The 243,793-nt window shown below is 39.7% G+C and overlaps 17 protein-coding genes and 1 long non-coding RNA gene across 39 annotated transcripts; 7 read left to right on the top strand and 11 right to left on the bottom strand.

The window, feature by feature from the left end:
- Nucleotides 1-375: 375 nt before the first annotated feature.
- On the top strand, nt 376-28,109 carry LOC102791945 (pleckstrin homology domain-containing family G member 4B-like). 3 transcript variants are annotated; one of them, XM_035905650.2, is made up of 25 exons: nt 376-433; nt 10,486-10,683; nt 10,821-13,059; nt 13,152-13,355; nt 14,341-14,461; nt 14,616-14,709; nt 14,958-15,044; nt 15,774-15,890; nt 15,976-16,074; nt 16,185-16,336; nt 16,762-16,900; nt 17,584-17,706; nt 17,784-17,981; nt 18,183-18,898; nt 19,278-19,724; nt 20,685-20,934; nt 21,053-21,142; nt 21,746-22,072; nt 22,159-22,329; nt 22,494-22,671; nt 22,766-22,882; nt 25,218-25,502; nt 25,830-26,068; nt 26,287-26,349; nt 26,670-28,109. In XM_035905650.2, the coding sequence occupies exons 1-24, from the start codon at nt 431-433 to the stop codon at nt 26,323-26,325; spliced, it is 6,633 nt and encodes a 2,210-aa protein (XP_035761543.2). In that variant the 5' UTR covers nt 376-430; the 3' UTR covers nt 26,326-26,349; nt 26,670-28,109. The 3 variants fall into 3 exon arrangements, 2 of the variants coding, with proteins under 2 accessions (XP_035761543.2, XP_035761542.2); XR_004843472.2 differs by lacking the exon at nt 376-433 and adding an exon at nt 1,552-2,024 and having other exon boundaries at nt 25,830-26,024; XM_035905649.2 differs by lacking the exon at nt 376-433 and adding an exon at nt 1,552-2,024.
- Nucleotides 28,110-29,156: 1,047 nt separating this feature from the next.
- Nucleotides 29,157-30,329, top strand: LOC102792234 (uncharacterized). The gene is made up of 3 exons (XR_015717022.1): nt 29,157-29,380; nt 30,041-30,159; nt 30,247-30,329. It is a non-coding gene; the product is annotated as an uncharacterized LOC102792234 (long non-coding RNA).
- Nucleotides 30,330-34,325: 3,996 nt separating this feature from the next.
- Nucleotides 34,326-40,377, bottom strand: rprd1b (regulation of nuclear pre-mRNA domain containing 1B). Its single transcript, XM_006785439.2, has 7 exons — nt 39,690-40,377; nt 38,651-38,780; nt 38,188-38,321; nt 37,580-37,698; nt 37,309-37,435; nt 36,264-36,439; nt 34,326-35,625 (listed from the first exon to the last, which is right to left on the bottom strand). Exons 1-7 carry the CDS (start codon nt 39,838-39,840, stop codon nt 35,476-35,478), a joined length of 987 nt encoding a protein of 328 aa, XP_006785502.1. The 5' UTR covers nt 39,841-40,377; the 3' UTR covers nt 34,326-35,475.
- Nucleotides 40,378-43,711: 3,334 nt separating this feature from the next.
- Nucleotides 43,712-47,493, top strand: tas1r1 (taste receptor, type 1, member 1). The gene is made up of 6 exons (XM_006785760.2): nt 43,712-43,893; nt 44,004-44,331; nt 44,423-45,181; nt 45,264-45,482; nt 45,774-45,894; nt 46,571-47,493. The coding sequence occupies exons 1-6, from the start codon at nt 43,712-43,714 to the stop codon at nt 47,491-47,493; spliced, it is 2,532 nt and encodes an 843-aa protein (XP_006785823.2).
- Nucleotides 47,494-49,886: 2,393 nt separating this feature from the next.
- her12 (hairy-related 12) lies at nt 49,887-50,919 on the bottom strand. The gene is made up of 2 exons (XM_006785440.3): nt 50,801-50,919; nt 49,887-50,716 (listed from the first exon to the last, which is right to left on the bottom strand). The coding sequence occupies exons 1-2, from the start codon at nt 50,867-50,869 to the stop codon at nt 50,309-50,311; spliced, it is 477 nt and encodes a 158-aa protein (XP_006785503.1). The 5' UTR covers nt 50,870-50,919; the 3' UTR covers nt 49,887-50,308.
- Nucleotides 50,920-55,108: 4,189 nt separating this feature from the next.
- LOC102776649 (transcription factor HES-5-like) lies at nt 55,109-56,542 on the bottom strand. Its single transcript, XM_006785441.3, has 2 exons — nt 56,381-56,542; nt 55,109-56,263 (listed from the first exon to the last, which is right to left on the bottom strand). The coding sequence occupies exons 1-2, from the start codon at nt 56,540-56,542 to the stop codon at nt 55,823-55,825; spliced, it is 603 nt and encodes a 200-aa protein (XP_006785504.1). The 3' UTR covers nt 55,109-55,822.
- Nucleotides 56,543-61,045: 4,503 nt separating this feature from the next.
- ubr4 (ubiquitin protein ligase E3 component n-recognin 4) lies at nt 61,046-115,381 on the bottom strand. 12 transcript variants are annotated; one of them, XM_035905503.2, is made up of 106 exons: nt 115,246-115,381; nt 112,732-112,829; nt 112,497-112,600; nt 112,203-112,332; nt 111,796-111,941; nt 111,520-111,619; nt 110,859-111,000; nt 110,612-110,736; nt 110,370-110,494; nt 110,193-110,252; nt 109,865-110,055; nt 109,642-109,741; nt 108,991-109,128; nt 108,570-108,687; nt 107,704-107,745; nt 99,853-100,040; nt 99,581-99,737; nt 99,325-99,410; nt 99,019-99,188; nt 98,460-98,739; nt 98,037-98,169; nt 97,862-97,941; nt 96,534-96,662; nt 95,781-95,963; nt 95,443-95,565; nt 95,118-95,347; nt 94,290-94,408; nt 94,089-94,186; nt 93,547-93,704; nt 93,235-93,441; nt 92,971-93,072; nt 92,791-92,891; nt 92,277-92,664; nt 91,732-91,795; nt 90,987-91,178; nt 90,741-90,811; nt 89,820-90,012; nt 88,921-89,154; nt 88,632-88,802; nt 88,315-88,497; nt 87,807-87,965; nt 87,556-87,708; nt 87,157-87,384; nt 86,567-86,724; nt 86,292-86,466; nt 85,879-86,080; nt 85,389-85,552; nt 84,768-84,984; nt 84,349-84,565; nt 83,736-83,768; nt 83,404-83,467; nt 83,148-83,282; nt 82,843-83,017; nt 82,496-82,627; nt 82,164-82,285; nt 81,841-81,952; nt 81,545-81,675; nt 80,721-80,898; nt 80,187-80,291; nt 79,635-79,790; nt 79,081-79,249; nt 78,652-78,856; nt 78,456-78,569; nt 78,012-78,221; nt 77,777-77,926; nt 77,461-77,688; nt 77,141-77,219; nt 76,794-77,036; nt 76,444-76,612; nt 76,157-76,301; nt 75,787-75,872; nt 75,596-75,683; nt 75,086-75,279; nt 74,665-74,904; nt 74,437-74,575; nt 74,190-74,315; nt 73,935-74,063; nt 73,491-73,840; nt 73,164-73,254; nt 72,924-73,008; nt 72,314-72,441; nt 72,068-72,197; nt 71,795-71,955; nt 71,561-71,670; nt 71,049-71,190; nt 70,794-70,875; nt 70,495-70,668; nt 70,241-70,362; nt 68,757-68,954; nt 68,538-68,618; nt 68,290-68,377; nt 67,986-68,113; nt 67,658-67,765; nt 66,330-66,446; nt 66,013-66,203; nt 65,659-65,832; nt 65,463-65,562; nt 65,132-65,350; nt 64,936-65,049; nt 64,583-64,725; nt 64,339-64,464; nt 64,059-64,253; nt 63,650-63,874; nt 63,235-63,325; nt 62,837-62,999; nt 61,046-62,515 (listed from the first exon to the last, which is right to left on the bottom strand). In XM_035905503.2, the coding sequence occupies exons 1-106, from the start codon at nt 115,368-115,370 to the stop codon at nt 62,451-62,453; spliced, it is 15,615 nt and encodes a 5,204-aa protein (XP_035761396.2). In that variant the 5' UTR covers nt 115,371-115,381; the 3' UTR covers nt 61,046-62,450. The 12 variants fall into 12 exon arrangements, with proteins under 12 accessions (XP_035761396.2, XP_006785505.2, XP_035761398.2 ...); XM_006785442.3 differs by having other exon boundaries at nt 79,635-79,772; XM_035905505.2 differs by having other exon boundaries at nt 81,548-81,675.
- Nucleotides 115,382-116,359: 978 nt separating this feature from the next.
- On the top strand, nt 116,360-127,685 carry emc1 (ER membrane protein complex subunit 1). Its single transcript, XM_006785451.3, has 22 exons — nt 116,360-116,514; nt 116,976-117,103; nt 117,191-117,256; nt 117,364-117,457; nt 117,544-117,672; nt 117,846-117,972; nt 118,129-118,287; nt 118,470-118,637; nt 118,941-119,012; nt 119,276-119,374; nt 119,619-119,715; nt 120,332-120,448; nt 121,034-121,233; nt 121,450-121,599; nt 121,868-122,029; nt 122,257-122,376; nt 122,489-122,626; nt 123,818-123,991; nt 124,181-124,391; nt 124,531-124,615; nt 124,703-124,832; nt 126,676-127,685. Exons 1-22 carry the CDS (start codon nt 116,423-116,425, stop codon nt 126,853-126,855), a joined length of 2,898 nt encoding a protein of 965 aa, XP_006785514.1. The 5' UTR covers nt 116,360-116,422; the 3' UTR covers nt 126,856-127,685.
- A 581-nt stretch (nt 127,686-128,266) lies between these two features.
- Nucleotides 128,267-136,611, bottom strand: errfi1b (ERBB receptor feedback inhibitor 1b). 5 transcript variants are annotated; one of them, XM_035905738.2, is made up of 5 exons: nt 135,623-136,081; nt 132,182-132,302; nt 131,922-132,080; nt 131,386-131,507; nt 128,267-130,585 (listed from the first exon to the last, which is right to left on the bottom strand). In XM_035905738.2, exons 3-5 carry the CDS (start codon nt 131,966-131,968, stop codon nt 129,609-129,611), a joined length of 1,146 nt encoding a protein of 381 aa, XP_035761631.2. In that variant the 5' UTR covers nt 131,969-132,080; nt 132,182-132,302; nt 135,623-136,081; the 3' UTR covers nt 128,267-129,608. The 5 variants fall into 5 exon arrangements, with proteins under 5 accessions (XP_035761631.2, XP_035761630.2, XP_035761632.2 ...); XM_035905737.2 differs by lacking the exon at nt 135,623-136,081 and adding an exon at nt 136,249-136,611 and having other exon boundaries at nt 131,922-132,302; XM_035905739.2 differs by lacking the exons at nt 132,182-132,302; nt 135,623-136,081 and adding an exon at nt 136,249-136,611.
- Nucleotides 136,612-145,080: 8,469 nt separating this feature from the next.
- Nucleotides 145,081-149,727, bottom strand: LOC102779518 (uncharacterized). Its single transcript, XM_087833972.1, has 9 exons — nt 149,561-149,727; nt 147,831-147,998; nt 147,572-147,721; nt 147,269-147,418; nt 146,762-146,833; nt 146,450-146,599; nt 145,951-146,022; nt 145,725-145,806; nt 145,081-145,577 (listed from the first exon to the last, which is right to left on the bottom strand). Exons 1-8 carry the CDS (start codon nt 149,567-149,569, stop codon nt 145,735-145,737), a joined length of 843 nt encoding a protein of 280 aa, XP_087690098.1. The 5' UTR covers nt 149,570-149,727; the 3' UTR covers nt 145,081-145,577; nt 145,725-145,734.
- An 825-nt stretch (nt 149,728-150,552) lies between these two features.
- zgc:154075 (uncharacterized) lies at nt 150,553-156,476 on the bottom strand. Its single transcript, XM_006785455.3, has 14 exons — nt 156,290-156,476; nt 155,898-156,006; nt 155,606-155,690; nt 155,456-155,529; nt 155,303-155,362; nt 154,375-154,482; nt 153,944-154,000; nt 153,435-153,565; nt 153,187-153,241; nt 152,986-153,078; nt 152,759-152,893; nt 152,074-152,175; nt 151,205-151,366; nt 150,553-150,993 (listed from the first exon to the last, which is right to left on the bottom strand). The coding sequence occupies exons 1-14, from the start codon at nt 156,301-156,303 to the stop codon at nt 150,865-150,867; spliced, it is 1,314 nt and encodes a 437-aa protein (XP_006785518.2). The 5' UTR covers nt 156,304-156,476; the 3' UTR covers nt 150,553-150,864.
- A 453-nt stretch (nt 156,477-156,929) lies between these two features.
- On the top strand, nt 156,930-160,704 carry taf10 (TAF10 RNA polymerase II, TATA box binding protein (TBP)-associated factor). Of its 2 annotated transcripts, none has more exons than XM_087834142.1 (5): nt 156,930-157,310; nt 159,053-159,210; nt 159,306-159,370; nt 160,111-160,225; nt 160,371-160,704. In XM_087834142.1, exons 1-5 carry the CDS (start codon nt 157,184-157,186, stop codon nt 160,458-160,460), a joined length of 555 nt encoding a protein of 184 aa, XP_087690268.1. In that variant the 5' UTR covers nt 156,930-157,183; the 3' UTR covers nt 160,461-160,704. The 2 variants fall into 2 exon arrangements, with proteins under 2 accessions (XP_087690268.1, XP_006785519.1); XM_006785456.3 differs by having other exon boundaries at nt 156,930-157,316.
- Nucleotides 160,705-161,570: 866 nt separating this feature from the next.
- ppih (peptidylprolyl isomerase H (cyclophilin H)) lies at nt 161,571-178,083 on the top strand. Its single transcript, XM_006785458.3, has 9 exons — nt 161,571-161,749; nt 171,337-171,401; nt 171,538-171,561; nt 175,817-175,861; nt 176,278-176,320; nt 176,606-176,698; nt 176,868-176,955; nt 177,036-177,076; nt 177,693-178,083. Exons 1-9 carry the CDS (start codon nt 161,684-161,686, stop codon nt 177,759-177,761), a joined length of 534 nt encoding a protein of 177 aa, XP_006785521.1. The 5' UTR covers nt 161,571-161,683; the 3' UTR covers nt 177,762-178,083.
- On the bottom strand, nt 164,105-169,530 carry si:dkeyp-100a1.6 (uncharacterized). The gene is made up of 2 exons (XM_006785457.3): nt 169,392-169,530; nt 164,105-166,599 (listed from the first exon to the last, which is right to left on the bottom strand). Exon 2 carries the CDS (start codon nt 166,559-166,561, stop codon nt 165,449-165,451), a length of 1,113 nt encoding a protein of 370 aa, XP_006785520.3. The 5' UTR covers nt 166,562-166,599; nt 169,392-169,530; the 3' UTR covers nt 164,105-165,448.
- Nucleotides 178,084-179,735: 1,652 nt separating the features above from the next.
- On the top strand, nt 179,736-184,618 carry ybx1 (Y box binding protein 1). Of its 4 annotated transcripts, none has more exons than XM_006785462.3 (8): nt 179,736-180,007; nt 181,827-181,890; nt 182,181-182,214; nt 182,315-182,404; nt 182,522-182,800; nt 183,193-183,278; nt 183,614-183,900; nt 184,273-184,618. In XM_006785462.3, exons 1-7 carry the CDS (start codon nt 179,899-179,901, stop codon nt 183,852-183,854), a joined length of 903 nt encoding a protein of 300 aa, XP_006785525.1. In that variant the 5' UTR covers nt 179,736-179,898; the 3' UTR covers nt 183,855-183,900; nt 184,273-184,618. The 4 variants fall into 4 exon arrangements, with proteins under 4 accessions (XP_006785525.1, XP_006785524.1, XP_006785523.1 ...); XM_006785461.3 differs by having other exon boundaries at nt 183,193-183,290; XM_006785460.3 differs by having other exon boundaries at nt 182,522-182,863.
- Nucleotides 184,619-184,625: 7 nt separating this feature from the next.
- On the bottom strand, nt 184,626-196,431 carry arhgef16 (Rho guanine nucleotide exchange factor 16). The gene is made up of 15 exons (XM_087833324.1): nt 196,304-196,431; nt 195,574-196,194; nt 194,987-195,038; nt 194,096-194,253; nt 193,723-193,779; nt 191,162-191,322; nt 189,152-189,301; nt 188,940-189,069; nt 188,253-188,327; nt 188,045-188,137; nt 187,720-187,871; nt 186,764-186,949; nt 186,347-186,417; nt 185,589-185,690; nt 184,626-185,444 (listed from the first exon to the last, which is right to left on the bottom strand). Exons 1-15 carry the CDS (start codon nt 196,361-196,363, stop codon nt 185,305-185,307), a joined length of 2,208 nt encoding a protein of 735 aa, XP_087689450.1. The 5' UTR covers nt 196,364-196,431; the 3' UTR covers nt 184,626-185,304.
- Nucleotides 196,432-198,927: 2,496 nt separating this feature from the next.
- espn (espin) lies at nt 198,928-235,640 on the bottom strand. Its single transcript, XM_087834066.1, has 15 exons — nt 234,811-235,640; nt 231,791-231,984; nt 225,407-225,593; nt 223,679-223,861; nt 222,851-222,982; nt 220,837-221,092; nt 220,126-220,418; nt 216,398-216,556; nt 214,272-214,503; nt 213,320-213,373; nt 210,072-210,217; nt 209,403-209,813; nt 201,973-202,051; nt 201,211-201,232; nt 198,928-200,867 (listed from the first exon to the last, which is right to left on the bottom strand). The coding sequence occupies exons 1-15, from the start codon at nt 235,108-235,110 to the stop codon at nt 200,723-200,725; spliced, it is 2,793 nt and encodes a 930-aa protein (XP_087690192.1). The 5' UTR covers nt 235,111-235,640; the 3' UTR covers nt 198,928-200,722.
- Nucleotides 205,397-207,442, bottom strand: LOC148096898 (espin-like protein). The gene is made up of 2 exons (XM_087833496.1): nt 206,017-207,442; nt 205,397-205,617 (listed from the first exon to the last, which is right to left on the bottom strand). Exons 1-2 carry the CDS (start codon nt 207,440-207,442, stop codon nt 205,397-205,399), a joined length of 1,647 nt encoding a protein of 548 aa, XP_087689622.1.
- Nucleotides 235,641-243,793: the final 8,153 nt, after the last annotated feature.

The following is a 243,793-nucleotide window of genomic DNA, read 5'->3' as shown; positions in this document are numbered from 1 at the left end:
GTGCAGCTGACATCTGTGTTATACTGTTGTATCCATTGGACCAAAATCTGTGAGAATGTCTTATTTAATCTGCTCCATGAAAAATGAAAATGATTCTGAAGACTAAAGGAGGTCCAACCTGGTGCTGTCAAGGTGTAACTAATGAAGTGGCCGCAAGTGTATAGCGAAGCAAACAACATTCGGATTTCACTGAGTGAGTGAGTCCTTTGTCTGTGCTGCACACTAATTGTAACCCAGGTTGTGGCCTTCTGATAAAGTGAGCCAAGTGCTGAAAAAGGAATGCGCTGCCTCACACTCTGGGTGAGACAGCGAGAGAGAGATCTCACTGTCCCCGTCTCTCTCTGTCACTCTTTGTCTCCGCTTTGACAGGCAGGTCAGACATACACGTGAGAGATATTCTTGCTACCGTTTCCTGACAGCTGCTGCCAACATGGTATGTCACCTAGTAGCATTGCCTTTTCCACTTAAACACATTTTTCTTTCCTCCTCATGTCTTCACATTTCTCTGTTCTCTGTCTTGTTAGTTTCAACTCCCCTCGGAAAAATGTCTCGGTACTATATGAGTCTGAAGATCCACATGAGTGTCTCAGTGTAAACTGTGGTTTAAGCTGTGTGTTGTGATTTACCTTTGAATGCAATGACATGTTTTTAAATATCCATTAATCGCAATGTTGTATTTATCTCCCTGATCTCAAAGAGCAATCATTGTTGTCACCTTCCGTTGTTGCACTAATTGATATTTTTCTTATCTTCCTATATTTTTCATTTCACATTGTCACATCTTATCTTGTAGTTTGTCCTTAGGATGATCTTGTCATATGTGGAGTGAGGCGATGGTGATTCAGCAGCCACAGGCATAGCGTAAATGATTTGCATACTTTAAATCTATAAATCTAAGAAACACTGCTGCATGAAGATATAATACAAAATTATGTGTGAGCTTGACAGGTGTGTTCACCTGTCACAGAATGAAGAGTTATTATAAAGCTTTACAGAGAATGGTAGGAATGATTTTTCTGAAGCGCTCTTTATGGCAGCGAGGCCGAATCGGTCTGAGAGAGAAGGAGCTCTGCTGCCTCTGAAGTGTAGCGTGGAGTGGATGTGATGGGTTGTCCATGATGGAATCGATAAATATGAATGTATTTTCAGTCTGCATAGTCAGAAAACCATTGTGGTTCCTCAAAAGATAAGCTGAAAGCCCCACCAGCGTCTTATTATTGATCTTAACTGCTTTTGTTACTGTATCAGTATTAATTATATGATATCAAGTGTAAAGTTTTCAAGAGTTATTAGGTGATTTTGCTCTTCTTAAAATAAAAGTACTATCAGTAATAAAAGTACTATCAGCTTTTAGTCTCCCAGTGAGTACTTACAGAAGTGTATTTCGCACACAGACACACACATGCACACATGTCCCGTGTCTTTTGGTTTCGACTGACAGCGGCTGGGTGGCATCAAGGATCAAGTTCCTCTTTGGTATTATAAGCCAATTATGACTGTGATATTGAGCCCTCTCTTGCTCACTCTCTCTTTCTGTCTGTGTGTGTTAGTGAGTGTGTGTCACAAATACCACAGCAGAAAAGTAGGAAACAGCAACTCACTCTTGCTCTCTCACTGCTCCTCGTGTTTGGCCATGTTGCCTCACGCAGACTAACCTGGAACATAACGGCCAGCACTTGAGGTGCCGCAAGAGGCAGAAAACAAACACAGAGACGGAAAAACAGATGCAGAAAACACCGTTTGCGCTGAGAGAGAGAGAGAGGGAGAGAGGGAGCGATAACAGGACAAATCACAGGCTGCGTGTGGACCAGCTGAATACTTGACCAATGCTCATCCAGCTTGCTTGAGGTTGTCCTGAGCCACTCAGCTGTGAACGAGTGTCTGTGCAGAATGGATTTTATTTTGGTTCAGCAGATAGCGTGCGGGAGCAGCAGCTTTGTAGACGATTCCCGCTCCTTTTGGATTATCTCAGAAATTGCCGATGTTGTGACAACCAGAAAAGGCAGAACCCAGAAAGGAAGATGGTAATGTGAGAGTCTGCTGTGTGTGCTGTTTCTCATCCAGAGTGAACATGTTTGTCTTTTTTTTATCATGAAGAATTAATCTTAAATGTTTTATGTACTCTACCTAAACGCTGATGAAGATGAGTTGTTTCCAGGGTCTAATATGTGAAGATTTGCTGCGTTTCTCAAATTTTCACTTGTAAATCTTTGGATTATAAATTGGTTATCAAAAGATTTAATCAGCTAAATGACTGCTGGTAGCAACTCTAGTATATTTTCCTTTTTAACAGAGTTGTAATGAAACACATGCGGTTTTCTCTCCTCACATATAGATAGACATGTAGATAGGTAGAACAATGTCTCGTTTTTAAGTAGTATCGCCAAGTTACATATTTATTATGTCCTGACAAGTAGCCCTTTATGCTGTAACATGCATGTGCTCTGAGTGTGTCTAACATATAGCAGAGCTCCCATAGCATGCACTGGCTGCCGCTCTGCCTCCGTGTTTCGACTCAAGGTGAAGGTCTCAGGTTACCGAGCATTAAGGCAGATTTCACAAACCAGCCACTGTATCTGCCTCCTTCCACTCACTGGTATGTGAGATGTGAGTCATGCGAGCACCGAGAGAGCAGACAGCAGATCTTTTGAACCTCAGAGGTGCGATGGGATAATGTAAGAGTCTCAGCTTGCATGTCTTGTAAGCAGAAGTAAATGAATGAGCGTTGTCACGTCTACCTGGGCTGGAGAGAGGGTGTGTCCAGTTTCTAAAGTGGATTTAGTTTGGCACAGACCAACAGCACGGATGTTATACAGAGAGCTGAATTTTAAAATGCCCGCCCAGCTCTCCTGTAGGTTTTATTTGGCAGGCCTCTGCATATATGTGTGTGTACTACTGTGATTTTCCCGCCCTCTTTCCTGCATTTTTGCCATGTCGTTGAAGCCAGAGTCCATTAACCCGACTATTCCTGTTTAAGGAGTGACCTCAATGTTTGGGTATTTGTTCCTGTGTTGACCAGGTTACACAGAGCATCTTTTTTCTCTCAGCTGAAAGACGTCTTGTCCTGTCCTGGTGACTCAATGGAAAATCCGTAACAGTCAGTTCAACAACTCTGTTTGCAAAACTACAAATCAGCACCACACCTTTACCTGGGTAGCCCACTTGTATGTGCTGCTTTGGCTATAAACACAAAAACATTACTGATGATACTAAAAGACCACTAACTGACAGAAACTCTGAGCGTGTTGCCCCAAATTTGTCTGAACATCGGCAGAGCTGCACACACACACACACACACACACACACACACACACACACACACACACACACACACACACACACACACACGTCAGTAAGTCTTCAGATGTTTGTTTTGCATATGTGAAAGAAATCTTTGGGTTTAATTTGGCATTGTGTGTTTTAATGTTCGGTGTGGTTCATCCATGTTTTCACCTGTTTTAGAATAGAATAGAATAGAATAGAATAGAATAGAATAGAATTCAACTTTATTGTCATTGCACATGTCACAGGTACAGGGCAAAGAAATGCAGTTTGCATCCATCCAGAAGTGCTTTAGCCATGATATAGATATATTACAATATATATTAGCAATAATATAGATATGTAAGTATATTACAGAAATGGGTCTATTACGGTATGTAATATGTACACGGTATGAAGTATGTTATGAATATGCTATAACTATAAGTATGTACAGGCTATATAAATATGAAAAAAAAAAACTATACAAAATATGAGATATACAGCTCTACAGAAATGGGAACTATGCAAGTTGTAAACACTTGTAGAATTAAAAATTATCGTATGATTATTTACACAGAACTATACAGTAGTGCAGTTAAGAGGCTTTATAAAGTGCTAGTGGTTGTGAGTGGTGGTTCAGTCTATGTTATTATTGTGTGTTTGAGGGTACAGTTGTCCATTGTGTGTGTGTGTAGGTGGTTGTGAGTGTGTGTATGTTCAGTCCATGTGTTAACGTGAGTCAGATGTCAGGAGGCAGAGTTCAGGAATCTGACAGCTGTGGGGAAGAAGCTGTTCCGGTACCTGGTGGTCTTAATCCGGAGGCTCCTGTAGCGCCTCCCAGAGGGCAGGAGGGTGAAGAGTGGGTGACTGGGGTCTTTGATGATTTTCCCAGCCCTTTTCAGACACCGCTTTCTGTAGATGTCCTTTATGGCAGGAAGTGGTGCTCCAGCGATGCGCTGGGCAGTTTTCACAACCCTCTGCAACGCCTTCCGGTCTGAGGCAGAGCAGTTCCCGTACCAGACTGTTATACAGTTGGTCAGGATGCTCTCGATGGTGCAGCGATAGAAGTTCACCAGGATGTCTGAGGACAGGTGGTTCTTTCTCTGTGTGGTCATTTCTGGATGTTTGTTATGAAATCTGCTGGTGTGAGTTACATTAAGCGCAGTTGTGAGCTAATTACAGATGTGACGAGTGTGTCAGTGAATGCTAAGCCACACTTTCATATAATAACACACCTCATGGGCACACAGCACAGACACGTCAACTCACTTGCGATGAGTTTAAGGACATGCTTAAAGTCTCAGCTCATTCGTAAACCCCTGACGTGTTTTTAATGACTTAAACACAGGTCTCGCTGCCTCCTGACTGCTACTTTTACAGCCACCTTCATGCCATCCTGCTTATCAAGGCTGTCATGATTGGTGTTTGCCCTCCACAAGGTCCGATTTGCTGATCCCGGTGAAGCTAGTAAATATGATGTCTGGCCATCTCGATGCCGTAGTGGTCGTGTATTGTGATTCCTTTAAGGCTGTGTTTTTCTCATTAATCTCATTGTGCTTCTGCTCAGGTGTCACTGTGTGTTGAGGTAGAGAGGAACAATATGTCACGCTAGGTAAAAGAACCTGTATGTATATATATATATATATATATATATATATATATATATATATATATATATATATATATATATAATAAAAAGGTTAGTTTTTCTTTTCCTTGTACCTTTTAGTGTCAAGGTGCAGCTTTTACACTAAAAGGTTCAGATTCCCAAGCTGTAAATACCATCAGATAATAAATTATTAATGCAAACAACTGTTCTAAAAAAAAACAAGAGATGCTTTTGTGCAGCAGGAATAACTTCCTGTTTTGTATGAGACAACAGCAGTCCCGAGCAGCTACAGTCTAACCGTGAGCATCCAATTATTTAAAAAGCAAACACATGCTCTTCAGACTTTTGGCAGATTTACGTGCATTGGTAATTTCAAATGGAGACGTTGTCAACAGTCAATTTCAGTTTCACAGATTTGCAAGATTTTCAGTTGCAGGTCATTGCTGAAAGATAAAAGTTAATATATCATAATTTAAAAAACAAAGAAAGAAAATAGTTCTATTTAAAGGGAACTGCTTTCACAGGGACACTTACATTCATGACCTCACATTTTGTCCCATGGCTGGTTTGAGTCTCTGCTGTGTGCCATTGATTGTTCTGGTGGTGTGTCACGGCACAGCTTCTGCGTCAGCGCTAATCTATTTACAGCACAATTGAATTGTCCTTAAAATGACTAAATATGTCAGGTTGCCTTTCTTTAAAAGCATCTGTTGGTCAGCCTGAGTGTTTTTGTCATCATTCACCGGTTTGTTATTTTCAGTGAATGGGTCAACAGAGCTGCGGACTGAAGACGTTTTTATCATAGCGTGACGTGAGCAAGGGAGCCCTTCCTGCTGTAAAGAAGCACATAGAAAGCACACAACTACATACAATGAGAAAGAAATCCAAGAAAATTCCCCTCCTGATGGATGGTCAGCTGACAACCAGATAGACAGGATTCAGCTGCCTGGAGAGTTGGAAATTTCTAAAATTACGACTGGTGAGGGGAAAAGCTTTTCTTTGTGAACCATTGGTAAATGTTTATTGTTAAATACACCCATCCATCTTCTTCTGCTTATCCGGGGCCGCGTTGCGTGGGCAGCAGCCTAAGCAGAGAAGCCCAGACCTCCCTCTCGCTGGCCACCTCCTCCAGTTTTGTCTGGGGTAACACCAAGGCGTTCCCAGGCCAACCGAGAGATAAAATCTCTGGGTCTGCCCTGACCCAAGAGGAGCCCAGGAGGCATTCTCGTCAGATGCCCGAACCATGTGAACTGACTCCTTTCGATTTGGAGTAGTGGCCTCTGAGCCTCTCCCGGATGGCCGACCTCCTCACCCTATCTCTAGGGGAGAGGCCAGCCACCCTTCAGAGAAAGCTCATTTCCAGGGCTTGTATCTGCAATCTTGTTCTTTCATTTAATTTCGGCATCAATCCATCTGTCGATCTCCCATTCTCCTCTCCCCTCAACCATGAACAAGACCCCGAAATACTTAAACTCCTCAACTTGGGCCAATAACTCGTCCCTAACCTGGAGTGGAGAGTCCACCCTTTTCCGTCTGTCAAGTACACGCTTAAATGTTGTCAATTCTCCACAGCAAGTCACAGACTATGTATAGGAGAATATGACTGTGGTGTCAATAAGAATTTACTGACCTCAGTTTCTCACTGATTCAGCATTTAGTGTCACTTAAGATTGTTCCAGCTGGTTAAAGATCCCATTACTGAGCTTTCCTGCTTTCTCAGCTTTGTCCTCTGCTGAGGCATAACAGGAGGACACTTTCAGCTAGCCCAAATGTTTTCTCCACAGAGTGGACTCAGAGCATATCAATGCTTTGTACTGCAGAAGATGCAACAGAAGGTAAACATTGCATATTAAAGCATAATAATAATAATGAAGTTGTGCAGTAATTAATTTTTCCCTGTAGGCATAATTAACTGAGCTGCCAAATTTTGATTTAATTTTCACTTTCAAACACAGTTTAAGGTGTGACAGAAATGCTGCGTAAATGTTTTCTTGGCATATTACATGAATGTGGCATACTGTATCCATCTGCAATACTGTGACCAGTTAACCCTTTAAAGCCTGAACCACGGAATAATTGGCATAACATTTTAAGAAAATGGAGTATTCGGTGAATCATCTGACAAAATAAAAAAACAATTAAATCTAAATTTGCATATAGGAGTTTTCTTTTATATCATGTTTGTTAGATCAGGCTTTCTTTTCAGTTTATAAGTTAAAAATGTATCGTGCAATTTATTTAGATTTTTCAGGGGGGAAAAATCCCCTGTGATGATATAGAAGTCTCAAAAACTCATGTATCAAATATGATACACTTACACTTAGCCATAAATGGAGCCACACATGACCGTTGCTTAGGCTGCTGGAAAATTATATGTTTAGTTATCTGTTGTAGTGGTGACGCCTCTTTAAAAAACACAGTTTCACAGCATCTCCAGGAGCTCTAATAATGAATTGGAATGAAAGATCTCCTTGTTGTTGGGAATAGACAGGAATCCCCATTTCTCCCACAGCACTTCTTATAACTGGCAGCACTAAAACCATTTTAAATAGTTCGTGCAATCCAGAATAGAATCTGTGTATATCAGCTTCGATGAATAACCGCAGACATAAACACAGGAAATTGATTCTTTTGATGCTTATTTAGAGGTCGTGTCAGTGTCTGCAGAGACTTTGAGGTTTTGCTATCAGAGACGCCGGACTTGTTGGGATTCACATAGTTCTCAGGCTCTTTGCTTATAATGTATTACAAAAAAAAAAAAAAATGAATATTTGAGTGGATAATGATAATAGTGTTAATGGTTGACTGTGTTAATAATAAGAAAAGATTAAAATAAATTTTCCAAGGATGCCAGCGTTCACAAATACAACATTTTCTTGTTGATTTTCAATTTCTGTATTCCTTAAAGTCATTGCGCTGAATCTAAGAATAAATATCTGCATGTTTTCATTCATTCCAAGAAATTGTTTGTTTATGTCAGTCAGCAGGAATAATGGATATTAATGATCCAATCTGGACACTCTTTTTTTTTAAAACTGGATTTTGATACAATGGCACAGTTGGGATCATGCTGGTGTCCTAGTTTAGGGATCAAAGAGGGGCAGCATGTAATCGCATTGTCCTTGGTTCAAATCCAACCCTAGACCTTTGGTGCATTTTATTCCCTTGTTCTTCATTTCTTGTCCCTTGCCACCAGAGACTACTAATGATAAAGGAAAAATTCCCCAAGAAGCACATGGACTACAGGGATGTCACTGTGCACTCTTTTCTTTCTTTAGTGTTAAGTATTTTCTTCTTGTCCAGACAGGAACCTCCTTGACATCAGGAATGTTCAAGGACTATTTCTGCTTCATAATGATACTGGACATAAATATTCAAACTGTCCTCAGCTCCAGCACTGGGACATCTTATCCACAGTAATGTGAGCATCGTTATTTATTTCAGTGGCTGAGTGAGAAAGATCCGGGTGTTTATATAGAGCCATAGAGCCATGTGAATCTGCCTAGGCAGAGAGACATGCCTGCGCAGTCCGCTAATACGCCGCATACTGGTGGCAGGCTAACCAGTAAACACACAAGTTAAAAAACACGCATTTTAAAAATTGCTTAAATAGGCATCTTTGTTGGTGCACATGCAGTAACTGGTGATTTGTCCTGCTTCTCACAGCTTACTCATCACCAGCAGTGCAGGCACAGCTTGAATCAGAGGCTTGTATGTAGACCTCCACACCAGCATACCCTTTCACTGGCATCATTTAAGAGTTGATGAAGCTGGTGTGCTTTTCTTGGTGATTAAGACAGGAAAACCCTTCATTTAAAATGTATGTGCTATGAGCTGAATTTGCTTACACTTCATAAAGAGCTTCAGTCTGTACCCATCCATATCCTTCTCTCATTTAGCACCCACCACCACTTTTTTAAACACCCCCCCTTATCCTTTTCTTTCTTTTTACCCCAGTAGCCATTGTTGTGTTGTATCCCAGCAGGATGTGTCAAAGCTGACTAAACAGCTCTGAGTCACAGTGTTGTTTCTGAAGCTGTAGGCGCTATGGACTGGTGGAGATTCCATCCTTGGATGATAATGTAAGGGGATGAGATGAAGAGGGTAGATGGCCACATGGTAAATGAGAACAGGCAGCAGCAAAACAAATAAAATAAGATGAAACCTTTAGGCACATTATGCATAGAACTGAAAAAGTCCCTTTTGAGAAAATGCAAATATGAATGCGTTAAACTGCTTAATGAAGATCAAAAGTGCTGCACAGCCCTTCATAGAAATGGCAAGAAAAAGATACAGAACACATGATATCTCTTGCCTGTTCTCATTTACATGGTGGCCAATCCCCGAGCCTCATTCTGGTGGAGGTTTCTTCCTGTTAAAAGGGAGATTTTCCTTCCCACTGTTGTTATGTGCTTCCTCATGGTAGGTCATCTAATTTTGGGGGGATTTTCTGTATTATTGTAGGGTCTTTACTTTACAACTTAAAGGGCCTTGAGGCCACTGTTGTTGTGATTTGTCACTATATAAAAATACGACTGAACTGAATTGGTTTGAACATGAGACAGCGAGCAAGTATCAGTGTCAGAGGCGCTAATTCATCACGCCAAAACACGTCTATGTCTCAATCTCTGCTTATCCATGTCTGTCACTCCAGCTTTGAATCTTTGAGCTGAGTGGTAAATAATCTTAATGAAAATATGCAGTGGACAGTGACTTTTCCATTCTGGTTTGGCATGTATGAAAATGTGCTTTTTTCTTTCTGGCAAAACAACTATGCTCACTCTATCCAGCTGTAATAAGATCCAACTTCTGCATGGAGATTCACACATCACTTTTCTTCTAAGCCATATACCCCCCATGTACGTGCATATACTGTATGTGAACCCCAGAGGTCTGGTGCTGTGGCCTTTGCTGGTCTAAATAAAGAAGGGCCTAAAAGTGGGTAGTGGGCCATGAGTTCAGGTCAAAGGGAATGTGAAACTATAAACCAGGAGGCCTGTGAACCTCGGGACCAGGCATCACACACTATGTTTGCTTGGATGTTTGCTGTCAGGCCGGCTGCCTCGATATTCATTGATGAGCCTGAGGCGTTTGTGTGTTTGTGAAGCTGTTCTGTGAGCATGAGGACAAGGCCTCTGTAATTTACTGTGGACAACAGGCAGATGGAAGCAGCTGACTCCTGCTTTACTGCTGTTTAGTATTACTTTGCACTGCACTAAGTAAATATTTTATGCGGTTAACGTGAAGTCACAGTTTCGATACCTGATAAATTGATCAGTTGACTGTCAGAATGTTTTATTAATCAGTTATCAAGCAAGAATCCCAGCATCTCAAAGGTTAGAAATACTGACTAGCACAGATTTAGTCTAAATATGATTTCAGATGATAAAAGTTTTAAATTAGATTTTTAAATTGAGAATGAAATATTGATTGCCTGCACTAAGGTTCAACTTCTAAGCAGCTGAATGAATATATGTAAAAATGTTGGCGGTGTTTGATTATTATTTTTGTCACTGACATCATGATGTAATTCGGGAAATCAGTGGTATGAAGTTTCAAAAACTTGTTGCTAAGTAACATCTGTAGCTTTCTGCTCTCTCTTATGCTTCCAGAACTTTGATTCTCTCGAGGGATCCATCCAAAACCTTCTGTCTGTGCTGTTCCCGCCCTTTGAGGCCACCGCCCCCACGCTTCTCAGCCAGCTCTTCCAAGTCATCGACAGTCATTATCAGGGAGACGCCCTGCGGTGCTTGCTGGACTTTCTGGTCCCAGCCAAGCACATCTTAGACACCGTGCAGCAGGCTGCATGTGTAAGTCATTGTTTGTAAACTCCAGTGGGATGCTAAGCTAAAGAGACTTTTATTTTATGTCCATTCAGCACTTTTGTTAATATAGAGCAGAATACTGAGTACACTTCTTTCTGTTGCCCATGTCCTGTCCCCTTTAGGCTCCATACTCTGGTGTTCTTTTCGTCTATGAGGGCTGGCCTCTGTGCTTATGTGACCAAGTTGTCGTCCATCTTGCTCCCATCGACCCAGTGCTACTTCGGCCGGGTGATTTTTATCTCCAGGTGGCACCATTCTGTGACCAATCAGCTCGCATCGTGGTTTGCAGCCTCCTGGAAGACGAGGACTTATTGGAGGAATTAGTAGAGGAAACCCCAATCCCTGAAACTTCCTATCCTTGCATATTCAGCCTCGACTGGTTAGATGAGCTCAACAACGGCCGCCAGGGAACGCCTCTCAGCCGATGCCTGCTTGCCACAGAGCAGGGCGTGGTGAGGTTACCATGGGAACGGTTGGCCGTGCCTGAATTTGCAGACAGGCCACACAGTGCTAGGAGTAGTATGGCCTCTGCTCCTCGCTCATATCCTCCTTTGCCATCTCCGCATCCTCTCCTTTCACCTCTTCCTAATTCTTCATCTAATCAATCTTTACCACTTATTCCTTCAAAGGAATCTGCACTCAAACCGCTTCCTCTAACCATTCAAAATTCAGTTTTAACATCTTCTTCACATCCCTCTGCCTTCTCCGTGGAGACCAGAATATGTCCAGCAAAGCACGGTATTGCTGTGTCGCTTTGCTTGGTTGATGTTAGTGCTGCTTCTTCGTCAAGGCTTATCAGAGTTACAGAGACTGAATCAGAGCCTAAGCCTTTAGGTTGGGTGTCCACTAACATGTGGGATAGCCGCTTTACTGGGAAAGGTACAAGCACAAGACCAAGCACTGTTTCAGATACGTGGACCCCTACGAATACTGATCTAATTGTATGCAAAGGTCAAGATAAGGGTGCTGAAATCACAGCGCAAGATAAAGGTAAAGATAGAAACCTTCAAGATACCAGTAGAGGTGAGCCAGCACCCATTGTTGGCGCAGAAGGGGAATATATTGATATCCTTCAAGCCACTGTGCTTTTCGGTAGAGCTCAGTCAATTAAAGAAGAAAAACAAAAATCAGAGGCACAAATCAAAACACATGCACAAATTCAGGGACAAATGCAGAGATATCCGCAGAGACCTGCACAAATCCAGCCACAGGATTCACACAGGCAAACACAAGGGCAGACGGCAACACGGATGCCACCTCCCACACAGTGCCAAGCACCAGTGCAGTTACCTGCAAAACCTCAAACGCAAAGTCATCTTAGACCCAACGAGTCTGCAGAAAAAGGACCTCCATCCACTTTCAGTCATTCCCAACCTCACCACCCTCACTCTGACTTCACTGATCCCTCTGAGTGTATCCGGACTGTGCATTTCTCAGAGAAACCCTGTACTCCATGCATGAGAAGAAAACAGGGCGGGAAGGTTTCCAGGGCTCAGGAGCTGAGGTGTCGATACAGGGAGTCCTACCAGGCTGCGCTGCAAAATCCCGTCACCTTTGGAAAGGAGAAAGAGAAGGGAGCTGCGTTAGCTGTGGTGGAGGAGGATGGTGATTTCTCACTGTGTAATAACAGACAGCGGCCACTTGAGACTGAAACAAGGGATCTGTGTTTTAATGTTCAAAGAATGTATGGTGACTCTGGGATGCAAAACCACCGTCCTGAAGCTGTTTGTAAGGAGTCGGGAGAATATGACACAGCTCCGTATTGGAAACCAGGAGATACAAACATCATCCCCTGTATGGATAACAGGGGAATAAATACTTGTCACTTTGGTGAGCTACCAGAGCAGACATATGATAGGACCACAGTGCCATTTAGGGAGCCACTGGATGTAATCTCTGCCTATGGCAGTACACACAATGTGAATGGAACAAATTCAACAGTAGAAACACAGATGACCAACGCTAAAGGTCAGTCGAGCTCCAATGGTACTGGACAGTCACGTGTCTCCACCAAAAACCACGGATTACTATTTAGTTCAAATGAAATTTCTGGGAAGCACGTGACCCTCAAACCCTGCGAGCAGCTGCCAAACAGAACAAGTTCTGCGGGGAGCACTTTCACAGCATCACAAAACAGACAAGTGTGCACATCGGATAAAAGGTGTTCATCCCTCTCCACTGCTGTTGTGGACACCTCAGAGAAGTGTGAACTGGTTATCGTCGATGGTAAAAATGTCAGGAGGAAAGAAAATACCAACTCCTGTGCAGAGATTCCCCAGCTGCATGTGGTTAAATGTAAAAACAGCACAGCCTTCAGATTAGTTTCACCAAAGATCAACAGGAGGAAGATGGCTGTTCTAGGTACACACTTAAGTCATTCTTCTCTGTAGTTGTCTTTGCGGTCGTTTTGGTGTTGTTAGGTTCATTTTATTTTGTTTTCAAACTTTGTTCAGATGGTGATCAGCCTGGCAGCGCTTCCATAACTAGTAGAAACAGCCAGCAAACACAGAAACCATCACAGACAGATACATCTCTAGTGGCAGGGACACAGAAGACCTCCCGGCCTCCCTCCGCTCGTCCTAGACCTGACCACTTACCTCTAGGATCTCCAGACCCCGGAGCCCACCCCCTCTATCTGGGAGTAGCATCACTTACAGGTAATCAATTTGATATACAATAAATAAAATAAAAAGCTACCCATTAAAATCCATGTGCACTGATTGAAGAATCATCTTGAGACATTGTTGCTCTTTCTCACAAATACCACTGTAAGAAATACTCCAATGGTCTTATGCAAGTATGCTCTCTGAGTACAGCATGCAGTATGCGGCACACCAGAAGTCCACTAGCTAACTGTGGCTTTACTAGACTGTTGGGTGCAGTTACACATCAGACTGCTTAATGACCTGACTGCACCTCTGTTGGATAAAGTCTAGAAAGGTTCAGAGCTGCAGTGTAAAGCATCAATATAAAAATCTCATCTACTATCTAATATATGACATTATTTCAGTGTGAGAGTCTGTGATTTTATTTATTTATGAAAATAAAATAAATATTTTATTGTTTTTGCGCTCATAGAAAACATTTGCTTTGCAACATTTGCAGTGAAATTCACTTATAAAGTGTTGTGTTTAACTTGGAGGCATCTAACAGTGTGGTTTCAGAATTCAACCAAGCGAATTCTACAGGAAAATGTGAATGACCCTGTTTGGGTCTAGTTTGTTTGCCTTTGGTTGCTGCAATGTGTTGTTGGACTCCTCATGTAAATGTGAAGCAGGCGACTACACTGACCTGTAGTTAGAGGTCATTATGCAATGATGAAATTTTAAATATGAACACTGCTGCGTAACCTATTACTCCTAATAGAAGCCTTCACTACTACGCATTGTACCTAGAAAACGTTGAACCATCTGTTTGCTTCTCTCTTTTTTGATTATTATTATTCTAGATTTGGTCCTCGTCCTCACCATGTGCTGCTATCAGTTAGTGTGTCCTCACTATTTTGTCAGCTGCAGTATTATTTTGCAAAGTTTTTCTCAAACTTTTGAAAATATATCAGCTCGTTTGTGAAAACCCTCCTGCGTATGCAACATATTTTATTTTTATTTTTCTCCTCATCTCTCCTTTCTCTTACCCCTCCAGGCGGCAGAGACAGGACAGGCAGGGCAGTAGTTGAACTGTATGGTGACCACCCGGGATGGCGAACAGCTGTAACAAGCCAGGAGATCTTCCAGATGCTGCTCTACTTCCACTCTATTACCAGGTAAGAAATGAATAAATCATTCAACCAAAAGCTTAAAATAGACCCACTCTGCATTCACAGACCTGCTGGAAAGCAGGAGTTTTCTCATTTATGTGGTTGTCTCTGTTTTATTTGTGGAAATACTGTGTGCTAGTTGGAATGTTTGTTTTTGTAGGACAGAAATCAGAGACAGTGGGATGACACTAGTGTTCGATGCGAGGAAAACTAATCCTCAGCCGCACCTCTATAAGGCTTTGATGACTCTTCAGGTATGAAGCAAACAAACTTTCCTTATTACAGCTTGCTACAGCTGATCACAGGTAACTGATGTTTTATGTGTTAATCTCTGGTTGAGTGCTCCTGTTTGCAGATCATAAATACTGGGTGAAAGATCAAGTCCTAAAATGCATCAGCACCCTGCTTACTTGCAAGAAAGCAAGAGATGACATTAGTTTTCAGTATACATCTGTTGATTTATTTGTCATGATTAGCTCAATGGAGTGTTAAACCGTTGCAGGAGCAGCGCCCTCAAGCAGTGAGCAGTTTGGTTATGTTGGTGGACAAAGAGAACAACTTCAGACCAGAAAGGTGTCCAGGGATACAGGTCAGCTTTTTCACTCTTTACATCCATTTTTAACAGAAAGCCCTCGTAAAGCAGAGAAGTTAAACATTAGGCCCAGGGGGCAGAATCAGCTCAGCACAAACGCTAATCCAGCTCACTGAACATCTGTCTGTATGTATTAGATGCCATATATGTATATATTATGCATTATTTCTAAGAGTGCAAAAGCATGTGTGTCTAGCCATGCAAATATCTTACATCTTGAGACTCTTTGCATTTACAGTCCTGTTCCCCAGAAGACCATTTCTTTCTTTTGTGAATGAAATCTAATCTCGGATACGTGTTTGCAACAGCTAAAATATTTTGTTAAGAGAGTAAAATATGTCATATTGCATAACTATCAGCTGTTGAAGGAAAGAACAGGTCTTTAATCAAAGATAATGATCATAGTTTTCTTTATCAGATGTTTTGTATTCAGCGGTGTATAAGATGAACTAATAACAAAACTAAATAGATCAAAACAATCTGCTGTTGATCTTGTAAGGACAATCATCTAAATCAAATACCAGCAAACACACCGAGAGGTCCAAAGTTCCAGTTTTGTCCGTGAACTAATTAGTTAAAATTAAAGCAAAAAAAGTAGAATTTGAAGGATTTAATAAACCAGATTACATAAAAATCTACAATGTGTCTGCTAAAGGTGATAAGTGAACAATCTCCTGTGGTTAAATACTGAGTAATGACTTAAATATGTTCCTGGTAATTTGACAGACTGATATAGTGACATCAGTTAAATCGTTGCTGAAGCTGGTGGAGGCGAGTCAGCTGAGTTCACACCTGGATGGGACACTGTCTCATGGTAACGTTGACTGGAAGGAGCTACATCAGGTGAGGCCGTCACATTATGATATTAACTGTTTCCATTTGTGCCTGTCTGCCTCCTCACTGCTTAGCCACATCTTTTATTCTGCAGAAACTCTTCCCATTTGTCTACGATCTGCATGTGGCCTCCAGTCTGCTCCTGAGAGCCATCAGCAAGCTCGAGGAGCCCCGCAGGACAGATACTGTACAGGTACTCGAACACTTGCCTTTGACTGATTTTTCATTTTGTTATTTGGACCTTGGAAATTGAGGTTACCTTCTCTTCAGTAACTACTTTTTTGTTTGGTCTTTATGTAACAGGGTGTGCAGCAGTGCATGATAGACCAGAGGACTCTGATGAGGGATGTTCTGGAGGACAGCCGATTGGTCAGCCTGCAGAGAGAGGGTGGAGCTATCCTGGCTAGGCTAAGGAAGCAGAGCGACCTCAAATACCCCCACTGTGAGGACTTTAGGTAACCACAAATCATCGTAATGCTATGTTTGCAAGTGTAGAAAATCCCAGCTGTTGTCCTACAATCTGATTCAGGTTTTGCTGTGAAACAACAAGTGTCTGTATCTTTCTATAACTGACAATTAAACACTGTTAGAATAGCAAAGTGTCATCTTAACATCACATTTGCCGTCGCTTATTGAATATGAAACAACAGGTACAGGAAAGAACATGGGCCAGACACACTGATTCATTTATAAGTAAGTGTTTTCCTACACTTTGAGTAGAAAGTGTAGGAAAACCTTTATCTTTTCAGGTAAGTTACATTAAAAGTGTGATCTCATCTTCAGTGGGGGTGCTGGAGTACACTGAAATGTTTAAAATGACATTCACTACTTTTATCATCTTCTTTGTGAAGCCTTTGATGTTACGTTTTCCTCAATACAGTGATGCAGTGGACTCAGTGACAGGTCTGTACAACCACGTTGAGGAGCAGGCTCACGTTCTCGTGCAGCGGTCCAACGTGTCGCTGGAGCACCTGGAGTACCTGCTCCAACTCAGAGAGATGGAGGGGCACTTCACACAGGTACGTTAACTGATGTTCTGTTTAATAAGGTTAAAGGTTTCTTTTTTGAAAAGGTATTTTTAAACTAAAGTTGGTGTAGGTCCTGTGATCCTGACGTCACAAAAGGCCACTGATTCAGCAAGGAATTAGGTGGCTGTATTGAAGTGTAGAATTTCAGGATTTTTGTGTGTAAATAAATTGAAAGTATAATTTAACTGTAATTGATCATATAGAATATAGTGTTAAAAAGAAAAAACGAGGGCTTGTGCAAGATTTCCTCTAGTTTGTGGCTTTTAATATCACTGCATTAAAAATTTAAATCAGGCACTGATGGTAACTTATTTATGCTCTAGGTTGTGTAAAGTTGGTCATCCACCTCAGTGTATATATGTATATATGCATACATATTATATATACATATATATATATATATATTTATATAAACAGGTAATATGCAAACAGTTTATATTTTATTCCTGCTCTCTTTTTGTTATAATGTGAATGAACAACAAAAAAAAACTAGACACTAAAACATTTTAATTAACTCAGTGCTGCTTTTAACTGAGAAATTAAAAGCAGCACATTCAGTTTAGTTGCACCTGAATATGCATATGCATATGCACACACTGGAGTCTGCACATGTTCAGTTTTCTTATATGCTACATTACCAAATACATAACTTTTGTGTCTCCACCCCTATGTAGATTCAGCAGTGGTTTAATGAGGAGGGCGAGCACCATTTGCTGGAGGCAGAGTCAGTGGAGGACTCTGGAGACAGAATGGAGCAGATCCTCAACAGCTTCACTGGTTTCCTAATTGAAGCTAATGTCAGTCTAAGATTTATTAGATTGTATTTGTGTTTGTTTGTGCAGCTCTCTGAGTCTCTCTTTCTGTCCCCCTGCAGGACCGACGGCACCACGCCATGTCTTTGGTGTCAGAGGCCGAGCAGCTTCAGCAGAGAGGGATCTCCTACCCAGAGACTGAGGCGTTCAGGGATTTTGTCTGTACCTTCAAGTCAGGCCTGGAGGACTTCCTGTGCCGAGCAGAGGCGTGTGGCAGAGAGCTGCAGATCATGGTCAACGTGTGCGATTTTTGTGAGCAGGTTTGTATTTGAGACTTGTCGCTTTTTGCTCTCATACTGCATGTTTTGCCTGTTTGGGAACCCCAACCTTTCATGCTTCTTATCCTGTACTTTGCATTTTTTAACATCTGACTTGCTAGGTTAGAACTACTTAAAAAAAAAAAGTAGTAAGAAGTCTTTTTCATTTACTTTTATTTAAATAGACATTTCTTTTATAAACAGGCTACAGCACTGTCCAGTGAATGCATTGATTACCTGGACCAGTGTCAGTCCAGAATCCATGCAGTGCAGGACCTTGAAAGCGCCTCACAGGTTAAACAAAGAGACACTCTGCTCCAAAACCAAGACTCTAGTCCAAACATTGCATCGCTTTGTCAGTTTGACATCCATACAGAGCAAGGCTCACATCCAACCACCACCGGTGTTTCCCCTTCATGCACCGACAGCTCCATCCTCCAGGCTTTCCATGACAGGTTCCAACAGTTCAGCCTGGAGAAATTCCAGGAGGTAAAGGCACAGGCCAGCTTCCTGCAGGGCTCCCGGGGGATGCGTGTCTGGAACTTTGCCTGGCTGAGAAGTCAGGAAGCCCAGCAACAGCTTCAGGAGAGGATGCAGAATGTGGATGAGGTTTATCACCAGCAACCAGATTCTAGCAGCTGGTGTGAAGGTCATTTTGTTGACGTGGTGAGCACTAATGTTCAGACAGCTTCAACCGGCAGCCATAATTTGGTGGTACAATCAACCCCTGGGCCTCGGCATCCGCAGTGGGAAAGCATCGTGTCAGGAGCGGTGGATTTAGGAAAGAGAAGACCGATCCTGGGCAACAACTGTGCTAATTCAACAGCTGTAGCCTGCTGTAACATCATCGTTAAACCTGAGGATTACAGTGAGGCTGGGATTTACCAGGGGTCAAAGGTCGCTCCACAATCTCCTCATAGGTAAAATAATTTCTTTGGTTGTCTATCCATCCCTCTTATTAAATATTTAACTCCCTTTGATTTCCAAAGCAAGTCTCACACTCTTCTGTTAGATAATATTTGTAATATTTGGGAGAATTTCTTTGTGTAATAATAATTATAATCCATTTATAGTAATTGTAGATGCCCTGTGCATTATGTCATGGTATACAAAATTCAAACAAAAAATACAAAATACAAATAGTGTTTTGGATCTCCGCTGGCTTAAAAAATAAAGATTTATGGATCTGAATAAACATTTAAGATGATTAAGAACCTTAAAGGCAGTTTTGAGTTGGTTTTCTGTAGCATGGCCGTGCTACAGAAGTAGTAACAGTGTCTCTGTGTCATTTTTAAACAGGTCAGAAAGGAGAACAGAAAGAGAGGCGAGGAGGAGACAAATAAGCAGAGCAAGGAGCGAAAGAGACACTGCCGCTCTGTCTCAGTCCCACGCTGTCGGCTGCCAATGGTTTCCATGGGGACGGGGTTTTGGGGTGAGGTCAGCGAGTCAGGACTCATGTACCACACGAGTGGCAAAAGCAGGATCATCTACTCCTCCAGAGCAGCGAGTTCGAACCCCATCATCTTGTTCCCACCATGGTCAGCCGTCTTGTCGAATCCTCCAAGAAGCTCAGAAGTTTCAGATCTCCCGCCATGGGAGCTTCTGCTCAGAAGACTCCTACATGAGCGACCACGGGACTGTGGGGGGTAAAGGGACTTCATGCTGCAAACACTCCAGCCTGCCCACTGGGAGGAATGAGGGGACCTGTTGTTTAGAGAGTCCACATGGGAGTGCCAGCCGAGCCCTGTAAGTCTTCTGTGTGTGGGTAAAATCATTATGGCCTATAGAGAATAAGTAATATTTGATGATTAACTTTAATTTGACTCATCTTATGTGGCTCGTGTGAGTCTTTCATGCACTCTTTTCTGTCTCTAAGCTGGCAATGAAGAGCTACAGGTACTGGCTGTTCACTTTCCCTCTCTTTTTTCCATCTTTGTGTCATGGATTGATGGAACGGGCTTACTGAGCACAGACTATCAGTGCTGCTATTACCTCACTGGAAATTTGGTGCTTATATCTTAAATACTGTGCTGAGAAACTTTGTGTGCAATAAATTTACATTTAACCCAATGCAGAAGAAGTTGGGAAAAAAATGTAGGTTCGTGGTGTAAATATTTATCTGTGCCCAGCGGGTTGTTTCCATAATTCACGAATGCTGGCTTTTTTTTTTCTTTGTATATACGTGGCAGAAGCAAAATAATAATGTATCTATCTGAAATGGGAAAGATAGCTGATGATAAGCGTAACAAAGAGAATGTACAGTACTGTGAAAAAGTCTTGGACCACCTCTCATTTCTTTGTATTTTTCTTCAAAGAAGTTTGTTGTATTTTTTTAATAACTAACACATTGGTACACAATCATTCATTATGATAACTCAACATTATTGAAGCAGTGTGAGGTCATCTTGTCAGAGAATAAAACAAAAGGCAGCCAACATCCAAAAAAGAAAACACTTTCAACCTTTCAACCTCAGAACTGTACACACAGATTTTGCCTTATATGCTGTATTCCCATTTATGTTTGCACGTTACAATAAACCGCTGCACCTTTACCTATATTTGTAGGAAAATATTAAAAAATAAGGGCCAGCCAAAGACTTTTACACAGTACTGTAGTTATCAGAAGATGTCTGCACTTTTTTTTTTACCTGAGCATGTTAACATTTGTTTAGAATATTTTGTATGATTGTATCCTCCTGTCACCAGGAGGCTGCAGCGTGCCATGGAGGAGTTGGTGTTCACAGAGAGGGAGTACGTCCGCTCCTTAGGCTACATCCTCACCCACTACCTCCCCCTAATGGACAGACTAGACATCCCCCAGGACCTCAGGGGCAAGCGAGGGGTCATCTTTGGCAACCTGGAGAAGCTTTATGATTTCCACAGCCACTATTTCCTGCCAGAGCTGGAGGCCTGTCCAAGGGAGCCTGCGATGATGGCCCGCTGCTTTCTCAGACACGTGAGTAACAACTCTGTGACTGTGTTATACTTTTTCATACAATATTTATTCTATAATATGTTTTTACTTCTTCTCAGAAAAACTTTTTCACTTTACATTAAACTGTATTTTTCCACAGAGTGAGAGTTTTGGTCTATATGCTTTGTACAGCAAGAACAAACCTCAATCAGATGCCCTGATCCTGCACCGTCGCCATGACATCTTCAAGGTTAATTTACGTCTTCCTGTCAATAAAAAACTTTTAAAGCAGTTTTCTAACTTAATGGTGTAAACGAGATTTACTGAATTTATTATAACTCTAACTTACAACTCTAAAAGAGCTGAGTGATTAAAAGTATTCCACAGACAACGTTTTACCCCTCAGCTGAAGGGGCTGATGGGCTATTGTTGTTACCCCCTTACCCCGTTACTGGCAGGTGGAAGGGAGGTGTGGAGACCCAACTATGTGAACATGATAAATCGAGAATGAGGCACTGTAGGATTTTCAAAACGATACGATAGATGCACCTGGTAAAAACAAATTCTAATCTGAGTGACCTCGATCTCACAATCGGGGCTTTTGAAAGTTTCAGAGTTTTCTGAAAATCTGGTGTTTGCGGTAACTCAAGAAGGAATCTAGGCACCTAGGATGTTCAAACTTGTACCATAAGTGCATTTTCTAGGAAGCTTAGGGGTAGCAGTATGTTTAATAATGCACCCTTCCAAGGAATATAAGAACAGCTCCCACCATTGTCCAACAGCTACAGTAGGAGTGTTCGTGCCATGCTTTTACTTTTTAGACTTACACCCTACCTTTTTTGTTCCTTCACAGAAGAAGCAGCAGGAGCTGGGAGACATGATGGACCTTTCATCCTACCTTCTGCGCCCTATCCAGAGAATTAGCAAGTACAGCCTTCTGCTACAGGACATGTTAGCTTTGGCTGGCTCATACAGGCCAAAAGATATGATCCAGGATGCACTGTGCACTTCTAATATATGCACGCAAAGCGTGTCCGGCCCAGCTGTGTATGTGCCTGACCTGACGAGCAGTGAGAGGGAGCGGGAGAGGGCCGAGATCCAGGCTGCCGCAGATCTGATTCGATTTCAGATGCGTCATGGCAACGATTTACTCACCATGGATGCCATTCAGGATTGTGATGTAAGATTTTAAAACGGGAGGCCGGGTCAACTTAAATCACAGTTGTTGCATGACAGTAACAGTTGCTTCCCCTTTTTTTCTGTCAGGTGAATTTGAAAGAACAAGGCCAGCTGATTCGCCAAGATGAGTTCACGGTTTTCTTCAGGAAGAAGAAATGTGTCCGCCGCGTCTTCCTCTTTGAAGATCTGATTCTCTTCAGCAAGACCAAGAAGACGGACATCGGAAACGACGTGTACATCTACAAGCAGTCATTCAAGGTCTGCACATGTCCTTGCTCATCAAAGGGTTGTTGGAACCTAAACAGTCAACCCTTTTTGAACCTTAAAACACAATTTACAAGGAATTACACGTCAATGCTGCTTGAATCCTCCAGGATGAGAAATTTTCTTCTATTCTCTTCTCTTTCTATTTTATTCTTCAGACAAATGACATTGGGATGACTCATAACTCTGCTATGAGCGCTCTGTGTTTTGAGATCTGGTTCCGGAGGAGAAAAAGTGAGGACACCTACACTCTGAAAGCCTCAAGCGTGGAGGTGAAGAAAGCCTGGACCACAGACCTGGAGAGGATACTCTGGGATCAGGCTGCTCATAGTAGAGGTTGTGAAAACATACTGTCTTTATTTAGCATTTGACCCAGTGCACAGTGCTTCACAGGTTTAAAAACATATTGTGAATCTACGTTTTGTTCCAGAAATGCGCATGCAGGAGAGGGTATTCATGGGAATGGACCGCAAGCCATTCATGGATATTCAACCCAGTGATGCTGCAATTTGTGACCGAGCTGTCAGCTGTGTTGTTACCGACAGAAGTAAGGAGCTGCACATACAACATTTTAAACTAAATTCCACTTCATCTATCAGATATAACATAACAATTCAGAGTTCTCTTGCAGTCTTGGTGTTATTTCCACCCTTTGTACTATAGTTTTAGTTTTTTCAGTTATTTAAAAGTTTAACATTTAATTCATCCATTTAACCCCCCAAAAGGCTTGAGGTTGACATTAGGTTGTAATTATTATTATGTCATGGCTCTGGGGATGGTTAGGAATTAATTGAGTTGAAAATCACTATAATCCATTGCAAAAAAAAAAAAAATCATTCCTTTTCCACAGCTGATATGCTTGCAATTGGTGTAACACCACCAAAGTGTAACATTCCAATTGGAACCTTTACACTAGTAAAGATCCCCTGGATACATGAAATCTGATCAAGGGCTGTGTCCTGAAACATATTTAAGTTAAATGTGACAATAAAGGCACTTTACGTGTTATTTGAAAAACTTTAACTTACAGTGGGGGAAATAATTAATTGATCCCTTGCTGAATTTGTAAGAATTTGTAAGTGAACAGTCTCATGTCATGTAATTGAATAAAATAAGTATTTGATCCCCAAGCAAAGCTTTAGCACTTGCTGGAGAAACCTTTGTTGGCAACCACAGCAGTAAGATGGTAGTTGGTCACCAGGTTTGCACACATATCGGGATTTTGGCCCAATCCTCTTTACAGAAACTCTTAATCCTTCATCTTTCTTGGCTGTCAACAGATTTTGTATATGGCTGAGGTCTGGAGACTGGCTAGGCCACTCCACGACCTTAACGTGCTTCTTTAGCCTGACAGTATGGGTATGGTATGGGGTGTGTCAAAGATTTTACGCCCATTGAGTCATTTAGATAAAATGGGCTTGTACTGCCCAACTGCCTTCAGATCCTCCATTGTAGTTTGGACTAATCCACCACCTTTCTCATTATCACTCCCACCTAATGAAGCAAGAACCTGCATGGAGCTGCAGACTAAGCGCAACTGATTGTCATTTGTATTTCTTCCATTTCCAAACAATCACACCAGCAGTTGTCATCTTCTCACCAAGATTCTTGTTGATTGTCTTGTAGTCCATTCCAGCCAGCAGGTCTGCAATCTTGTCCCTGATGTCCTTTGCCAGCTCTTTGGTCTCGCCCATGGTGGTGGAGAGGAGAGCTTTATACACATAATAATTTGAGATCAGGAGTATCTGTAATTAACTGATGAATACACTGATTGTAATCTGTGGGAACCACAAATCTGGCTGGTTTGTAGTGGATCAAATGATTATTTTCTCCACTGTGCATGTATCACTTACAAAGAGCACATCAAAATAATCTACTCAACGTAAATTACACACGAACAACATTAAGCTACTCGCGCAGAGAAGAACGGCTGCTACTGCTATCATCATCCGTCATCATTTCTGCTACACTGACAGGGCTAGGGGCCAGGACTCTCCTCTTCGGGTTTTTGGGGGATGTTGCTAACTCCGGGACCGATAACAGGCACCACACCCGCAGTAGATGTGCTCGGTGTGAGGTCTCGCCGCAAGCTATCAAATACGTGCATCTCTCGGCTTTTAAAAAAACTCTATGCGTCGCCAGGTGTTTCATCAGATTCGAGGTGTTACCTCCTTTGCACACTATCACCTTAAAGCACTTGTTGCAGGCTGCTGAGTTTGCATCTTTTGCTGTGAAGTACAGCCAGACTTTGACCGCTTTGCCTTGGGTAATTTTAATCTGTAGCTCTGCTCTAAAAGAACGTACGTACCTGGACCCGCCTACTACGCTCGCAAAGGTAAAATGATTGGCTGGAATCCAAAGTGTATGACATCTCAGGAAAAAAAAGCACCGAAATAAGGCACCGAAATGTGCGCTGCTTTTCGGTCTGGTTTCTACCTTTATGTCAGAACCGGTGCCATCATGGCACCGGATACTGGTACCCATCCCTAATTATAATTGAGGAAGCGCTGAAATACTCTCAAAAACTACATTTTTGTATTTTTATAAAATTCTTTAATGAATTGTTTTTAATCAATTGCATATCATTTCATTCTTCTTGTTCTATCACATCACAGATAATTTTGGGCATCAGTTTGGTCTTTGTTGTACTAAACGTGTTATAAAGCGCATTAAGGGTCTCAAAAAGCAGTATATAAATGCAATCCATTATTATTATAAACAAATTTTTATAGCACTGATTTTATTGATTGCCCTGACATTTGGTAAAGCCCACTAATCCAGCTACGGAGAGAATACTTTTTCATGTGCATGTACTTCAACAGTCCTCATTGCTCACTAATCAAGCCCATTATTGTCTCATTAATATTTATGTATGTCGTCAGTCCCTGTGGCGTGTTGTTCACACAGGGGTTTAGACTATCCCCGACCTCACTCCATTGGCTCCGGCAGCACCACCTCCACCACCCTCAGCCAATCGTCTTCCTCATCCGGCCGTGGCTCACTGCCCCCTGTCGGACATCCCGGGAACCTGTCACAGGGCGCGGATGCCAATCCAGCTGTCTGCTCCTCCCCTGACGCTGTGACTGACAATGAACTCAACAATCATCACCTACATCAACATCACCTGAACCTTAACTATGAACAGTGCAATGATCGCCATCCACCGAGTGAGTTTATTTTAAGGTTTTTTGTTCCCTATAGAGAGACGTGTTTGTTTGCTGCTGACTTTTTAACTTACTAGTATTCAAACAGTAAAAGACTAAATGATAAATCAGAACTAATCATATGGTGATTATCCTAACATAGAGTAGTAGTTATATTTAAAACCACTGGAGGGTTTAAGTTTATTTTTTAATTTGGCCAATCTAGTGGCACAGCAGTGTGAAAAACTGCAGTGCAATCTTTACTAGGTTTCTATTTTTTTCTTGAACATGACTATGAAATGTGAACTTATATCAGTTTGATGTCAAAAAACCTGTTTTCTTTCCTTGTAGTGGACAGCACCGAGTCTTCTGAGGAGTGCACGAATCTCTTCAGCAGCTCGGAGCACAGCTGTCTGTCTGCCATCAGTGGCGAAATAGTGGACTCCTCCTCCTGTGTATCTCAGAATTCACAGACCCACCCACAGACCTGTCGGACACCCAGCCTGAGGCGAAGCAGCTCACCGACAGCTACCAGAAAGAAGCCAGGTGTAGCTCCCAAACCTCCTCATCTGGCTAATTCTCAAGTGCAGGTGAAGGTGTAACAAGGCAACCTGGTGAATTAGTAAATGAGCTGAAAATTCTGGTCTCAGCGTTTCTCGGGTTGTTTTTGTGGCTCAGTTCATTAGCAGGTCTGATGCAGCAGTTTTCCAACATGACGATTCAGTGTCATTAAGAACTTAAGTTATGCAGTTATGTTTTGACTTTTTTATTACATGCTAATATATTTGAGTGGTTCCTTGTTTTGCAGGGTGATGCACTTATAATTGGAAAATCAACAGAAGTTTAATATTGAATCCCCAGCAGAAGAAAGGCAGGTTAAATTCTACATTTATTTTTTCGTTTTTATATTAAAAAAGGATACTATTCATGTGTATGTGGTAGTGCATATACACAGGGGGGGACAGTATTTAAAATTCCTTAAAAATTAAGAAACCAAGCCCTAGCTTGAAAGACATACACCATAAAACTTTCTGTTGTTAAACCTTTAAATTTGAATAACAGCAGCTAACCTTATGTTGGTCATTTTATAGTCTTTGAAGCCTAAGGACACTTCTTAAAGAAATAGTGACAGATGTGGTTATATCAGTGGCACAGCATTCAGAATAATATGTGCTTTTAATATTTTTACAGATTGGACTTCAACTCAGGCTGGTCAGTCCTGCTCCGGTCACCCAGCAGATGGATGAACTATCAGAATGAAAAATATTATGTACAACCAGACTTTGTCATTTTAGAAGCGTTTGGGGTTTGTTTTTGCATGTGTCATACCTCAGTCACTCAAATGTGGTAAATTTGATCATATGAAGAAGATACTGCTGCTGAGCTGATGTCACACATTCACCATGAAGTGTGAAACGTAGAGCCATCAGTGGGAGCTTTTTAATAAACACAATCAGATATGTGATACGAGGTGTGCCTAGTCTTTTTGCCCATCAGAGTCGTCCTAATGCCCCCCAATGCAGGTTTTACCTTTATAAAGAACCAGGTATCTGCTGTTACAGCTGTGGTGGATTAAAACCATAGCAAAAATATGCAGTTGAATAGGAATAATTATACCTGCTGCCTCACATTAGGTCACCAAAAATTCCAGAAAAACATTCTCATGTCATGAAATATAACTAATATATATTTTAAAGTGTGATTTGTCTTTTCTGCTGATGTCTGGAGGCCGTGTTATAAAAGAGCCCCTTGGGGTGACCAGATAGCAAGGAGGCATTCTATGACTGCACAAAAGTGTAGTTTGTGTTTTAGGGGATACATTTAAAAATATGATTTGTATGATCTTCTATCCTGTACAGCTTGTACAATTGTTGATTAACAGGGATCATAGAGAAAATGTTTTATTTATGGCTGTCTTGAAAGTTAGCAGCTCATTTGAGACAAACACCAGAGCAGCATGTATAAACCACTCCAATCTAGAGTATTTAATGCTTATTTTTCTTTGGTCAAAGTCAAAGCATTGCTTAGGAAGTAAATTGCAATCATGTATTTTTGCCAGCTTAACCACATTGTTCTGCCAATACGCTCGCACAGAGCCCAGTACTACTTGGAAACTCAGGCTTAACGTGAATGGGGATAAACTGAGAAATGTGGATACTGTATGGATTGAAATATAAAATTAATTGAATTAATCTACAGTAAATAACACTCGTAAATACATTTCTGTTACTTCTGTACTGTAACCTTTTGATGGTCCTTTTACTGCCACTGTATTTTTAAACTGATGCTTTTTACCTGTATGCCTCTAAGTTTCTTAGTAATCCTACACCCACCGATGTATCTGTACAGAGAGACTAGTCGCTCGTGTGTTTTCATATCTTGATTTGAATGACTGTGTGTGTGCAGGAAAGCAAGAAAAGCTACTTCATAATAAGCAGTGAATAGAATAAGGCCTTAATCTTGCAAGCAGAAACTACTTACCGTTTAGGGTCCACTAAGCGTTACATCTGCTCCATGTACCAAGTTTCTCTTTATGAAAACGACCATTAAAACACATTTTTAAATGTGTTTTCTTTAAAGGTACCGGTGATGAGTGAAGTTTTGTTATTCTATGTAAATATAAAGACAAATCATGACAGGAAAAGTTAAGGCAGTAACACAGTAGCCTTTGGTTTGCATGTTTGTTTTTCATGACACTGACCTTTTCTGCATCTGTATCCCTTTCTTTTTTGCTGACTTGCTTTCTTTTATACTTTTTATTTGTTGATGTAAATTAGTTGTTCTGTTTCTTAATTTTTCCTATTCAAGGTCAGTAGGGTTGTGTTGTTTCTTTCCACCCTGAATTAAGGTCTAAACGACTCAGTCATGTGAGGAGCAAAGAGAGGAAATGCAGCCCTTCCTTATTACACACACAACACCCTCACAGATACAGACACTTACTGCGCTACCTACATACGTGCATGATATATTCTGATGATAGCATAATTTTGCAAAAACTAGATTTTTTAATGTTATGCTAGATGCAGAATGAAAGTTCACAAAAAAGGAAGGAGTGTTGTAAGTCTGTCTGACCTTCATAACTAAAAACAGAGTTACTGATGTGAGGAGCAGACAGATGGGGGGCGTCCCGATTAAGTTACACATGCTACAAATATCCCTCAGGAGCTGTTACACTGTGCGGTCTTTAACCAATAAGCAGCAGCAGCTGAAGTGTGACTTTGCAGAGTGAAAGGACACAAAACCTGCTGCAGATATGAGCCAAGGTAAGGCAGAAGAAAAAAATCCCTTGTTTCTGTGGGTTTTAACACCTGCAGATTAAGATGCAACTTCTGCTCTTTTTAAATAAGTGTCACCTTAAATGTCACAAGTAAAATGTGATGAGCGGGAATGGTAACTGACATTAGATCTGGAGCATTAGGTAACGCTCCATCTGCAATGGGAAATGCTTTGCTGATGATTTTATATGATTTATTGTCTCTGAAGATACTTTGAGCAGGTGACCAAACTTTCATGAAGTCACGAATTTATGAAACTTTCATAGCTTTACTTACTGTTGCATGTCTATATGTTTTAGTGGTGTGAGTAGTTGCATTGCCTTTGACAATTTTGGACATTGAGCGCTATGATCTGGACATTAAGAGCAACAGCACAAGCCTGTGTCTGTCTCTCCAGGTCTACTACCAAGAAAAGAATCAGACACTAAGGTTACCTTCAATATAACTGACTCCACAGTGGACACTGACTGGAGTGCGTCTGCCACTTATGATCCGTCTGGAAACACACTATCATTGTCCATCTCCTCTTCCCCTGATGCCCCCATTGGGGTCTATTCTCTGACTCTGGACCAAAATGGGAAGAAGACCAGTTTAGGTTCACTCTGCTTTTTAAAGCTTGGTGCCCCAGTGAGTACATGAAGTTGTCTCTAATTGATTTATGATAAGTTATTTATATTCTGGGTTCAGTGTCAGTCCCTTTAAATGTTGTCCGCTTTACATTTATATAGTATGTGGACACTATAAAATTTTCTAAATGGACAAATGTAAGGCCCTAGGGCAAGAATTGGCCCAGTGAAGACTCCAATCCCAGATGGATGTCACTGGAAAATATGAAGGAGTTATAAAATTTCACTGTATTTTTATATATTTTACAGCTTTTTCTGCTAATAAAACCTTTTCGCACAGTAATGCATAAACAATAAGATGACAGAAAAGGTCTCGTTTACGCTCTTGTCTACTATAAAATTTTTGGTTTAAAAAAAGAGGATTATTTTCATCAATTAACAAAAACTTTGTTTTTTAATTACTGGGCAGTGAGCTACCAGAACTTTTGTTTATTACTGTAGACATTTCTGATGTAGAAAACTGTTGTGTGCTGTAAAAATTACACTCCTTTGTCTTATATTAAGATATCTCAGGGATTAAATGTGTAGTTAAATGTCTTTACACTGACAGAAAGTGCAATTTCATTCTCCGTCCTACTTAAGATCAAAGTGGCGTGTATGCGGACCTCAGTGTTAAATGAGTTTGACCGGCCATGGTCTAAATGTTTTGGTGCGCCAACAGGAGATGCTGTTTACATGCACAGTGAAACAAAGAGGCAAGAGTATGTTCTAGCACAACATGGGCAGATCTACAGAGGAACACATAAAAGGATCAAGGGGACACCCTGGAACTTTGGACAGGTATCAGAAATGCCATTTATTAACAGATTAAGTAAGGGATGTGCAAACATTTTGAAACATATCTCCTTCTCCTCGGTTCCTCTGCAGTTTGAAGCAGGAAAATTGGACATCTGTCTGAAGATTCTGGATGAAAACCCTAAATTTGTGTCTGATGCTGATAAGGACTGCTCATTTATCCCATTTATGGGACCAGGGTGCTGAGCGCCATTTTAAGTCTGCTTTTTTTTTTTATGAAGATGGTTGGTATGAAGGTTGGTTGTGTCTCTCCTTCACTTATGACTCGTTTGTGTTTTTTGGTCTCGTCTCTTGCACTCAGATTAACAGTAATGATGACAGGGGTGTCCTGGTAGGAAACTGGGAAAAGATTGAGGATGGCATTCATCCGGGAGAGTGGATCGGCAGCGGGGACATTCTGCGTCAGTGGGCAGAAAGCGGTCCTGTCTGCTACGGCCAGTGTTGGGTGTTTGCTGCAGTTGCATGCACAGGTTGACACATGTTTTCAGTGCTTTAGAGTTTGCTATCTATTGTTTTGTTTATTGATTGGTTTAGTTTAATTCACAGTAATAATATAAAGTTAAATGGAAAAAAAATGTCTGTTTTTTATTTTCAAGAACGATTAAAATAAACCAACGGATGATCTGATATTGTCTTGTTGGTGTTGTTCCCAGATCAACATAGTAAATGTTGTTCCAGGATTGCAACATTGCAAGTGACCAATCACATTGTTGTGACGTTATTCTTTGCGCGCCAAGCCATTCGTGCATTTATGAAATTCCAATGTTGCAAGCACCATATCAATTCTGCTTAGCGTTTATTAACGGGTTAGGGTTGGGGTTAGAGTCAGGGTCAGGGTCCGTTGATCGGCGGACAGAGGCGGATTCTCACAGCTTAAGTACAGTTTTTTGTTTTATGGCGGTTTTTCCCGAAGTCGCAAAAGTATGACGTCACAACATTCTGATTGGTCACTTGCAATGTTGATCCTGGAACAACATTTACTATGTTGATCTGGGAACAACGCTAACACGACGATATCAGATCCCAGCGCTTTGCACCGATGACGTAGGCCTCTTATGTCATTGATGAGACTGCCTTCACTCCAGCCTCTAACAGCAAAGATGATGGAGGAGGGCAGGTGAGGACAGGCCAGAGGGTTGCAAAACATGCGGTCGGATGTGTTTGAGCTGAGGTCAAACATGGTCTCCAAAGTACAGAGGATAATTACTTGACACTCTTCACTATTCCCCACCATTTCATTTCCAGTTATGATTTCCATGATGTAATGTGGATTAATCAAAGCCAGCTTGACCTGCAAAGAGTGACGAGGACATACGTTTGAATTAAACTGTCTATGACAGGGCCTGTCATTATGTTGCCAACATATTTCGTACACAGAAAAACATACTCATCCAAATGTATGTGAATAAAATTAAAGCTTAGAAAATGTGAATACGTACTTAACTAATTTTAAATAGTTTTCAGATACATGGGAAACTATAATATTCATGTGTAGGCTACTGTAAATTTTGAGTTTAGCTCTATCTTTCCTATTATTTTAGATGAAAATCCTCAAAGACATTTGAGCAGTTGTCCCTTACTTACTTTGGACAGAAGCAGAGAGATGTACTCTTTGCAATGATCTGGTGCAAAGTTGATCCAGCAAAGGATGGCCTCATACACCATCCGCTCCTGCTTCACAATGAGCCAGTCGCTCTCAATGATTTTAATGAGTTCATTTGCAGAGAGCATCAGGAACTCATCAGAGGTGGTGACGACCACCTCGAAATGGTTCAACATGAAGAGTAAGGCCTTCATCAGCTGTGGGTTGTAGTAGAAATTTGTAAACCCTCAAATGCCGATGCAGTTCTGTGGGGATATTTGCTTCTCCATGAAGTCGCTACAGGCTTGCATGATGCCCGATATTCCAAACCTGTCTGCTGCTATGAAAAGCTCTTGCACGTTGTCTGTTGTCACAGGAAGAACCACAGTGTAGGCAAATTCAGTGATGAGCTTCACTGTGCCTGGTGTCACATCGGGAATGTCAAAGACTAGACAGTCTGGGGCTGACCAGCGCGCAAAGACAGCTCTCTGAGATGACGGGGAAAAGTATTAAAAATGAGATGTTGCATCACCCACATGTTCATACAGCATCACGCGTCATCGGTATGATTTATTTTTTAACACCAACCCCATTATGTCTCCAAAGGTTGATTCTGTTCATCTGGACGTAGCGTTTTCAGTTTCAGTCCAGATTTACTTACCTGGATGATTGAACATGCATCAAGACGAAAAACACCATTATGTGTTTTTGTTTGTTTGTTCAAATATAAGTGTGAGTAACAAATTGCACAAAAACGCCAGATGTTGAGTCGAGTTCATATATGCAAATTGATTGGAGCTTTTTTCATAAAATACTGCTTTCTCCTTCATGAGTAGCTCACAAATTAGTACTCCAACCATGCAGCAATACACAGAAAGTCAGAATTGACACTTCAGATTCAACTGGTGTAAACACTTGAAACTTTTATGCACTGATTTACAAACGTAAACAATTCGTAAACCGGTGCATAAAAGTCAAGTTTTTATAACGCAGCTATATCTATATATGTAATACACAAGTATTCATGATTAATGGAAATAAATAAATAAATAAAAATTTGCCCCTTAAATTGAGCATTTGTTGAACTCTACTTTGAGTCACATGCAGTTTTCTGAAGTCAGGACTCTTCATCCACCCTTACAGCTTCTAATGGGCATGAGAAAGGGTCTGTTCCACTTTCAACTTCCTGTGATTTTTTACTGACATCCACCGTCATATCTGTAATATAATATTTAAAGTAGGGAATTTCTTAAATAGAGGATACACCAAACCCAATGAAAAGATCCTAGAAGGATAAGGTCCACTACTTAAATAACTTAAAATTATAACAGAAATGTAATCCATGGTCTCTAAACTGTGAAAAGGCCCGAGTTTCCTCACTGCATTAAATAAAAGGCTGGAAAACTCTGATTTGCACATATGACTTTATTATCATTATTATTATTATTATTATTATTATTATTATTATTATGTTATTATGTATTATAATTAAACCCCATTTTTAATTTAAGTAAGTATATTTGCATTATACTGAAATTATGTAAAATACACACAGAATTTGTTCAAATGGTTCCAGTTTATTGGCATCCACTGAATCACTTTCATTACAGAAAAAACATTACCCCTAGTGGCAGAGTCCTGGTAGTACAGACTGATTCTATAGAAACACATACCACACAGCAAGTCGGTAAGAAAATATCTAAGTGTTATCTACAGTCAAGCATATCTGGGTTAAAATGTTACTGAAATCTTTCCTGGTTTTGGTTTTTATCAGATGAACATGAATTAATGAAATAATGGCTCCGCTTTAATGTTCGACATCCAAAATCCAAAGGTTTACTTTGATATTAGGGATCATGTTAAAGCCCAAACATCTGTTTTATGACCCCAGTAATGACTCTGACGAATGCATCCACACCTTTGGTTGAACAAACACTGCAGAAAACTGCTAATTTTCACCTGCTCTTTGAAAGATTTTGTGGTTCCAGGCTTCCAGGAGAGGCCGATCTTTTTACTGCAAAGGTTTTACATGAACAGCACGTCTCAGCTGAGCGTTTGGAATCAGCAGATAAGCTACAGCTTCTACAATCTTTCTTTTATATAAGGAAAAAAAATCACCTCAGCTGTAGCAGCAGGAGTCGCCACGTGTTTCTGAAGATGCTAATGAAATGAGCAGTTTGTTAAACGTCTCTGACCTTTTTATCATAAACTTTTTCAATAAATGTATTTTTTTTGTGTATCAGACAACTGAAAATTAAATATCAGTTAAGCAAAATGACAGATGGCCTTCTCGCAGAACTGCTCCTAAAAGGCTCGTACCAAAATAATGACTTTGGTAATTACAACTTTTCCTGACCTCAATATCTAAATAAACACATTTGTTACAGGATGGATCAACCATGAAAAGAGAAAACAAAAACAAATATGAAGGGGATGCAGGCGTGAACCTGTTGAATACTTAAATCGATACAGGCAGGTAGAACTGTGGAATATTTAATAATATTTTTGATCAGTCCAATGTGTCTATTAATGTTGCTAAAGTAGGGAATGGTCAGTTCATTTCACATATAATCTAATTAATGCAACTACGCTACCCTTTTATTTAACTTTTCCAAACATGTTGTGATCAGTATATCAGCAAATGTCGTTTTCTGACTCGTTTATCTTGACACTTCTTTTAATAACGGCTCAATCCTGATGTCTTCATTTATTTTTATTTTTGCCTTCTTATCAATTACCTTTTCAAAAGATACAGCAATAGTATTTTTAGTTTTAGCATTTAGATGATCTTTTTTCAAACGTGCAGGATTTCATTAGCAAAACTCAAACTGTGCCTTTTCCACTAACGAACATAATGAGCTTCATCATATTTCAAATGAAAGCATGACAACAGTTCTTTTGAACCTTGTGCACCTTTGTATCAAAATAAGGAAAATCCTTACATACAGGAAAATAAAAAGTCCCTTGTCTTTAAAATTCCTGCCTGAATGATTGTATCCCACAAATCCCGTTTTTCAAACTTTACCAAGTGTTACTTTAATGAAAGCGCTGCGTGTGGCGTCCGGTGAAACAACCAAAAAAGCAACACATACTGAAGTGGCCTGATATTTTTTCTAACTATACAAACACACACTTACACACCGTAAATCAACAATCTCTCTAATTTGTCGATAAAAACCAAGCAAATAAAAGTCAAAAAATAAACCTAATGAATGGTACATCCTCTTCACAGTGTAGCCACAGCCTTTAGGAATTAAGAGAGCGGACAGACAACCTTTGCTCACTGAATCCGAACTATAACTTACAGCCAGATGCTTCGACTGACATGTCCTGACAACCAAGTTTACGTCTAAGCTCCTCCTCCTAAATCACTGAAACTTCCAGCATTTAAAACAAAATAAAAGCAACAGGAAACTTGTTCCAAGCTGGTGAAGTGGAATCCTTGACGATCGAGAGGGTATGGGGGAAAAAAAACTAAGAAAATAAACAGGCTGACAGAGTCTTTATTCTCCTCTGCAGAGCATTCTCATTTTACCAAAAGCCTTCCTCGTCCTCGTCCTGCAGGTTTGAGTTAGCAGGTGGGCTGGCGACTGTTAAGAGGATTGACCACACGTGTCCTCTGGCTGGAGACACAGCTGGGAGTATTTCTGTAAATCCAACGTGGAGCTGAGATTGGCTGGGGAGGAGCATACGGGAGACTTCGTCGAGGCAAAGGGTTCTCAATCGGTGGAGAAGAGGTCGCCTGCTGAGGGGAGCGGGGCCAGACCCCCAGTTACGTTGGGCAGCAGCGAAAGGTCAGGGAGACTCTGGATGTGGGACTTGAGCTCCTTCCTCACCTGAGTCACCCTCGCCAGTTTCTGCTTATACTCCTACCGAAAAAATGACGACACGCACAGGTATAAGCACATTATATCTTTTTTAATATGAAAATATGTGAGGCAGGAAACAAAAGAGCCAGGCAGTAAAGAAGGGAGATGACCTCTAAAGCTGGATGCACCAAAATGTCAGTAATAAACGTCAGAATTGTATTTAAACATCCAAGAATAAACGTTTGCCAGATCTGTGATAACCAGATAACCAGATCCGCTTTTTACAGTGTGCTGACTTTCTGACCTCTTATTTCTTGCCATGTCAGACATGCTCCCAGCTATGTGGGCATGTTTTTAGCCAATGAGTGCTTTCAGGGCTGAAGCATTAGCTGTAAACTGCTTCTAAACTTCTAAACGGCAGAAATAAACATGTTTGCAGCTGTTTTTATCTCTTAGCTAATCTGAGTCACTGAACATGACCTCAAAAAGATCGGGGTGTTGTTACCTTTAGGTATTTTTCCTGCAGTTATCTGTGAAATAATATGGCATGCTGTATGCTAACTGCTATAATGACTTCAGACATCTGTACTTAACTCTACACAAGTGTATTACAGGTTTTGCAGCTCCCTTTATTAATGACAAACACAAGCATTCAAACATCCTTTTCTAATGACTGTTGCGTCTGTCGAGTGCCTTACCTCCAGTTTCTTCTCTCTCTCCATGAGTGCCTCCTTCTGGCTGCTGATGTATTCAGTGAGCATACGTGCTAACTGCCGCCGGTCCTCCAGCTCTGCGGCCAGGCGCCCGTTATATTCTGCCAGCAGCAAGCAGGCTTCATCCACAGTTTTTGAGAGCTTGTCTGCGGCTTCTTTGTCTAGAGTTGAGCCAAAGTGTGTTGTTAATCTCAGAGCCATAATTTAAACTGCGGTTACTCCAGATAAACGCGCTCCTCTGCAAGCAGTGCTTGATTGCTGTATATATGTTCTGTCCTAACATTTATTGATTGAGTGCGAGTCTTTTTGGAAGGAGCAATTCTATCACAGTGAAAGCAGAGATAAAACAATCTAAGCTCAAGCTCTACAAAAAGATCTCCTGAGGCTGCTCTCTCCTTAACTTTCTGTGGTCAGTGTGCTACATACCATAGAAGACACCTGTGATGTAACTTACAGGGCACAATCTAGTTTACCTTGGCTCTTTTCCACTAGTACCGGTACCTACTCGGCTCAACTCAACTGTACTCTACTCGTTTTGTCTCATTTTTCATTATAATCAACTACCATCTAATGTGGATGGAATCATTACAGCAATTTGGCTGAAACTGCTGGGTTTAAAGAAAGTCTGTTTTGAATTTTGTGAAGGAGTCACTCTCATGACTCACCGAGTGACACCACTGACTTGCGAATTGGCAGCATGCAGTCTGTTAGCATGACATTTTTGGATTGATTCAGCTCGCTTGGTACCAGGTCCTACTATCAAAAACCATAAAAGGCACTAGTGGAATCAGTCTTTTCTAGGGGTACCATCATTTATAGCCAGGCCAATTTCATTAGTTGTTTAAAAAAATGATTCTGCTGAATGACAATTTAGAAGCAATGTCTGATTTTCTTGAAGTTTTTTGTTTTAGTGTTATTACTTTTCTCAGTTTCAAGTTATTATTTAAGTGACCACTGTAGGTTGTTCTTTCTTTGACAGAAGATTACCAACAATTTTGTCCAAAACTGAGCTGAGCTGTCCAAGCCTTACCTGTGATCTTCTCCAGCAGGGAAACATCCTGGACTTCCTGCGGCAGCGAGGCAATCTTCTGACGAACAGCTGCGTCACCTGATGCAGCGTTCTCCAAGTCCTGCAGTGCTTTTACCAGCTCCTCTGTCTGCACGTGTGCCAGAGTGTGTTTAAAGACAGGAGACAAGGGAAAAAAAGGAAGTGGGGGAAACAGTAATAAGAGATCAGTAAGGAGGCCAGTCAAAAATACCAGCATTTTAACATTATCTGGATTAAACGTTGGCATCTTCACCAGCTGAGTTGCCGAGGAATCTGCGTTGCGAGGAGAAGTGTGGCTTCTATAGTCGTTGTCATCATCGTCCTCATCTTCCTGGATCTTTTGATAGCTTCTTTTCACTGGCTTTTTTTCTTCTGCAGAGTGAAGTTTGGAGATAACAGAACAGAAAAAACACATCATGAGGTCACTAATGTGTTTCCTTTAACACCTATGATGGCATGCTGATGTCGACAGGATAAACACTGTATTCACTGTTAGATAACATTTTGGGTACTTGAACGCTGCTCTTTCTGTTGTTCTGTGATACAAACTCAGTAAAAACCTGCCATTTACCTGCAAATGCAGGTGTGTCGACACACATGTTGTTAACAGTGAAAGAGTGAAAAGAAAGGCTTCCTGTTTGGAGAATTATTCAGTCGTAATCAGTGTATTTACTCAGACGCAGTCCACTGATACAGTCACTTCATAAATCATGACAGCTCTCTAACAAACGTCCACAAAATGTGACTTCTTTCAGCATTGGTGATCCCGGCCATGGTTTTAAAGTGAAATGCTGTGATGTCAAACGCATCGTATACATTTACATACACCTGTGACAACATGTTATGTAATAGTCATCTAACCTGAAGGCCTGGGGCTGTTTGAGTCTTCTATGGCGAGTCTGAGCTGCTGGATGAAGTCGCTTCTGTAGAGGTTCCTCTCCTTCCAGATGTTCAGCAGTCTTTCCATGTGCTTTTTACAGTTCTCGTCTGCATCACTGCAGGGCAACGAGGGGAGCAACAGATTTCAGCAGACAATAAGGGAATAACGAGTTACATAAAAATTTAAAATTTAAAGACGCACAGGAAGGCTATAAAAAGATCAAAGCACATCCAGAGTTTTTATGACATATTTTCTAAAAAACAAAAGATAACGGGGGCTGCAGAAGGATCTGCTGTGCTTAATAGATAAGCAAAAAAACAAAACAAAATTCAAACAAATGACTTCCCATGCATCTACTTCCCCACACAGACTCACACACATTTACTACATTCAGGAGAGTCTAATTTGGACTTAGAGAACACGGTGGTCACCATTAAAATATACCTGGCAACATGGGAGCAGGCATCGACGAGCACAGACTCAAAGTCTTTGGTGAACTCGGGGCCTTTCTTCTTGCTGTTCTGGATGACATCATTAGCCAGATACAGGAATGTCAGCTTCCTGCTGCTTTTAGCTGCAAGATACATGAAAAATATCTCATTTAAAACGTTAGCTTTAACAAAAATAACAAGGAAAATTCACAGAGTGATTATCAGTTTCTCACATTCAAATTATTTTGAGTTTGAGTTGCAGTTTGAGTTTTAATTTGCATATTTTCCCTTCATCATGCCCATCTCCTTTACTTACTGCATAAGAATGAGGAAAAATACACTGTTAGTCGCAATAAAACTGGATTTACTAGTATTTCTATTCTTTCACACCCATGTAAGCTAACCATCTATAAGGTCTTGGGGCAGGGGTGTCAAACATAAGGCCCAAGGACCAGAATCAGCCTACTAAACAGCTTTGGAAAACATAGAAAGGTGCATAAATTTTGGTTTACACCTTTTCCTACTGAGAAAGACCTCCCCCTTGACTGTTCATACTGCGCCAAAGTAATTAAGCAACAGATAAACAATTAACTGAGAGAAAAATAGTTTTTTTCCCTCTACAATGCAGTATAACAGTTTATGTTTTTGGGTTTTGTTTTTTTTTTTTTTTACAATAGGTCCACAATTTTAAGAAAGGCTATTTCCTATTAACAAAAAACAAACAAACAAAAAAAAAAAACAAATACAGGACGGACTGGGCTGTAAGATACCAGAAGTCATCCTACACATTTATTTCCTGAAACTAAGATAATGTCATGGATTAAATGCACAGTTAAACTTCTTTGCACTGACAGAAAGGTGCTTTGTAGTGTGCTGTACGTGGCTCACAGCGTAAAATGAGTTTACAGTCTGTGCCTATGTCATGGCTTAGAAAGAAATGCATGTATTAATGCATGTACAGTGTCCTTTACTTGTTAGTTACCGGCTCTCTCTTTGGCTGCAACATACACACAAATGTGTGGGTTTTTTTTCAGGGGGCAGTCAGGTCTCACCTTTTTTCAGCTCTCTGTGCCACACTTTGACGATGAGGCCCGAGTGTTTGCGGTGGTGGATGATCCACAGAGACAGAGTCTGGACGCTCTGCTGCGAGCTGCTCAGCTCCGACAGCTTCTTCTCCAGGGCGGACTCAGAGAAGGACGACATGCCGGTGAGTGAGTGTGCGCTTCCCTTGTGACCGGACCGACTCCGACCAGCTTTAACGCGACTGAGCCCCGAGCTATTTTGGAGAGACTCGCACTGTCATCAAAACTGAAGTTGTGCTGCTAACTTACTGACAGGTAGCATCAAACTGCTTCCCGCTCCTCCTAAACGTTACCTTAGCTCCCAGCTTCCTGAATTATCGACCAAATCCGCTAAAGCAAGCCTGCGATGAAGATGAGCTCCTTTATCAGCAGCTGCTTCTTCACTCACTCCAGTGTTTGTTTACAGCACCAGCTAACGTTAGCCAACCGAGCTAAGCAGCCATCTGCAGAGCAGTGCAGCCCTGTGCTAGCCTGCTCTCCAAACAGACTCTGGATACACAGGGCTTCTGTAACACGCCGGATTAATACGTGTCAACCCACCAGCATAAAAAACCCAACAACGAAGCGCTAACGGCGAAACTCACACTTTGGCTTTGGTCGCCTAACTCATCAAAAAGACTTCTTTCAAAAAATGGCAGCTTGCACTTTCACCTCGATGTTCGCGTCGCATGGTAGTGACGCAAGCAGAACCGGGCATCACCATCATCATCTTTATCCGGGGATGAAGGCTATTTTGTTCATATCGCCACTGCTTAAATAACACAGATTTTTTAAAAGACAGTCAGTATCATCCATAATTTCACGAGAATTTTGAGAAATATATCTCAGTATTTTTGATGATTTAGAATATATATATATATATATATATATATATATATATATATATATATATATATATATATATATATATATATATATATATATTAGAACATGTAATAAGGCTATAAGAGGGACTAAAACTAATTTACTAAAGTTTTGTATTTTTGTTTATTTTTCACTGCAGTTCAAATGCATTAAAACAGGCAATTTTACACTATCAGAATCAGAATCAAAATACTTTATTAATCCCGAAGGAAATTAGGGTTACAGCAGGCAGCACGCTAATGGCGCATGCGCACTTACAAAGGAACCTTCTGACCAACTTTACACAAACATCACATTGGGGAGACATGTCAGAAAGGTAGGCTGATAGGAAAAAAACAACGAAAATACATAACATGAGGTAAGAGGAGGAGAAAATTAACTCCACTCAGACTGAGCTCCTAGTGGGAGAACAGTTTGATAACAGAAAAAACACCTCAGCACAAAAAGCACATGACTATCAATACACCATAGAAACACAAGACAGGGTAAAGGGTAAGAGAGAGCCGGTGTAGACAGCGCATCCGGTCCTGCAGCATGTCTGCGCTGGTCCAGTCGACTGCCATCTTCCACGGTAGGGCACAAGCATCGAAGGCATTTGGAAAGGGAGGGGGGGATCAGTGTGTGCATATCAGTGTATGTGTGTGTGTGTGTCCAGAGTTCAGCTGAGACAGTGTCCTTCGCCTCGCCAGGCTAAGTAAACAGTCTTCCAGCCAACGCAGGTGGCCTTGCATGGAATGGGGGGAACAGTCTAAACACAGTCGTTATCAGGGTGTTTTGTTCAGCTCCAGCCTTGAGGCCGCAGCTGGCGCCGAAGGGGTCTCCGCATGAAGTGATGATGGTTTTTACTTTAGTGCGAACAACTCATATGAATTTCAAAGCTGTTCTAACAGTCCAACACTGGTCTCTCAATCTCCCGTTGGAGAGCCGTGAGCTTTCTATGATGTTATCCAAACTTACGTTCCGTGATGTTGTCATTCTTTTTGCTCAAAGAGCAGGTTCTGAGAACTCACGACCGCAGTGCACTTCCCCAAGATGTGATCGAATTTGCGCTCAAATGTGTTATTCGAGCTAGCCCCTCCAGATGTAATCCAGTTTTTCACTCAGAGGTCTTGTTCTGAGTATTCACGGCAGCCGTGCGTTCTCCAAGATCTTCTCTGATCTTGGAGAGAAGATATTATCAGATCAATATTTTGATTAGATTGATAGGCCAAAAATTAGTTATAGGCCAAGCAGCCCATTGTTTTGCTATGTTATGTCCAAAATGCCTCTCTTCCACTTTGCAGTTTGACCAGCTGATCTTTTAAAAGCTGTAAGACCCGAACACTTATGTTTTATTGCTCCAGTTCAACACAAAGACATTACAAACAGTTGTTGTATAGGAATATAGTTAAATGTTGTACTTTTTTTTCTTTGTGTACCAAATGATTAATCAAAACTTTGCCCAACTTCAGTCTATGCTTAGCTGTTTGCAATTCACTTTGTGTAATGTTATAATATTAAAGAAGCATAAGAGTACATTAATAATGGCTGCTTTACACGTTTTTGGAAGGCTGAGAGGAAGAATTACACAGAGAGGAGTCACGTTGGTAAAGGTCAGAGTCTTACTCATAAACCTTTTGTCATGAGTAGATTTTTCTTGTGACTGTTTTCAAGCTATGATTGCTTTAACTTGGATCTATTACTCATGCAGCTCTGTTATTAATCTGACTGCAATATGTCATCAAAAGACAAAACAGAGAGAATTTATCCAACTTCCCGGCTCATACGGACATATTAACAAATGCCTTTCTGTTAAAAGTCTGCATATTGTGTGCATGCCATCAAATCTTTGTGTTTGTACAGACATTTGAATTTACATGGCTATTTGACTGCATAATACAGCGGATAATAAAATGCACCGTATTCTTGTTAAAACAATGGTTTTTCCCTGGATCTAAGCAAATTACATGTTAGTACAACAGGTGTGTTTGACAAAATACAGGTCAGATATCAACCAAAATGCAAATTCTGGCACACCTGTACTACCCTCATGAAGGATTTGCACATTACAAAATAAGTGTAGCTAATAAGACTAGTGTAACATGTAACATTATATACATTTAGAAATTCGTTATTTGGTTTTTTTTTTATTTGCTTTTAAAGCACCCTTGAGTGTTTTGAAAGAGCCGATTAATAAAATGTATTACTATTGTTGTTGTTATTATTATTATTAGTGGTAGTATTGTTAGTATTATTATTATTATTGGCTTTTACATGTTCTAAAATGTCCTTCTGAGTAGGACATCACTTTCAAATTATGCCTTTACAAGCTAACCCCCTGAGACCCTGAATCCTCATCTGGTGACATTAAATTTTGCCTTTCAGCATCTTATACTTGATTCTGCTCAATAAACCGTTTTTACATTATATTTATTAAACATTGATGACTTTATCGGAGCTACGTTTTTTCATTCTATTTTTTAAGGAAAAATACTTTCTGTTCAAAGTAGATTCTTAGTTTTTGTGCTGACCCAGACACACTTTTGAGACACATTATTTCTGTCTTATGGGCAGCTGCTTTTTCCTAAACACACATCTTGTGGAATTTAACAAAAGTAATATCATAAAATGTACTTACAAAAAGTATCCAGCAGCATCAGGTTAACATTTAACTCCCAAAACCTGTAATGTTGCCTTCGTTTGTTGATAAATTCACTTTGTATCTATGTACGTAATGTATGTACATCACACTGAAATTGCAATATCATCTATAAGATTAAGATTTAATCTTATGATTTAAAATCCTTGAAAACAAAGCCTTATATTGGAAAAGACTATCAGCCCGAATAAATATGTTAAAAAGTGAATCTGCACTCACTCCATATTAGTGGTCAAAGATTTATGAAAAAATCACTGGTCTGCCTCTTCATGACTTTCATTTATGCAAATCATTTCAACGGGAGGAAAACTCTAATGACACCAACAAATTCCACATGCAAAGTACCTTCACTCAGTAAACATTTTTCAGAAGAATGGAAAATCCTCCCCTCTGCCAGCCCACACTTTTAAGAAGAGTTCCTGATCTGTTTTTGCACAACACACTGAGCTTCCACATGCAGATGTGCATAAGCTGACGCTAAAATACGAGCATGTCTGTTACTGTGCTGCTTTCCTTGGGCTGGTTAGTGCTGCAGTCAGCTGATGGGAATCTAGATCACACCACTCACAGCCAGGGGATGTATCTGCAGGGGGACTTCTCCTTCGCTGGACTCTTTCCTCTCTTCTACACTAATGGGCTGAGTGGTTTGCCTGCTCTGGTTCCATGCAGAGAGTGAGTGTTTCTGTTTTATTAGACAGAAACCCGATAGATGCATTTCACTTGTGGACCAGTTAATATTGTCAGTTTTTTCAAACTTAACACTCTTTTTTTTTCTTCTCCAGAGGCAGGCCCAACAAACATGGTTTTCATCTGTTGCAAGCTATGAGATTTGCTGTGGAAGAAATCAACAGCAAAACAGGGGTGCTTTCTCTCCTACCAGGAGTGAAACTCGGCTACCAGATGTACGATATTTGCTCCGTACCGGCCAGTATCCTGGCCACCCTGGACCTGCTCGACCAACAGTACAGGAACATTTCTACACCTGGGGCACAGAACAACACAGCCCTTAATTCCAGTGATGCTCAAACATCTGTGGCTGTGATTGGGCCAGACAGCAGCAGCAAGTCTTTCACCCCTGCTGCTTTACTGGGGACCTCTCTTGTACCACAGGTAAGTTAATACCTGGAAGTCTTTGCTCGTGTCCATGAATTATTTTACATTCCACATTCACATCTTAAAAGAAACTCATTGCTCATTGTAGATCTCTTATGAAGCATCAAGTGAGCAGCTGAGCAACAAGATATACTATCCATCTTTTTTCCGCACAATTTCCAGTGACAAGAACCAGGTAGCTGCTATGATCCAGCTCCTGGTTCGTTTCAACTGGACCTGGATCGCTCTCTTAGGCAGTGACAATGACTATGGGCTTCAGGCCATGAAGAGTCTGTCCCAACAAGCATCCAGCTACGGCATCTGCATCGCCTACCAAGGAGTCATCCCCTCAGCCACAGATGAAACAGTCCAGATCATGAGGAACATGGTAACGGACATACTGACAACCAAAGTCAATACCATTGTGGTCTTCTCCAGCAAGACGAAACTCAGTGGCTTCTTCCCATTTGTACTCGAGCGCAACATAACAGATAAAGTGTGGATTGGGACGGAGGACTGGTCAGTGGCAACTCTTATATCAGGCATAAGTGGAATCAACACAATCGGTACTGTAATCGGTGTGGCCGTCAAACCTATATCCATTCCCGGATTTGAGAAGTTTGAGAAAAAGATAGTCGAGGCTTCAATGCAACGCGCCGACGCTAATGTTACCATGAGCAATGGAAATGACTGCCTACAGAGCACAGACCTGTACAGCCTCGCCAGACATAATTACTCTCTGGAGGAATATGACATCGCCTCTGCCTTCAATGTGTATAAAGCTGTGTATGCTTTGGCTCATGCTCTGCACACTACACTTGGTTGTGATGCCGAAAAGTGCAACAAGAGAACCGTGCATCCATGGGAGGTGAGTTGATTTAAACTGATGTTTTGGTTTGGTTTGATTTGGGTTTATTCTTTACATAATTCTCATTTTCTGTCCTCCCCAGCTTTTTCAGCAGCTAAAGCATGTGCGATTTTCCCTGGAGAACACCTCTGTGTACTTTGATGCAAATGGAGATCCACCCACAGGATATGATATTGTTACCTGGATTTGGAGGGGCACTGACTGGTCCCTGAGAGTAGTGGGCTCCTTTACCCCAGACCCAATTACGTTGACAATTGATGCAGGTCGAATTGAGTGGTGCGGAAAAGAAGGTTCAAGAGCAGTAAGAGCAACATGGTGTTTGGGTTTGTTTTATAGTTTAAAAAAGATTAAATATTACAAAAAACCCCACAGAAAATTAACCCTAACCCTAAAAATTATCATTTTCATTTCTCATTTAAAAAGGTTAAACAAATATGCTTTTGGTGTTGTGGTTTATGTGCATTTGTTGTATAACATTTATTTCTTCTGTTATTCTCTGCTCTCCCTTCCGACCAAGAGCTAGATCTATTAGAGATGACCTGTTTAAATAAAAGCTAATCTATAATATGTATTTTTCTTTGACTGTGTATAGGTGCCACTGTCCATCTGTTCACCACCCTGCCCAACAGGCCACAAGAAGTTGCTGACAGGGCAGCATAAGTGCTGCTTCGACTGCCAGGCCTGTCCTGCTGCCACATTCCTCAATAAAAGTGGTAAACAAAGAAAAAGGAAAAAGGAGCAGTAAAGCACCTGGTTAAATAGAAAACAAAGAGGCGGGCGGTGGAAAAGGGTTTCCTTGACCACATATTATCTCTATGTAGCAAAATGAGACTGAAAAGTGAATCTGAGATTTTATGATCTCATAACAAAGATTATATGAAATCTATCTTTTTATTATAAAAGCCAGTAATAAATATGTGTCGTTTATCGGCATCGTCAGAGGTGCTGATTGTATGTAATGCAAATACAAATCCCCCAAAATCATAAAGATATCCAAGAAATAAAAGTTGTTGTGCTCCAGAAGTCAATATAGAGTTCAGCACGGGATACTGTCCATGTGGTAACTTATTTAAGATTTCTTCCAGTGAACAAAGTGATCCACGATGCAACAGAGCGCCATTATCTGTTGTTGTGTGTAAAATTGTCCAATAGGTGGTGCTGAATGCACATTCTGACGCTGAAGCCAAACGACCGGAAAAAACAAAACAAGGGCCACAATGTTGAATAATAACAAATCCCATATTATATGATTTCCAGCAAATGCTGTGTGTTTGACTTTAAGTTTCAGACTTGGGCTGGTGAATCTGAGCTCAACCGACAGTGGACACAACTGCTGTCCAGCTTTTATATCCCAGGTTTTCTTCAAGCTGTGCTTTTTCTCTTCCTTAGATCCTGTAATTTGCCAGCCGTGTCTGCCAGAGCAGTGGGCGCCCCCGAGCAGTGAGCAGTGCCTGAACAGGACTGTCCTGCTGCTGGAATGGGACGCCCCTCTCTCCATTGCCCTGCTCTTCTTTTTCGCCACCTGCCTTCTCATGATCTTTGGCACCGCAATAATCCTCCTGCTCAACCTGAACACACCCGTGGCCAAGTCTGCCGGGGGCCGCACCTGCCTCCTGATGCTGGCAGCCCTGACTGCAGCCACCATAAGCTCTTTGTGCCACTTTGGCCAGCCATCGCCTCTGGCCTGCATCTTCAAGCAGTCTCTATTCATGGACAGCTTCACTGTGTGCCTGGCCTGCATCACTATGCGCGCCCTTCAGGTTGTCTGCATTTTTAAATTTGCATCCAAGCTGCCGCCAGCCTATGACAAGTGGGCAAAAAAACACGGGCCAGAGTTTACAATTTTCCTAGTGTCAGCCATCATGCTGATCATTTCCGTGCTCCGTGTGGCCCTCGACACCCCCAGGCCTTCCATGGATCTTGAATTCTACGAAGATCGCATCGTGCTCGAGTGCAGCAACACCCTCTCGGTCGGCTCTGGTGTTGAACTTGCTTATGTGTCCATGATCAGCGTTCTCTGCTTCACTTTCAGTTACATGGGCAAAGACCTGCCAGCCAATTACAACGAGGCCAAGTGCGTGACCTTCAGCCTCATGGTGTACATGATCTCCTGGATCAGCTTCTTCACCCTCTACCTCATCAGCAGAGATTCGTTCACCATGGCCGCACAAGTGTTTGCCACACTCTTCAGTGTCCTAGCCTTCCTCGGAGGATACTTTGTACCCAAAATTTATATTATTGTGCTGAGACCGCAAATGAACACAACTGCACATTTCCAGAATTGTATTCAAATGTATACCATGAAAAAATGAGTAGTGTGGTGATTTCATTACATTATGAATATATTCAAGGCAGCGCAAAATAATAGCTTTAAATGCATTTTATTTAAAGAATGTTTATCTTGTGAGTGTATTTGTGTGTTATTAGATTGTGCATTCTTTTGCTTGGATGTCCTATAATTTAATTTCAGTGTAATTTAATTGTCAAGTTCAAGTTTCAAGTGAGTCAACAGCAAAAAGCAGCTGGTCACAGAATAAAAGTTTGTTACAGCAAGTTGCAGAATGATACAACAACTCATTGCATGTCAAAGAAATCCCTAACTGCTTTGTCTCTCTCTCTCTCTCACACACACACACACACACACACACACACACACACACACACACACACACACACACACACACACACACTGCTGCTGTTAGCTGTTGTTTGAGAGGATAGATGAAAAGGCCTTTTGTGGCTGGGAGGTCAGCGCTATTGACCAGTAGATGTGTGAGTAGAGTCGGAGGTTGGCTTTCCCACAGTCTCTCTGTCCACTCACAGGCTAATACCCTCGGTCAACAATCGAAGTGTGCCATGGGTGAACAAGCAGGAGTTTTATTGTCTGTACACAAAGAAGAGGCGTGAGAATAAAAATTCAGGAATTTCATTTCAACATCGCCCAACATACGAACTAACCGTTTGAATCCATGCAAAGGCACGTTTACACCTCTACCTGCAAACTGCTGTGGCCGACGTTTCACTGTGCTCTTGGCCGTGTTTGTCTTTCGTTACACTAAAATCAACAAACCATTAAAGTCACCCGAATACCAACAGAGTCAAGGTTTCATTTGGGATGTGGCTATCCACACATTAATGATATTTTGCCATGAAGTCAAAGAGACAAAAATGTGCACAAAAAAACTATGTAAATCATTGTGGTGTGAAAACTAAGAATTTGCCTTTTCCACACTAGCAATTAAATCTATAATAACATGTTTTCTTTCAGCGTCTTTTCCCCTGACACCACCAGTGCAGTGATGCATCCTGTTTAATTATTCCCTGGGTGCATATCAGGAGCTTCTGCCCACGTTCCCCAGAGTAAATGCAGGCTGAGATAAGCAGCAGCTCCTGATAAGAGATGGACGGCACTCCATTCTCAATCTGGAATGGTTTTATCTCCACTGAGCCAGCCTCTGATTGCTTCACTTCTCAGTTATTGATACATCTTCATCTGACACAAACCCCAATACGGCCTAATTAACGCACCTTTGTCATGCTAATGACACGCTATAGAGTGAAGAGCAGCTCCAGAGCATCAGAGCTGATAGTGTCATCCAAAATGAATCTGATCGCTTCACCTACACACCAACGTCTCCATGCATCACCAACCACGCCTCCTTTCACCACATCACAACCTGTGAGGGGAGATAACAAAGTAAGCACCTCTGAGATTTAAACAGAGAGATGTGAATGAAATGCTTGAACAACAAAACCACCAAGACTAAAAATCATCCACAGTTAACATAAAATGTTCACATAAGAACATGAGTGTCCTTTTTTTTTATATTAGGGAAGAAATTATTTGATAAAACACTAAGAGGTAGCAGCAAACCGTGGCTTTGATTTTTTATTTCCAAGCATTACACTGTGCTGTTAGGAATACTGAGTGTTGGAAGCATGAATTTACAGTAAAACACAAGCTAGGAAAATGCTATTGCGATCTATACTTGATTATAAGTAAGTATATGTGTACACGTGTGAGTAATTGTGAATACAATATGTAGGCCATAAATCTGGGCACTGTGGAGAATGTGTGATTGTTTTACTTAGTAGCATGGGGGACTGCTTTAGTTTCTAACATGCCAAGGTCAGCTGATTGTTTATTGTGCCTTTGCATTGCAAAAAAAAATACATCTTGTCGTGTGTAACTGACAAGATGCTGGCTGCAAATGCCAGCAAGTAGATACAATTTGCTGGATTTTTAAATGTGTTTTTCTGTTCACGTTGGTTAGCATAAATCAAAGAAATCCAATCACATTTCCTGATTATGAAATCTACAAACCAAATGAGGAAAATGTGTGTACAGCAGAAAACCCATTTTAAATTTGCTGTTTAGATATGTACAGACCCAAACATCCTTATATCTGTTGCCTTGTAGATCAAACCATTAATGACCATCCCTACATTCATTGTTGAAAAGAGGTGTTAAAATAAAAATGCACTAAAAGAGGCAAAAATAAAGTGGTATTTTTTAATATATATATATATATATATATATATATATATATATATATATATATATATATATAGTACCAATGTTTTTTCATGAAATATATATAAATGTAAAAGAAGTCAGCAAGCATTTTTAATGATTGTTTCTTTTTATTTTTAATTGTCGTACAAATGTTAGGAATGAGTTTTAAGAACCTTTACACAATAGCAGAACAGCAATATAAAAATGTAAACCCATCTACACGCAAAACACACGCTTTGTAATCATACTGACACATCGAGTTTGGCATAGATACATCAAAACAGATGAGAAATATTCTCCACAGCAGCTGTCCATAAACACAGTATGGCAGACACATATACAGTAACATCGAGTAGTCCAAAACTCCACTGGAGTAAACAACAAAACTATCAATACTCAAAATCAAAATCAACCTCCAGCTTTAAACGCAAAGGGAAAGTACGTATTAAGAGTCACAGCGGGATCTTCAGCTATGTGAGAGCCGTTGCTTTTACTTGTCCATCAATGTGATGAGACGCTAAGGAAACCCATCAGGAATGAGCAGGCTGGAAAAATATATTTCCTACATAGTGAGGGAGAGTTCAGCACCCCTCATGTCTCAGTCTCTGCCTCTACCAAGGCCTCCACACGGGGCCTCTGCTCCCGCTGTCCTGCACTGTGGTGGGCCTGAGTGTGAAGCAGACTGGGGAGGAGCTGCTGGCTGTCTGGGCTTGAAGGAGTTTCTGGTCCTGCTGCTGCTGGAGTCCCTGCAGAGGGGCGAGAGAAGCCTCTGAGCCAGCTGAAAGGAAGTGCACAGGGTCCCTCCAGCACTGAGAGTAGGCCTGGTTGTAGTCGCTCTGACAGAGGCCTGTCTGCAGCTGCTGCCTCAGGAAGCTCACAGTCATCTCCAAGATGTCAGCCTTCTCCAGCTTGGAGTTGGGCTCTTGCTTGTGAAACTCCTTCTCCAGAATGACTTTCAGCTGCTCGATGCAGCTGTTGATGCGATCCCTGCGCATTTTCTCCACAATGGGTTTCCTCATCTGAGAAGGAGAAGGCAGACAAGTAAGTTCACGTTTCAAGTCAGCAATGCACAAGCCAATCTAAAAATCTCCTGTGGTACTCACTTTAATGTTATCCTTCTCAGAGATCCTGATGTGGTGAACAGAGGAGTAGTTTGTTGAGTAAGGAGCCATGTCTCTGCAGAGGTGAAGTGAGCAGCTTCTTCTGGGCAAGCAGTGTTAGCTCTGATGTCTCTGGAGGAGCCGCTCCTCATTTTATACTGGGAGATTAGCATAACAAAGTCATGTGGCTGAGGCAGGGCTGGGGTTCCCACACTCTGACCAGTGGGACTCCCAACAACAACAATGGAGGAGATGTCAATAACTCAGAGAGCATTTATCTGTGCTGGGCATGTTTCCCAAGATAAGCAACAGGTAATTAAGAGTTAATCAGAGGCGCTATCTCCGAATTTATATCAGCTGGATTGATCAGATTTTCTTTTCTGTTTTTTAATTCTGATCAGAGAGAGTAAAATACACAAAAGAGAGAATCTCTCCAGGGGGAGGGGTGACTGCAGTTAAGGACCAAATGCGTTACTGCAATAAAACAATATAAATGCCCCTTCAAAGAACACTTGAGCACTTTACTGCTCAGACAGCAAAGTGTGGAGAGGACAGAAAATGTTGTTTTTGGAATAATAAAGGCCTCGGGTATGACTCCAGGCAGTCCCATCAAAGTTAGGCTGAAGGAAGTTTAAAATGAGGGAGTAAAACGAGGTGAGAGGACAGGACAATCCAAGAAGTCTTAGATGAAACTTATTCGTCTACCACCTGTTGCTTTTCCAACTCCGCCCCACTCAAGCCTTGACATTAAGGTTTCCCACGGGGATCGCGAGTGAGGGAAAGCTTCAGCAGTGTATCTCGAGCATATTCAAAGCTACAGACGACCCAGGTGTGAAAGGAGGTGAGTGGCGTAAGTTGTCTGGCCCGAGCCGGGCCGACCAACGCGTGCATGCCCAACAAGCGATTTTTTTGCGCTTGTGTTGACGCACAGCGTGAGGCGTTTACTCAGCCTCTTGTTCCTCTTATTAAAGACAAACAGGGGCGGGAGCGCATATTAGTCATGTTTATATTTGCCCTCATATAGAAAGACAAACAAAGAAAGACCCAAAAGTGCCACCCTGCTGGAGAGAGTCACCGAGTCATGAATTTATTACGAAACTAATAAATTTAGCATATTTTGCAGATATCTTTATTACTGGTCATGACTTCTTCTGAAAAATTGTTGGCAGCCTTTAGTCAAAAGTCCTTGCCTCGCTTCCCCCGAGGGTCTGCAGACTCTGCTGTAAATGAACTATGTCAAATTAGTGTCAAGTTAATGGCATTATGAGCGGGGCTGGCAGTGTGCCTCTGAGGGTCTCCATCATTGGCTGGACCCAGATGTGAAGCTGGCCTTGTGGGCGCAGTGTGAGTAGTCCCATCTCCCCAGTTTCCCACCAGCCCCCAACATCAGGCTAAATGGGCTACAAAAGCCATGCCGCTCCTCCACGCTCCGAGGAATGTTAATTGATCTTTTGTTGCAGCTCAAACAGAAACTCTGTGTCCTGGTCCATCTGGGAAAAATCAAGTCAACTGGCTTCACTGCGTGTCTGTATGGAGGTTTTGGTCCGTGCTTTCAGTTACCCATGTATAGTGCTGAGAGAAGAACTAAAGGTTTCATCACAAAGGAAGAACTGCAGAGATGCAGTACTGTTAAAAGTCTTGGGCCGCCCCTTGATTTCTTTAGACTTTGCTTCCGAGGAGCCAGACCTTTTCTTTGTAATATTTCAGAGTGTCAATAGTTCTCCAGGCTCTCTGAAGGTTTTGGGACGTGCATCTTTGTAATCAATTTTGTTTTTGATTCTTGTTTGTTTGTTAAGCTAAACTATGAGTCATTCAATAATAAAAAGGCCCCTAATTCAAGTGATGAACCAGACACCACAACACATAGGCACACAGGCACTTTGTTACTAGGAGCCTGTTGCAAAAACATATAATATAATTTAAACCTACTTCTTTATTGAAATGTATGAAAATTGCTAAAAAATAACACAGCTTCAGAGTCATAAAATAGTATATTTACACGAACAAGGTGATTCCCAAAGAGGTCTTAGTAGCCAACTTGGCATATCTCTGCCCAGTTCGAAGTGTGTCTCTACAGTGTCTTTACATCTATTTACATCAGATGTACAGTATCTGAAAGTCATGTCTTTAAGAAATAGGAAAAATGAAAGAAAAGCTTTAACACCAGATCTGATGGATGTATCTGTCCCTTCAGTTGATTCATCTACTATTCATAAGCCTCATCAGAAGTGGTCTCAGAGGAAGGTTGGTCATAAAGAGGGGAAACAGAGAGAAGGCTCAGGTATGAAAAATTACACCAGAACGGGACTGAAAGTCAGACACAACAGGTCTGGTAGAGTGATGAATTCAAAGTCGACATTTATAGTTTGAGTCATGATCAATGTGTACAGAGGAGGTAAGGAGAGAGGTAAAGCTGGGTGTGCATACGGCCATCTGTGCAGTCAGCCGGTGGTGTTTGAGAGCTTGTTAAAATTGATGAAATTATGAACACAGAAAAGTTCAGGCTGTGTTGTCACACCAAATATTGGAACTCACTAGATTATACGATTGTCTGTTTTTGTCTTATACACTATATTTCCATTTCTTCTTGCACATTTTTCAATGCCCATATTTCCCATTTTCATAGAAAAATCTAAAATAAATAAATGAGGGGAGTCTCAAGACTTTTGTACAGCAGTGAGTCCAGTCAGTGGCAGCATCCCCACCACAAGTCATGTAAAAGCAGCATCTGAACAGTAGAAAATGCTCAAAAAGTGCTACAGGTATTGAACAATAATTCACAATAAATCTGATATGAGAGAGATAAAAGCAGGTAAAAAGGTAAATCTCTGATCTGTGGAGAATTAAAATTCACTGTAATGGAGCCCTGTTTTTTATTTTTATTTTCTTTCTCCTCTTACATCTGTGTGGCCCATATCAGCAGTACTACTTAAAACTGTTGTCATTACTGGAAAAAATTAAAAAAAATCCAGTAACTTTCAATGAGCCCAGCGCTTTTTAAATCTCTTTTTTTCTCTTTGTCATCATGTCAGTGCGAAGTTCTCCTCCTTTGGAAGTTGGTGTGCACTACATGGCTGCTGGGGGTCTTTGTCTACAAGTGTGTGGGAAGACGAGTCCCCCTCCCACCAGCCGCCTGAGAGCGCTGAATTCATGCCATAAAGTCTCGGCCATTGCTCAGACCTGCGGCGGCACAGAGCTGCTTCCCGTCAGCCATCTCTCTGTGAGTGTGGTATCTCCCGTTTCCCACACTCTGCGCCTATTCACTGGTCCCAAGATGGGAACAATAGAAGTGTGTCTTGTTACACATCACATTAGCTACGGTGTTTGATCTCCTGTTTGGGGGGGCAGCTTCAGCCAGACCATCTGGCCTGGCAAACTAGACCCTGAGAAAGTCCCACATTCTCCACAACTTCAGCGCACACAAATAATTGTGAAAGACTTTTGTGGCACTTGAGAGATAACTCAAGCACTGCACAACATACCAAGACAATCACAACAGAGAAAAGCGGCATATGTGGCCTGCTGGGGCGTCTACATACTGATTTTTGATTTTTTTTTTTTTTTAAGCACCTGTTGATGATTACCAGGTCGGATAAGATGACATGTTAATGATACCTGTGGTAAATCCCAAATCAAAATTTAGCTAAACAAGACACTCTCCTGAATCAGTAAATTAACATTGACGATTCAAACTCTTTAGTTGCATTTTGTTTAAATTACTGTCACTTAAAATGACTTGAAAATGTAGTCATTTTGTAAGAATTATAATTTAATTTAAGCACTTGTAGAGTGCCACCAGTTAGCTCCACCAGACCTGTGCAAACAGATGTGTTATACACCTGTCACTGTGGCAAGAAAAAAAGACAAACTTGTGCATTTTAATTTTTTTCACTCTTTAAATGGTGAAAACTTGCATCTAGTTGGATTTTCTGTTATATCTCCATTTTATTTTCCCCATTTCCTAAGTCTTTACAATGTTTAGAAGGTTTGTAGTGATGTAAGTGACTAATTACTGGAGCCATAGATGCATAAATGGTGATCAAACCACCAAATATTTAGCACTAACCTAATGAATCTTTACAAGATCCAGGGCTCAATTCTTACACTGAACTAAAGCTGCTGTCAGTTCTAGTATGACTGGATTTAGGTTTTTAGTCCCCCACTCCACCAGCTCCCCCTCTCTGTCTCCCACTCTGGTGTACAGAAATGAATCAATCAGTAATAAGTCAAGACATATTTAGCACTGTAGTTTTCTTTAAAAGAAAGCACATTGCGATTACTTATATTTGCAGAACTTCATCAGAAGTTTCTCATTTATTTATTTTTTCAATATCAAACTCCTCAAGGAAGCAATAAATCAGATTCTTTTTACAAAGATTGATATCAGCGCAAAAAAGGCCTTTATAAAAGGCATTGTTATGAAGATTTTAAAAATCCATTATGAACATTACAAGTGGACAGGTAACGGTTACAGTATCAGTATCCTTCATACACAGGCCAAATGATGGTTACAAATAAAACAAAAGTATAATCGTTATAAGATTTACAGTACAGACGGATCCATGGGATCTCTCTATGGCTTGTTTTTGATTCATCAACAGCAAACTGATGAAACACGTCAATCAGTGACACTCAGCATCAGGGACAAACAGTAAACACATCGATCAGTGTCTCGGACACTTAAATAGTTTCAAACCAATGTGGTTAATATAATTCAATGATGTTTGCAAAACAAACAAAAAGTCAGGAGCAGTTTTCCCACAGGGACAATTAACACATTCACAGAATGAGCACTCCAAATAATAAAGCGTGTATCATATATAATACACTAAATCATTTCAGTCCTTCCAAAGGAGTACCGGCACATCGTGCTGATTTCACCACAAAATAAAACACTTGACAGTATTGAATCTTCTGCTAAAGCAGAAGAAAGCAGACTTCTCTATAAGTCCTTAACTCTCTGTCCATGACGTTCACAGACGTAGTTCTCTCTCGGTTCACAGGTGATCCCGTGATCTCCTGATGTTACCAGGGCCTCCACAGAGCACAGCTGACCTGGCTTACGCCCTTGCTGGAGCTGACCTGATGGAGTGGGGAGCCAGGAGGAGAAGGGAGGTTGCAGGGACTGTGACTGGTCCCGCTGGACGCCTGCAGGCCGTGAAAGTGGCTGAGTAACAGCCTGTGGGCTTGAGTCTGGACCTGGCAGTGGGACAGGAAGCTGACAGCCTCCTGCACGCAGTGGGAGTAACCGTCGCTAGCCACCATCGGGCTAGAGGTCAAGCCGGCCTGCTTCTGCTGCTGGTGCCAGTTTCTCAGATATGACACAGCCATCTCCAGGATGTCAGCCTTCTCCTGCTTGGAGTCAGGCTGCTGCCTGAGGAACTCAGGCCCCAGCAGGGATTTCAGCTGCTCGATGCTGGTGTTGATGCGGTCTCTGCGTAGTTTCTCTACCATTGGCTTTCTCAGCTGAAGAAAAGAAGGAGAAAAATATATATATTTTAGTCAAATTGAACATTGCTTTTAATTGAATTATTTGTACCAACACAAATCCAGTTATGAGACTTTTCTGAAAAAAGTATTTACCTTGTGAGCAGGGGTCAGGTGTTCCTTGTTTGCTTGTCCAAAAACAGAGGGAGCCATTGCTGTGGAGTCAGGGTCTCTACTCGGGTTGAAGAGCTGGTTGGATCTGAGCTGCGTTCTCCTCTCCTCTGCCACTGCCCTGTATTTATACACCCAAATCTCCATATGAATGTGTGAGTCTTAGGCTTGATGGAGTTTCTCACAGTCCCCGGGCCAATGGGAGTGCTGGGAAGGGCTTTGAGGAACGCAGGGCTGCCACATGCTCAATGAAGTGTTTATAGCCGTGGGGACAATGAGTGTGTCTCTGGGGAGCAGGTGGAGGAATAGACTGCAAGAGAAAGCCCGGGGTGGAGTGGGCAGAGGGAGGGGGGCTGAGTGGGGGTAGATGGGAGACTGACCTGGTGCTTGTGCTGATATGGGAAAGTGGTGACCCCAGAGGGAAGCATGCCGCTGTCTCATGTCATCTTCGCCGCCACGTAATTGAAGACAAAGTGCCTCTGCCACCAGGCACACGTGGGTGTTACAGAGGGCCAAGCATTAGAGAAAGACCAACATGCAGCCACTTCCACCAGTGTGAAATGGCAGACTTTCAGAGCTGTGCAACAGGTTGAGGTGCCTCGAAGATTCAAAGAGAAAGAAAGCAACAGATTTGCAACTCAAAAATATTCAGCTGAAAAAGAAAAGAGAATATTTAGACTATGAATATTTAACCCTTTTTTCAGATAATCTGATTAAACTGTTATATGTTTATAAGGTGTTTCCTCATTCAAGGTTTAGTACAATCCTTGAGAGACAGCTTTATAATCTGACCAAATCACTCAGACAATATCCAGCCCTGATGAAGCTGAAGTATTAGTGATTAATCGCAGCTAATTTTCATTACGTTCACCAATCTCAAGCATTTTCATAGATTTGTGTGATATCTAAAGACTGTAGAGCTGATACAAAGTTTACTCTCTCAGTTACAAAAAAGTACTGCCATTCAAAATTTGCCTGTTATAATGACTCATTAGCGACACCTTTGATGTTCAGTTTGTCAGCTTTAATCTGATGAACGTGATTAGAGCTGTGTGTGAATTGTAAAGTGCTTCAGCTTTAAGCTTTCACGCTCCCAGCACATGCTGACACATCAGGCAACCCCCCACAAACTCATGCAGACAGCCACACTCTCATTCACTTTCCCTACCCCACACACACACACTCACACAGCTGGCTGACCTGCATGCCGCTGGCCACGTCTCAGTCACACGCTCCCTTCCTGCCTGTGTGGAACGTGGGAGCCGCTGTGGTCCCAGGCTTCCCACACTTCAGTGTTTAATGACTCTGAGGCCGCCTGCACAAAGGAAGTGTGCCCCATCGCACAAAGATTGAGTGACCAACCCCCCCTTCGAGCCCCACTAACAACACATGCACGCACACACCCAGGAAAACAGGGCTGTCAACAGGGCTTCCAGGCACACCATCTGGATGGATTGTATGCCATTGTCGGCCGATCAAGCGCGGGAGATGTTTACCGTGAGAATTGGAGAGGCTGAAATAGAGACAGAAAGTTAAATAAGAAGAATAGGGAGTGTGTGTGTGGAGGGTGGGAAACTTTCTGGATAGGATGATGAACTTTTTTTAAGAATCTGTGAATAAAAAGGTGCAAAACTCTTACACTGTTTGACATGAAAAGTTTAAGAAATTGAGAAAAAAGTGAAAACCACTTCACTTTCTCAGGTTGTTGCAACAGAAAAGGGATTATTCTATATTAAAGACTAATATAGCAGGTACTAACAACACTTAGATGCAGATCCAGTCTGTGATGATGCTTTTTGTTGTCCTCACATAGATCACATTTCCAAAAATGTATCTAAATATTTAGGTTGCCTATCTGGAAACTCTGCCCACCAATGGACGTCTTTCTCCTCCAGGAGGCATGTCCTCAGACAGATGTTGTCCTCCACGTTCCCACCACATATCATCCCAGTGGATACAATAACAAGGATATCTCCCTCAACAAGGGGCAAGCAATGGGCCCCTCCCACCTGTTTGTTTGGATTGTGGCCATTGTACCCCAATGAATTCAACTAATTCATTCACATCCTATTGTCATAATGCTGCTTTGTGATTGGCCAACCACTGTGAGAACCAACATCACATTAAATCAGTGGGAAAGTTGGCATAAGTATATAAATGAGGGAGGTCTCTGTGGGTAAAATCATAACCCTGAACGTTTTCTTGTAACCCACACGGGCCTGGACTCACGGGACGCCATCCGACTGCATATTCGCCATGAGGGATCAACACACAACGTAAGCTCGAATACAAGAAACTTCATGGTAGAAGTAGATCATCCCAGGCTTGATCCTAGTTTTGAATAGGCGTCACAGCAATGTTTCCTCCACTATCTATGAATTTGACTCAAAAGTGATTGAAAGTTTTGTTTTTTTCCTTTTTTTTTTTTATGTTGAATGAATGTTACCAAAACCATTTCTACATGTGCTGTCATTATTTAAGCATGCTGGTAGTTTTCTCCTGGAAACAACCCAATTCTCTGCATCTACCATTAATCTGATGTTTCTTCATCTCCTTCCACAGCCTGTGTAAGATGATGATTTTGGAAAGGAAGTGCACAAACAGAGCAGTGAGGCTCCGCTCCACGTTAGAGAGCCATCTAAGCACTGGAATGAGCAGCTCTGACGTGTGGGACAAGACTGTCTCCTTTTTCACAGTGAAGAAGGCCTTCATTTTCCATAATGGCTACACCAAATCCTCCAGAGAGGCCATGAGGCTGTTCCCCTCACCTTCTGAGGATGTGTCGCCTTTGTGTTGCCAGTAAGAAGTGCACCGAAAGAGGGTTGAAATACGAAAAGGAAAACAAAATCTCGACATTTTTATAAACTTTTTTTTCTCCAAATGTCTTCTTAAGCACAAATGGTGGAAAAGATGGGAGTTCTCATTAACTGTGACTACCTGCACCGTGATCCTATTGGTTATTGTACAGGCCCTAGAAATGTGCATGTTATGCCTTAAATCTAAGTACTTCTTAGAACTTCAAGACCATGTTATTACAGTTTTATTAAACTGAAAGTCATATTCCTTTGTATAAAGGGTAAAAGTTATTTTTATGCCAATGCATACTTTTTGTAAATGTTTAAGATATTGTCAGTCATGTATAAAATTTGTTGCTGAAAGCCATAAGTGAAAAGTGCAATGTGCTTTCCTGTGCAATTTTAAGTAAAATGACATGTTTTCCCATCATGTGCTGCTTGTTTTGTTTTCTAACAAAATGGATTAAAAAAAAAAAAAAAAGTTTAATATTTTTATATATATATATATATATATATATATATATATATATATATATATATATATATATATATATATATATATATATATATATATATATATATATATATATATATATATAAATAAATTTTTCTTTATTTTGTTTGCTCTGGCACTTTCAAAATGTAAATGATTAAATTATGATTCTGTGTTGAGCCCAGAAAGGTTCGACTTTAGTGTCATATTCAATGTCACCCTCTAGTGTGCATTAATGCAACAACACTTCACATGGGATCCACAATTATTCAACCATGAATTCTCAGAGCTCTGCTTTAAAGCTGCAAACTTTTATAAAAGTGTTCTTAAATACATTTCTGGAGTTTTAACCCTCTGTGCACGAAAAGAGGAAGTAATCAGACTGGGGACTTACCATCTTACACCACTACGCACATGCCTGTATTTTTAATGAAAAGTATACTGATTGATGTAAAGTGCTGCGCAAAAAGTCTCTAGCCACCCTTCATTTCTTTACATTTTGCTTGAAAAACTTGGAAGTAGGTGCAGCAGTTAGTTGAAATGTGCAAATATATAAAGGGGAAAAACAGATTGTGCAGTTGTAACAGTCTTTCTATTCTAAAGGAGTGCTTTCGCAGATCATTCATCCCAACAGCAGTTAGACTCTATAACTCCTCAATCACGATGTCATAAGTCACTGGACACTGTGAACATCCACGGTCACCACCTCATGCATAATGGACCTTCCATGACCTTCCAAGCTATATAGTTTATGTCTTCCATATTTCCAACTATATCCATAATCACATACTGTGTATGCTACCATTGTATATAGTGTATTATCTTACTTTTTTTTTTCCATTGATTGTACTTATTTGTATTTTTTATATTTCCTTCTAATATCTGTACCTGAGCTGAGGTGATGCAAAAATTTCCCCGTTGTGGGATCAATAAAGCCTTATCTTTATCTTCTTCGTCTAAACTATTAGGGAGCATTCTTGTGATATACTTTAAGTAGTCTTCAGGAACAGCTCTCCAGGCTTCTTGAAGCATCCAGGATCCAGACCTTCGGAGAGCCTGGGGAACTATTCCTATAGACCACCTAAAGAAGTTCTAAGAAAAAAATGTCGCATTTGAAGCAAAATGTAAAGAAATGAATTTTAATGAAACCGTCAAAGACTAAATCAATCCAACAGATATGAGATCCAATTTAAACTACACTTTCCATATTATTTAGAGTTCATTTGTATTCTGTGGATGTTTACAGACAGCAGCGTTATGAGCACTGTCATACGATTAAAGGAAACAAAGGTGCAGGTTTTAATATTTTTTTTCCCCAAATCTAGAAACCAGCCGGAACAGAAGAGGTTACCCTGAATCAGATTTGGAATTATTACGGCTTTATTAATCATAGGCTAAATTCAAAAAGCAGACATTCAGCAACAGTTAAACATCGTATAGCAGCGGGAATAGGTGAATTGACGAGAAACTGGGTGAACTCCACACCATGCATTCAACTCTTGAGTACAAGGGTGCTGTAATAATTGTAAGTTGAAAGTTTGCTCAACTGTTGAGGGTAAAAGTGAGACTTTGCTTTCCATAAATCTGTTCTGGAAACTGACGTGTGTGTTTCCAGAAATTTTGAGGAAAACCAAAACCTAAATTAAAGAGTGCAGAGAGGCTCAAGAGGGGAAAAAAAGTCAAAATAATTAGTCAAAAGAGAAAAGGTGTAAAGGATATAATGTAGGTCTATGTTTATTATTCATTTAGACAAGTCTGGTGTTTCACTGCAACAGATGGAAATGTTTTCATCAATCCAAAGTTTACTTCATCACCAAGGCATAACTTTGTGGAAGAAAATAAAACACTTCATTGCTCTTTCCCCCTCTTTGCTTCCAAGGTCGATACAAGAAAAAAATAAAACCAAACTGCTTTTTTGTTTCCCTGTCCGTCACTCAAATTCCAGTTAGACCCTACATAAAGATCAAACAGCAAAAGCCCAGAAGAAAAGGACAGGTTAGCTTGCAACCATGTGACAGTGAAACCTTCTGCCATTTTAAAAAACCCTTACCAAAAAAAACTTAAAGCAAAACAAAAATGGAAAGAAAAAAACAAAACAAAGGAAAATGAGTTAAAATCAAATGCCGCTCTTCATAGGTGGTGGGTCAAATACCCAAAACATTTTAGTTATTGTACCCCAAAGAGAGGGGGAGGAGTTTAAAGCCAAAAGATAGGATCACAACAAAACAGAATTCGTAAGCTGTTCCCATCAACAAAAAAACTATTATTTCTTCTTTTCACATAAATCATTAAATTCAGCTGGCCTTTTTTTGATAATCTATGGCATCATAAAGAGACAGATGCCTTGATGGTGACAGATGTGAATGGTTGTGGCTGGGTGGTCGGCAGAGCCCTGCTTCTTTTTTTTCCTCAAGCTTCCTGAAACAAGTTGTGATCTCAACTCTAGTCTGAAAGAGTTTGAATCAAAGTGTAAATTCTGTTTTGTGTGTCCTCCCCAACCTTTGACAGCACGGTGTTTCTGTGTTAAACTTTACAGAGATGGATCTTTTCTCTTTTTCTTTGTTTTTTTTTTTTTTTAAACTACACAGTTTCTGCTTAAAGATCATTTGAAGATGTCATATGGGAGTGGGAGTTAAGTAGGAAGTGTGGTGTATACACTGTGTGAATATCAGTGTGTAAAAAGTAAATTTTTGTTCAGCTGGTAGGTGTCCAGATGATAATTGCAGGGGCGTTTTGTGTTTGAGGGGTTGTGGTTTGAGGTTGGCCATTAGGGCAAAGAGTTCAACAAATCCTGCAGGAAGAGGTCCGGGTCTGGAATTTCAGAGAGGAGACCTGAAAAACAAAGTTTAATAGTAACATTCGACCAACACCACAGTTTATTATTCACACCAGAAAAGAAGTGTCGTAAATTAAAAGAAAAATGGCATAAGAGAAGATGAAAATAAACTGTGAAGCTTGTTTATACTTCTGCACTAAAAAATGCAAATCCTCTTATTCACTGACGGCATTTATTTGGGATGGATTTCACTGAAATTTCACTACCAAAATGTTCTTTTTTGTGGGCTTTCTCTATCTGAGATGATTTATCTTGTCTAAAAAGAAGTAGTATCAGAATAGTATCAGCCAGAAACATAGGTGTGTGTGCATACTGACCTACAACATCAAAGAACTCGGACAGGGATTCAGCGGGCATGAGTTCATCCTGGAAAGCCCTGAGCACACGCTCTGAGGCCTCATAGATGGGCATGTCATTGTGACGGACATATTCTGCCAGTGAAAAGGACCAGCCGCCCTCTGTGTTGCTGGTTGGTACCTTCTGTAAAACAAAATCAAGAGCAGAAGAGGGAATTACAGTATACTATCTAATTATCTAATGTCAGTGTTCCCATTAGATTGAAAATGTCCCTAAACACCCCCCCCAAAAAAAACCAAACAAACAACATTCTGAATTCTGTTTTTACAGGTAATGATTCCTATTTTTACAAAGCATCCCCAAAATTGAAAGAGCATAATACCATAGTTTTACAGTATCGACAGGCAAAATACTTTACCCTGAACATGTCGTAGACCAGGTCCACCAGGCCCCAGAAAAGAAGAGGTGAGCGATACACTGCATATTCCTTTGGTGTTTTATCTGTGAGCCTGAGAATAGATAAGAGAAGATGTGGATGAAGACCTTCTGAGATAAATAATGGACACAACATTCAATGTTTGTTCCTTTTTCTTTTTAAATTTATAAACTCTGACCTGCTTTACTGGTCAATACATCTAAGACACACATGTCTTAGATGTATTCAAAATAAAATTACACTAGTGTAAAAGTTTCCTGTTGGAATTATTGGCAAACAAATTAATAATTTGGCACTGAACGTGCTCCCTGCTTGAAGGATTTAATTAATATCACAGACAAAGGTGCCCTGCATTGAGTGTAAAACAAATGGAGACAGGAAAGGAAAGGTCTCATACTTGTTTGCACAGGCTGCCGAGACTTTACGGGCATGCGCAGTGCCCAGAAGTCTCCGCAGGAAGTACAGACGAGAACTTCTCCACCGTTCGGGTGGCATGATGTGCATGGCCAGGATGGTGTAATAGTGGGGCCCTTCAACTTCATATGAGCTTTCAACCCATTTCTCACATGGTTGCTCCTGGAAACTCTGCAGGTTCTTCTCCTCTCGGGACGTAGCCCTTGTACTACAGTGACAGAATTTGCAAAGTGAAATAAGGTGAGATGGGAATGAGAACTATGAGCTGTGAAATCAAACTTTGGATTTGTGTTTTATTTTAAGCCTCATCAGTCCCACACATGTATCAACTCAGCATTGATATTGAGTAAATGTCTGCAAGTGTTTTCTGTGCACATCAAAAATGTACATACGTGTTGAGGACATAGAGAACAGTGTGGATGATATAGGGGATGAGGTGGATGTTGCTCTCTCGACCTCCACCTCCTGTGTCCACGCTGAATGACTGCTCAGTAGCAAAGCGGAGGAACAGCAGTTTGGTATCGTGGATGTTGAGTTGGTATGTGGGCTCTCGCTGGCCTGTGCACTCCTGAAGATATGTGTTGTGCCTGTGCAGTAAAAGAGTTTGGTTGAAGAAATTGTGCCACATGAAGAAAATGTTCTCTCTAATTTATGCTGATTTTTTCTTTTAACCTTGCTAGGCATGTGGCAAAAGCTGATTCTGGCACATGTGGCCCCCACACAGGAAGCAGACCATTGCACTTGGTGTTAGCATTCTGGAGAGCAGCACTGTCCCATTCCTCTCGCCCACGAGCCAGCCTAAAATAAGTGAAAATAACAGGCATATATTACAAAAAAAAGAAAAGTGGGGCTACAGAAAGAATGTAAGGGGTACTCTAAACATCACCACAGAGTAAATGCTGGTGTTTGTAGCTACCTGACTGCTGCCAGATGGCAGTCATAGTGGACTATGTTAAAGTGCGACACAGTGCTGTAACCCTGCTGCTTGCGAGGCTTGTTTTCAAATTCCTCCAAGGCCACACGCTTTGTGAAAGTGTAAATACCCAGGACTTTGGTTGGCTAGTGAAAGAGAAACCAGAATGAAAATGAGAACTGAAAACAACACAACAAATTTCAGCATGCCAAGGAAACCAGCAAACCAGACTGATAAGAGCGTCATTTTAATTATCTACAATTTGGCTACTGATACTTTAAATAGGATTCCAAAACCAGACGTCTTCAGTGTTAAATAATGTCAAACTTCCCTCAATCCTGTATGTGCTTTTATACCTGGAACTTGTAACCTTCTCTACAGATACAGCAGGTCAAGCCTGGTTCCTCTATAAGCTCTTCCATTTGCTTCAAGAGTGAAGTCTTTGTCACCACCTGCCCCTTTTCATTGGTCTGAAAGGCAAACACATAAAGCTTACAATAAAATCCACATTTCAATTCAAGTCTGTGGTAATAATAAAAAAAAAAAAAATACCGTCATGCCAAGAGTTCCCAGAGCCTTCTGCCTCATAGCCATAGCCATACGCTTTTTCTCAGCTCTGGTTTCTCTGCGGGCTGCTTCAATCTTCAAGTTGACGTCACTGTGTTCCCTCAGAGCCTCTAGAAGGTTCTCTGCTAGAGTTCCTATGCCTTCATCACTGGATACCTGCTCCAGCTTGTGCAAGTTTGTTATTGAATCTGTGCCTATGAGCACCTAGACAAAAGAAGATGACACTCAGTTATATTAGGGAGACAGGTTCATGTGTTTACAAAAAGAACTGTCTGAGTTGACTCCAGTTTAGTCTAATATTCAAAGCATCCTGTACCTGTGTGGGGGGATGCTGGGTAGCCAAACCACGGAGAAGTCTGAGAATAAAGGGTAGAGCAGGTCTAGAGAGGAATTTCTTCCAGACATCCGCATCCAGACTGATGAGAGATTTCAGAAAAACAAAAAAGAGGTTTAAAAACAAAAAATCTTGCATTTGTACTTGTATACAAAATATTTACCTACAAGAGACCTACTTTTTGGCATTTGGGATATGCTTCTTCATGTAGTCCAGTGCACTCTGTGTGATTCCTATTTGCAGAATAAGATCTTTCAGTTGATGGCCGTTGCTGTTATTTTTGATTCCAGCAGCGATTTTACAGAAGCAGTCCAAAAACACTTTGTCATCAGCACTATGCTCCTCGTCGTACCTTAAAGAAACACAACACAAACACAAAAACAAGAGTCAATTTCACTAAATTAATTATAAAAGTCCCCATAGGAGCATGGTTCTCCTACAAAGATTAGCCTGATTTATCCATTAAAACATAAAATAATAGCCCCTTTAAAGTCTTCATGTGCTTATTAGTAAGTAAAAGCTGAGTGCTCACTTGTCAAAGTTGCAACACGGTTTAAAGCGTTCCACCAGAATCCTCATCTTCTCTAGTTCGCCAAAAGACAGGTATGGAATAATGCGCAGAAGACCCTGGAGCACGCTGGGGTTGGAGCGCACAAACAGGGTGTTGATCTGGTCTAACAACATGACAAGCTGATCCTTGTCTCCTGTAAGGAGAAGGTTACCCTGCAAAGGACAAGACAGTTTCTAATTAAAAAAACAAAACAAAACACAAAACTGCAATTAAAAGGTCTTTTTCAGGGTATGATTTTATGATTGTAGCAGAAGATAAAATTAGCTTCAGATTGTTACCTTGTCCTCTGAAATCTCAGCATTGGCCTCATCCAGAATGATCTCCATGATGCTCAGGACTTGCTCTGCTATGGAGGCTCCACCACTATCCTTACTCTCTTGTTCTGCCACTAAGGCCTGAAGGAAAAATAACATTAAAAAATGTTTCCCTCTCTCTCTCTCTCTATCCATCTCCCCATCGATATCTATATATCTATATATTAGGGGTGCAACAATACTCGTATCGATATTGAACCGTTCGATACAGTGCTTTCGGTTCGGTACGCATATGTATCGAACAATACAAAATATTTTATTTATTTTATCAACTTTTTTTCTGACGATGCTGTCTGTGTTGAGCGCTCAATGGATCTGCGTTCGGCTACTCCGCCTAGGCTGCACTGTCGAGCGCAGATCCACTGAGTGCAGCACAAGCTAGCAAGACAGAAGTTAAGCTCGTTGCAACATGGCAACTGCCTCAACGCTACCCGAAATTGAACCTCCCCCACCCTCATTCAGATCTGGCGTTTGGAACTATTTTGGTTTTCATGTGAAGTATGACCCTGGAGGTAAGCGCGTCATGGACAAAAGTAAAACAGTATGTTGGATGTGCCACACAATGCTCAATTGGTGGGAACTAGTGCGTTAGCACAGTTAGCTTGTTAACGTGTTGACGCCGTCCAGCCCCACACACGGGGGCTTAACGGAGATTTGCCGCGTTATGGCGTTAATGTCATTTTAACGAGATTAACGCTGACAGCACTAGTGGGAACACAACGAATATGACTGCACATTTAAGCCGACATCATCCTAGTGCAAAGACAAGTGGAAGCAGACAAAAACAACAAGCATGCATGCTACAAACTTTACCCAAGTCATTTAGACAGCCGTTAGCACATGATTCTCCTTATGGGGACCTGATATGTTTAATATGCTGCTGAGAATATAGCCCAGAAGAAGCGTATAGTGTAGCTTTTATTTTGGAATTGTCATTTCTCTGTAATAAACTCTCTTTTCCAAAGATGAGTGATTTCTCAATCAGATAGATTTATTTTTTATTATTTTGTTGTTTCGGCAACATTAAATTTAAAAACTGTACTTTTGAGTTAAAATATATATTTATCATTTTAATAAATGACAAATTAAAAAGGCATGAACATTTTTTTGTATCGAAAAAATATCAAACCGTGACACCAAAGTATCGAACCGAACCATGAATTTTGTGTATCGTTGCACCCCTTCTCTCTCTCTCTACATATATACATATATACATATATACACACATATATATATATATATATAAAAATACAATCTAGAAACTGAGTCACAACAATCAGCATAAGACTCACCAAGTTTAGAGTTCCCAGCATGACATTGAGTGTGTTCATCTCTGGTTTGACAAGCTGTTGCCTATTGATCTTCACTTTCACACAGTAACTGAACAACTTCAGCAAAACCTGGGGGAGAAAAAAAAAGTTTTAATTCTAATTTAGGGCACTATATGAATTTAATTCTAAATGATAATGACATATATATTGTCTAGATAACCAGCATTTGTTTTTTGTAATTCAAAGAGGAGTTCAAAATTACAAAAAAAATTACAGTTTGCATTGATGATTGGAGAATAAAGAATGGTATTATTTCAAAACGCTTTCTGACACAAAAATACTGTCTTACGGTGAGCAGATGTCTTCCTTGTTTAAAGTCTTTGATTCCAGACAGCCGGTTGAGCATACACTCGAGTCCTCCACACTGTGCCATCACTCCTGCCATCTTGTACACTTCTTCATCATCCTCCTCCTCATCTGTAACGAGGTCAATTAAAACATTTGCATCTCATTCTGTGCATACAGGTACATATGATGGCCAAGAATACATACAGCAATAATTATATTAAGGGCAAAACCTGGTAGAAGTCACATAAACGAGAACAAGCTTGACCCCAATTATGAAGATACACCAAGTTAAAAGCAAATCAAACCTGTAGTTGAATCCAGTGACTCTATGAACTCCTCAGTAGCATCTCCAAGTAGTCCTCTCATACGATAGATGATTCTCATTGGCTCACCCTTTTTTTTTTTTTTTTTTGGGGGGGGGGGGGGGGGGAACGACAAGGTCAGTGGGCTCTCAGTACCATTAATTCTTTAAAGGACTGTAAGCATTTCATGAAAATTTGTATTCCAAATGTTTGTAAAAGTGTAACTAATTCATAGAAAATGTGAGTCTCACCTCATTTGTAGGACACCACACCTTCTTATAGACCTCTGCCACTGACAAATCCAAACTAATGATTTTGTTGTTTACCAGAAGCTGAAAAACAAAAACAAAAAAACCCCCAAAACAAAACAAAAAACACATCTGGTAATTTTTTCTTGAACTGTGTCAACTTTTATAATTTCACAAAAAAAAGGAAACCTTCAAAGCAACTCAAATGTAAGGTTACTTTACCTCCATGCCACTGTCATCTTCAAGAAGAGCCACCAGGTCGCAGTCTTGGCAGATCTTGTTTTTGATGTCCCTCATCAGAGGACCGATGCCGGGCTCGTTGCTGCTGTAGGGGTTTCCTGGCATGCGACCTTGCAAGAAGTCCTCTTGCTGAGGATCCTTTTCCAGCGTTACAAAGAACTCTGTCACCTCATTCTCTTCCTAGATAGTGAATGAAACAAATGCTCCAGATTAGGGCAGGGCAATATGGCCCAAAATATTTATCACGATATACATTTGAAAATTTGCGATAACGATATAATTGACACTAGACAAAATACTCTACAACTCCACAACTTTATTAGCGCCAAAAAAAAAAAAAAAAAAAAGTATTTTCACTTAAACAAGCAGCTGTTTTTTTATGTGCATTAAAGTTATATATAAAAATTTAACAGTGCAAATGCAAATCCTTGCTGACAGTTTAACCAAAAGGCATTTCCAGTGGAAATTGGCCGACATATCCTCAGCATAACCATGTATAATATCCACAAAACTTAAAAAGAGGTTATACACACACAATACGGTAATATTATTTTGAAGCACAGTACATATCACTCCGCGAGACTCCTGACTACGGTAGCTGTAATGCTCAGACAATCCGTCAAGCGGTGCAGCTCCGTAGCTTAGTAAAGTCGTACTAAAACATTTTTTGACAGGTTTTCGAGCGCCGTGTAGCACATAAATCAGTTCGAGGTCAGTAAGCACAACCAGAATTCATACATAAGAATTATAAGGGGCACTGTCAATTTTTCAGAAAAATCAAAAGAGTTTAAGAGCGACTTATTTTCCGAAAAACACGTTAATAACAACGGCCTGCTTGCATGCTCTACAAAATTGTGCTTTGGTGTGCATCTGACAGACGAAAGCCAAACCAGTTCCACACCACTGAAGTTGCACCATTTCTATAAACCAATTCTGGTTCATCTGTCATTCAACGATCAGCTTTCGCCCTTCTCATTCTCCGTCGCCGCCATGCTTTTTCTGCCATGTGCGTATGAAAACAAAGGCACTGCGCATGCGCGTTTTACCCGTATTCTATTGCGATATTTCATTTTCTTATCATTGCCTAACATTACACCGGTATTACCGTGAACGGTATGATATGGCCCAGCCCTACTCCAGATTAAAACAAATTCTGCTTCAAAACTGTTTCCAAAATTACACAAGCACGTCACTTCTTCGTCTTTACTTAAAACACAAACTACACTCAATCTAAATATATCTGTATAGAATACAAATATTTGTATATAATATAACAATTTGTATATAATTACTTCTTATTACTTGATCATTAATCTCAAATGTCAAGAAAGCAGCAGGATGTTGCACTTGAAAGCCTTCAGTCAAATGAAAATTACTTGTATGACTTAGTGAAAATTAGTGAACATTATATTAAAATTTAAGACAAATTATTTGATGCAGCTCTAATCGAGGTAAAGGCAACTCACAGGGTAGATGATGCTGCAAAGTCTCTCAAAAATGAACACAGGTGTTCTGTAGTCATCCAGGTTGTACCGCTTTGCAGTCTCTATGCACACTGCCATGAAAGCTTTGGTTTCAGACTCGGTTCCTATGAACAATACAAGACATACAATTAAAAAAAAATATTAAGCACAATATGTACAATATTCAGTTGACCAAATAAGAATATTATTATCATTTTAAAAACATAATTAAATTTATTATTATTGTCAATGCCCACCTGTCGTCATGTCTTCCAGCATCTCAAGTAGCATATCCTGAGTTTCATCAATGAGTTTGGTTCGCTGAACCACCAACTTCCTCAGGCACAGATAACCATTAAGCACCGTGCCGACCAACCTACTTTTGAAATGCCGCTTAATGGACTCCACTTCCACAAAAGATGACAGCAATCCTAAAAAAACACACACAGAACCAAAAAAAGTCTGAATTAGCTGCAACTTTACTTGTGGTATAAAAGTAATGTGTACCACTCAATCTGTATATATGCTGAAAATCTAAAGATGGAAACTAACATACCAGTCAAGCTCTTGAGGGCGTAGCCTTGCTGCAAGTCAGTGCTCAGTGTAGCCTCCTCTAGGGCCAACAGATTGGCTATTTCCTGATCATAGCAATAAACAAGATAAGATACTGAAATAAGAGCACTTCTAATGGATCTAGTGACACTTTAGTTGGTTGAAATTGGGAAAGGAAGAGGACTATGAAGATACTAAATTAAAAACACCAGTGTTTATCTGACTATAAAATTACATTCTTTGAACGTTAAAATAATACCTTGGTGATCAGGTTGCCAATGTAGGGCAGGACTCCCCGGGCAGCCAGATAAATCTTCCAGTGTGTTGGCTTAATCAGCTTCTGGTACAGACCCAGATACTCCACTGCACACTCTCCAGCGACACTCAGTTCATCCAGATAACTTAAAGATGGACAGTTTTTTAATCACTTTAACAGTTTTCATCCTTTTGCTTGAGAAACTATGCAACAAGTGAGCTGCCTGAGACGCATTTTCTTTCATTTACAATATTAAGCACAGAATTATGTTCTTCTTTAACACTTTATCTGTAAAGTATTTAAAATAATATTATTTTTCTGCCCGATAATTCATTTTCCAGCAAATATAAAATCATGGAAATACATGATAAGAGCTATTCATCTTTAACTAGTTATGCTATATTGCTAAGTATATCCAAATTCATTGGAATTATCAACCTAATTTATGTATATGAAATTCAAAATAGAGCATGTCATGTCTGTTAGACTTGCTGGCTTTCTGTTGAGACTCGTACCTGGTGAGTAGGTCCAGGACCTGTTGCTTGCGGCTGGGGATTGTGGTAAGTGCCTCCACAATAGTGCAAGCTGCCTGTCTTGCAGCCTGGGTGGCAGGTGTGAAAAGAACCTGCAAAAAGTAGAGCTAAAGTTAGCATTTTTTAAGAAATTGCATTTACCGGTTTGTGAACTAACCAACAAAGCAAACAACATTTTTCTGATTTTATTATTATTATTTTTTTTTTAATTATTACCTGTCGCAGCCAGTTGTTGTGGCTCAGTTTAAGCAGGCGCGGGAAAAGGCCTTCTCCTTTTCTAGACCTCATGAACTGTTTCCACTTCCACACATACTTCTCAAGTAGATACTGTTTCCGTAACTCAGCCTTCCCCTGAGGTTTTGACATCGTTTCCTGACCTGCGATAGACAACAATGAGAAGTTTATTGAGTGCTCCTATTTCATTAAATACAATAAATGAATAAACTTGTGAGACTCAGATAATGTAAACCGTTCAGACACGATACTTACATCTTGCTGGAAGACACTTTTTCCAGGCCTCATAAGATGCTTTGGGATCTTTTTTGAGCCAGAGTTGGGCCTGGGCGTGGATTTCATTACTGTAGGGCCTGACTGTAGTCAGAGACTCAATAGCAGCATCCTTTAAACAGAAAACACACATAACTTTGTTAGGTGGCATAATACAACCAAGTGGTAACCGACACAACAGATATGCTTATATTTATCCATTTTAAACATGCAGCAATTTTTTTTTACCTTGTTCTTCTTGCTAGTGGGAGCAGGGGGCTTAATCAGCTTTTGCAGGATTCTCAGGCACATCAGTGTGATGTTTTCCACCACTACTGGTGTCTTTATGTTGACAGACATGAGGAACAGGCTGAGGGCTACATATGGGGAAGGAGTGAGGAAAAACAAAACAAAAGATACAACACTATTAGTTGAAGACTCTTAACTGCTTTAATCAAACAAAACCTCTTTCAAAATAATATTAGAGGAAAAAAGAAGAAGAAGAGCAATAGTTCCAGGTGTCTAATCAACACCACCCTATGTATAGAGCGAGACTGATTTGGTCAGACAAAAATAACCAAACCAAAATAAATAAATTGTTCTCTCAAAATTTCTGGCCAGGATTGACCGAGCTGCATGAACTGTTTATAAATTTAGAGCATTTATGGCGCCTGCTGGGTGTCCCTTAGCCCAGTGGTCCCCAACCCCCGGGCCATCGACTGGTCGTTTGGTACCGAGAGTTGAGGCTCGGGTGTGAAATTTATGGTTTTCAGGATTTCTATATGCATATTTTATTAATTTAATTTAATTTATAGACAAACAATGCACAACATAATTGAAGTATATTATTAATACTTACCACAACGCAACCGTAATTCCCAGCATCCACCCTCTTTTGAAATAGAGTCCGTTAGCAGCAGCATTTCATACTGCAAATTACTAACCTGATGGGGGAAAAAACAAAAAAACATAGTGTGTGTATTTTAAAATCTGATCTCTTTATAGTAAAGTTCATAGTCACAGCGACCCTGGAAAAAACCCCCACAAAAACAATGTTTCTTGGGTTTAAATTATTTTCAGTATGACCTCTGAGACCTACCAGATCAGGATTGGCCCAGTGACCTTTGAGGGCAGCTGACACCTTGGCAATGATCAGATCGTTCATCTGCTGAGTGGCTTCTGGGTGATCTCTGAAGCAAAAGATAGAGAGACAAGGGAAAAAAAACAAACATGTAAGGATATAGGAGACCAAATGACAATGGAACACCATTATACACAGTGTGTATTAACATAGAAAGTTAAAAAGCAAAAAGCTGAGATTTCAATGTTATCGTTCCAACAACTTACAATACTATCATTGCTTATATGTGGAACTGAAGTCAGGCAATTGATTGTCACATGAAAATATGTGAAGGAAAGGACATACCTAGTGAGGAGACAGACCAGCTGGCGCACCTCCTCCCTCATGGCTGCTGTACCGCGACGCAAGTTATACTCAAACAGCTCACGGATGAGACCCTGGAGGACTAGGATCTGCCGAAGGGCTGGATTGGTGGCCAGTGCGCGGAGCAGTGTGATGCAGTGACCTGTAACAGCTGAGGCACAGCCGTAACACTTGGTTGAGGATGTATGGCCGCAGCCCAGCACAGAGAGGGCACGGTACTGACTGGCGGTGAAGGTGGGCTGGTGGCTACTGCTGCTCCGAGATGACTTGGTGGCGGCCTCTCTCTGTTGTAGGTCATACTCCAAGAGCTCTTTACGAGATGCAAGCACTTTCTGTAAACAAAGAAGGAAGGGGCACAATTGTATGAGAGCAGGAAGACAACAAGGGTACAGATATCAGGAAAGTTAACTGCATTTTCTTCCTAACCTGTATAATCTTGGAGAGTTCATCAAATGAGGTCTTGCAATCTCCACTGTATTCCTGAGCCAGCTGCTGAATGTATCTGTTCACATTAGCAGAGGATGCACCAAGTCCTGCTCCTGCTCCAGTGTCATCCTGAAAGAAATAAAATACAAGAGAAAATACTATTAGAAAAACGTTATCTCTGCAGCATGTGCAGGTTGCATTAGTACAAGCTGTGCTTATTTAGGTCAAGTGCTCTTTCAGTCCCTCTTGACTGACCTGGGGCTTCTCAGGTGCTGCCTCATTGACTTTAGACAAGAGACTCTCCAACTGAGGCCGGTGACCCATCAGCTGGTGGTAGACCCGGTCAGCTTTGTCCAACAGGGTGTTAATGTTGGTCACAGCCTATGCAAAAAGGGACAAAACATTTTGTAGTCTGACTTTTAGGAATGGTAAGCCTATTTTTAACCAATTCCTTTAAATGCTTTTCTTGTCCTAGAAGAGGCTTCTTTTTTTTTTTTTTTACCTTTTTCCTGTCTTCCTCATTTTCAATAGGATCCACAGCACAGCATGGTTTAGCATACAACATGAAGTCAAATCGGGCATATTTGCAGAAACCACAGGCGTTGCACAGGAAGGGGTCTTTTTCGTCATAATTGATAGACCTGAAAAGTGTCAACCATATAGTAAAAATCCAATAAATCTAAAAGTGTCTTCAATTCTTTAAGAACCGCAGAGGAAACACGGGGCTCACCTGCACTTGTGGCACTGATACACATTTTCACCGCAGTTGCCACACACACCGGGGTTGGCCGGTACGGAAGCACTGCAGCGTGGACACTGCAGGGTCTCAGTGGAAGCCTGGTAGTTCTCGTAGAAATCGGAAAACTCAATCATCAAGTTGGAAGCGACGATAGGTAAGGGAAGGTCAATCTTCACTTCTGTTTGTCCCGGGGTGAGCTGAACTTTCTTGGCTTTGTGCCAACGAGCAGGCCTAAAAAAGAAAAATTAAAAAAAAAAGACAGTAAAGTTAAGAACTCCTAATTAATGCCAAAAAGGTAAATTAAAATGAAACCTCCGAGTTGATGCTACATCTTTGCACCTTAAAATTTCAGTATACCATAATAATATGAAAACTAAAAGCAAGAAAGAACAGCAGCTCTTTGCTGACATACTTATTCTTCAGCTCCACGATCGCCTGGACTGTCCTGTTGTTGTAATAGAGATTGATGGTGCGGACCATTTTGGTGCGTTTGAGGTCACCAATCTTCACTGTGACTTTGCTGATGGTGTGGCTACCAATGAGCTTGACAACCTGTTGTGTGGTCGTATAGCGGGTGTCTACTTTGATGGATGACAGTTTTATATTCTGGTGGATGAAAATAAAATAAAAATTAAAACTATGCTTAAAACAATACTGAGAACTGTTTATACCTACGTTTAGAGGATGTTTCTATCAACATAACTGTATTTCACCATTGTTTAACTAACCAGCTTTGTTACACAGTTAATACTAAGAGTTTTGCGTTTGGCAGTGGGTTTTCAAATTCTGAAACCAATACCATCTCTCTTTAAGCCTTCCCCTGTGAAATTTACTAGTATGTAAAAATTATTTTAATTAGCTTGACTGCCTGTGTACTTTTTAAAAAGAATATGCCTGTTCTGTGAGGGTGTGTTTCACTCACGGAGAAGGGAACTTCTGGATTGTTGCACACCAAGCAGGGGTCACTTTCCAGATAAAAGCCATCAAACTCCACTAATCCAGAGAGTGTGCTGCAGAAAAAACCCACATGTAATTTTATGTAGATGATGCCCAATAGTTGCATTCTCACTGTTATAAGATTGAATGTTTCGATTTCAGTATCTATCAACATACTTGTATATATTGGAGTTGGGGTGATTTGTCAGGATATGGTTCTGTGCTCTCAGGATTTCCACAGCCTTCTGGGAATACTCCTTCAGCTGGAGAAAAATACATAAATAAATAAGAGAAACAAAACAATTTCATCTTCTATCATAATGAACGTGGTGTCTATGGTCTGTAGAGACAAATAAAAACACAAGCATCAGGATATGAACCCTTGTGTAATACTTTAAGAACAAAAACTAACCGCTTAATTGTAAATACTGAATTATTCCTCTTTGAATTGATATAGAAAACAGCCAAACTATAATTTTATTAAAAAACTGCATGAAATACAGAAAAGTATTTTAAAAAAAGAAAAAAGAAAAGAAAAAAATCTAACCTTTTTCTCAGTTTGAGGGGTTTTGAGTGAGAAGTAACCAAGTAGGTCGACAAACTGGGCAGCTTTACGGCCATATGCAGGAAGCTCTGGCCAGATGGCCCAAGTCAGTTCAAGCAGCAGCTCCTGCTGAGATTTGCTAGAGTTCCTGTGGAAGTACAAACAATATCAGGTTGTCCACACATGTATTCAATTGTTAAAAAGTTATGCAATAAGCCTAAGCTTTTGTTAAATAGATTAATTTTTAGACCAAACTACCCAATGTACTAGGGTGTATGTTTCTACAATACCTGTAGATATGCAGCGCCAAGCAGTGGGCTTGCCAGCGCACAGCAGATGAGTTTGACTCCAGCAAGAAACAGCGTAGGAACTGAATCAGCGTCTCCTTGTCTGCAAATTTGTTAAGCTGACTGACCAGAGCCATACAAAGCTGATCCTCCTGGCTACCAACACCATCCCCTGTGGTCAGTCGACAAAATACAATTAAATTCAGGATAATCTCATCGACCAATCATTTTACACCACTTTTACATCTTGTTCAGGTTCAAAGGAGCACTGGAGCCCAGTTCAGTACCCAATATGTGCTTCTACGCTAGTTGATTTTATAAGAAGTACAACTAGTTATTTGTTATTTTCTCACCATCTTTTTCTTTCTCTTTGTCTTCTTTTTTGCTCTTTTTACTAGAAGACTTGCTCTGAGAGGACTGAGAGGCTCCTGTCTGTCCAGCACTACCAGACCCTCCGCCTGAGAATGAGGATGAGGTAGAGGAGGAGCTGGCCAGCACCTTGCTGCCACACAGAGCACAGGAGAGGAGTTGCAGCAAAACTGGGGAAACGCCCTCATCCACTAAGAAACTGACTTGGAGCAAGAAGTACAAGACAGCTGTATGGCAAAAAAAGAAAAGCAAAGACAGAGACATAAATAGTTAGTACTTGTGTAAAACATTTGTTGCTTCAAAAATAAATAAGTAATCACAAACAACTTACAGTCATCCTTCATGCAGAACTTCTGCCAGTTGATTGTCCTTTGAGTGGCAATTTCAGCACAAGCTTTCAGGTGTTCCATCTACAAAAATAAATAAAGCAATTTACAGCAAAGCATAGCAAAGAAAACTAAAAAAAACCCCATATATATAAACACAAAATAAAACAGATTCTAAAACCAATAAATTCAACACAGCACTGCAGCTTACTAAGACACAAAAAAGGATAAAAACACAAACAAACAAGTTCTAAGTAAACCTGTTTTATACATAATGGATCCAGAGTAATGCAGGAGTGGTACACTGTCTTATCAAGACACTCACCAGATTGATGAGTGTGTCATACTGTAGGGCTGAGCCAGATGAGGCAGTGACCACACCAGCCCGGAGGAAGATGCCCTGTTCCTCTAGAAGCTTTTTGATGCTGCGCACATGAGAGTCAAGAGTGTGCAGGTCTCGTAGCTGACGATATTTTTCCTTTGAGCCGCAAATGAACAGCAACAGTTTTCTGACTTGCCTCCTGACGAATGGTGTCTGTTGTATCATCAGATACTGGGAAAAATTGGGGGGGAAAAAATGAAGATATCAATTTCTCTCTTTTGGAAAGAAAAAAGAAAAAAACATTTATATGATGGCTTACTTCAGATAGATAGTAGAACCAGGAATGATCAAATACAGGAGGTGGGATACGTGGGTTGGCGTCAGCAATTTTCTTTATCTGATATGGCAGCCGAAGCACCATTTCAGTCAACAACTGGGAGTAGGCTTCAAACACATCAGCAGCATGCCCCTGATTGCAAAAACAATATATTGAGTTAATGTTAAAATTTGAGAGATATGAATAGTCTTTTCCATTTTTTATGTTGAGATCTTACCTTAACATATTGGCGAAGGAAGAAAGGACTCATGTCAGGGGGAGAGGAAGCTGTGTGTGTGCGGAGGAGCTGGCTGGCAGTCACTGGCTCTTCTTCACCCTGTTGGCTCTTCCAAAACTCCAGGAGTGACTTGAGCACTTGGAGGCAGTAGTCAATAGAACCCAGGCTGAGCAAGGCAGTTGCTGTGGCATTGGAAATGAGGGAGGATGACTAGAAGACAAAAAGAGGGAAAACAGCTGACTTCAAAATTCATGATGTACAAAGTATAATCAAGTTGTATGATAGCCATGAAACTGTGAGTTTCATGGCACAAGTTATGTTAATAATAATATGAAACTTGAGCAAAAATGAGATGTGATGAATGACTGCAATCAATTTTGAGCAGTTGTTGAGAGAGGTGCAAACCTGGCTACACACTACATAATGATTATAGTACAACTATACCTCAGAGGAAGATTTGGATCCAGACTTTGTTCGAGACATGAAGACACTAAGCAGCCTCATGATGACCAAATGAACTTCATTTATGGAACTACGCTCATTCTTCTTGGAAACATCCTGCGAAGATATAACACGATTCAGTAAAACAAAAATATTCTGACCCTGATACAAAATGAGGAAAGGACAAAACAGTAGTTACCTTCTTGTGCATGCCAAGCTCGGCAATGAGCTGTGCAAGCAGGTCATCCAAAGCACCTTTATCCTTTTCATCTTCACCGTCAAGGTCAGAGGTCAACATGAGGATAACTTGCATGTAAGGGATAGCTTGGACTCCACCTACATTGTGGAGCTGAGAAAGGTGCTGAAGCAAACGCTCCAGTAGCATAAGACGAACCATGTGCAACCTAATGAAAAACATAATGACATTTTTTACTGGTTAAACTATTAAGCATAAATCACTTTTCATGACAATGTAATAAAAACTAAATATTATTATCTGTCTTTCTTATGGTCATGTTGGTATCCATAGATACCATAGATAAATGAGTCTTCAGCACTTCACATGGCAGATGTTCATTATCATGGAGCCTTAAGTTAAACTAAAATAATCCAAATTCATGAATCTGACCTGTTGCTTGTGTGAATGTCTCCTTCAGTCTCTCCTTCACCTTCTGAGCCTTCACATTCCTGCTGGGCTGTGGTGGTACTAATGGCTCCAGTGCTGGAACTCACGCTGCCTGGACCAGCGGGGTGGCCTTCCACTGTTGTGTCTCCATATGCACTGCTGCGACCTGACACTATACAAATGCATGAATGAAAGCAACTAAGCAATATGGAAACCTGGTAATGTAACACAGGGAAGGATTAGGTTTTATTTTAAACTGAAGAGTCACGTTTGCCCCTCAGAACTTTAAAGCGCAACAAAATGAGGCATGGGAAAAGGGAAGGATAGGAAAGGTGACACACTATATTATAATCTGTAAACTTAGAGCTACCTTTCTCAGAAGGTTATTGGGAATTAGAGAAAATTAAAGTCTGAAGTTTAAAATCTAATACTTACTACAGGGCTGAAAAGAATTGGATATAGAAGTTCCTACATATTTGAGATACTACCACTAATTCGGGGCATGCATATATAATGTTTTTAATATTAAACTGGCCTGTTTTACTTAAATCACCCACCACTGTGCTCCCCTGCTACAGAGTCGATAGCAGAACCTCCACTCTCTGAGCCCACGCTGCCGCCGTGCTCAGCTGGGGAGGTCCGCAATGTGGAACCATCAGTAGCAGCTGTGCTGCCCTCATCATCTGATGCCGGGGCTGAAATCATAGCAATAGCTGTAACAGTAAATACACCGCGGTCATCTGGCCAGGATACATGATCTTGGTTTATACTTGTGCACCAACAATGCAAAGAGCATGCAGTACAATCAAAAATAAGTGCTACTGAACCCATTGTGACCAGTGTGGCATTAAATTATAGGGGTTAATTTGACATTGGCCAGCTTACAGATATGAGCAGTACAACTACATGCTGTATCACTGATGAGCTTATAAGCTTCAAGTTAGGATAAAATTATTTAATGATAATAATTTCCTTTTATTTAATTTAAAAATAAAAAGTTATTTTATTTTTGGAACTTTTAAAAAAAGGTTTGTTTAACTGACTTGCAACAGTGACTTTGCAAGCATTAAAAACTAGCTTCCGGTTGAGCATGAAGATGGTCTTATTACCTGATGCAGTGGTGTCTGACAGGGTGCCAGCATCAAGTGAAGAGGAGCTTGGGGCCTGGCCAGACAGGCCTAGACTCTGAAGCCCAAGAGCACTGCTGCTACTGCCTAAAAATGTCAAGAATTGTGTTTAAGGACAAACTTCTAGGAGTGCCCAAACTTCCATTAAAATGTGTCAGGGTGAAACATTAAGTTTTGCAGATCAGAACAATTCAAATAACGTAATCTGGGAAAAAAAAATTGCATTTTGTTAAATAACTTATGAGGGTTTAAATCACTCTGAAGGGTGGCAACTGATATAGCTACACACACACGCACACGCACACGCGCACACGCACACACACCAACACACACACACAGAACAAAAAAGCTTCAAAACAATTATGTAAAAGAAAAATTGTAAGGCTCTATGAATTTCAAGGTTTAAAGAAATTTAGAATAGTTTCAGCATAGACAGGAAAGACTGTAATGCTGAGTAGGACTAGTAATAAGTCACAGTCACACTAGTCACAAAATTGTTACTTTATTATTACTTACCCTGTTGATCCTGCTGCAGGCTTAGAGCAATTGCCAACTCTACCATGGTTTCATCATCTGCATCAGGAGGTATGTCAAGCATGGGGGGGAAACCTTCGGCTCCAGCAAGCAGAGCCTCGAGAGGAGATGGATTTCCATTGTTGACATTTTCTGCTGTCTCCAGGACCATAGACTCGGACTGTGAAGTACAAAAACAAGGCATGTTTTACCAAATTTTAACATGCATATGTAATTGATAGATAACTAAGATTTAAATTTGCAGATGGTCATACAAGCCAAAGAAAGGAATATAAGTGGCTTTTAAAAAATGTTACTCCAGTGTATATTTATTGTCTATGTAGTGTGAGCTCAGAAAAACAATTTAGTCATAATATAAATGAACAGAAGTGAATTACAAACTTTTTGACATCGTCAGAGCTAGTTAGTTACTTTAAATATATCTTTGTGATGTTACAACATTATACTCTGCATCCAGAATAATTCAAGAACAGGTAGATCATTTATACTTTTGCGATGTGTGTCTCTAAAACAGTCTAAAAAAATGCTAATCCAATGTCAGAAACAGCCTACAGCAGGGGTGTCCAACTCCAGGCCTCAAGGGCCGGTGTTCTGCAAGTTTTAGATCTCACTCTGGGTCAACACACTTGAATCATGATTAGTTCATTACCAGGTCTCTAGAGAACTTCAAGACATGTTGAGGAGGTAATTTAGCCATTTAAAACAGCTGTATTGGATCAAGGACACATCTAAAACCTTCAGGACACTGTCCCACGAGGCCTGGAGTTGGACACCCCTGGTCTACAGACTGCTGCTCTTTGTCTCACCACCATCTCAAAGTCGCTATGGTCCACTTCATTTTGTTCTTGGCTCTCCTGTCGACCCTCTTCTCCACCAGTCAACACTGATGACTGCATTTTGTCATCTGCATCGTCGTCGTCATCATCATCCTTGTCTCCTGATAAAGGAAATCAACCGCAAACATTTAGAGGATCCCTAAAGCCTTGTTAAAATGATAACTAATATGAGAAATCATATTTAATATTGCCCCCAAAAAACTATCAAATATTCATGTACATCTAGTAACATTCAATTAATACTTTGAATTAATTAATAAACATACCCATAGGTGTGTTGGAACGTGGGGGAGATGGAAGGGTCACATGGCGTCGCTTGTTTCTTGGTCTAAGCACTCTGATCAGAGCCTGCTTGCAAGAAAAGCTGACAGCAGTGTCCTGTGAATTGTTAAATATAGACTGGTTACCTCATGACTTTGACAGTGATCCATGCAAGAGCTCCTTCTAATTGCCTAAAATCTTTAATATAAGCATGCTGCCTATTATTACCCTTGTAAAGCCATGTAAAAACAAATCTACTGACAAGGTACAAACTACATTAGTTAAAAGACAAATAAAAATGACTGATCAATAAAACTGATATACTTACAGGACACAGTAACATCTGCATGTAGATTTTGGAGGCTACATTGACATAATCCAGCTCACATGTGCAGTATGCATGGATGATGTCTACCAAGGCATTTACTGTTGCTTCCACATGAGTTAGACCTTAAATTTAAAATAAATAACTCATTTCCAGACTAGGGTTTCAGAATAGAAGACAAATGTACTCGTGCTGTTGGGCATTACAATACGTGTAAATGGTTTACATAAGATTTAAGTAAATCAACATTACTCACAACACATATGTATAAATGCATATACATTTAACAATAAATGTTCTTGCAAAATGTTGGAGACCCACAGGGTGGAACTTACCAGGCAAGCAAGCAGGAGCAAGAAAGGCATTCTTTGGTTTTAGGGCATGGAGCTTCCAGAAGTTATTCATCAGTTGTGCAATAAAATTACAGTTCTCACTATCCACATGCTTTTGTCCATCCTCTGTCACCTCTGAGTTAGTAAGAGAAGAACACCAGTAAGTGTGAGAATTATAAGTCAGTAAACTTCCAAGCTGTTTCATTGTAAATGAAAAGTAAAAATTATCTTTTTCTGACTTTGACTCCAAATGACAAAAATCAAGTTTATTTGTTATATGCTCACACAAGAATACATATAAAACATTATATTCTATGCCAACATTCTTCATAACAAGAAAAGCTTCTTACCCGAGTCATGGTGCAATGATTTTGTTTCTGTGAAATGCACCAAGTTGTTGGGTCTCATGATCGCAATGGAGCGGGCAGTGATCACAAGTCTTTGGAAGACATCAGGGTCTAGCTCTTTCCCTTCCCGGCTGCAACTATTCAGACACTGCACAGCATTGCTCAGCAAGGACTGGTCCTGAAGAGAGCAGAGGGAGGGATAGTGGTTCGAGAGAGTATTAAGGTGTTTGGCTGTTAATGAAAATCAATACAACATTTTTCAGATTATAATGAGCTAAACATTGTATGAATTTGGCCTCTTTTATTACCTTGTGATTGTGGTAGGCAGTACGGCTTGTGTGCAGACTGGCAAGAAGCCCCTTTGTCTGCTGCTGCACACCTACAGGTGTTGGCATTGACAGAAGTAAAGTTGCCAACTCCAGTGCTGCAGCCTTGTTTTTCTCCTACAGAGTTGACATGAATTAAAAATGCATCCTGAACACAAGCATGTAGATAACAGGGATTCATTTATACAGAATTATGCTTTTAAAAGTCAATAAAAAAATAAAGTCTTCACAGGTTTACCTTTTCACTGGATGAACCAACTGCAAAACAGCTTTCCAAAGCTTCAAGGGAGCTGACCACCAACCTGAAATAGAGAAAGAACATCAATTCTGCATCTCCTGTGAATTATTCTTTAAATAACCAATCATACAGGGGGAAAAGCACTATTATTCTGCTGCTACTCTAAACGCCAAACAAAATTGAGTGCAAGAATAAATGTCAGGGGAAAAATGTTTCTGTTGCTGCACAGGTGTGGAAATGGTACATGGCATGTTCGGTTGCAGGCAAAGACAAACAAGCTGGCACACATGCACAAAACCATACAAACAAGCAGAGAAAAGGCAGTTACTAACCGGTCCAATGTTGATAAGGACTCAGTTTCACAACTTTTTATTGTAATTTTGGGAGCAAAAGAAAAAGAACAAAAATAAGTGTGAGGATCACGGAAAGAAACAAGTGGAAATAAATGATTCAGTTGAACAAAAGACACATGCAAGAAAAGATGATCACAAGAGCCATGCACTAAAACACACTAAAGAGAGCTCACTGCTACTGCTCAAATTTCAGGGTTGTGTCCAACAACCCATACTACACAGCTGTATTCAATACATGCTTATAAAATGTAGTATGAGTTAAAATAATTTTTAAAAAACATCACATCTATGGTAATATATGTAATGCGCTTTTCACAAAATATACATCTTCACAAAAAACTGAGGAACTGTAGATAAAACAATGTTTTAGAAAATATTTCGTTGTCAAATGAATGGACCAAAAAACAGTTATGATGAAACACTGAACCCGACAAATCTACCGAGAGGTTTTATATAAAGGTACTTAATAGATGATGGTCAAACTTGCTCATCAGTTCATTAGGAGTGGTTTATTCAACCCTGGGGATAAAAAAAGTGTGAATGCCAACAACTTGGGTTGACCTTTTCGCAGCCCAAATTGAAAAGCTCATACCTCTCTAATACAGTGCCACTAGTTGTAGTTGGGGTGGCTATGTCTCCATCAGAGGTCCCATTGCCCTGGTTGAGGCTGGGACTGCAGACATTGTTAACTGAGGCAGATGAGAAGTCTTCTGGTGGATCCTCAGGCCAGCCAAACTGCTCCTTGGTTTTTCCATAGATCTTAATTGAATCAAGCATGGTGACTCCAGCTGGGTCAACGGATGCTCCAACTTAAAAATTAACAAGACAGTGTATTAGAAGATCTATATAAACAGACTGCAGCATATGACCATATGACCAAATAATATGAACAGGTCAGCGCAAATGATTTAAACACGTGTATTGGAATATCAATACAGGTAACAAGAAAAACCATTAAGTAGTAAAAAAAACAAAAACAAACGTATAACCACTGCACAGTCTTGATCTTACTAAATATAGACAGCTTCTTGTCAGCCTGCAGGGCCTCCTCTCTCGTGAAGGGGAAGTCAAACCAGCGAGCTCTTGTCAGATTTATCTGCATGGTGCGTCCAAAGACCTCCACATAAGAAGGAGCCCTTTCAATGGCCTGGGTGCCCACCTGAACCCGCATGCCTGTCATCACCATTGAACTGTTGTTGTTTACTGCCTCTACAGTGAACCCTCCAGGCTAGGATGAAGGAAAAGAGAAAGGAAAGCAAAAAGAAACATGACATTTGTTATTTTACATCTTTTTTTCTAGACTACAGTTGAAAAACATGTTTAGAATAGGTGTCCTCACTGTTTTTATTTAAAGCAGGGTCACTTGGATTTAGACTGGACGTATACTAATGTACTCTGGTATAGTAAACTGCACAAATGTAGATGGCAAAGACAGCAAAGTCTCAACACAAGTGATGGCAGATAACATTAAATTACATTTACATAAAATTTAATTAACAAAGATCCCTCTGCTGCACCATGGTTATCAACTTAAGCACTGCTGACGCAGCAATAACCTGCATTACAAGAGAGAAGCAGAGCAATGTTTTTACACCTTTTCTAACACAGAACATTAAGGTAAAATGCCTCTACCTTTGTGTTGGCCACATACATCCCTGTGGAGTTGAGCCTGTGTTTGATCTGCTGTCCGTTGTAGACCTGCAGCAAATCATTACCCCCAAACTCCACCTCTGTCAGCTGCTGGTTGTGTTCAAAGAAATCCACAGGGAATGTCACCTGACTGGAAGTCCGGGTGGCTTAAAGTAAAATCATTACATTCAAATTAGCTCCCCAAAATTTTAGATTAGTTGCTTTTATTATTGTGTATGTCTGGCTACATGGAGAATGAACACAAGAAACATGATCTGAAAATGTGAATGAATTACACTTTGAATTTTAAGAAAAATTTAAAATAGGCAAACTTAAATCAGAAAACATAAGGGCATTTATGGAAAAGGTTACAAATTGGTGTCATCAGTAACATATCAGCAAATATTAAGTAAGCAATAAACAGGTTAGTACAAGCTGTCCATTCATCATACATAACTGGCATTTACAAAATAGCCATTGTCCACAAACTTACTGGCAGCAGCGGCCTTGCGCTTGCGGACTGGCTTCATGATGCTTATGCCACAGCTGGGCTGCAATGAGGGCTGGAGCCAGTAGGAGGTGTTGTCCACATTTGCCATGTAGATTCGCAAGCTGCCATCCTCACATAGAAGAATCATGGTAGTGCGCTGCTGCTCATTACTGGCAGTGTGTCGGATAGCTACCATATCTTGAATCTGACAGAAACAGACAAATAAATGTTAACCTTAGAAAACAGTAAAATTAGTTAAACTCACGGGAAATAACTTTGCTTAGTAAACAAGACAACCGGAAAAGATTTGTGTTTATACAGTTTTGTACTCCAAAATGGAATTTCCTTTTTTTCTCCAATTACTGTTTTCATGGTATCCTAACCAGTTTCATGTCACAATAGTAAATGGTATTTACCTTAGCTTTGGCTGGCAGGGTTTTAATCTCTTGGATGAGGAAGGTGTCAGGTTTGACCATGATAACCAGAGGTATGCCTGTTGTCTGTTGCACACAGCACACAAGGCCTGGATGGTTCATGACCTCAGACCACTGGCACAGTGCAGGAGACATCTTACTGCTGCCACCATTGGAGCTTTAAAGACAAAAATGGAAAAAAATATTTGTGTTCATAATTTTCTTTTGCAGTTACGATTATATTTGATAGGCTTTTACAGACTATTTTATTGTGTTACCCTTTCACATTGATGGCAAAGAGCCTCTGCACATCAGTTGTGCTGCGGCTCACTGTGGCAGCGAATGACTTCCCCTGGCTGTAGCTGAAGAAAAGCATCTGAAGGACATGGGAGTAATAGACAGAAACACCACCGCCAGCTACCTGTCCATTGCTATCCTGTGTTTACAAAGAAAGAATTTACCTCAAAACCGCTTTCTTTAATGTAGTTTCAAAAACACCTGAACACTGAATAAAGGTATGATGTACACATCAACCAAACATTCCCCCAAAAGAAATGAGAGCTGAAAAGTATGACAGAAACACTGTAGACCAGGGGTGTCAAACTCATTTTACATCGTGGGCCACATACAGCCCACTTTTACTTTAAGCAGGCCGGACCAGTGAAACTCCCCTTTTTGTCAGTGTAAAGAAGTTACAAAATTAGCCTGTAGCCCCCACCCCTGATATTTCTATAGCAGAAAGTGAAAAACAGAAACATTTCTATTCTGGGCCGAATGTGGCCCGAAGGTTGTACATTTGACACCCCTGTTGGAGACCATTAAGACAGCAACCATGTCACAACATCAACTCATGTCAAATCCTAGTTACCTTCAAGTCTTCGTGGGTTATCTCCAATACATTTGTAACATAAAAAGGGCCATGCTGAGCACTGCTAGATTCATCCATGACCTGGGTGTACATGTAACCTGCTGATGACATGATGACAATAATGTTCTTCCCCTCTTCATTGAAAAGGAATGTAGCATCACGAATCTTGGAACTTGGGAGCAGGAAATAGTACATTGGACTCAAGGCATCCACTGACAAGTCATAGATCTGTTTTCCAAAGGGAACAAACATTAAAAGGCAGTATTAAGCAATCTTTTGTTTTCCTAGGGCAGAAAGGTATATGTATAGTATCTATGGTTGTTTTCATAAAGAAATTGCAGAAACAAAATCAATTATGTTGCTTTAAGTACAAAATATGTTTATTATGTTAATATATACCTTGACAAAGTCAGCAGTGATGATGGCAAGTTCAGTCTGTGAGCCTGGTAACCAGATAGCTTTGATGATAAAGTTGCCAGTGGCCAGTTGTGGATGCAACACCAGGTGGTCAGACACAGAACCTGTGCTGCTGAAAGTTAGTACATGGCAGTCCTGGGAAGAGATGAAAGGAAAAAAAACAAGATAGTTAAATTTAACAAATTCCTACAGCAACTGTTCATTTGTTTTACAAGAAGCAGCTCGTTTCTGACCTTAAGGCCACACACAGCCAGGTAATCTTCATTACAGGGGTTTCCTGTGAGACTAAGGACAGTGAATGGGACTGGGGCTGAAGCCAAACGGGTCAGTGTCAACTTCCTTTTGCTTGAGTCAGCTTGTTTCAGGAGAGTAGACAGCTGAAGGACTGTTATCTGTCAGATGGGAGATGGAGAAAAAGTCAGGTTGAGACATTTTAACAGTGAAAACACAGATTTCCCTATCTGTTCTTATTTCATAATTTGCAAAGTATCTTGATGACATATAAAACAACTTAAAGAAAACTTAAAGAAAAAAGTCAAAGAGAAAAAACACATAAACATATAATAACGTAGAAAGAGGAATGTTTTTTATTCTATTATTCACTTGAGTGTAGATATTTTTCCTTGTCATGATGCTCTGTTTCACAGACAAGTCTGAATCAATAACAATGCATATATTTTAAATAAGAATTCAATGAAAGCCCTTCTAATTGGACAAAGGAACTTAAATTGTTTAGCTTACCTTCCCCTTTTCATGGCTGACTGCCAGGTGCTGACGCCGTCCATGAGGGGAAGACAGAACACACATAGCAACACGGCGCAGGACATGTGCACTGATGAGCTGGCGTATAGTTTGCCCCTGGTCACCGCTGTAGTTCATTCGCACATTCTCAAAAGCTCCTTCTTGGGAGCCAAGTGTGGGGACCTGAAGGGAAAAAGTAGCCGTTAACACTGAAATGCAGCAGCTAAATAAAAGAATTCTATTTTAATTAAGTTTTAATAACTTATCAATGAATTAAGTGTTTTACTGGAACAGGCAATCTATTTGAGTCATGATACCATTAACTGGTCCGTCATCTCCACAATTTTGTCCTGAGTATGCAGTTCATTGAGGGCTTGCTGTGCCCGGCTGCTGCTTCCCACTGCTGATGCTTGCTGGAAGTTGGTCTGGATAGCTTCCATGAGAAACATGAGCATTTCCAGTATGACTGCAGCAGTAGATGACCCCATCTAGCATGATAAAAGCGGGGCAAAAACATAAGTCTCACAACATCTTTTCACATATAAAAGAACTCTTAACGGTTTTAGGAGATGACAGATAAAAATAAATTAATATGTTCTCTCTAACCACTTGTGTTAGCAGCTCTTCTTGACAGCCTTCGATGCTCTTGCACACGCTGCTCTTCTTAGGTCTGTCTTCATCACTGGATTTGCCATCACAGATGGTGACCTTGCCCTTGTCAGACGGTGAGGAATTTTGGTGGCGAATAGCACTCTCAGGCATACGCAGCTCACTCTGGAAAGCTGAAGACTCTTTAAGAGTAGAGCCCATGCCGCTGCTGGGACTGCGTTTGACCAGGGCCTGTGAATGATGCAACACACAAAGTAAGAAGTGGAGAAAGTTGATATTAACATAAATGTATACTTAAATGATTCTTTATGCTCCCCTTTATGCACTGTAAATGTCAACCGATAATACGTATAAGTGCAGAAGTGGAACAAACATTTATAAAAAAGTGAACCAAACTGTTATGAGCAAATGTTATCACAACACTGACAGTGAGGAAAACATCGCATTAACAAAACAAAACAAAAGCTAAAAGCCTATCGTACTTATTACGCCGTAAACTAAAGGTAAGATGTAATTGATGGCTTGCTCATCACATGCACATAAAAAAAATTTAAAAAATTGTTAAAGTCCGTGTAAAGTGGTTACAAACATGTATGTCACATCATAAAAAATATTTTATAAACCACACAGATAAAAAAAAATAATTATATGACACCTACAAAATTCAGTAAAAGACTTTTATATTTATACAAAGTAATCCCTGAATTATCTCTTTACACGGACTTTAAGATTAACTAGGGAAGCTGACCTGTTCAGTACACAAAAAGTTGACAAAAAGACATTACTAACATGATTTTGCTCATTTTCTGGCCAAATGTGTGGGCTAGCTATAACCCTAATCAAATGAAATGACTGGATGGAGGTCAATGGGGGAATGACTTGCAAGCTAAAGTTACCGCTGTTGTTCTCTTCCCATGATGACCTGAGGTATTCGGTCTCACCTGGCAGCTGCCATCCTCTTTGGCACCGCAGTCACAGAAGAAAGAGCCATATTTGGCATAGGAGATCTCATGGTCTTTGTGACAGACCTTGGCGCACACTGTGCACACACCTACCCCATCCACCATCTTACAGGTGTGACAGTGGTACCTGCAGAATGAAAAGTATAGGCAATACTATATATAGCATGGCACATCACATCATGTGAGAAACTAAAGAATGACACTGTATTTCTTCATGTCTAAATTGATATATCACAAGAGAAGGCTATTTGATCATGCTATCACCTAAATCTTCCCAGATAAATTAATTAAAAATTACCCATAATCCAGAGCTAACCAAGGAGATTATTTTCCAAAAGATTAACTCAGCTCAGACAAGCTTTAAATATGTTGCTGCCCGGTTAGATTTACACACCACAGAGGCTCTAGATGAATTATGGCATTTTTAACCTTTTATAGCTGCCCTCTGTATCCTTAAATATTCACAGTAAGTCAAAAAACAAATAAAAATTTACATAGAAAATATTACATGTTGCTAACACACTTACTTTTTCCAGGTACATAACACTAATTACATTACAAATGTTACAAATGTATGCAATTTTGTCTTCCATCTTAATTCAGCAGTGTGGAGTCCTCCCGTTTCCACAGATTCGAGAAACACCATCAGCTTTTCTGATTCATAAAGGCAATCTACTAAATATATGAGTTTCTGTTTTTTGTTTATTCTTAGTAAAAAAAATGAATAATAACAAATGAAATAATCAAACGTGTACTGTATGACAAATCCATTTTTAGGTGTAATGCGGATGTATTTGGAACCAAAGGCCGCACTAAAAAATAGAACAAAATCACAATAAACAAACTTTTCTTTACCAGTGCTGGTTCATGAATTCCTTCTGAGTGATGGTAAAAGTGCAAAGTTTGTTGCAAAGTGAGTCTTCATCCTGTCAAACAATGACATACATGTTAAAAATGATTGTTTCATATAGCAAACTGACAGAGATAAAAACTAAGCCCAAAAACAGCACTGATGTATGTCTGTAAGTCCATACACACAGAGACAGACACATATTTGGAAAATACAGCCAGATGGATGAGAATAAAAGAACAACTTCTTACAGAGTCCTCTGCCTGGGAATCATCCTCCTCTACTACAAGTTCCTCCACCCAGTCTGAGTCTACTTCCATGGCCTTTTCCTCTCCCTCCATCAGCACTGCTGAGTTGCCTTGACCGCTGCTTTGACGCAAAGCGTTCATCACATCAGCTAGATAGGAGATGATGTGACATGAGCATTCCAGCATGCTGGCATGCTGAAATCAAAGAAGAGGTGCATATCAGTTGATATTTAGATATGTTAATATCTGAACTGCCAGATAGGAGACACATTTTGGGCCATTTTTCAAAATGTAATATATCACAGAAAAATACTTTGGCAAATTGGTACTTTTACAGTGTTTTTCTTTAATTGCCTAAAGCCAGTTTCATTAGCATTCATTCTGACTGTCCAATATGGGGTATGAGAAGCACACAGACAACCAGAGGACATGATGTACAATTATGTGGTAGTAAATTCGTAATCAAATCAGAATAGTATGATTTACATTTGATTTTAACCTTGAAGAGCTTTTACATTTTCTTAATATAAAATGTAAGAAAGGACATCCTTTCTTTTTCCACAGAGAAAGTCCACAGATTGCAATACACTCCCAAAACAAAGAATACGTAAGGTCTTTAACCTTTAGAGAGGTGACGATATTATTCTCAAATAACAAGGCTGATCATAGGTCTACAACAAGTGTGGCGTAATTAAAATCTCATTCTGTGGAAATGTCCAAAATGCACTTCAGTGTGTGAGAAACCCACCTTTCCATGAGACAAGTTTGTGCTCACTTTTTCCACGACATTCTTCTGTGTTAAATACTTTTTGCTGCAAAACAAAAGATAAGCTTTTAGGTCACAAGTTCTCCATTTAAATATCTACCTAGATTTATACTCCCACACTGAATCTACAGAGTAACATGTAATAACACAGCCAAAATGCTACTTGAGGCTCAGATTTCTGTGCTACTGGGCTAAATTTATTTGAATACTCCTACCAATGGAAATTGAACAAGATCAGATTTGAGCTTAAATAATTTAAAAAAAATACAGTTGCAAAAAGAAGATGACATTGCAATCAGCAGGAAAACCAATCAGACATCTGGAGATGTGTACATAAGGCCACAGCCTAGGGTGTAGCTGCTGTCATAGCTGCTGGATAGATTCATAGCAGAAGTGTAGATTGAGCTTAAACCAAGCAATTTTTCCTAGCGAGTTTGGCTGTAGCAACTATATAATTCCACATTTTAGATTTCTTTAGTGATGCGACTGAAACTTAGATCTCCATGCCTGTAAAATTCATTTCTTACCATCTAGTCAGCCAGTCTATAGCTGCCCTGTGCAGCTGGAGGTGGCCTGCACCCTGTCCCGCACTGGCAAGCGTGGCCATGATGACCATGAGCTCAGGAAAACCTGTTCCATCACCATTGGCCAGCATGTCTGTTGCCATGGGAATAAGTGTGCTGAGGAGTACAGTGCACACTCCTTCGCCCACCTGGCTATTGTCACGCACAATATGAGTGGTTAGCAGCTGCAGAAGCTGTCTGTTTTCTTGCACAATTTCCAGTTGTTCTGAGTCCTTTGGTGGGGTAGCAGTCATACGTGTCAGCCAGGACTGCAGACGAGAGGGCTCCACACAGGCCAGCTGGGCCAAAGAGCCACACAGGCCTAACAGGCTTGGGTTTGGGTTCTTCTCCGCTGGAGAAAAATGCATGATGAAACTTAGAGGGATCTACTCCAGCTTTAGCTCAAAGAGCTCTGCCTTGAAAGGCTTGAATATAACCAAACTTGGGCAGTATAGTTTTAAAATTATTACAGACTTACTGAGCTGGAAAAGCTTGGTGAAGAATTTCAGCACTCTGTTACAAAACTTTGGAGACAGGTTTTCATTGGCCGTTGCCATCATAATTTGGACAAGCTCACCACTGAAAAAGAAGAAACCCAAAATATGTGAGGTGACTGAATGAATGAGAAGCCAGATTGTGTTATCAGCAGAGACAATACCTGAATGAAAAGAATTCTTCCATTGCCTTTCGGACCTGACTGCTTTCAAGTTGTTTTTCAAGGTACTGAAGGCATTCCTCAAGGATGGACTCATCCAAACCACTAAGAAATATAAATAAAAAAAAATAATGGGATATATAAATGTTGAAGAGCAGCCCACAAAACAAACAAAAAAAAAAGCATAAAAAGTAATGTTTTGATTGAATTTTAATATTTAACATGGTTTATTAAAGGTTAATGAAATCTGATACATATTAAAAATACCTGTTGGGATCTGAATGATTGGCAATAATGTTGTAACATCCGGTCACCAAACGCTCGTAAATGCGGGCTAGAAAGGCCTCAGACTCTGATGGGCCAAGGATGCGCTCCAGTGAAGTAGTGCTGATCTCAGCTACACTCTCCGTGCTGCTCTCCAAGAGCAGAGGCAGCAGGGTGCTCACAACCTGTGAGGGGTTCAGCTCCTCAGTACTGAAGAGACAATAATGCAGCATTATTCACAAGACAATAACAGGTTTTTCGTGAGTAAAATCTATGCATGCAAAAGAGTTTATCAGTAGACGTTTTTTAACTTACACAATGAGGTCTCCAATCAGGCGAACCAGTGAGAGAAGGATGTGTTTAAGAGAAGAGGCCAGAGGCAAGGACTGACAACTCAGTGTGCCCAGGTGAGCTGCTTGGATGGCACTGATGTAGCTCTCTGATGGAATGGTATCGTTTGCAAATGCATTGCGCTGAGAAGATACCACCAGTTTTATTATTTATGGTATGTCCATATACACACATACATATATATACATATATATATATATATATATATATATATATATACATATATATATATATACATATATATATATATATATATATATATATATATATATATATATATATATATATATATATATATACACATATATATATATATATATATAGATATATATAGAGAGAGAGAGAGAGAGAGAGAGAGAGAGAGAGAGAGAGAGAGATTATTTTTCTAAATAACTGAAATGCCATGTAGGGTGGGAAAATACAGGCAAAAGCCAAGTCTTCAATGTTTTTTAAAATTATGCCATGTGTAACAAATGTTTTAATAATTTCCAACTTTAACCACATACCCATGAGCCAATGTTGGGAAATTCAGTGGTGTGGACACCATTCCAAGATTCACAAACTGTCTGCACAGCTGTTGGCAAGTTCTGCATAATATTATGACCTGTAGAAATTTAAAGTCTTGTTAGACCACTGCATAAAAGCTATTAAAGTAATCATATTCACTGCATTGTAAAATATTATTTTTCAGTATTTCATTTGGATACCAAGTATGTTGGCCTTGCATCGGGTGGAACCTATGGCCAGAACTGCAGCATAACCTTGGAGCTTGGCATCGGTCAGTTTGTTCTCCCCTTCCTCTGGGATGTTCATTAATAGGTAAGATCTGTTCAAGACAAGTTTCGTTTAATGATTAGATCAGGATGAGTTGTCATAAAGAACATCATCCACAAGTCTTATTTCTTAGACATGAAGTGGGCTACATTCCAAATCTAAACAAATAATTAACTATCAAAGGATTTAGAAATATTTAAAAACATGTTATGATATATAAATTAAAGAAAGAATATTTAAGGTTCCTTAAGTTGTATTCCTTAAATTGAAGCACCCATGCATTCTGAAGGTAATGGAGGGGTTTTGTTTTTTTTTTTACTAAAAGCCCTCACTAAAACTACACTTAAAAAACAGCTTACATTAGCAATTACAGTGAATTCAAAATAAATTCAACATTTAAATATCCACATGCCAGTGGTGTTAGAATACTGATAAACTGTAAAAGATATAAAGTAACAGATATATGGATACTAGAATTATGTAGCATGCATGTAGTAGATGTGCTTTGCAAAATGTTGGCTTTGACAAATATGGTGTAATTAAAATAATAATAATAATGATAATAGTAATAATTTAAATGTAACTTAAGTCACCAAAGCTATGGCCTCTGGATTTTGTCAATATTTTGAGCATATCTGTAACCAAAGAACTGGCCATGTGATTGGCCACATGATCATGTGATCTATCAAGTATTTCAATCATATTATTGTATTCCAGTCTACTAGATATAACAAGAGCTTATAACAACATTACCCTCTCACCTTGTGAAAGCTGAGTAAATGTCAGTGAGCTGTAGTGTGGCAGGCAGCAGATTTTTTGCGATCTCAGAGGATTTGTGGGTGTCAGCCTCAATGGCAACCTTGGACAAATGCTCATCTAAAGAAACCTGAATTTTTGAGATGACTGCATCCAGCGTATAGATGGCTTGTAGAGAGGGCAACTGATGAAGTGGTAGGATGACATGTGGGTCTACACTTGAGAATGTGGAAATCTGCAACAAAATAAAGTTGTCAGGAGGTGTCAATTGATTTCAAAACTCTGAACACCACCAACACAAGTTACTAATGTATCTGTCCTAATCATTACCTGTCTGGCAATGTACTCTTCTGCTAGCTCCACATCGTATTTCACAGTGCTGCATTTAGCAGCGGTCACTTCAACCAGAGAAGCAGCTTGGTCTGTTTTCATTCCTTGCTTTACCAAGTGTTCCTGTGAGTGATGACACACAAAAAAACACCCATCAAAGACTTGAAATTGCAGAAATAATACAAAATATTAATTTTTCTGAAAAAGCAAACAATTTCCAGACAACCTCCCCCCCCCCCCCTATGAATTAATCAAGTACATTATTCTAAGTTTTGACCAACAACAACAAACCCATCACACTGATAATACATTTGTAGGACTTTCAAGCATCAACTGACCTTGATCCAGTTTACATACGTAGCTACGCGGAGACGTGATGACCATCGCAGTGTGTGTAGGATGTCGCTCTCACTGGGGTCACTGCAGCCAGTCTTTAGCTGCTCCATGAAGCCTTTGGAAGGTGGTAAAACACCAAGGATCCTCCACAGTATCAGGAAGTAGTACTGAAGGGAGCAGGCCTCCTGTATGGGGCCCAACAGTTTGCTGCCATTAAGCTAGTATCATTATGTATACATGTCTCTAATGTTTCAGAAACTGAAGCACAGCTCTTCAAATTACTTACACAACAATATAGAAGTTTAGAATAACATTTATTATAGGTCCTGCCTTACTGCAGTGATGATATTCACTTTGTTTTTGGCCAATATTGTTAGCATGTGTTTATCATTTTATTTGTCTCTAGAATTGCAGATAAACATTTCCAATGTGGCTTATTCCTGTTTATTTTGTTTTATTCTTATTGGTCTATTTTTAAAAATGTAATATGCATTTTCTCTATCACCTGAACCAACTAAACCAGTCACTGAAGTCAACAGTAGCAGTGAACAATTAGAAAAAGGACTGCATCATTATAGAAAGGGTTTTTGTATCACGTTTCTGTTTGCAGATCAATTTCTAAGTTAACCAGAAAGACGCACCAAAACACAAGCCCTGCAGCACGCGGGTGTTCAATGCCTTTTAGATAAACCACTAAAGCCATATGCTCAGTGGGCTTATTTCAGCTGTTATATTTCTTCATTTGGTGCTCTCACCATAGGAGTGATGGACTTGTTCTCTTGTCTTCTTGCTGTGTCAAACTGAGAGCCTGCAGCCAGGAGTGAGATGAGCCATACATACAGCTCATCATATTTCACTGCTCCATTAAAAAGCTTTGGAAAGACCTATGAGGACATGTTTAACGGTTAGGCATGGCAATAATTTTAATATTGTGATAAAATATTGTGATAAAAACAGAAATTCTGGTATTTACTAGGGGTGCAACGATACACAAAATTCACAGTTCGGTTCGGTTCGATACTTTGGTGTCACGGTTCGACATTTTTTTGATACAAAATTTTTTTAATTTGTCATTTATTAAAATTATAAATATATATTTTAACTCAAAAGTACAGTTTTTAAATGTAATGTTGCAGAAACAACAAAATAATTAAAAAAATAAATCTGATTGAGGAATCACTCATCTTTGCAAAAGAGAGTTTATTACAGAGAAATGGCTCTTTCCAAAATAAAAGCTATACTATACGTTTCTTCTGGGCTATATTCTCAGCAGCATATTAAACATATCAGGTGTTTAATTATTTAGGCTGTCTAAATGACTCGGGTAAAGTTTGTAGCATGCGTGCTTTTTGTTTTTTGTCTTTGCACTAGGATGATGTCGGCGCAAATGTGCAGTCAAATTCATTGTGTTACCACTAGTGCTGTGAGCGTTAATCTCGTTAAAATGACATTAACGCCATAACGCGGCAAATCTCCATTAACGAGTTACCGCGGATCGCCCCGTGTGGGGGTGGACAGCGTCAACACGTTAACAAGCTAACTGCGCTAATGCACTAGTTCCCACCAATGTAATTGAGCATTGCGTGGCACATCCGACATACTGTTTGACTTTTGTCCATGACGCACTTACCATCAGGGTCATACTTCACATGAAAACCAAAATAGTTCTAAACGCCAGATCTGAATGAGGGTGGGGGAGGTTCAATTTCGGCTAGCGTTGAGGCAGTTGCCATGTTGCAACGAGCTTAACTTCTGTCTTGCTAGCTTGCGCTGCACTCAGTGGATCTGCGCTCGACAGTGCAGCCTAGGCGGAGTAGTCGAATGCAGATTCACTGAGTTCTCAACACAGAGAGCATCGTCAGAAGAAAAGTTGATAAAATAAATAAAAAAAATTGTATTGTTCGATACATATGCGTACTGAACCAAAAGCACTGTACTGAACGGTTCAATATCGATACGAGTACTGTTGCACCCCTAGTATTTACATACAAAAAAATAAAATAAAAAGCATGTTTTAAGACACATTTAAACTGTATTGTCAAAAATTAATTTAAGACCACATAAAACAGATTCCATGCCTCACCTTGCTATCTAGTCTGCTGATATCATCTTCAGACACCTCAGGAGACAGAACGCAGTAGAACTTGGGCTGGACATTCGAATCTAAAAGATTGCATTTAACCAAAGACAAAATTCAATTTTTATATACGACAAACAGATTAAACTAAAATTTAGTTAAAAAAATTATTTGGGTTTACCTGTCGAACAGTGTTTAGCCCAGTTCTCCTCCACCTCTTTGAATCCATAGTAAAGTGGGACGTTGCTGCGTTTTCCACCTTCCTGAACAGAACTTGCCCCAGTAGATGGTGGGGTAAGAAGGTTGTACTGCACCTATTTATAGCACACAGAGTAAACACTGTTATCGAGTCCCAAACACAATACCATATTATTAGAATGTTTAGCAAAAATTTACTAGGTATAGGACTTGGTATGTTTTATACTAAACTAGCCTTATATTACAATCATAACGACATCTTTATGTTACTCTGAACCCAAATTAATGCACTTGCAGGACGACATTTTACCTAATGAATGGAAATCAAGTAACAAAGAAAAGAAAAAAGAAAAAGCTTCATTGTTCAATTTACCATATAAATAACAATTTGAAAGAAAGCATTAACCTGTTCAAAAAGGTATAAAGGAGCCTTGGAGTAGTGGCGCAGCAGGTAGTCAAAAACCAGCAACAGGCGGGCCAAATTGAGGGGCACAGCTTTCAGCTGGGAGTCTCTGCTCTGTGCCACCTCTGTGATGGCCTGTGTGACTAAGGTGAGGACTGATCGACGACCACGCTCTGACAGATTGTGGAAAAGGAGCAGCAGCAGCTGGAGGTGTTCCACATTAAGGTCATCTTCGCCATGAATAGAACCCTGGATGGCGTGTTGCTTTAAGGTTCCCAAAAATCTGAGAAAGTACAGGCAGCAAAAAGGAAAAAAATCCAGATTAAAGAGAAATGTATGGAAGACTAAGCTAGACTACAACTCTGATGTTTTTGCAAACAATAATTCCATTGTTATTGACTACAATATTGGATATTTAGAAAAGTCCCCCCCATCAAGCCACCACCATTTTTTTCATAAATGTCAAGAACCATACTAATTAAGTTCGATTGCAGCATCAAGGCATTTAACCAATTTGATCATAATAATAAATATTCAGATAAGAAAAACTGAATTTTTCTACCTTTCCCAAACTTTCATACACTCAGGAACATCCGGTTCTCCCTGCACAGTAGCTTTGTGCTGCCATATGAGGAGAAGTCTGGAGAGCACTGATAATGATTGAGGGTGAATGTACAGAGGCCATGGACCCTCCGAAAAGGGTGCAACACCTAATTGCTGTAGAAGGGTGCTCTGCAAATAGTTAAGAGAAACAATATGAGAATTGAGATAATAAAAAAATCTATTTTAAGTTTGTTGTAGAAAGTAGTTGTTAAAAGATTTTTTCCATATAGTGGCAAAGAAACGAAAGCAATGCAAAACCTCTTACCTGCAATGCTGGGGAGGGAAGATCAGAGGTCACTAGGGTGTGGTTGAAGTGATACAGTGCTAAAGAAAAGACTTCATCTGAAGACCCTATGGGGTAAAAGAAACAACAACGCATAACTATAGATGTTCACTGTTTCAAAATACTCAAGTCTGCAGGGCTGCAAAGCAAATTATTATGAATTTAGGTAAGCATTCTTATATTTGAATAACTGCATTTTTTTTTTTTTGTTTTGGGTTTTTTTTTTTGTTAAGCATACCTTTGATATCTTTGTCCACATCTTTGATGATACTGGCAAGCGTAGCCATGTGTTGTTCTGTGAGAGACACACTCAGGTAGTTACGGATAAAGTTGTTCCTGGATTTTAGCATCGATGTGGTGATGAAATTCAGAATACTGGATGCTAAGCTGAGGAACTGCAGAAACAAAGATTTGAGATGATACAATGTCATAAGCCCTGTTAAAAAAGAAAAAAAAAAAGAAGTAGTATTGTATGCATTGTAACAGCAACAATCTATATGTTGTCTTCACCAGTTCGGGATCTTTACGGCCAGCTAAAATGTTGCCGTTCTCGCTTGGATTTTGCTTGCTGGGGCTCTTCAGTCTGGGAGAAGTCTCCAAAGGTGGTGGAGGGGGAGGGGGTGGAGGAGCCACTTTGTCCTTGCTTGGTGAAATTGTCTCTTCAAACCAAAGCCCCAGGATAGGTTCACTGTCATCATCTGTAAAGAACAGTTAATTATTTACATAAACATCTTGAGGTAAAATGCTCACACATTCATGAAAGTATTTGTGATGTAGCAGTGGTGTCACCAATAAAGGGAAAACAAAGCTTCACAATAGTTCATGGCAACTACACTCACTGGACACTGGCCATCAGTTACCATTTGTTTAAACAAACTTCAACCGCTCACACGGTAGAACTTAAAACGCATTTCAGTATTACCCCGAGGTTGACTGCTTTAGGTTAACTTGACTAACACCATCCTCTCCCCATGGCCAATTTGCTAGTGTGCTCGCAGTGTATTTATTGACCATTTGGTCCTTTTGTGGTGGTATAATGGCCTTCTTTTAGCCACACTATGAGCCCCTGTGTACTTGGAATTGTCATGATCTTAAAAATATGCTGCCTGACAACAATGTCATGTTGTTTGCCAGTTGCTTTAAAAACAAACAAACAAAAAATTACTACCCTGCAAAGAAGCAGTAAAACATGTGTAGCCAGGCATGAAAAAGTTATGTGGAATTATATGATGCCATGTCAATATGGACTAAAATTTTTAGCAAGTTGCTGTTTCCATGTCACAAACAATGAGGAAATTTTCAACTTATTACTAGCAAGACGTAACTAATAAAGTGGCCAGTGAGTGTACAACACAGTGAAGGTGGTGAACAGGATCCAAAGACTGCAGTAAGAAGCAAACAATAACCAATTTCCTCTTGATGAATATCTACATAAGGATGTTACACAATTTATCTTCAAAGACATGCACTTTTCATTGCTGTCACTGAGAATACATGAACATATTAATTTGTATTGATTTATATTTTTATCTTTGTATAAGACAAGTGCAATCCAAAGTGGAAGTAAATCTGCTAGTAACAAAAGACATGCTGCAGTTTGTAAGCTACCATAGATGGTGGAGAGGAAAGCCACAATCATTCCTTTAAATTAACTTATATTATTATGAGCTCCAAGTTGTGCTGCATTAGAATTTTTACATTTTATACATTCTTGTGTGTTTCTAGGAAAAATAAGAAACAATGCTAGAATTAGCTGGACATAAAGCACACGTTATTCTCAGATTGCTTAGAATCTGAATGTGCTGAACAGAGCGTGAGGATGCATTATTACATCTTCTGCAGAAAACACTGCTACAATCAACATGTCAGTCGGTCAAAAATATGATAAACTATAAAATGTGCACACTTCTCTTTAAATGTTTTGGTGCAAAAATATAAGACTGACTGTCACACAGCCTAGAACTACATAATACTTTACATTCATTTACAGTGATAGCTTGAAAAATTCATATTCTACCAATAAAAATTCACAGTAAGAATTTAGAAAAACAAGCACACATATAACAAACATTGAATTTAAATATGAGGGGGAAAAACTCATTTAAATCTTGTGTTTCTAATAGGTCGCCAACTCAAGCTCAACCGCTTCCCTCACCGGCTGAGCCATGACATTTTCTACACTGAAAAATTGTTTCACAGGCATTTTGATTCTGTGTGCTCAGCCTGCAGTACGATACAGGAGTAATTTCTTTGAAAGCAGGTTTTTAAGACCTATTGATAATAGTTTCAGTCCAACGCTTTCAGCTTAACCACAAAGAAAGTTAGAGTCTCTATGGCTTCCTTACTCGCCATCTGATTTAACTCAGGTGACAGCTATGTTATTCCTTGTAGGATATGTAAACAGATGTGATCTGTTGATGACAAATGCAATCAATCTTTTTTTAAGTGCACTGCTGTCAAGTTCGTGGCTCTTATTTATTGATACAGCATGCTTGTCAAGGACAAACCACAACTAACAGATGTCACAAGGTTCCACTCAGGTTCAGAATAGGCATGGCATTGCTCCTAATAGTCCCCACTGGGTTTTCATTCCACTTTGTCAATGTGCGTTTAACGTCTTGATGCATTCTCAATCATCCAGGGAAGTAAATCTCCAAAAAGTTGATTCTGTTCATCTGGACGTAGCGTTTTGTGGGAGAAACGTTTCGTCACTCATCCAAGTAACTTCTTCAGAATACATAAACAGTAGGGGTGCAACGATACTCGTATCGATATCGAACCGTTCGATACAGTGCTTTCGGTTCGGTACGCATATGTATCGAACGATACAACATTTTTAATTTATTTTATCAACTTTCCTTCTGACGATGCTGTCTGTGTTGAGCGCTCAGTGGATCTGCGCTCGACAGTGCAGCCTAGGCGGAGTAGTCGAACACAGATTCACTGAGCGCAGGGCAAGCTAGCTAGACAGAAGTTAAGCTCGTTGCAACATGGCAAATTGAACCTCCCCCACCCTCATTCAGATCTGGCGTTTGGAACTATTTTGGTTTTCATGTGACGTATGACCCTGAAGGTAAGCACGTCATGGACAAAAGTAAAACAGTATGTTGGATGTGCCAGCAATGCTTAATTGGTGGGAACTAGTGTGTTAGCGCAGTTAGCTCGTTAATGTGTTGACGTCTTCCAGCCCCACTCATGAGGCGATCCGCGGTAGCTCGTTAACGGAGATTTGCCGTGTTGTGACCTTAACGTCATTTCAGATTAATGCTGACAGCACTAGTGGGAACACAACCAATATGACTGCACATTTACTCTGACATCATCCTAGTGCAAAGACAAGTGGAAGCAGACAAAAACAAGCACGCATGCTACAAACTTTACCCGAGTCATTTAGACAGCCGTTAGCACATGATTCTCCTTATGGGGACCTGATATGTTTAATATGCTGCTGAGAATATAGCCCAGAAGAAGCGTATAGTATAGCTTTTATTTTGGAAAGAGACATTTCTCCATAATAAACTCTCTTTTCCAAAGATGAGTGATTCCTCAATCAGATACAGGGCCGCAAAATCGCTAGCCCGACGTCCTGGGGCTTTTTTCCAGTCGGGCTACCAAAATCTATCTCTGCCCTGCCCGTCGGCCTATCGTAGGAAGGAAAAATATATGTCAATGCTTTTGCATTCTTTCGGAAATGTAGCTGGGTAATTATGTCATTGGCATCGGCCACTGTCAATATGTGACATACTGAAATCGCGTTTGAATTTGCGCTTGTTTTTTGCTTTCACTTTGCAATCGCGTGAACTGTGTATAGAAAGCGACAGTACTGATTGGTGAGTGATGATAATTTGCGCACCAATTCCTCTGACATCGTCTTATCAATCGTTAGCTTACTATGCAAACATGACAAGTGAAATCTCCTGCAGCTTAAACATGTGAGAGGTTGATCGCGCAGAGAATCGCTGAGCGTTATGTTAGTGCGTGTGTAAAAGCAGCAGGATATATATTTTAGTTCTGCTGAGCCAAATAAGACAGGTCAGGGTGAAGAAGTGACAAAACGGAAAGGTTATGACAAATCAGACTATAAGGCAAAAAGAAAGTGCAGCTTTATGGTTTCATGGACAAAAGAATTTCTGTGGCTGCAATATGACGAGCTAAATAACCAGGGCTGCACATAAGTGGTCCGCAGGTGCGCATTCGCTGTCAAAATAAAAACCCGCACAAGATAAGAAGTTGCAACGCGTGTTTGCGTACATAAGATTTTAAGGAAGAGGACAGACATTTGTTTAGAACTCTTAAAGATGTCGAAGAAGCTCCTTTAAGCAATTACTGTGATGTTCCTCCACCTCCAAAGAAATGTCAGAAGGAGTCCGAACCACAAAAGAAGCACGTATTCTCGGAAAAGTGGTTGCAGGAGGTGAGCTGGCTTCAAACAAATGATGAACGCACAGAGATGTGGTGCAGAATGTGCCGTGAAAATTTAATAAATGACAAATTAATAAAAAGGCATGAACATTTTTTTTGTATCGAAAAAATATCGAACCGTGACACCAAAGTATCGAACCGAACCGAACCGTGAATTTTGTTGTATCGTTGCACCCCTAATAAACAGGGTGCACCTTTAAGACCGATTGTCTGCACGATCAACTCAGTCACCTATAACATCTCCAAGTTTCTGGCTTCGATCCTCAACCCACTGGTGGGCAGCTCTGAACACCACATCCAGAACACACTGGATTTTGTTGAGAAGGTGAGAGATGTCATTATGGAGGCAGATGAAACCATGGTCTCATACGACGTTACATCTCTCTTCACTTGCATCCCAGTCACGGAAGCGTTGGAGGTAGTCCATAAGAGATTACAGGATGACACCAACCTCAGCAACAGGACCACTCTCAGCATCGACCAAGTGTGTTTGCTTTTGGAACTGTGTCTTCATTCCACCTACTTCACATACAAGGGTCAGTTCTACAGGCAGAAACATGGGTGTGCCATGGGCTCCCCAGTTTCACCCATCGTGGCCAATTTGTACATGGAAGAAGTGGAAAAGAGGGCTTTGCTATCCTACCCTGGAACACCACCAAGCCATTGGTTCAGATATGTGGATGACACCTGGGTGAAAATCAAATCTCAGGATAGGTCTGCACAATTAATCGTTAGAAAATCGCGATCTCGATTCATACTTATGTGCGATCTCATTTCCAAATGACAACGATTTATAAAAAAAAAAAAAAAAAAAGACTATGACGATTGTATTGTGATGCTAAAATTGGCAGGGAAAAAACAACAGAGCACGTCAGGGATGACAAGAAAGTGACAGGAGAAAATCCGTCCCGGTCAACCACCCAAACATCAATAACGGGAACCTTATACAGCGCTTCCCTATACCCGTCGAACTCCCGCAGGCACAAAGAAATTACGGAGGCTATTACTTATCACCTGACCAAAGATATGGCTCCCATCAACACTGTGCAAAACGAGGGATTTAGGAAAATGATCAACACCCTAGACAAACGCTACACAGTGCCGTCCCGCAACTATTTTTCTATTGTTGCACTACCTGCTCTATACACGCAGTGTCGAACAACGTGGAGACGGAATTTCAAGCAGTACAACGTTTTGCGGCAACCACAAAACGTGAGACATTTGTTGTTTTTATGTTTATTTATTGTTTTTATGTTCAGTCTCAACTGTTACGAAGTTGATGTGCAGTTAATAAGTGCAATAAATATTTATACTGGAAAAGAAAATCGTGAGAGAATCGTGATCTCAATTCTAAGCCAAAAAAATCATGATTCTCATTTTATGCAAAATCGTGCAGCCCTATCTCAGGACGTACCACATTTCACGGATCACATTAACTCGGTGGACCGACACATCAAATTCACCAGGGAGGATATGAAAAGTGGCAGGTTAGCCTTCTTAGACTGTGAGATTTCCATCAGGAATGGGGGACATCTAAAAGCTGACGTTTACCGTAAACCTACACATACGGATCAGTATTTAAAGTTTGACTCTCATCATCCACTGGAGCACAAACTGGGTGTCATTAGGACGCTACAACACAGAGCGAACACCATCCCCACAAACACAGCGGCCAGGGAGGCAGAAGAACATCACATCTGAGTAAATGTGGTTATCCCAGCTGGACGTTTGTCAAAGCTGGAAAGGCACCTAAAGAAAGCTCCAGCCAATCCAGGGGAGAAGGACAACCGCTGCCCAAACGAAAACCTGTAGTGATCCCGTATGCGTCAGGACTATCGGAGCAGTTGAGACGCATTTTTTCTAAACACCAGGTCTCTGTGGCTTTCAAACCCCAAAACACGCTGCGCCAAAAACTGGTCCACCCCAAGGATCGGGTCCCCCGACACAAAGAGTAACATAGTGTACGCTGTTAAGTGCCAGGAGGATTGCCAGGATTTATACATCCGTGGAACCAAACAACCTCTGGCGAAGCGGATGGCACAACACAGAAGAGCTACCTCGTCAGGCCAGGACTCTGTAGTCTATTTACACCTACAGGCCAGTGGACACTCTTTCAATGATGAGGATGTACACATACTGGACAGGGAGGAACGCTGGTTTGAGCGTGGAGTCAAGGAGGCCATTTACGTGAAAAGGGAAAGACCATCTCTGAATCGAGGAGGGGGCCTAAGGGTACATCTTTCGCCATCTTACAATGCTGTGATTGCAGCCATTCCCCAACTATCTGTGAACGGTACTCATGGCCATTAATCAGTGGTCTTTGATCAGTGGGTTTTGGTCAGTGGTTGTTGATCAATGGTCATGAGAATTTGCATAATTATGATTAAGGACATGACCTCCCAGCCCATTGTTCCTTCAGTGGGCTGGTTTCAGTCATTATGCAAATGTACTGTTTATAAGATTGGGGAAACCTGCAGTCAGCTGAGACTGAAGAAGTCACTTGGATGAGTGACGAAACGTTTCTCCCACAAAACGCTACGTCCAGATGAACAGAATCAACTTTTTGGAGAATGTGCATTTAAGTTAACAAAACAAATTACAAATTTGACCAGTCTCTCCTAGACGCTGCCTTGGAGGAAAAAATTAGTTCATGAATAGAATAAGACGCATTCATCTTTGTAAAAATCATCTGCTTAGATATGGAGAAAAAAAAAAAATCCTAACAGAGCTGCATTGACCTGGCTGGTTTCAGTGAACACTAATAGGTGTCTGACACCAACCAGCTCTAGCTAGGAGACAAATTAATAGCACCAATCTAGAGAGATGGTACTGCCTTGTTTAGTTTACATGGGTGTACCATCTATATTAGCTCTGGATCCTTCCCCATAACGTTTTTAAATTTATAGCCACAAATTTCATTGATTCATTGTGCTCTGTGCACTTACCATGCACAAAACATTCATATTCTTTAAAAGGGTGATATCACTCAACTACACTGAAAGTTTTCAAATACAAAAACAAGACAACTTTAGTGTTTCAAAAGAATATCACAATAATTTGATATTCACATCTGCATGCAACATACAAAAATTAACTTTTCAGGTGACAGCAAGATGTAGCATTGCGTGTTTAAGCTCATTAAGCACAACTTGAATTTATTGTATTTAAGAATGATACCACTGCTTTGATGTGGGTCTTCATTATTTTTGCATCAAGAGTTTTTCACTTGTTTTTTTTTTTAAGTTTTCTAACAATTTTATCCTCATTTGTGTTAAAATAGATTCAAGAGTGGGGGGGGAAATGGATTTTATCATTTTGTAGTATCACAGCCAATTTCAAAAATAATTTTCTACCATACTGAAAATTTTTTCATTTTAATTTCAACCACGACCTGAAAAGTCATTAGGCCAGCAATAAATGTTATACTTTTAAAGCATTACTATTAGCAGCTATCTTATAACAAACTTCTTTCTTTGGAGTCGCTGTTGAAAAAGGAAAGAGGCAGAAACTGGAAGACAAAAGGATGATAAAGTAATAGAGGTAAAGCTCTTAAAATAAATCACTGAGAAATGTTTTATGACTTATGTCAGTAACTGTTAGTGTAAGTATTCAGATAATTAACTCGTTTTAATGAAAGCTTCAGTAGTTAATAGTTTAAATAATATCCCACATATCAACACCACTGGTATTATTCTTTAAAACAACAAGCCACAGATGAACCTCTTTGATAAAACAAGTTTAATTTAGTTCATATGAATTATAAGGCAGAGCAACTCTGATAACAGGGAGTATTTTGTCAAAGACTTCATCTGTGGCTTTATCATTTTCTAGGCCGTTAGGATCAAGGCTCAGAGTCTAAATTGTGAGACATACAATAACAAAAATGAATTTAGGACAGCGGACACCAAGTCTTTGACCTGAGGACAGAAAACTGCTAACCTGAGACACAAGCTGCACTTGTCTTCTCCTGTCTTCTCTCTGCTGAAATAGTAGACACTGTCAACTACACTGGTATTATTGTGATGGACAAAATTTTTTAAAATCACATCACTGTGAGCATATGTAGGAGTTTACCCTTCGCACTGCTGTCATTACCTCACTGACTTAATCACTGACAGCACACTTGTTTCACTCCTTCGATTATACCAATTTAAAAAATTTCCCAAATACTGAAAATACTGCATTTGTTATCTCATCCAGCTCAGCACTGACAGAAACTCAGAGATCAAATGGAAATGTGTAAAAATATATGTGACTTTGCTTTCACCAATTGAATCCCCACTGTGATGCAGAGAAACCTGAAGCATACCTTGTAGGAATGAAACAACACTTCTTGGTCATTACGTTAAAACTGAATTGAGTCCTTAAATGGTAAGTTCATGTGTCCCCCCTTTACCTTTAAAGCTAGATGACAACATCTTTGTTTTAATTGTCCATAAATGCAAGAAAGTTTTACCCTAAATTATCAATATATTTTAATAAATTGCATTTTTGTATATATTAATTGCAAAAGTAGAGTGCTTCATAATTACAATATAGGTACATATGGTCATGCTAATGTAATCCCCTGCTTTTCAGTGGAATGTCTGTATTTTTTAAGTTGTTGCTTTTTTATTAATCAATCCAGGAGTAGCATAACAATGTCTGAATTGTTGAGTGTATCATCTGCATTCCTAAACCCAGGATTTAAGAAAAAACTGTCTGCAGCACACAGCAGTATGTCTTTTTATTTGCATAACTGAGCTGCTATGTAAATGCATACTTTATGTAACAAACAATTGTTTGAATCCAAAGAAAATAAATACCCTGGCTGCTGTCCTCCTCTGTACTGCTGAAATCATCCTCATAGTAGGTGTTTGAATCTGTAGAAGCACTGGCATCACTGCTGACTGAGCCCTTTCTCTGGCGCTGGAGAACACAAGCCTAACAGCAGATAAATGAAATCAAAGTCAAAGTTTAAAAGTTTGGTTGGGACACAGAAAGTTTCCAGGATTAACCCCAGAAGTCAGCCGCAGTATACCTACATTTGAAAATGGCTGGTTTCAATAAATAATCATCTAGACATCCACTAATTTTGCAAGGGAAAAAAAGGATAAACTACAAAGATAAAAATGCACCAGACAAAATCTGTTGCTTGATTCTTTTGTATCACAATATCACAATTAATGTTCAAATCAATAAAACAGCATAACTACAAATGCAAATTACAAATACAACTGACAGCACCTTTTTGTAGGAGGTGGAGAGAAGTGTGAAGAGCAGATTTGTCAAGGGAACAGAGTCAATGAGTCTTTGAACCCTCTGGCTGGAAGTGCTCTGTGCCATGATGTTGAGCTCAGCTGGTGGTCCATCACTTGCCCAACCCTTTAGATTTGGCAGAAGGGGGGAAACGGCTTTTAAGGAACACAAAATACTTTCAGTAATTACTGAAGCATACTTGGATGCTTTTGAATTTTTTATTAATTGAATTAATTTCCTACCCTGAAAGGGTAACAAAGAATGAAAATGCTAAAAAAAAAAAAAAAAAAAAAAACCCAAACAAACAAACAAACAAAAAAACAACTTTCAAATCTGTACGTCTAATTTTAAATAAACATGCAATCTTGTAAAACAACAAGGAACTTATACTAAATATAAAGCCATGAAGATTTAACTGAGGTACTGTAATTAAAAAAAAAAATCTTTTGGTTCCTCAAACAAGAGATGAAGGCTTGAATGTGACGAGCTACATTAGTATTTAATTCAATTTTACAGTAGAGGGTTTAAACCTACAAAAGATTGTGACATCTGAAACCAGCGATAGCGGTGGCAAGTACAGTATGGCTACAATGGCAGTTTTGTTTTAATGCAGCCACGTTTTTTTGTTGCTTCACTTACTCTGTGCAGAGCTTCAACCTGCAGATCCTGGAAAAGTGAAGTCAAAAGTTTGATTGCATGGTTGGCCAGGATAACAGACAAAACCCCAAAGCCTTGGTGTCTTGAGAGGGAAAACAAAAAAGATCAAAACAGAAAAAGGCAAAACATTAATGCACACAAATGACCTTTGATGCATAAGCATACCTACTGAACTAAAACTGTCTTTATTAAGATTTAAAAATACCCTTTGCCAGGACCAAGTTTAGGTGACCCTGCGCCATCCTTGGTGCGACTTGCAATATCACGGACACGCAAAGCAGCCAGGGGATCCTTCTCTTTTCCTTTATCTGCCAACGCTGTCGGGCTCAGGTTAAGAATCAGGTACAGGCTGTTTAAGAGGCACCAGGCTCCAAGAAGTTGGAAGTTCTGATAATGCTGCAGAACAGAGAAGAGAGAATTTTAAAAATATCAGTCATAATACTTAACTTATAACTGACAGTCTAGGACTGTCAATTATAAATATATATTTATTCTTCTATTTGCGCAATATATCAATCAAAATTGGTACTCACCTCTCCTCCAGCTCTGCGAGAGTTGCTGATGGCTTGTCCAATCATTTCATAAATCTCCAGCTGTTGTGAAGACAAATATATGTCATCTTTTTAAATCTATCTATATCTTGTTAAAATATACATGTTAGTAAGACAGTAATTAAAGACTTTTTAAAAGTGATTAGTTATAATACTTACACATTTCTGGACAATTGTGGCTGCATCATTTTCATAGTCCTCTTCTTTGGTACCAGTGGAGGCAGAGCGAAGTTGCAAGCCACTACCCACCTGTAGAATGGCCATGCAAGTGGCCACACTTACACCTAAACAAGTAAAAACGCATTGTAGATGTATTTTTTTCCCTTAGTTTGGTTTTTGAATGTTATAGCAGCCTGAATCACTTGGTATGTTTTCTTTTAACCAAAAATGTAACCACCTACCAGCATAGAGACAGCTTAGAGCCAGCACAGTCATATCCAGTAGTCGTCCTGGTGTCAAGGGCTCCAGTACAGGCAAGGAAAGTGTGTCCAAAGCCATGGTCACATCTATCACCAGTGAGTGAAATCTATGTATTTTAAGTACAGGATAACAACTTAATGTTGGGGCCAGTGGTGAAATGGCCAGATGCCAAAATTAAACACAATTTCTTATTAGCCCAGTAGATTTTAAAAAAAAAAAAAAGAATACCCGTTGCGAACAGCAGTGGCATCAGCCACTGTGGCTGGCATGATAAAGAATGAGTTGGCTGATACAGCATCCTGGAAGCGGTTGATGTAGCGTAGGAAGTAGGGCAGGTTGAGGCACACTCGTAACAACTTCTCAGACCCACCTGGAAAAATTACATTAAATCAAAACATTTAATCAAATAATAACTCATTAAGTTTCATTTTAAATTAATTAATGGCAGGATTACTAAAGAAACTAAATTTTCATTGCAATTTGTAAAGGAAAAAGTGCTTTTACAAGGTTACGTATAATTTAGAGCTCCAGCGTGCTTTCAAAAGTGAAAAGTAAACAAGGGACCATCTGACATTTTGAATCAATAGGGGAAAAAATGTAAATTTTCCACATGGATGTGTGGGGAAACAGAACAAACTCAATTCTGGATTACAGCCACTCACAATGTATATATACACGCCTGTATGGAAAATCAATTATTCAAGTATATTCATCATAGTGTGACTTAATGGTGACATTTACTAAACAGATTTTTTTTAAAAAAAAAACAACAACAACAACAACAACAAGATTTTTAGTCTCCCATCTTTCAACAGCTGTGATAAAACTTTTAAACCCTGACCTGTATATAGTAGTGTCAAAGCTCCAGTCTCTTGGAACAACTACTTACCTAGTTCCTGTAAGCTTGACACATTCTGGGACACAAAGGCATTTTTCATTTTGGTCTGAACAGCTTGATCTGTATTTTGTTCATCGCAATCACTTTCAGCCTGTAATTAACAAGAGATGCAACGATTACAACAGATAATTTTCAACAATACAGTGACAGAATATTATTTTAAATGCAGCTAACAAAATTAATTTAAAAGGAAAGGGGAACAAAAGCAGAAGCTGAGTAACTTCTGCTAATAGCAATCGAGAGAGTAGCTGGGTCATTAATACTTGCCTGCATGTGTGCTGCTGAGGGAGAGGCCAAGATGGTGGTAAGGTCAGGGTTAAAAACTGATGTCAGCTGATTAAAGAAGTTCATTTGTACTTCTTTTTGTCGAAGCTCTGGGTTCACAGCACTGGGTAACTCCTTCTGATCTTCCACTATTAAATGGAAAAAAAATGGCACAAGAGTTTCACCACATGTCAAGGCTGTTAATCAAAAGGGCCTCTGGGACAGCCCGGGCATTGATAAATACTCACAGCTTCATTGAATAATTATAGTATATAGAAAACTAATAGACCAAAAATGTCCAAATCCTTCCAGTGAATGCAGTGAATTTCCAGTTTTCTCCAAATAACTTATTCATGTTGTCTACCAGGACAGTGAAGCATTTTTCAGTTTTGTCCTTTATGGAGTCTTACCATCTGAAAGTGTCTTGACGGTTTGAGGCAACTTGGCAGATTTCATCATAGCAGTGAAAGTAATGATTTCTGTGCGATCTAGTCTGCTGCAGCCAGTGCACAGTCCCTTTATTAAAAGGATCAGGTGTTTCTAAAGAAAAACAAATTGCAGCATAATTTTTTTTATTTCAATACATAATTCCATACAAATAGAAAGCAGAAAACCACCAGAAAATGCAAATCAGTGATAACTAGAAACGACTACACTAATGTATTACAATTGACTACACCCACCCTGCTGACTGTCTCACTTACCTGTGAAACTGCACATGCCTCATCAGGGTTCTCCAAGCGCAGCAATGAGAATTCGATCAATACTTTGCACGCTGCAGCAACTGACAGCAATTGATTTCTTGGTACTGGGGAAACAAAGAAAAGAACAAAAATAACATCTAGCAACAAAACAGTTTTCACTGAAAGATTTTGGCTCATTGTTAGTGAGTGGCAGTAATTTGTCTATTACTCTTAGGAGAAAATGAAATACACATACTTTGTCCACATACTGTGGTGATGTAATGTGCTGAGAGTGCCACGAATGATGAGTAGAAAGGTTCATACTGCTTGTCGTGGTGAAGAATGTCTGATTCACTGCAAACAAAGGAAATATGACTTTTTACACAACATTTATAGTGGGTTGTTTTAGTTTGTTTGGCGGGGAGGGGGTAGAGAATACAGACAGGACAGTGACACAGAGTGGATTTGATCTAACTCCTCCTCCTTTCCTGAACTAGTGTCTTAATTCTTCCACGCAAATAAGAGTAAGAGGTGCAAAGATGGGAGTTAAAGTGTTCACGGGACAATCTCATGTTCTGCTGTGTCACATTAAACAGATGGCAACCTCTCATGATGTACATCAAATCAACTGCCATACTAAATGTCCAAGTAACAATAAAGAAAACAGCTGCTGACTGCAGCCTTACTTTTAAAATATAGACAGAATCAGCTCCATCTGTTGCTATGGTGACATTACATTGTGAATTGTGAAATTGATTCCTCTGAGGCACTGCAATTATGTAAACTTTGCTTACCTACAGTTTGTCCAATGTGTTTGTGCAAGAATTCAGTCTTAAAAATTAATTCAACTTTTTAAAACAGACTTCTTATAATTATAATTCATTATCATCCATCCATCTACATCTGCACACTGCAAACTCATGTTTGTTTTCATGCAACTGTCAGATATTTCTTACACATTTTGTCAACACAACCCTTTAATAAAATAAAAGAATAAAATTGTTTAATGGTTATTAAATGGTTTATAATCTGGTTAAAAGTTAGCATCAAAATAATTACTGTTCTTCAGTATACACCACCTCAGTGACTTAACTAATTAACATTTCTGGTACATCTCCCAGGAGCATTAGTTTGTCTCAGTTAAAAAAAAATTAAAAAAGAAATTTCATATATCAAACCACAATCAATTGCAATATATATGCAACAAATAGTCAATATTATCAACAATTAATTGAACCTTCACAAAAAAGCATTAAAATAATCAAATGAATGCTATTGCTAACAGACAAGTTGCAATAGCATGGCCATTCTGGTATCTGTGCTAGAGTGTGGCTACAGTGAGAGAGAACAAAGTTTATAAACCTATCACCCAGCTTTACCAAACTCAGTGTGGTCAAACTTGTGGTATGCCATTTAAGCTTTAGCAATTCAAGCCTACTTCAATGTTGTCTTCACAGAATGAAATACTTCTTTAAGACTTGAGATGTAAGGAAACAAGGTGTGTTTATGCTGTTGGTATTGGAACTGGCTTTTGGTGTGGTTGGAATTTTTTAAGTACTTTTACATAAGCACCTGGGGCTTCTAATAAGCAGGCTTGTTACAATTACATAACTGAAAGAAAGAAACATTTTATCCAATACTTACATAGATAATGGAGTCTTATTTTATTTTTATCTTTTTATTATAGTAAACTGCACAATAGGATAATTCAACTACACAACACTACTTTCAATCCTCGTAACAGTTATGTTTGCATACAGCCTGTTGCACTGGAAAACGAAACCAACAGACATACTAGGAAGCTTTATATTTCAGTGTACTAGCTTATGTTACGCCACAAACAGAGAATCAAGGGAAAACTACGGAATCAAATAAATCATTCAACAATACTTGTAAAGCACTAATATCACATATTCCTACTTTTATGACAACATTAATAGGTGGGAATGTTGTAACGAGATAACAAGTTCATTCTGCACCAGCATCTTTGTGGTTAAGCAGAACCATTCAGCATTACCTAAAGTACAAGTCTTAGAAGCAATAACCCTAAATAACAATTTTACTAACAACAAGTTGACGGTAACCCACCATCACCTGATCAAAAATGAGTGGAGAGATAAGGTCCCCCGCCTACTTCCAGCCTAACCACAAGCAGATGACGTTAGGCAGACTGGCTATTTTTGCCACCCATATAATACGTGATTTGGCTAATGACATGCCCAGATTACGCCTCATAATGCAAGTGTTGCTGAATTTAGCCCAATTAAGTCAGCTGACGTAGTCAAATATTACTCTGGCTGGGGCGTTTGAGGGTTAGCCAGTCCAGTTGGAAGGCCCCCCCGAGTTAGCCTGCCGGCTAATGTTTGTGTTAGCTAGCTAATGATGAAGCAATTTTGTTAAAGCTTACACTGCGACACCGTTTAACGTTTGCACAGCGCTGACATTACGTTAAAGATAAAATGTCCATCAGTCATAAGACGTGCGTTGTTTCAAACTCTGTAGTCAGCAGAAAGGAAACGCTAAATAGCATTTTGAGTAAGTTAGCTGTCATTAGCATATCAGCTAACGTCTGGAGCTGACTCCATGCCAGTGCAAGTTAAGCTTAAATAGCTTGCTAGCCGCTAACGTTAGCAAAATGGGTATCGTTTCCCATCCAACTATACTAACCAAGCTAGGGTTAGCAATTTAGCCAGCTAGCCTACGCCTAGGTGGACACAGGCAGTATTCAAGCAAATATGAACCTGCAATTTATTGACAATTAACCGGTTACCTGTTGATTATAGACCCAATAAGCTGAGGTAGCTCCTTCGTCTCAAAAGCAGTGTACGAAGCTGATAAAAGCGGCCGAACTGCCGCTGTCCATTCGTGTTCCCCATCTCCTCCGCTCGACGCCATCTTGAAATCCTAACAGAAAAAAACTAGCTACTGGAAGAAGAAACTGTGGTGTAAGTAAATCTTGGGGGCGCTCTCACTCTGATACCAGCCCTGCCAACATTTCACTCGAAATGTTTACTGGTTTACTGGTTTAAACCCATTTTAAATTATGTATAATAATATAGTTCCCATTTTACAGGAACGAATAAAGCGATGTTTTTCCCTCCATTCATTTGTGATATAATTACATATACAAGTAGTAAAACTTACATATTGGTTATTATTATCTTTCTTTTTTTTTTTTTTTTTACCGAGTTTAACTTATCTTTTTATTGTTTTAATATTAACTTCATCAACAAACCAATAATCAAGTTTTTGACTTTATGTGACTTTCATCCACATATGTTAATATTCTTGTATAACGATAGATAGATATAGTTATACGACACCTTTTGATTCCAAAAAAGCCCACAATAGCAACAGGACTTTATCCAAGATCATTAAGTAAGTAAAAAAAAAAAAAAAAAAAAAAAAAGAGTAAATATTAATTCATATAATAAATTAAAGAAAATAAATATTTTTATTGTCTAATTTCTGACTGCACCACACAAGGCCTAGAATGCACTGCTAAATAAATAATAGAATATTAAATACACAAATCTTCTTCGTTTTTCTTTATTTAATTGGTTTTTATTTTCGCTTTTTTAACGTGTCGGGGTGCAGCCTATGTCTTCCACCTGAATCCTGTTATTATCCCCTGTGGTACCATTATTTTTAAATGTTATCATTTGTGTTTCTGTCACATGATCCCATCACACATTTTTCCACACATGAATCAATCTCGGTCTTACACTATTTTTTTCAATAGTGATCTGCTTTCTTTTTTTTTCTTTCAGTTTAGGATTTGGTTCAATCCATGAATATTTGTTAATCTGAAAGGTCACTACCAGGACCGACGCTGTAACCTTTACAACCTTTAGGGGGCAGCACTTCTCCATCGCAGAACAAAAAGGAAGTTGTTCGGCTTCCGACTTCCTCCTCCCGTTGAAGAGCAAGTCAGAGCTGCTGCAGCAATGGCAGAGCTAATTTTGCTTTGGCTTAAATGTATCATATTATACAATGCTGTCGATGCTGTGTTTGAGGACCAAGTAGGAAAATTTGATTGGTAAGAGGAGTCAAGCGAACGATCAAATGTGTGCCGATTGTGTTTTAATGTGGAAATGCTAATGTTAGCACCTGTCAAAGCAGCTAACTGCTAATCGGTGGACTTTGAATGAGAGAACAGGTCAAAACACATCAGAATGAATACAAACAAATGTAAATTTGGTAGTTAATTTCAGGAGGTGTACATATCTCCATGGTTTATACATTAAGTAAATCATTGGTCCCACTAAATTCAGCAAGTGAAACGCGATAGAAAGTGATTTAAAGGTAATAGGAAAACGTTGTAGCCAATCTGATAATAATCAATAAACTAGTGTCATGTAGTTTCGGCTTTTCAGTTTGAGAAATATGTCTTTGCACCGGAATTGGATCCATGTGGTCATTAAAACAATGGTGTCACTATGATCATGGGTGAGCTGGATGACAGTCTGAGTGCTTGTGCTTTCTCTTCATGTTTCACAGGAGGCAGCAGTATGTAGGCAAGGTTCGTTTTTCTCATTTTGACACACATGTGCAGTCATCCAAAAAGGTTATTGTAGCAACAGAGAATAATGTTTTTGCCGCACTCAATACAAGGACCGGGGAACTCTGTGAGTATGTTGTTCGTTTGAAAGACGAAGTTGTCATATATTAGGTATAGTCTTTTGTTGTCACTTTGTTATCAATGTCTGTTACAGTCTGGCGACATGTTGATAAGTCTGGACCCGAAGGAAACATTGATGCTCTTTTGCACCATGGACAAGGTGATTTATTTTTTTTGTAATGATTCTAATCATGTATTTGAATTGCAGTAAAGTTTAAAGATTTTTTTAAAGTTCCTCCAGTTGATGAAACTGTGTTTGTGTCCTAGATGCGATCCTAGTGGTTGGCAATGGCCGCCTGCTGCGATCCTGGGATGTCAATGTTGGTGGTTTGAACTGGGAAATTGTGCTCGACTCTGGAAGGTGATTATTACCTTGAGGTTAAGAATGGTCTTTATTTATTAATTTATTTGATTAAATCTTACCTCGCTGCTTTTCATATGTTCAAGTTTCCAGAAAGCATGTCTAGTGGGACAGCAAGGCACAGTGAAACATGTGGCTGTTTTGAAAAAAAACATTATCTCTCTCCACTACCTTTCTAATGGCCATCAAAAATGGATAGAAAATCTACCAGATAGGTATGTTTTTATATTAATGTTAATTTTGTGTACTGATGTTCTCTGTTTCAATGAACATAATTCTACACAGGAATTCATTTACCACCTTGAAGGCTTGTAGAAAATACCACACAGTGTTGCAAAAACAGTAGTTTTATTATGAAACGTTTGTCACCTTCTGTTTCTCTCCACAGTGAGACTGTGGATTACCAGACTGTTTATTCTGGAGGAAATGGTGAAGTTTATGCTTTGGGAATTGTTCCCCATTCCCACATTGTTATTATTGCTTACAGCACTGATGATGGAGAAATAATCAAGCAGGTAATCCTTTTTATTAAAGATAGTATTAAAAAAATTGGCCTAAATTTAACGTATATAAAATAGGTAATTTGTTAAAGAACAAACTAACTTAAACACTGAACAAGTGGTCAGTATATAGAATGATTTTTGTGAGTTTCTTGTTTGTAATGTTTTCAGATCTCAGTTGAAGCTCCGTGGCTGTCCAACATAGTGGCCAGCTGTGCAGTGATTGGTCAGGGGGTGCTGATTTGTGTAGACTCTGCAACTCCATCGCTGTACATGTACAACTTAAACCCAAATATGGATGATTTACAGATGACCCAGATCCCCCTGCAGGTATGATTCTAACAAAAACCTTTCTAATGTACAAAATTACCATGTATGTCCTCTGCTTTAGATTGGGTACATTTTAAATTCTGCCTCTCTCTTTCTCAGCTCTCCACTTCTGTGTTCTTATATGTTCCTTTGTAAATGCACAGTTTTTCTTTTACAGTCTTCTCCTGTTTGTCTTCTCACAGTCACTGGGACTTGAAGTAGCTCCAGACTTTCAACCGGTCCTGGTGTCTCACCAGCCCAACTCAGCCCATCAGCCTCTGTCTGAGTTCTTCCTTCAGCTCGGCCCTGATAACTTCCTGCTTCTCCAGTTCAACAATGGTCAGATAGTTACGCTCAGGGATTTCAAGCCAGTACGTAAGCTTTTCTCTATATTTTTGTTTCAAAAACATTAGCCTGTCCTGGTATTGCAGTTGTTCTGCTATATCAGCCAACATCAGTAAATAACTGCAAAAATGTAAATGTGGCTTGGCATCCTTCCCAAAATATTTTATTGCCCTGGGAAAATGTCAAACATAATACTGTTAAAAACGGCCAAATACGATCCCTTTTTTTTTTTCTCCAACCTGTGACATTTTGTTGAATGTATTGTTTTTCTACAGAAACATGATGTCTTTTGTTGTATTATACAGAGCTATATCCTTTGATTGTTGTAGGCCTTGCTGGTTTCCTTTGCAACCACTGGAGAGAAGACCATCGCTGCTGTTATGTCCCCCAAGAATAAAACTGTGAGTTAAAGTAATATTTCACCTTTAGATTTATGGGTTTTGATGTGTTTTAGCTGTTTTCTTAGTCATAAATGCATTTGATTTTAGAAAGCAGATGTGTAATACACATATTGATTTACTTAATGTAAAGGTTAGACTTGTTACTGTAAGTTTTTTTTCCATGTCTTTCAGGAAACTATCTTATAAGTGTGTTTTGGGGTTTTTGTGTCTTGTTTTTTTTAAAGTTTTTTATTGGGAGATTATTATTTGTTTCTTTCCCATAGGCTTGCAGTATTAACCTCTTTAGTGCTGAAACTGGACGAAGACTTCTAGATACAACACTGATTTTCGTTATGGACCCTAATGGTGGCAAACCAGAGAAAGTGAGTCAGTTTTCTTTCCTGAGGTACTGTGGGAACTATGGCCTTTCAGAGCAGGCAGAATTTTCTAAACACAGGTGCAGTCAGTTCATTTCAGTATGATGTGGAAAAAATAAGACATGCTGGTTTCTGGGCTTTCTTTGAAAATATAGACAGTACTTTTTTTTTATGCCAACTTTAGTAAATGTGCCCCATAGTGTGTTAGTGATGGCTTTACAATAGAAGTAAATTATATTCTCTCTTTCAGATCTACATACAGCCATTCTTGAAAAAAGATGACTCTGTAGGCTACAGGGCCATGGTGCAAACAGAGGACCACACACTCACTTTCATACAACAGCCAGGTATGAGCGGCAAAAACAGGAAGCAAGGAAAGAGTGCTCTTTCAGGCTGGACTGATGCTAATGTGAGCAGAGCTATTGATGCTGCAGGACTTTTTTTAATTATAGTTTTACTAAAGCTAACCAAAGTAAAATCCTTCTCATTGTACTCAAAAGAGCAAAAGAAGAATAGACACCCTATTTTTTCTGGAATGTGTTTTAGCAAGGTCAGACAGAGGCATGAAAACTTCATGAATACTCATACTGTGGTCTGACTGCGGTGGGTTTCTGTCAATCAGTAGGCAAATTAAATGTAAGTGAGGAGTCTGGGTGTTTGTTTAGTGTTGAGAACTTGGACATTTTTCCCAAAGCGCATAAACTTGTAAGCTGTGCAGTGCCTCATGATAATATTTTTGGTTTATCCCACCTCTTAATCATCATGGTTGCTGCCAAAATCTGACCACGGTGTGGACAAATTTCCTAATGTACCTACAGTCCTGTCTTTTCCACAAGAATGATGGGAAAACGCGTCTCATGATGTAATTAATGGAAGGCGTCAACACAAACTGCATACAGCCGCAGGGTGTGGGAAATAGAATGAATAAACGATTGCAGAACAATAATGATTCTTGCTTTCCAGGGCGTGTGATGTGGATTAGAGAGGAGGCCTTGTCAGATGTGGTGACAATGGAAATGGTGGATCTGCCCCTCACTGGAACGCAGGCTGAGCTGGAGGGAGAGTTCGGCAAAAAGGCCGGTAAATGTCAAACCGAAATCTTTGCTGTATTTGAATGGAGTCATGTAAATCTCCTTTACAAAGCGTAAACTCAGCAGAACTGGATGGTGTCTCCATTAATGGTTCCATAACTTAGAATTTCTAATCATTTCTGAGGGTTGTTGCATTTGCTTTTGTCCTTACTTAAACAGCTCAGCTGTTTCATCAAATCGGCGAATTTGCTATATTCCAGTTTCGAACATATCTTTCGCGTGTGTGTTGATATTACTGCTTTAATTTTGTTTGTTTTTGTCCTGTTTTTTGTTATTGCTGCTTATGGATTCAGCCATTCAAGGTAACAATTCTGTGCCTTTTTTCAGCAAAACTTGTTTCCTTGTCTTACGGTTAGGACTTCCTCACATTCAGTGAACCATTCCTCTGTTGAACCCTTTGCTTCATTTTATTTCACTCTTGAAATAAATCCTGTATCCCTGTGTCCTTGTTGTTTCTCGCAACGTTTGTTGTATTTAAGATATGAAACATGACGCGGATCAGATGTTAAAAATTTGAGTCAAGTCCCCTGAAGGTCACTTAGCGGCATCTGTGCTCTTGTTTACGTTTGTCCAGATGGGCTGATGTCTATGGTGTTCAAGAGGCTGTCCTCTCAGCTCATCTTGCTGCAGGCCTGGATCTCTCACCTCTGGAAGCTGTTCTATGACGCACGCAAGCCTCGTAGTCAAGTTAAAAACGAGGTCACCATCGAAAACCTGTCCAGAGATGAGTTCAACTTGCAGAAGATGATGGTTATGGTCACTGCATCTGGAAAAGTATTAAACTAAAGCTTATCCTGTCATTTAGAAATGGTTTGTTAGTGTTTCAGGCAGGATGAGCAGCGCCACACAGTTGTGGTCAAACTAGATTTGGTTTATTTTGTCTAAAATCAGGCAGGCTTGAAGGGAATTGACACACTGATAAATAAACTCGGATTAGTCATCTCACTTTTTCCTGCAAGATTCATTCTTTTCTTCTTCTCCTTTTTTCAGCTCTTTGGGATTGACAGTAAGACTGGCAGTATTTTGTGGAGGCACTACCTCAATGATGTCCCATCGAATGCAGCGTTCAAACTGATGGTACAGCGAACGACAGCGCACTTCCCTCATCCTCCGCAGTGCACGTTGCTCATCAAAGATAAGGTAACTTATTGCAAAGGCTCTGTGTTTAGAGATTCAGGTTTGGTGTCAAAGCTCTTATCTTGCAGGCTGACAATATGGATAAAGCTCAAATAGTTGGCAGGGAAAAAAACTGACCAAATGGTACCTACAGTTTTCAACTTTAAAGACAAGACAGGCTCAGTAAAAGATAAAAGTAATCTTAAAGATACCCACTTGACAGATAAAGTACTGACCTGACCTGTAAAACGTGATTAAGGTTTATTTTCTTTGTTCTATTTTTGGTCATCAGGACACAGGGCTCACCACACTGCATGTGTTTAACCCCATCTTTGGAAAGAAGAGTCATGTGACTCCACCTGCTCTACCTCAGCCAATACTTCAATCACTCCTGCTGCCACTCATGGACCAGGATTATGCTAAAGTTTTGCTTCTAGTTGATGATCAGTACAAGGTTTGTAGCAAACTGTATACATTTACACATTCACTTTATTGCATCTCGAAGCCATTTCTATATGAATACTCATCATGCTGCCTCACAACTGCTCTATGTCCCATTAATTATACTGTTTACATATTGTGCATGACCACCAGGCAGTAGAACACTGTTTAACACTGGCATTGTGTGAGCTGTCGGTTACCTGCAAACAAATGATATTCATCTTGCTCGCCTTTTCCCAGGTTTCTGCGTTTCCTTCTACGAAGAACGTACTGCAGCAGCTCCAGGAAATGGCCTCATCTATATTCTTTTATCTTGTTGACTCCAGCCAGGGAAGACTTTCTGGTTACAGACTTAGGACGGCAAGTGAAACTTTTTGAACGCATCATTTCCTGATTCTCATAGGAAACCGTCATGAAACTATACCCAAGTCACAGACAGAAAAAGTTCATGTGTATCATTTTGTGTTCTCAGGACTTGTCCACTGAGCAGATCTGGGAAGTTGTCATTCCAATGGAGATACAAAGGATTGTCTCTGTCAAAGGGAAAAGGCCTAATGAGCATGTCCACTCGCAAGGAAGAGTAATGGGAGACCGCAGTGTTCTCTATAAGGTACCGTAACATCCTTTTTAAAACACATTTTTAAAATTTATTTTTATTTAACTTTTATTTATACAGGTAGACCCATTCATTTACAAGATAGATCTGTTCTAGACAAACATTAAAATTACAACAATAAAAGAAACAGTAAAATAGCTAAATTTGTCTAATGTACACAAAGATAGGAACAAGTTCCCAGTGATACTTTCTCAAAAACACTTGTTTGTCTTTGAAGTATGCAAGTGAAAACAACTGAGAAAGCTTCAAATCCTTCTGGTTAAGATTATATTATTGACTTTATTCTGGCTCGATTTTGGTTTGTTTTGGCTCAGTTTTCCCTCTTTGCTCTAAAAGACAGTAACGCCCCGTCTTGTGACGTAAACTTAAAAACTCATCTTTCCAAGAAATCTTGTAACCCATGTCACTGTTTTCCCAGTGAATCACATTCTCCCTTTGACTGCCCTCTTTTAGTAAGAATTCACTGCTAGTACTCCTTACTGTTGCCTTTGTTGTGATTTATGAATCACCCGTGAAGTGTGCTCTTGCATTCATTATTTCAGAGAGTAGCACAAGAAGATAAGGATAAAAAAACATTAGAAATCATTCACTAGGACAGTTTATAGCGGTACATCGAGTAGTGCTTGAGGTTTCCTAGAATTGTTGATCTGGATAGGCTGATGGCCAGCTGACTGCCATATTTGAGACCTTGTTGCAAGTATTTCCGGTCATATTTTTTGTAAGCTAGATTCCTGAGAAGGCAAATGTAACTTAACATAGTCAAGAACCCTCCTTTATGGACTGAAAAATAAATTTTCCAACCTTTTTTCATAAATGAAACCAGGTACAAAAAACCCCCAACTTATTTCCCTACTACAAAGAAAAAGTCAGTGCGTTAATGCGGTCCTACTTGGTTGTAGTGGTTTGCACTTTACACATTTGCTTGGCAAGCAAATGTCGTTGGTTGGACTCCAGCCGGAGACACAAATCCCAGTTTGGGTTTGCGTCAGGAAGGGCATCTGGCGTAAAACTCCAAATCAAACATCCGGAGTGGCCCAAAAGTAGCTTGAGTGAGGCTCTGCTTCATTTGACAACAAATTTATCTTAATTAACGATAATATGTATTATTAAATTATAAATTAATATGTACTTTTGTGCTATTATATTAATTTAAATGTCCAATTGTGTTCTAACTAATTTTTATAGTACCTGAACCCCAATCTACTGGCTGTAGTGACTGAGAGCACAGACACGCATCAGGAACGCAGCTTTGTCGGGATCATCCTGATTGACGGTGTGACCGGCCGCATCATCCACGAGGCTGTTCAGAGAAAAGCCAGAGGACCGGTGCATATTGTGCACTCTGAAAACTGGGTGGTGGTGAGCACGCTTGTTTGCTACAGTCATGTGTAGGGATTGAAATAATTACAACCACCTTTTGTTGTCTTGCTTTTTGCATCGTTACAGTTTGAAGGCCATTTGTTCAAAGCACATAACTAAATGGAGGAACAAAGGGGAAATATTGAGGGTTATATTTATTGTGTCCCCTTCCCCTGTGTGACTCCGCAGTATGAATACTGGAGCACCAAGTCACGTAGGAACGAGTTCTCTGTAATTGAACTGTATGAAGGAATGGAGCTCTACAACAGCACCGTGTTCAGCTCGCTGGATCGGCCACACGCTCCTCAGGTTCTCCAGCAGTCTTACATTTTCCCCTCCGCCATTTCTACCATGGAGGCCACGCTGACTGAAAAGGGCATCACCAGCCGCCATCTGCTCAGTAAGTGCTACTCGGTTATATTGCTGTTTTCTGTGTTTTTTTGGCTTTTAGTTATTACATAATGTGTTAGAAATAAAAAGTATTTTCAGCACCGGGCTGCCCTTTTGTAATATGTTTGTTTGAATTTGCTTTGTCATAGTTGGCTTGCCGTCTGGAGGGATTTTGTCTTTACCAAAGATGTTCCTCGACCCACGAAGGCCAGAAATAGTATCTGAGCAAAGCCGGTCAGTCCTCAAGTCAGGCTTAGTGTGAAAATGAAAGTCAGATTTTTCTTTACTGTTATGTGTCTGACTTGTTAACTTGATCTTCAGTGAGGAGAACCTGATACCCTATGCTCCAGAGCTAATGATCCGTACAGAGTGGTTTATCAACTACAATCAGAGTATATCAAGAGTGCGAGGTATTCACACTTCCCCGTCTGGACTGGAGTCAACCTGCCTGGTGAGTCTGCCTTCAAAGTAATGAAAAGCACATGACAGCACAGTGTACGATTAAAATAAAATGGTTTAAAAACCATTTACATCAGATATATTTGGTTTAAAATGGTACAAAGACAACCTATCAAATGTTGAAATTAAGAAATTTTATTGGTTGAACCACACACTCATCGGCCACCGCACTGGGTCACCTGTTCAACTACTTGTTTACATAAATATCTAATAAGCCAATCACATGGCAGCATTGTAATGCTCAAACTGAGCATCTTAATGGGGTAGAAAAGTGGTTTAAGTGGCTTTGAATGTAGCATGGTTACAGATAATAATCTGAAAAACAAAAACAAAATGTCCAGTGATCAGGAGCTCTCTATGTGAAAATGTCTCATTGATGTCAGAGGTCAGAGGAGAATGGCCAGAGTGGTTAAAGCTGACAGTAACTCAACACATCGAACTTTAAAGGAGATGGACTAAAGCAGGAGTAGATCACACCAGGTGCCACTTGGACCAGAATCTCTGAGCAATGTTTCTGGCACCTTGTTGAATCTGTGCCATGAAGAATTAAGCCAGTTCTGAAGGCAAAATGAGGTCCAACATCGGACTAGCAAGGTGTAACTAATGAAGTGGTCAGTGAGTGGATATAAGATGTAACTGTGGCAATCGGAGCATGTTTAATATCGTGTTGCATCATTTCTTCTATGGGGTTCATAACTGAGGGGAAACAAACGCTGTTGTTTTAAAAGTGAAGTGTTTTCCCATCTTTGGTAGATATATTGATTTCAGCTGCTCAAAAGTTAATGGCGTACTTTACTAGAGTTGTGATCCTGAAATAATTGATACATTCCCTGGAAAAAAAGACTGGGTGGATAAAAGCATGTTGCTCTGAGATTTTCATATCATTTAGCGCACAAGCTCTGTGCACGTTTTCTCCAACCGTATTACCAAGCTGTGAGCCGCGCACTAAGAGCAAACCCACTGGTCCCTTTTTAAGCCTGTAGTATTCCAGGTTCATGGTTTCCAAAAATATTTTCATATTTTGATCTTTCATGCCGCTGAGCAGTTTTTTTCCACTCTGCCTCAGTCCATCTTACATGAGCTTTGGCCTCGCAAATGTCCTGGCCCCTGCGTCTTGTTTATGTTTGGGGTTTTTTTGGGGGTTTTTTCCACATAGTGGAGTTTTAACTTGTTTTTGTGGACGCAGCAGTGAACTATGTTCAGTAGAGCTCATGCACGATTTTCCACAATGGAATATTGTCTTGTTTTTTAACCAAAGCTTGGCTATTCAGTATCTGCTTTTGACTTTCTTCCCCACTTACGAGGAATTATTTGGATCCTTTAATATCATCTGCCATAGATGAGAAATTCCCCCAGTTTAAATTAAATTGACAGTGGTTTTAAAAAACCGTTTGCCCACTCAGTCTCTGTCTTTCGCAAATGGTGAAATCCTCCTTGGTTTTACTTCTGTGAGGCTCAGCTTCTCTTGGATGTTTTTTTTGTATAGCAAATCATGTTACTCAGTAACCTAATTAGTTGTGAGAATGTTCCACCGGATCTTTTTTTTTTTCTTTTTCTTGGTATAGCATTATGCAACTTTTCCAGTCTTTTTTTTTTTTTTGCCCCTCCCCCGTGTTGCTGACGTCAAATTCAAAATGAGTTCAGAACATTTTTTTTCTTGTTTAACGTCCAATTTAAAGCATCTTCAAATCATTGCATGTACATTGTACACCGCATCACAACTATTTGGAAACAGGGCTGTAGATGATTTCTTATTTGGAAATGTATTGCCACCACTTGGTTTTCCTCCCCAGTTAAATAAAATCTTAATATGACAAATTTATTTTATTTTTTAGGTTGTGGCATATGGTCTTGACATCTACCAGACACGTGTGTATCCCTCGAAGCAGTTCGACGTACTAAAAGATGACTACGACTACATGCTGATCAGTAGCGTGCTTCTTGCCCTGTTCTTTGCCACCATGATCAGCAAACGCCTGGCAGAAGTTAAACTGCTCAACCGGGCTTGGCGGTAAGGCGACGGTTAAAATCCTACATCTGCCAGCTCTGTGGCTGCACGAAGGACCTCGGCTCCAAGAGATGAGACCGCTGAGGCCGTGCCTGTCCAAGAACACAGGTCAAAGTTCAATAAGGCCCATAAGGAACTGCAGGGGTGAGGGGACAGTGGGGAGGGGGTGAAATGAGGGGTTAGCAAAAAGTTTTTGTGTTTATTTTTTAACTTATTTTGCAAAAATGAATTATTTCATAGTAGAATAATTGTTCTTTTGTGAAATGTCATTTCGATTAAATGTTTAACACAGCTAATTATGAACCGATAAAACCGGCCAATTTATTAAACTATGGAGCTTGAAAACTTCTGCTCATGTGAAAGTTATTTTAGTTTTCCTGGGCCTTTTTTTTGTTTTGGTTTTTTGAGACATTTCTGCATCACTGGACTGATCTAATATAAAGCGATAACAAATGTGGAGCTGAGGGAATAGTCAGGAGAAATGCGTGAATGTGAGCATGAACTCGAACAGTACCATAGTGGAAGGGTTTGTTGGTTTTTTTTAGCCTGCTGAATCACCTTGATACTCCAGTCCCGTTTGGATTGTTGGCAAATGAGCTGTGAATATGAGCTGTGAGGTGATAATGTAGCATGTACAAGAAATGGTTTTTTGAGATGTCTGAAAACCACCAAATGAACTGTTACACTGTTGCCACCATCACATGATGAACCAAGGGAATGGGAAGAGACAGTAGCCTTTCTTTTATGTACATCTCTCATCTTGTAGCTCATACTTTTATGAGAAATTTTCCACATAGCTACTGTTGATGCTCCATTAAAATTTCTCCCAAAACTCCATTCTGAGCGCTTTAGTTTGTTGTTGTTCTTCTTCTTCTTCTTCTTCTTCTTCCTCTGTCAGCTGCTCCTTTTAGGGTTCTTCACAGCTGATCATCTGCCCCCATCCACCTATATTCTGTCACACCAACTCTCTGCTTTTGATTATTATTATTATTGTTGTTATTAGTAGTAGTGTTGTTGTTATTATTATTAGTTCAATATTCCAGTTGCTTGTGACATGATCCTCTCTAAATAACAACATGTGCTTTTTTATTATGTAGTGCCTGAAAGTTCAATTAGACATGGGATGGCAGCCTGGTTTCACCCTAATGCCATAAAAACATATATGTTCATAGGTTTCTCAGTTCCTCCATAACAGATCCAGAACTCATGGGAGAGATATATTCCCCACCTGGCTTGGGATGAACTCTGTATGAACTGCAAGAGGTGACCAGGGTGAGGGAAGTCTGGGCTACCCCTGCGACCTGAACCCAGATTATAGATGGATGAGACAATAAAGTTTATCTTCTCTTAAAAAAAGGAGGTCAAACTTAGAGAAAGCTCTCTATATCATAGCTTGAGTGTGGAGAATGAGGCAATCCTAGAATGAATAAGTTATTTATTTCTATAAATAGATTAAAGACAATTTTTACAATTGACACAGAATTATGAACTTACAAACAGCCTTTGAATGGGCCAAATCTGATACAGAACCTTCATGAGAACTTCATAGAGGTTGGTGTAACAAAGGTAAATGTGGGCCTGCACCTCAGCAGTGTAAACGTAACATGACTTCCATGCCCACACAGTAAAAAAAAAAAAAGTATACACAACATCAGATTTACATCATTAAAAATTTTCATGAGGATCAGCTAATGACAATTTTTCAGCTCTATTTACAAATACAAGTAAAAACTTCTGACTTGCTCTTCATATGTTTAAAGACCTGTGAACATAAGTGTGACTGCAGGTTTTCAACAAAGTTTCTAATGAAAATGAATTAGAATCTAGCTTTAAATACACACTGATTAAAATGAACAAATTGACACTTTAAATGCAGATGCTGAATTTTCTGTAGTTAATGTAGTTTGATGTAAATTTCTAAACTCTGGGAGTAATAAGGCTATCTTATCTCAATCAGCTTTGTGATACTGAAATCATAAGCTAATTCAAAAGCGCAAACAACCAATATTAGCTGCATCGAGTGTGTGTGTGTGTGTGTGTGTGTGGGGGGGGTGATCTAACATGTTCATTTGCATATTTACTATAAAATTTGTTAAGAATTTTTAGACTTGCACTTGGCTAACTCTTTATAATCTGGTATTTTTTAATGGAGCACTTTATTAAGTTTACCTGAAAAGATGCTAAAATATTCAAATAGTACTTTAATTATTTGGAAAAACATCAAATCTATCAATACATTATATTTTTCAAGCAGCATTGTGATAAAAAATAACAGACGTGGAACAGTTTGGCACAAGCCCAGCTTGTACATTTATAAAGACGTGCTCTCTTATAAGGTATATGTTGCATAGCTAAGGCTGTTTTTAGTGGTATGAGCATACGACTGTCAGACTTTAAAAATTTATAAGTGATCATACTTTTTTTTTTAGTAAGAAAACGGCAGTATCTTAGTTATCAAAAACTCACAAATGGTGATAGAAAATAAATATCTGTTCTCTATTTGTGAAAATACTATATTAATTTTGTGTTGTCGTTGTGGTCGAAGTAGAAGAGACGTCTCTAAAATACTGATTGGTAAAATGTTCAGTCAAAAAAACCTCGTGGATATTACACCAAACACATGTCAGTCAATGAAAATACCAATACGTTACACATATGAGCAGATATTATCGCACACTGTACAGTTGTGTATCACAGAGTGATTAATAACGTCAGTCACCGTTTTGTACTCGTCTAGTTTCAGACATGGTGAGATGATTTCTACCTTTTCTGCCAGAAGCTGCTGTTCCCTGTCTTAGCAGGTTCACTCAGGAGTCTTTCTCTTCTCTCTGTGTTTGCCGGTCGGCCCGGCGGCAGCAGGATGTAGTGCGTCCCGCTGGCCTTTCTGCCATCCTTCAAAATCGGAACAATGCAGGGAGAAAACTGGGTTGCAGGTGGCTCACCTGTCATCTGTCTCAGCAACGCCTTGCTGACATATTTGGGGTTAGCAGCAAAACTCTGAGTGGCAGGCATCACTCCATTGATATAAATTGGAAGACTTTTAGGGCTCGGGGTGCGTGGTGGACAGGGTGGGACTAAAGGCACCCTAGGAGGGATTTTGGGAGGTTTGTCTTCATCGGTCCCAGTCTTTGATTTTGGTGGGATGGGGATACGAGGAGGGATTTGTGGCCTGTCAGTGGACCATGATGAGGTGCTGGCGTGTGGTTGGGTGGAAGGACCCGAGCCAGAAAATTGGATTCTAGGTAAAAGGTTCTGGTCTGGCCGTTTGGCTCCAAAGGTATCCTCAGCTTCCGACACCACAGGCTGGATTTCATCTCTCTGGTGACCAAGGCACCAAATGTCGGCTGCAAACCTGCCTCCTCCAAATGTTGGCCGGTCCTCTCTGCTTGGCCAAGAGAAAGCCATGGATCCAACGCCAGCATCTTGGTAGGCATAATTTACTTGGCCAAAGTCTTTGCTGCTGTTCCTGCAGATAGGCTTTGGGCAGCTTTTGGGCAAAAGGGGCCGTCGGTCACTGGTAAAGAACTCAACCTCACTATCAGCTGCTTCATCTGACATAAGCTCCTCGGGGTCTGGCAGAGGTGGCAAGGGTTTGGCCTCCCTCTGATCAACCCCGAACACTGCCTGTCTCTGGGAAGAAGGAACCACCTGGTCTCCCTCAATGGGCAGCAGCATGTTGTCTGATGCTAGGTGGTAGGAATCAGAAAAAAATGGAGGCTGGGAGAGAGAGGGGTTGGCTGCGGAGAGAAAAAAGGGCAAAAAAAAAGGAAATGTGTTAAAACAGCTGGCACAAAATGCTACGTTTGCTTTTATACTGAGAAAGCAAATTGTTATGTAAGGCTTTGCTATCGCTGTTGTCTCCTCCAGTGCAGAAACAACTCTCAGAGGAAGAAACATGGAAAACAACTTGCTGCCCAACCGCCTTATAAAAACGTACTTACTGAAGATACTGTACAGGAAACGGGAGTAAAAACATCCTGAAAACACCAGCTTAACCTATCGCCTTCTTCGTCAAACATCAGCCACAACACCCTGATTAACAAGGGAATCGTCATTATCTGCAGGGCAGGCCACAATCTTAACTGAGCTTCCCATAACCTTCTCTGTGGAAACATCCAACGTGCCCCAGACTGCAGGAACAGCTGGTGACTGGGGAGCGATAGCTTCCCCTCCTCCTACACCCCGATCTCTTTCCTCTGGTACACAGCTTAGTACTGTGATGGCAAACTCACTTGCATCCTGTCTAAATACTGTTCTACTAGACAAATGAGGTTTAAAGGGGTTTTTTTTCTCTAATAAAAAACAGTGCATAACTTCACCTAATTTAACAAACATAACTCTTCACATCCTTTCAAAATTTCAAAATAATGAAAAAAAAATTGCCAGAATTTCTACAATTTACAGTAATAGCAGATACATACTGATAGTGTTCCTGATACATACAAATTCAAAGCAGAGGAGCTATGATAAAGTTCATGCATCCATGCTAAATCAGTTTCCTTCATTCGTGTAACACTAATATCTGAAAAAGACTCACAGTTAAACTCGCTGGCCATTTGCTGTTGCTGTTGAAGCTCCTTCAGGGTTTGCTCTGTGTAAGCACTCAGGCCAAAGCTCTGCACTCTGCAAAGCAGGACAGGTTGAGAAATCCATACAGATCTGTGCACGATGGTAAATCATTCCAAATCAGTCATTATAAGACGAGCTTAACAAATGCATTAACAGGACATGTGTTCAGTTGTCCTTTTTCTATTTGCATTATAAAACAGTAACAAGTTACTGGATTTCTTTTCTGAGCCAGACTCTGTGTCTATGATTGCCAGACACTGTTATTTAGTTTCATATTATCTTGCTATATACATATATAATAATCCTGCATGACTACATGTAGTTGCTCATGCTAACATTTATCCCTTCTCTGATATTTCTCTTTTTTTCCTGCTCAGATTTACATGCTCAACATTTTGCAAAGCTGCCACAGATTCACAGATAATAATAATAATAACAGATTATTTACATTTAAAAAAAAAAAAAATAGTATTAGTATTAGGACTTGTGTAGTGTTAATTGTACCTGTTCAGGTCATGCTGTCTCCACAAATTATTCTGACTCCTGGCCATGATGTAGAAGAGATCGTGTTCTTATAAGAAGCTCTGTTTGATATCGATCTAAAGCTCCAACACAAGTCAGCTCCGTCAAACCCATCACAGCCTCATTCTAGCCAGTGGTAAGCTGTTGAAGAAACACTGACATTAGAGTGCAAGGGGATTCATCTGGCTATCTTTTACATTCACATCTGGCTTTTGCATTACATCACATCATTCAGGTCACACCTTTGCTGATGTGAAATGCCCATAAGCAGGGTACAGCTGGATCTCATCACCGTCCATCACACTCAGCTGCACGTTCTTATCTTACCAGGCAAGGCGAAAGGCAGCAAACAATACAAGATAACTGCACATACACAAGCATACAGCATATATTACAGACAGATGGACTACTTCATGAAAATTGTATATAAAGCTAAGTATTTTACATTGAATGAGTAACATATAACAAAGTTCAGAGGATGTAACATTTCATGACATTCTTTATGTTTAGTATGTAGATTTGCAGGATTGTGAAAAACATTCATATCATTCACATTTCACTGTAGTAAAAGTATCATTACACAACTATATCCAATAGCTTTTTCCTATTCTCAAAAAGGTTATGAAAGCAGTGCAAAAGAAACGCTTACATTTTGAACATATGCCACTTTTCACTAGACGCAGTAAACAAACGACTTGCGATACCCCGCATGTTTTAGGTGAGCCTTGAGGAAACAAGAGTAACAACAAAAGCCAAGAAAATTGCTTCAGCCTGCTCTCTCAGCCACCATATGTATCCAGTTTAAAGCTATTTGTCTGATGAGCAGGGTATTACACAACCTCTGGGTCAGATGTGGGAGGGCGACAGTACTCCTGCAACCTCCTTCGTCTCTGTGCAACGCTCCAGTATCTGCCCTCACAAAAGGGGCTTATTGTCCAGAATTCCTGTGATGCTGAATGACAAACTCCACCGCTGAGACGGCCCCAAAGCACCACGATTATAGATGCACTTGAAGGAAAATTTAGTTTAAGTCTGACAGGGTCACAAGCCCTAACCTTGTTAGCCTACTGGCTGAGAACAAAAGTGCACTTAAAAAGTGGCACAATGCGAATGACTAGGAAATGCCTTACTGTTAAAATATTTTAAGGGGTTAAGGTGAGAGAGAATTTTGTGCAGACAGGTAAAGCAATGAAATAAGTACAAAGAATGTACGTGACTTCCATGCTGATGATTAAGATTCTGAACTAGCACATATCTATAAAGATGATGACTGTTTCTCCTGATATGATGCACAGCAACTGATATCAACCTTGCTGTTGCGGTTTTGGCTTACGGTCAGATGTGCAGCTCAGGTTAAGCAGACCATCAGACAACTGAAGGAGTTTAAAACTGAGTGGTGCCCCTGTGTCTTCCCAGCAGTGACGCAGCAAAGCACCCAGCTGCATTGACTCAATGACATACCTCAAAATCTTTGTTCTCCCCATATATTGTACTTTACATATTTGTGCTTCTTCTTGCATTGAAAGCAACATTTAGGATTAAAATACAATAAGGCGGACACATACTGTGCTTATGCAATGAAATAAAAAGACCCATTTCACATTAAAATGAAAGCACCACACTGCCTGGAGGGCAACCCAAGGTCTCCATTCTACTATCACTGCAATCTTTCGCTTCAAAGACCTGCTTTGTTTCCTGTCCATGATAACTCCAATGCCGAAGTGGGAAGCAAACAATGCAGAGCATGCAAAGGAAACCCAACTACAAACAAAACAGTGACTCAAGCGTGGATTTGAATATTAATGCTATCCTTAAAACAACCAACTGTGGCGTCATTTCCACCCGTGAGCCTCGGAGATGGAAGACACAGACTAATTATGAATTCTACCGGCAATTACTCAGTGTCCATGAATGGAGCCACTCTCGGGCATGAATGGGCCTTTGTACCACTTTGGTGCACAGCGAAGCAAGCCTGAAAATACAAGTAAACTCTCCCATGAGGTTAGGACTAGAGATACGCCATGGAGACAAGCTGCCACGGCCAAGGTATGAGTCTGTGCCACAAAAAGTCCCCTGCGGGGGGGACTGCGTGTGTTGGCACAGTTGGAAGGACAAGCCAGAGGCTGAAGAAAACAGTTTGTTTAGTACATGCAGGGTCCTTGGTGTGTTGTCCTTGGCAGTCCCCACCTCAACTTTTTTTCAGGCAATAGACCACTCAGTGACCGGGCCTTCTTTACACACGAGTTGATTATCCTGGTGGCGTGAAGTTTGCACCTTACACACACATACATACACACTAATTAAGTCTGCTAAGCTGTGGGACTAACTACAAGACTGCGCGCCACAAAACGAAACAATAAAGCATTTGATTCAATGAGAGAAACCGTTTTAACAACAAGATCCGCAGCCCAAATACAAGTTTATTCACCAAACTAATCTGGGTTAAATGTGACTGCGGCTTTCAAATTTTTTTTTACAATGCACTAACAAACCAGACCTTTAGGTTTATCTGCATGTACTGATTTTTAATGGGTCACCAGGCGAAGCCCATGCTGTAAATGTGACAGTTTAGTGCAGTTCATTAGATCCTGACATTTCCACCGTTTGACTTCATTCAACTGGCGAATAAAAGAGGCATATGAAAAGATGTTTGTGATGATATTTAACAGAAAAAAATGCAGTTTTAGTACTTGCTTTTTGCTTACAAAAAATATAAAAAATAATTAAATAAACGTGTTAAAAATCTTTTGTTGTTACATATCTAATATTGTTACATAATATTAGATATGTAACAACCTATCTAATATTGTTACATATCTAATATGTAACAAGAGGGTAGGTAGACTTTATAGTCTACTTGCATGTCCGAAATGTTTTGTTTCTAATAAACTAAAGTCTAGATAGTGTGCAGAAAATGAAGATTTTCACATTTTTATAGTTTGAAAAAAGCACAACTCCACCTGGTCATGGGTCACATCGGCATGTAGTACATTTTCACATCATATGTAACCATTAAACTATATATTTATAGTTTATTTTATTACTATATTATATTATTATTATAACACAGCCCACGTTTAACTCTGGGTCATGCGCTTTTTACTGTAAATTATTTTACATTATATTACTGAAGTCACTTTTTTTTACACTTTTTGAATGATAGTTGTAAACCAATTTTGACTCCCTCATTTTATTATATTTTTGTGCTTTAAATTATACGAAAACTTCAGACAGACATAGGATTACTGGTTTACTCTCTATCGCCTACTAGTGGGTGAAAATGGAAGTGCCGAGCAGTCCAAGACCTATCCCGCCTCGACGTGACTTCCCTCGGCGGACGCGAGTGAAATCCCTCAGTGACTCAGAAGTACAGTGCGTTCCATTAGATAAATAACTTCCTCTAGCTGGTCTACTCACACAAATGTCCAGCTTACAAAATGCTGTCCACACACATCTGAACTATACAGGCTCTACTCAGAGAACAGACTAGAGTGATTTCTGACCGGCTCTTTTTCTTGTTTTCGTGACGTCCCAGTGTGGAAAACACTCGTATACACTTAGTAACAGAGTAACATTCACATCACATACAACACAGCATCTGACCGTCCCGTGGTAAAGGCAAAGGCAACAAAAAAGAGCCAATATTCATCAAACAACTTTTATGAGAACGTGACGAGCCTCACCAATCAAATGCTGCTTATCCGTCACGTACAGCTGGTTTCGTTCGATCGCCCTCAGTCCCAAGCGAGAAATGACACTCGTGAGGCTAAAATCCAGTCTGTCAGTCAACCCTGACCCATGTGCATCGACCCTCCTCTGTCAACAACACTGGGAGGTGAAACTCATTTTGTCAGAGTGACGCGGGTTTCCACATCTCCTTATAAAAGAACTCAACACCCAGAACACGTTACCGTAACTCCACCCATGGCTGCCTTAAAGGGGAAAAATGCCTGTAATTCTTTTTACATCACTCTACTAGGAAATGCACTGAATACTTTACTAAGTTTACTTTACTATTTGATTTTTTTAAATTTTAATTAAATGTATTTTTTGAGTATGTAGTTAGAACCCAATTCTGTCCAACATAGTTTTGACTCTATTAAATGTAACTGATAATCTGTAATTATTTTTCACATTACATTTTTACATACACATGATAATGTTATAAAATATGATTATTTGTTCTCAATTAAACTATACAAATCATCTCCCTTTGACCAGGAATAACATTGAAATTGTACTTGCTCATTATGATATCAGCAGTAATTCACGTTTCTCTTACGTTTCATCTCTGTACGCTTTTACTCACCTTCCTGAACTCTTCCGTCAACTGAAGTGTGAATCTAACAAGATGTTTGTCTGCGCAACCTTCAGGTTTCAGGACACCATTCATAAAATCTATTTCCTTACTGTCAGTGGAACTAAGACTCTGTAGAGCTTAAGGATCTATGCTTAAATCTATTGAGCATTTCCCCTCCCATTTTATTACGTCGTTTACCCTACACTAAGTATGCCTCAGCAGGTCAAAAAGCAAAAATGTCCTTTATTTTATTTGTTCCCTGTAATGCATGTACAGGAAATTGCATTTCAAGCAATTGTGGCCTGACTTGTGTGGGAGTCAGAAAGTGTGTGGGTGGATATTGGCGTGTGTACAACATAAGACTGATAAAGAGTTACAAGCACTAGATTGGCAGATCAGACATGAAGGATGAGGACTTGTTTTGAAGCCTGCATGTCACAAAAGAGTTGACTGTGTGTGTGTGTTTGTCCTGTGTTTGTCCTCACCCACGCTGAGAGAGGCAGAAGGACAATATGAGAGGCCATTTACCAGAAAATAACAGGGAAGTGAGTGCGGGCTATTCTTGTTTTCACCACAGGGTCCAGACCACACTGAGCTTACAGTCTTCCCCCAGACTGCCATCTGATCTTTTTACTGCAGTAACAGCACAAATAAATCCTTAGGCAAAATGACCCATCAAATATTGTACACTGCATAACCAAGTCGTAAAATTGTAAGCCAAGTGACCCTGTAACCTTTCTTTCTTCCCTTGGTGCACATTGTTCAGTAGTTCCTCTGCTTGCACTACTCCAATAAAGCCCACATACAGTCCTATGCGGATTAAGGAGTGCCTTATACCTATATACTGACTGTAAATCACAAACCCATAAAATAAATACGCCACATGTAACGTGCTTACATTGCTGCAATCATCAACCATCCCTCTCCCACTAACATTAACTTGTTTGCTTAAAGGAATACTCATAGTTTCAACAAATAAGCTGTTATGTATCAACTTTACATTGTGCAATGTGGAATTTCAAAGTGACACAGAGATGTACAGTCACACCACTGTCATTCTGCTATAAACCAAGTTCAAGTTTTGTGTTACAGTTAAGACTGTAAGACTAACAATACCAAACTATATAGAAATTAAATATACCACCTGCTGTCCCTTCAAAATCAAAATCTTAGTCTAATCATTTTTTATTAAATTGCATAAAGATGGCCATGCAAAATTCAAAGTTTTTGCCACTTTTACCAGCAGCTCTGCTCTTGCTTTGCAGTCCTCTGTGGGCGCTTGTGGTGACCCAGGATGCTCAGGGCTGTGGGGGTTTTTGCCAGGGTGGGCCAGTCTCCCACAGGGGAGGTCAAGTCATTTCCTGCTCTGAGAGACCTCCGTCCCTCACAGATGTCAGTGCAGTCAGCCCACCTTCCACATCTGCAGCACTCCGCCTCCCAACATCCTTATCAAAAAAGATAAAGAAGACTGCTTATTTTTAATGTTGCAAACATACATATATGTCAGAGTTCGAGAGCTGGCCTGACTCAAAGGGCTATGGCACACATATGTGTGTGTGTATGTATAAAAATCAATTGTTCTGTGGAAAAGAACAGGATTAATGCAAGAATGAGTAAAAAGTACAAGATCATAATAAAACTCATCAAGACTTATGGCTATATTAAATTGATCTATCAGTTCCCCATCTGTCCAAGAATAGAAAACTAAAACGATGAGTGTGTGTGCAGCACAGCGCTTAACAATGTCTCAAGTTGGAAAAGGAAATGAAGTAGGTAGGTGTTAACATATGTTTTCTATGGTAAATACATTTGTGTAGGTTGATGTGCTGACACTGTGACACAGGGAATTCTCTTATAGAGGAACCAGCTGTGTACAAACATGTAATAGCAATTAGAGCGCCGCTACAGGGCTGCTGTTTTCAAAGTCGCGGTTGACGTGTCTTGTGTTTAGGTTTCACATTCCTTGTTCCAGCGAATCTGTGTTAGAGGTTGTGATAACTACAGGCGCGTATGGCGGCCATATTTATGAGCCGTATACTTTAAATATGTGATGGCATAAAACAATGTCCACTTGATGCTGCCACATGTGTAAGAGGTTAAAAATCAAGATTGTTCAGAGATGAGTAAACGATGGGTCACCAGAACTGAAAGAGCGTCGTCATTTAACTCTGGATTCGAGTTGCTGTAATTGAGAAAAAACAGAAAGATATTCTTATGAAATTCTTATATCTAGTGCATTGCACCCCTCTCTTGCCACCTACTACTTCCTTCAGCCTGATTTGTAATATTTATGTTTGATGCTTTACTTCAAAGTAGACGGACAGTGATTAAGACCTGAATGTTGTGCTGCTGTCTGCAACGCTGTGTGTGATTTGAAACACACACCCCACACCTAGTCCTTGTTTCATTTAATGGCTTTACGGGTAGATCTGACAAGTTGGGAGCTGGGCTCCTCAAATGTCTGTGTGGGCTCACCACCACAGCCTTTGACCACATCTTAGCTCAGTTATCAAAGGAACAACAGTCATCAGGAGGAAGAGGAGGACAGATGGAAGAATCATGCCTCTGCTACCTTTTAATAATGGACAGATCTGGATGTGCACAGACTTCTGTGTAATCTAATCTGATGCTAAAGTGCTTTTAAAAAAAATAATAATAGCAACTGATATTTTCTGTGAATAAAATCCAGCTACAATGGAGCTTAATGGAGAGAAATGACACACAAACACACATAAATGAACACAGATTTCTTTAAAACACAGAACAAACAAACAATGTAGCAGCGTAGCTTTTCCCAGAGTACCAGCAGAGAAAAACAAAGCACAGTAAGCAGGCAAACTGATGGAGGAAGTACACCAAGGGATCAAGGGTTAAAGTGATTTAAACGCGGCAACATCAGATGTCATGGTGACAGTTTCAATGAATGGCAGAGATCTGAGCATGAAAGAAGAGCAATTCTTTTCCTAGGATACTGAACTGGACGCCTGGCCAGCTTTTCTACCCATTACATCAGGCCTCAGTGTGGGCAGAGGCTCTGCAAACCCAGCAGGAGGACTTCCGCAGCCCTGTGAAGTCCATCTCCAGTTCATTAAGAGCTTCAGTTGAAATGAGCAAAGGGAACAGAAGGCCGGAGGAGGCTCTGTGTAGAATCCAGATAAAAAGAATACAGAGAGTGCCTTGGACTGATCTTTGACCGTTATTTAACTCATCCGTGGCAGCTTTTCTTGATAAATCACACTTTTGCCGGAGTGGAAAAAAAACATTTGCAGGCATCAATGCAAATTAGCTAACAAGGACATTTTGGGTAAAGAGAGGAGACACGAAGGCGCTGTCAATATTTGAATGTTTGCACAGTTTTCGCAACTTGTTCTGAGGTCGAAGTCTTTTTGCACAACTGCGTCATCCCGGGTCATCTTTAGGAGGACGGTGAAAACTAGTCATATTTGGTCAAATTGTTGTTCTGATTATTTAGTGAGTGTGCATGTGTGTTTGTCCACGTCATGGCTCTATTGAGTAGCAAGGCTGAGAAATGATATACGTATACAACCCACAGTTTTCCCCAGAAAGGCATGGTATGCTCTCTTATAGTCTGTTCCTTTCCCAAAAATTAACTTGGAGTCCTGAGGCAGTTTTCCTTTTTTTTTTCCTCCTCCTCACTGTGTCTCTCCTCCCACTCCAGACCTCCTCCTTTTCTTCTCTCACCTTACTTACGCGCACTCCATCATTTCCTGTTGAGTCACAGAGTCAGGCTGCACCATGTTTTACATTTTATTAGTCCCCCCTTTTTTTAAACTTTCCTCCTCCACTTCCTTGTTCACAAGATGGCTATCGTTTCAAATTGAGGGGAATGAAACACAACGTCGGCCCACAACAGCCTTCCAAGCAGCATTTTGGAAAAGTCAAAGCAGATGTACAAGTCTCTTCCTGGCAACTTGACTGATTCATACAGTAAATGACTTGGAGGATCAAAGGATTATTAGCTCTACAGATAATTCACTACCTCACTTGCCACAACATGTCATCAGTATACAGCATTAATGCCAAAAAAAGAAGTTTCCAGCAGCAATGAAAAACAAAAGATGTAGCCTTAAGAAATGACCTTAAAGCATCAAACTGTCTGTTAATATTGATCACTGAGATAAATTACTTCCTTGGAAATTAAGTCCATATTGCGCCTTGGTATTTGAGTAGTTACCCTGGTCATTTGGGAGGAAGTGATGCTGTAGTGAGGTCAGCACTAGTGTTTAACATATTCAGTGCATGCCTGTGTGTTAGGCAGGGTTGAAGGCAGGGCTCTGAGAAATGAAAGGGCTCTGTGGTGGACCGGTTGAGTCATTCAGAAATACAGCTGCTGACTCAGTTTGCAAACTCGTCTCCAGAAGCACGTCGCCAGCCTATGTGGCATTATGTGTGTTTGTGTGCATCCACCCTGTTCCTTTGAGGGACTAATATCATGACTACGACATGAAGACAACTCCTCCCAGGTGATCATTGTCACTGTGAAAAAGAGAAGAGGAAAAGGTTATAGTACTAATAAAGGCTTCATTCTTAAAAAACTACAATTGTACTCCTTTATTCACAAACTGCTCAAAGAAAGCAGATTGCATCAAATGGAAAATGAGGCTTTGCTCGAAGGAGTGCCCATCACAGCGCTGCTGTAATCCCCTTCCTGGCATGAGGTCAAAGTTTTTCTGTGATTCAAGCATGTCGTCATCTCTTGAGTTTACTCTACACACCCTTCTTACCACACTAGTCTTACAACTGTCATCGACACAACGTGATCCACTGGAAGTATGGACTGTGGGACATGCTCCAGGATTAGTCATCTTGGATGTGTTGCAAGACCCAGAGCTGGGATGCTGTTGTTGTTGACATTATTATGTTGAGAGGACAATTAAGGACACCTTGCTCCTTAATGGAATGCAATTTCCTGATAACAACTGGAGAGCTATTTTATCTACTTTTGGATATTATATCTATTTATCTATCTATCTATCTATCTATCTATCTATCTATCTAAAAGCTTGGGTCCTCTACCAGAGGCCTGGGAGCTTGAGGGTCCTGCGCAGTATCTTAGCTGTTCCCAGGACTGCGCTCGTCTGGACAGAGATCTCCGATGTTGTTCCCGGGATCTGCTGGAGCCACTTGCCTAGCTTGGGAGTCACTGCACCTAGTGCTCCGATTACCACTGGGACCACCGTTACCTTCACCCCCTTGGTATTTCTCCAGCTTCTCGTGTTCCTTCTTTCTGATGTTGCTGTCATTCGGAATCCCTATCAGCTAGCCTGTTAGGTATTGTGGAATCTGGGCTAAAAATGTAGGATGCAGAAATGGGCAAGCACTGAGGGAACAAATTGTCATGGTCCTGAGTCTCTGGATTCAGTGGTTTTGTTTTGATTATTATATATTATCTTTGGTTTTGGTTCTGTACTCCCTCTGCTCCAGTTCTGTCATGTCTCTGTGTAATGTCTAGTTTTTCTGGATCTAGCTTCATGCTTTCTGGCTGTTTCCTCCTCGTAATGTTCATTAGATTCAGCTGTGATCTCCCTCCTGTGTCTTGTTCCCTCGTTACCTTGTGTCTGTACAGATATTGTGCAGGCACAAAATGCAGTTGCAAGCAAAATGTAGCTTACCTCTGACCTAGAAGTGAATCTACGTGTTGTCTGTGTCTGTAAGCATGTTTGCATTGACCTCTACTGCCCTCTAAGTCACCTTTCACAATATGTCATCTGGACAGTCCCGCCAGATGAAGCTTATGACCCTCAGAAGACTGAATGCTAACTCTTCATGAGCACATTTGCAATGTGTGTATAAAATGATCATCACTACTTATGTAATAAAAGTTCTCACAAAATGCCACTACTAAAGCTTAGTAAAAAATGATGTATTTCCCACTATATATATATATATATATATATATATATATATATATATATATATATATATAATAAATTCTTTACAAATCCTACCATGTGAATTCATGGATTTTTTTTTCACATTCTGTCTCTCACAGTTGAAGTGTACCTCTGGTGCAAATTACTGACCTCTGTCATCATTTTAAGTGGGGGAACTTGCACAATCGGTGGCTGACTAAATACTTTTTTGCCCCACTGTATATATATATAGTGTGTTGCCTATGCTGGTTGTCACTCCATCTGCATTTCATGGTATTGTCTTCATTCGTCCTGCGTCTCTCTGGTCTTCATCTTGCTTTGTTATTATTTCAGGTCTCCTTATTAGTTTTCCCAGTTTAGGTTTTAAGTAGTTCTCTCGTGCCTCATTTCCTGTTTTCCATTTTCAGATCCTTGAATGGGAGAGAAGTTAACGGAATTGAGGACTATCAGGGCAACCACACCGGAAATTTCTAAAAACTATGCAGCATACTGAAGACAAGTGTTTCAGGGTTAGTGTTGCACAGAGAATCCACTTTACTGTCAGTTTCACTGTGATTTTGCCAACTTCTAAAGTAATAGATATCTGTTGTGCTTGGTATTAGGTCCCCTTGATGTTGGAGTCCTTTTAAAAACAAACGCTAAGATGTTTTTTAACTTAAGGCTTGCCAGTGCTTAAATAGCCTGATAACCAAGAATGGTGAGTTGAAGGGGGAGCTGTATGCATGCTGTATGCATCCGATGGAGAAGAAACAGTTTCTACATGCAAAATCTTTGCTGGAAAATATGAGTTCAGTTTTCCAGCAGAGTTATTAAAGGGTCCAACACTGCCTGCCTCCCTTCAATATACTCAGGGTGTTTCTCTGTTATCTGGATTCACTTACCCTAACATCTGCAACCAAAAAAAAGTGATCACAAAGCTAGTTAACAACTTGTGGAGTAAATCCAGGGTTTCCCCTGCACGTTTCCATGTAAGGAGTGGCATTGGCAGCATCTGACCAATCACAAACATGAAAGAGTGTAGTGGCAGCAGAGCGGTTGATTTTTCAAAGGAAGATAAAACTATACTACCGGAAAAATGTGAAGAGATTAAACTCACAATACAGGCGGAAAACAATAAAGCTGCTGCAGACAAAGTAGTGACATGAGCGTGTGTGTGAAAGGAAAAGGGCTCTACAGCAGTTTAGTAACAAAAGAGGTGTGTGAATTTCTGAGGAGTCTAAGGACTTTGGTCAGCGAGACTGGAAATATATGGATAGCCAGGAAAGCAAGCTGGCAAAAATGCTGTTTAAGTTAGCAGACTTAATATCACTGCTCTGTGTTTAAGGCACAGGGCAATTAAAAGGATTATTATCAAGTATTTTATTAAATCAATCTTTAAGAGACAGTTTTATCTGTTGAGCTGTGTAATGATCTGAAAACAAAATTGCTTGCAGGAGGTCAGAGGGATCTTCCAGGAATGGTGACACTATTTTCCAAAGAACTAAATGGTCAGTGGGCGGTGATTTTATACCTGCTGATCTCTAATTTCAGTATCAAATTTGGAACAACATTCAGTGCTTGGAGTGCTTCACACTAGATGGCTCCATCTAGTGTGAAGAATCAGGAAAAACAGGATGTTGCTGAACCAGAATGCTAACGATGTGGATCAGCACATCAAAGAGAAGCTCGATCTGAAACAAAACAATCTCCCATTACTGCAATATTCAGGCTTTCCATACACAAAGGATACTGCACACATCAACGAGAGTATTGTCCACAGAAAAGGTAATGGTAATAAAGTTAATCTCATGACTTCAGCAGTTGGACATTTTCAGTGCTACTTGTCTGACTGTACAAAGTTGTATTATTCTGCTATCCCTGCAAATGGTGGAACTTCTGTACATAACTAGCTGCTATACCAAAGCTACCTGGCTAAATTTATTGACTTTTCCTGTTTGATTTTATACCCTTTTCCACTTTGTTATATGTGTTTCACTATTAATGTTGCATTAAGGTATTTTTCAAATGTTCAAATGGTTCTGAATCACATGTTAATATATATATCCTACCGCAGGAATTAAGTTCACTGATTTTCAGTCCAATTCTTGTGTTTGGCATACCTCAGCCTTTACTCACTGTTTCCCTTCCTTAAAATTGACTCCTCGAACTTTGAAACAAAGGACATTTATGATAAGGATTTTAGCTAAAACAGATAGGCCTTTGCTGGATTTTTTTAAGGCTACACTCTACACCATCCCCTCTGCAAATAGCTACCTTATAGTAGTGGAGGGGTTTCTGTGTCCCAGGGATCCCAGGGGCTGTGTTGTCGGGGTGCTTTGGTTCCCCGGCAGGGTCTCCCATGGCCAATTTGTCCTGGGTGAGGAACCAGACAAAGGTTCTGAAGACCCCTATGAATACAATATTAAGGGAACAGTTCACCCTGCCCTGGATTGTGTGGCCGAGGGCGAGTGTCTGGTGCCCAGGCCTTAGTCCTTGGGACCCGGCCGGGCACAGCCTGAAAAAGGGACATGGGCCCATCCTCCTGCAGGCATACCACCTACAGGAGGCGCCATAGGGGTCAGGTGCAATGTGTACCGGGCGGCGGCATTCTTTACTTTGTACATTCATCAATGAATGACCGCACACCATTGTGAGAGCGAGAGAAAAATGAACTAGCAATACAACAAAAATCATCAATAAACCAGGGCAGATAATGGTTTGAGCATGAGCTTTCTTTCATTAGTGGCAGTTTGCAGATTGATAAAGAAGTGAAACCATATTCTCAAAATCCAAACAATGAATTAGTTTAATGCAAACAATGTTAAGGCTTTACTGAATCTTTTAGCAAATTTTATTAACCTTAAGAAACATAAAATAAATGAAAACATAAAACAAAACATTAAAAGATAGATAGGCGCGACCCTTTGGAAACATCCCATCAAATCAATAAAAATCTAAAACTGGTCCATTAGATTAGTTGGTTTTTATTTTGTTTGTTTTATGTCATAACATGAAAAATGAAGGATTATAACAGAATTGACAGAACATCTAAATCTAAACTTATCACTACTGTATCTTAAACACTAAAAGCTTTTTTTAAAGTTAAAAAAGAGATGGTGAGATATTCTGAACGTACTATTAGTACATTTTGAATAACTTATCATTAGTACTCTATATCTTAAACTTAGCAGTAACTATGTAGGTAGGAAGGAAAAGAAATGTGTGGCCGATGGATTTGCCACTTAAAGACTTTCTAATGGAGACTGCCCTTGAGTGAGTGAGAAATACTCCATCTGTGGTGTAAATGAAGACCTGTTCCACCACCCCGACACCATACCCAGTACATACAATATTAACATTAACAATTTTTGGTAGAAAACAATAAGGGAAGCGCACGGTGGGGCGGGACCCATCGGTGTCACTCTGGACTCTGTAGTACCCGCTCCGGAATCTTTGGCGTTCCTGCTGCAGTAACAAAAAGGAACAAACAGGTTAAAAATGCTCCAGTCATTAGAAATCAGACGACAAACATTTAAAGCTGAAGTGAATACATGTTTTTTTTTTTTTCTTGAAATATTCACCACTGATGCTTACACCATTGTGATTACTCACCTCTTCCTGGTCAGCCTCCTCTCTTCCAGGGTTGTAAAAAGAGGTAGAAGACTGAGGGTTGGACCACATCATCTTCGTTTATCTGAAAATGCCAGTTTTAGGAACAAGTGGGGTTTTTTTTTTTATCACTCACATCTTGTATTTGTAGAATTTAGAAAATGTTTAAACATGTACTTCTCTGTGAGCATACAATATACGTTCTATTCACCTCCTGATGAGCACCCACCTGTCGTCTACACAGAAGGCCAGAGCTGAAGGGCTGAGGGCTGGAACTCCTCACTCGCCGACCAGGGGGTAGCTGTGAGATATCACTTGATGTTAAGCACCGAAAATGCTAACTATTATTCTTACGTTAGCAGTTTCTTTTATTTTTTCAAAAATACTACAGATAACTTCAACAGAAGTCAGTTCTGTATGCACACTGGGGATGGTAATTAGTGTGTGAATATTGAAATAGTCATCAAACTGCAAAAAAATATACCTTTATGTGACCAACATGAATTCAAATATACTGTGCTGCTACATGCTGCCAGGGCCAGAAGGTGGCAGTAATGTGCATATAGAGACTGTTTAAGGCACTAATGACTGCGGGTATGATGTGTGTGCAGCACAGTGAGATCAGACAACAAACATTTAAAGCTAAAGTGAATACAGTGAATACATAACAGTATTTTTTTTTTCTTGAAATATTCACCACTGATGCTTACAGGATTGTGATTACTCACCTCTTCCTGGTCAGCCTCCTCTCTCCCACGCTTGAAGGCAGAGGTGGAGGGCTGAGGGCTGGATCTCCTCGCTCTCCAGTCACGGTTCAAGTGTAAACCAGAGGTGGAGGGCTGGGGGCTTGACCTCCTCACTGGCTGGGCAGTGTTTACCTGTTAGAGATGGAGTAATGTGTGTCAAAACTCTTGGCTTGTCTACAATGCCAGTTTGTATTTTTTTCACCACTCAGTTCTTGTTTTGTAGGATTTAGAAGATGTTAGAACGTACTTCTCTGTGAGCATATACTTTCTATTCACCTCCTGATGAGCACCCACCTGTCGTCCAAACAGGAAGCCAGAGCTGGAGGGCTGAGGGCTGGATCTCCTCACTCGTCGACCAGGGGGTAGCTGTGAGATATCACTTGATGTTAAGCACCTAAGATACTGACTATTATTCTTACATTAGCAGTTTCTTTTATTTTTTCAAAAAGATAACTTCAACAGAAGTCAGTTCTGTATGCACACTGGGGGTGGTAATTAGTTTGTGAATACTGAAATAGTCATCAAACTGCAACAAAATGTACCTTTATGTGACCAACTTGAGTTCAAATATACTGTGCTGCTACATGCTGCTAGTGCCAGAAGGTGGCAGTAATGTGCATAGAAGGGGTCAGAAATAGAGACTGTATAAGCCACTAATGACTGCGGGTATGATGTGTGTGCAGCACAGTGAGATCAGACAACAAAGATTTAAAGCTGAAGTGAATACAGTGAATACATAACAGTATTTTTTTTTTTCTTGAAATATTCACCACTGATGCTTACAGGATTGTGATTACTCACCTCTTCCTGGTCAGCCTCCTCTCTCCCACGCTTGAAGGCAGAGGTGGAGGACTGAGGGCTGGATCTCCTTGCTCTCCAGTCACGGTTCAAGTGTAAACCAGAGGTGGAGGGCTGGGGGCTTGACCTCCTCACTGGCTGGGCAGTGTTTACCTGTTAGAGATGGAGTAATGTGTGTCAAAACTCTTGGCTTGTCTACAATGCCAGTTTGTATTTTTTCACCACTCAGTTCTTGTTTTTGTAGGATTTAGAAGATGTCAAAACATTTACATTGTCTATGAGCTTATGAATATGCTTTCTACTCACCTCTTGATTGGCAGCCTTCGGTCGTCTATGCTGGAAGCCAGAGGTGGAGGGCTGAGGGCTGGATCTCCTCGCTCTCCAGTCACGGTTCAAGTGTAAACCAGAGGTGGAGGGCTGGGGGCTTGACCTCCTCACTGGCTGGGCAGTGTTTACCTGTTAGAGATGGAGTAATGTGTGTCAAAACTCTTGGCTTGTCTACAATGCCAGAAGATGTCAAAACATTTACATTGTCTATGAGCTTATGAATATGCTTTCCACTCACCTCTTGATTGGCAGCCTTCGGTCGTCCATGTTGGAAGCCAGAGGTGGAAGGCTGAGGGCTGGAGCTTCTCGCCAGCAGAGCACCAAATGTGGTCCAATACGTTTTTTCGGGAGGGTGTTGGAGGGATTCAGGGCTGCTATCCTGTAGCCACTTTGTCTTCATCTTTGCCTGTCAGGGACATTCAACAACCAGGTAAACATAAAGGGCAAACATACTTAAATATATGAAGTCATGGTACAAGTTTTGTTGTGATCTGCTTTGTTTTATTCTTGCTATTATTTACAGTTAAACCATTTCAGTGTTTCACTGGTGCTGAATAAATGACAGTGACTGACACTGAGATCATAATTCTGATTGCCAAAGCTGCCAGACAGGATTCAAGGTGTAAAAAAAAAAAGATGATTTAGTTGTATTTATTTCACTGTAAGACATTTTCTTAAAGAACTAAAAGAAGTTTTGTGGATTAAAACAATAATGAAATGAAAAATATATTCTAGAAACCACCGTTCTGTTATTAAAATGTTAACTGTAGTGAAAAATATATTGTAGGTTTATGTTTTCTGTTTCAATACACATTTCAAGTAATTTTTATTATGATATGACACCACATTTAAAGGAAAAAGCAGAGCATTAGAAATATTTCATTTTTTACATAGATATACAATAAAACTGAATGAAAACAGTTCATTTTATCTGAAGATTTAAGGATTGTAATGCGGTTTTTATCATTATTATTATTATTTTTGTTTTGCTTTGCTTTTTTAAAATTTGGTCAGTGGTTATTAATTTGTTTACCTTTAAAATTTTAAATGAGTCAAATTCAGTAACTGTGTGTGTGAAGGCTACAGCTGTGTGGAAGGAAGGAAATAGGGGCCAAATGCAGGACTTGCAGGACACAGAGGGATGAATTAAACAAGCTTGCGCTGTAGAGAACTCAAACTCTAGCATAATAACTAGAAGCTAAAAAAGTAAGGTATCAGGAAACTGGAAATCAAGAAACATAGACACTAGGAAGACAGAGGAAACACACAGCACTGAAGAGATGGTACAACACAATAACAAGCAAGGGAAGACTGAGGACTAAAATACACAGGCAGGATAACGAGAGGATGGGGAACAGGTGGAAACACAGCTGGGACAAATCAGACATAATGAGACAAAGTAGAATACATTGATAAAGGGTGTAGACAGTCAAAGTAAAACAGGAAGCATAACAAAGTGATGCGGACTTGACATTGAGACCTTGGTGTCCCACAGCAAGGCACAGAGTAGACAAGATAGTGAACAGAGGGAAGACACATTAACAAAACCTAAAGACTGGAAATAAGGAGATGCTAAAGAACTTACAGAACTAGAAATACAGAAACAAAAACCAAGAGACTAGCTATGAAAAATCATAACAAATTTAAGTTCAATTCATAACAATAATAATACAAAACACAAAATACTGGGTCACCGACCGAGGACCGTGACATAGTGTCTGTTATATTTACCACAAACTGCTTTAAATGTTCAAAATAAATACAATAACTAAAAAATGCTTTTTACTCTTGTTACAACAAAACAGTGATTCAAAAGGTTTCATTTCACAGGACTGCACAGAAAAATGCAGGAATGTAAAAATAAATTGTAAAATCTTTAGATTTGCAAATATGAATTTCAAGTTTAAACAGCTGATTCAAAAACAAATGACTTGAAGAACTTATTCATTCATTTATTCATGCACTTACTTTTCCCATGCTGTCAGTCGATGGTAAGTGGTTTTGCAATCCAACAAATTTCTGCTTGCTAGTAAATCCTTGCTTTGCAACCGCTGTGATAGTCAATTTCTCTCCAAGCTCTGGATTGAAATGGTGAAGACCTTTCCTTGTTATGTTTCATATATGTTATGTTACTTTATACGGTAACGATAGCAACAATGGAATCATAACATAATTTTGTTACACAGAAACCTGCTGCCATGTGCCACTTTAAAATGTCTTTTTGTTTTCATTTTATAGTATATAAATACTTTTTTATCATACAGCCTCCATTTAAAAAAATTACTTTTAATTAAAAAAATATCACTTTTTACTGCACTTGGTGTTCTGCATCCCCAAAAGTTGATTCTGTTCATCTGGATGTAGCGTTTTCATTGGAAGAAACGTTTCATCACTCATCCAAGTGACTTCTTCAGTGTCTTGGTGTTGTGTAAATAAGCTTTCTTGTTACATAAAGATCTGACAGAGTCCTGTGCTTGTGCCCATTCATTCACCCAATATTTCCCTACCTATTTGCCTCAATGAGCAGTTGTAAAGTGGTGTGATAAGTTGTGAAATTCATGTTTTCATTAATAACTGAGCTCTCATGTACTCCATTAGTCCTAATGTCAAAATGTAATAAATTATTGGGACCAAAAAAAAAAAAAAGATTACAAGTTTTAGAGGATCATACGCTTTCATCCAAACATCTTTTTTATGGAAGAGGTTTCACATTTCAGCAAAGCGATGGCAAACAGCATGTCTTACAATGGAGCAGAAGAGTCCAGGTGATGAAGACTGGATGTGACACACTGTCTCAAAATTTGAGGAGTGCGGTTGCCATTAAATTCAAGATGACTTTTCTCTTTAAATAGTACATATTTTCCATGTTCTACTGCCTCAAGACTAGTGTTAGGTTTTGTAGCGTGATAGTGTGTGGAAGAAAAAAAAAAGTGGAAACTAAAGACACAAGACTAAAAACCGATTTTATTTAGCATTTATTAAACCAGGTAGTCCCTTGAAATTAATATTTCTTTTTCTGACATGAATCAGTTATGTAATCATTTTAGGAAGTGAGTGTCATTGTCATTAATCATCATACTTTCTCAGGACATCTTTGCTTCACTAGAAAAAAGTCCTTATATATGTCAGTGTGTGTATATAAATCTAGTAATTGACAAATGAGAAAGTTTAATTGTTTTGTTCAATAACTAACAATATAGGTATTACTAGACTGATTTATTAAGAAGCTATAACAAAATATGCTAAAAAAAAATGTTGTAGGTATTTTTTTTTTAGCTCTGTTTAATGTCCCCACAGTACAGCACTCTGCTCTCCAGTCGTGAGCGCTCAGCTTCAAACACCAGCAAATGACTCTGCAGTGTCTCCACAGGACCAGACCGTATCAGTGATGGATCATTGTTCTGCATGCATATAAAGATATATGAAAACAAAAAATAGCCATCACAGAGCAGATACACATAAATACGACACATGCATCCTTTAAGTCCTGCATCACAGGTACAAGAAAAGCAAATACAGATAATCTCAAGTGGAAGTAGAACACAGCAACAACAAATCTTATCTAAAACTAGATATTTAAAAAATTTTAAAAAAAGAGTAATGAGCACTCACTGCCACAGCAGAAATGAAGGCATGCATAAGGCAGTAGTCTGCTCCACCGTGTCCACTCATACCGAACTGCCTGGTAGTGTTATAGTCTGCTGTGTGCTTTCTGGATTTCTGGGTCAGGAAGTTGAACACATGGATCTCGTGGCCATTGTATGAGAGCTCGCCCTGAGAAGATCCAGTTCATTATGTAGGAAAGAGCTGAATTTTAGTAACAAACTTAACTCTATGTTTATCAAATCCAAATACTAAAGATTCAAGGAGATATCATTTCATCAGCCGCACATCAGTAGTATGAATGATAGCTCATCGAACTGGTTTTATCAAAAAGGTTTTTGTCTGAATATTGAAACTTTGGACACCCTCAAAAACAGGACAAAGCAAAATTGAAAGTAAAGTAAAACAACTGAATCAGTTTTATCAAATAAGGAATTGCTAAAATATAATAGTTTTTAAATCATATGGTCATAAAAAAAAAAAAACATGAAAATACACAGATTTCCGTGAAAGTATGACGAGGCAGGAAATCCCTAATTATAATAACATATCATTGTTAAACCATATTTCAACATATTATGGAATGGGTGATTTTGGTCTGCGGTTCTGTTTATGATGCAGAAGAGTGCCTTTGTCCTATGAGGTAAATAACATGCTTCTAACAGTTTGGCGATGAAAGAGCATAATGAGCTGAACGAACTGTTACAGGGTCTATAAGGATTAACAGTGCTGTGATATATAATGTTTCTTACCTGCTGTATCTGTAAGCATTCACACTTTTACTTTTATATAATTCATTTGCTAATTAATGTGTTTCTATGTGATTTTCTTCAGTCTCTCATTCTCATCTTTCCCAGAGACATTAATTACAGTCCTACCTTGCTGCCGTAAATGGTTGTTTTTCGCTTACAAATCTCCTCGGTGAATGCCACCATGGAAAAGGCTGCCGTCACACCCCCTTCAAACTCCATGTTGACAACCTGCTCAGGAGATCAGAAAAGTTAAAAGAAATAAAAGGATAGAATCACAGACCAAATAAATAAATAAATAAATAAACAAAGTGCAGTCTGGGAATTCGTATGTCAGTCAGCTGATTTAAGCTATGGGGACAATGTCCAATATTTTGGGCAAATGCACATAACTACAAAACAAAAACTCATCTCAGCAACAACTAATGGTTCTGTAATTACAGTCCTCCAAATTCAACCTGTCTTTTAGTCTCACACACACCATATTCCTGCTTGCAACAAAGCCTGCTTAAATATGAGAGGTACAGTATAGAACTGCAAAACGGCGGAAACCAGAAAGCTTCTTGTGCTAAAAAATAACTAAATAAATAACTAAATAATAAATTTCACTGTGTTTAAGTTATTTTAACTCATATGCAGATAACTGTTTGTTGAGATTAAAGAAAAAACAAAGTACACATAATGAAAGTGGTGCAGGTAGAAGTACAATATATTCTGTATATTCTAAATGCATCTTTGATGCCTGATAGGAACCTAATACTGCATAACTGAGTCAGAAAGGGTCAGTGCTGCAGATGTCACAGTGTTTTCTAACCTGGTTACTGCAGACGTCATTGTCACACTCATAGACACAGCGGCCATACGGTCCAGTCTTCAATGCCTCTGTTACTGACTCAATGTCTGGGAGTGAATTGGGGCATATGACTGATACTGGCCAGCCAGTGTGACCCTAGCACACAAACATACAAAACACAAAAATTATTTATAAGAAGTATCTAAAAAAGTACATAAAGGATTAAAGTAAATTGGTGAAATTTGTACCTTCTTCACACTGTCCAAGTAGATTTTGCATGCTGAGTACGGGCAGTCTTTTTCTACTGAACAGTTAAGGCAGCGATCTGCAGCCCCTGCTGGCTGACACAAAACTAGTAACGTCACATTTTATATTCATGCTTAGTACAGAGATTTCTACCCATCATGGCTACTGATTATCTTCATTTGATCACTGAACAGACAACATACCTTGTTGTCTTTATTGAAGTGGCTGACGGATCCAAATGATGACACTTTCACACACCTGCCAAGAACAAACTGCCAGAGTAAATAATCAAACTACACAAAAAAAACATCCCCATTTACCTCTAGTCCAACAAAATTGGGGTAAACATGTAGTTTTCTAGCTGTTTTAGGCCAAAATAAAAGAGAAAGAAAATCTTACTTTTGAACATTGAGCCTTGAGTTTAATCACTGACTACTGTCTAATGATATACCTGCGCCCTCCAGCCCAGTGATGTATGAGATCAATGTCATGGCAAGATTTAGTGAGAAGAGCAAAAGAGCTCTCTGCTTCGTTTCTCCAGTTCCCTCTAACAAACGAGTGAGCAAAGTGATAAAACCCAACCTGGAAGAAAGAGATCGATTCTGTTTTTAACCATGCTGCAGAAATGTTAACATTGAATAACATTTTAAAAAACCTTAAAAAAACTCAAAACATAACAAAAACATACAATGCTACAAAAATTTGTCCACAGGCCACAACTATGTGCAAATGTCTCCAAATTATGATTTTCTTAATGAATATGTTAATTATGAAATTATGTCTTATATCGCAATATAATATTAACAACAAAAGAAAAATCAACATGTGTCTGTTAAATTCAATTTAACAATGGTAATAATAATAATAATAATAATTATTATTATTATTATTATTATTATTATTATTATTATTATTATTATTATTATTATTATTATGTTTCTATCGTATCTGCCTGCTCACCGGTTCCAGGTGCTGAATATGGATCACTTCACCTATGACTCCAGCGTCTATGAGCTCCTGTAAAAGACCATTTAATTTTATTAATAAAAAAAACAACAAAACCCTCATACCTTTTGTAAATTTTCTTTACCACTTTCCCAAGTATGAGAAAATTGTAGTTTTGACTTAATCAAGTCAAAACAGCCTCAGCACTCTTGATTAAAATGCTGTTTTTGATGGGGTTTTTTTTGCACTTGCACAAACACAAAAGAGTGCTCTGTTTGCTTATTTTTCCTCAATCCTGCTGATTCTGTAAATGTGTGGCTGTTTTGAATGAGAAAGAGTTCCTATAGATTTTAGGCAGATGAAGTTTAAGTGTTTGAACCCACAATAGATTCCACTACCTGAAGAAAACTGTCACAGCTGGATAAAGTGCACTAGAAAATGCTCACCTTTATCTTGTGGATGACTGGATCGTACCGGAGAACGTGACCCACGGACAGCATCACGCCGCTCTGAATGCAAGCCTCCACGATCGCCGTGCAGTCTTCTGCAGTTGTCTGAAGTCATGTGGGGACATTAAAAGAGGGACGCTGTGCTTCAGTTTGATGTAAAATACTGAGGGTGTGTGGTTTTGTTAAAGCTTTTGCTCAGAATAGTGAATCGTGAAAGCAACTAAAAAAAACAACTGTTGGGTCACTCTAGCTCAAATCAGCAGATTTTAAAGCTTTAAAGTTTGGACACGTAGAACAATTGCTGTAAAAATTTAGCTTCATGTATCAAATACTTTTCGAGATGTCCTTTCTTTGAAAAAATGATCTGTCGACCCACTTTCAGAAGTTTTTTTTTTTTTGTAGATTAAAGACCTTTTTTTAAGATATTTAATATTTAAAACACTATTAAAGATAAGCCAGAAATTTTCACTGGTCTTTCTTGCCATCTGTAATTTTGAACAGATACATAAAAAATGTCTAAGTATTAGCCAGTTTATGGTGTCCTGTAAAGTCCCATATTTGAACACACACTAATAATAAAGTTCACATTAAAGACAATTAAAAGAAAACACAGACTACTTTTAACATTACATTTTAAACTGTCCTCTCTAAATACAAATTTCAAGATAGTGCTCTAAGAAAATAGCTTTGCTTGATGTTGATACTGTTGTTCAAACACTGCCTCAGATTTTAGAATGCTAAAATAAATGATCTGAGAGAGGTTCAATGGGCCGTTTTTCTAAACAATACAAGTTAAAAAGTATTTTTAAAAGGAAGCTAAAATCAAACTGTGTGTCCAAACTTCAGACAATAAAACTTTTGGTGCCACTCAGGGATTAATTATTACTGTAAAATCAGTTCATCAATAACATCCATAAACACTCACTGCCATTGGTTTCTCCAGAAGAACATGGTATCCCTTCTTAGCAAAGGCCACAGCAGGTTCCTAGGAAGCATAAATGTGATTACCATAATAATTAATTTAAGAACATCTCAAAGTAATTTAAACCAATAAATATTTGCTACAGACAATGTTTACCTTATGGAGGCGATCTGGGGTGCAAATTAACACAGCGTCTGCAAACTTGTCTCTTTCAACTACAGCCTGCCAGTCTGGATAAAAGAGGACTCAGTAAGGACAAGGCAGATAATTATAAGGATTTGATACTTTTCTCTCTCTTCCTCTCACCTTCAAATACGTTTTCCTCCACGATTTTGTGTTGTTTTTGAAGTTTGGTCCTTGCAAATTTCCGTGGATCAGCCACTGCAACAACCTGAGGAGGTCCAAGTGAATAAATCAAGGTACGCCCCGTTAAATATTACAACTTACTACGTGACATTGGTAGGAACAGCTTGCATCAATGACTTGAGCAAAGAAGGGTTATAATTAGGAGACTAATTTCAGATATTTCCTTTCGACAGACGAAGACATGCTGACGTTTTGACAAATGTTTCCCTCAGAAACACAAGCCTCTCCTAACCTTCATTCGTTCGGGATGAATAGACGCATACTGGGAGTAGATTTCACCCCGACATCCTCCTCCTACCACGATGGCACGGACGGGAGCAGTCATTTTGCCAGCCTGTGAACTTTGATACAAATTACAGCTTGTAGGTACACCGCCACAAAACCGAAGAAAATACATAATTTTCTTTTACAGGTTGAGCAGTCCTCTACAGATGCACTATACTTCCCTTAATACGGCGATATGTAAACACGTTAAACCTACAGAGATAGGCACAAAATTGTCAATCATTTAAAAGTGGACTAAACTGAGTGATTATTAAACAGGGGACGAGAGGAAGTTTGTGATAGTCGTTAATCGGCGTTTGTGGAGAATTTAACTTGCACGTTTATAAAGGCTGCCAGTACCTGTTTTGCCCCATACAACTGTCACAAACGTCCGTCTCCCGCGTTGGTCAGACGAATACAGGACTACAATTTGTCCAGAGCCAAGCATACAGTCCACTCCAGTGAAAGACTGACTACAAAAACGGAGACTCGCTTCTTCGAACAAGAATTACAACCGAGAAAATGTCCGACACTCCCTTAACGCCCCCTGCAGTGTCCACGAGATCGCTCTGCTATATTCAGTGCACCTCGTAAACTACCACTTCGCACCGCCAGTAGAGGTGAATCTCTGTTTAAAGGTATAGTGTGTAAAATCTCACCGCTAGATGTCAAAAGATTGCAGACTGCAATCAATTGAATGCTGATTTCTTACAGGAATTTTCTGACAGGGCAACATGATTGCTTATTCAAGCCAGAGCCTGATCCTATGTCTTCATAATGGATTCATTTTAAGTTTATGAGAATGCATCAATTTATTGGAAGACATAATTACACATTAATCATTGTATATTTGTGAGTACAATATAATTTTGAACAAATCTGAATTAAATTCTTTAAATATCATGAAGAAAGTGTATTAATTTATAACCTACAGTCTCCGCTACGGCAGGGGGCGTAGGAGGCGGTGTGCAGTCAGCAATAAAACACATAGAAGAAGAGGATGACTATAGGTCACGTGAAGCGATCTACTTTACAGTAGTGGCTCAGCGTTTTACTGCAAAGGTCTTAGGAACACTTCTGCTACGAGTTATAGTTTTTTTAGTTTTGGTAATTCATTTGTTGAATTAAAGGGTAGAGTTATACTAAAACAGAATTTTGTAAAATATTTGTCTTACAGCTATAAATCGCGGATTTGTGGTGTTTTGCATATTTCGGTGCTAGTTAACCACGGTTAGCTCGTTAGCTAACGCCAACATGAACATGGACAACTTAAATCAGTCTGTAACAACAGGAGTGCCTTCTACCACATCGTCAACGGCAAGTAATTGCATTGCCAATGATAATACGACAACCAACGTGAGCAGCATCCCGTCGGTCACAAGTAATGGTAACGTAACGTGGCTTTGTTATTGTCTTTGTTATTATTCTGAGAGCATTTGATGAATCTCGCTCTGGAAGTCGGAATTTTCTACGATGTACATTGACTATTGTTAACATTACCAAGCCTGACTGAGAGAAACGCGTACTAACCTGGCTGCCGTCTTACACTAAAAGGATTTAAACATATTTATTACAAAACCTACCATGTTTCAGGTTAAGTCCGTATCACTAACTTAACCACTCTAGCAATTTTTAGATTGTTAGTACAGTACTTTGCAAAAGTCTCAAGCCATCCATGATTTCTTTGTATTTTGCCAGGGAAGATTGGAAATGGGTACAGTGTATTGAAAAAATGTTAGTATATAACTGCACAAACAGAGTTTGTGCAATTCTCACAAGCTTGAAAATAAAGTGAATATTTGATATGATCACCTTTATTATTTAAAAGAGCTTGAATTCTCTCAGGCAAGCTTTCTTGTAGATTCTTTAAGTCGTCACAGAAATTTGATTCTATTTATCTGACTGTTGAGATATGTTTTATCACTCATTCAAGTAACGTCTTCAGTTTCAGCTGACTGTGGGGTCCCCAACCTTGTAAACATTACATTTGCATAAAGACTGAAACTAACACAACTGACTAACTGTTAGGTCAGTTTCCTGATTACTAATATAGAAATTGTCATGATCATTAATTAATGGCCATGGGTACCGTTCAGTGAGAGTTGGGGAATTGGTGCAGTCACAGCATTGTGAGATGGTGAAAGACCCTTAGGCCCCATCCTTAAGATAGATATGATTTTTATGTAAAAATGGGAGACTACTTCTCCAAGTAGTCTTTAGCAATAGTTTTCCAGCCTTCTTGAAGGACATCTAAAGCTTCTTTGGATGTTGGCTGCCTTTTGCTATGTTGTCTGTCAAGGTGGTCCAACTATTCTTCAGTAAAGTTGAAGTTTGTTCTTTGGGATCCCGATCCATGAGTGGTAGTGCTTAATTGTATATTTTTCTTTCCAGGTATTTTTTAATGCATTAGCAGTATGTTTGGCGTCATTGTCATGCTGAAAGATGAAACTGTGTCCAAATAGTATTTTGTGGTGGATATCAAAATCTGACCCTATTCATGTGTTTATAATTTAATCAAGTTTACCTAAATCCTCAACGCCACTGGCCAAATAACCAAGCGGCAAAAGGTGCAACTTATCCTTTAGGTGCAGATGCACAGCTACACTCTTTTGATGATACAAATGTTCACATTTTGGACTGACAAAACAGATGGTTTGAAAGAGGAGTAAAATAGGCCATCTTTGCCCAGTGTCAACAAACATCACTGAACACAGGCTGCCACCTTCAATGCTATCTTGAGATCCCTTTCCAGACACTTCAACCCTTGCCTCAGGTAATCTCAATAGGTCATGATAGGGAGGGGCAAGGTCTCACTGCAATTTCACTTGAAACCTCTGGTTTAATGACTCATTCCCTTTTTTAACTCCTTGGCTCATGTCATGTCACACATGATTAATAGTAGGTCAACAACTATCTCCAAAGGTGACATTCTGCACTAGGGCTTAAATATCTGGGACTCTCCACCTTCGTTATTTGAACTGAAGAAGCTTTTGGATAAGACGTGAAACGTCTTCACAAACTTAAAGAAGTCCAGTTGGCCTCTTTTTGCCTACTTTTCCAGAGCGGTAAAGCCACCCTTTTTCCAAGCATTTAATAGACCCTTCTTGATGTCTCTTTTTATAGCTTCGTCCTCATCGGCTGTGGTGACACCGTCTGCAGACACATCTGTTTCCAATGGAGTCTATGTTCCTGGTGGCATCACCAATGGAGATGTGAAGCCTGCTGTTTCCACCACGCCACTGGCTGATTTCCTCATGCAGCTGGAAGAGTACACTCCCACGGTAAGTCAGTTAGCCCTGCTACATCATATCTTCTCATGTTTTTGACAGTAATGTTTCTTAATCAGTGCTTGATTGGCATATGCCCCCCCCATCAGATTCCTGATGCAGTCACAGGTTACTACCTCAACCGGGCTGGCTTTGAGGCTTCTGATCCAAGGATGTGAGTACACTCAATTCTGGTCTAATGTCATGGACTTGTCAGTTTAGACATTAAATACAGCAAAAAGGCTCCACCTGTGCATGTGTCCTTTAAGTAGACTGGGAAATTGTATACTAGGAACAGCTTTGTGTCTGTCAGTGTGCACGCATGGAGGAGTACAATAATCCTGATATGAGTGTGACTAATAAAACAAACAGCACAAATCATAAGGCTGCTCAGTTGGTACATTCAGAGGTTTGATTGATAGCCACCAATTTACTTAACAAACCTATGACTTAAAAGCCTTTATATAATATGAGTTCACCATTAAAAACCCGAGTTCAAGCCACTGAATGAGTCGGAAATTAATGTAATCTGGCATTGGGAACATGTTGAAGTCACAAATAGATGACTATATTGTCAAATATTTCTATGCTCCTGCTTAATTTAAAGAATTTCCCAATGGTATACAGCATTTCTTATCTTAATACTGTATTAGTTAGGTAGCACTGTGCTTTCTGATATTAAAGGGGGTGTTGGCTGATTAGATTTGCTTAAAACAAACTGGCTTTAACCTTTTAACCAAAATGCAACATCTCTAACCTTGTAAGACTCTTTAATGTCAGCTTTGAGGTCACTCCGAACAAGATCAGAGAAAATCTGAGGTTTATGTGTGTGGTGTTTTTCAAAGTAAGGATACAGATGGGCTGTAAACCATTAAGGGAAGAAGTCATTAATTATTTTCTTTTTTCCATGCATAGAATTCGTCTGATCTCCCTCGCATCTCAGAAGTTTATCTCAGACATTGCCAATGATGCGCTGCAGTACTGCAAAATGAAAGGCACTGCCTCAGGAAGCTCAAGAAGTAAGACAAAGGTAAGCTTGTCTAATTTTAACAGGCACTTTAAATATGATGTACAATATTTAGAGAGCGCTGTGTGAGTGTTGCTAGAAGAGGAAGGTTTCATCTGCTTTCAGTTATTTTTGCTCCTGATAATTTTCTTCCTCCTCCCGTGTATAGGATAAGAAGTACACATTGACTATGGAGGACCTGACTCCTGCCCTCTCAGAATATGGTGTGAATGTGAAGAAACCTTATTACTTTACATAAAACAATTTCTTTAGAGCTTTTTGCTATTGCTAGTACTTATCTGCCTGCTTGCACAGCAGAGTTTGTGACAACCTGTATTGCTTTTTTTTTTTTTTTTTTTTTCTCACCTTGAGTTAGAACAACTTTGAGAAATCTTTGCAGTCAATTTGCATTTGGTCATTTGTTTTGTGGCGCAATCTTTGCAATTTGTTAATTTGTAAAAATGTTGTTTTATTGTGAAAATAAAACCTTTAACAGAAACATTTTCCCACAAAGGTGTCAAAATTAGTAAAGCTAATCTTTTCTGTATGACTTTTGTTCCTCTGCCTTACAGTTCAAATTTCTTCAAATGTATTTTGCTGGATTCAGATCAGGGACATACTTTGTCATAACTTTCTCCTTTTTCTTCTTTAAAAGAACTTTGGTACCGTAATTGTCGGTCTGTCTGGGATCATTTTCGTTTTGGAAACTTCCCCACTTCCAAAGCTTCTTCAGACTGGGAGCCTGTCTTAAAATATTGTCTGAACTACAGTCATGTAGCTACATCTCTATACATCCTGGCCGACACAGTTCCTCTTAGCCCTTGCTAGATCCACATGAAACCTACTGCACCCATCAGACAATGCTTTGTTTTTTGGTGAAGGTAAGATGATCAGTTTTCCTGGACTTTTGTGAACATATATATATATATATTTTTTTTTTTCCCTTTATGGATGCGGCCCATGACACCCCCAACATTTTCATTTTGCATTGTATAATTAGTCTAAATTGGAAATTTCACGTGTGAAAGATTTTTGCTGCTGTATTTATAAGCATAGATTTGAGATTATAGATGGTATAGATTTTAATAAAAGAAAAAAACTAAGTGCCACACCTTTACCTTACCAGTTGATACACACTTAATGAATTTGATATGGAAATGACTACTAAATAGTACTAAATGCAGTAATTTCGTTGAAAGTTTTTTAGGTAGAAGTAAAGACAAATTCAGCCTTTTTTTTTTTCTTTTTTTTTTTTTAACTGTTCATTTGTTACGCTGCTATCAGTAGGCACGTCGCCATGATCACTTATTTCCGTACAATCGCGCTTTTGGTGACGAAAGTCTTTTGTCCGCAGAAGGGATCTGTAGCACGTCTCTCGCGAGACGCCGTAGTTCCGACAGCGCCGATCGTGGTTCAAATGATTGCTGTGTAAATAGCCAAACGTTGCATTTTGTTGTCTCAGAAAGCGGGTAAATCACGACAATGTCGATTCAAGCCTCAAACCCCAACAACCCGGTTGTGTTCTTCGACATTACCATTGGAGGGCAGGTGAGTAGCATCATAAAGACACTTTGAAGCTAACCGGGCAACGTTACCGCGTCACATCAGTGGCAACAATAAAGTTCATAGTCTGGTTAAACCCTGTTAAACGAGCTTGTTGTAAAACATACACACCTGATGTACGTTATATACAATAAGGCTGGCAAAACCTTTATAATCCTTTTCATTATATACGGGTGAGTTTGTTGAACTAATGTTGACGCGGACAGAGAAAGCACGTTGACTTTAAATCGAAGATATCCCGATGTTGTTCAAAAGAATAACCCTCGCAACTAAATGCATATCAGTATGGTACGATAAATTTGTTATGTGACTGTTATTCATCTATTGACACCGTGGAAAAGGCTGAATTTGGAAAAATGACTTTTTGAAAACTTTGTCTCTCACACGCACACTTATATAGACTTGGTGTGTATATAAACTTGGGGATTATCCTGTAACAATGCTTCTTGGCCTATTTATTTTCACTTAAATGGTACCACATTTGTGATTTGAGAAGGAGAATTGTGTATGTGGGTTGTGCCCATTAAAATCTTTTCCAATGCCAAATATCTTATTTGCGTTTCACTTTTATTTAGTGTCATTTATCAGATTGGATGATTAAAATCTGAAGAATCAATACATCCTGGCAATTTAACAATTTATTCATTGAACAAACAGCAGCCTCAGTATCATGTGGAAGACCCATACACAGCCACACCAACCTGGCACCTCCACCTCATGGTGGTCACATACTGTTATGCTATGGTGACCGGTAAGGAAATGGTCTTCATGTGGTCTTGTTGCCCTCAGATGCACACTTCGCCACCGTCTCTGTCATCCCCCGTTATACGGATCTTGGCCTTCAACTTGGAGATGGTAGGGGGCTAGGGCTCACTCCAAGTATTGCTTGTTTTGCAGAACGCCATCTTGAAGTTGCCATATCTAGAGCAGTCAAACACAGCATGCCTGGAAAAGACAACATCTGATCACTGTTCTTGCTTATGGGTGCTTCTAATCATTTGCCCATGGCACCTGAGTGCCAGCACCTCCTTTACCTGAGAATCAAAACTAGAATCAATAGCAGAATAAGCTGTTTGGCATTGAAAAAGAAGACATACTCTACCTGCTGCTCAACCCACAAAAGCATTTTCCTTATAGATGTGGCACCATTTAAGGGCAAATAAACAGGATTTCTGACAGTTTAAGATTTAGTGCCAAAAAACATCATTACAACAAAGAAGTAATTGACCAATCACAAATATTGTTTGTGCAAAGTTTATATATGTATGCGTGTGTGTGTGTGTGTGTGTGTATTGAAATACAAGTATTTATAAATTAATATGTATTTTACTTCTTTCTGCATCAAGTGTTATTGGCATTGCCATTCAAGCTTACATTATGCATTAATGTATTTTTAGACAGATTTATTTAATATATTTTTAGAGTTTTAAAAAGAAGTAAATAGTCCTGAAAGTCAATATTATTTTTAGCTTTTTTCTGTGGTGCTTTATGAGCCTGCCCCTTAATAACTAATAGGTGGAAATTTGATCCCATGAGCTCCTTTAAAGACACCGCCCCCAGTTGCATAATGAAGCAGGAACAATGTAAAAAGAAATTAGAGAAAAGATAAAAAGACAAAAGCTATTTAAAACAGAGAGACCAAGAATTATTTTCTGTTTATCTTTAATTTTTAATTTTGGTTAATGATGGTTTATTGTCTCAGACTCTCGCATTGATTAGTCATATTTTTTTTTCTTTTTTAATGAAAGTGACAGAAGTTCCCTTTAACATTAAAAATGAACCCCTATTATCATAACTTACCTTTGTAAGCATTAAAATAATATACAGACTCTAAGTACCATATTATGTTAACATGTTTGTTAAGTCCTCTTTTTTTAAAAATTCATTTTCTTGAATTTTCTAGTTGAAGATTGTTCCATATTTAGGTTTGCTTAAGACTTTGAGGAAAAAAATATGTTAGCCTAAGAAAGGAGAATGTCAGTAGTGCTAGTAGCGACTGTTTTTACATAGAATGGTGGTGCTATGAAGTTTGAACTACGTGTACCAGCATATTGTAGTTTTCAGGACACATCTGTCATCTAAAATAATTACAACAAAAGAAAAAAGTCTTCATGAGACCCCTTTACTCATAATAAACAGCCTTATTATTATGATATGGTTAAGTAAAGAAAAGATATATTTTAGTTACAGCCAATTACAAAATGTCAGTGTTGGTGTTGCAGTGCGTTCAGTTGTGTTATCTCAGCTTCGTCAGCAGATGGCGTCAGTGTCGGATTAAAAGCTTAGTTTTAAGTCAAGTTTATTCTCCAACTTGGAAATAACATATGATGGAAAAAAAGATTACATCCATTGTAGCTGCTGATCATATTTAATGATGTTCATGAACATCCAGAAGAAACTTTGTACCTTTTTGATTTGTACAAAACAGTCAAGCAGTAGGAGTGGTAAGAGGAAAAAGAAGGTATTGTAAAATAAAATTTTATGATGCCACCTGATTCTAACAGAAGAAGGAATAAATTTGAATCAATCATTCAGTCATAGCATCAGGTGTATAACTTAGAGTAGAGTAGACATTTACTACAGCATTGATACAGGTGAAACTTTCTTAGTGGCTCATCACATCACGTTTCTTGTAGTGTAGACCAGGGGTGAATTGCCATTCATACTACACCAATTTACTAATAGATAAAGAAGAGAAAAAAATTACAATTACAACAACTATTACGAAGGGGCCACGGTTACATAAAATGAAAAAGAAACAATCCAAATACAAAAACCAAAAAAACCCCAATAAACCAAGAAGCACTCAGCGTGGAAACCGTCACCAAGGCAGCTCACACTCAGTATTTACTTTTATTAGAATAGTATTGTATTTTGTGTAATATATTATTATTTATTTTTTTATTCTTTTTTTTTTTTTAAATTTGTAAAGTACTTGCTTTAAAACATAGTATAGCAAATATAATATAAACTTATGGTAACCGATATCGCTTATGCTGGCAATGCAAACAGTGGCTGTAAGATATTTTAAAACGGCCTTTAGCACTTTGACCTTCAGATGAATCTATTTACCTTAAAGATGATGTCAGAGGTCAAATGTAAGTTAGTTTTAACCTTTTTTGTTGTTTGTATATGTTTGCAATACACATCACGACTTTAACAGTCATAGTTTCTAAGTTATAAGTCTGTTTGGCAATTTTTGACCAATAAAACATTAAGCTGACCTTGAATAGCTTGGTGGATATAAGTCAGATTTGAATAGATTGTTAATAGGACCTCGTTCTAGACCCACACAAAGTTTGTTATTCAAAGCTTTTTCAGCCAGTGTGTTTAAAGACAGAATGATGCTTACACACACAAACATTATCAAAAACCTAGATGGGGGTAAAAATTACACTTTCTTTGAATTAACATAAACTCTGTTTATAATTACAGGACAGTCTGACCAATGAGCTGCCAAAACCCTTTCTGTAATGTTATACATTTCTTACACGTTAAGTCCAGCTGTGTTGACAGATTTATTTTATTTACTACAGCAATATTTCTTTATCATATAGAAAAACTTGTCTCATGCATAGGGATTCGATGTACTTAGCATCAAAGTCTGCTGTATGTGGCCCACATTGTACAATGAGTTTGACTTTCCATCTAGGCTTGTGATGTCTGTTATTTTCAGGTTTTTTCTTACACATTGTAAGTATTTCTCTTCTCTTTTGATGGGTTGAGCTCAGGAACCATCAGCTTGGGTTGCATTTCTGTGCTTATATGCCAGTAAATGTGCCATGAGCACAGATTTTCTGGTAAATTGGTGTGTGGCCCTAGAGTCTTGCTCTTTACCCAGAATAGCACACCCAGCAGTAAACTGTTGGTGCATTCCAGCCACAACAGGTTAACAGAGATGTATGCAGGTACTCCAAGGCCAAAAACCAAACAGGCCAGAGACACAGCAAGAAAAGGCATCCAGAATGTGGCAAAGCCCAGTATTAGACTGATCCAGAGAGGCGGTCGATGGTGTGTGTGTGTGCGTGCGTGCGTGTGTGTCAGGTAACTCTTTTCATCACCTTTTGTCTCTGGGCAGAGGGTTGAAGTGAGTAGCAAGTTGTTCCCCACCTTCTCTTGTTCTTCCTCTGCTTCACAGAACTTGTCAGCATCTCGTACCCACTGGGGAATATGTGAGCAAAATGGTAGCAGTGCTAAAAGGATTGCAGTGAAAATCCCAGCAATGAAGTTGATCACCAGTTTTGACTCCTCCACTTCACACACCAGAGCTTTCTTCAACCTTTTGCCGCAACTCATATCCATCAGTTTAACATCAGCATGGCTAAAAGAGAACATAAAAGCTAGCAGCCACACGAGAAGTGTCAGGAGTATATTTCTGAGGGTTTTTAAGAAGGCTCTGCCGTTGCTAAGAGCTTTGTCTCTTAAGAGGTAGTCCATTAAACTCAGGCATATCATGGGCAGTGGTAATGCTGCATATGTTGCTGAGGCATTAGTCAAAATGAGGCAGGGTGTAAATGAGTGGACAGGACCCAGTAACCACAAAGCTGCCATTAAAATGGTCATCACCCAGTCAGCTAGTATGATGGACAGGCTGCACACACTCATAAAGATGGTGTACCGTTTTTGACACCATAAATAAAAGATCACTGTTTCCAGGCCTGCTTTGGAAAGTAAAAGTGAAACATACTTTCCAGTGTTGTCTGTGTGACTGGCAGACATGCCCTCCCATTCATGTATAATGGCCAGCATTCTGAAAGTGTGGCTTGTGTCAAACAAAGATGGCAACTCTGGCAGCATTTGACTTGGACTGCAGTGTTCAGATGTTCCAGGAAATTCTGTGAAAGACAGCAGAAATTGTATAGACATGATGAAAGCTTATACGGGAGAAAACCCCCCACAAAATAGCTTTTAGCTGTGAGTGCAAGGTGAGAAACCACCTATTTTCTGACTCTTCTAGGGCTTTTGTTCTAGGGCTACAGCTATTGATTATTGTAGTTATTGAGTATTCTATCAATTAATCAAGTCATCTGATAAGAAGTACTTTTGCCTTTATTAATGAACAATCGTAAATATTCACAAGAGAAAAAAACTACTTTGATTTATCTCATTTTGATGTCTTTTTTGTTTGTTTTTTGTTAAGCCTACCATGTCTGCAGGTTTTATAATCAGAATTACGATCTGAATGCGAAGTTGTGACAAACACATTAGCGAGGATTAGAGGACTTACAGAGCTCACCAAGGTGAGCTCTGTAAGTCCTCTATATGCTCCTCTTGTTTGTTTCTGTTTCTGTTTATTTATTAATTTCTATTAGTTTTCTGTTATTATTCTGGGGGGGGGGGGGGGGGAACAGAAATGGGGAGAAAATATCATAAAAGATAAATATAAAAATAAAATAACATGGTAGTTAACAAAAAAGGAAAAACATTTTTTTTCATGCCATTGTATTTTTACTTATTTACCACAACCTAAACCACACACTTGGTATTTGGCAGGGGGGGCTGTGACGTCTGCCTTTTACTAACCAGCAAGCCTACTGTCTTAAGCCTATGCTGCCCCTAGATAGCACAACAGCAGAAATGATGACAATGCTGTCATAGTTTAACGCAAAGAGTTGCGGTCGTTAGCGAGGCGGTGAGCTCACGTGGAATGAAGGAAAACATTTTTCTGCCTTGCAAAACAGCAGGGCTTGTTCCTGTAATCACCATTACACCTTTACTAGGAAAAAGCTGGTGGGACTCTTTTCTGAAACCACCCGATAAACAAGTTTCAACATGAATAAAAGCGAACTTCGCCACTCCCGTCCGCTGCTTTCTTCAGTTAAAATCTACAGTAGAGCTACAGAACATAAAATAAAATATGGAGATGAACTGTAAAGTTAGTTTGATATAATCTTTAAACCAGGAAGCTTGCTGAAGGCTTTTGGCAGCTGTTCTACTTGATATGGCAGCAATACCTGCAACAACCAGTGTGAGTCTAAAGGGCGTGGAGTTGGATCATATTTATTTCACGGTTTTAGTAGGATTAATTTTCTGGATTATACTAATATAAATATGTAACACACTGAGCCACTGACCCAGTGCTGCTAGGTTGGACACTGAAATATTATTGTTAATTATTAACATCTATAGCATCGAAACTTCAGTTTTGTACAGGAGGAAGAGTTGCATTGAAGCACAGGGCACGCCTCAGTTCTGAGAATGTCGATAAACTTGTTTATCTTCATTGCAGTCATGCAAATTCATTAGATCGCTGAAACATAGGTTAATGTGCACACATGCACAGAAACACAGACACACACCAAGTTTACCAAGTTTGAAAAGATGAATAAAAATACTTGAGAAAAAAATCCTGATTTAGGTTGTCATAATTCATGCATGACAGGGTTAAATAACGATAATTACAATGAAACATGCCATGCATCTATAGTAATATTAAACAACCAGTGAGTGGCAAGGTATGGAGTGACACATCAGTGTCCAATGTAGTGGTTTATGTGCAAGTATACCATCAACACTGACACAAACACAATAAAACAGCCTTTGAGTAGCTGTCCACTGTAGTGACCACTATGCATGAAAGGGTTAATTGAAGGAATAATAGATAGAATAATAAGTAGCTGCAATCTTTCCTGCTACAGATGATCTCCTGGTGTAGATGTTAATAATTAATTGTAAAACATATTAAAAAATATTGCCTTCAGGATATTTTATAATTGAGTTACTGAGTAAATTGTTGCAGATCTATTTTATTGAATACCTTTGCTCCTGCCCCTATTCAGATTATCGTTGTATTTCTAAACTTTGATCATTATATGAAGAGGGTATTTTAGAGGTCTGCTTTAAGACTCCACCAAAGGAAATACATATACATTGTATGAATCTTAAGTTCATTAAACTATAAAGATATTTTTCTCCTGCAAGTTATAAAGTGTCTTTTCTTGTTTACATTTCATTTCATTTTAGAAAACGTTCTCCTGATAATTACAGTATGCACCGCACTTGTAAAGTCTGAACAGTTAAGGGGTCACAGTGGACTGGCAAAATGCATTCATGTAGCACTATAGATATGTATCATTATCAAATGTGGTGTAGTCGTAGCCTAAAAGCTGTGTTACCCTGCTTACAGGTCGCTAAGACTGAGATGATTACAAACCATACACCCTGAAAATAAATTGGGGTGTATCCGTTTGATGCACTGGTAAATTATTAATATTAAAATATTAGATTAAAAGAGGAAATGAGATACCAAGCAGTGTTAAAAATGAACAAATGCAAAAATTCTCAGTTTCGCTTGATGTGCATCCCAGAAAAAATTGTAAGGGCCTCATTGATTAACGTGACCAGTTTGCTTATCTTGTATGTACCTACATACCTAAGAAAGTGGGAAATCGCTAATGAAAATAAGCATCAGTTGTTATTTTGGTACGGTAAACTCCTTTTATTGTAATTTTTAGACATGCTAAAGTGTTGTATTCAAACTGACCAATCAGTTTGCCACCGCAGAATCACTTCTGCAGAATACAGCACACACATAAACATTATGTTCCTTTAGATTTAAATCATGTTCTGCCGTTGAAGAATCCTGTGTTTGTCATGAGAACGAAATAATAAATGGCTCTGAATTTACCTTTCTATGCTGTGTTGTATTAGTCCCGTAAGCTTCAGCAGAGGTGGATAACTCTTGTTCAGTAATGTAAGTCCTGCTTCTGACCTGACTGTTATGAGCAGGTAGGCAACTCTTCATGATCCTGCTTCCCCATTGTTGATGCACACACCTGATGAGGCACGCCTTCTATTTTTTTTTTTCTAAGAACTCCGGCTTGTTTTCCCTCCCACATGTATCATGGAAGTGACGACTTCCTGGTGCATCAATTTGCATGTCCTGCAGCCACGACAACCAGTGAATGCTCACAATGTGTGTTTGAAACTGCTCCCTTTAAATTATTTTGTTTGCCTACACCTCATGTATATCAAGTTACACTCGTTTCTTGGGAATCAAGATCCAGTTAATGGCCGGTTCACAGAAATGTCAACTTATCTGTCTTTGACCACAATAGACTGGTGATTATTCCTGTTGCAAAGTTGATATGTGGACTATGTCAACACTGTAGCCTCGGGTTTGGCTTGATTAGTTTGCTGTGTGGTTTTTTCTCAGTTTTTGTATTGTTATTATTTTCTTTTACTCCTCCTGATCAGTTAATATAGGTGTGGTGAATTTGCTTGCTGTGGATTAGAAAATTTCAACATTGGTTGTTAGTTAAAGCCTTGGCCTTATGTCTAAGTCGGTGCACTTGAGACCTGGTTTTTCCAAGTAGCATAAATCCCTTGAAATGGAAATAATCTTGGAAAGTTGATACCCTAGTAATAGGATGACAACAAAAGTAGTCCACTGTTAAGAAAAAAAGTTAAAAGCTGTCTTACCTATTGTTGGGTTCAAAACGTCAGGGGAAACCAGACTCCAACAAGGGAAAACCCTTACCAGATAAAATGTGCTGTGCTTGTTTGTTCTTTATCAACACAATTTCTGATTTCATTTCTTTGTCTGGAAACCTTAAGCATACTGTTTTATCTCTTTTTATCTGGCAAGCACAGGACATCCAGAGGCCACTGTGGTTTGTCCACATGGAGTGGAGGACGAGTTGTGCAGTGATGTCATGAGGACAAACCGCTCCTTGTACTCCAAATGTTAGACTGTTCTCTCACACAGACTTGCACACATTGTTGTAACAGTGGGCCACTTACATGAATTCAACAGTATCAGAGAACTGGGCGGAGAGATGGCCACACTCACTTACATGTATATATGTAAATACAAGGCTAAGATGATTTATAGTCCAGTGACGTTTTGCATCAAAATTGTAGCATCTCATTATTTCTAGTGTCACACCTGCATGACATCAAAACTGAGACACAGCAGAGCTTGTGTTGTTTAAACAACAGTAGCTATGTTCAACTTCGCCGAATATGTAAAGTGTTCAGCGAAGTCAACACAAATTAAAAGCCAGAAGTAGAAGGTAGAAAGTGTAACTGCAGCTCCCTCTGAAAGAGTGTTGGTGAGTGTAACTGGCTAGTCCAGGTTACATTATCATTTAGACAAGAATAACCTGTTTCTGTGTTCTGGTGTCAAATCTCCATGAGGTATATTCTTTTGTGTGGTTACCCTTTGGTTGGTTAACCAGTAGTTTTCTTTATTGCAGTGTTGATTTTGACATGAAATTTAGATGTAGTTTTGTATATCCTTTTGACTAAAACATTATTTCGTTTAATTCATTAAATTAAACATCTAAATTCTTTGTTTTTGTCTAGTTTTTGTTGCCTAAATGTCATAAGATTTCAGTAGACTAATTATAAACTTGATTCAGTTGACTAAAATATACAGTATAAAAGTTGCAATTTGTCCATGTGTCTGCTCTTCTCTTCCTCCCAAGCACTGACATTTTGTTGTGTTTTCATGACAATTGGGACCACCCCATCAAACTTATTGTCTTGTTTTTGTTTTCTAAAAAATGTTTGCGAGAACTTTGATAATTCTGTTGATCAATTATTGTTAACTTTGCTTTACTGTTTGACAGGATGTTGGACGGATGAAGTTTGAGCTGTTTGCTGATGTGGTTCCAAAGACAGCTGAGAACTTCCGGTAGAGAACAAGTCACACAATCACAGACTGCTCACAGCCTTATATGATATAATCTTCTATGTTGTTGTTGTTGTTGTTTGATATACAGTATGTGTTAACAGAAATCAAACTTTAACAGTTTCATAATCTCTTACAGGCAGTTCTGTACTGGAGAGTTCAGGTAAGGCAATGTGTGGTGGATGCATATTTGCAAATACCACATCACCAATCTGAACAGTTATTGACATAACATTTGCATGCTCTTCTTGAAAGCACTTATTAGCAGGGCCGCAGTTATTGATTATTTTAATGATTGAGTACTCCATCAATTATCAAGTAATCACATAAGAAATACTTTTGTCTTAATAATGAGCATAATATGCTTAAGAGAAAAGCAAAAGTTTTGCGAACTGAACCGCTCATTCGTTTGCCCTGATGCATGCTCAATCATCCGTTTAAGTAAATCCCAAAAAGCTGATTCTGTTCATCTAGACGTAACTTTTTCAGTGGGAGAAATGTTTCGTCACTCATTCAAGTGACTTCTTCAGTCTAAGCTGACTGCAGGTTTCCCCAACCATATAAACAGTACCTTTGCGCAATGACTGAAACTAGCCCACTGAATGAACAATGGGCTATGAGGTCAGTTTCTTGATAACAGTTTTTATTTTATTTTTCAAATTAAAAGTTAATAATTATGCAATTTGTTAACAATGTTTGGCAGCCAGTTGCCTCAAAGTACTTTTAGAACTTCCCCTCTGTGAATTTAAACTTTCACCATGAGGGGGCAGCAATGTGCAACGTGCAATCACTAGAAAGGCATGTGATTCAGTGTGAGCACTGGTGCAGCACAGTCCTGCCATATCCAGGAAGCCTCTTATGTCTTTGTAGATGATATTTATGTCTTTATGTATTTATTTTTGACAGAACATGATGTTTTTGAGCATGTTAAATTGTGACTCTTATTTCTCCCTTTCTTTCTGTGAGGCTCAAGTTAAGGGATTTGTTCGCTTGTGTATTTAGTACAATCCTGTAAGTCATGCATTCAGACATATGCTGAGGCATGCAAAGACATGGCTTCATCATATGAATTATTTATTTTGTATTATTTATAACTTAATTTATTTGTAGTATTCTTCCTAGATTATGCATTGCATTCTGCATATGCAAATTGAGAAACGCTTTTCCCACTGACATTGCTACATCCAGATGAACAGAATTAACTTTTTGGGGTGCTCATTGGTTTGCATTTGAAGGGACTGAAGGGAAGAAAAAAGGGCATATCAACATTATCAGAACTGAGGTGTGTCCTGTGCTTTGATGCAGTGTTTCCTGCTGCAGAAAACTTTGGGTTACTTGCATAACCCCAGTTCCCAGAATAGCATGGGTGAGATGTCTCACAATGGGATGTGCCTCCCTGAGATGAGCATTTATCTCATTCCACTAATCTTGATTGGCTGGTGATTGTAACTAGGGGTGGGCGATAGAAACGATATACGATAGAAATGATATAAATTTGGCCAACGATAGAGATTTTGACTGTACCGCTCTACCGCGATAGCGCATGTTGATGATGTCATCAAGCTGCACCTGTTTTGGTCGAAAGCATGGCAGCGGCTACAACCATTATCATCTGCAAATTATGCTGGGCGACAGTCATAGCAAAGTGATGAAGCACTTTTGAAATATGGGGAAAGCCAAAAACTGCGCTTCCTCCACTTCTGTAACATTAATTCCTTAATGTTGAATTCTCTCGCAGCTGCTCTATTCCCATGTTGTTGCAGTATATTAATAACCTTGTATTGTGGATGAAAAATCTCAGTTGTTCTCCTGACTGAAGTTTGGCCCGTGTATAGTATCCTGCTATGCAATTGCATTTGTCCCTAACCACCAGAATCCCTCACGTTAACTTTTATCGTGTGGAAAAAACGTTTGGTGTTCATCCTCCAGCTTCACTGTGCTAATGTTATGCTAACATAGCTGTGTCACTAGCAATCACGTAGCACAACATTATATACCAGGTAGTCCAACTTCAGTAACCCTGCAAACGCCACTGCTGTTTAGTTTTCTGTCTTCATTTATGTTGGAAGTGGTAGCAGAGCTGTACGTTTTAATTAGTTTCAAAAATTTCTGTCAGAACATGGTATGAAATGTTTAGGTGGAAACTAGTGAGCTAACTTCCTGTTAAATTCTAACTCCGTTAAATTTAATAAATTCTGTTTTCATGCATGCCTGGATGTTAAACTTAATTGTTACACCTGGTAAAGCAGCAATGCTGATGATTTTAATAAAGATGAAAGAATTTAGACCGTTTTTAACTCTGTGTTCGTTTGACTTTGGGACCTGAAGGCAACGGAGTTTTGTACCAAGATTACTCCGCGAAGCGCCTCACTACGGCAGCCGTAATGCTCTGACAATCCATCAAGCAGTGCAGCTTACCAAAGTTGTACTAAAACATTTTTTAACAGATTTCTGCACGCCCAAATCGGTTCGAGGTCAGTAAGCACAACCAGAATTCATACATAAGGCACACTCTCGATTTTTGAGAAAATTAAAGGATTTAAGTGTGCCTTATAGTGTGGAAAATACGTTGTACAGAAGAAAATAATATATCGCGATATATATCGTTACCGCACGTGCTTCAAATTATACCGTGATATGGATTTTAGGCCATATCGCCCAGCCCTAATTGTAACACCCACGTTGGGCAGAACCACCTACCCTTTAGTATCTTATGCTTACGTAGCTGTTATTCAGGATAAGCACCTCTTCTTGCCTTTCCTTAGCAAGAAGGGCTTGTCTATTGAGACATCTTACTCATGTTACTTTGAGAACTGGGGTTACACAAGTAGCCTAAAGTTCTCATTCCTAGCATTTGTTTTGATGTCCCATTATGGAAAACGGAGATTCCAGACTCCCCATAGGCCAGATTGGGCTTCAGTTACACCCTAGAGCAAACTGAGTGCACGAGGCCAGAAGACAGGCAGTAACTTGGAGTACTCTTTGATAAAATGGCAGGGGAATGTCAGGCCACACTCCTCTTTTTCCTGAGCTGCTCACTTACCTGCTACGCGGGTTGTCCCGGTGGAACTGCTGTCTGAGTTGTGGCTTACCAGCCCTTGTTTTGGGATCTTCAACTGAGTGGAAAGCTGGGTGACCGACTGAGCAAACGTCTGTCATGGGGTCGGAGGTGGTGTCGGCTCAGTTTTCTGGGAAGATTGAGATTGAGACCTCATCCTCCTGCTTCCCCGGCTCACATCTATGCCTTATGGAACCCAGAACAGTCCTGAAATGTGGCTTGGATTGTGCAGCGTTGTATGCAAAGACAAATGTCTGTGATCAAAGTGATCTCTTCCCACACATTAGAGTCAGTCCTAGTCGCATTGGCCTTACATAGACCTCTGCTTGGTAAGCAGCTAACATGGAGGTAATTTTCAGTGCTCTTACCGCTAAAGTTGCCAGTTTGTAGGCCCTTTCATTCACAATGAAAATCTGGAGCTCCTGGAGGAGCCCGTAGCCAGCCGTGGATGGAGGTGGGCTGCGACTTATCATAGGAAGTGAAAGTAAGCCATGCTTCTCTGTGCCCTCAAAATCCAGGGAAGAAGCCCCATGTTACATGAGTAACTGCTTTGCGCCCTGGTGGCCTGGGGCAATTTCTTCCCTTCATAATGTGATCTGGTGGTCTGAGACCTGGTGTGTGTGTCCGTAATTGAAAATTTGTTGCCACAAACGAAGAGTAGAGCCCCAGTTTCTCTGCTTCCTCTGGTGTGAGGGGAAAAAAGTGTATATCTTTGATTGCTGGGATGTTTACAACAAGGGCAATCAGTTAGCTGGTGTGCTAAACTGTACAAAAAAAACCCCGCCTTACTGAAAAGCAAGTGGTATGATGCTCGATCAGTGATGAAGTCTCAGGTTCGGGACAGACAACCATAAGGTAGCTAGCGGCCGGTGAGGAAAAGTTAGGAAATCACTCCTGTCTATGGACAGTTAAGATAGCTAGCCTAATGAGGGGTTGAGATATGTTAGCTTTGTACTTTGGGTTGTTGTTCTGTTGAAACAGGTTATCATCAAGGATGACTCTGTACAATGCTGCATTCGTCTTTCCTTCAAACCTGATTAGTCTCCCGGTTTGCCATAACAGTTTTGAGTGTTATGACAAAGGCTGTGAATACTTTTCTTTTGTTTTTTGTTTTTTAAATGAATTTCCAAGAATAATATTTGAAATAGGGCTGTATCATAAGAAAATGTGGAACAAGAGAAAGTGCTGTGAATACTTTCCAGATGTACTATATTTCATGCTGGCCCATTTACTGTAAAAATCTGAATCACAAACATAGACAAATCTACTTCGTTTCAAGGAGACAGTTGACACAGTTTGTACATTAAAGTATTTTACTGCTTACTTCATTTTCTTTTCTCACTGACTCCTGTCTTTTTAGGAAAGATGGCGTTCCTATTGGCTACAAAGGTTGCACATTCCACAGGTACTCACATGGCAGCTTGACTTCTGTAGCTTACATTAAACTCTGGTGTTTGACTTATGAAATGTTTACAGCAGCAAAGCTGAGATGATATTCTGCGCTATAGTTACAGAAGAAATGTACCGTGTTAACAAAGGGTCTACGATGACAAGACTTGCACATCTGTTATGTGATTCACGGTGTCCTTTAGAAAACTTTTGCAATGCTACACTGCCTCTTCGCATTTTGCAATGACATGCAACTTAAGTCATTTTACTGTGGCGATTGTGTACACCGACTAACAGAAAATGGAAAAGAGCATACATTTGTAATCTGCTGTCTATTACAGTTAGACTGTAATACTTTTCATATATTTGTTAACTTTTGTGAGGTTTTCTTTAGCAGAATTGATATTTTCTTTTTCCATTGGTCATTGGCAGGGTGATCAAAGACTTCATGATACAGGGAGGAGACTTTGTAAATGTAAGTACATGGAAGACTGGATTGACAACACAAATATCCGTAGTTTAATGGTTGTCTTTTGACTGTGTATGGAAGATTTGCACAAACGCTTTGTGAATTTGAGAATTTGTTGATTAAATCTTGCCATGGTAACTATTGATTTGAACTGAGCAGATTTATACCACATTGGTGTTTCCCCCTCTGGTGGTTATGCAGCATATTACAACACATTTAAAGTTTCCTAATCTATTGCTTTCTGTATAAGCCCCTACTTACTACTGTATGTACTATTAATCTTTTGTGCAGGGTGATGGAACAGGTATCTGCAGCATCTATAGAGGTCCATTTGCAGATGAAAACTTCAGAATAAAGCATTCTGCTGCCGGTCTTCTTTCAATGGTACGTGTTTTGATAAATCTACTTACATTTTATCTTGCAGTATAGTGATTGAAAATGTTACCAGTTGATTGGGTTAAACTCCTACTGGATGGCTTAATCTCCACGGATACACTTCAGGTAAATCACCCTAACCAAAATGTGTCTGTTTTAATATCGTATCATATTACAGGCAAACAGTGGTCCAGGAACAAATGGATGTCAGTTTTTCATTACCTGCACTAAATGTGACTGGCTAGATGGGAAACATGTTGTGTTTGGTGAGTAAATCAACAGTATTGCATTTTTTTACTGTATTGTCTGTGTCAGAGTTGAATTGTCTTACTTGTAATTATTACAGGAAAACTGGTTGATGGCTTGCTGGTCATGAGAAAAATTGAGGTAAGAACTTATCTTCCCTATAAATCTACCATATTTGTTTAAACGGACAGATTTGTATTTGTGGTTCTTTTGGTAGGAGTAAATTGACAGAGACATTGTACACTAAGCTAAAACATTTCAAAGGGGAAGAATAGCCATGAAAAAAAATTAAGCTAAAATGTAGCATTACCATTTAAATTTAAGAAATTCTCACAAGGCCCCATCTCTTCTTCCGCTCTCTTTCTGCCCGTTTCTGTCTTCTTTCTGTTGTGCTATCTAATAGAGCCAAAATGCTCAAATAATAATAGTAAAATGAATAAATTCTTACATAAAATTAATTTTGAAATGCCTTTTTTGGGAAATAAACGAACACAACTCAATAAAATGTTGACTTTTGTAAACACTCATCACTTTACATCTGTGATGTTTAAGGCTTCAAGACCTTTTTTTAAAGCAGGTATCCAGCCTAATACTAACACCTACAGTTTAATAGTTTATAACGTAATGTTTATGTAACAAATAATTAAACCTGTAACTCGTACAAGTCCATATAAATCACCGTAGTTGGATGTAGTGCTTAGATTACAGCTTTAGGGTGGCATTTTTGTTCTAAACATGTGTCACTTTCTTCCTACAGAATGTCCCAACAGGGCCCAACAACAAGCCTAAACTCCCCATCATCATTGCACAGTGTGGAGAGATGTGAGCCGACACGTGCTAAACACCATGCCAACATTACACGGCCTCTGTATACTTTTAATGTCTTAATTGTGACTTGTTACTCTTCAGAAAACATTAACACACTGATTCCTACAATGACCAGTAGTGGACATTGATGTATTTATTTGGTTTCAGACTGCATTTGTTTTAAATTCTTTGCTTTATTGCTGTTGTTCTGTCAAGTCCAAATTAAGACTGTTTGTGTACCTTTTTTTTTTTTTTTTTAATTGAACAAAGAATTGGATGGTGGTCATACTTTTTATTATTTCCAATCAATAAATTTCTGTACATTTTTATAAATACTGCAGATTTTTTTTTTATATCAAATTATTCAAAAGGATTTCATTAAGTGTCAAAGGGCAGCATGTTGCAATACTGACCATTGGATATAGTCTAGAAAGTAGTGAAAGCCAACTATAAATAGTCCCTCTAATAATAATTCACATCTGTAATAATCAGGTTTACCTAATGATTAAACTTTATCAACTTAATGTGTGTTTGAGAAACTGTAGCAGTGTCCAAACTTTGAAAGAACATTGTGTACCCAGAGTAATCTGAGCTGCTTTGGTAAGTGTTACTAGCTCTGTTTCCTTATAGTGCCTTTGATTAAAAATTGATCTTAACCTCAAAGTTATGGAGGAAATGAGAGGACCACTTTACAGTGAAACACATCTTCCATGGCAAGCACTCCAGTGCCAAGCACTCGTCTGCTGAACTTATGGCTACCTCTTCTATCTCAGCCATCTATACAGATTTAAGCCTCCACAGACCCCCTCCCCCATCCATGCTCTCCCTCCTCGGCCTTGGACATCGTTCCCTTGGCATAAAAGAAGCTTTTCAGATGGAGACGCTGTTCTTATGGAGGCAGGAAGGAGGCTTTTTTTCCCCCATTTTTTTTTTTGAAAGGGGGATCTCTGTTGGGAAGCTTTCTGGGGTCATTGCTAAAGCCCATCTTTGTGTATGGGACAACGGTGCTCAGACATTAACAGCAAGCTCTTCACACATCGGCCAGTGCTCGTAAACAGTGCCAGTGGAGCATTAACATAACAATGGAAGGGGGGGAGTCTGTGGTGGGGTTGTCCTACACTCAGTCAGGGCCCGGCTGCTCTGGAAGTGGGGTTTCTAAATTCACACAGGATGATGACTGGCTTTAACCAGTTAAAATAGAAAATTACCTGACTTGCTTTGTCAGTATTTCTGCTAAAATTTGGTTTAAGGTTAATAATTAAATGATTTACAGAAACAGCTTATTTAAACTGTGATGCAATTCTTGACAGTCAAAGATAATTATGGTGTGACTAAGGTAATTAAGATTTCCAGAAATGTTAAATGATTATTATTTTTTTTAATGCTTAGGTGTAATAAGTAACATGGATTACTTTATCAGTTACCCCTCTTTTTATATATATATATATATATATATGCACCTTTTTATTTTTAATTTAACTAGCGTGCACAATGAAACTGAAAATAGTTTAAACATTCAGGCATCGTTTTTCTTCTTAATGGACCCGTGATTCTAGATCTCTTAAGCAGAATATTCAGCTGTTGACTTTCCTTTGCCCCGTGTGCGATTAACACACGATAATCCTACTATTTTGGACGAGTCTTTTGAAATATTTCCATGCAGTTTTATGTATTGCATAATGATAACTACAATTATATTTTAAACTATATGTATATTAGCTCCAGGTCCGTCAGCAGAACATGTTTTTACCAAGTAGACACTGTTCCAAAACTGTCACGGTTATGTGGTCTGATTCGTCTGGCTCTGACATCATGAAGGGGTGGTGAGAATGGACAGGTACGGTTTCCTTTACCCAATCATTTTACCCAACGCGTTTCTGAAGCGAAATTGACAGTTGCTCAGGCTAATTGGAACGCGAGTGTTTCCTGTTACACTTTCCAACCAATAAGAATGGCAGTTGGGCGGACCTCCGAGTAGGAACGTTCTCCGGCACCTCGTCTCATTCTGCCCAGTTCGATCGGCAACGGGAGCGGAAAGAGGAAAGCAGAGAGCCCGAAGGCAGTAGCCCCCACCACCGCCGGCCCAGGTTACCATCTAGCACCGGGAACTATAGCAAAGAGCCGCCGCCGGCTGAAGCCATTACCAACAAGTAACAATGAGCAGCGAGGCCGAGACACAGCAACAACCGCCGCAGCCTGCTGCCGATGCGGAGAGCCCATCCAGCCCGGCAGCCGCAGCTTCCGCGGGGGATAAGAAGGTCATCGGTAAGACTGCTGGAGCTAGTTAAGCTAACTAGATAGCTAACGTGTTTTATGGCACAGGGGCAATGCGCAAAAGTGGTGGCTGGTAAGGTTGTCAGCTCGATCCACAGCTCAGTATACTGTAAACTAAAAAACGTTCGTTAGACACGGCCGTTGAGCCGCACAACGTTAGCACATGTTAAATTACACTGTTGCATTAACATTAGAGAAATTTTTATTTTAGCCAACCCGACCCAGTATATTTTTTGGTTCCTTTGGCTAAAATTATTAAATTATTTCATGGGCTATTCTATTCAGTGTATTGGCTTTTACTAACGAGAAGCATTCTTAGAAAAGTTAAATTATTTTCTTTTGGTGCCTAAAAAACGCTAAACGTTTACGTGCTGATGATACAGAATTAAAGTATCGGTTGGAAGCTAGACAGCGCAAGCTTTTTATAGTTTTTATAGACCGCTGCTTATTCATTCTTTAATAGCTAACACTTTGGCCTTCATATTAAAATAATTTTAGAAGACATGTGAGTATTTTTTTTTTTTAATTAGGTATTTTAGACTTTTAATCCCTTCTGTTCATCGGCCTCCTCTCGTCTAACGTACGCCATAGAATGCTCTGGTACCGGTCGGCCGTCACGTAAACGAAGAGGTTTCTGCCCGTTATCAGATTCTGTGTGTATATGCCAACGTCAGTGCTCCTTTTAAGCAGGCAGGAAATGGGAAATGATGTGTTAAAGTGAACTTTAATGCCATATTTGTAGAACACCGAGATATCAAATGGCTTAACCGGTTACAAATTATATCGAAATCAAGCTAGCGTTAGCGACTTGCCATCCTTTGTTCGCACGAGTCTTGCTCCCCGGTGAAATATTAAGAAAAATAATCTAAAACAGTCGAAACTACATTCAAGCCTTTCACTGTTACAATTAGCAGCGATTTATATTTGGATTTGATCGGAAAAGCACCATAGCACAACTGTCAATGGTCGACTATTTTCGGTGGAATTGATGAGGTCTCATTGGGGCCTAGTGATCGACCGACGGTTGCTCGCTTGCTTGCGAAGCTATATTAGCCTAGCCAGCTAGCTTGAGCTATTTACATGGCTAAAGAGGCCATCCAAAATGTCCGCCGTGTATTCCGCTGATTTCTTTCGCCATTTCCTTGGTTGTTAATTGAAACCAGTATAACCGTGGCATTTTTTTATTTTTATTTTTTTTAACGTCCTAAGCATTTGGTCACAATAGAAGCTGTCCGATGTGTTATGTTCATTTCCGCCTGCTGGCAGTAATCCAAGCACATGGTTCAGACCATCTCAGCTACATAGCTATGCTAACAAGCCAGCTGGGCTCGCTAACATATCCGGGCGCGACTCTACCACGTGTGAACGCTCAGTAGTGCGTCTAAAATGGGGCAGTAGGTCTGCTGTAGTTAAAGGTCAATGTGTTTAGCTACAGCGGCCTGCTATGATGATATTGAAATCTTTGATTTGGGTAGCATTACAGTAGACGGGGACATTAAAAATAGGGGCAATTCCAATAGTCTTGAAATTTACCCGAGAAGTAATCTAGTCGGTACTCGTTCGTGGTACTCGTTCATGGTTCTCATGATGGTGCTTACCTCACACCAAATGCAGCTGGCACAAGACACTTCTAAGCGCCAGGATCTATAATAAGAATGACAGTTGGGAGTTATATTTATCTTCCACATTAAATGTGTCACTTTCTCATGGTCTGTTCTTATTTTACACTTTATCATTGTTAGAAGTCTTGTTAAATACCAAGATGCATCTAAAATGATCAGTAATATATCATAATTTGTTTTCTTTACAGCAACAAAAGTCTTGGGTACAGTCAAATGGTTCAACGTCAGGAATGGATATGGGTTTATCAACAGGTAAGTTGACTCCACCCATCCCTTCTTTCTATAGACCCTGATAACAACAGTGTGTATGTGTGTGTGAAACAACATTCCCAATCCTATTATGGCTATGATTTGCTTACAAAGCTGCCCAGATGAATTATCTACACGTCTCCAAACTCTGGTTGCATGCATCTGTTATCTGTTAATCCTTACACTCATTCGCTGCTTTGTAGTCTGCAGAGGCATCACTGCTTTTTGTGACTCAGTAGGATACTTCTAATGGTGTTCCGCTTTTTTTTTTTTTTTTTTTTTGTAATTCACAGGAATGATACAAAAGAGGACGTTTTTGTACACCAGGTAAGCTTTGCAATGTTTTTTTTTCTTTTCACAATTTCAAACAAAATCAGATAATTATGATGATTAGAAACATTTCAAATGTGAACCATTATGATTTCAGACAGCCATCAAAAAGAACAACCCGAGAAAATATCTTCGCAGTGTTGGAGATGGAGAAACTGTGGAGTTTGATGTAGTCGAGGGAGAGAAGGTAAGCTGTTCTTTGGTTAGTAATTTGGTTTTGTTGTCTGGCAGCTTCTAAAGAAAACATCCCATGAATGTTCTCTAGTTTAAAAAGATAAATAAAAACATCTTACTGCGGACACAGGGAGCAGAGGCTGCAAATGTCACCGGCCCAGGAGGTGTTGCAGTCCAGGGAAGCAAGTATGCTGCTGACAGGAACCGCTATAGGCGGTACCCCCGAAGGAGGGGCCCTCCCCGTGGAGGAGACTATCCAGAGAACTACCAGAGTGATGGAGAGGGTGAGCAAGGCAGCGGAGGACGTGACAAAAGCAGAGAGGGTGGAGAGAATGCCCCTGAAGGAGACTCGCAGCAACAGCAGCGCAGACCCACGTACCCTGGCAGACGGCGCTACCCACCATACTTTGTACGTAGACGATACGGCCGCCGGCCCCCGTACACCAACGCACCACGCGGAGAGATGACTGAGGTATGCTGTCACAGGCTACTATCCTGAAACAGACACCCAGTTGTCCCTAAAGTTGGGACCGTAATATGATTATGTCATACTCGGCTCTTAACCCTCTCCTAACCCTCACGTGGTTGTGACCAATAAATCTTGGTGTATCGGGGGCCATGCCAGTATTTTACAAACTGGCTCTAATAGGGCCCCATGATTGTTACGGTGAACTACCTGGTAATGCTCATTCATCATTTCAATATTAACTCTTTAAGCTTGCTAGTTTCATTAGTGTTGCCATGTCACTACTGAACTATGGTTCAGAAGGCGTTTGACCAGTTTGATCCATTTGCTTTCAGGGAGGTGAGGGTGACGAGAGCCAGGGAGGTCAAGACCAGGGCAACAAACCAGCGAGGCAGAACTACTACAGAGGCTTCCGACCAAGGTTCAGACCAAGGTTTGCATGTTGGCTTCACTGATGTAGGGCTGCAACAATAGGCGAATAATATTTGGGCTGTTTCCATCCTGGTCTTGTGTCCAGCAACTAAGATTTCTCTATTTAAATCTTTTACTAGTAGTAATCTCCACATGTTTGGATAGAGAAGCTCTCCTTTTGTTGCAGCCTATCCACAAATTGCAGCTTTTCAGCAGCAATTTGTTAGTCACTTGAATCCTGCATCTTGTTTTAGTAGATGTATTTTTCTGCATGGTATTTCTGCCTTGTAGTTGGTGCCCTTATTGTTTGCTTATAGCTTCTTCCTTTTTGTTTGTTAACTTTAGGGGTCCACCCCGTCCCAGACCGGTGCGGGACGTTGAGGAGGACAAGGAGAATCAGGGCGGTGAAGGTGGTCAGAATCAGCAGCCCCGCCAGCGCCGCTACCGCCGCAACTTCAATTACCGCCGCAGACGCCAACAGACTGGTGGCAAACCTGGCCAGGAAAACAAGGAGGCCAAGACAGGAGGTGACACATCGGCAGAGAAAACGTCCGCTCCCGAGGCCCAGCAGGGTGGGGCTGAGTAGGAAATAACCTGCCCACCGGCACCTACCATCTTTTACCATCGTCCGGGTGAGTCTGCTCGGATTTCACATGTGTTCATTATATTCAGCATCTGGGACTGAAAGCAAAATAACTAGGCAGCATTACAGCAGTGTAAAGCTGAATAGCTTGTCCTATACACTTTTTGGCTCTGTAGTGGACAGTCCGAAAGCCTGAGGTAATCTAGTGGATTTGATTAAGCAAACAGTCTGGCACCACTGAGCTCTATCACTTTTGTCTCACTTTTGTCTTTTGTCTGAACAGCATCTCTGAATAGTGTCTCTGGTGATGCACATTTTTAGGCATTTCATTATACACCATGCAAAATGTCTAAATCCAAAAGGCTGGGAATGTTTAATAAAAACTTACAGTGGACTAATTGCTAATTTTCTTCTTTTACAGTTTTTTTGTCAACAAGAAGAAACATCAAATAAGATCTGAGCAATAAAGATTTGACTTGACGATCGTCACAAGCTTGCACCATGCATTTGACCAGATTACCACCGATGGCCTGCAGAATCTATGCAGACTTGTTTTTTTTCCATTATTTTTATGTGACAGCTACAAAAAGTTTTGGGGAAACAGCAAATGTTTTTCTAAATCTGTCCTAAGTTTTTACACCAAATGGTTTTTAAAGATAAAATGGAATTTGATATCTGGTCAGTTTGACATTTTTAAATAACTTTTTATGTATTCAAACATTTTAACAAAATGCAAGCTCAAATAAAAGTCCAGAACCCAGGAAAAATGTTTGGAGTGGTGGCTGTTTTTATTTCAAGTATACAGGATATGGAAAAAGACACAATCTAATCTTTCATTTACAGAGGACACAGTTTAAGGTTTTGTTTTTATTCCCCATTTCATATAAAGATGAGGGACTTAAGCAATGGTGTGGTTATCATCAACTATATTTACAGTGGTAAATGTTTAATCAGAACTTTGGTCACTTTTTCACAGCACAGTAATAAAACCCTTTAAAACATTTTAGACATTGACAGTGTAGTACCAGTATTTATCCGCAAATGTGTTCTACATCTAAAGATCATTTTACTGCAGCAAGTAAATTAAAATGCAGCTTAAAAACCAGCTAAACAGAAAATAGCTGGAGTGAGCTGTACAAGGTGACTAAAATGTACACTTGGCCAGGAAGTCTTTATGCTGCACATTCATACAGGTGGACAAAAATCGCTACTGTTCAATTGTTCCTGAAAGAGATCGACAGTTTCAAATAATGTTTTGATAGCCTGATGGTAGAGAGAAATGGAAGGCACAAGGTAGAAATAGTAACTGAGACCAGAGAATAGCATTAATGATTGGTTATGGTTTTCTCTGTGCCCAGTCAATGTTTTTCAGTCTGTTGGTAATGGACTGCTTGACCACATCTACTATAATTGATAGTTTATGTTTAGTACGATTCATCAGCAGTGCAATGTCTCAGACGTTGGTCTCTTTGCGCAAACGCTTCATACGCTGTACGTTGCTCTCCATGGCGTCAGGGTTGGTGATCTCTGTGGCACAGCTATCAGGAAACCAGCCCCTCACTCCATCTCGCATTCTCTCCCCATAGCACCACCCTAGGAGAAGATCGCTGTTAAGGTCAACTTTAAAGCACCTTACATTTAATTTTGCGCTTTTAACCAAAAGAACAGCGACACTCTTGTGTTTGATGGTGTGAAATTTGCATTGTATTACAGATTGGAAAGAAGTTAAGGTCTCACCCTCTTGTTTTTGTAGGACAATGACAAGCTCGGCCGCTTTCAGGCCCAGTTCATCTGGCTCCTTTGGCATATAGGATTTGGTGGCCTCATACTGTGGCAGACCTGAAAAGCACAAGGCAGTGAAGTTCATAAAACTGTATGTTGAACGTCTTACTGTCCTACAAAGGAGTAGGAAGCTAACTTATATCCAACAGGGTGTAAAATTACACCAAAGTACATACCATAACTTCTTTAGAGTGGCACACCCTTTGATAACAAAACCAAATGTCAACAGCTATGCGTGCTATTAAACACTACACAATCTGCAACCCCACCTCTAATAGTTTTGCTGTCGGTATGGTAAACGGGCTGGTTCTTCTGGAACTTTTCATTTTTAAAATACCATTTTAATGTCTGTATCTATTCTGATCTTATAGCAGCAAAGACATTTGGTCACGCCAGGCCAGGTAATCTTTGAATGATTCGGCTACATCTGTGTCGACAGAAAAACCAAAATACTTTTACTATTTGATGCTTTTGAGTCTAAATGGTAGGAAGTTTGAATTATTGGAAGCTTTTCTTAAAATTTCTTTATGGATCAAAGGAAATCTAACAAGCTCAACCAAAGAAGAAAGAAACACTGCAGCTGTGTAAATAAATAAGACAGCAAAACTGAATGCAAGTCATCTGTTTTCTGTGCTGAGGGAGTTCATAACAAATGAATAACATCTCAAGAAAACAAACACTGTGATTAATTCTTTATAATAATACAAGCTTACCATCAGTATTATTGGAGCCAGCTGTCTCCCTGTGTTCTGTAAGAGCAACTATCCATCGTTCCCGGTCCACCCTTGGAGATAGAAAATAAAAAATAAAGCACAATTTAAAAAAGAAAAGAAAAAAAGACTACAAACCAGTGTTTTCTACAGTGAAATTCATAACATGGGAGGATCTTAGGCTGCCATTAAGATTCATGGCAGTAGAGAGCGCCAGACACAAACTATTAAATGTGGTCTTCGAGGTGGTAAATGTAAATGTGATTTTGAATAAAGAACTACTATCAGTATTGAAAGAAAGCAATATTTTAGAATCACATTGTGATATAAAGCATTAGAAGTTGTTAGACCTCTGGGTAAGTAAACTCTTCTTTGAGAGATATATAGCTGAGCTTAAGAGGAGTCTGAAAGTCACAGTACCTGGACTCAGCCAGTAGGGAGATTTGCTCTGCTCTCCCTTCACTGTTCTTGCTCATCAGTAGTCTAAAAGAAAGGTAGCTGGAGTTGTTCTTGGGAGACGTAGACGCCCTTTTCTCTCCATCCTCACCCATCTCCACCTCAATATTCTCTAAAGTAGCGTAATCCAACACCACAAAACTCTCCTCACTGGACAGACAATTGAGAGAAAACAAACAAACAAAAAAACAAAAGAGAAAGTCCATCACATGGCAGTTTTAAGCTTATTGTGTTGTCTTGCAAAACTTGCTGTGAAACCTAGTTTATGCATGTGTCAATGTACCTAGATCCCAAGCAGCTAAAACTCCATCACTTGATTGATAATGGTCTCTCCTAGATACTATCACTTGACTTAAAAATGTGTCTAAATGACTCCAGTGTTGTTCCTCTGAGCTGACATTGTTTGCTTTCTCCCTAACTCAAAACAGAAAGCTGTAGTCAGTCGAGCTGACACACTGAATGCAGGATCGAAGAATCTCAAGTATGCAAGCACCACATCCATACTCTCTCCTTGCTCTGTCCCTTTCCCTCCTCTCTTCTGTTTCTCATATACTGTCAGCAGCTGGATCTACTTAGTATCCACTACAGTCACAAGGAAATAGCAAACAAGTGAATTAAACTGTTTGTGGGTTTAAGTGTTCTCTTCTCTTGCCCGCTTTAGCAGATGTCCAGGCAGGTTCTACTGTACTCTACCATTAATCTTTTAGGTGTCCACTACTTATGGTCCACCAGGAATCATCTTAAGATACATCATTTGAATATTTGTCATCAAAATCAATAAAAAAACCTCAATCATTACACTGGGAAAGCCTTAAACTAACTCTGACAGTCATCTTCATACTCAGCTTCAAAATTTCCCACTGTATCCAGATAATAGTATTTTAGGTGAATAAGATTGTTGGCGCTCCATTCCCACTCACCTCTTCTTCTTGGTGACAATCAGTACATCGCTGAAGAGAAACAGGTAGTAGCTTCTGGTGCTGAAAGCCTTCCATATGTTGAACTCTTCAAGTGAGAGGCGCAACTCACCGCGCTTCTTCAGCCACCGTGATGATGACACCAGTGCGAATGCCTGTCAGCATCAACAGATTTATCATTCCAGGTTAGCAAAGTGGATTCAGAGGTTTTATATGAATTTTTAAATGACATTGTTATTTATTACTACAGTCATTTATGATATTTTACTAATCAATGTAACCATATGTATGTATCAGTGTATTCTTCCTTGACTGTGTGGAAGCATACCTTGATTTTACCAAAATCCATTTGTTTCTCGATGGTGTACATCTGCTCAGTTCGCTCCATCCGTCTAGCTCCATCATTGCAGCTAGTGACCAGCTGTTGGCATAATAATTTTAACAATAGCAGCATAAATGTCCCAGTCTGCTCTCAGATGATAACTGTGAAGCTGCAGAGTGCTTTACATGCATCCTAGCTGAGGTGTGCTCAGTACCTTATTGATGTACTCCAATGCCCAGATAGCAGCAAAGTACTGCGCTGTTCCTTCTGTAGTTTTCTGGCTGATTGTCTGAGGAGCAAACAAATACCAGTTACTCTCTTGTGTATTAGTTAACACTTAGTACATAAGAGCCCGACTGATATACTGGCAGGGCTGATATACTAGTATCAGCATTTATAATTCAATAATAATATAGTCAATAATTTAAATAAAAAAAATGTTAAAGAAAATGGATGGATAGACACAAAGACTTTGTAGAAACACCCTTCAAAAACGTTTGTCCACCAGAGGGCACTCTGCAACTATCTTGCAACACTACAAAAACAATCAGCTGATCTGAGCAGAGAAGGGCAGAGCATAAACAAGTAATCCACAACTTGTTAAAATAGTAAACCAGGATTATTTTTAATCTGCATTGTCAGGCTTCTGTTTATGTTTCATGTGTCTGAAAGAAAAAAATATCGGCCGATGTATTGGATTTCTACCAAATCCTGTGTCGGTCGGGCTCTAATGAATGTATGATTCTGATTCAAAAAAAGGGAAAATACACACAGAACCTGCTGACCATGAACCCATATTTTTTTAAATGTCTATTTTAAGTTGCTTTGTATGTTCCACTCTAAAACAAAAAAAAAAGAAAAAGAACTTTTACTCATATAGTAAAGCAAAGCTTAAACTGACATCCAGCAGTAGGGGCAGTCTGGTTACTCGCTGCATGGGAAGGATGAGAAAGGAGAGCATGGGGAGACCTCTGCATTCACTGTTCATTTCGATTTTCTTCAGGGTCTCCTTGAACGCACTGTTACTTGACCTAAGAGATGCAGAAAGACACGTTCAGCTCATTTAGCCATGTTACTGGAGAAACTCAATAGCTTGCTTGTTCTTCTACTCACAATAACTTCTGCAGGGTCCTCTGCTGAAAGGTCTCGTTGGAGCAGTAGCTAATGTACGGCTCAAAGTGTTTAGCAGCGTGGGTCTGAACAATGTCGCTAATGTCGATCACTGGGTTGTCAGAGTGACGTTGTTCAAGGTCCTCAAAAAACCTGAGGGAGAGTTCAATTTAAAAGATATGTTATTTCTCCCACCTCTGTAGGACATATACAGAGGGTGTTCAGGCTGAACTGACTGTGACCACTGAACAGTTTACATTTCTGATATGTAATACAAATCAATCAATGCACAGATGAAATTACTCTTCTGATTTTACAGTACTGTGCCAAAATCTTGAGTCAACCCCCACTTTCATATTTCTCTGACTCCAATGAGCCAAACTTCTTTTTTTAAGTGGCCTTGAGAAGTAGTTAAATAGTTAATGCACCCCCCACCCCCCCAACACTGACCAATGATTTATTCAAGCACAAAAAAAAAAAATCACCTAATTCAAGGGTAGCACCAGTGTTTTATCCACACATAACAGACTACTTAGAGAACTCATTTTAAACTGATTGGGCACTTTGTTACTAGGAGCCTGTTGCAAAAACACAAACTAAAACCCAGTTGTTACCATTTCTTTAGTTGAAGCAATGAAAAATACTGTGATGACACTGTTTGACAGAGATAAAAAAAAATTCCCCAACAGTGCAATTAGGGAAAAATTAGATTAGCTGTGATTGTCAAGCTATTAGCTTGATGGAATTATGAACACAAAAGAATGCCATCAGATTTTGATCCACCATGCAATACTATTTGGTAAGCATCTGATCAGCAACAACTTCATTGATCTCAAACACACTGCCAGTGGAGTAAAAGCACATCTAGACAGACAAACCCACAATGAAACTTGGTCTTGGATTGGACAGATGGAGTGTGGGATCATTTTGACAGAGAACGGAGCGAAAGGCAGCCAACATACAATTAATAGCTTTAAACATCCTTCAAGAAGCGGGCGAAATATTCCTGAACACTACTTAAAGAAATGAGAAGAAGAGAGTTCAGGTTATGTTGAAAAACTGAGGTGGCCATACTCAAGCTTCCCGTTCTAGCACATTAGAGTACAAACGGTTTTTGCCGTGTATAATGTATTTCCATGTGTGCACATGTTTCAGGAAAGAACTGCACAAACGTCTAACTTTTCCAACAAAATAAGAAAGAAGTGGCTCAAGGCTTTTGCACAGAACTGTATATTAGTAAAAGAAAAAAACTATGACTTTGACACAACAATCTAAAATCAAAAATGACCTTTAAGTTACATCAAAGTATTTGGGATATAACTTCTATCACTGATCACAGAAATAGTTTGTGGCAATGTTAAGCAACTTTAGTAACAGGAAGAAACATCTTTTGACCTTTGCCTCACTGGTTTCGAACAGATAAATAACAAACATCAACATGAAAAATGACTTTTAGCCCCGCTCTTGAAAAGTGCATTTTAAACAAACAAAAAGGGATGAAAATGAAACCTGAAAACCACCCAGCCAACAAACCAACTACAGGACACACACACACACACACACACACACACACACACGTGTACTGTAACTGAGACAGCAGCTTCCAATACACGTTCAGTAGTTTCACAGATACTGTTTTACGTGGAAACAGAGGAAGAGGCTCAAAGATGAAAGGGCATTTCTCTTTGTTAATAAAGTTGCTTGCATTACACACAGGCTGGTTTCAAACACATTATCATTATAAAGCCTGGGAATACCACTCTGAGCAGATAGGCAGCAGAACCAGTTTGACTAGCAAGTTTTAACATGTTTATGGGGCCTAGAGGACACTACAGAAATGCTAATGGCAAATGCTCTACCTGAATCAACCTTTTTCCTTACAAGTAATAAGTTTCAGATGAATTCGACATCACTGCTTTCCCCAGAAAAAAATAAAATAAAAATGAAGGTCTTTTTGAAATTAGCAAAATACAGTAATGATGACTATGAGATCCTTAAGAGTCATGCGCTGACCTTTGACTAACGTCACGGATGACTGCAATATTGGAGAAGAGGTGGTGGTGCTCTGTGGCCGTCATTGTCTTCCTCAGTGTTTCGCTTTCCTTGAAGTTGCGTACCAGGATACCCAGGCTGTGCAGGTATGAATGCTCTGAGGTGATGATCTCAAAAATGGCCTATCAAGTGAAGACAACAAGTTACACAACCAAGTAAATCACTCTGCAACATGTACTTGCTGCTGTCAAGTTCTTTCACTTTAATTCATCGTGTTCCCTATTTCATGTGTGTGATGTAGTGAGTTCCTACATATCCCAGAATTCCTTTAGAGAGATAGGTTTTTGCTCCTTCTTTTCAGAGAGATAGCATCTTCTTACGGCATTCTGCTTTGTTAATTTTATCACTACATTACAACCAACCAGAAAACCCAGCTTGTAACATGTGACAACATTATAAAACATGAGCTTTTGTTGCTGTGCATTCTGGTTTATCAAGACTGCTGTGGTTTAAAAAAAAAAAAAAAGGCGGTTCAAAGGGAGCAATGCCTAAATGCAGTTTTAGTATTGCAGATATTCATCTTAAAATTCACAGAACACTGAAGTGTAATGAATGCAAAACCAGCAGACGCTTCACCACTGCTTGATTAGTAGCAGTGTGTTTTCAGCTGTATAACAGAATAAACACTTTGTTTTACATTATCTTAGTTTACCACTAGTGTTGTGGTTAGAACCTTGGAGGAACGAAGAGGTGGGAACGACACACCTTCCAGGAATGACCAAAGGGCATGAGCTGAGCTAAATCTAACAAGTTCTGACTTGAAGCTTGAAATGTCAATAAGTAACAGTAACACTGCATGCTGGACTGAGTAAAGATCTCTGTTGCAAGAATCTCAAATCTTCATTACACTACAGTCTATCCTCAAGGAGTGCAGCATTTTTTATTAACCTCAGCAATCCTGAACTTCAATAAAATGCTTTCATAGTTCCTAAAACATGATTTGAACAACTGCAGGAAACTGGTTCACCATTTAAAGCAGACCTATGAGTTGACCAAAAGTACAAAGGAGCATGATAAGCACCTGTGTAGCCAGAGAATGATTACATTCACAGGGTGTGGCTTTATTCAGGGACTGTATTGCATACAGGGTGGACCTTTGCTATTGACACAACAGCTGACATCTCAGAGGGCTGGTGAGGGAACAATCCACCCTGGGATAGTGTTACACTGCACAGATAGTATCAGTTTGTGATGTTTGTTGGCTTTTCAGAAGTTTCTGGAATAAAATATAACTGGATTTGTTGTTACATTAACTTCACCTGAACCCACCTTAGCGGGTTCCTAACCTGCTTAGAGAGCCTTTAGACAAATTCTCTGAGAACAGGTTTCCATTCAGGAAATTAATTCAGGATGAACTTTCCCCCCCTAAACAAAAACTCTGTGTAAACTATTGGGCTAAATCAGAGTTTCCTTACAAAACCTTCAGTAATCATGTTGTGCTTGAATCCATTTAATCACCTTTTAAAAAAAACAAAACAATAAATATATATAAAATATGATAATAATTAATGCATTAATAAACTGTGATCCAGTATATAAAAAAACTATTAACAGTCACTGTATGTGTGGGGGTTTCTTATTCTGGTATCAGTTTTTATTGAAACCACAGGCTGTGGCTGCTTTTCTCTTTATCTGAGTGAACAGAAGCAGCATATCATCATATCATAGTTTTTTTTTCATTCTGTCATCAAGAATATTCCTAAAACATTTTATATGTTATATGTTGACATTCTTAATGTAAACATTTTGGCTAAAATGCTTTGAACTTGTCAAATGTTTTATGGTTGCATTTATGGTTTATCCTTGGAGTTTTAGTGGTGTGCGGTTTTCTGCAGCATGCTGAAGCACACCACAATCCTTCTCAGAAAAGGGGTCAGTAGTACTTGGAAGAGGAGGGAACCGGTAAATCCAGTGTTGCAGTGTCGTGGAGAGTAATGACTCACATGAAAATAACCAAATTGGTTTGTATTGTAATCATCGTGGACTTGTTTTCTTCATCGCCATGCTTTGTGATCACCTGATCTGTACTGCTGTGACACAGAGGTTTACTGGTCTCTCTGGATTCATCCAACTGCACCATCCACCATCAGCTCATATCGTGGCTGTCTTTCACCCATACCTCTACTACAAAGACTGAGTTTGTGAAGTGCTCCTAAGGAGCAGCATCATCTTAAATTTAAGCTAATGATGATTGACCAAATTAGTTCATTAATCTTTACCACAAACTACTCAGTTCCACAGCCTGCAGTGCACATTTTATTCATTGCTAAAGAGATTTCATTACATGAACCAGATACCTTCAACAAGACAATATGCACCTACCCAGAGCGTGCCATATTAAACGAATAAACCTACTCATACAATTTTTACATTTCTTCTGGTCCTTAACCATGACCATAATCTGTCACCTTTCTCTGTGTCCTCTCTTGTTGACAACTTAATCTGAGATTTGTTACACAGTAAAGTTAACCTTACCAGGCCAACCTGACAGTAAGCAGCTATGTAAGCACGCACACACTTACCTCCTGTCGCTTTCGCTCCTGAGGTGTGACCGAGTCCAGAATACCAGTGTCCTTCACCTTTAAAAGTGATATAAAAAAAAATCAATAGTTTGAAACTAATATTTCTTTGAATAATTTTTTTGAGGCCGTTATATAAAACATATTCAGTACAGTAAGAGTAAGCGTTTATATCAGATAACTTTAATTCAAATTGATTTGAAAAAAAAAAAAACAATGGAAAAAAACCCCCCAGAAGGCAGACAGTGCTCTCTGCTGAAGGAAGTGAGGACTGAAAATGATTTCTATACCAGCACGCTGCTTTACTGATAACTGAAGATTATTATAGACTGCTCTTAGCCTATACTTGATTCCCTCATTGCATTTGGACATGTACCAGCTGGCTCCAGGTGAGCTGGGTTGGTCGGTAGCTCTTTATCACAATGCCCTGATCATTTGCAGCAGGCTCTGCCACCACAGACTCATCAAGGGACTCATCTTGGTTAGTGGACTGCAGCCCCCGCTCACGGATTTCCTGGTAGAGGCGCGGTGTAGCTGAGGACAACATCAACATCAAATTGAACTCAGAAAATTTTATAGTCATAGAGTCCTAAACGCACAGTTCTAAAAGTATCTACTATCATGATCAGCTTACGTGTGGATTTTGCTGTTTTTCACTCACAAATGCCACAAAAATGCCAAAGCTGGATTGTGACACCATATTAAGATGGATTATTTGAGAATGAAAACGAGGGTGGTGAGAATGCATCAGTTAGGTGGACAGCCGGTAGACAGAGAGTGTGTTAAATGTGCAGGTTAAAGATCAAAGAGCAGGTTAAACATCGACTGATCCTCGAGGACTTAAAAAGAAGCAAACAAGCAAACAGAAGTGTTGTTTAGGCAGTTCTCAATCAGCTGCTTCAGTATCAGTTTTATAAACTGAGTTTTCTTCTCAATTCCACACAACTAGATCTGAGAGATGACTTTAAAAATCACATCTCAAAAAGGAGACGTCGCAGTGCCTGACGGTTCGGGACAACCTTCAAGGCCCGGCAAGTATTTAACATGCCGGGAGTGTTCAGGGAGAACAATTTCCGTTTCAGTCCCCTCCTTTCCAAGCTATGGCATGGAAATTATAGCTTTCTCTGCATGAGGTTTTCATGACTGAGCATACGATTAATTTGCAATGTAGTTTCAAAATGTCAAATGTAATTGGTATTTTCTGAGTATTTGTAGCCCTTTAACCCAATTAAGAGACGCAGACAACGCGGCGCACGGGTGGACATACCATCTTTGAATGATCCACGTTGTCTCTGGTTCCTCTTTCTCCCCAGGGTTCCCTAGAGACAAAACAGCAGTGCAGCCTGAAGTTACTGTGGAATAAATGTGTGTCACTGATGCTGATATTTTTTCCTTTCTTTCCTCATTCTGCCTTTAACAAACTTCCTGAACACTAGTCTAGTCGATTGTGGAAAAACACCATCATCTTTATTACTAAAGTTGAATGTTGCTAACACTATTGGGTATTCCCCCTGTCACCTATTAAAAGGACAAGACTGTATCAGCTCTGCTCATTTAAGAACTTTGGTAGCTACACCAGACTGAAACAGCTTGACAGACCGAAGTGTCGAAGTGTATGTGTTTAAAGGTCACAACTACACAAAGAAAATGATGCTGCACATGCTCCAAGTAATTGGATAAGTTAAAGTATGATTAAATAGAAGGACTAGCTTGGATGCCTGTTTTTCTAAGCAATTCATAAGCTAATATCAAACTGTGACATGCATACACATTCTCATCTAATTTACAATATATTTGTGGCAGATGGGCAGAGTAGAGCACTATCCTTAGACCCCCTGGCCTCAACTTATGTACCTTACGTCCATGGGTGCGAATTGGGGAAGGACTGGGTGCTCTGCCCTCTCTAACAGGTTTCAGTTCGGTTGCAGTTGCTTGTTCTGTCGCCAAGCTTTCAAAATTCAAGCTAATTATTGCCGCTCTGTATGACTGGTTCCGGCGGTTCCTCCTAATACCAAAACCTTCTCCATCACTGTCGTAATCGTCCCAGGACACATCCGAGCGACGGCTTTGGTTCGCACTGCTGGAGTTCTCCAGTCCTACCGGGAATGTCACCACGGTGGTGTGGTGTCGGTTTTTAGGCCGGCTGGACACTGCTAACTTCTTGGGGATCATTTGCTCCTTGCCAACCTTCAGCGCAGCAGGACTTTTTGTGGTCAGAACCACCTGCTGAGGCACCGCAAGCCTGTCCTTTAAGCCTTTATCATCATCCACATCCTCCGCTTGCTCCTTGGGTGTGGATGCTTCAGGCTGGGGTGTTGCAGAGCCTGGCAAAGGGCACTCATCACCCGACTCGTATATATGGAGTTCTGTGGCGAACTGATTCTCCACAATCTGAGGGACCTGGCAGTCCTCTGACTGGCTCTGAGACATGGCGTCCTCCTGTCCTAATGTTGGCTGGTCTGGGCTCTTCAGCAACTACAACAATGGACAAAGTACAGAATTGACAGGAGTTATAATGTATAAAGCAGGACCTTAAATAGAAACAAGGCAACAGTCTGGCCCTAAATAATCTCCAGTGACCCACCTTGTGATCCAGTTCCGCTCTCACACAAGCACTCAGAGTTTTGATACCCTTCAAACTCATATGAAGGGACTTAACCCATGAGTCACCACTTACTCCTACGCTGGACTGTAAATCTGTACGCCGCAGTAACCACAAGAAAAGAAACTTTTTAATAAGCTGGCTACTCCTGTCCTGTTCTGTGAACAGTCCAGCGCACACCCATAAGCCCGTTATAATACATGCGTACTTCTTATAAACACATCTCTATTATAAATAAGCCTGGCGAAAGTCTTTAAGTGGCATTCCTACCAGCCAGTGAGAAATCAGCTTTGCATGTGGGTTTCAAATATAAAATCCCGCTGCTGTAAATCCACTTTACGTGTTTTGTTTTTTTTTCCGTGCATTTCGCCTTACTCGCAAATTGATTTCCAATAACTTCGCTGCCTGTAAGACGGATTAGGGTGGGAGAGGGAAAAAATGTCTGCCTCGCATTCCCACAGTTCAAAACAGCGAGATGACACGCAGTGCAAGCAACACCGAGACTGGGAGAGGTCCAACAAACTGCCTTACCTGAGTGAGCAGAGCTTCTGACAGCAGCCTCGTTTACACGCTGACAGCACGGGTCAGTCCGCCGGTGCTTCCGGAGCTGCTGTCCGACGCGCAGAAAGAGTGCAGCTTTTATTGAGCTGCAGCTGTACTCCTCCGCCGCTTTCTGTCACATTCTCCGTCTTTACTCGCCCACTTCCTCCTGTGTTTGCAGGCGCCCATTAAAGCGAACCCTTTACGTCACTACAGGTGAGCGTCAATCAATCATTAATAAGCGACCGTTTCGATGAAAGCAGGACACAGCTCGCGAGACAGCTTCTCACGGATAAGCAGCCTTATATTTAGCCATTCATATTTAACACCTGCCCCTGTGATGCTGGATTATCCTATTTACCAGTCTCGTCTCGGTCATACAAACCTTGACTTTGAAAAAAAAGTATATATATATATTATTATAGAGCATCAAGTAGAATTTTGACATTTGAGTGGCTGAAATCCGTTTGCGCATACATAAAGACAAAGTGTTCCCTTTTGCTTAAACTTGTAATGACAAAAATATTTTTTCAGATTTTTGTTTACCTGATTGGTAACACATAGCTACATAGCTCGTTGTTCCCCTCTAGTGACCAATAAGAGGCATGACACTGTGTTCATCTAGCATAAATCCAGATTTTCACAAGCTTAACCAAAAATGAGTCATTAATAAGTAATACATTTGTTTTTTTAATGATTATTATTAGATTTCAGTCATTTTTGTGTGGCTGTTTTTTGTACAAATAATTTTAAAATCATCAAAAAAAAACAACTCTTGTTTAAGCCGTGTTTGAACTTGCAATTTCCATTTCATTTTCCTTGTAGATTAAAAATATCACCAGCAAATATCTCCACAAGTCACCAAAGCTGAGCCAGCCAATCTTAGACTCATGTTGCTCAGAAAGTAGAGCATAATCTGAAGGCCGGTGGTTTGATCCCTAGCTCCTTCACCCTTTATGTCAAAGTATCGTTGAGCAAGATACTGAATCCTGAATTTCCAGGATTGCACCCACTGGAGTGTTAGGGTAGGTTAAAAGAAGTGCTTGCATGAATTACTTCAAGCCTGGTGGGTGAATGAGTCTGGAAGTAAAGAAACACTAAACACTCAAATTGAGTAAAGTGCTGCGCTGTAAAATACAGTGCTGTGAGGAAAAAAACCCAACACAAACACATTTAATATGATTCAAATGATTATTTATGATTTCATTTACTGAAGACAAAAATCTATTTAAACCTACCTGGTCCTATGTGAAAAAGTAATTGTCCCCTTTGTTAAATCATCATGTATAATCATGATGAATCAAACTGAGTTGAATTTTACTAGACACACTGAGGCCTGATTACTGCCAGATGTGTTTAATTTAAAAAAAAAAATCACTTAAATAGAACCTTACAGATAAAGTGAAGTTTTGGTTTTGGTACTCTACAGTGAGAGCCATTATGAGAAACCTGAAACAGTGCACACTGAAGACTCATCCAGGAGGTCACCAAAGAATCCACAGGAACATCTAAAGAACTGCAGGGCTCAATGTCTCAGTTAGTTAGAGTTAGAGTTCACGATTCAACAATAAAAAAAGACACTGGGCAAAAATGGCATCCATGAGAGAGTTCTGCGCTCTACCTGAAAATCCTGAAGGAGAATGCCTGGCTGTCAGTTCACGCCCCGTAGCTCAAGCATATGCAAAGGGACAACAATCTGAAACACACCAGCAAGTCCACCTCTGAATGGCTCAAAAAACCCAAAATGAAGTGGCCCATTCGAAGTCAGAACTTAAATTGGATTGAATGCTCAACAAGTCTCCAATGTGGCTTAAACAAAACAATCCAAAAGCTTCACCAACAGTTATCACAAATGCTGGATTGCAGTTCTTGCAGCCAGCAGTGGGACAACCAGTTTTTAGGTTTAGAGGACAATTCATTTTTTGTGTAGAGCCAGTGTGTTCCCGTCCATATAAGATTTTAAGCTTCTTCAAAAAAAAGTATACATGACAAGTTTGTATGGGAATTAATTAGTGTTGCACAAGTATTATATTTTTTGGAAAGTAACACAAAAAACGAAGCACACATTTTCTCTTTTTTTGGTAATTTAAGATTTAATTTCATCAACTTTAACAGTCTGAAAATATGATTACACATTAACCAATATTCTATTCAAGCAAGGCTGAGACATGTATTATAATGCAATGTGGAAACAATGAGGTGACAAAATGCTGAGGGTCACTATGTACACAGTTTATATATAAAGAAAATCAAATGGCAATGACATTTACACCATCCTCAATTTCAATATCATATGGCATCCGATGAAAGTGAATTAGAATATATCCAAGTGATCAAACAGTCCCATGATATTCATGTGACATCGTGTGCATACTTGTAAAAATGTCCATCCAACAAAAATGAAACATCATGTTTTTAACCACCGGACAAACACAGCATGATTTGATTTCATTTAAGAGCTTTACTCTCACTTAAATGCCACTGTGCAAATGCGTGAACTGGTCAAACTTGCAGTATGTATGTCTCCTCAGTTCTGCCGAAAGTATTCAACACAGCTTTTCCAAATTTCTATTTGTTGGCCAAAACTGTGCCCAACAGATGTGCGAATCATTAAGAATACTTGAAAAAGAAAAAGAAAAATCAGCTTTTTTGTAGTCACTGGGGTCGACTACTGAAACTGTCGTTTCACAAAATTTGTATCGTGACTATGTGTGTAAGCAGATCTGCTCATCAAAGATTTAGAGTCCAGGTTAGTGGGACAAAGACCGGAACATGACACAGGACAAAATGTTGTCTTTTCTCAAACTTTTGAAATATTTAGTGTGAAGATGACGACTGCTGTAAGTTGCCGATGTGCATTTCTTTTACAGGCTATGCTCACATAGAGGATGCCTAGACAAGACTTTGTGTGTCTTTTCTTTTCTTCCTTTACTTTGAGAATATCCAGGAACCCCTGGGTCAAGTATGCTTAACAAAACAACACAACTTGATACGCTTCATTCCACACATGCACACAACATGTAACATTCGTGCTCAGAACAGCTTAAAGTTTAAAGTTTAGGTCACACACTGAAAAATCTAATTTGGATCCTTTTATCCTTTTCCAGTGAAAATCAATCTATATCATTTTGCATTTTCTTTTTGAACAATAGGATATTTTATCATCTTTTGAAATCCGCTGAGAAAGCACGACAAGCTTAACTACGAGACGCTGATACGTTTGAGCAGAGATTTTGCTTTAAAAAATTGAAAAGAATTGCAACCGTGGCAGTAAAATGAAGCCTAGAAAGCGCTTCTATGAGACTGATATAAAAATGTCATGACTAAGCCATGATGGAGATGTAACACTATCTACATATAGAATGCATTAGCTGCTTCATGAGTATTTTTTTCCCCATTCATTACATAAAGGTGAGTGAGTCTGGCATATAGGCTTAAAAGTAGTCTCTTTCTATTATAAGTCTGTTAAATGTTCTAACTTTTGTCTAGTCTAGTGATTTGCAGGAAAGCGGATAGATGCTATGTTCAGGACACATACATTTATCGGGTCACAAGAATCAGTGCATCTCAGAACTGTTGTTAATGTTAAAAAAAAATGAAGAAAAAAAACCAAGATTTTGTGTCAATAAAACAGGTGCAGGGTCATCCCAAGCTGAGCCTCAGAGTCCGTGTGGACAGCAGCAGCCACAGCATGGCCCTGTGTGTCTGGAGGCCAAAGAGTAACACACAGTTTAAAGGAAGACCAGCTTTTCCCCTGTGGACCTGTGCAGTGTGGGATGCAGGATCAGGGAGGGGGAAGCATTGGTATAAGTTGGGGTGGGGAGCGCTGCAGGGCAGAGGATGGGGAGATGATCCTGTTTACTATTTGGGTATATCCCCTTTCTTCAAAATGAGCTGCCGCTGCCAGGGCGCCAGTTTGGTCTCGTCATAGCCTAGGTTTCGTATTCGCTCCAACTCCGTCTTCTCCTCGATCTCCTTCACCTTTTTGGCCTGCTCCTCTTCTTTTCTATGTGCACCCATAAAGGATAATTCACAGTAGTTAGAGTTGTACAGTAAATCTTCAGTTTATAGTTGTTACTTCTAACATATGCAAATGACCACATCTTAAGACACGAAGCACTCAGAAGCACAAACCACCACCAAGGCATCTCACTTTTTGGGCAGTATTTACTGTTAAAAGAATAGTACTGTATTTTCTGTATATTAAATTTCTTTTCTTTTCTCTTTTTAAACGTAATTAAAGAAATTTTTAATGCATTGATCTCAGACTCACAGCACCTAACAAATTTCTCATTCAACACATTTTGTGTTACGTGTTGTATAAAGCAGAATGAATAAAATTTTCTTACCTTTTCTGTTCCCTGTCACATCAGGAGATGGTGAGCACAAGAAGACAAGGTTTAAATATCTCAAACAGCAACAGCAGTTAATCCACAAGTTAAAGCAATTAAATGAGAATTTTAACACGTGCAAGTGACAAAATAGGAAGTACACTTTATACTCTAAACATCAAGTTCAAATTGTTCAACAATAAATGTCACAAAGAAGGCTAAAGATCGCACAAATCTTGAGGTAAAGTAGAATTAGTCAATATATTTTTGCTTCCACTGGAGGAAAAAAATGAATGAAACCTTTCATGTAAGGTTCTCGACTCTTTTACTTCTTCCGGGCTCTGATTTATGGATTTAAAAACAGATACAAAACTAGCCTTTTACTTTTAGTGCATATGACGCACCTGCAGTTTTGATTAGGTCCAACATTTTCCCAATGCAAATACAAAAAATACATTTAGTAAGCTGGGTATTTTTGAATATTTTTGAAATAGAGAAGTACAACATAGTTGTGCAGAAGAGCTTCTTGAAATGCAAATAAACAGTAAATTAATAAAGAAGGCCTGCAATGGCAAGAATTTAAAGTGCTTTGCTGTGAAAAAAAACCCCTCTAGTAACAAAAAACCCCCAACTGGTTGGATGTTTTGGTGGCATCACAGCCACTAAGTGTTTTCTGCCAACTTATTACAGCCCAGAGCGCCTTTATGTCATCCATTTGGGTTAAGCACTACTAACTTGCCACCAAAAATGAGATGTGCTGAGTAACACTGGCTACTCACCTCTCTTCATCCATTTTCTTCTTCATCATGTCTCTCCTCCAGGCTGGCATTGACGCCAGGCGTGCCGCCTCCTCCTCAGCCTGTAAGGGGACAGAGGGGTCCGGGGAGAGACAGAGATAGGGGCCCACAGCAGTCAGCAATGAATTTGTACTTTTAAAGTATCTTCTGTTGTGAGGAGACTTGTGTCAAGTTTAAGAGAAATCGCGAGTGCAAAATATGTACTACATGTATTTGGTAAATGTGAGCAAGTTCTTCAGTCAGTTAAGTAGCTAACTCTGCTACAGACTTCACTTGCATCATCTTGTGTGCAACCTTCTTCTTTAAAAAAGTAGTAATCTCAGTCTTCACCTTTAGGTTAGCACAAAGCCATGAACAGATGTGTCCCATGAGATCATTTTTAAAATATCTGTTTATAATACACCTGGATATAATAATAGATGTGTTAACATTTGAAATATTTGAAAATTACTATTGAGTCTATTATATTAAATTAAAGGTGATATGGAGATGATTTATGTCGGTAGCACTGCATAAATCATCACTAAAGCAGGCAAGCACCTGCATAAAGAACAACTGTAATGAAATGTTAGTCCAGTCTGTTTGTTTGTGCAGATTCTCAAATGTCAGTTTTAAACAAATGGCCTTTATGTAAGACTTAAGAACCTAAACAATGGTAACCCAATATAGTTGAAACTAATGTATGAACTCACCAAAACAAACAGATCTCACAAAATGTCTGCTTCTGCTGTTTGTTTAAAATGAAACAAAGCCTTTGAAAAGGACAGTGTTTTACAGGATATTCTCTGTGTACACATATGGTAACTGGATCCTTTTTTTCCCTTTCAGGCTGTAACTGGAGGTGGAGCGGGAGAGAAAGAGGGCAGCCATCTTGGATTTCTCATCTTCGCCCAACCCGACACATTACCCTTCTGCATTCATTTTACTGAAGGATTTCACTTGCCCTAGCCAGTGTGAATCCAGGTAAGATTATCTATGGAATTAATATTTAATGAGTCCCCTGGGAATTTTGCCTCAAAAAAAAAAAAAAAGAAAAAGAAAAAACATGGAGAAAACAAACAAAAATAAACAAATTTACACCGCCCCCCACCAAAACCCTTCACCAAAAAGTAGCTGATAGTAGCTATTAAAAGTTTAAAAGTAAGTGTGATCAAGTCATCTGGCAGTTAAGTAAGAGTGACAGTTAAGCTAACCAATTAAAAAAGAAAAAGCTGCAAAATACGAATTAAGCAGCTCTCTTGATGGGCTTAATAAAGTTTTTTGGTTTTGTGGGCCATATTTGTAGTGTCAGTGGACATCCACAAGGGTCAGAACACACAACCCTTTGCTGTGCCTGCATACTGTTTGGGATTATAACAATTGTAGGCTATTAGATCTATAAATTTGGAAGTGTGAAAATGACATTGTATTATTAAGATGAAGTTATTGCTTAGACTTTGCTGTGCTAGCAGCTATTTCAATAATCAATAATAGTTTTAGGTAATTTTATTGAATCTAGCATTATTTTTTGTCTAATGAAAGAAAAATAAACAAATAAAAGGTAGTTCAGTCAAGACTAATTCTGTTGAAACTGTAATTACTTCAGCAACCTGACCTCCAGTTCCATATATGCAAGAGCGCATTGTGCAAGCTCAGCAGATTACATCATAGTCTATTATAGTTTTGCCCATCTGTTAAGGCAGTGTTGTTAATAACATCACTCTTTACTGTATTGTGTACGTGCTCCAACTCTGCCTGAAATATTGTGCAAAGGGGAAAAAGTTTGATAGAAAGTGGCTTTAGGTTTACCAGCTGACTGCCTTCTCGTGCGACCTGCGAGTTGATAAAGATTCACTGTAACCTCCTTATGGCTCCTGTAAGCCACAGATAGAAGGACAGCAGGGGGTGTTAAGAGGGTTATTCCAAGGTAATCTTGATGCAATAGAACAGACACTATGAGAATAGTGTGCAGTGTGCGGTTTATTGCATCGACAAGCATTGCACTTGAGGATTACACATTGAAGAGTGTGTGTTTGACAGTTGCTCTTTCATTGGTAAATCAGTGTCGTTATGTAAGTTCTAAAAAGAATGGATCTTAGGTAATCTATTGTTCTGGCCTTTTTGCCAAACAGGTGCATCAGTGCAAAAACTCCAAACGGTTAGTTGCTGCTTAAATCTGCTAATCCCCAAAAATGACAGTTTTATTTAGTTATAACACCAACCTAGAAACCAATAAATAGAAGAACATGAAATCAATTATGGAAACTCTGAGCCAATATTTGAAATATACTTATATAATAACATAAGCAAAAAATGGAATAAACACCATAAAGCAGCTGTAACATTTTAATGTGATGTTTTATTTAAGTTAAAGCTTTGACTGGTGAATACTTTTAAATATGCTCAGAGAAAAAAATTGTAACTTTTGAACCATTTTCACCATATTTCATCAATTCTGTAATGTTTATTAAAAGGCACACCTTATAAGTAAATAATCCACTTGGATTTAAACAAAGACATTTGTGAACCACTAAGTAGTTCTAAACTTCAAACCCACTAAAGACTGAGCTACTTTCTCTTTCAGTTCAAGCAAAAAGGAACCATTTAGACAGTAAGGCCATTTTCACTAATTATCAAGAATGAAGGTAGAACAGAGGCCAGATGCTGCTCACTCGCTGTCACTTGCTGTTTTTGTGTGAGTTCACTGAGGCCAGTGTTTAACTGTCCTATAGCCAACTGGCTAAAAATGTGACAAATAGGAGAAAAGGGGACACATTTGATCATGTGCATAGAAAGAAAGATAAATGAAAATGTAACTTTTATGTAGCAAAAACTGTGTGCAATTCCATGTCATTTTTTAAAGTCAGTGGAATATATGAATGTTATCTATAGACCTGAGTCTGTCACTTAAAAGTGAGCCACATCTTCTTATGCACGTTACATAAACCGGTGCCAATTAATCACCTACTGTATGAAAATGAGATGGGATAAAACCCTCACATAAACGCAGTCTGAAATATTCAGTGTAAAACAACTATGCAGAGTTTTACTAATCATCCCCATTACAAAGATGACCCAAAGAAACAAACAGCATTGATTTTTATGGCAAATCTTTTCCTTTTAAACTTTTTTTTTCCTTGTGTTTTGTGGCAATCAATCATACTTTGTCTGAAAAGCTCTTGGTTTCACACAATATGTGCATCTTTTGTAATACAATGCATACTTTTCTCCACTTAAACATACAGAAGCGGTAATGTTAGCACAGCAGCATGGATGCTCTTTGCTGCAGTTAAGTCCATTATGTGACATGGCCTAAACATTAACAAAGCAGATTAGGTTCTCTTGTCAGCATGTTGCACTGTGCGTGCTAGTTTTCCAGAACTGATCTTAGCAGTGAACCTTCAGCACAACCTTAGCCTACATAGCTGTTAGATATCAAAAAGTTCAGCTTCCTTTTCTTTCCAAAAAGCAAAGCTTCGGTCAATGTATTTGATGATTTCCTCATTGCTGAACTCTTTAAGCTCATAGATGACTTTAATTGAATCTTCATTGGGTTCTTCTTTGGGTGGAGGTTTATCAATGTGGGGTTCTTCTTTAAATTTAACAGTAACAGGTTGGGCACCTTTCACTGGACATGGTGTTGTTGTGTCTGGAAGTGTCTCAACTTTAGCTGTTGCTTCAACATGTTGCACGCTTGCCAAGTCCTGCATGTGGTCCTGCTCTGAACCTTTCCCATTAGAAATTGCAGGCTTATTTAAACTGACATTCCCCTGAACACTGTCCTCCACTGAGTCCTTGGGGGGTCCCTGCTCCACACACTGACCATCGTGAGCCACAGCAGGTGACAAACCTTCAGAAACCCCCGAATGTGAGACTGGTAAGGAGGGTTGTTGTGATGGTGCAGGTGGTGCAGAGTCTGCATTCGAAAGTGGGAGTTCAGGAGGTGGTGGGTGGGATGGTGGGGGAGGGAGTGTTTCCTGCATTGGCATTATGGACATGTCAGGAGACATGGAATGTAGCGATGCTGTCAGCATGCCTCCTCCCTCACCCGAGTCTCCAAAGTACTTGACTTTTATGTCCTCAAAACCATCCGCCCAATCTCGCTTCTCGCACTCAATTTCCTCCATGACCTCCTTGTGAAACTGCCTTATGACCTCCCATTTGTGGCTGCCAAGACGGTCAAACATCTCATAGCATAAAAGGTGTCGGAATTTCCGCTCACTTCGAGACATGTTCATTTCCAATAGCTGGAAATAGCCAAGCATGAAAAGGTCAAGAGTTAGGCTTTCATAGCTCACAGTTGACCCGTTGATGTGCGGCAGGAAATGCTGTGGCCAATAGATCATCTGAGCACGACTCAGCCGGCGGATCTGGCGTGTGGGCACTTGACTCATGATTGCCCTCCAGTGGCCAATCAGATTCCCTACTACCTGCTTTGATTTCATAAATAGGAGGAGTTTATCGTCTTCACTGTGCATCTCTCCACAAATCTGTGCACTAAATTGGCTGTAGTCCTCCCAGTCCACGTCTAAATGATTTCGCCTCCTGCCAGTATATCTAGTCTGATAAGACTCAGAGACTGTATACTTCCGCCAATGTTCAAGGAACAGGAAGACAATTCTCTCTTTCCTCATTTCAATACATTCCTGGACATAGCTTAGATCTGTCTGCACCTCCAAGCTTCTTGTTAGTTGATCATTATTTAAAACAGGGTCTGCAGAAAGAACCTGGCTGAACTGTTCAATATTAGTTGGCGCCATTGCCTCAGAAGACATATATGTCTTAGGAGCATGAGATGCGGTGATAGCTGGTTCTTCAACAAGTGGTAAGACTGATTCCTCCACTGAAGTTAAACCACCATTGGTATTGGATTCCAGTACGGAAGCAGAGGAACAAGGGACCTCATCCTCACAGACTGTCTCTGGATGATAACTAGACTCACTTACCACAGGGAGTGACCTCTTGCGTTTGTAAACCCTATTTGCTTGGTTGTCTGCAGACTGCGGCTGATTCTGAACTTCATAATTAGCCTTTAGGTTCTTCACTGAAACGCCGCACTGCTTTATTTCATTTTCTACATCCTCTCTTGTTGAAAAGGATTGAGAGCGTCCCATAATTCCAGCTGATCCCACTGACTGACCTGTGCTCACATTTCTTGTGTCTTCTTGGGAATATCCAGGACATATAAGATCCAAGATGTCTATCTCTTTGCCTCCCAGAGTGGCAAGAAGGATAGCCATACTCTTTAGGAGGGTAGAAATCTTGCTGCACCAGGCTGGAAGATCTTCAGCTTTGCCATGCACCTGCTTTGGATTGACTGAGAAGTGCCCCTGATTGAGAGCAGCAGAAACTGGTAGAAGCTGGTGAAGCTCCTGCTCCAATTCACTCAGTTCCTTCTCGACTTCTGATACCTTATGCATAACCTGTAGGTTCTCAATTTGCTTCTCAATTCGGTTCAGGTCAGCCTCAGTCATCAGTTCACCAAATGGGCCCAAAATGGCATTGTGGGCGTGGGAGTAGTGCCATTCCAGAGGCTGGTACTGCCCAGTTGATGCAAACTAAATCAGAGGTCAAAGGAGACCAATAGGACAAGGGAAGAAAAGGAGGAAGGAGGGAGGGATTCCTTCAGCTTGAATTTCCTGGTACGAACACACGCTTCAGTGCAAATCCATCCTAACACACAGGATTTACATGGATTTAGTGGTGCAATGGCACTGCCTGATTACAAGCACAAAGCTTTCCAATGGAATTTTGAGTCAAAGAACAGTGACTACTTTGTTGAGTTATATGCGAAATTATATGTTAGCTAGACCAATACTGGCATGCAAGAGTTACAACATGTTAGTATTTGTATTTTAGGCACTTAACACTGCAGATGTTTCACAACATTTGCGTAATGCCTCTTAAAAGGCTCTATTCTGTTTTTATGAGCCAGTGTTTACTTTTGTCTGATATTTTTTTTATGCATCTACACAACACTTCTACTGCAAGGACGCTGACACTGCAAACCATTGGCGTTACTCTTTATGAGATCATGATCTGCTCGCACCCTGCCAGCTTCTCCCCCCCAAAAAAAGATGTTGGGGAAATTAAAAAAAGACTGCTACAATGATTAGATAGAGATGATTTAAATAAAATAAAAAAATCCTCAATGGACACAAGTTTTCAGTATTGTTAATATGCTATTTGTGTTACTGTTGGTATCAATAATGGTTGACTTGTAGTGTGAATGGACCCGGCATCACACCACTGAATCAGCATGTAAGAACTTGGAACAGCAAAACTCCACCATCAAACACCAGCCCACACTGTGAACCCATTAGTCAAGTGTGCCAAATTCTGTGATGGTTGTTGTAGCCAAGTATTCAATTCAGTGCACTCCAAAAAGGTCTGCTATTGGCAAGAAGTACAATTACGAACAAGAAACATGAAAAAATGCAAAAGAAGTGGATAAATAATGGAAAAATGTGAGAACAAGGAGATGATCATTTTGTGGACGTGAACACGTTTTCATGTGTTATTAGCTTATGTGTTACCAGTTTAATGTTTTTATGAAAAAAATGGAACTAAACAATTAAAACACTGCACGTGAGCAGTGTGTTTAAGCTTGTTGTTTAGTGGTGCAACATTACAATTCCTTAGATAGCAGTAAATTATTAATCAGTCAAATTTAATCAAGCATGTTACATACTACTAGGGTCCTTCTTGTATTACACAGGATTAGCAAGTGTTCAGATTGTTCCGGTACAAACTGCGAATTAACATCTTGTCTAAATAGTCATAATATAGTGCTATGACTGTGCATCAGTGTATGCTGGCTGTAGTCCTTGAGAAAAATATGACCCCACTGAATTCTTAGCTTTAAACTAGCGACTTCTAAGAAAAGCCAACACAAAGAGCAAAAATGATCTCATGCAAAAATGGAACTAAATTAAACATGCCTTCGCACAATGCCAGTGTTCAAAGCATAGACAGTATAAAACATGGATGTAGTTTCTGGCTAGGAAGAAGGAAGTGCTTTAAACCTGCTAAAAAGTCTAGTTTTGCAAATCTTGTTCATACCATGTTTCAAAATGGCAGATTATCTGTGAAAATGTCTTGTGGTTGCCAGTGAGTATGTGGTTTCACAGTCAAAACTCCTCATCACATCCTTTTTTTTCCCAAAATCAAGACGGTGATGGAGAAAACGCTCATCTTGAGGTTTCAAAACAAGACTGCAGAAGCAGTGGGTGATGTAACAGTAGCTACGTCCATCTTTTATACTGTCTGTGGTTCAAAATCACAAACTTCCACGCTCAAATCCAAGCAACAGCTATCCCCTTTGCTTTGCTAATGATCTGAATCTGAAGTCATTTCTATTCACTTTTACTGTACACTGTTAAATTTATAGGCCCACAAATGGGATAGCTAATGACACTCAGCCATTATGCCTACCTTGCGTTTGTGCTCTTCTTCCTCTTGCATCTTGACCTGAAGCTTGCGCACCATCACCTGCCTTTTCCATTCAGGGATGGCTTTCCCTTGTTCATCGTGAGTAGGCACTAGAGCCTCAACATCTGTGAGACTCGTCTTCCGCCCTGAATCCGCTTTTGCTGTGCCTCCACCACTGTTCCCATTGATCACAGAGTTGGAGGACAGCTGCTCGTTGCTCCCAGATGTTGACACGGTCCTGCCAGATCCAGAGCCAGCGGGGCTGGGGCTGGGACTGGGACTGGGGCTGGGGCTGGGACTGGGGCTGGGGCTCGGATTGGTGGGTTGTGAGGTCACTGGTGCGCTGGTTGGCGGAGGGGATGGCGGTTTGGCTGGTGGGCTAGATGATCGACTCTCTGGAGATGTAGAGTTTTCCTGAAGAGAAATAAAGGCACAGATGGAAAAAAACAAACAAACAGAAGTCACATAAATTCTAACACATGTGGCTAAAAGAGAGTGAGATTTTGACTTTCATAAATCCGACCAGAATGTGGTTAGATTTGCATATAGTTCATTTAAAATAGAGAGCGTGACATCAAATCCACAGTTGATGGTAAAAACTGTGAGTTAACTTTCAGAACGATCCCTTCTGCATGAGTCACTGTCTGTAGCTAAGGAAGCTAAGTGACCTACATTGTTTCCTGTGGGCCCGCTGTTGGAATACACAGTGGTGTAGCCTTTACTGTGAGGTGTGGGCTTGAGGCTCTTCCCTGCCTTGATCTCTGCCAGCAGCTCCGAGTTGTCGCCGGTGGGGGACATCATGTTGAAAGATTTTGCGCCTGCGGACAAAAGGACAGAACAGGCAAGTGAAACCAGGTAGAAAGATTGAGCAGAGAGAGATGGATACAGACAGACTGAGAGAGATAGACTGATGAGGAGAAGAAGGGCTTGAGTGGCATTTCACTGTTAAATATTTCATCCAATCAGCAAGGTAACAATGCTGACCTGGAGCATGTTGGACAATGATGGGAGGTCATAATGGTATTCTAAACCTCACTCATGGATAAGCTAGATAAGTTTCTTTTTAGATTTGATTACTCTGGTTGGCATCTGCCTTTATTCCTGCTGGGGTCGAATGTTTGCTGGAGACGTAAATATCGTTGGTCAACTGTTAAATCAGCCAACAGCTGGAGTGAGCCAGGATTAAATGAGGATGAGCAATTAAATATACTTTCATTACGGTGAACTCAAAGAACAGAGACACACAGTCTCTTTCATTGTCATCTGACCATTATCGTTACAGCTCAGCTGCTGTTAAACACCCTAAAAAGATATACATTCAGTTCCCGTTTACAATAATCTACTGAATGAATCCTTCAACAAATTTAACTACACTTCAACTTCAAACTCTGTTTCAATGCAATTGAAAATTAACTTCATTTTCACTTTTAAAGGAAAAATAAAATTGGTCCTATGCCAATCAGGCAATGTCAAAATATGCCGCTAATTTATGCAATTATACATTTAGATCAGCTTTTCAAAATCATTATACTAACCATAAAGAAAACCATAAAGTACTGCATGCAAGCACCACTGCAGCTGTCGTTTGAGTTCTTAAGCAAGAAAACATTTAAAGTGTAAATGGAAAAAGCTCAAAGATGATGCTGTAGTGCACAACTAACAGTTACGCATATCTTTTTACCAGGATTTAAAAGTAGAATATTTTGAAGCAAACGCACAAAAGAACACCTCACCTGTTTTTGCGAATGTTTTTTTCTAGGAAAATAAATATCCTCAATCCTTCATTGTTTACTCATCCTCTATGTGCGGAATGGAAAAAAAAACAAAACAAAAAAAGAGTCCTACTGAAAAAGTGCTCCCTGTTGAGACAACCGCAATGCTCCGGCCGGACACAAAGACTCGCTAGCGTGCCACCCCTCCTCACTCTCCCTGCTCTCTCTGTCTCTCTCGTGGGGAGGAGAGAACAGCTTTCCATTAAAGACCTATCATCACAGTTGGGGGAAATCTAAAGGAATCACCCGTAACTGGAAGTGACAGCCAGCCATTGGCAAGCCAGCTAGGAATTAACACACACAAACGCACACACGCACACTGTGTTTCAATCCCCGGCTTCTCAGTGCCCAACGCCAGACCAAGATTCAGTTCGATCGACCTGATAAACTGTTTCGAGACACATACAGCTGCCCCTCATATTTTCTGCATCACATAGAGAGAGAAAGAGAGATAGAGAGAAAGAGAGAGAGAGAGCGAGTGAGAGAGCGAAAGAGAGAGAGATTTGCCTGTGTGTGACACCACTAAGCCTTTTACAATGTGTGCTTGATTGAAACTGCGGCCTGTGTAAAGCTTCAGCATAAAAAAGAAAGAGCTGAAACACCTTTGACGGCTATTTAAATTCATTTTAAAAAGCTCAGTACATCGCACGAGAGGTACAAATCTAAAATATCCTGGGCTAAAATGTAACTAGATCAGTTGCACATAAGCATGATTAAATGCTTTTTCAAACTTAAAAACAGCTAAACAACATTAAACAGCTGTATCTTTCAAAAAAAAAGACACATTCTAAGTTGGTGTGCTTGCAACTTTTTGAAAAGAGACTAAAATTTGTGTTTTTGAGTCTTTGCTAGTATGATTGTATTTAGCCTGGGATGTGGGTGGAGAGAGGGTGGAGGTTTCTATGAAGAGACTCACACAGTGGGCAAACAGTGTGACTTGTTCCTATGGTGTGTTGCTGTTAAGGTCAGCTATGACCTATTATATAAAAAGCAGGATCATTTGCACCCTTACAAACTGAAAACCACAGAGACATAAACCTCTTCATTCAGCCGCCAGGTTTGTTGCTCCGAGATTAATAGAAGGCTTTTAATTTTATGGCCTGTTTATCACTACTGGTTAAATCTGTTAAACAAATCATTAGATGAAAATGTGCGCAGTGCAATATAAAAGGTAAGCGGTTGTTCTCGATAGAAGAGCAACAGGACAATAAAGGACTCGTAACCATCGCCATTGTTGCAGCAGCATTTGGAATTAGCCACTTGTTCTGCTGCTGTGGCGACAACGAGTGTTTGAGCTGTAAATTCATCTTAAGCTCTCAAACGAGTTGGTGGCGTTTAATTTTATGACCACTAAACAACTTGTTTAACAGTGTCACGCGACTCATGCCATTAGCGAGCACACACCACTCTTTAGCTTTAAGTCTTTTATTGCTCTCCTACCATTGGTCGGCAGAAGGAGCATGAACAGATAGGACAGTTGGATAATTGCTGAACAAAGCGTACAGATAACATAAAGAGACTGTAAAAAGGTATAATTGTCACTTATGCTATAGCCAGGTTATACTTTAATGGTGCGTTTACTTACAGCTTTGTTTAAGGTAACAAAATGCCTCGCCTGCTGTACTTGTTACAAAATGTTTCTTAATTAGATTGTAATGTTGAATTTTCTGTTATTCTGTGTTTTATGGTGCCATTTTGCTGATTCTGAAATCTTAGTAAAAATCTTTTTTTTATGTTGTTTTACCTGGAATACAGTCACTCTGCACTAATACTCGTCCTCACTGTATTGACAGGAAAACCATGCGGCATTGGGTAAAAATACATAAAAAAAATTTAGGTAATCATTCAAACATTGCCTTTGTTAACAGCAATCACGGTCACATTGTACTTAAAAGTAAATTTCCTTCAGTTCAGTTTTCAAAGGGTGATAGAACAGCTGCTTTGATAAATTGGATACTCATGGTTTGAAACAATATCTCATATAAAGTTATTTACATAAAATGCTATGGACAGGTTAAAATGCTCTAGAATTTATACAAATGTTATAAAATGGCATGTAAGTGGGAAGGACAACTGTGAACTCTGAATGTATCTAAACAGGATGAAGTGATTTAGCTTAAATGCAATTGATTCGCAGTCTCTACTTACTCTTCATCTGTCTAAGTGCTCCTCCCTCTGCCTGTGAGGCAGAGTTATCTCCGCCTTGACAGAGCACATGGTGGCAGGCAAGAAGAGGGAAAAAACAAAAGAAACAAAACAGAGAGAAGTGCATGGAGAGCAAACAGGAGAGATAAAGAACATGTAAACAGAAACCTATAAAGCAGAAAAGCAATGCTGAATTGAAAGTGACAGTTTTTAACCAGGCGACATCAATGTATTTAGAATTACAAGAGAAAAGAGTATTTTGTATATTGTCACTCTTCATGTAATATCTTTATCAGGTAAAACTGATATCTGCCTATCATTAACAAGATTCTTTAAGCAAAGATTTTTGGTATTTTTGCTCAGTTTCCAGTTTGCTTTTGTAGTATACTGACCAATAGTATAAGCAGGAAGTTATGTATGTAGACATGTATGCAAAGAATGGGAGATGTCAGCTTCAAGAACTGGATTTGTCATAATCGAATTTAGGAACTGCACTTTCACTGAATTTCCTTGTATATTAATGAGTTTCTAGAAAAAGGAAATGCATTAATCAACGTTAGAACAAGATAGATATTTTGTTTCAAATCTTAAAACACGTATGTATTTTAAAATTCCACATTTTTAGCACTTAAAAAACAGCCTTATACATAAGTTAAAATTTCCCTGCAACTCGAGCGGCATGTGCACCGTCAGACTGCATCATCCAGTGCGTCCAGGGCACTTAAGGAAATGGCTGAACACTAAACCAGTTCTCAGGGTAATGCTAGCGCTACATCATTAATTTATAATCTCTTATTTAGAATGCTAGGGTCAGACTCAACTCATCTTTACCCAGGGTGATTACTTGGTACCCATTAATACACTAGTCTCTGCTTTCTAGGACTAATATAGCAGGAAACAAAGATGGGGAAAAAAGTATTGAGATTAGGGAAAAAAGCAGGTTTGGTTGACTTACTTCCTGACGACGAAGATGGGCGTCGTTGATTGGTGGGCGTGACGTTGGCATTATTCTGAGGGGTTTGTGTCTCCGGAGGCAGAGGAGGAGGTGGCGGGGGTGTTGGCATTGGATTGCTTGGGGGGAGAGGTGGTGGTGGAGGAGGTGGTGGTTGAGGAACAGATTCCTCTGTAGTCCCATTTTCAGAGCTTTGGGCGGGATTTTCATTTGGCTCCTCCAATAACACAGAACCCTGAACCAACAAAAGGGAGAGTAAAAAAAATGTCACTCATTCTGCATTCTGAGGTTTTGTCTTAAAAACTACATTGTTGTTAACTGGAAACACTGCTTTATCCTGAAAGAATTAAAATAACACTTATTTTTGCTCCACAATTTTTTTTGCATACTCTTGAGAGTTTCTTTGTGCCTTACAAAAAGTTTTTTTTTCAGTGTTGGAAATTTTTTTTAAAAAATTCACTGGTGAAAAAAAGATGCCACAACATTTATCTAAAATAATATCTGAGAGAGCTTGAGATTCCTGCGCTGAGGCTTGACAGGCGCAAATGTATAGTGGCACGGTACTTCAGCTTCCTCCTGTCTTTCATTAACTCATAACAACACAATGCCCTTTGCTAATAACAGCTAATATGACATAATCTCAAGGGGGAAAGGTCTGAGGGGAAAACAGCCATCTGTCACTGCCCCGCCCCGCCCAGTGCATACGTCTGACACACTCTGAAAGTGTGCCGCACCTCCTGTGGAGACAAATTAATAGACCATGACATTTAACTCGACTCCACCGCTCCATTATTCCTCAGACGCGTGCTTGTCATTGTTGCCGCCTTTACTTTTCAAACCCCCCAGAGAGCTGGAAGGGGGTTGGCCATGTCCAGATGGGTCTTGGCAGCACGTGCCGCTTCTGCTGATTAGCCAGCCCATCTGCTAGGGTTGTGCTGAGACCAGGAGGGGCCCCGCTGAGGCCTTAATTGGCTCAATGAGGATTATAACCCATGTCATCCAAAACACCCCCACCCCTGATACCCAGGAGATTATAAGAACACTTCTCTAGGGATGTTGGTGAGAGTCTGCCAGATTCTATTCATTCAGCTGCCTGTGAAGGTATGTGGCAACAAGCACACAGTTTATATTTAATAATGGGATTGACATGCAAACGCGAACAGAAATTTTCCTTGATCAACTTTTCAGGGCACCTACAATGGCACGTAATTTTGGACTAACCTTTTGTCCTTTCTGGGGAAATTCTGTTGTGTAAGCGCATTATGTCAATGGTGACCGAGTAGGCTAATAAATAGTGCCTAAGTCAATAAAAAAGCATTATCAAAATGTTTACATTGCAGTCTGATGTACATGTGGGGGATTTTATTACAGCCTAACACATACAAGCTGGCCACTTATCTAACAAATACGTTCAGCTTCAGTGGGATTCTCCTTTTTGTGTCCCTTTCGTTGGTGATTTCTTGCTAAGTGCTTTGTTGTCAGCGATCATACTGAGTTTGATCTACTGTAGCCTCTTGGACAGTTTACACAATGGGGTGGAGACTCAAGAGGCAATGGAAATAAGGGGATAATTTGGATCAGGTGGCAAACAAAAGTTCAAGAGGACGCAACATTATATAACATGCTGAGTGGCAATGCTTAGGCAAATAGTGCAGCCAGTTTTGTAACCGAATGCCATCGTCAGCAAGCTAAACCTCAGACTGGAATGACCTTATAAGGAGTTAAGAAAGGAAAAAGGAGAAAAGGAGCCTTCATGGAAGAACCAGGGCACACTATGTCAACCCACTACTAACCTTACATCCATCAGACTTCCAGCTCATGTACTGACTTTCAATGTCACCCAAAATTTTGAGATAACTGAATTATAACAAAGTAATATTTATTTTATATTTTTGTATAATGCACACAATATTAAGCTGCCTTGTGTTAAAAAAGGTATGTCACATAAAGAAATAAAAGCAAACATACCAGGGCAAAAAAGCATTTTTCACACACATTTCCAGAAACATATAGACAAGTACATACATTAAAATAACAACCTATAATACAACAAACATATATAGAGGCAGACATATTATTATAATTTTTAACCATGTATAGTTTGCATAAACGGCAGAGCTCGGGCTCACCTCCTCGTTGGGTGCCATGATTTTGCTCCCACAAGGCTCGGCCGTGTCGCTCCCCAGGGTTTTGTAGTAGTCCCCAGTGCTGGGCTGCTTGTTGAAACTCCTTGACTTCCTGTTTGAATCCACACGGCGCAATTTGTCGTGGCTCTCTCCAAGAGTCAACTGATTAAGAGATTCAATCAAGAGAGAGAAAGGAGAAATGTAATTTATGTTGTTTAACCCACCGACTTTCACAGGAGTACATTAACGTTCACTCATGTGAGTTTTTTTTTTTTTTTTAGTTTGAAGTGCATGTAAAACCAGTCAATGAATGATGGCTATCGATAGACTGATTTTTGGATTTGGATGCAAAAATGTATAATCATTTATGTTGTGCTGAATTGCATTGAATTATTTTATTGTGACTTATAATCATTGTCAATGCTTTGGGAGTGAACCTTTCATTATGCGATGCTGTGTACAACATATTTACCATCTTTTATTCCCAGATTAGCCTTCTCTTGTGACCAAAGTGGCTTTATTCACTCACAACACTTCACAACAAGGCTTTAGTTTGGTTCAATAGTCATTGATATTCCATGCTAAATTTGTGGAGCTGGATGGATGGATGCAATGCAACTTTTACACCAGCGTAAGGGAGACCGTTCTCTAAGAGCAAGGTCAGAGGTCACTAACTTGAACCTTTAGTTATGGACTCTCACTTTCCACTCCGACATCTATCCAACAATTGGAGCTGTAAAGCCAGGATATCAAAGCTGGTGTTAAAAGAAACTGTGTGGGTTAAAGCGTGCATATACATGAGAGTTACCAGGTTACCGGACAGTAGCGATGGATGCGATCACATTGACTAACATGCTTTTCCAGTCTTTCTGTGGACAGATTTTACTAATGCAAAAAGCCTCAAATTTGCATTTACTCAACTCAAATCAAATTCAATGAAAACTTTTTAAAATTGAAATAATTGATGTGCACTAAGTGTGCACTACAAAATGTGTGTAAAAGACAACACAGCACATTTTTAATGTTTAATGTCAAAAATGAACCTTAAAAGCTTTCAGCTACAAGCGTGCGAGAGTTGTTGACGGAAAAAAATACAATTACTTTGCCTTTCAAATCCAGGGCTAGGCAACAGACTTGCGGTCATTTACATTGTAATGCGTGCATAGGTCATGGCTTCGCACAAAATCCAGACAAGAGCACAGTGTTTAACATAACCAATAATTGACAGCTGACCCCTGACCTCTCCTCCTCTGTGGTGTCATGTTCTGAGTTTTTATAAGCCTATTTAACTTTGTTGACTCATGTCTGCTGTCACAGAAATGGTCCCTGAGCACTCATCAAGTAGGAGAGTAATGTGAGCTGGGGAGTGCTACAGATGGTTTGTCATCCTCCAGGGAGGTGGGTCAACAATAGCAATTGTACAAAGCATTATAGCTGCCCCCCGCTCCCATCAGCCACAGAGAAGCATACACACAGACAACCTTTCTTCCCATTATATAGATCTATCTCTCAGCATAAAGTCATATGTTTTATACACACGCACGCACACACCCACAGATAGATAAATAGATAGATAGATAGATAGATAGATAGATAGATAGATAGATAGATAGGTAGATAGATAGATAGATAGATAGATAGATAGATAGATAGATAGATAGATAGATAGATAGATAGATAGATAGATAGATAGATAGATAGATGGTTGTTTAACCTGTTTGTTGTTGAAGAGGTTTAGCACATTTGCATGTAGCCTTGCAAAAGGCACGGTCGTATTAAAATATTTTGACATCCTATAAAAGTTAAAAGCAAACTACTGAAATAACCTTTTAAAAAGTAAAGTAAATCCAAGTCTAAAATTCAAGCATGACTTTTTATGCAACACACTCATCGTTCATACAGCGGCTTAAACCGCTCCAACCTGAACCTGGAGATAATATGTGAAACAATTTGTAGCATCTTTTTTCTTCATTTTTTCCCACTACGTGACAGCACTTTTTCCTGTTAACACCTTACCTCAGCGCTGTGAGTCCTCTCTTATAGCTCTCCTCCAGTACAGACAGAGTCTCATCCACAAAAACCCAGCAGAGCAAAGAAGGTAGCTGTCACCAGATCCAGAGCTTCACCTCCTCTCTCCTCAGTGCTATGCCTGTCACTTTACCTGCCCTCTCAATTTACCTACAGGTCTCATCAATAACCTATTGGGCCGGCCACAATGCTGGCAGTGATGTCACCACTAACCCGTAGACCAACCACTCCTCAACTCTACCCGTTTCCTCTTATGCAAAACACCAACACCCATGTGTTTCCCTGACCGTGGTCAGTCACATGCAAATCTCCCAGGCTTTAGGATTATGAGAATTTTCTAGCTTTCAGGGCCCAGAATTAGCAGCAAAGATCTCATGTAAGTGAGAGTTCAAAGTCCAAATTTTTCCAGAAAGACTGCAGATGCACCCCCCCCTCCTAAAATATCTTTTAGTAAGCTTTTAAAATAATTTTTGCACATGAAGTTCCTTTACTAGATTATGAAATGACACTGTTCACTGTTTCAAGGTAATTTGTTTTCTTTCCGACGTATGTTGCGCACAATGATCTTATGTGTGCTTTCATTGTTAAATGTTAATGATGGCCGCCCAGGGCCAGTCACCTGGGTACAAAGAAGGGAGGGAGGGGTCGGGGTACTAATTAAAAGCTCCACATGGCTGACGCCACATGCTCCTAGATACAAATACACACAGAACTCACCATGGAGATGATCTATGGCGAAAGGACACTTTCACTAACTGTGGACTTGATGACAGCGAACAACAACCATACACACGGCCCCTGTCTGAACAATTGATTTTTTTGTTTAGTCAGCTGTTTCTGCTGCCTCCTGACCTTCATGTATATATATATATATATATATATATATATATATATATATATACATACATACATATATATATATATGTATGCTTGGTTTGAGTGTTTTGTGGAAGTCAAGTAAACTTGTAACTGGACAGAGACTCATATATTAAATAAATTCACATGTACTGCAGTGTTCCCAGAATGGCTCTTTACGTTTCAATTATAATTACACCTACACAACCATTTTTAATACTAAATCAACAAAAGCATTACAGACACTAATGTTTATGCCAGTCCTAATGGCTGCTTCTTGTCAGCTACATTTTTGAGTGATCTTGGGCCAGATTAATTACTGGCATTAAGATCAAACCCATCAACCATTGTTTGTGCGTCAAGCCAGAGCCCTGATACGGTAATGAGCATATTCTTTGCCCTCGTTAGCAATGCTAACACAATAACATCATTGTGGGTATAAGACAAGGCACATTGTTACATAAGAGTTATAGCTCACTGATTAGGCACAAGGGAAAATAACAGCTAGTGGCTAGTTTATCCCCCCCCCCCCCCCATCCCGCTCCTTCTGTTTCTCTAGTATTGGTCACATCATGTCACTTTTGGTGTTTTCCCAAAATGAATGACATCTGAAGTTTAACTAAAAGTGAGCATGTTGAAGCTGATGTTGTGTGAAGTCACATTAAAGAAATCTTCTGCTGGTCTAGCGGTATAAATAAGCCAGGCTGTGAAAATGCACAAACACTAATTTATATAAATATGGTTGCTTTCATTTTTCTGTCACATTTTCCTCCATAGAGAGAAAATATTTGCACAACCTCATGGCACTTCCGACAAACAGCTTTTCCTCAGCTAAACCGAGAGCTTACCAGCGTCTCTTTTTTTTGGGATTTGTTGTCCACACGGCGCAAGTTGCTTTTGACTTTAAGGAACTCGGCTGCCAATGGCTCTTGTGGAGGCTGTGGAGCTGGGTAGCTGGGGGGTGGAGGGGGTCTCGGAGGAGACTCTGGGGGAGGCGGTGGGGGAAAGGGCGGCGGTGGTGGTGGAAGCTTGGAGGCTCCATCATCAGGCTCCTCATTCTTCTTGTGCGTATCGGAGCTGATGTCTGGGTTTAGCATATCCATGTATGCCTGCATGTCTGAAATGGCTGTCTCTGGTGCACCTGTGAAAACAACAGCCTGTTACAGGAAGGAAAATGTGTGCATTTGTAAAACATTCCCTCCAGTCTACATCTGATTACACAACTGAGAGATGAATGAGAAACATGAATGTCACACTAATGACGTCTGCACACAGGCCACTAGGGTGCAGCACTAGTATGGCACCTTTGACATCAAGCGACAGCAAGCAAACTGCTCCATGCTGTTTCCTGCGCTTTGCTGACTGTATTATTGCTGAAATACCATAATAGTAGAGTCAGGATATAGACTGAAGATAGCAAGCCTTTCATGCAACAATCTTATTAAGATGAGATTAAATATAATATCATATATGTAGCTGTTGATCTGATCGGCATTTGTCATTCTGAAATGCTTGAAAAAAATACATATTATATCCTTAATGTGTAAAGAGCAGCAGACCTGTGTGTGCAACTGCGCTCAGCTGAGCAGGTGGGCCTCGTGACGTTGTCAAGCTGCTCCTCTTCTCCCCAGTGCTGGACTGACTGGAGTTGGCTGAGTCGTAGTTGGACAGGGAGCTGGATGGTGAACCGATGTCAAAGTGTGCTGCCTGGGCGGAAGGAGGCATGGTGGTGTTTGGGGAGGACAGGCCAGAGTCTGGCTGCTTGTACTCAAGGTCCGTCGAGGGATCCCGGGACAAAACGCGGTGCTCCACACTCTGCGAGGGGACAAGTTTTATGAACATCCAATTTTCACGATTGTTCAATTTATTCTACTTGGTTGTCTGATATATGGATATCATTTCCACATTACTAAAACAAAGCAAAAAGCATTTGTACATCAATTAATTACTTATTAATCATTAATAAAACACATCTGGTTCATTAATTTTTAGATTTAGGACGATACAGGGTCATTATGGCAGGCTCATAAATTTGTCTCTTATTAAAATCTACATGTGCATTCATCAGCTGTTAAATTTCACTGCCACTCAGTCCCTGGTGACTTAACGAGGAGAAGAACAGCATTACAGGCACACTAATGAAACACCTCACAGCTAGTGAGAATGGCTCTGGGGATCTTTTTGCTTTTCCCACAATGCAGGACTCAATTGGCTGAATGCGCCCCATGAGAAAGAGCACAAGAAGAGAGAAATATGTCATCGATGCCAAACGAGCTCTGTGAGAAAGAATTATTCCCCTGGCCACTCAGGAACATCAGAGGGTTAAGGCCATGGAGAGCACTGTGTGTCAGGTAGCTTGACTAATTATCTGAGTCTGAAGTCTGTCATGGGAGGCAGGTTCATAGAAAGCTAAACATTATTGAAATATCTCCATTATTCATTCTATCTATCTATTAGGGGTGCAACGATATTCGTATCGATATTGAACCGTTGGATACAGTGCTTTCGGTTCGGTACGCATATGTATCGAACAATACAAAATTTGTAATTTATTTTATCAACGATGCTGTCTGTGTTGAGCGCTCAGTGGATCTGCGCTTGACAGTGCAGCCTAGGCGGAGTAGTCGAACGCAGATTCACTGAGCGCAGGGCAAGCTAGCAGACAGAAGTTAGGCTCTTGTTGCAACATGGCAAATTGAACCTCCCCCACCCTCATTCAGATCTGGCGTTTGGAACTATTTTGGTTTTCATGTGATGTATGACCCTGATGGTAAGCCATCATGGACAAAAGTAAAACAGTATGTCGGATGTGACACGCAATGCTCAATTACATTGGTGGGAACTAGTGCGTTAGCGCAGTTAGCTCGTTAAGGTGTTGGCCGTCCAGCCCCACGCACGGGGGAATCCGCGGTAGCTCGTTAACGGAGATTTGCCGTGTTGTGGCGTTAACCTCATTTCAGATTAACGTTGACAGCACTAGTGGGAACACAACGAATATGACTGCACATTTACTCCGACATCATCCTAGTGCAAAGACAAGTGGAAGCAGACAAAAACAACAAGCAGGCATGCTACAAACTTTACCAGAGTCATTTAGACAGCTGTTAGCACATGATTCTCCTTATGGGGACCTGATATGTTTAATATGCTACTGAGAATATAGCCCAAAAGAAGCGTATAGTATAGCTTTTATTTTGGAAAGAGACATTTCTCTGTAATAAACTCTCTTTTCCAAAGATGAGTGATTCCTCAATCAGATATATATATATATATATATATATATATATATATATATATATATATATATATATATATATATATATATTATTACTTTGTTGTTTCAGTAACATTAAATTTAAAAACTGTACTTTTGAGTTAAAATATATATTTATAATTTTAATAAATTACAAATTAAAAAAGCATGAACATTTTTTTGTATCGAAAAAATATCAAACCGTGACACCAAAGTATCGAACCGAACCATGAATTTTGTGTATCGTTGCACCCCTACTATCTATCTATCTATCTATCTATCTATCCAACATTTACATTTTTTTAGACATGTACTCTTACCATGTTCTCCACAGTGTGCAGATACTTGGCACACTGGGAGTGGCCATTGTATTCGGCCAAGTCTGCTGCAGTGAAGCCATCCTGGTCCCTTATGCCCAGGTCAACTCCATTAACAACAAGGATCTGACAGCACTGAAAAGCAGACAGAGAAAGTTCCAGAGTGGACTGATGTCAGTGTTTGTGAAACAGGCTGCTTAAACTCATCTTCAATCAGCAACGATAAAAACTGTTTACACTCCACTCAGTTCAGTGTGACAGACTCTCAACATGTAAAATGTTTGACATATTGAGTGGATAAATGCAGGGCTTAGAGTACATGTTAACACAAATTGTGTTTTGTTTCACACTGCATCAGACCAGAAAAACACCATATTATATCACCACACTCCCTCACTGATCAACTAATTAATGTAAATGTCCTAGCTAAAAGCAAAATACTTAATGTAGCAGTATCATGCTTTTCTTTGATCTTCTCTTAGTTATCATTCATTTTTCTCTCTCTCATGAAAAAGTTTCTGTTTCAAAGTCTACAGAAACTTGGAAACAGTTTAAAGCAAGAATTTAACAAGCTTTCTACCAAGCACCAGTGGAAGCTGGAATAAGCTTGTTGTTCTCAGACTGAGCAACCTTTGTTCTTCCCTATTGACTTGTGTTTCAGTGAGCTTCTTAAAAGTCCACACTGATCAACTCTTTTGTAAAAAAAAAAAAAAGAAAAAAAACATAATCATGAAAAACATAGTTTTCTCTATATACTTCAACAATTCTTGAAAGAGCGCTTCTTTACACACATTCTGCTACTGTGCTGATCCAATAAGACCTAACACACACCTCAAGTTCACCATTCTCTGCAGCATCATGGAGGGGGGTCCCTCCCCAGTTGTCAGTGACGATCTCCCCACCATGCAGCAGAAGCCAGCTGAGGACCTTTGCGTGACCACGACTGGCTGCAAAATGCATCGTCGTGGCTCCGTCACCATCTCTGTCTGTCAGGCTGATCTCCGTGAAACTCATCTGCACGAAACAAGATGGAGGTTAATGCTTAGCAGTCATCAGAAAGATTTCAGATGCTTTTGGTCCAATTTTTGTGACTCTAGTAGTAAACGGTGGTTTTGGCACATTTTTCAAGTAAATGATGAAGGAAAAATTTGGTTAAAAGTTCAATTATGATGTGACTTCTGGTGATATCACAAGCTATTTTAGATATCACAAGCATATTATACTAATACTACTAATATTAAGTAATTTGCTTAATCATAAATATCAGTATTGTACCTTTACTTGTTCCGTTTAAAAAAAACACCCACATTTAGCGGGGAAAAACTATTCCATTATTAAGACATGATCTACAGTGTTCTGATAGTCCAGGGGTCGGCAACCTGCGGCTCCAGAGCCGCATGCGGCTCTTTAGTCCTCATACTGCGGCTCCGCGTGGTTTGGGAAAATAAATTAGTATTTAGCTGAAGTGTATTTTATTTGTGTTTAGTTCTTTTTTTTAACTTGTAGTTCTAAATTGGAAGATTATTGTGATATTGAAATATAAAAATAAAATTATATTCTATTATTTTTTCATCGCTCAAAATAAGAGTCACACTCGCGGAAGCCGGTGTACCCGCCGAAACGCCGTGCATTTATCGAGACTTTCAACCCCAGGTAGGCCAATTATGGATCTTCGGATCCACATTATGTCAGCAGCTATTCTCCACCATTAACTATGTTAAAGACAAACACCGCTCACGCCTCACAGATGACAGCTTACAGTCCTGCGTAAACTGACTTCGTACAGCCCCGATTAGCAGACGCTGTGCGCAGAGGTTCGGGACCATAAGTCTTATTGTAAACATATCACGGCAGACCGACGATGTTTGCATGAACACGCTTTTCAGCATCTCTTTATTGACCACTTTTCACACACGGTTGCTGTACGCATACAGCCGGCTATAGCTTTTCACCTCACAGCCCGACATACACCACCAACAACACAACAGCACAGATAGCGCAGACGTAAAGGCAGCGAGGCATGATTGCGGGTGTGGCTCAGGTGCGTCCGCCTCCCCTGCAGCAGCGCTGCAGACCACGCCCCACCGCACGCATTAACCTGGTAAAATACATATTTAGGCAGAATTTTGCAAATATCTATTTTTAATTTTTCAGCAGCATAGTGCTTTTTTACTAATTATTTTTTAAAAGTCAGGTCAAGGCTCCAACTGCCCAAAGGCGATATAAGGGTGGTGGCTGAGAACAGTTTTTGTTTGCTACATGGATCATTTTAGTTCAGGTTGGTGTCTTTCCTTTTGTTATATTTCTTTAAGAGTTCAAAATGTGTTGATTACATAAATAAAATTTAATTTTCTCTGTAGCACTTCATGGATTTCATAAGCAACACACCTTAGTTGTTCACACAAAGCATAAAGGTAAAAAACAATATATACAGTGTTATCTTCATTTTAGATGTCAAAAAGTATTTGCGGCTCCCAGTGTTTTCTTTTGTGTGGAAACGGAGTCCAAATGGCTCTTTGGGTGTAAAAGGTTGCAGACCCCTGTGATAGTCCAACGCACCAGCCAGACAATGACAGTGTTGTGGCCCATCTGGGAAGCAGCATGCAGAGGTGTCATCCCATCATTGGCTCGAATGCTCGGATCCGCTCCACAGTCTTTGACCAGGTATTGGACAACCTCCAGATGGCCTTCCTGGCAGGCCAGGTAGAGTGGTGTGGCACCGTTTTTTGTTTGGGAGTTGACAAGGCTGTAGGAAAGTGAATCAGTAAGGAAAATGAAAAACTTCTGCATAATAAGAAAAATAAAAACCAAATTGGTGATAATACAGACCTGTAAAACCCTGTTTCAATGTTATGCTTTAATGTATCATGACAGAAAAATAATCTGGTCCATACCAGGTTCTAAATTGGTTTAAAACAACCGCTGAAAAGCAACAACGTGTGATATTTGACTTTATTTGTGTAACAAAAAAAGTTCAAACTCCAGAAGCAGTGTGAGAAAAGCCAAGTACACCACATGATTCAGTGGCTTTTAGCAAAAATGACATGAAGTGATGGTTTTCTGACATTGTTGTGAAGGAACTTTGCCCCACTCTTATTTACAGTATTGCTTTAGTTCATTGAGATTTGTGGGTATTTGATTGCACGCAGCTCTCTTAAGGTCCCACCACCGTATTTCAGTCAGGTGTTAATGACTGACCAATACATTCTGTTGTAGATTTGCTGATTTTTCATTTTAAATTGTATTTCAATTGTCACAAAGGCAAAAAAAACGAAACAAAAAAAAAATCTCTTTGTGGCAATTCTGACAAAAGATGGCAGTCTTTATACTGAAGAGAAGACACCTGGCTGTGTCTGCTCCTTACAAGATGATGGGTGTGCACGTTATTTGCCAGCCAAAACATCCGTTTCGTCATGTGTGCACAGAGCACTCTATGAAAATAACCTGAAACAACACAAGCCTTATCTTTTTAAATCTTCACATGTAAGCAATGGTATTAATCTAAAAAACTGAAAGTGTAAGCTGTAGTTAACAATTAGTTGGGACAGGAAAAGATACACTTGTCAGCATTAACATGCAGCTATTTTGAGAGCAGACAGCAGTGATGCACAGCCAGATCCTGCTCACCTTTATGACCCTTGGCTCCGCCTTCAATGCAAAACCTCATCTGATGCTTGTATCCCTTCTTGTCCCAGATCTTTATAGTCACAATGGGAGGTCAGAGAGTGAACAAACATATCTCCACTAAATCCTATAAGGTAGTGCTTTATTTGGACTCTGACAAATGAGCAAGGAGTCTCTTAAGAGGATTATCACTCCACTGGCTTTACCTGGCTTGCTTTGTGCTCGTCCAACAGTGCAAGTAGAAAAGACAAACTGAGTAGCCAGAGAGCAACAGAAGTTGAGTTAACTGAGAGGCAGAGCTTAAGTGGATGGTTGGTTCCTGCAGAGTCAAACACAAACCTGTCGTGCTTTCCTTTAAAAGGATTTGCCTCACTTAACGCCACATGTGAATGACAATCAGTCAGGTCCTATTCTGAGACAGGAAGAGTATACTAAGGAATAACTTAACCTTTGAAGATCAAAAAAAGGAGGGCCTATTGGGTGACTGAGAAAAAAGCTCCAAGCAGAAAAAGTACATACTAAATATTTCAAAATAAGAAGGGGAAGTAATCTGCATTCCTGTCATCAGGAAATGGGCAGTCAAATTATTTATTCATGAGTGTAACAAAAGTGGGAACAATTTTATCTGCACACAGCCGTCCGTGTAGAAGAAAATGTCTATTTATCATTAATCATAGCTGAAAATCTTGATGGTTACCAGGCTAACAAAGCACAGTCTCCCTTTGTCACAACTCTTCAAAGTGAAGAGGCTTGAATTCTCTCTACCAAAGAAGTGGAGAACTGGTGTAGATTTCAAAGAGCTAAGAAAGTGCTTAGCCTTGTGTGACAACACAGCTAGCAAGTGGCACAAGGGACGCTACCTCGTCAGCCACTCATGTACACGGTAACAAAGACCAAGGTTGTCTTCATTACTAGTAAAGTAATTGATGTCACACTAATGGCCTTCTTGCTTGATAAAAGCTTGTTACCCGCTCAGTGGTTTTTCCCCATCTGAATAATGAAAAATATCATATGATTTATTTAGCTTCCCAACCTGTGAGTTCTTTGTTTGAAATTGTATGTTTTTACATATTTCACAATGGAAATCTGATGGCACAATACTTAGCTCTAATCTGCACCTTTTCTATATACAGTAATTGACAGCACAGCCACAAAGGTATAACTGAAACAGATATATAAACCAGCGGGAACATACAGGGATGTCTGATGTGGTTCTAAATATAAGCAACACTTCTGGCTTATAGCTCTAACTGACACTGTGCACGATGAAAACTGAATAAAATATACTTTGTTTGGCTTCGTAACCAAACATTATTCATGTTGAAATCTGTGAAAGTATTTATTGATTCACTTTAAGAAACACACTGCACAGATGTTATCCTGATGGCAGGTGTGCTACCTGCTTGATAAAGAAAGAAGCCTGACAAAGAAAGCTGTGGCTCAGTTGCCCACTAATCTGAAGGTTTGATTCCCAACTGCAGTCTGTGAGATGGCGTGACACTGGGTACCTGATTTGTTTTTATCATCTGTGAATGAGAAAGTGAGTGTGGGCTGTAATTTAAGTGCTTTGAGCGGTCACTAAGACTAGAAAAGTACTACAAAAATGCAGCCTATTTACATTACTGCCCCTCAGTTTAAACCTGTTTTTATTAAAGAGAGCAGAAAGTGGGTCTACTCAACATGTACCAAGACGTTATTAAGAAGATTTAAAAAAAAAAAAGTGCAGCTAAGCCACAGGCTGACTAAAAAACTCCACTGGCCTGTTTACCCTTTACTTTCTGTGTATCTGATCGCAAATTCAAACAACATTATATTTAAACAAGTCAGAGACAGAATAAACACCAGTTTTGAGCTGCTACACCTGTTGGATTATAACAAATATGTTTTTCAGAGAAAAATGAGAGAGCGTACACATCTTTAGAAAACACACTTAATGTTTAATAGTCTCATTAAGTACTATGGTCTAAATAAATGTTTAAACTAGTTATAATGTTCTGTCTTTTCTTATGTTTTTCAGCAGGGAGGTTTTCCCGTGCTCTTGATGCTCAGATCATCAGATACATGAGCGACACCCGACCCAACACAAAGTTATTTCTTGGAGGGAGAGGACATGCTTTGTTAATAGAAATGGGTTTACCACTCCTGTTTCAGCAACTGCTACGCAACAAATCTGTGAAAAGCAAGAAATGAACAAGCTGATTTGTTGAAAGTAATCAAATATTTGATGCTTGTTCCTTCTGCATGTTTCCAGAGGAGGTTAATGCGGCCACTTTTCTGGATTATCTTAATGCAGAAGTGTAACCTTTTCAACTGCATGAAGAAACTGTGGCACGGCCAAAGATCTTAAGCTGCACTAATAGATTGCATAACCTGTCTGTAGCCTCTCACGCTCACTCCCTCCTTCACCATCTCACATTCATTCACTCTTTTGTGTACTGAGGCTATCAGCAGAGACACAGCCCAGGAGGGTTTTCGTTTTGGTTTACTGGGACGTGGGTGGGGGTGAACTACCAATTTAGATGTGTATTTGAAACCCAACAGACACCCTGGAAGTAAAGACACTAATGTGTCCCGGTCTGATTGCGCACCCAAACAATGATGTTTGTTACCGTTCAAAGGGGTGTGTTCTTACTTTCATGAGTTCATGCGTATCAAGCTAATTTTTTTTAAAGATTTAAGCTAAATGTTTTATTTATAAGGATGAATAACCAAAAACACACTATTTATCAAACCATATCCACATCGTGTCGGTTGCTGATAATTTGTCTATCTTTTGGGGGATACTACAGACAACTGATGAACAGTATTTTGTAGTTTGTAACTGGCGTTAGGCCCTTAAACTACCAAATGATCTCCATAAATACTGATGACGATTTTAAAAAATAAATTCCAAATTTGGATTCATAAGACGTGTTGTCACTAATTTGCAGTCTAGTTCTTGTGTAATATGCCATACCTCAGCCTTTTCTCCCTGTTTGCCTTCCTTAAGAACAGCTTATTGGCAGCCACAGAGACCATTTCTGATGAAGGTTTAGTGGACAGTAGATGGATTAACTGAAGGTCCCCGTGTCAGTTCCTTAAACTACTTCCTGTTCATTAGGGATATGATTTTTAGTTTCTGTTCATCAGTTGTATGTAGTTTTTAAGGCCTGGCACTTCTTCTTATGTCTTTCACTTGTCTGGTTTCCTCAATTTTTTTCAGGACTTGTTGCATTTTCAGTTAAAAGCTCTTTGAGAATCGCCTTTCTGGTGCAGAAATACGAATTTATCCCTGTCAAACTGTGTTACGTTTGTTATTTTTCATAGATTCAACTAGAAATAGGAACAAATAATGTGACAGGAAACTACTAACAAAGTGCCTAAAGATACAATTAAAAACTGCTCCTTTGCTAAGTTGTTTGTTATGTGTAGACACAAAAATGGTTCATCTCTTGAGTTATGTACAGCTTTGATACTTGAATGATTCATATTTCAGTGTTAAGTGTCTTACAAAACAAAAAAGCAGCCAATCTCCAAAGAAAAATTAAAGGATGCTCAGAAAGCCTCAAAGAATATTGCTTGCAACTCCTTGGAAGCAAAGTACCAAGAAATGAGGTGTAGCTCAAGACTACGAAGTATAGGGGGAAATACTCTATGAGGTCTTGTATAAACATAGTCACTCTTTTGATGTTGTATAAGGAGTTCTTTCCTAAACCTTAAACCCATTGGTTTATACTGATGAACACTGCTGTGAGAGTAAAAAGTCCTGGTGATTTTTTTGCCTCTTAAAACTCATTAATACAAATTTGCAGCTTGTAATAAACCCTGAAACAACAATTTTATCTCTCGGCTGCAAAGTTGCAATCTAAACAATGCCCGAGGCTACTGCTTAGAGAGCAGCTTGTCTTTTCAGATGGATTTGTTTTCCTCATTATCTTATCACCAGTTGGAGCTACTGTGTGTCACCATGGTGATGGTGGTAAACAGCAACAGTGGGAGGGGTGGTGGAGAAGAGTGAATGAAGCCCAGCTATCGGGGAGCTAACATGTCCATGAGACTCATTAAAATTTCAGATGGTATGCGTCCATCTGGGGTGCAAACACACAATATTGAAGGGTCAATGCACAAGGCTCATGCTTGTCATTTTAAGTCAGTCTAGTTCTAGAAAAGAGTTTGGGTTAAAGACTGAGTCATTATTTCATTTCTGTTTCTTTATGGTAGCAGTATGTAATTCTTACTGATAGTTTTTCAGATACAAGCACAAAGAATATCCTTTCACTGAGCAGTTAATGTTTTCTGTTTTATAACTTTTATAGTATGTCAAGTAATAATAGAGCTAGTGATGGCTACAGCAATAAACAAACCAAACGACGACAGCCATGTGATTGAGCACCTAATCCATGCATGTGGCTCTGGGACGTGTTAACTAACAGCCGTACGTGTTAAATCCAATATTTAGGACTTTTGCACTGGTGTTGTTAATTGATTAATCAAGTAAATAACCTGATGATTAATTCATTATCAAAACACGTTTTTTTCTTACAGTTTACCAATTTTTTAATATGTACAATACAATATATACTTAAAATGCAGCCCAATACAGACCAATATCAGCATTATTACTTAATCAGCATCAATGGTGCAGTAGTGTGCAGTATTTTGGGAAAGTTAAACCACCAAGAGGTTTTTTATCCTTTGTTTTCAAAACAATATATGAGCATTTACATTGCAATAGGTAGCATTTAGTATCAGGTATCAAATTAAATCTTTAAGTTCAACTTACTTCACCCTAGTGCCAAGTTGTACTCTACAGACTACGAGTGAAAGTTGGTGTTTTCGGCTATTTCTGTAGCAGAGTTAAACATTTTAAACCTCGGAAAAGAAATAAGAGTTGTTGCGCTAACCTTAGTAAATCACAGTACGGCATTTATCAGCGTCAGGCTTTCTAAGTGGTTTTACTGAGTCTGAAACCTGAATCTGTGGAATTGATATACTGTTACATATTTCAGAAACAACAGCTCTATGCATTATTTTTCTGTTTTATATTCTTAAACATTTGATTAGATATGCATTTAAGAAAGTGGACTGCAATTTGTATACATATCGCAGTTCATATGCCCCTCCCCAATTTAAATACAATATTATAGGATTTTTGTTGAGCATTTTAAAATTTAGGTGGTGGAACCCGACTTGCTTTTAGAGATTATGTTCTAAATAAAGAGCATCTGTAGTTCCTGCTCAAAACATCAACTGAAATCCTACAAGTTACCAAAATATATGACTATCAATCAACAGCAGGATGAAGACAAAATTGTGGAGACAATATCATGTTGCTCTTACTTTGGGCTGTGCCCCAATAACAGTCGGAGAGAGGGCAAGTCTCCCTTGGCAGCAGCATAGTGAACAGGCAGGGCACCTGTATTGGTGGGGGTCCCAGGGTCTACCTCACCATTCTTCAGCAGCCAATCTGTGATCTCATGGTGACTGAAGCGGGATGCGAGATGAAGAACAGTGGCACCAGAACTGTCCCTGGCCTGTAAAGCAAACAAATAAGGAACATGTTGAACTAGGGAGTCCTGTAATCCCACCTTTTAAAATAACTGTGACCAACTGTCAGCCTGACTTTGCATTATAAAATGATGATTTGATAACTAATTTAATTTGAACTGGTTACTTGTTTTTCCAGAAAACAATAACCTCCAGAAAATAGTTGATACCCATACTTTTTTCTAGCCACTTTTACTGGCTACAAAGTATATTGTACTGTTAATAATAATAATGGATTGCATAGCACTTTTTGAGACCTTCAAAGCGCTTTACAGTTCCACTATTCATTCACTCTCACATTCACACACTGGTGGAGGCAAGCTACAGTTGTAGCCACAGCTGCCCTGGGGCAGACTGACAGAAGCGAGGCTGCCACATCACGCCATTGGCCCCTCTGGCCATCACCAGTAGGCGGTTGGTGAAGTGTCTTGCCCAAGGACACAACGACCGAGACTGTCCGAGCCGGGGCTCGAACCGGCAACCTTCCGATCACAAGACGAACTGCCAGCTCTTGAGCCACAACCACCCTGTTCACTGTTACGGGAAGGGGAATCAATTTTTTTTTTTTTATAAATAAGTAAAAAACCTTCATAACTTACCACAGTAGCAAGAATATCAAGCACAGAATTGCTCTCAGTGCTATAAAACAATTAGCTTTAACAAGAGGCAGACCAATAGCTAACACAGAAAACCTAAAAGACCAAACTTGTGTGGTCCTTGAACAGACATGTCATCTGTTAACATCTTACTAACACAGATGCTTAGGTCTGAGGTAGTGCACTGCTACAGACTAATGGTGTTAGCATCAAGTAGACTCATGATCACAGTTTCGTAACACAAACAAGCAAAAAAGAAAACAAAGGTGAAAACCAGCATTAAACACTCAAGTGTACTGAGAGTTTTGACTACATACCAGCCATGTTACCACTTCATCTGTGGGCACTCTTTGTCACTTGAAGATGGAGTGCTTATGACTGTTCTTCACGTGGATAACTTAATACTGCAGGGTTGTAGGACTGTGTTGTACTCATAATAACATAATATGAATTTGTCACTTTGTCAGTTTTACTTTTACCTCTGCTCAAGAAGGTGAAGATAAATGAGACCCATGTGGGTGAGTCAAAGCAAAGCTCCTCCTCCTCCTCATTATCATATTGGTTACATAGGTAAACTCTAAATCTGAATTTCCTTTTAAGGGCACAAATGATGCACATCTGTGTATCTTTCTGGAATATGCTGGAATATGCAGTATACTACAAATAAATATATACAAGAATAACCTTTATAAGGGGCCACGCTAAACTGTAAAACTGTATCTTGATATCTGTACTTCATGAGAAATTATACATAAGGCAAAGTTCAGCTTCAATTTGAAAAGACTTATATCAACATAGAATAACCTTTACAAGGTGTCCACATTTTGGGATTTAAATAGTAAAAGGCAAATCAATTTAAGAATCATCTGAGATTCAAATAAAGCATAAATATGCCCTAAGATCATTCTCGATCTCGAGTGGATTTTGCATGTCCTCACAAGTTTTCTGCTCCTGTTTTCATATTTTTTTTTAATAATAGACGTCTAATTTTTATTTCTGCAAGGCATCTTTGATACCTCTTTGATAGAGTTGTGCTTTTTGAGTCTCATCGTTTTGTGGGTCCAGTGGTTTCTTTAGTGACACTGTCAACACTTTACTCTTAATATCAGCAGACAACTCCTGAGTCTAAATGTCAACTCATTAGTCGCCACCAGTTCTTATGTGCATGAGCACTAAAAAGACACACAGCTGCCCAAGAACTGTGTTAAGAGGGATAGAAAACTCCTCAAACAGGCCTTTGAGTATTGATGTAAACCTCCACAAATTAATGCTGAGAGATTTAACGTATTACCTAATAAAACGAGAAAACCCACTGAATACTTATGGTATGGATTATGTTATTGTGTTGGAGCGTTTACTATGACTCATTCCCAGGTGAAAAAACGCCATGTGCACAAATAGGAACAATAAAAGGTCGAAAAGGTTAATAAGATTTATTTCATCATGTGAAACTTCAACCACAATCCTTACAGCACCAAACACCACCCCTCATTATAATATCAAACTACACTGTCATTATGTGTTTCTTTTTGTGCCTTTTGTGAGTCACTGTTTTTACTGTACAGGAGATATTGGATTTGCAAATCCAGTTTTGCATACTTTATTACCATAGAAACATGACATAACACTGAAAATTAGGTTTTTAGACTTTTTTTTTTTCAAGTACAATTTTCTGTGTACTTACTTTACTTCTGGTATTTAATGTAATTTCTTTCATACCTACAACAGTGTTTGAATTTGTTGCATTTCACTGTCTTACCAAAACAATATGAAAACAACTTTCAGGGCCTTGTGAAAGAGGAAGGTCCCTTTTTGAAAAAGACCAGTGGGTTTTTAAACCTTCTGCTTTTATAGTCAAAACCTTAAAGATTACAAGAGAATTAACAACATCATCAGGACATTTAGAGCACACCAAATGGACTTGGGAGCAAAATACCTGACAGTGACACAAAACAACCCGCAAACCCCACAGAAAGTTATGTTAAAATAAAAGCTTAAAGACTTTATTCCTAAGGAGAAGGATTTTTAATGTGTATGTTAGGAAAAACGTGGAGGTTTAAGGCACTAAAATAGATATAATGTGCTTTAAGGAGGAGAGCTAATTCAAATGGGGGTTGGAGTAGGCTCCACAGATGAGAAATGACAGCCAAGTCGGATGAAGCAGAGTTAGGTCTGCTACACTTTTAGACCGATCCAGCTACAACTGTAGTAACTCACCTCTGGCCGACATCCACCTTGGGTCAGTAGCCACTGTAGGCATGCCAGGTTGCCTGTTGCTGCTGCGTCGTGCGCCGGGCTTGCCCCGTTAGTTGCCACACAATCGCCCGGCAGCCCTGCCTCCTCCACCAAAAATCGCAGGCAGGCTAACTTCCCCGCCCGGGCTGCGTGGTGGACGGGCGAAGCTCCCAGCGCATCCTTGACGTCGCTGGTCAGCGCATTTGCCGCTAATTGCACTTTTAAAGTCTGCAAGTCCCCCTGCCTTGCGGCCAGCAGGGTCTTGTCACCCTCCACCACCATGACTGCTGCAGATTGCGCGACTCCTTCCTTCCTTTGGTTGCCTCCGTTGACCCGATCACCGTGCAGATAGTGCGGATAGGGTCAGAGTTGTATTTATAAATGAGTGGATCATGTCAGTAGCCGGGTTAATTTTGGGGTGGGGTGTTGGTGGGAGAGACGCTTGGTTATCGCTCCATGGGTCTTCCCAAAGCGCTGTTCAAATGAAAGATCCCTTTATCGTTCATAGGTTTTTGTTTTCCAGGTAGTGCAATATTTACATGCTGAAATAAAACTTCATACCCGACTGACAAACTAACCTCTTTCTTAGGCTTTGTCTGGCCCGACGTTGTAGCTCAGTAGGTTATCCGCTGTCTGTCTCCAATAGCATCCACCTGTTGCACAAGTTGTGTTCTGGGTTACCAGCCGGTCTAAACTATCTTTTCCCCCCAAATTAGTTTATTAACCTTTTTTGCTGCTGAATAACTATCGCGTATCATGCGCCCCAGGGAATATTCCGCTGTGTTTTTCTTCCTATAGCAGATGGCGACATGGGACTCAGCGCCTGTTAAATAATCCATCAGGGGGAGGATCACTGAGCCTGTTACAGGTTGCTGCTTTCTGGAAATCGGCTCAGAAATTAAAGGAGCAGTACGTACATGCTACTTACAACTCTGGATATACATTAATTATGCTGCTGGGGTGAAGGTGCTCGTCGCTGCCAGTCAAGATAGACTCACAAGGAAACATTAATTCAGCAATGGACTTTTTGAACACACCCCAGATCCTGTTTGCAAACAGCATTAATATTACATGTGGCAGTGAAATCAGCATCACATGATCCGAGCATACTTTTGCACACTACAGAGGTCCATCTAGTGGCCTTTCACGGGAGTGTAACCCCCCCCTAAAAAAAAAAAAAAAAAAAACACCTGTTGGGTGAGCACATAACTGCGCTGTAGAAATTCGCAAGTAAGCTGCCGCTAGACCTGCTTTTTCCTTTTTTCAAATGTTACTCTTGAACACATACGACTTTTTTCTCTCCACCCTCCACCAAACCAATATGTCCCAATAAAAGTAGGTTCCTCACTGAGATGAAAAAAAAGTAACTATATTGATTGTTATTATAGATGTTAATACGTCAATTGGCAATAGTTATACATCTTAAATGATGCCAGATTAAAAGATGAACAAGTTATTTCTGAGGAATAAAAGCTTGATGTTGAAACCGGATAAATCACGAGAAGTAGTCCTATACCGCTGTCCAATGATCGTTTATGCATTTTAGTGCATTTACGCCAGTGGTGTGTGTTTCGTTGTTTGGGTGCCAGACATGAAATAAAATAGCTTAAATTAACATTCCCTTAATCAACCACAACAAAATGCTGCTTGCAAGCTATCCAACACCAAGATAAGGCACAGATGCAGGACTCTTTGAAAAAATTTTCATCTTTTACATTTGGAGAAAGTAAATATTCATCATAATGAAACGTATTGCAAGATTGCAAAAGCAGTTTTGTGATTTTTTTTATTTATTTATTTTTATTACATATACGAATGCAAATTTGTCTTCCAGCGATACTGAAGTCCAACCTACGTGCACTTTATGGAGAAAACCCACTGAGCCTTTGAATTGTGTCTAATCAAGCACCTAGCCGCACTCTGACTTGGCAAATATTTGTGAAACAATGGGTCTTTCTGGAGCACGATTAGTGACAGGATGCCATTGAAATGTCTTGATGTTTCCCCCATGGAAGATGTTCCACGATCAACTAATTGTAAGTGGTTTTACTGAAAATTTGACGGAACTTCAGCAACTAAGACAAAGTTTCAGACCAAGTAAAGTTATGGAGCAGGGTCGTTGTACTGAGTAAAAGTCGCCAAAGCTCTACTGACCCAGTAACTGCAGGGCTGCGAACCTGCTTCGGCATTACAGTAAGCACAAAAACTGTACAGGGAGCTCAATGGCATGGGCTGAGCAGCTCCTGTAGGTGCAATGTATAGATGTTCAGTAGGCCTACTCTTGTCCATAGTGCAAAAGCTACCTACTTTAAACGTTTAGCAGCTATACCTGCGGAAGGTATAGAAGCACATGTTGGTGAGCATTATCTTCTACGCGGCCTTACTGACAGTTTTAACAAAAGTTTCAAAGGTCAAGTTTCAATGCAAATGATGCAGATAGGCTGTCTGTATTTTCATGAACATATTGCAACGAACTGTAATACATTTCACCACCAAACGGTGGCAGGAAAGCCTCGTATTCTGCAGCTTATCTCCACCTGGAACAGGTGTTGATACCTCAAGTTATTTGAAAAATTACAAATTTAAATAAGCTTGCACACCGGAAGACTCAGATAACATGTCTTAAAAACTACAAATTTGAAAGTCTTCATTTTTATCTCCAAAAATAAGCAAAACTCAGCAATATGCTCCCCTAACTGCTTTGTAAACATACAGTCTTGGTATACACTGCCAGAGGAGGATTCAAACAAGACTATGCTATAGTTACAGCCTAAGACTAGGGTATTTAAATGATTAGATGTGGGGCAAATTTTGAAAAATAATGAAGCTTCACACCAGGTTAACTTTCTGCCAGACTAACTTGATTGATTTTTCCGCTCAGGCAACTTCTGCGGTATGCGGGTGGTTTCACTCCGGAGTATTTGCAGGAGGTGGTGGCGGGGGGCGCGGTATGAGCGAGTCTCGTGCTCGGCGCGTGCCTCTTCGGCCCATCTGTCTCACAGGTCCAACTGTCATGGACACCGCGCGCCAATTTGAGGGAGGAGGGGGGGAATTCCCACGAGCGTGCTAACTACAATTCCCCAGAGGAAATGGACAGTAATAGCTCTCAAACAGGCTGGAGATAAACGAGGGGGGAGGAGAGGTCATTTAACCTATAAGATTTTTGTAGCTCAGTCTAAAGTACATATATGTGGAACAAGTCCGTTAGCTCGGAAGCAAAGCACATTGTGGTCGTTTTATGGGCACTATTAAATCTTCGCACATTTCCATACGCTAGCACTGTTTGTTTATTTCCAGACACACTGCCCTGACTCACAGGAAAAAAAATGACCTTCAACTGAATATAACCTCAGCTGACTCTGAATAAAGTTTATTTTTTATTTATCACGAGACCCACAGTTTCAAAAACTGTCGACCTTCTTATAGTAGAGTATTTAACTTCTAGCTACTCACTAAAATTGGATTGTCCGTTTATTAAATACGGTACAGATTATTTGACTGCCACGCTAATCCCATCTCCTTGTTTTGGGCTTATTATTTCCCACTTTGGTATGTGGACTCTAGACGTGAAAGACGGGGTACTTTTGTGCTGCAGCTGTAGCTTTTGATGATCGGTCTAACACAGGGTTTAATCAAGTGTAGGAAATTGTGGAGTCTTTTCCCAGACTGTTAAAAGACATTCCAACAACCTCAACCAGTGAGGAGCCAAATCCCTATTGAACTGGAAAGAAGCTGCCAACGGTTTTCCCCTCCCTCAGAGCCTGGGAAAGCTGGGATATTTCTTGCACGCGTCAGAAGTGCGACAGTTATTCAAATTGGACTCGATTATTCAGAGCGTGGGCCCCATCTAACCTATTGTGTGTTCACATCTGCTGCTGCGCGGGAACATTTAAATGAGATATTGTCTACCAAGTTCAAACCAACCTCTTGTAACCCAACAACTGAAAAATTCAGTATTTCTGACACAATAAGATCCCAAAATAATCTAGACGTGAGAGTTTACTGTGGTCCGTGACTGCCACAGCTAGTACACTTGTTTTTTTATTATAAAAGAGGGGGAATCCTCTATAAATACTGGAAATTGCTTGACCATTTTAACCTGACGATAAATGCGTTATCATCTTTAATAAAGCTACCATATATTCATTCAGTTTTCAGTCTCAGTTTATCGTGTGAGGAGGCACAGTTTTGAAAACCAGTTTATAACTAGGCTATATGCCAGAGTAATAGCTCCCTGTCCAGCCTGCTGGTCGGCGCGTGCCACAGAGGAATTGCTTTGGATTGGGTAAACTCGGGCGCGTGCAGGGAAGGGGCCTCCGGTGTGCAGCAGGGCATGCTCAACCACAGACACAGTTGTGCCTTTATCATCATCGTGTCAAATCTAAAATTCCCAAACAAACAACGTAATTATGTAATATTAAAAAAAACAACACAAAAGGACTGTGGTAAGATTACTGTTCATAAAAAAGACACCAGACACCAAAATTAAACTTTATTTGCTGAAAGAAGACCAACACACAAAGCGAGGAAAATACTTTATTCTTTTCCATTCTCCCATCCCCAAATGCTTTCTTTCTTTCTTTCTTTCTTTCTTTCTTTCTTTCTTTCTTTCTTTCTTTCTTTCTTTATTTCTTTCTTTCTGTCTCTGTACTTGGTTTGACTGGCATATTCTTGAAATTGATACAATGTAATTGAATTACTATTATAATGAGGAATAGAGCATACTCTAAATTAACAACAACCCTTTTGTATTTGTAGCTGCAAGTTTTTTGTATAGGCCTATATTAATAAAAACGTCAGTTTTCTGCAGCTTAAGTCGGTATGACAACATATATTTAGAAAATATGAACATTTATGCTCTAAAGACATAAAGTATGTAATTCCTCTATAATGTTCCTATTTTTAATCTAAATATGAGTGTACCTGCAGTTTGAACATATATAAATGAGTTTTTACTTTTTCACATTTGCGGTTGAGCGCAGATTTTGTCTAAAATTATACCTTTTTCCTCTCAGACTAATAAACTCCAGGCTTGTAAAACCCTAAAAGATAATCTGCATTTTTTTTTATTATAGTAATAGTTATTGAATAATTTGCATTATTATGATACCTGGAACAATGCACTTTTAGAAATATTAAGCATACGGCATTACTGACAAGTCCTACCATCATATTGCTAAAGTTCCTTTCTTTAAACTTCCTTTACTGTTGTTCTCACAGCCTTTGAGACAAAACGTAGACGTCTTGTGCCCCCTTGAACTTACGCTGCAGCCGTGATGTCTGCTCCACAGCGACCCAGTCATCCGTGAGCTGCAGTGAGAATATCTGCGGTCAGAGTTTCTCACACTCAGGGTCATTAGTGCCGGACAGAAACAGGACAACTAATTTGACAAGACAGGCGTTTTAACAATGCAACATCTGCAGCAAAAAAATTCAAAAAGGCCTTGGCAGCACTTTGATGCTCTAGTGAGTCGAATAAAAAGACAAGCTTATTTTCAAAGTTAAGCTCAGCTATATTATTCTGCTGCAGATAAACATAATTGGACTAACTCAAAAGATGGACTCCCAGTGTTCCCTTTGTAAGCATTGTTAAAGATAATCTACAATACTGTAAAACCCCATGGTCACGTGTTATAGCAGCTTTAGTTATAGGTGTCATATCAGCTTGTTGGCCAAACACTACAGCGCAAACAATATAGTCTACTTCAAATTGTGACACCAAATATCTCAGATATATACATCCATTAAAATAAAAGAGCAGCAGACAAAAAGCAACACTACTACACTGTATCTAACCTTTATCTATATATTTTGTAATCAGAAAGGGTATGATGCCGTTTAAATTAAAAGTGAAAAACATACCACGTGTGACACGCCGATCCTGTGCTCGTGGATCAAGTCCCGTGTAGTCAGTCTGATGGCTAAGGTTGTATTGAGCGCCCTTTTAGAACACGAGATTTGGAGGCTCACTGACAGAGACGCTTCTGTCTGTGGGCGGACACCCCTGCAGACCACGCCCACTCACTGGTTGAAGGACTGTGCAGGAACTTATAATAGTACAGAAAAATAATATAAAATAAAATGAAATGAAATAAAAATAGAAAACAGCAACAAGATTAAATGTTTTAAAGTTCTCTGAAGTTGAACCCAGTTTGGTTTTAATGTTCTGCGCTGGTCTGCGAGCTAAAGTCTCATCAGTTTGACTATAAGGGGAGCATTTCAATAGTGTACTAATTTGCTTTTGCATTCTGAAAATAAAAAAACGCAGAAGAATCGTTTCGAGCGTTTTCGCCTTTTGTTGTTATTTTTAAGCTATTTTTTCTGGTTCATTATTCTCTGAGAAAATAATAAATGGCAAATCAAATAAAGACTTCAAAGAACATAAAGAAACCCCTCGTAAAGACCACTTCTCTATTTCGGGAACTGCTGTAGTAAAAAAAAAAAATTTTCTACGTTTTTTTTTCGTGATTAACTGCCCACTTCTAGATTTCCCTTTGGGCAGCTCTTAATGGCCCCTGTGTCTGTGTAACTTCAAAAAATAATGTATCGAAGCAGGAAGCCATCTGGTGCCTTTGTTCTCTTGGCTCGTGCTGTTCTCGTGCCCCTGATACGGCTGCACAATGGATTCCCCTCAATCAGAAATCCAATATTCAAAAACCCCGCCACCACGCCGCATGTCCTGCCTGTCCAATCCCTGCCTCGAAGCTGCTGGCTTTTCTTATCCACACTATACTTCACTATTTACTAAAGAATTAAGAAAGACACAGTCTTTAAGTTACAGCTAGGTCTTCTATATACTATAGGACATACATATGACATGTCACTGACGCACAATCGAGTTTTTGTGTGCTGGTTCATTCAAGTGAGAGAAAGAAAAGTGTGTCAGAGCTGGAAACGTCAGCTATTGGCGGAGAAGCCAATGAGACGCTGTAAGTTTACCTATGTCAACTTTGAAGAGCAAAACAAATGTGCGTCACCAGATGTGTGCTTGGAGCTTGGCTTTTGGCTTTGTTAGGCTTCTTTGGATATTCAAATCCTGTCTGAGCCATCCATTTGGTTTGGGCAATGCGCAATTACACGAAAATATCTCCCCGCCTCTGAAACGAAAGACGCTGGCTTGCTGTTTTGCACTGCAATAGATTTAATTTTAAAGAGGGCACAGCTAAATAATAATAATAAAATAAATTAATAAATAAGTCGTTACAGTTAATAAATCGACATTAACTACTGGCTCAATGCAATCATAGCTGCTCTTTCATTCAGTTGGTTTATTTATATTTCATCCTTTTGTCTTTTGTCAGGAGTGAAGCAACATGACATTATGGACTTATTCTTATGTGCAAACACAGTTTTAACCATGATTCCATTGTGTAAAAAAAGAATACATTCTGTGCACTGATAACAGTGGCAGTAGCAATAAAATAACGCTCATAGCATAATATTTGACTAGAAAATAGCTAAAATGATTTATTGTCATGTTTAATTGTAGATTTTGATATTCACAGTTAACATCTGAAATAAATAAAGAGCCAATATAACAGTTTGATGGGGCTGATTTCTTATTACTTGATAGTGGTGTTTTAATTAGACAGGTTAGTTTAAATTCAAATAAAAATATAAGAATATCCACCTTTTGTCTCCTATAGCGTGTGACCTGGGGGGACGCTCATGGGACAGATTCAGTGACGTCAAATGGTCGTCGTGCATGGTAAAAAAAAAAAAGTTTGGATTTTCCCCAATCCGCAGATGCCTTATGAAAACGGCGTTGGTTTAAGCGTGGGGAGCTTGTTGGCACATTGTAATACGTGTTTGTTTGCGTCCCCAGATGATAAAATGTGACATCAGTGCTTTGACGACATGTATAAAAACAACGCTGGTGCTGTGTAAAAACATTAGCATGCGCATATTACGCGCACTGTCCCCACATCTGATGCTAAAAAAGCGTCATTTCTTTTATTACGCAAACAAAGCTGTTTACTCTTTGTGGAGGGACACACAGACCGATTAACAAAGTGAAATGAGACTTTAGTATACTCTAATATAATCTAATAATGATCTTAGTATAATTTCCTTTTCTGTTTGTGTCTGCTTTGAAGATGAAATAGGGGCAAGGAAGTTTGGATGGTTTATGTATTTGATGATCTGAAACATGTGATACATGCAATAATAATAATAAAAAAAAAATATTAAAGAAAATGCTTTTTCCACACACAAAGAGCAATGTGTTATGGATCGTCAGGTCTGGATTGATGAATGCACAGACAGAATCAGACACCAAACCATAACTTTAACCTGTCAAATGTTTTTATTTTACACGTTTCAGCAATGTGGACATTAGCAGTATCAGAAAAAGTACCAGAAAAAAGGATACCCTTGCAACATCTCAAAGTTGTTGAATCTCACGTCCTGGTCTACTCTGTTCTTTGGAGATCAGTGATTGCTGTCTACCAAAAAAAGACACAAGATTCCTTCCAGGAATTGTTTTTGGTTTTGGGAGATGCCTCTTTTGATTTATACCCAGGATGCCATTTCTTAGAAATCAATGCAGCGTGTACTATACAGACACATTAGAATGTCGGATATTTTCTAAATGTAATTTTTTTGCAGTCTTTTCATCTACACCAATTGAGAGAGAGACCCAGGCACACTATGTCTAGGGGATTTTACACTCAACCAGCCATCAAGGGGAGACTGTTGGATTTCTCATTTTTGTAAAGTCTTGACTTTATTTTGTCAGCTTCTCAGAGATTACATTCTGCATATCCTCCCAAGACCCCGGAATTCATTCTTCTCCTCTATGAAGGACATGAGTCTGAAACTTCTACATCAAATAGAATTTATGCAATATATTTTAGTCCTACTGTAGAGTCACTAGGACATCTTGGGCTTTGTATTGATGCCACATTTGTGGGGGTTGGGCAAACAGAGCCCTTTCTTTTCAAAATGACAGGCATTACAGCGTCCA

This window comes from Neolamprologus brichardi, chromosome 20, assembly GCF_056152115.1.
Source record: "Neolamprologus brichardi isolate AB-2024 chromosome 20, ASM5615211v1, whole genome shotgun sequence".
Lineage (NCBI taxonomy): Eukaryota > Metazoa > Chordata > Actinopteri > Cichliformes > Cichlidae > Neolamprologus > Neolamprologus brichardi.
This window is presented reverse-complemented; position numbering and strand designations above follow the sequence as displayed.

Coding starts and splice junctions, on each gene's coding strand:
- errfi1b (XM_035905737.2), bottom strand. CDS start 131,968: ATGGCCAGGAGTCAGAATAATTTGTGGAGACAGCATGACCTGAACAG. Junction 131,508..131,921: donor AGACAGCATGACCTGAACAG/GTACAATTAACA, acceptor CATCGTGCACAG/ATCTGTATGGATTTCTCAAC. Junction 130,586..131,385: donor AATGGCCAGCGAGTTTAACT/GTGAGTCTTTTT, acceptor TTCTCTCCGCAG/CCAACCCCTCTCTCTCCCAG.
- arhgef16 (XM_087833324.1), bottom strand. CDS start 196,363: ATGAGTTTGAAGGGTATCAAAACTCTGAGTGCTTGTGTGAGAGCGGAA. Junction 186,950..187,719: donor ATTGTCACCAAGAAGAAGAG/GTGAGTGGGAAT, acceptor TTGTCTGTCCAG/TGAGGAGAGTTTTGTGGTGT. Junction 185,445..185,588: donor TGTCCTACAAAAACAAGAGG/GTGAGACCTTAA, acceptor ATCTTCTCCTAG/GGTGGTGCTATGGGGAGAGA.
- si:dkeyp-100a1.6 (XM_006785457.3), bottom strand. CDS start 166,561: ATGCTGCCAGAGTTGCCATCTTTGTTTGACACAAGCCACACTTTCAGA.
- zgc:154075 (XM_006785455.3), bottom strand. Junction 155,363..155,455: donor CCCCAGATCGCCTCCATAAG/GTAAACATTGTC, acceptor TATGCTTCCTAG/GAACCTGCTGTGGCCTTTGC. Junction 152,176..152,758: donor ATGACGTCTGCAGTAACCAG/GTTAGAAAACAC, acceptor TCTCCTGAGCAG/GTTGTCAACATGGAGTTTGA.
- taf10 (XM_006785456.3), top strand. CDS start 157,184: ATGAACATGGACAACTTAAATCAGTCTGTAACAACAGGAGTGCCTTCT. Junction 159,371..160,110: donor GAGGCTTCTGATCCAAGGAT/GTGAGTACACTC, acceptor TTCCATGCATAG/AATTCGTCTGATCTCCCTCG. Junction 160,226..160,370: donor GCTCAAGAAGTAAGACAAAG/GTAAGCTTGTCT, acceptor TCCCGTGTATAG/GATAAGAAGTACACATTGAC.
- tas1r1 (XM_006785760.2), top strand. CDS start 43,712: ATGTCTGTTACTGTGCTGCTTTCCTTGGGCTGGTTAGTGCTGCAGTCA. Junction 45,483..45,773: donor GAAAAGAAGGTTCAAGAGCA/GTAAGAGCAACA, acceptor GACTGTGTATAG/GTGCCACTGTCCATCTGTTC. Junction 45,895..46,570: donor CACATTCCTCAATAAAAGTG/GTAAACAAAGAA, acceptor TCTCTTCCTTAG/ATCCTGTAATTTGCCAGCCG.
- espn (XM_087834066.1), bottom strand. CDS start 235,110: ATGGTGGTGGAGGGTGACAAGACCCTGCTGGCCGCAAGGCAGGGGGAC. Junction 222,983..223,678: donor CAGAGAATGGTGAACTTGAG/GTGTGTGTTAGG, acceptor TCTGCTTTTCAG/TGCTGTCAGATCCTTGTTGT. Junction 209,814..210,071: donor GCGGGCCCACAGGAAACAAT/GTAGGTCACTTA, acceptor ATTTCTCTTCAG/GAAAACTCTACATCTCCAGA.
- LOC102779518 (XM_087833972.1), bottom strand. Junction 147,722..147,830: donor CGAAGGCTGCCAATCAAGAG/GTGAGTGGAAAG, acceptor CATCTCTAACAG/GTAAACACTGCCCAGCCAGT. Junction 147,419..147,571: donor CGAAGGCTGCCAATCAAGAG/GTGAGTAGAAAG, acceptor CATCTCTAACAG/GTAAACACTGCCCAGCCAGT.
- rprd1b (XM_006785439.2), bottom strand. CDS start 39,840: ATGTCGTCCTTCTCTGAGTCCGCCCTGGAGAAGAAGCTGTCGGAGCTG. Junction 37,699..38,187: donor AAACAGCCCCAGGCCTTCAG/GTTAGATGACTA, acceptor TTCACTCTGCAG/AAGAAAAAAAGCCAGTGAAA. Junction 36,440..37,308: donor CCTGCTGGAGAAGATCACAG/GTAAGGCTTGGA, acceptor GCTCAACTCTAG/ACAAAGAAGCCGCAGACAAG.
- ubr4 (XM_035905503.2), bottom strand. CDS start 115,370: ATGGCGTCGAGCGGAGGAGATGGGGAACACGAATGGACAGCGGCAGTT. Junction 111,620..111,795: donor CCTCAGCAGCACACATGCAG/GCAAGTATTAAT, acceptor TGTTAATTACAG/GCTGAAAGTGATTGCGATGA. Junction 87,709..87,806: donor TGGCTGTGTGTGGCCTTAAG/GTCAGAAACGAG, acceptor ATCTCTTCCCAG/GACTGCCATGTACTAACTTT.
- LOC148096898 (XM_087833496.1), bottom strand. CDS start 207,442: ATGACTGAGGCTGACCTGAACCGAATTGAGAAGCAAATTGAGAACCTA. Junction 205,618..206,016: donor CAAGTACTTTGGAGACTCGG/GTGAGGGAGGAG, acceptor AGACACTTCCAG/ACACAACAACACCATGTCCA.
- ybx1 (XM_006785459.3), top strand. CDS start 179,899: ATGAGCAGCGAGGCCGAGACACAGCAACAACCGCCGCAGCCTGCTGCC. Junction 180,008..181,826: donor GGGGGATAAGAAGGTCATCG/GTAAGACTGCTG, acceptor TTTTCTTTACAG/CAACAAAAGTCTTGGGTACA. Junction 182,864..183,192: donor CACGCGGAGAGATGACTGAG/GTATGCTGTCAC, acceptor ATTTGCTTTCAG/GGAGGTGAGGGTGACGAGAG.
- LOC102776649 (XM_006785441.3), bottom strand. CDS start 56,542: ATGGAGATTTGGGTGTATAAATACAGGGCAGTGGCAGAGGAGAGGAGA. Junction 56,264..56,380: donor ACCTGACCCCTGCTCACAAG/GTAAATACTTTT, acceptor TCTTTTCTTCAG/CTGAGAAAGCCAATGGTAGA.
- LOC102791945 (XM_035905650.2), top strand. Junction 16,075..16,184: donor GCAGGACAGATACTGTACAG/GTACTCGAACAC, acceptor TTTATGTAACAG/GGTGTGCAGCAGTGCATGAT. Junction 25,503..25,829: donor CAATGATCGCCATCCACCGA/GTGAGTTTATTT, acceptor CTTTCCTTGTAG/TGGACAGCACCGAGTCTTCT.
- emc1 (XM_006785451.3), top strand. CDS start 116,423: ATGGCAGAGCTAATTTTGCTTTGGCTTAAATGTATCATATTATACAAT. Junction 121,600..121,867: donor CGTTGCTCATCAAAGATAAG/GTAACTTATTGC, acceptor TTTGGTCATCAG/GACACAGGGCTCACCACACT. Junction 123,992..124,180: donor ACTCTGAAAACTGGGTGGTG/GTGAGCACGCTT, acceptor GTGACTCCGCAG/TATGAATACTGGAGCACCAA.
- ppih (XM_006785458.3), top strand. CDS start 161,684: ATGTCGATTCAAGCCTCAAACCCCAACAACCCGGTTGTGTTCTTCGAC. Junction 161,750..171,336: donor ACATTACCATTGGAGGGCAG/GTGAGTAGCATC, acceptor ACTGTTTGACAG/GATGTTGGACGGATGAAGTT. Junction 177,077..177,692: donor TGGTCATGAGAAAAATTGAG/GTAAGAACTTAT, acceptor TTCTTCCTACAG/AATGTCCCAACAGGGCCCAA.
- her12 (XM_006785440.3), bottom strand. CDS start 50,869: ATGGCTCCTTACTCAACAAACTACTCCTCTGTTCACCACATCAGGATC. Junction 50,717..50,800: donor CTGAGAAGGATAACATTAAA/GTGAGTACCACA, acceptor TCTCCTTCTCAG/ATGAGGAAACCCATTGTGGA.